Here is a 288,358-nt window from a genome sequence, read left to right as displayed (position 1 = left end):
TCTGTCTGGGATGAAGTGTTTTCCCCCTCTCGCGCATGCGTTTTCTCTGGGCGCTCGGGTTTCTGACCACATTCAATTGACCCATAACACTTTAATACACAGAGGGCCCACATAGCGTGGCCAATTGTTGGCATCTGCTCGATGCGTAGCTGCCTTCCCGCTTTTCTGTGGCTCCTCGCACCTCTCAGTCGTTCTCTGTGCGCGTTATAAGCTAACATTCATGATAAGTTGACATTTGTCAAGGTTGGCATTTATTCGCGGACTGTGATCATCCTCGCAGCGGCTTTTGACTGGCCATCGAACAAAGACGGTGGCCGCCACATCGCGCGCTTACCGACGCGCTTCTGCGGCAGTCTGGAACGCTCTTCCTTCCGATATTAAGCAGCCACTGCAGCTATGCACTTTTAAATCGTCTATATTGAAAACTCATTTCTTTAGAACAGTTTTTTTTGTGTTTGGTTTGTTGTCCTTCCCCCGCACCTCCGATTAACACATTTGGCTACGTACGGTTCGAAAGAAGTTTTACATATATACATTAGTGAAACAAGTGTACAATTAATAATTTGGATGACGCATTGAGGCTGAATTACATTCGTTTTAAAGGTCGTGTTGTAGATTTTTTTTTTAATGTACAATTATTCTTGTTTATTGATGGGGTTTTCAAGTCTGCACAGCGGAAAATGCTCATCATAAAATATAATTCTCTCAAATCCTAGGCAAGAACCTTAATTGATGAGCACATTTATAGGTTTTACTTCACATTTTAACAATTTTAAACAGGCTATGCGAGTGCATTGAAATTCCTGAATTAAAAAATCTCGAAAAAATAGTCAATGCTACGGGTGAGATCCAGACTTGGTTTCAATTCCTCCCAAATGTTAGCCCCTAATCTCAGGAATTACCCTCGCCATTCCTTGTCCTACTTTACTTTTCACTTTTGGACCCCAGATGTTTTCGCATGTGTACGTGCAACTGATCACGCTGCAAACTTTAAATTATATATATTTTTTAATAATCTGTGATACATTCTATTAGCCTTGTATTTCTCGTGACAGTTGTACCGTGTTGATGCACGACCTTGCCTTGCGGAAGTTGACCTTGTACGGTTGTGTCGGATAGTTGTGTGCACGTTTTTGTTTAATGTAACCAGGTTTCTATGTTGTAACCAGGTGTTACATCGAAAATGAGCATTTATTGACGAATGGGTTATACGTGTGTCCATATAAAATCTAAATAACCCGAAGGTGTGTGAAAGGCTGACAAAAACGAACTTGCGTCTTTGTCGGATGCAACTTGCTTTTTTAGTTTAATGCGATGTTCCTGTTGCCAATTTCCAAAATGATGTGTCATCACGGACTACTGTGAGTTCATGACCTGAATTGCCTACAATGATAAGGATGATGATGATGATGATGCTAAGGATGATAAGGATGATGATTACTATGATAAGGATGATGATCCCTATAGCGATAAGGATGATGATTCCGATACTGATAAGAATGATGATGATTACCATGATGATAAGGATAATCAGGAGGACATCAACGAGTCTCAAACCATTTAACCACAAACTGCTTTTCAAAGTAAAAACTTGATGTTTTTTTTTAGTTTAGTTTGTAAAGTGGTATGATGATCTTTAAAAAATTCAGTATGGGTTAAAAAATAAGAAATAAAATAAAAACTGGCAGCACACCTCCTACAGTATGTAATTGTGTGTGGGACGGATATCAGAAAGCCTGAGGAATGCCTTCATACAAGGGAGAACATGTGAATCCCCAAACAAACGAAATGTGGAATTTCCACCAGGAGCGCAAGGCCACCAATGAAGATGAACAATGCATCGCACTTGCTTGTACATGGGAATACACATTGTCTCGAAGGGTTCACATCTGGATTAAATAATGCAATCAAAATGTGTATTCAAAATATTGACGAAATGCACATTTCCCTGACTGTCAACTGAACTGACGCATCAGGGTTTTGAGTCGAGTGGAGCCTGGAGTAAACCTACATTTGCGCCACTGTTACGCAAAGGAATTGTGCAAAATTATTCGATGGCTGAAAAGAGGGAAGGAAAAAAAAGAAAAATTTATAGCAAAAGACCCACAGAATGGCCCTTCCGCCTGACTGGATTTGGGGGCATTTGCAATGGCAGCAAACAGCTAAACGGACCGTATCGTGGCCGGCCAGGGCCCTCTCATAAATATGCAATTGAAATTCCGCTTGCAGTGCAATTTCTTTTTGGTACAAAAATCAGCCGAACAAAATTCAAGTGTCTCTCAGTCAATTGAGCCGTGTTGGTGAGCTTTCTGACGCCTCTACAATTTCACCCGCGCTGGTCCTTTTATCTATTTATTTATTTATCCATTCCTCTATTTATTTATTTTCTTCTCCTTCGCTTCCCGGGGAGCCTCCCTCGTTTCTTCCGTTCCGTTCCACCCCTCGCGGTTTCGTGGCGCGTGCCGCGTCCCGGCATTGAACGGTGGAACCAATCTTGGCTTGATGGTAGCGCCCTCGTGCACATTCTCGCCATGTCGCTCCGCGGTTGGGGGGGGGGGGCCGGGGGGGAGGCCGGGGGGGGGTGCTTCTAGAGGCTGACTCACAGTCGTAATCTTGTGCCCTTTATGCCTCCATTTTTTTTCTCAAATTCGATTCTCAAATCTCGTTTTGAAGAATATTTGAAAAGGGGACGACTGTCAGCATCAATTTTGATAATTCCGGCGGAGCACAAGACAGCAGCCCAAGAGGAACCGCCAATTCAATCCTGTCGTGATCGTCTTACTTCCAAGGCTGTTGTCGATCATTTAGATTCCCTCCCCCCGCCCACCATACCACTTTAAGAGCACTTAAAATCAGCCTTCAGGTATGCGTAGGTGTTCCAGCACAGCGCACTCATTCATTCAGTAAGTTGAGTTCATGTCAATTTACCTTTTTATTGTCTCCTGCAGAAGGAAACTACCAATATTGAGTCCAGAGAGAGAGAGAGAGATCTGTCCCTATCCCTGTCTCCACCACAATCACTCGGCTCGCCACCGCAATGTCACTATGACATTAAATTGGTGGCTTTACTCGCGAACCACAACGTCATGTATTTCACTTCCGGAATGCTAGCGGTTTGGTAGAAGATTTCTCAGACATGGATGATGTTCCAGATGTCACATCTAATACCCCATTCGCGTAAATAAAACATTTGCTCATATCCGCCTGCGTGGTGACGTGCTTGGGCATGAGTTCAACAAAAACTGTGCAGGGATGAACTCAGCCTATCATCCCTCTGGGGATGATAGATTAGGTACCACCTTCGTGAGAGGTCAACACTGGCCATCAAAAAGCTCTTCTTCGTCTTGCGTGTATGGCTCTGTTTGAAGAGAAACGATGAAACAAAATTTAAATCTACGCTGTTTATTCACACGACGCCTTCCGGTGTACTCTGAGAGAAGACGGTTCGCTCCTCCATCCAACAGGAGGATCCTCCGACCCCCACTCGTTCGGATCATTCTGTATTTCCAGCGCTGATCAAGGGGCTACCACATCAGCTGTGTGCCGCCCCCAATGCACATTTGACCACAGCGGCGCTTAGCACACACACACGCACGCGCGCGCACACAAGCACGTGAATCGAAGAGCCTGATGATTTTTCGCAACACGACACGCAAAGAGGGGGGGGGGGGGAAGAAAAAATATACAGATCAATTACTGACTGTTTATACACTGGAGGTTGTTTGAAGATGCATTTTTTTTTTTTACAAAAGCGCCGACTTAAATGCATGTTCTGACTCTGCTTTGCCACGCGTATAAACACCCCCCCACCCACCATGCACAGTGCGCACATGCAGAGAAAAGTTACCGGATCCCCCCACTTAGTCTGAAAGGCATCCGGGACAAGTGTTCGTTTGTGAGCAACCATTAAGACCAGCAAAGACACAATGGCCATTCCCGCAGTCTGCCTGCCACCTCTGTCTCACCAATGTAAACTTGAACGCCTACAAACGCGGTACTCATTTGAGGCTGGATTGGCCTTAGCGGTCAAGGCGAGGCTTAAAAAAACATGGAAGCACGCCGATGTTGTACACAACCGGGAATTAAACCTGCCGGACGCGTGATGTGGCTACAGGGCTGCATGCTTAACCCTTACAGCCTCAAGTGCAACCACTGTCACCACTCTGCAGGAACACACGCACGCCGCACACGCACATCCACGTGCAAAACACTTTCTTTGCATAGAAGGGAAGTTACCAGAGTTTAACATTTGCGTTGTAAGTTTTCATATTTATTAAAGTATTCCAATGTGTCGCATATTGCGATGTCCATATATATATAAAAAAACATTTACAGTATTACCGTCCTGGACAACTCTATTGACGCATTGGCACTGCCCTCACATTGCCCGGGATATAACTGCACCATGCCCGTAGCCCGTTAAGCGCGATAACGTCATCCTTCAGCCCTCCGGTGCGATCTCACCAAAGAAGTTGAAGCCATAGGTGGTGGCTTAAGGCAGGGGTCCCGAACCCCCGGGCCTCAGACCGATAGCGGTCCGCGGCCTCTTAGGAACCGGGCCGCACAGCAGGAGGAGGAGGTGAGAGCGGTGAGTCCGCACGTGGCCCGCCCCCATTATTTCATTATTTACCTCTGCCGTCCGCGCCTCTTTCCTGCACTGCGCACTTGTCTCAGCGCAGTGTTGGTAAGCCCAAAAGCGAACCCCTAGTAGCCACAATGAGTAAGCCCACAAGCTCTAACCCCTAGTAGCCACAATGAGTAAGCCCACAAGCTAACCCCTAGTAGCCACAATGAGTAAGCCCACAAGCTAACCCCTAGTAGCCACAATGAGTAAGCCCACAAGCGAACCCCTAGTAGCCACAATGAGTAAGCCCACAAGCTAACCCCTAGTAGCCACAATGAGTAAGCCCACAAGCGAACCCCTAGTAGCCACAATGAGTAAGCCCACAAGCTAACCCCTAGTAGCCACAATGAGTAAGCCCACAAGCGAACCCCTAGTAGCCACAATGAGTAAGCCCACAAGCGAACCCCTAGTAGCCACAATGAGTAAGCCCACAAGCTCTAACCCCTAGTAGCCACAATGAGTAAGCCCACAAGCGAACCCCTAGTAGCCACAATGAGTAAGCCCACAAGCTAACCCCTAGTAGCCACAATGAGTAAGCCCACAAGCGAACCCCTAGTAGCCACAATGAGTAAGCCCACAAGCTAACCCCTAGTAGCCACAATGAGTAAGCCCACAAGCGAACCCCTAGTAGCCACAATGAGTAAGCCCACAAGCTAACCCCTAGTAGCCACAATGAGTAAGCCCACAAGCTAACCCCTAGTAGCCACAATGAGTAAGCCCACAAGCTAACTCCTAGTAGCCACAATGAGTAAGCCCACAAGCTAACCCCTAGTAGCCACAATGAGTAAGCCCACAAACTAACCCCTAGTAGCCACAATGAGTAAGCCCACAAGCTAACCCCTAGTAGCCACAATGAGTAAGCCCACAAGCTAACCCCTAGTAGCTACAATGAGTAAGCCCACAAGCTAACCCCTAGTAGCCACAATGAGTAAGCCCACAAGCTAACCCCTAGTACCACAATGAGTAAGCCCACAAGCTAACCCCTAGTAGCCACAATGAGTAAGCCCACAAGCTAACCCCTAGTAGCCACAATGAGTAAGCCCACAAGCTAACCCCTAGTAGCCACAATGAGTATGCCCACAAGCTAACCCCTAGTAGCCACACTGAGTAAGCCCACAAGCTAACCCCTAGTAGCCACAATGAGTAAGCCCACAAGCTCTAACCCCTGGTAGCCACAATGAGTAAGCCCACAAGCTAACCCCTAGTAGCCACAATGAGTAAGCCCACAAGCTCTAACCCCTAGTAGCCACAATGAGTAAGCCCACAAGCTAACCCCTAGTAGCCACAATGAGTAAGCCCACAAGCTCTAACCCCTAGTAGCCACAATGAGTAAGCCCACAAAGCTCTAACCCCTGGTAGCCACAATGAGTAACAAACAAACGTCGCTGAAGAGCTTCTTTGAAAAGGGGGAAAGACCCAATGATGAACCCCCCCGCCGCCCCGGTCCGTGAAAAAAATTGTCTTCCACGAAACCGGTCCCTGGTTCCAAAAAGGTTGGGGACCGGTGGCTTCAGGGACGATGACGTCGTGCCTAAACATCGGGTTTCAATTTGAATCAACGGATTAAACCACTATTCCGGGAGAATTTGGCTTCCATTGGTTTGTGTTGGACGTTATAATTTCAGCAATTCCAGCATCAGAATCTTGATTTATCTCAGAGACATCCGATGAGTGATTAAGCTCTTTTCTCACAGACGTCCTGCTGGGGTGGGTCATAAAGTTACATTAAGAAATAATACAAACAACGATAGGAGTGGAAAATGTAGGATAGGTAAGCAAATCTCTCAAAATAAATGAAGTAGGTAACGTATATCAGTTAAAGTCGCATTAGCACAACAATTCCCAAGCGTGAGCAAGGCAACAGCAAGAACAGTCCCAAGACAACGCACAGTCTCTCAATAAAATTGCACATTAAAATAGAACTTTCGAGACATGGGTAAGGATGAAAGTTATAAATCACATTTGCAGAAATTCAGGTGTGTCCAGGACTAATCCCCTGCTTCAGTATACTGTTTTAAGGAAGATTCTCAGGGCAAAGTTCACTTGGAAAGGTGACATTTTTTCTGAGAATGTCCTGACAAAGGTAAGTAATTATATTTTTATTATTCTTGGTTCTTTCGGTAAAGTCACGTAGACGAGAAACAATGAAATAATATATTTATATATTTTTATTATAAAAAATATATATTATCATAAAATATATATAAAATATTATTTCATTGTTTCCCGTCTACGTGACTTTACCAAAAGAACCAAGAATATAAATCCCTGCAGTCACGAAAGCTTTAAATCAATCTGGAAACCAGTCGTTATCATTGCTGCAAATAAAAAAAACAATTGCTGCTAAAGTGTGTGCACAAGTGTTACAAAAGTTTTGATTGCAACTCTTTGCAAATTCACTTGAAGGGATGAAGACCAGCCCATGCAATATCAGCTATGAGAGTTGTTTGACCATACTTCACTGGAATGGTTTGTTGGGATTGGTAAAGGGGAGCTTATGCTCGGTTCAGATAACACTCATCAGTGATGTTACCAATAATCAGGAATCAAACTAGGGTCGCCTGGTCCATATGCCACTTACTCTTTGGTTCTATTCGGTAAAGTCACGTAAAAGTATAAAACAACAAAAAATAAAAATAAAAAAATTCACGACGTTAATTTTTTATTGTTGTTTTATACTTTTACGTGACTTTACCGAATAGAACCAAAGAGTATGGATCCTTGCAGTCACGAAAGCTTCAAATCTAGAACCATATGCCACTTCTCCACCTCTGAATTTACGCATCCTTCTGCGACCCCCCAAAAGTAATGTGTAAGACAATAAAATTCTCACGACGTTTCGGCCACAACACAAGTAGCCTTCTTCAGGTGAAAGAACAGAACTGTCGGGACGACAGTGCTTCAATGAGCGCTGCTAAGATCCGAGCTTAAAAGACGCTACGAATCTTAGCAGCGCTCATTGAAGCACTGTCGTCCCGACAGTTCTGTTCTTTCACCTGAAGAAGGCTACTTGTGTTGTGGCCGAAACGTCGTGAGAATTTTAGCGTCTTATTTTATTTTATTATTTTATTCTGATTCTACGTCACTTTACCGAAAGAACCAAAGAAGATGAATCCTTGCAGTCACGAAAGCTTTAAATCGAAATTTAATGCGTGCTCTTTTTCTTTTTTAATAAATTAAAACTTTGTGCGGTGACCAATGGGATTGTTAAATCGCGCGGCCACTCTGCGAAACAACGGGAGCAGTTGCGCGAAATCATAACGGTGGCTGACTGAAGCACACGGCTGGAGCAGAAAGAAGTGATCAAATCCCTTCCAGCTGCACGTTCGCGAATGTGATGTATTACACTTTACTTTTCTGATTACACAGCCCTCTCGCATAACGCTTACAACCCACGAATAAGCATAACAATCACGGTGCAATGATGAATGTTATCACACAACGAAGGAAAACCAGCAATGTTGCGGGATAAACGCCCGAACACTCTGAAATGTTCATAAATTCCGGCCGTTCCCAATCGACCGATGGTTGAAGGCCTCCCTACACCCCACCGTGTTGGTCGTGGGGGGGTTTTGTGACCATGCTTCACCACACTGGTTATTGCAGGCCGGTGATGAGGAAAGGTTAGGACCGCTTCTGATATCACCTTTAGCTGCAGGCTGGAATCGAACTCGATGAGACCAGGTTCATAGTGCAATGCGCTAACCACTGCGGCATCGCCCCCACACCCGTGGTTTATATTTTCAATGAACGGCCCAGTCGTCGAATTACTGGTTAACATTTGCATCTATTTTTTATCATTATTATTTTAGCTTTGCTACCAAAGTAGTCATCTCTCTGATGTCTGTCTCGACATGTTTCTTTTTTTTTCACATGACCCGGGTATTTTGAATCTCACCACCAAATAAATGATCTGCTGACTCAGATCATAACGGTGTTAGAATTTCATATTTTTTTAAGTAAACTGCTCTGATTTAAGTGTTTGAAAGGAAAATTATTCCGACTGGGATAATGGCTTCCTGCCAGCAGAAATTTGGAAGAGTACTCCTCAACACAATCATGCCTTGCGCCATTTTTGTATAATTATTTAGGATAATTATTTTTTTGCAAAAATTAATCACCTATATATAGAGTACACTGGAGCGTTTGCAAATGAACATGAAATAATGTGACAGTGTGTTGGAAAAATAGCTTCAATTGCAATGTAAATTGCCACCCAGGTTCACTCCGTATCATTTATAAAAATTACAGGATAAAAAAAATAAGAATTCGCCTAAATATTCTGTTTCAACCACACTTGATTTAACACGGCACTTATTTGCAATGCTGCAGAATGAACAAACATTTGGTGGCTAATATAAAATCCAATAAATCAATTTCAAGATTAATGCAATTCTTGGTTGTAATTTTACATTTCATTGTTGTCCACATTTTTTTGTGAAGAAATGTTTTAAAACATGAATTGGCTAATTTTAAAATCACTTGTTTCCGCAATATGTTTTTTCCTCTCTTTCAAGTTAATGGGAAAAGATTACCTAAAGCGTGTACATTTTGAACAGCCTTTGTATGTTTCATGCATAAAAGCAGGTCAAATAACTGAATATAATGAATATTTTAATTCTTTGCAATAAATATATATAAAGAAACACTATCAAATATTTCATTGTTAAAGGTGCATGGTTAATCATGAACACAAGTGGACATTTCAATTTGCTGGTGAAAAATATACAAAGCAAACTGATAGACATTCAAAGCAATGTTTATTAAAATTTTTAATATATATATAAATGCGGCTACCAATCCATAATAAAGGTGTTTTTTTGGGTTAGATCGCGTATATATGTTTGTTGTTCTGACCCTCCTCTACTGAACATCTGTGAAAAAAAGCTTTGTGGCTCATCAAATTCCTCCAGCATAAATAAATATTCGAATTGTCATGATGTGTGAGCACGTGCGTCTCTTGACGTATTCGTTGCGTGTGGTGTCAGCGGCACTGCTCTGGTTCGGCTCGCCTTCTGCAGTGGAAAAAAAAAATTCAGCATCTCCCGGTCTCGCAGTGGAAGAGACGCAAATTTGGGCAGATCATGATGTGGCCTAACACAAAAATCAATTGTGAATCGTAATATTGTCTGCAGAAACCTACATTAAGGTAGGTCCACGTTTACGTCACCGTTCTCTGCGCACGTTAAACATTTCTCCTGCACTTCGTTAATCACGTCGCAGCCTGCATGAGGTGCATGGAGCGATCCTGATTCGTCGGCCCATTGTTTTGGCTGGCCGAGCAGGCGGATGTCATCACGTGCGGCCTCAATTCCCGTTGGCACCTCCCCCAGCTGCTGTGGGGTTTTGGGGGGGGAATGGGGCCCCACTCATTCTGCACAGCAAATCTAGAGATTTTAAAATCGATTGGGCCATTAATTTGGCCCATTCAACATTTTATGTATGTACTGTATGTTGAACTTTTTACGCATCGTACGGAGCCAACCGTGCTAATCGGAGGTGTGAGAATCGACCGATTGGCAGGCTCATTTTGCCAGAAGCTTGAAACCAAATTTAAAATCTATTGGGCCCCTTAACTTAAAAAAAAAGATATATATTTCCAACAAAACAAACAGAAAGACACATCCAGGGTGCCGCGCCCAGCATAGACGAATGGACCTGGAGAAGAACCTCGTTGTGATCCAGAGCAGGGCGGCAGTGGCGCAGGAGGAAGAAATAATGGGAAAGAGGAGAGGGGAAGGATAACACGAGAGAGAGAATCCACCAGACTTCGATTTAAAACTTTCGTGACTGCAAGGATTCATCTTATTTGGCTCTGTCGGTAAAGTCACGTAGAATGAGAATAAAATAATAAAATAAAACAATAAAATTATCACGACGTTTCGGCCACAACACGAGCGGCCTTCTTCAGGTGAAGGAACAAAAAAGTTCCAATGAGCTCTGTCGTCCCGAGAGTTTTTGGTTCCTTCACCTGAAGAAGGCCGCTTGTGTTGTGGCCGAAACGTCGTGAGAATTTTATTGTTTTATTTTATTATTTTATTCTCATTCTACGTGACTTTACCGAAAGAACCAAAGGAGATGAATCCACCAGACGTTTGGCGATCAAAGCCCACAACGGATGAACAAGAGGGGACCGCACATCTTCCCCGAGAGAGCGAGCTTTGTGAGTGGGCCCTCGAATGTTTTAATAAAATATATACAACGGTTGCAATGCTATGCATAAAAGAGAACATGTAAAAAAAAAAACGTTCCCTTTATATATTCAATACTGTCGTCCTAATCGTAAAAAAGCGTCATTCTACGTTTGTGATAAAATCCCTTCTTTTATGTATATATATAAAAGGAGGACTAAATTTTTCATCACAAAAGCCATTGTCAAAAGTGTGTAAGTGTGTTCATCCTTTTGTCATCACGGCTCAAGCCACCTGAACTGAGATTTCCCGATACCGGTCGAATTGAAGAGCGCAGAAACAAAGGGGGTTATCCTTATTTTGCGCTCTGCCAGTCTGCTAATGTAAATTTGAGGCTGCCGCAATGGCTCAGAGAGAGAGAGAGAGAGCGAAGCATTCGGCAGCTGCCATCCCCCATAGATGTAAAAAAAAAATACCGTGTGAAGGGTTCGCAAAAGTACGTCGAGAGACTTGTATGGAAATAGAAGTTGTCGAGGAAGAAAAAAAAAGCCCATCAATTTTAGATTTACACAGTGGAAAAAAATAATTTCATGTCTGATTAGTTTGCTGGCTTTGAAGCTGCGAAACCAGAGTGCAACTGGCATTTCTGAAGCGGGCAAACTTTTCGCTCTCCAATCTGCAACGGGATGTCACCTTGCATGCAATTACTGCGTTTAATTACGGAGGCCCCTTACCCAATGGCCGGGGCAAATCACAATTCACCCTCCACCAACTTCCCTGGACCATGAGATGAATATTGTCACGGTACAGATCAGCGATGCAGTCCAGGAATCGATTATTTATCTCCGTTTGTTGACTAATTTCTGACAGGACTCCCTCGCCTCATTGTGTACTTACCTCCATCACCCTTCTCCTTTCCCTATTCCTTTCACTTATTTGTCTCCACCTATCATTCCCATTCTCTCTCTCCCCCTTATTCTACTATCTTCCAGATCACAACTTAGATGGCACCTTCCCCTTTACGTGTTGATGCCGGTCGCTCCGATTCTGCCTACCCTGGTTCTGTGCTCTCCTGTATTAGCTGCGCTGCAAATATGAATGAAATAAAAACAAATAATCGATGTTTTCACGTCTTGTTTTTACCGTCCCGTATTTTTGTTGATGTTTTTATTTTTATTTCCCTGGCTCAGCAATACCGCTCGGTTCACGACAGTAGTCGAAGCGTACCATTGGCGTTTCGTTCCCATACGATTTGCGTGAATTGCAATGAATCAGTTCTTACACGCATGATTCAGTATGCGTATCGTGAGCATTACGCACCGATTCTAATCGGCCGCTCGGTGAATCATATGCCCGGTAACGACTGTCCGGGCTGTTCTGCGGTCTGCGATATTACTTTGCACATGGGACCTGCGCACTCGTGCCATGACAAAGCATTCGACTCGCAGATTAGCGGTTTAAATGCCAATTGAGGGGGTCAACTTACTCCTCTGGGGGCCAATTTTTAAGGTTTGCCACGTAAGCAAAACGTGCCTATTAGTTACTAGCTCAGCACACCGGTGTGTTGGAGAGTAAACCCACAACATTTACAATTCGAGTGCAGACGTTTCGCCGGTAATTACAACCAGCCTCATTAATCAGCATGTTTTGTTCACGTGACACACCTTACTAGTTGGCTGTGTTGAGTGGTGGAAGGGTTGAACGACACATTTATATTTACGGGATCTCACCCAAAAACAACCTCTCTTATGGATAATATTGTTCGAGAAAGCCGACTACGTGTTACACTTATATAACAGTGACGCCACGAATAAATATTGCATTGGCAGTTACTTTATCAGGGCAGATATGAAACGGCTGGATATGTACACAGGTTAAACTTCTTTCGCACCGTAAGTACCCAACCGTGCTAATCGGAGGTGCGGGATATGCAACGTTGTACTCTATTAGACCAGGCAGGAAATACTACACAATGGAAATGGAGTTATATTTCACACGATGCAATATACAGTATAACACAGTTACGTAGCTTATCCAGCATATATTATTACATGTGACATAGCCAAATTCATTTATAATAATAATGGAATAATAATAATAATAATGGAATACACGACGTTTAGATTGCAACACGTGACTTCACAGAAAGAACCAAAGAGTAGTTCCTGCAGTCACGAAAGCTTCAAATAAAATTCATTTATGCTTATGGCTCCCAATGATCTCGCCCAACCACTGCCTCCCCACACACACAAAGAAAAAGATCCCCCATATAGCCTTAACAGACTTTTTGGGCAAGTCTTTTAGCGAGCACCTATGAAGGCTCGCAGTAGCACACAAGGGGATGAGTGGCCAGCATCAGGCCTGGCCACCTTTGTCTTTCTTGTGGCAATGTTTACATATATCGCACCAGGTACTTATTAGAGGCTCAGTTGACCTAGGGGAGGCCCAGGATCGGTTCAGAATAACTGCCACTGGTGTTGGCCGCGAACAGGAATCAAAGTCGGGTCGCCGGGATCGTAGCGCAGCGCGCTAACTGCTACACCACCACTCCCACGCACACTCAGACAAGGACACAGTCATGCATATATGCAATACTGGGCAGCTTAGCGGCGTGTCAGTGATGGGGATGTTATGAGCCCTGCTTGGTCGCATTTTAACGGCGCGCGTCACTGCCAAGATTGATGTACCGAGCGGAGCCAACTTCAGACGTGTACATTATCCGGTCGTTCATTCCGGGTGCCATGCACCATACGGTCTCGCATTATGGTGCTGTCCTCGTAAGCGACAGTTGACGTTGTCATGGTGCTAATGATTATCATTTATAATAATAATATTAATATAAAAAACACGCTTACAGCCCTTTTGGTCAATGCACTGCCGAATCGACGGATTCCGCATACCATTGTCGGTCATCATGGAGAGGGGGCTCGTTTGACCATACTTCACCGTGTGCACCGATTGGTTAGCGTCGCTGAAGGGCTGTGGCATGCCCAATACCAAATAATGATCGTTTACAAGCGGGAGGAAACCAGAGCACCCGGAGAAAACCCACGCATAGCGAGGGGCGAACACCTTATCTCATGCAGAAGGGACAGGTGATATTAGTCTGCACTTTGTTACACAGTCGTCGCCTAGCGAGCCACGGCATGGACACCTCGACACCCGCGGGGAGGGAGTTTCACAAAGTCCGCGTGGTGATCCACCAACCCCACGTCTCCACAGTGCTGGATTGCAGGCGAAAGCCAACACTGCCCCGGCTAAAATCATATCGAACACTTTTTCGAATAATCAAGACGTCACTATCACAGTACGATGTGCAGGATGGAGCTCCAACCATGCTGTGAAATTGGGCCAAAAACCCATTTTAAAAATCGAGTTCCATAAACGTGTGAAACCCTATGGGTCCTATGTAAGAAAATGGTTCCTGGAGCATAATAACGTTTTTTTAGCTGAGTTCACGTGAATATAAATGTGCCGTTAACCCGCCACCACCCAACGCAGCCAATTAGTAAGGTTTTTCACGCAATTACATCCAGCATCAGCGAAACGTCGCACTAAAATTGTAAACATTGTGGGATTAATCTTCAACACTGCTGTACTAGTAACGAATTGGCATGTTTAGTTTCCTTGACAAACCTTATTACTTGGCTGTGTCGGGTGGTGGCAGGTGTAACGACACATTTATACTTACGCCATTTAACCCCCCAAAAACCTCTCTTATGAATAATATTGGTCGCGAAAGCCTACGTGTCGGATTCCTGTGGCAGACGCCAGTTGCTGTGGTAATTACATGAGACCCTAAATATCGTCGCTATAGAAGACAATATGTTAGTCTATGGATCATGTTAACCTATGCGTCCTGTGTTAGTTGTGTGGGTCCTGTGTTGCTATGTGGGTGTTATTTTAGGGGAGCGGCAGTGAAACGGTTAGCACGCTGCACTATGAACCCGGTGACCCGAGTTCGATTCCCGCTCACGGCCAGCATCAGTGACAATTATCTTAGTCGGTCCAGGGCCTCCCCTAGGTCGACTCAGCCTCAAATGACTACCTGGTGCGGTGTGTAATCATCGGCACTAGGGAGACAAAGGCGGTCGGGCGTGGTGCTGGCCACCCACCCCCTCGTGTACCGTTCCGGCCTGCATAGGTGCTCGCTAACAGCACTTGCCCCAACAGTCTGTTACAGGCTCTCCAGGGGATCTTAATCCTTGTTTTATCATAGTCTATGGGTCCGATGTAAAGTCTGCAAAAATTTACGGCTCGTAGATAAATCCTCGGGTTGAATATTAGTCGATGGATGGCATGCATGGAACCCTGACTCAAGCAGACATAGACGAGCGTGACTTAAGCTATTTGGAAGATGGTTCTACGACATTGGCACAAATATTTGTTCTTACAAAAGCTCTGTCACTGGCGCCAGCCAGACAGACGGGTGAGCAGGACGGCGAGTAGATGAGAATCCACCGATCTCAGTGCCCGAGATGAGTTGTGCGGTGAGATGCCCTGAGCGATGAAGCCAGTGTTTCATAAAATAACAATAAGGCGTGCCAGCTCCTGTGCAGTAGCTAGCTGTTTGGTACACAAATGACCACTACGAGGCCTGTACAACAATACAGTGACTAGCATTCACAGCTCAATCATCATCATCAAAAGCCAATCCACTGCTGGATGAAGGGCTCGCCATGCCGCTGGCCATCTCTCACAATCATGCGATGCAGCGACCCTGAAACAAAAAAAAAACCTGCATACTAACGGGTCTCATCGCTTCAACTCTTCAGCGGGCGTCTCTCTTGGATCATTGCTAGTGCAATGAGCATGGTTCCACAATCCCTTCTGGCCATGACGAGTCCTACCCTGAGCACACTTCATTTATAAATAGTTTGGATGATGCCATTCGCTCGCTGATGTGCTCTGATCCATGTGCTCTTCTTTCTCAACGTGATGCCCCAGCTCAATAAATCATCTCCATCAAAACATTTAATGCTGAATTGATCTAGAAGCGACACAGACCCATCTTGTGATACCAATTATCCACCAGAAGTCGTGCGTCGTACCGTAAATCGAACCTGCGTCGCCAGAATCGTATCACAGGGCCACAAACTCGCAAAAATAATAATAATAATAACCCACGTGCGTACAGACAGACAACACCCAGCACACCACGATCACTCGTCCCCATAATGTATTCCAAATGCAGAGAGGCATAGCGGCAAATACAAATAGAGCCGTCGAGGTGATGTTGAGATGCGCGGCATTTGTAATGCATCCCTCAAATATGAAAAGGGCAGGGGTCACGGACCGTGGTCCCTGTGGCCACGCTGAGTCTCAAGGTCCCAACTTTAATGGCTGTCGAGACGTAATTTGTGCATGTATGTTGAACTTGTTTCGCACCATATGTAGCCAACCATACTATTCGGAGGTGTGGGGGAAGGACAACAAACTAAACACAAAAATAAGTTCTAAAAATATGAGTTTTCAATCTAGATTTAGGAGTGCATAGCTCCAGTGGCTTCCAAATATCGGAAGGAAGAGCGTTCCATTCAGCCGCAGAAATGCATCTGAAAGCGAGCGATGCGGTGGCCGTCTTTGTTCGATGGCCAGCCAATAGCCGCTGCTGCGAGGATGACCGGGGTTCGTGTGATGGTTTATGTTCCTCGACGAGAACAGCAAGGTATTGTGGTTCATTTGTAGCAAGCACTTTGTGTGCAATGAGTGCGTAATATACCGCAGTAATGGGCACATATGCACTCCGGAATATCTCCCACCGCTGTGTTAAACTTCCAAGTCTGCTTTCGGCTGACGCATGCTGCTCACGCATTCGGCTCACCATGTAAAAAAAAAAAAATGTGAACGTGCTCAACTTAAAACACGTTTCCAACTTTTTTTGCTTAAGATATTAATGTTATTGGTGAATTAAAAAATGCCACACAAGTGGCCGCGATCCTGCGGAGGCTCATAATGGTCATGACGGTGACACTGAGCCAGCAGCAGCTTAGAGCGGTGTTCTTCACGAATTCACGGTGGGGGGGGGGGGGATTTTCGCCGATCAGACATCCGCGTGAGGGCCGCCACACATTTGAAACCGTTGGGGTTTGACAGCAACACGATGATGATGGGGCGGTGTTTTCACCATTTGTGTATTGTCAGGGGCCGCGCTAAAGGCCCGAAGGGGCCTTGCAACGAAGGGCATTGGCTCGGATAATTGCTTCCAAGCTAAGTTTTCAGTCGTCCACAATTGCCACCGAAAACTCAATGCAATACATTTGTCCATTCTTCAGAGCTCCGATGAGTACGGTTGGCTATGTACAGTGCGAAAGAAAGTTCAACATACACACACGATTAAACCAATTTCTCATGTTCAGCGAGGTTGATGGTTTTACAAAATACGGTCCGTCCCATATCTTACCTGTTAGCCCAGCCCTAATTAATCGCCCACAGCCAGTGCAGTATTCGTATGTTGTGCAGTTTGTCATTTTCGAAAGATGTTCACATATCTGACCTTCTCACATACCTGCCTATGCCTCAGGTATGCGACTTTGCAATTGTCAATATTGTACTGTGTGTCAAATCAATACCACTTGTTTTGAGGAAGTTTAGTGGCTATACTCAGGGCAAACTTAAGAACGTGGAAGTGTTTTACCACCGACTGAAAACACCGATGGCATGGAGAGCGCCACGGAATCACCTTTGCAAGTGACAAATTGTTTAAAGAGGGGGGCACCAAGTCCAGTTCGTACTTTTTTAACAACCCGTTCACCAAAAAAAAATATCATTGCCCTTCTCGTATGAGATGAATATCACTGTCAGTGAAATATATTTCCCATATGAAAATTTCCATTCGGGAATTTTGTCCAACTTTGTTCACTACTATTTCCCTAAGAGCTCATCTTTGTTCCGACCACAACATTAAACCGCGCATTCGCATCAGAATTCTTTCAATTGGACTCACGTGGGATGTATTATGCTGATTCCTATGGAATTTTGTTTGTGTTTAATATCTTAAAAGAAGGTTTCATATATATATCCCTTATGAACAAGACAAATGCTCTACATGTACACTCGATTATTCCACTGTTATTAAGGCTATAGTACTACGTAATTTTACATTTCTGATAATTACTTTGAGGCTTGCTTTTTGCACACATCAAGTGTGTTGCAAATTCCGATACAAGTGGAAAATATCGGCCGTTAATTTGCCGCCCAGCAGCATAGAAATAGCTTCACAGATGAAATGAAGCTCACACCTTCAGTTATTAACACTGCCTTACAATAGACGTACGCCACTGCCAGTTGAGTGTCTAAAATAGCAACTAGGTAAAAGTGCAGCCCTGCAAATTCTTGCTCACCCTATTGCTGGCCGAAGGAGCCTCCAGCAGACGGTGCTCTAGAGCCCCTCTAGAAAATAGTTTGGCCTACTCTTCGACGCCAGACAGGTGTGTGGGAAGACGTGAGAGCAACCACACTTTCTGCCATTACACGCGGCCTGCCTATCGAGTATTTCCGGTGTACCGAATTCATATATTGGGGGCGCCGCGGTGGTGAGATTTTAACGACCTCGCCTGCTATACAGAAGGTCGTGGATTCAATCTCGACCCTGACGCCTGCATATTTGGAGTTGGCAAGTTCTCCCCGTGGTCTCGTGGATTTCTCCCCTACACATTTAGAATCAACGTCACGTGTTTAGAGTGTTTGGCTGCTATACATTTCCACGCGATAAGCCACTTCGTTGAGCTATCATTTGTGGCCAGGTTGCTTCTGAAAAAGAGCTATATAGTTCAGTGAGCCTTACCTTGGTAAAATAACAAAAAAAAGGTTTATAGTTTAGTTTAGTTTTATATTGCTAGGTGGGTGGAGACAGGCGGGGGTGGGGTGAGCGCTGGGTGCGGAGGGAGGGGGTTAATAAACTTGCTAATTAGCATACTATTTATTCATACTGGAGGAATCCGGTGAGCTATAAAGCTCTTTTTCACAAATTTCCAGTAGGTGCGGGTCAGAAATTTACAACAACAACAACCAAATACAAAACACGATAGGAGTGCAAAGTATAGGAAAGGTAAACAAATCTTGGGATAGTTCAAAGTCCATTAAATGGACGTCTTAGGTGTCTTGGATTGGACAATGGGGTTAAGTGCCACTCCGGGAGATAGAATCAAAGCGGTTGTGCCGGCCATTGGACCATGGCATCATCCCTACTTGTCCAATATAGTCTAACAAAATAGAGCTCTTCATTAATGTGCTCAAATATTAATGAAACACACAAAATGCGGGGCATTTCCATCATGAAAGGCCGCCATCATAATTAAAAACCGAGGCAGCCACACAAGCACGTTCCGCCGTCTCAAAGAAAAAAATAAAACACGTGCTTGCCACTGCGGTGCGACCAAAAAAAGCCTAAAGGTCAATTTGAGCATCTTGTGTTTAATTATGTAGATTTTTTTTACACGAGCAAGGGAGGGTAAGTGGACGAATTGGAAAAAAATCAAAACATTCCAAGCCCATTCCAAATGAAAGAAACGTTCCGAAGTGGTTTTTTTTTTGGGCGGCTCAAGATCGTCACGAATTACCAACGAATTATCATGGAATGCAATGAATTTTACTGAATGGAATGTGATTTTTTTTTTAATTTGCACTGCCACGCAGCATGAGGCGTACGTGCGCATCACAAAGCATGTGGGTAATTGAGCATTGTTTCAAATATAGGATACAAAAAAGACAGGGGCACACGGACAAAAAAAATATTAATTTTGCAATTCGTTGCAGGGACATGTGGCCATTCACCACAACATAATGGGGAAAAAAGCACCAACGCTGGTATCCAATTTACAACTCTTTGCGCATATGAGCTGTAAGTGTCACCTTTAATTTATTCAGATGTCATTTGTATTACCATCCAAGGTGAAATGTATTACATATTTTCATAATGTTGCTGCGAGCAGCATAACACACGCACACACACACATATATATATACGGCACGAGATCGCGTGGTTGAATTTTCTAGAGGCAATTCTCTTGGCGTCAATGCCAGTCTGTGGCAAAACAAGGCATCTCACATGTCAACCCTGCACCAATCAAACCCCTACCTGTGGCACGGACATTCTGGTCCTACCAAGACGCCCCGATTCGTCAACACGGCACAACTTTTCCGTAATTTCTGTCGGTGGTACAAACTCTGTCCATTTGTACATTTTACGACATTTCGAACGGATTCGGGCAATGTCGGCGGCGCAACCGCCGTGTGTCTGCGCACACTGGGCTACGAAGAAGAGAGGCTCTGCGCTTGTTACAGAGCCAGTGACTGACTGCCTCTCCTCCTGCCGTGAAGCGTACCTTCTTTCTCTGCGAACGGCGAGCCACACGTGGTGACACCGCCAACTCACTCACGCGTCGGCGTTCACAGCCGCCAGTCGAGTCACTTCAATGTCGGCAGCTTCATCGACCTGTCGTGAAGTTCGGCAACAATAACAACAACAACAACAACAACGCTTCTCTCTTGCACAGTCTGAGACAGTGGAGCATTTTAAATCACAAATCTTCTCTTTGCGCATCAAACTCCGCGCCCCCCCCCCCCCGCGCTAAATGTAATTAATGAAATGTAAATATGTACATTAATTACGAACGCAGGTTCATTCTTCGTAATTCCATCTTGAAGGTTTCAATTAAACGCTGCTTTGTCATTGTTCCAGCACTGCGGCCTGGCATGGGGCACGTGATTTTTGAAACACATCAAATAATCCGCGGGTGGTGTAATCGGCAGGCATTATACTCGCATTCAAGCCCCCAGATGTAGACAATTTGTGCTGTGCTCACAATTATGAAACCGAATGTTATTAAACTTCCATCGTGGGTCTGAACACATTTCACCCGCGGCTTGACTCTTGCGAATATGTAACCCGTGAATGCCACGCTCCCTCCAGCGTTCTCACGCCCGCGCGGAGGGGAACATTCACCCCGACGCTTCTCAATGAAAGGGGCTCGCTTCCGTCTACGTTTTTCGTACCGATGCTGAGAGAAAATTGATCGGGTCTAGGGGGTTGCTGTTGACGCAGCTGCCCCCGAGATGTGATGGGTGCTCAGTCTACACCTCCCTGACAAGCTCTGAACCGATTCGCGCGACGATACTTAGCAATAGTGTAACGCACTTAGGAAGCAAAACGTACCAAATTGTGTTATTTATTTTGAGAAAATACCCGCATTTGAAACCACCGATGGGGTAAAAACACCAAAAAAATTGATTTTTTTGTTTGAATTTAAACCAATGCCTAGCTTAATAACCCTTTGCGAATGGCATGCAATAAAACATTCTCTAAATGGAGAAACGTGTCCTTTATGTGGTCATAAGGTCCCTCCAATGATTCATTAGCAGCTAGTTTCACTTAACCCGTGTTCTATGACCCACAGCATAGCTGGGCTCGCGGCTAAGGGTACAGCCATGTTTGTGAATAATGTCCACGTACAAAGCACTCCTGCAGTAATAAGCGCGCTTGAAGACAAATGATCATATTACTTACACTCGCTAGTGGAAAACTTGGAAAATTGCGCAAAGGGGGGACTGCATGGAAGACTGTAAACATTGCAGCCCCCGCCGCCCCCCCCCTTAAACATCCCACTTTTGTTTGAGTTTTAATTGCTGCCGTTTCAGTGTCGCGAGGGACACGTGTACTGCCGCTTGTGCTAGGTGTGTGGGCAGGCCATGTGCTCGTGGCTAAAGGGCAGCCGCGTGTAACAGTGCGGACGAGAGGGCATGGCAGAGCGTGACGATCGTGCCCGAGAAATAGGAGGCCGAGGCTGGAGATGCGGCTGCCGACAGTCGCTGTAGCGGAGAGACGCGTGGAGGACAGAGCGAGGATGGGTGCGGTAATCGTGAGAATACCTGCAGCAGAGAGACAAGGATGAGACATGGTGATGATAGAGCGGCTGTACTAATGAATGTGCTAGTAGTGGCAGCAGAGAGACAATGAGAGAGACATGTTGATGAGAGAGTGGCTGTACTAATGAATGTGCTAGTAGTGGTAACAGAGAGACAATGAGAGAGACATGTTGATGAGAGAGTGGCTGTACTAATGAATGTGCTAGTAGTGGTAGCAGAGAGACAAGGATGAGACATGTTGATGAGAGAGTGGCTGTACTAATGAATGTGCTAGTAGTGGTAACAGAGAGACAAGGATGAGACAAGTTGATGAGAGAGTGGCTGTACTAATGAATGTGCTAGTAGTGGTAGCAGAGAGACAAGGATGAGACATGTTGATGAGAGAGTGGCTGTACTAATGAATGTGCTAGTAGTGGTAGCAGAGAGACAAGGATGAGACATGTTGATGAGAGAGTGGCTGTACTAATGAATGTGCTAGTAGTGGTAACAGAGAGACAATGAGAGAGACATGTTGATGAGAGAGTGGCTGTACTAATGAATGTGCTAGTAGTGGTAGCAGAGAGACAAGGATGAGACATGTTGATGAGAGAGTGGCTGTACTAATGAATGTGCTAGTAGTGGTAACAGAGAGACAAGGATGAGACAAGTTGATGAGAGAGTGGCTGTACTAATGAATGTGCTAGTAGTGGTAGCAGAGAGACAAGGATGAGACATGTTGATGAGAGAGTGGCTGTACTAATGAATGTGCTAGTAGTGGTAGCAGAGAGACAAGGATGAGACATGTTGATGAGAGAGTGGCTGTACTAATGAATGTGCTAGTAGTGGTAACAGAGAGACAAGGAGGGAGACGTGTTGATGAGAGAGTGGCTGTACTAATGAATGTGCTAGTAGTGGTAGCAGAGAGACAAGGATGAGACAAGTTGATGAGAGAGTGGCTGTACTAATGAATGTGCTAGTAGTGGTAACAGAGAGACAAGGATGAGACATGTTGATGAGAGAGTGGCTGTACTAATTAATGTGCTAGTAGTGGTAGCAGAGAGACAAGGATGAGACATGTTGATGAGAGAGTGGCTGTACTAATGAATGTGCTAGTAGTGGTAACAGAGAGACAAGGATGAGACATGTTGATGAGAGAGTGGCTGTACTAATGAATGTGCTAGTAGTGGTAGCAGAGAGACAAGGATGAGACATGTTGATGAGAGAGTGGCTGTACTAATGAATGTGCTAGTAGTGGTAACAGAGAGACAAGGATGAGACAAGTTGATGAGAGAGTGGCTGTACTAATGAATGTGCTAGTAGTGGTAGCAGAGAGACAAGGATGAGACATGTTGATGAGAGAGTGGCTGTACTAATGAATGTGCTAGTAGTGGTAGCAGAGAGACAAGGATGAGACATGTTGATGAGAGAGTGGCTGTACTAATGAATGTGCTAGTAGTGGTAACAGAGAGACAAGGAGGGAGACGTGTTGATGAGAGAGTGGCTGTACTAATGAATGTGCTAGTAGTGGTAGCAGAGAGACAAGGATGAGACAAGTTGATGAGAGAGTGGCTGTACTAATGAATGTGCTAGTAGTGGTAACAGAGAGACAAGGATGAGACATGTTGATGAGAGAGTGGCTGTACTAATTAATGTGCTAGTAGTGGTAGCAGAGAGACAAGGATGAGACAAGTTGATGAGAGAGTGGCTGTACTAATGAATGTGCTAGTAGTGGTAGCAGAGAGACAAGGATGAGACATGTTGATGAGAGAGTGGCTGTACTAATGAATGTGCTAGTAGTGGTAGGAGAGAGACAAGGATGAGACAAGTTGATGAGAGAGTGGCTGTACTAATGAATGTGCTAGTAGTGGTAACAGAGAGACAAGGATGAGACATGTTGATGAGAGAGTGGCTGTACTAATTAATGTGCTAGTAGTGGTAGCAGAGAGACAAGGATGAGACAAGTTGATGAGAGAGTGGCTGTACTAATGAATGTGCTAGTAGTGGTAACAGAGAGACAAGGATGAGACATGTTGATGAGAGAGTGGCTGTACTAATTAATGTGCTAGTAGTGGTAGCAGAGAGACAAGGATGAGACAAGTTGATGAGAGAGTGGCTGTACTAATGAATGTGCTAGTAGTGGTAACAGAGAGACAAGGATGAGACATGTTGATGAGAGAGCGGCTGTACTAATGAATGTGCTAGTAGTGGTAGCAGAGAGACAAGGATGAGACATATTGATGAGAGAGTGGCTGTACTAATGAATGTGCTAGTAGTGGTAGCAGAGAGACAATGAGAGAGACATGTTGATGAGAGAGTGGCTGTACTAATGAATGTGCTAGTAGTGGTAACAGAGAGACAATGAGAGAGACATGTTGATGAGAGAGTGGCTGTACTAATGACTGTGCTAGTAGTGGTAACAGAGAGACAAGGATGAGACATGGTGATGAGAGAGCGGCTGTACTAATGAATGTGCTAGTAGTGGTAGCAGAGAGACAAGGAGGGAGACGTGTTGATGAGAGAGTGGCTGTACTAATGAATGTGCTAGTAGTGGTAGCAGAGAGACAAGGATGAGACATGCTGGCAGTTATAAAGCGGGTGGAGCGAATGAGCGATATTAAAAGACACATTTACACACCACACCGCTTTCACTCCACATCTCCTGAAGATCTCGACTGCCTATCAAAACCTTAACGTCATATTGCAAAAACGTCAGCCACACTCGTCTGCGTGGGTCGGTAAACGGGAGGCCCACGACCATTTCAGACATCGCTCGCCCACCAACGTGAACCACGGACAGGAAAAGAGCTCATGTAAACGTGGCGTCGTGTGCCACCACCGCTGCGCAACCACTGTGCACCCCATCACCGTTTGGTTGCGCGTGGGCGAATGAGCAAGCGTGCTCAGGAATCTCGAGGACAGGTTCACAGTGGATGCTAACGTCTGCTAATCGCTTTTCGTGTTTAGTTTATTCCCCCTCCCCCCCCACCCCGGCACATTCGATTAGCGGCGGTTGGGCACGCGCGGTGCGAAAGAAGTTCCGTTTCTACATACATACAAACATACATGCGTACAATATTTACCAGAAGTTCCATCCCCAAATACGACAGCGGCGTCCCATACCACAGGACGGTGCCGCGGAGTAAGGCTCAGCACGCTTTGGTTCGCAATCCACAACTCGACGGTTCGGGCCGACCTCCCGCCGCGGAAGTTGTAACGCTGGGGATGAGTTCGTTAAATCCTCCCCCACCCCCACCCCTCCCCAACTCCCGTCACCACCTCAAACCTTCCAGCAGTGGAAATGCGTTCACCACATTTAGTTCATCGGAAAGTGTTGGGGTGGGGGGCAGGGGGAGCGTAAACTCTCACGTGTTCGTAGACGTTTTGGCCTGCATTGGAAGAGTAGGCCAAATCCCCTCGAGCGTAGGGGCTCTTCTCTCTGTCACTCGAGCTCCGTCTAGCAAAGGCCCTGTAGCCAGGCAGTGGCGTGGACAAGCGATTGAAGGGGCGGCCACCTTCTTAAATGTTCCACCTCTTCCAATCTCAGCCGAGACGCGTGGAGCTTGGCGCAGCAGAGGCTGCGCGCTGAGATGGAGGACGACACGGCGCACGGTGGAACGCCCACAGCTCCGGTGTGAGACATTGACGCCGCTTGAGCCGTGCTACGTCGCCCATTGCATTTGTGTAAAAAAGAAAATCCACTTCCACGGCATAAACAAGCAACAGCGATGCAGAGTGTTATCAATTAGATGTTCGTAAGATGATCTCTTTGGGATGCGCCATCTGTCACCGTCGACGTGTTACTAAGTGCTGCTTCTGCTACAAACACACACACTCTAATCTGGCAATCGAAAATGCGAACCTATATCTGTCATCTCAGATATTCTTCCAAAGAGACATTACCCGTGAAGCAAGCAAGTGTGTTTACCCTCTAATGTCAAAACATGACTTTTGTGTAATAAACGTGATGTTCCATGCACATATGCACATTCCCGCTGTATTCGTGTTCGCTTGTTTTGCTTATTAAAGAAAGCGAAAGTGTCTCCCCGCTCAAGCGAACCTCCGGCTGCCGTAAGTCAGTGGTGGAGATTCCATATTCCTCGGACAGGAGCCAGTCTATTCATAGCCATCGTTGTTGCCTTTCTACAGAGTCGTGCTAATGGCATCGGGATCTCTGAAATTCCTGACTCTTTCACGTGAAAATCCAATTCATACAACTAAGCTATGACCTCAAATGGTTTTCCATTTCTCTTACACGTGAGCATTTCTATCTGCGCGAAGAGCATTCATTTATTTCAATTCACTGACCTCGGAGGAATGAGCGGTGGAGTGGTAGTTGATGCAACGGGGGGTGCCTGGTGCGGTGCGTACTCTATCGCCGGGCACTGGTGGCGATGCACGCCCGAAATCCAACGCTGCACAGGTGAGGGTTGGTGGGATCGCACACACGTTGCGATACTTCCTTCCCACGGGTGTCACGGTGCCATACCCTGACTCGCCAGCAAAATGCGGCATGGCTAAGTGCGGACTAATATCAGCATCTTTCACTTCTGTATGGGATAGAGCGTTGCCCCCTCGCATGCGTGGGTTTTCTTCTGGCGCTCCCCGTTTCTTCCCACACGTATTAATACTCATCCGTTGGCCGAAAATATTCTGAACATATATCGAGTTCTGCAGAGCTCGGTGAGTTGTTGGGCTGGCTTACAGTCTGGTTTTCTTCCAGCTCGGCTGTGGTCCCGTCGAGTTGTGAGATGAAAACTGCATGAACAATAATGCTATGTTAAAAGACTCAGAATCAGAATATATATATTTATACGAGGAATCCGATGAGCTATAAAGCATTTTTTTTCCACAGATGTCCGGTACTTTTTTTTCCACAGATGTGAACATGACTAACCAAACTTAAGATGAAACCGAGGGTTAGTGTGGGTTGGTGGACTGAGGGATGGTGGGTCATCAGTAGTTGCAATAGCATCATTGTTATAATCATCATCAATGTTTTTCAATAGCGCTAAAGCTGTCTTTGGCTTAGCGGGAGAATACCGCACCTCGATGAAAAGTTGAGCATCTGTCACATGCTCATTAGCGTGTGTCCATATGTTTCGTGTGTTAGTGTGTGAACGGAACTTGCCAATGACTGGTACCAGTGGTGTCAAGATCGGGCTCTGTGGAGGAGGCTCCTGAAGGACGTTGCTGCTACTTGGCAGTTGGAGGCAGTCGCCCTCCAGCAAAGGAGTGACGCTCACAACAACGAGTGGAGCGCCGGGTGGATAATACACAGCAAGTGAGCACGGTAGGGGCCACAGGTGGTGCATCAGCCAGTCGTCTCAGTCAGTCGACTCAAGGCACCCGGGTCTGTCCCGTGAACTCCTGCCAGTGGGCGTTGGGCACTTCACATTTACAACATTGCAAATAAACTGATAGGAATACAAAATAGACAAAAGGTAAGCCAGTCACGATGAATAAAGAAATGCATATAAATAATATGTATAAGTACAAATTGCACCTGTGCATACATTCCTGCCGATCTTAGAAAATGTAGTATTTATGTATTGATTACTATGCCCATATGACTCACCACATGACGGCTTTAATACTTTTTACTTTTCAACAAAATGAATTGAAAACGCTTGTAACCAAAATATGTATTCGTGTTTGTGTTTCCACAAACTGAAGTAAACATTTAGAAAGCGCACATTAACTTTGGAATGTTATTATGTTCCTAACTCGACAATTAAAACAAAAATTAGTCTCGCTAAAAAAAACGCCATGTGCAGGAAAACTAAAAACAACACCACCCAGACAAAACGCATCTTCCATAATTATACGTGATACAAATTCTTACAACGTTATTTACAAACGAGCCACTCGTATATCTAAGCAAACATTCCCTACCGACGTCGTTTCAACGATAGTAAAAAAGAACATGAACGCACAAAAACTTTACTTTGGAATAAAATGCTTTCTCAATTGATGCAAAATGATCCACGCGTTTGTGGGGGCTGATATTTCTCTAATTTGGCTTCGAGTGGCTTATTTCGGCAGTCAATTCCAACCCCAATCATGCCGGACAACTGAAATACAAAAGTCTATGTAATGTGCTACGAAGGTGGGCCATTGGCCGAAACGTCACCTTTACATATATATTTTCTGTTTTCTATTAATGCCGCGGTGTTATTGACCAACGTGATGAGGTTTTTTTTTTTGCTGCCGTTGTTATTTTGTCATTTGTGCACACGCAAACACATTATCTGTGGGTGAGCACATGTGCACGTACGTTGGTGAATATACAAGCCGCAATTGATGCAATTCCCTTACACAATGAGAAGCTCTGCAGGCAACTAAAGCCCCCTTCTAAGCGGTTGTCATTTTTTTTATTCTCCCGAACCTGCCGCGACCCCTCCCCAAAAAAAACGCCGTGTATAATAAATGTTTTTATACCGATCACAAAAAAGCGACGTGCCTCGAGAAGTGATGAAGGTGATGCTCAGCGGACAACACGCATTATTGGCAAGGTTCCGTCGCATTCGAAAATCAAATAGCCTGTTCCCGGACGCGGCAGACAATTAGTCAAATTTACTCTCTCGCTGCTAAAATCATTGCGTCCGTTCAAAAAAAATAATTCGACGTTGGAACATTCCTTGTCGGTTTCATCCGTGGGCCGCTCTGACCCCAGCACACGAGAGATGTGTTTTTTTTTTGTTGTTGTTGTTGTAACTCGTTCAGGTGGTAAAACGTCTCCGGGAGCGATGATGGCCGACAGTCGAGACTAATAACAGAGCAGCAGCCAAAGAATGGAACGCGTCCGAGACGACCTCCGACGGGGAGAAGGAGTGAAAACAATCAGCTCGTGTGCAGGTGCTGCTTGAAATGTTGCGTCGCAGGGTCGTGAGATATGGTGGCGGCTTGGGCAGGCTTTCATCCAGCAGTGGATTGACCACGGCTGATGATAATAATAATGATGAGGGATGGCAAAATGCTTAGACAGGAATCAAATTCAGGTCATTGGGATTGTAATGCAGTGCGCTGAACATAGCACCGCTACTTATCCATATAAATACACGTATTCCAATTCGTATGTCTGGCAGATTCAATATAGCATTAAGCAACATTACAAATATATTACTTTCAATGTCAGAGTGTTCCCGTTCAAACAAAATCTTCAGCCCTCTGAAATTGCATACCATTGCGTTTATCTTTTGTCTTCGCGTGCAATTGAGTTTCATTTGCCCAATATTGGGCCACACCATTACACGCTTTGTTCTATGCACAGCTGTAATTAATAAGCGCACTGCGACGTGCAGCCAAGGTACAGTGCTTCGGAATAAACCGCTGAACCTTGACCACGAGGCAAAAAAAAAATACATGTTTTGAAACCGTAACAAGAAAATAAATAAGGAAATAAGCACGTTGCCATATTCTTTGGATTTAACGGGCAAGCGCTACGGAGCTGAAAATTACATGGTGCAATTTTGGAGGATTTGCGCTGCATTTGTCATTAGCGTTACGACCTCTCGACTCCATGGTCGGCAAATGCATTGTTTATTTCAGCTGCAAGTGCCGGGCGATATATTCGTCCAGTCATATAGATTTCCATGCGTTAATTTTTTTCGTCCAGTCTTACCAAGTATTGTTAAGGATGACGTAATGGGTACCTGGGCAGGGTACATTGCTAAAAAGGATGATGAAGTGAGATGGAATTAAGCGACTCGGTGTCATCAAGGATAGGGAGAGTGTGAGGAGGCCTTCATCCATGATCAGAATGGTTTATCACACTGGAGGAATCCTACCAGTAGGGGCGAGTCAGAACGTTACAACAACAAAGAACACACAAAACAAGAGGGGAGTGGAAAGGTAAACACATCACTGAAAAAAACATGCAAATAAAACACGATACTATTTTTATTTTACCAAAACACCCAGAGCCACGAGCTCCTTTTTCAGAAACGACCTGGCCACATATGATAGCTCAATAAAGTGGTCGTAAGAAATGTTTTTTTTTTGGGTTAGATCGCGTAAATATAAATATGTCGTAACCCACCACCACCCGACACAGCCAACCAGTCAGGTTTGTCACGTAAAAAAAACGTGACAATTAGTGACTACATCGGCCCATCGGTGTCTTGGAGAGTAAATCCACAACATTTGAGGATGGTGACGTTTCGCTGGTAATTACATCCAGCATCATCGGGCGATTTGCCAGAATAGTGAAGCCATCCACCTTGCTTCCGGTCTTAAATAAAGCAAGATGAGGTCATCACAGCAGTGAGCCCAACAGGTGCATTTCTACTCGAACCGAAAAAGCTTTTATTAACCTAAAAAGCTGAACTAAGAGTAATATTGGTCGCGAAAGCCTCCGTGTCAAACTCAACGAAGAGGACGTCAAATTGCTAATGACTTCAATTCAGTTCCAATTTGAGTCGGTCAAGTAAAACAATAAAATAAAGCAATCCATAATACAGGTTTTTTTCGGTTAGATCGCGCAAATGTTGCGTAATATTTACACAACATTTATCATTTCAGTATGACGTTTCGCCAGTAATTACAACTAACTTCATCAGACAAATCTGGCTGTCGCCTGATGAAGCGAGTTGTAACTACTGGCGAAACGTCGTACTCAGATTTGTAAATGTTGTGGCTTTGCTCTCCAACACACCGGTGTGCTGCTGTACTATTGACGAATTGGCCACGTTATGTTTACGTGACAAACCTTACTAATTGCTGTGTCGGGTGACGGCGGGTTTAACTACACATTTATATATTTACGTGATCTCACCCAAAAAACCTATGCGTTAAACCAAAATAAAGCAAGCTTAAGAAGGTGCTGCACATTATCTCTGTTTTAGATCTTGTGCCAGTTATGGAAACTCTGCATTCATGTGCCAGGAGTTTGCTTCTCAACGTGAGGACCATTGTTGTAGCTCCCATGAGGTAATCTGTTATCGTTGCAACCTGCTTCACAGGACATCCACGCTCGCGACAATTGTGAACCACTGCCCATTTGCCGCTCTCTGTCTGATTTCAGCACCACTCACGTCAAGCGACAGTTTCTTTAAAAAAAAAAACAGAAAACCATTGTTTTGCTCTCTACGAAAAATACATTCTGCCATGGTGTAATGATGAGCACACTGAGCTTGCAATCCTCAGGTCGTTGGTTGGATCTCATGCAATAGCATTTGATGAAATGGTGCACATTTCTCAACATCCTCCCTCCTCTGTCCACCCGGCCGTTTAAATGTGTACACCACAGTCGATTGGCAGGTCGTGTGTGGTAATTTAAGGTGTGTGTAAGTCCAAAACGTTTTGCCAGCGTGGGAAATTCGGCCAAATACCCTTTATAGGGGCCGTGAGCAAGCAAATGTTGTCCATCAACCCACGGGTGTCCTACACGAGTGCTTTCCTGTAGCGTTTGTTAAAGGAGGAAAACTCTGGACCAGTTTGGACTTCTGAATATCATAAGCAGAGGGGCAGGCCTGTCAACAGCTGCCACTGCTGCTGCTCCTGCATTGCCTGATGTTATTGGCAGAGCACTAGAGTGTGGTATTCACATGGCAAAGCGTTTCATGTAGCTCAAAACAATGGGAGATATTGCTTTGGGGTTGTTCCTTTTAACCTGGCAAAGAAGGCAATTTGTCCGCTGAAATGTGTAACTAATTGACCATTTTGCACATATGGAGTAGGGATTTTTTTTGTTTCACGTGCACAAACAAAAAGTGGTGCGCCAGAAACTTCATACCCTGGGACATGTTATGCTGCTCTGAAGAATTGGGCTGTCATAATCAAAAGAGGCATTATTTAAAATGTCCCTGTGATCACGTATTCTGCTGTAATTGCAAGCACATCAGTTTAGGGAAAACCCGTGTCTTTGGAGACCTTTGCTCATAAAGACTAATGTGCTAAATGCATATTTTAAAGATGCTTAATTTTGTGCAGACAATGCCTTTTTTGGCTCTAAGCCACAGCGAAGCATTCATAACACAAGGTCAGGAGAAATAGTTGCAATATGTTAGGATAAACAAAACCACTGCATTGTTGTTTCATATAAGAATAACTATTAGTTTTAAACATATAGACCAACTCAAATGCAATGCAATCATCATCATCACCATCATCAGTCAAAGTCAAAGCACATTTTATCTTTGTCTAGTGAGCGACTTCCGAGACACGGCTTGTAGAGGGCTCCTTGTTTATTCCTCACACTTTACAGGCAGAGTCACTGAGCGACATATACACTGCGCTACGTACAGCTGACCCACTCATGCAGCCACATCGCCGGCGTCTAACTATATAGCTGGCTGGCTGATACAGCGACGACGACGATGGGGACCGTACAGCAGATCGGCCATACGGCCAGACGATGAAGAAGAGAGGCAGAAGACAGCAACGGCAGCCAGGACCAAAACCCCCACAACAGCCTCGAACCACCGGTTACCTCCCACCTTAAATACTCCTCGGCGTGGCCAAGTCCAGTTCACTGGCTAGGTGGTGATGGTCGTAAAAACAACGAGCTCTATGGTGTAGAGTTTTGATGAGGAAATTCTTCTGGGATGGATGTTGGCGGAAGTCAGGTTTTAGGTAGGAATCCATGTGGGTGGCTTTCCTGTAGACAGAGTGTCCCATTGAGCCATCAGGTCTCTTTTCGATAAAAACATCCAAGAATGGTAACTTGCCATCATTTTTCACCTCCATGGTGAATTAGATGGCTGGGTGTATTGAATTGATGTGGTTTAAGAATTGGTCCATAGCTGGTAGGCATTGTGGCCAGATGACGAACGTATCATCAACGTATCTCTTCCACAAGGAAGGACGTAGGGTGGATGCCTGGATGGCATCTGTCTCAAATTTCTCCATGAAAACATTGGCTAAAACTGGAGATAAGGGAGAGCCCATTGGGGTACCTTGAACTTATTTGTAGAATGTTCCATTCCAGGTGAAGTAAGTGTTGGTGAGGCAGTGTCTAACCGGAGCCGGTACATCAGCATTCAGTCCTTGTTGGACCAAATCTTCAATGACTGTAATGGTGTTAGGCACAGGAACTTTGGTAAACAAAGAGACCACATCGAAACTAACAAGTAAATCACCTGGAGATAGTGAGATGTCCTTAATTGAAGATTTTAAGTGAGCTGAGTTAAGCACAGCTGTTTTATTTAAGCCTTGGCCCGTGACTATCAATTTCCACAGAGTGAAATCAAGTACGAATTTATAGCGAGTACTATGACCTTGTATCAATGGGGGGGGGGGGGGGGTGGGAACGAGAGTCAATTTTAAACAAACTTAAAAATACAAGATAATTCCCCCCCCCCCCCCAATCACAACACACCACCCCACACGTCCAACCACCAACGCAACAGGTCAGAGTTAAATGCATTTTCATGGCCTACAACAGGTCCCTGCAGGGTGGGCTGGTAGGACAAGTCTCTGCGCTGTCTATTGCTGATTTTACACCCAACAGCATGAGATTTCACTTCGTTAAAGTATTGAAAGGGGACGGACGGACGGACACATTAATCTATTGCAGGCTGGTACACTCAGTTTACAACTTCGTTCCTACCAGTAAAAGTTATGCACTTAGACATGAATTTGTCTTTCCCTGAAAGCGATTGGGAGCACATATGTGTTGTACAAAACATTTCCTCAATTCGGCTTCTTCACAAGGTTATTTGGTGTCAACATTTTTACATTATTCCATTCCCCCAACGATCTTTGTATCATTTCATATATACGTTTGACGGGAGGCTAATATGTGTGCAATTTCAAAGTCAGTTTCGTCTCCCGATTTGAACGGAAGAGTTAGTAGTGATTGAGGGCATCACTCCCGTGATTGAAGTAGTTCATCCAAAGCGGACGTGCCCCGAATAGGTCCACATTGCTTGATCCAACGGGATCCTCTCGGTTCGTTGACGATGTCCGAAGTTGTACCATCTGATCCAGCAGCCTTCCCCTGTCTCCTACTGTGATGGGGCTGTGTTGACTTCTTTAAATGTCACATCTGCATCTTCCTCAACTTTGCCTCAATGGGGCTTTATATTTTAAGGATACGCGAATTGTTTTTTTGCTGCAGAGATCTGCATAAAATTCCTACGAATTAAAAAATTACGTTTGGTTTTTTTCCCCCCACGTGTTAAGGTTCCATCTTTCTTCCTCAGGGCTACCAATTGTGGATTATCAATCTTCGACCTCCTTTTTGTTGATTTTGCGTACCTATTTCTTGTTGTGACGTGATTAGTCACCTTTGTGCTCTCTGATCTAGTTTTCCATTCGTTTTCTATTCATAATGCGGATGTCCGTGCATAAAAAAAATTTTAATTTGAAGTTCTATCCATTTTAATGTCTCCTTTGTCCTCATCATGCCTTTTTTTCTGGCGCCAAAATCACTTCCTCTGTTTTATTATCATTTTTATTTTACCTTGCCACTCAATTTTCAGAAAACAAATAATGACAGTTATTTTATTCATTAAAAATGGCAAAAATTCCATTTCACAGTTCTGCTTCTCCCGGAATTTGAATCTATTGCTCAGAATTAGTCTAAAATGTGCTAGCTGCTGCCCTAGATTTAATACGTGAACCATCTTGACTTTGCCCATCATTATCTGTGCCCTCTGACTGTGCTGCGGTGTAACTTGCCATCACACCACTCTGTGATCCTTTCTGCTCTTGACTTGTTTTAAGAACCAAGACATCTCTGACAATTTGAAGTTTGCCCAGTAGAATCATAACAATATAATTTAGAATTTCACCACTATGGTTTCCCTCGTGTCCATTCATATAATATATACTTAAGGTATTTATTCAATTCATATCCCTTGCTGCCTGTGAACACGCTCTCATGTCTCATTGCTCACTCCAATGCCAAACGTAACAAATCATCCTCTTATCCCTGCTACTTTTTCCCCGCCAGTTAGCGAATTTATGCTGAGTTTACCTCAGGAAAGCCCAAGCCTCATTCGTATAGCATTTGCTAACATTGATAACAACACATTAATCCAGCCAAGTAGTGCCGTGGTAGAGCAAGCGACTCATAATCAGGTCGAAAGTTAAAATCTCAAACCAACCCTCGGTGATCGTGCGAGCGTAGCATCACTCTATACCAAGTCCTTGTGATCGCTGTTACGTTGCAATTATGACTTTATTTTTTGGTGATTTGGAAAACGTTTTTTTGGTTTGGACATGTTTGTTTTGTTGTAGTACGGAGTTAGACTGATGGCCTTAATCTAAGTTTTCTTGTGGTTGTTGTTGTTGTTTGACTTGCATCCCAATGGGATTTTTTGCACACAACGTTGGTGTACGGTGATTTTTTTCAGGAATATTTTTGCTGTTTTTTGTTCCATGGATTTTCTGTTTGCACAGTCACACATAGTCACTTTAAGATGTTTTTCTTGTTCGTGTTTTTGTTTTTTTTTGTTTGTTGTGGTTGCACCCAATTCAAGAGCCGAATGTCTCACAAGGCTATACCAAAATAAACTGAAACTGAAACTGAAAAACTGTATACCAAGTCAACAGTGGGTGTCCTTCGGGGAGAGTGACTTCTGCCAGAGCAATGTAGAATTTCCCCACTCGCCCAGGGCCACTAGCGGAGATGAGCAACTGTGCAACTCACATTTGACCAGGGCTCTTCTACGCTCGCTCATGTACAGCAGCAGCGGCGTCTGACATTCACCTCTCAGTGGCCATGATGTCACGACAAAATGCAGGCACAAAATAAATACGTAAACTACTCCTTTTTGTTTTTAAATCACCGCCCGCCGAAACCCGCAAACGACGCTCGCGTCAAAATGCGCGCGTGAGTCCACAAACACCGCCCGCAATGAGAGAAACTGCCCGAGCATAGGGAAGCGATGACACATCAGGGGAGTAGATAACTTTTAGTGTTCATTGTGTGTCACGCTCAGGTTTGGGCGCAACACCTCAATGAGGATCTCTCTTCGGCGACTCTGGCTCCGATCCCACCTCATTTTGGTGCAGTGGAGGGTTGCACCGGTGGCAGACCTTGTCACGCGAAAGCACCTGGGGCTAGCCCCGGAGGGACGAGTGAAAGCCATCCGTCACCAAGCACGAGTGGCCATTGTCGCGGGTTCGTCTTGCCGCAGTGCCAGTTTGTCTTTGCTGTGTGAACTCTAATCCGGACCTTTGAGTGCCAAGAACATTGTTTTGCCGTGTCGACAAGCCACTGGCATACAAAGCCACTTGGCAAACGGGGACTCATTTCTTCCAGAGAGATTTCCTGCCTATAAACATCGGCCAGTTCAGCAGCATTGTGGTTCAAACAACCCTGACTCTGCTACTGAGACAATGAACGTAAAAATGAGTTTACTTGTACATATAACGCGACTCATATTGCCATTCATAATTAGATTTTGGGTCAAATCGTGATGGTAAAACGTGTGTTGTACACCCTCCTCCACTCGACACAATCAATCATAACGTTGTCACGTGATGAACATTTAACGATGATCAATTTACTGTCTGCGTCAGGTGGAGGAGGGCGTATGACACACATTCTACTGAACATCTCTTAAAATGAGCTTCATAGCTCATCGGATTTCTCCAGGACATAAACAATATCCTGATTCCGATTACTCTGACCCAATGTTGAATGGTATGCTTGTATTGCATTTTATTTATTTCGTTTGTGTGTGTGTATGTTGAACTTCTTTCACACTGTGTGTAGCCAACTGTGGTATTCAAAGGTGCGGGGGCGGGGGGGGGGGTACAACCAACTAAGCCATCCTAAAGAAATTCGTTTCAAATATAAATGTAAAAAAATTGCATAGCTCCAATGGCAAAGCATTCCAGACGGCCACAGAAGCACATCTGGAAAGCGCGCGATGCAGTGACCGTCCTTGTTCTATGGCTAGCCAAAAACACCTGGACATCATAACACCTGGGCCTGTCCTGTGACCTCCTGGCAGTGAGCATTCAACACCTCACCTGCCTTTAATGCGCACCTAGCCCGGCACAAGTGCCAACGTGATGTCACCACTAGTGGTGACTGATGGTTGTTGTTGTTATTGTATGCATATATGAGGTAAATGCTAACATCACGACATGTATGTGTTGGGCACAACTGTAGTATTTGGAGTGACTTTAAGTGAAATTTCGCAGGCATTTTCTTGTCTACATATATACATTTAAGACATGTAAATAGGTTTGGAGTGCCAACGCTTAAAACTACATTCCCCCAGAGTGAATTGTGCTTTTCGCGGTGATAATGATGGCAATTCCAATAAATTACATATCTTCACTTTATTTGCCCTCAAACTTTTAACAAAATAAGCAGAGCGTGCGCGCATACGAAAGGACGCGGATCGCCACACTTGTTGGCTCGCGAGAGACAGAATATTTTACATGGCCATTGCAGATATGATTAACATAATGATCGAAAATTGCCCTGGATTGTTCTTGTTTCATATACATATATTCCTGCTCACAGAAAAGCCATTGCTTACATAAGAGTAATGTTCGGTCTCCGATGTAAATAACGACAATTCACAATGGGGCGACGCTGCACTCCTTCTTGCCTTCACGCTCACTTCATTCACAGCACAAACATCGCTCTTCGTTCTCCTGCCATCTGATCCGAGTGAAAGTGGCCAGTAAACACCATCAGTTTATGGGCCCTGCCATGGTGGGTGTAATTGTTACCGCACTGGACTTGCCAATCCGTAAGTTAACGGTTGCAATTGAATCTCCTGGCGTGGCAGTTTGAATGAATTGTAAATTTCTTAAAGCCCTCCAGCTCGGTCCACGTGACGGTATGAATGGGTAATCATAATAATTTACATGTATGAGGCACAATTCATCCAGGGATCTCAGTGCACCGTGCACAAAGTTAGTAAATAGAAATACTACAAAGCCCAGAATCCACTGGGTCATACACGGGACGTGCAGTTCCTGCTGGCGAAACAGGTGAGTCTTTTGAGAAAACCTGAAGAGGGCAAGTGAACCCGCCTGTCTAACCACTGGGTGGGAGGGCATTCCATAGTCTTGGCGCACTATCGATTGGCAGGTCACCTGTGGTGGGGTAAATGGTAGGTAACGCCCACCTCTTCCAAGATGTTTGGCCAGGGTGGAAGAGTAGATCAAAATAGCCTCCTCTAGAGGAGCTCCCACCTTCTCATTTTATAACGGTCGCAACTGTTTTAAAGCTTTTCTAGAACAGCTGAATATCTCAATGTTAGGCGTCTTCTGTTGCAATCCAATCAGACCAAAGGGGGAGACGTTATAGTCTTGGGTTGATTACACACCCGACGATGTCCTTGACTTGTTATCTGAACTCAATCAGCCCTCGTTACATTTTGCTACTTCCACAGAACAGAAGAACAATGTCTGGAGTATTATGACATCTGATTGATTTGCTTCAACAACGCAAAACATTGCAATGGTTCGAAGTGTGTTTAATCATTATAATATTGGGAGAAATGAAAAAAGCATGGCTCAAATCGAGACCTGTTAATGTTAACTTTGGAAAAATTCCTGGGATGAAAACAGTCAGACCTGTTGTTTGTTGGGACGGAGGGTGGTTGTTTTGTAAATAAAATGTGATGCCATTTATAATACACTACAACCCCTCTTAACGACCACATCTGTTAACGACTAATCACTTATCGACGGCCCTCCATAGAGCCCAATGTGCAGTGTATAGTGTAGTGTATAGTGTAGTTTATAGTGTAGTGTAGAGTATAGTAGTGTAGAGTACAGTAGTGTAGTGTATAGTGTATAGTATATTGTAGTGTAGTGTGTAATGTATAGTGTAGTGTATAGTGTAGTGTATAGTGTTGTGTACAGTGTAGTGTATAGTGTAGTGTATAGTAGTGTAGTATATACTTTAGTATATAGAAGTGTAGTATATAGTAATGTAGTGTATAGTAGTATAGAATAGAACCCCTCTCAACGACCACCAAAATTAATGATTAATCGCTTTACAACGGGCTTCCATAGAGTCCAATGTGTAGTGTATAGTGTTGTGTACAGTGTAGTGTATAGTGTAGTGTATAGTAGTGTAGTATATAGTTTAGTATATAGAAGTCTAGTATATAGTAATGTAGTATATAGTGTAGTGTACAGTAGTGTAGCGCTTCCATAGAGTCCAATGTGTTTGCTTACCGACCATTCCCCTTTTTAACGACGGGCTGTTGTAGGTACGATAAATATGATTCATGCATTAACCATGTTTATTTTAATACAATGTGTTTATGTTTCGAGTATCTTTATGTATTACCATCCATTGTTTAAATATTATAAAGTACTTTTTTGGGTGAAAAAGTGTAACTTTCAATGCTATCGGAACGAATTAAGCCTTTAACGTGTATTTCATAAGCTTGCGTAATGACCAAATAACTAGGCGAAAGGTTTCTTGGAACCAATTGCCGTCGTTACGAGGGGGTTCTACTGCACATTTTTATTATTAATGGATCAGGAAACTACACAGAAAGCTGTTCGCAGTGAATTTTACCAAAAAACACGGCTTTGCCCAGAAATACTTTGGTACATGGAAAACAACTCACCGAGAAACAAATGTTGATGGAAGTTCCCAATCGCACATAAACGTCTTAACAATGAACAACTGAAAAAGTGATGAGAGAAACACGAAAATCCCCACTACACAAAAAAAATGTTTGTGCAACTTCATTAACTTGAAAAGAGTTAACCGCCTCAAGAAGCCGCCATTTTTCGCCGTGTTTGTTTAAAAAAAACTCTTGAAAAGTTTCCAGCACTGGCCCTTTGTCATTCCAATGCCCACCCCCTTTGGCTTGACACCGACCCGGTTCAGATATCGCTCGCCGCTAAACCTTAGCCACGGTCGAGGGTTATCGAATTCAGATCGCGGGATTTTCATCGCGCAAGGCGCCATCTCTCCTCGCCGCGTGAACACCACATTGCAATTAATAGACGAACATCCGAGTACAAATCGCTAAAACAGGACGTGCAATGTTCGCGATGTTCTCAATGTACACCGATGGGGCAATTATAATTGCAATTATTTCATACTTTATAGCCGCAGGATTTTTTTATATTAAGTTTAGCCGCTATTGTTTGTTTAGTTTGTTGCAGTTTTTTACGCATCGCGTGTGGATCAGACTAAGTGCAAATTGACGTCGAAATATCTCAACGTAAACACCTACGTGGGAACATTTTCACGTTTCGCCACCAGAGCTTCAGACTGTAGAACAATGTGTCCGATACAGAGGAGTGGTGGGGTAGGAGAATTAAATGAGAGTGAGAACACCTTTTCAAGTGTTTTTTTTATTTATGCAGCCAAGGATGCATTTACGTATCCACGTTGAGAGTCAACCAGTTTGATCCAGTGACGAGATGATGGTGACGATGAGAATGAAGACTACAATATCAAAAGCACGATGCAAGTTAAATTTCGATTTAAAGCTTTCGTGACTGCAAGGATTCATCTTCTTGGTTCTTTCGGTAAAAGTCACGTAGAATGAGAATAAAACAACAAAACAAAATAAAACGGAGAATGTTATTGTCTTATTTAGTTTTATTGTTTTATTCTCATTCCACATGACTTTACCGAAAGAACCAAGAACATGGTCCAAGTTGTCTACATTATACGTTATTTAAGTGCAGGGATTCTAAAACAAGGAGGTAGTTATCGTGAAAGGGGAACAAAAAAAAGTCAGACCTCAGCAGTTGCTTGCTCACTGCCACTGCCGGCAAAAGGAGCCTTCGCTCGAGGGATCTCAAGAAAGATCCCCTAGTGCCCTTTAGCCAACCCTTCCACGCTAGCCAGACGTCTTGGAAGAGGTCAGAGTACCCAGACTTCACCCCACACGCACACGGCCTACCAAATTACTTGAATGTGCTGAACCCCTTTGCAACTGTTGGGTGTACAGGGACGGTTGGGGGGTGGGGGGAGGGTGTAGTGGGTGGAGGTTTAAGAAACTCTCACGATTGTTGCAACTGCCACGCCGGGAGATAGGCCTGACACTTCGCTGATCTCAAGGAGCTATAAACCAACACGTGAACTCCGGTCATCCTCGCAGCGGCTTTTGGCTGGCCATCGAACAAAGACGGTGGTCACCGCATCGCGCGCTTTCAGATTGCGCTTCTGCGAGCCTCTGGAACGCCCTTCCTGCCGATATGAGGAAGCCACTGGAGCTATGCACTTTTCAAACTAGATCATAAAGTTATTTCTTTCGAACTGCTGTTCGTATTTAGTTTTTTTTGGCCTTCCTCCGCACGTCCGAATAGCACGGTTGGCTGTGTACGGTGCGAAAAAAGTTCAACATACATGCATAAAAATGCAGTGTGCCAACTATTACTCCACTGCAGCATTTCTTGAATTGATGGTAGCTTTATTTATTGATTTAAATGACGAGACATAGCCACCGGGTGGCTTTGTGGGCTCATTATAGTCGTACTGGAGAAACTGAGCCTGCACTTCTAAGATCTTGGTTTCTCGTCTAAGCAGCCAATCATAATTAACACCAGATTCTCAAACTGTAGCTCGTGTGAGTCGTCTCAGTTCCAGGCCCGAATGACTGAACAAAAGAACAATACTCTACATAACGTGGGGATTTACCTCGGTATATCCCATATTTATGAGAATTAACTTTTGGAAATTCATCACAAATATTCACATTTGGAAACCCACGGCTGGCACAAGATAAGGACGCACTATCTGGTGTCGGGATAGAGTTGTGGCGTCATCATCTCAAGGTCAATTCAAAAGTCAAACTGATTGCCTGCTCAAATGAGACTGGGGCGGTTGCTCATCTCCATTTACAGCCCTGAGAGAGTGGCTCAAATTCCATAATTCCCATAGCAGGGGCGAGTTTATTCGCTGGACAACCTCGTTTAGCTCTCCCACAAAAGTTGCATTCATTGCATCGACCACAGAGGCGCAATGAGTTGAGTCAATCTCCAACCAGGAGTTTGAACTCGGAGCCTTTCGATTGTGAGCTCTACCGCTGAGCCACCAGGCCAGGTAGGTTCATTGCTTAATCATGATGATGATGATGATAACGATGATAATGGCTGTAGAGCCTTGTTTTAACGCTGGCATGTGTCAGAGTGCTTTACATGAAATAATACTGCTGGATTTAATTATTGAACTGGTGGCCTCGTGACTCTTGAAGGCACAACTGAAACGCAATTAGGGATACAATCCACAAAAATGATTCTCTCATCGTGTCATCTATTTCATTAATCCCATTAGCTTCAGCTACACATGTATAAAACAAAATACGTCGCTTGACTGTGCGCGATGGCCGTGTGTCAAAATATCACGCCGGGAAAGAAACGAGCGCTCGCTAATAATGGCACGACAATCGATATCAACACGTTGAATAATTAAAACATTAACAGTGTTAAATTCATCATCTGAGATCATGAGCTAATAACATCAAAGGCACTCGCATATTGACTCGACTGTGATCCTTGTATCATTAAGTCCTTTAATCTCGCAAGATGCGCGTGCAAATTTATCCGCGGGCGATCCTTGTTTGTACACGGTGGACTTTAAGGCCCTTTACACGCATTAGGCCCGGCGAGGTGTGGAGAAAGGTGTTTGCGTTTGGATGCGGTTATTGACCGGTGGATCGATGGTGCCCGAGAAATTGTAAGCCCCCTTTTCCATCAGCGTTTGACAAATGCGGACACAATACAAGACGCGCCGCCGTTCCGCCGTGCGATATCTGCATGGCTTAGTGTTGTACACGACTGCCAAAGGCATCGATCTGGCCATTCATAAGCCTTGGATTACATTAGTCCTGCCCGTGTTGAAAAGAAAGGGAAAACAATTAATCGCGAAATGAATGTCAAAGCTAAAGGAGATGGGGGCAGTGGAGGTGGAGGGGGGTTATGAAATCTAACGACACATGTATCGTTGGTTTAATGATATCGCAAATGGAGCGCGCACGTGTATAACATTTGTACACAAATATTCCACAATGAAGCCTGCCGGCACGCACCCGCACACATAAAGAAATACATACAAACACACAACATACAGATTCCTTGAGGTGACCATATAGACTGTCAAAACGATTCCAATTTGTGAGCACCTATTTAAGTCTGCACAGGTCGTGGTGGAGGCCCGCACCATGAGACAACCGGTACCTAGTTTATACTTCACCACGGTCCACTTCAGATACTGATTGTCCACTCGTGTCAGGCATCACGGCCAAGACTTTTACCCCGGATCGCTTGGTAGCATGCAGCAACCGGTATTTTTAAAAATATATACAAAAGAAAATTGAATGTATGGGGGAGGGGGGGGAGAAGTATCAAGGTTGAGCTGTACATGGACTTTGAAGGCGGCTTAGGTGTTACAAATTTTTAATGAGCTCAGAAGCAAGGAGAGAAATCCAGGTGGCATGTTGTAGGGAGAGTGTTAAGAGCTTAAACATGAACTTTGCATTGAACATGCACATTGCACAGCCTTATTCAGATAACACGCACAAGTCGACGTAAGAAATATACTTTTTTGTTGTTGTGTTGTGCCACTTAGCCTGTTGTGAGTTTGTGGAGAGAGAAACGAACAGATGGAGGAACCTACGAAAACAACAATTCTCCTTAATAGACGAGGCATATATTTTTCTCCACGTAACAAAATTTCATCGCAGAATGGTAAGATAGTGGTGTTGGCTAGATGGGGCCTTCATCCAGTCACGGATTAACCATGGCTGATGATGAATGCTAAAATTCATAGCCAGGAATCAAATGCAGGTCGCTGGGATTGTGGTACCACTTCAAAAACAAAGATCCCCCGTACAGCCTTAACAGACTGTTGGGGCAAGTGCTGTTAGCGAGCACCTATGAAGGCCGGCACGGCACGCGAGGGGGGTTGGTGGCCAACACCACGCCCGGCCGCCTTTGTCTCCATCTTGGCTATGATTACACACCGCACTAGGGAGGGCCCAGGACTGGTTGAGATAATCGTCACTGGTGTTGGTCGTGAGCCAGAATCGAATCCGGGTCGCCGGGTTCATAGCACAGCACGCTAAACGCTATACTAACGCTCCCCATATAAACACACGCATTTCAATTCTTGAAATACAATTACATTTTTTATCATGTCAAAAATACCACCGCATCTCGAGATTCTGAAATTAAATGGAAAATATTAACTCGCACATGACCGTATGTAAAATACAATTATAGAGCGTGTACAATTAAAATATAAAATTACAGTATATATTACATAAAATAATTACACAATTGTAATTCAATGCCATTTGTATGTATAATGCTTCCAAAATGCGGCCACACCAAGATGCTGCGATTTAAATAGGAAAATAAACTGTAAGAAATTCCAGCACGTTATAAAATCCAGTCGTGTAATATAGTCTTCGGGGAAAGTGTCTCCCCATCTCGGATAAGCACGTTGGTGCTGCTCATCTTCAACGCTAGCTCTGAGCTAATAGTGGTAAACTTTCCATATTCCTTCGGTAAAATGTATGAATATTATTACGTGCATTTATTTTTGTTTCTTATTGAAGCCAGCAAATGGAAAAAACGAAACAAAGTAAGTGCACCACTTCAAAGGGAACAATTGTGTCACCGACAAATTTGTAACGGACTTAAAATTTCACTAAAATAACCATTCCCCCCCGTAGTGCGCTTTGCAGTTGACAAAGCGTTTAGGGGCAATTTACGATTGCGTCGAGGATTTTATTTATTTCTTCCCTTCTCCACCCCGCATCACTCTCGCCATAGGCCCCCCGCCCCACCCCACCCCCCGGAACCGGGTTGCATTCGACTCCATCTCCGGCTCGTAATGTTTCAGGCGACGGACAGCGAACACTTAAAGTTTCCCAAGCAAGAGGCGCCCTTTGAGGCTCCCGCAAAAATGATCGCCTCTTAAGAGACATTGACTCAATTTGCCGGCGTCCAGCGCTTCCCGGCCACCTTCCCGCAGCTACCCGTGACGTTGATTGATTCAATCGGAGATAATTGAGGCTAATTGAGCACTATTAGATTAACTGCTTGTTTGAGTCGCCAATGCCCCCCCCCGCCAACCCATCCATATGTGTCCCCTAATGCACGTCCATAGCCAATTCCCACTGCAGCCCATATTTCACCCTCGTTCCAGAATACAGCCATGTGCAACCAATAGCCTAAATAATTAAACGTATGCAGAGGAGCCGCTTACCCATTAAGCTGTCACTAAGCCTTGCTTTTAAACAAGCGTCTGCAATGGACGCATGCAAAAGCACAATTTGGCGATATTCAGATAACGGATGGACACTTGAACGACCGTGGCTGGTGGTAAAATAATGTTTTGAACCAACCTTTAACTTTCTGGGAAATTCCAATCACAGTGTTTACTTCTTTGTTTATACGTTAAATTATGAATGTATTTTAAGCCGCCATCACTATGATGCACCAGTGTACAATTGTGACCACGTGAAATTGCTTGCCGTTTCAAAGAGTCTTCCGGCTCCAGCGCAAGCATGGGGTGTAGTGACCGTCTCTGTTGCTCGTCCCGTCAGGCCTACGTTGGAAATTCCATTATTTGTATGCTGCATGTAACGTTATGAAGAAGGATATTGTCTTTACCAAAGCGATTTTACTACCAAGGCACCGAATAAATAATTTTCGAATTTTAGCTATTTTAACGTCAAAGTGACCCGTTATCCAAAAGTCCAAACACAGACCCTGTCAAAGACCAGTCTGTTAGTCTATTGTCTCAAGACCCTACTAGAGACCAGTCTCTCAGTCTGTTATCTATTAGTCCTTATCGGAGACCGGTCTGTCAGCCTAATATTTTCTCAAAATCAAAATGGTAAACAGTGTGTCAGTCTTTTGTCTAAAAACTCCATGCAGTTATATTTACGAATGTGTTAATGAAGTGTATCGAGAATACTGCAGTGGTAGAACAAGGATATTGATGAGATATAGCTACTTCAGTCACGCAATGCCAGCAGTGAAAATACACTTGTACGTTTTGCGATCGCATCGACGAACAGCCGCTGTGTCTGTCCGTAAATGTCAACAAGCAGTTAAATGCCACTCGTTAGAGACGACGTGTGTAAGTGTATGACATTTAAAAAGAAAATGGCCGCACTTGCCTTGTAATCCACAACTGAAGGCTGGTGGCACCATAAAGCGAAGATCAAAAATCTCAACCCCAGCGCTCATCACGCATCTCGCGGGAATCTTAAAAGCTTTACGCAGCTGTCGAGCCTCTCCATGGCAGGCGTGGAAGGTGAAAACATGCGATACGCTCATTTTCGTTTCGCCTCGGATAGCATTCGCTTAGAGAGATCAGCTTGAAGCGACCGCGATTCACTTTCAGACTCAGCACATTCGTCAAGAACACCACCCTAAGAGGAATAAAATATATAACAGAGCCAAGGTTTAGAGCAATGACTCAAAACGTCACCTATTACGCATATTTTATAATTCAGATATATATGATACTGTGAAGGGCTATTGCCAGAAACGTTGCCTATAATATTTGTTTTCCCTCTTAAGGGCAGTGATATTGAAACATGTGTTGAGGTAGGTTGTTATTTGTGCCTTTGCACCACGGCCAATGCAGGATCGCAAAAAAGAATGTGCTAACTTTTAGAGAAATCTATTCATACAACGATTGTCATTACTAAGCACGTAACGGTACATACATTTAAATAAATTGCTATGCTCACGATATGTGCATGGAATGGTAGGATAATATTATTATCAATTTATGTAAATGATTGTAAGCAAAGCTGCATGTAAGATAAGGGAGAACAAGACTTTATAAATAAGGAACAAAAATAGAACAAATAAGTGAAAGAAATGATTCTCAAAATGAATCGTGACCCCAAATTGTCAAAGTTTAATAACCCCCTCGTAGGGTGGAGGAGTGAAAATTACTGCATGCCTAGAAACCAATATTCACTATTAAAATTACTACCATATTTATTTTTTATCAAACTATAGAGATTTGAGTGCATCATTAGCCGCTATCAATCCATTGCTGAATAAAAGCATCCACACACTTTCACCAATTTAAACATGAGCATGTCCGATTAGTATGGTTAGGTATGTGCGGTGCGAAAGAAGTTCAACATCCGTACACACGTCAGCATGCCCACTTGTTTGTGTGAGAGACTGAAGGAACCTGATTGGTCGACTCGAACCAACTGCAGGGCAAACATGATGACATCAGGCACTGCCTCAGATCCTGATTGGCTGCCGCGGTTTTTCGTGCAGAATGGGGCTCAACGCAATACTTTAGGATTTTCGTAAAAAATCGCTTTTGTGCAATGTCCACCAAAGGCAGAATTCCGCAAAAGAATGTAGCCAATATCATTCAATGTTCGGTGGCATGAAATATCCTAAGCGAAATTTCTCTTAGTTTGCCATGTGCATCGGCGTGAACTGAGAGGACATTTTACCGGAGGAATCTTATACAACTGAACACAGGCCCTTTATGTTTGCTTCTTTTTCTCAATTATAGTTCAATTTTGTATTACCGACATCATGTCATGAGATGTACATTTCTGTTTGAATCCCTCAGAGTTATTGTGAGAATGTCCGTGGAAGTTGATGTCACTGAACTTCTCCAGGAGTCACGTCAGTATGCCTCATTCTTCACATTATTATATTTCGTGTGCGGCAATATGTCCCAAGTTAAATGCCAATGTCGAGGTCTGCTTATTCACACTACAGCGCACCTTGTTTATGCTCTGCGAAATGTTTGTTGGATGTCAATTAAGACAACATTAGGCATTTCCTAGTATGTATGTATGTATGTTGAACTTCTTTCCCACCCTACGCAGCCAGCCGTGCTAATCGGAGGTGCGATTAGTACTAGAAAGGACCGCTTTAAGTGAACATTCTGCGTAAATATCACAACATTTTAGTACAGGCGTTAGTCACTGGGCTGAAACCATTAACTCACTACAATCGCAAACCTGGTTTAATCACGGTTGGCTGAATCCCACATTCGAATCCAGGCATCCTCAGCCTGTATGAGCTTCGTTTAGCAAGGCAGCTCCCTCAATAGATGACAATCATCACCGTGGTGATGAATATATATACACGTGTAATAAGTAGCAAATGTTGATATCAGTGCACGACAATAATTCTCACAAATGTGAATCGGGGACACTACAACACAAAGCCCAGAAAAGCCCCTTTGCTTTCGTAAATTGAGGCAGACACAGTGATGGACGCCAAGGGTAAATGGTGGTTCCACATGACCGTACAAGCCAGGCTCAAATAAGGAACACGCGTCTATGATATGAAGTTCAGGTGAAACAAGGTCACTTTGGGGCTTGCCTTATTTTAGTGCATGCTGCCTTTCACTTCACCAATTTACAATTTCAGAGATATATTATATTTGAGTGTGAAGCTGCCCAGATGCCAGATATGAACACTGGGACATATATATAATTATATATACGCACTGTATATAGCTAGCTACGTAAAATGACGGAACGCTGTGGCGCCACATTCATTTTACACGCGATATGCACCGCTCTACAAACTCGACGCCCTGAGTTAGACTCCTAGCCACGGCTAAATATCAGTGGCTATGTATGAACGTGGTCCTGGACACTACCGCGACATGTCTCAAACCAAGCTGTACTCACCAGTCTGATGAAGTATGGATGAAAAACCCCATTGATAACGTGGCGTGGGAAGGCCTTCATCGGGCATTCAGATTGGAAAAGGACTGCGCATAAATAATACAGAAACATAACATATTTTAAGTAAAATTGTCCCTTAATATCCAATCTAAATGTAAAATAAGGACACTTTTCAGTTCAGGTATTTCATGCAAGTAACCACTGATTTTTAAATAACGCATTTATATGTTTCGCACAATTATCCGGGTCGACTTAATTTGGTCCAAATTATCCATCAACATGTGATTTCATTTCGCAATAATGATCTTAATTCTCAATCAAAGTGCATCAAATAAGCTTTAGTCCGTAAAGTAGCAATAAAAACATCTAAACTCATATGGCAAAGTCTCCGCTTTGTTTGCTGTCCTGCTTACAAATGATTATGGTTGCAATCACAGACAGTGGATTGTTTCGTACAAAATGCTGAAACACGCTTTATAAAAGTCAAATTCATGAATATGTATTCTGGATTTCACACAGGAAAGCATCACTAGTATCAAGACTACCTTTTCTTCAGGAGCATTCTGTAAGAATACGTTTAGCAAATTCCAGTAATGACTGTTTGACTCTGTGGGAGGAACCCACATTACTCAGGGAAAAATACATGGAGGATGGGGGTGGGGTAACACTCACATCTCCATACAGATGTATTCAATAATTTAGTGCTGTACTAGCATCCCATGGCCTCTTCAGCCTCAGCCTACAAGACCTGGTATTCCCAGAAAGTCTCACTCCTAAATACGGTACTATGCAGTATCTCCTCTTATTAACCTCTGCTATCTGATTAGATTGGGGACTGTACATATAGGATAATTCGGTAACAAGCATTTGTCATCAAAATACAATGTCACGAATGACTTCATCAACCAAAAATTTGGGGCAGGTATAACAACAAGACATCCTACTGCCACCCATTTTGAAAAGCATTCTCATTTTTACAGTAAATTTACAGAAAGCTGACAACTGTCATTCTATTATGCCACAAATCAACCAACACCAATTTTCTATGGAACCCTGAATTTTATATACATAGGGCCCTTTTTTAAAGTGGCTATTTTGGCCATAATCCCACACTCTTTTTTGGGAGGCGGAAAGACAGCCGTTTTCGTACAAAACGACCAAACCCAACACTGCTTAGCTCCTGAAGATGGGCCAAGATAGGAATTTGAGATGCCTTTGTGGCAGGAACATAAATAACTGTAGGGGGGCGGCGGGGAGGGTGAACATCGGTGAATTGAGTAAAGACCTTGTGACACCTCAACGAAACCACAAGTGCTATCGCAGACCTCAAAATAAAATAAGAAAAAAAATCACAATCCTAAGACCAAGAGCTCAAGGAAATTCTCTTTTCCAAGAGGCAGAGCACAGTAGGGCAAGGGCCAATTAACTCTATGTGCCCCCATTTACGAAAGCACTAAAGGGAGGTGGGCAGATGTTGAAAACGGGAGCTTTATGGAGGTCGAGACCCATACTTTGAAATCTGACATGTGCAGAACAGGGTTTTTCTCAAAGGAGGCTGCTTACGGGTGTCCGGGTGTAGCCTGCACCACAGAGGGTGTGGGCGAGGCATTGGCAACGTTTTCTTTACATTTTATTGTACAATACCTCGATGCGGCTAAAATCTAACATTGTGCCCTTTTTTAAACAATACGTGTATATGAGAGGAGCAAGAAAGCCCATCCGTCACGGTTATGTTGAAAATTAGTAACCGAGTTGGTTTGCAGTGGGGAAGCGTTAATCTGCGGATTGACTCAAAATTGCAACGCGATGGGAAGCGAGAGAGACTTTGTGGCATTTTTTTTTAAATTGGTTAAAATTGAGCATTGGTACGCAGCCTTATATCTCTTTGGCTGAAGCGGTTTTTTTAATCATTGTTATACGTCAAATGGCACCGCGTTTTGTTTTTCATCCGACGAGAGATGCAGTGTCACAATTTAGTCGACAGGCTTCAGAGAGAGGCAATATGGGCAATCCTCAGCTTGGTAGACATGGGCTAATTTGACCCTATCAGTGCTCATCAGTGGACCGTGCATAGCTACAGATTGTCACGTCTCATCATTACGGGCTGCTGCAATGTAATTTTTTCATAACGAGATTCCATTGGATACTCATCACGATATGATAACAATGTGTGATTTTTTTTTGTTTACTGGGTAGTAAGTGTTATTTCCTAATTGCTTATGCCTAAAAAGTACAGAAAATGGCTATTATTCCCCACAAACTTTGCTTTTGTGATCGGACAGTGATTTTTTTTCCAATTTACCTAGTTTCCAGAACATTCCAGATAGATTCAGTGCTGAGTAAACTTGGTGTAACTTCTAGAACATTCTAGAACTTTCCAGTAATATAAATAGTAGTATAAATACAGTGGCCTTAAGCCCATGAGTTCAGTTTAATTCCAGCTGCCAAAGTGGATACATACAGTGAAGGAAACAAGTATTTGATCCCCTGCTGATTTTGTGCGTTTGTCCACTGACGTAGAAATTATCAGTCTATAATTTTAATGGTAGGTTTATTTGAACAGTGAGAGACAGAATAACAATTTAAAAAATCCAGAAAAACGCATGTCAAAAAATGTTATAAATTGATTTGCATTTTAATGAGGGAAATAAGAATTTGACCCCCTCTCAATCAGAAATATTTCTAGCTCCCAGGTGTCATTTATACAGGTAACGAGCTGAGATTAGGAGCACACTCTTAAAGGGAGTGCTCCTAATCTCAGCTTGTTACCTGTATTAAAGACACCTGTCCACAGAAGCAATCAATCAGATTCCAAACTCTCCACCGTGGCCAAGACCAAAGAGCTCTCCAAGGATGTCAGGGACAAGATTGTAGACTTAAACAAGGCTGGAATGGGCTACAAGACCATTGCCAAGCAGCTTGGTGAGAAGGTGACAACAGTTGGTGAGATGATTCGCAAATGGAAGAAACACAAAAGAACTGTCAATCTCCCTCGGCCTGGGGCTCCATGTAAGATCTCACCTCGTGGAGTTGCAATGATCATGAGAACGGTGAGGAATCAGCCCAGAACTACACGGGAGGATCTTGTCAATGATCTCAAGGCAGCTGGGACCATAGTCACCAAGAAAACAATTGGTAACACACTAGGCCGTGAAGGACTGAAATCCTGCAGCACCCGCAAGGTCCCCCTACTCAAGAAAGCACATATACATGCCCGTCTGAAGTTTGCCAATGAACATCTGAATGATTCAGAGGACAACTGGGTGAAAGTGTTGTGGTCAGATGAGACCAAAATGGAGTTCTTTGGCATCAACTCAACTCGCCGTGTTTGGAGGAGGAGGAATGCTGCCTATGACCCCAAGAACACCATCCCCACCGTCAAACATGGAGGTGGAAACATTATGCTTTGGGGGTGTTTTTCTGCTAAGGGGACAGGACAACTTCACCGCATCAAAGGGACGATGGACGGGGCTATGTACCGTCAAATCTTGGATGAGAACCTCCTTCCCTCAGCCAGGGCATTGAAAATGGGTCGTGGATGGGTATTCCAGCATGACAATGACCCAAAACACACGGCCAAGGCAACAAAGGAGTGGCTCAAGAAGAAGCACATTAAGGTCCTGGAGTGGCCTAGCCAGTCTCCAGACCTTAATCCCATAGAAAATCCTACTACAAGAAACGTCTGATCTCTGTGATTGCCAACAAGGGTTTTTTACACCAAGTACTAAGTCATGTTTTGTAGAGGGGTCAAAAACTTATTTCTCTCGTTAAAATGCCAATCAATTTATAACATTTTTGACATACGTTTTTCTGGATTTTTTTGTTGTTATTCTGTCTCTCACTGTTCAAATAAACCTACCATTACAATTATAGACTGATCATTTCTTTGTCAATGGGCAAACGTACAACATCAGCAGGGGATCAAATACTTTTTTTCCTCACTGTATCTGCATTTTTCTGAGATGGCATCAAGAGGCTGCAAGCATCCGACAGACGTATTTTTCTATGTCTGCGGCCAATTTATCAAGACAAGAGCGAAAAAGTACTCTGTGTAAGCATCTGCTAAGATGTGTGAGGCCTACAAGGCATATTTCGGCATGCCTGTCGGGGGTCAAGACAAACCCTGGGCACCTCATTTCACCTGCGAGCAATGCAAAAAAACTCTGGAAGGTAAAATGGACAATTGTTGCTCGGAATTTTATGCTATAAAATTTGTTAAATGTCATAAAATTGTAAAAGTTATTAAATTTAAAATATTTGACAAATTTCAATGTTATTGAAAAAATATTGCATACATGTAAAAATGTTGCGAGATGGGTGAAATAAATGTATTTTTGTAGGATGGTACAGAGGGGAAAAGAGAGCCATGAAGTCTGCTATCCCAATAATTTGTCGGGAACTCACTGACCACTCAAGCAACTGCTACTTCTGCATGGTAGACTCTTCCAAACGTCGGACTGGCAAGAATACACCTGCTATCGCGTATCTGGACCTTGCTTCATCCATCGCCCCGATGCCACACTGCCATGAGCTCTCCGTACCCACTCTTCCAGAGAGAGAGCAGCCGTCTTTAGAAGAGAGCAGCAAGTCAGAGAGCGAGGAAGACGTACATCGAGATGACAATTTCAGAGGTGGAGCTGAGGAGAGACACCCATACTACCCCAACCAAAAATACCTCAACGACTTGACCTGAGATCTTGGTCTCACCAAGTCCAATGCTGAGCTTTTGACGTCTAGGCTTAAGCAGTGCAACTTGTTGAATGAAATTGTGCAAGTCGTAGATCAGAGAAAGTGTCACCAACCTTTTTGCAGCTTCTTCGCCCGTCAAGATGGGCTCTGCTTCTGCCACAATGTTACCAGTCTGTTCGAGGTAATCGGAATCGTTTGTAACCAGAATGAGTGGCGCCTCTTCATTGACAGCTCATCCAGGAGCCTCAAAGCCGTGCTGCTCCATAATGGTAACAAGTACCCGTCTCTTCCCCTGGCTCACTCGGTGCACCTCAAAGAGGATTACAACAGCATCAAGACCTTGCTGGACGCGTTGAAGTATGATGAGTACGGCTGGGAGATCATCGGAGACTTCAAAATGGTGGCATTCCTGATGGGTTTCCAATGCGATTTTACCAAGTTTCCCTGCTATTTTTGCCTGTGGGACAGCAGGGACACCAAGGCGCACTACCACAGGCGGGACTGGCCACAGCGGACCGAGTTCTCTGTGGGGAGGAACAACGTCAAGTGGGAGCCACTGGTGGACCCTCGGAAGGTGCTGATGCCACCACTGCACATCAAATTGGGCCTTATGAAACAATTTGTCAGAGCTGTAAATAAGGAGTTGGCAGCCTTCAAGAACCTTTAAGGCTTCTTCCCGAAGCTGTCTGATGCAAAGGTCAAAGCCGGTGTCTTCATCGGAACACAGATAAAGAAAATCCTGGAGTGCAATGAATTCCCCAAGATGCTCACTAGTAAGGAGAACGCGGCTTGGGACAGCTTTGTCGGAGTGGTTCGTGGCTTCATGGGCAATAACAAGGTCGAAAACTATGTGGAGCTGGTTGAGACTCTGGTGAAGAACTACGACACAATGGGCTGTAGGATGTCCCTCAAAGTCCATATCCTTGATGCTCATCTTGATACATTCAAGGAGAACATGGGAGCGTACTCAGAGGAGCAAGGCGAGCGCTTCCACCAGGATATACTGGACTTTGAACGCCGCTACCAAGGACCGTATAACGAGAACATGATGGGAGACTACATTGGGGGGTTGATTCGTGAAAGTGATTTACAGTATAAGCGTAAATCTCGAAAAACTATTCACTTCTAAATATGTTGTAGTCGTGTTTGTATTACTTTAATATAAATACATGTACATTTTGATTCATATGTTGTTTTTTTTCTGACTTCATGTGAACAAAAATACACAAATTCGCCTGTTTTCTCATTGAAAATAGGTAAACTTCAAAATATCACTGTCCTGGTCACAAAAGCCAAGTTTGTGGGGAATAATAGCCATTTTCTATACTTTTTAGGCATAAGCAATTACGAAATAGCACTTACTACCCAGAAACAAACATTGTGTTACATAGTGTAATTATCCTGTTGCCAGTTTGCCATAAGTTTGTAATTGTGTCTCGCAAGGTTTGTTTAATTGTTTTTTTGCTTTGCTGTAATTCCATAATGAATAAAGACACATAAACTAAATTCCGCAATAGTTCAGTGAACAGCCAATCGCAAGTCTTTTAATCATTGTTACTTTACAATTTACAATGCTCACAATGTGCATGCTGCCCGTTGCACAATTATTTCTTAAATATTTATAAAAGCTACATAAATTATGAATTCATATAACCATTCGCATCTCCGATTTGCATGGTTGGCGACGTATGTTGCGAAAGAAGTTCAAAATACATACATCGTGTCATTAGCTACTCCAAAAATAATGTTTCAAAGCACTAATTTAATGGATTATAGCTATTTATATAGATTGTTTTTTTTTATATAAATAAGTTGTCAGTCAATAAAATATTAATTGAAACAAAATGAGCAACAATAATCATTAATTAAAACGGACTGTTTTGTGATTGCGATCCTTATATCGAAAGATCTCTTCTAAGACGTCTCGCCAGCATACCCCCTAGAGGGACTTTCTCTGGAGCTCCCGAAATAGTTCCTCCAGTGAAGGCTCTTCCACCAGCAGGTGTGTGAGCAAGCAATTGCAGGGCTGCACGTTCAACTCATGAAATTTCACGATGAATCGTGGTATCGACTGATCGCTGCAATCCTACTCATCACGGAACCATTCATCCGTTCAGCTTTAGAGTAAATGTGCTTGTGGCACCAACCCAGATGGATCTCGCAATAAATATTTTATTTCAGTTTGCAACACGCCTCGTCTAAACCTGGGTTCACAACTTGATCCGCCAGTTGCGCGATCAACTAGCTGAACAGATTCGCGAGGCACAACTGCTCGCAACTGGTTGCAGAGACATACACATACAAACGATTGAGTTGCGTGCAACTGATTGCTCAGGTGTGAAACCCGTCTTGACTGAGAAGGGGGACTGCCATAAAAATAAATTGCATAGTTCCATAAGCAATATATGATGATACATGTCAAGCCACTTCATAGGAGATACAGTATTTGTGACAATTAGAGTAAGTCTCTTGTCAGTCCAGCCGCCTGTTTTCATATACGCGATAGATTCAGGACCACCCACATTGCAAGTTGAACATTCGCCTTCTCGCACACCAGGAGGTTCACAAAAAGCAATTTTAACATTAAGAAACAAACTTGCCTGTTTTACTCCGGATTTAAATATTTCATAGCAGAGATTTCACGTTATTTTTTGACAATATGAGGTTTTTTTTTTGTTTGAGCAGAATAAAATGCATCGCGTGCGTTGAGAGGTGGAGCAGTAGCGCAGCAGTTAAAGCACTGCTCAATGAGTTCAGTGACCAGAGTTTGATTCCACGCCATGGCTACCATCATCATGGGGACAAAGTGGCACCGGTCTTTCATCAGCCTGCGTTTTAGTGTCGCGTAGTAAATATAGTGGAGGGGTCGAGTCATCGCGATTTCATGCTGCTCAAATGAGCCATGAGGCACTGGTGCCAGTCTCCTGTTTTCATCCCTGAGCCAGTGGTGGAAAGTCCACGTTCCTACGGCAGGGGTGAATCTCTCCATAAGACAACCACTGTCGACAGTGCACGGTAGTCACTCGTGGCACTGATGGCAGAGTGACGATGGGAGTCGATGGCATGCATGGCGACTCCGTCTGCACAAAAATCCACCAACCCTGGAGCTAGAGTGCTGGATTGCACGCATGCGCCACAACACCCAGACAATTGACTTGTTCGGCTAATTCGCGTTGCCAAGGCTTTTCCGCAAAAGGCGATTAAGACTAAATTTTTTTTAAAAATTATTATTTAGATTTGACATGCATATTTCTTGTGCAAACAAATATCATTTGCGGGGCCAATTTCACCACCGGCCCGACAGCAAAGTAGCTTTGCTCTTGCAAACCGCACCATGGGAGTCTCTAATGACCTCAGGTAGAGCGAGAAGGGCGATTTTTAAACCCGCTGCCCTCCTCCTGAAGGGCGGTAAATTATTGCGCACAATAGGCGATAGCCGTGCCGCGCACATGCACGCTAGCAAAACCCATTGTAACCTAATCTCACCGTGTGCCTCAATTTATCATAGTGACTTTAACACATAATCAAATTTTCCTTTATTTTTCACCTTCTTTTACCCGCGCAGCGTGCCATGCTTATATTTTTGGCCAAACCGGGTGGCAAGGATGCAGTCACTACCGTGGCGAAATGTTTACTGCCTCGCCTAGTATACAGGAGGTCGTGTGTTCGATCCCTACCCTGACGCCTGTATATTTGGAGTATGCATGTTCTCCCCGTGGTCGCGTGGATTTTTCTCCGGGTCCTCTGGTCATTCCCTCCACATTTAGAAACATGTGTTTAGTCTATTTGGCTGCTTTAAATTTCCACGTGATAAGCCACTTCGTTGAGCTCTTATTTGTGGCCAGGTCGCTTCTGAAAAATAGCTACATAGCTCAGTGGGTCTTATCTGGTTAAGTAAAAAAAGAGCTTATAGTTTTAGTTTATAGTCTGTTATAGAGGGTGACTTGGAAGGTAAGGTTGGTGGATCTCACAAATATGGAGACAATATTACATGCACAAGTACATCTGTTGACCTGCAGTGCTATGCAATGGTGCCTGTAGGTGGCTGGACAGATAATGTGTTTCTATTGGGCTCTCTGTGTAAATGAGTTGATGTATTCTCCAATCAAATGTCTGGGTTCTCTCCAAGCACACCAGTTGTCCTCCAATCACAACCACAATAGCTGCCATTCGCTACTAAGTGACAGTAGCGTCATCTCAACGCCCATGCCAAGCTCGCTGTGCTTCGAGGCCACCTGATCTTTGGAAGGCTCACTGATACGATGTCATGGGGCAGACCCAGGTGTTATAGGTTAACCAACTGTGGTGAATGACTGACAGATGCACCACACATGCTCTTAGACAAAGACCCCCAACTATATCATAACGCTCTAGTACCTTTGCACACGTTGTTAGTCAGCACATTAAGACAAGCTAACCACATAATGGGATAGTTTGGGGAGTATTGAACATTATTTTCCGTATCTTCTCGGTGTTGTTGATGAAACACTTCACAAGACATACATTTAATACTGAGTTCAAATGCAAATTCAGATTATAAGTGGTACTGATGTACTGCTCACACACACGCGCACAAATGCTAACGAGAGAATAAAAATGTGGAGGTGACCACAGCGAATTCCATTGTTGCTTCTGCTCATTGCAGCCTTCCCTCTGTCAGTCTCGACAAGTGTCCCACGGTAAACACTTGACCACCGTTGGCTTCCGCCTGCCGAACGAACACATTATAAGGTCGCACTCATTACACGCAAAATTGCTTGGCGCAAATGAAGCGCAGTACTTTGCTGATGTGGTCAAGGAGCTGAAACCATCACGCGAACTCCGCTCATCCCTGCAGCAGCGGGTTTTGGCTAACCATCGGACAAAGACGGTCGCCGCACCGCGCGCTTTCAGATTGCGCTTCTGCGGCCGTCTGGAACGCTCTTCCTTCTGATATTGGAAAGCCACTGGAGCTATCCACTTTGAAATCTTAATTTGAAACTCATTCATATAAAACTCTTCTTTGTGTTTAGTTTGTTGTCCTTCTCCCTCACCCCCCATGCACCTCTGATGGCCACGGCTGGCTATGTACCGTGCGAAAGAAGTTCAACACACGTACGCACATAGAGCTGAGACCACTCTTGGAGTCCCAACGCCACCGCCACCACCGTCCGGCTTCAGGTCTTCCGCTTGGTCGACGACCTCTGGGTGCCTTTCCAATGTCCGTCTCAGCCGCCCGCTGCCCTCCTCGCCCACCCGGCCCACGTGCCAATTCGTCACACACACAACGGTGTGCTGCAAAGTAAACCCACAACGTTTACAATTCGAGGACGAAGTTCCGTCAGTAACTCCGACCAGTCTCGCCAAGCGACAGCCAGAATTGCTGAGAAATGCTCCTGTTTCAGTCTTAAATTGAGGGGGTGAATGTGATGCCGTGCGCATGTTGAACTTCTTTCGCACCGTACATAGCCAACCGTGCTCATCGGAGGTACCTGAGGGTATGTTGGCCTACTCTTCCACACCGGCCCGACGCCTTGCAACAGCTGGGAGCACCCACACTTTACCCCACCACACACGAACCCGTTTGTACCCCTGGGTTGACAGAGGCAGTGGGTGGCAGGAGCCGAGGGTCGATTTACGAAACTTGCCCACGTTGTTCCCAAATAACGCAACATCCGTTATTGCGCGGACCGTCGCCGGATTTAGCAATTTGGTCAAGCACGGCTCCGCTTATCGCGGTGTGGCCATCGCCCGCCGAGCTCCCGCTAAACGCGTAATCTCAGCCGAGCTCTGCGCCTCAAATGAGCTCAAGGGAAAGAGAAAGTAACCTGATTCTGCGTGCCACTCGGCACCGAATCGAGAGGTTACGTGTCAACTGGTGTTGTGCCGTAGCTCGACTCGGCGTTCGCTTAAGGCTATTAAATGTGCTCCAATGCACTTTAATGCAATGAGCTCTTGGCTCGAGAGTATCTCTGATTCATCGCATTCGTATTGTCAGCGCGGACAATCAGTTACAGGTAAGTTGTTTTGTTTGTTTTAAAGGCGAGTTATCGATTTATTTCTTTTTTTTACGCGGAGTAAATGTGTTGTATTGTGCATTTAGTATGCGAGAGTAAGTGTATTAATGGGTGGATTACAGGGCAGGGATTGTCCATGTCAACACATGCCACCAATTGATTCAGATTCAGAAGTTTATTATCCGAGTACATAACCCATTGAGCTACGCAGCTTTTTTGTCAAGGGTGACCCGGCCAACAGACAGACACGGCAGCAAGAGTTAATAAGCAAGATATAAAACATTACAAACATAAAGCAAATTAAACCAAGTGATTTTTACAAAAAGCAATCACTTACATTCGCGTTTGCATCGACGTCAACAATGTCTGTTTAAAAGATTACAGCGATTGCAGAGTGGCGATCCCCAAGAATGGGGGGCTGGGTTTGCAGCACACGTGGCTGAAAGTGTACCACGTTTTAATAGCTTTGATGCGTGAAACGCACACCATGGGAACATTACCGTACCATCGTGTGGAATTGGTAACAAGCCGAGTGGCTAGCGATTTGGAAGGTTGCGAGTTCCAAGCCTGGTTTGGGGTGGGGGGGGGAGGGTGACACGGCCCATCATCCCATGTGGAGTCGATTAAATTGACTACCACTTTGTGTGAGATCACGGACGGAGGGTGAAATCAGCGGGAAGAGATTTTGTAAAAATGGAGACGACTGTGGGTGGCATGGAGTTGGCAGATGGAGTTCTTTGTCGGACGACACATTAATATTTACGCGATCTAACCCCCCAAAAAAAATCTCTAGTATGCACTTAAACCGTGACATTTCACAGACATGTTCTAATGCAGCGTGAAGAAGCCCACTCACGTATTGATGACACAACGAATGAGCAGACAATACGTCTCCTCCGCATATCGTATGTCTCTCCACATGAAACAAAACGAAAAAGTCCGTAAGGGTATTCCCTCCACAACCCCCCCCCCCCCCAGCCACACGGCCATTCTGGGACTGTATAATCTCAGCGGCATTGCTTCAAGACAAGCAAAAACTCTGGACCCGTTACGACATCATACGCCGTCTCATCACGTAGCCAGGCGTGCTTGAATCAGACGCTGGTGACCTGTCGCTCTTACAGGCAAGGACCCCCACTCCCCCAACTCCACCACGTACAACACGAGGTCTCCTTCGCTCAACACTCAAGCACTGCACAAGGGACACCTCAATTCGTCTCACTGCGGGAGCAGCAACCGCGGCACCAACGGCGAGTGCCGTTCCTCGCAGGTATGACGACAACGAGGATCTGCCGACCGCAGGAGATTGGGAAGGACATTTTCGCCGCCTGATTAGACCCTGCCATTAATAGCATAATTTTGGATACAATTAGCGATAACGTGCCCCCCCCCCCCCCAAAAAAAATATATATTGTAATGACATATGATTAAAGTCAATCATTTCACACGGTCTATTTCATAACACTTTTTTCTTTAATTAATGCCTTTTATATTCTATTGGACTAGCAGGGTTCCTGAAGAATCGAGCGAGTGTGTTTGTAAACCATTCTGTGTGTCCACACGGCGGAGAGGGGCACACACAGCATCAGCTGTCTCGGGTGTTGCGCTTGCCGTGGCGTGAACAGTAGGTAACCATCAAATCTTAAGATTGTGTCTGAGAAATATACAGTGTTTATTACAAAAATAAGCTCGTGTATTCCATCTAAAAAGCTATCTCGTATATGATAAATAATCCCCGTAGGATTTAAAAAAAATTAATATTAGATTTATGGGTATTTGAAATTTCTCTTAGGGTCACGGAGGACTAATTTAAAACTCCCATAGGTATTTTCTTTCATATCTTTTTCGTATTGCATCAAGACTATAAAATAATTTCCCTTAAGATGTTACTTATCAGATGCTGTGAAGGAATAGTGGATCTTTTCAAACGCGCACATTTATTTTTTTACTCTATTGAGCTAGCATTTGAATCACCATTTGCTGATTGTTGTACCAAATATGTTTCCTGAAATGTCACGGTATAACATACACATAGGCTTTAAGATAATATGCAGAGTAGCCCTCAGTATACCAAAATAAAATGCCCTTTCACATGCAGAGGGAGTTTAGCAGTGGTGATATTTGAGGCAGTCCTGGGCCTTCCCATCACTAGCTTGCAAGAATAGTCAAATAACCCCCAATGAGCAACATAGGATTCTTTGACCATGCTTTTAGAAATGGGTGGAAATTATGGCTTTTTAAATTGTAACCAAAAGGATGTGTGTGTGGCTGTGTGGGGGGCGGTAGTGTAGCGGTTAGCGCGCTGCACTACGAACCTGGCGACCCGGGTTCGATTCCCGCTCACGGCAAACACAAGTGACGATGGTCTGCACTGGTCCTGGGCCTCCCCTAGGTCGACTCAGCCTCAAATGAGTACTTGGTACGGTGTGTAAACATCGCTACTGGGGAGACAAAGGCGGTCGGGCATGGTGATGGCCACCCACCTCCTCGTGTGCCGTGACGGTCTTCATAGGTTATCGCTAAGAGAACTTGCCCCGACAGTCTGTTAAGGCTATACGGGGGATCTTTGTCTTTTGTAATGTTGGGAATTGGGAACTGATGACGCAGTGGTTAACGCACTACACTCCGAACCCGGTAACCCGAGTTAAATTCCCGCTCGTGACTAATAAAAGTGGTGAACATTTGAACCGGTTCTGGGCTTCCCCTCAATCAACTCAGCCTTAAGTGAGAACCTGGTGAGTAGTGGGGAGACAAAGGCGGCCCTCTTTTCTGTGCTCGCCACTACCCCCCCCCCACCCCCCGACTTGTGTCATTCCGGCCTTCATATCAAAGGCGCTCACGTAGAACACTCGCCCCCACCAGCCTCTAAGTGGCGACACTGGGCGTCGCTTTGTTTGTGCTGCGGGTAGCGCAGCAGTCCATGCGGTTTGATCGCCACCCACGGCAAAGACACGGGTGGCGGGTGGTATTGGCATCTGTCCAGAAGCCTCCCCTAGGTAAACTTAGATTTGCGTGGTCGCCTGGTGCATTGTGTTGCTCCCTTTCAGAGCAAGTTTTCTACAGGTACTGACATTTCCTCCCACCTGCCAATGACTCTCAATAATGAGTCTGAGGACTTAGCACAGTGCGGTCTTCCCAGAAAAAAAAATACTATTTATGTTGCCTTCATCTTTGTTAATGTCATTATCATCACCAGGTAAGGCCCACTGAGCTTCGTAGCTCTTTATCAGACGCGACCTGGCCACAAGTGATAGCTCAACGAAGTGGCTTGTCACGTGGACATTTATAGCAGCCAAATACTCTAAACGCGTGTTGATGGTAAATGTGGAGGAGAAACCCCGGAGGACCCGGAGAAAAAATCACGTGACCACGGGTAGAACATGTAAAACTCCAAATATACAAGCGTCAGGGTCGGGATCGAACCGGCGACCTCCTGATACAAGGGGAGGAAGTGAACATCTTGCCACCACGGTGCTGTCGGTAGCAAGATGTTAAACCTGAAAGCGTTCCACTACTTCAGGTTTAAATATTGGTTTAAATCACTTAAACCTTGGATTAGACCAACCATTTGGCTCAGCTCCACAAAGGGATTACCTGCAGATAGATCTATACATCAGCAATGGCATTTTCCTTGCTCACGTCTATATATATTAAAAAAAAACAAAGTCGGCGTTGCACTGTGACACACACACACGCACACAAAACCCCTCAATCAACAGCTGCCCCCTTCGAACTTTCAGCTCTGGCCGGAGAGAAAAAAAATCCTCCCTTTTTTCTCCCACCACGTCCACCAAGCACCCCACCCCCCTCCTCCCCCCGCCTCTTGACTGAGCCCACAATTTTGCCCCAAAAATAACTCGACAACATTAAAGGCCGGGGGCACGAAATGCGATTATTGATCTCGTCCTTTCACCGCATAGTCCTGCCCCCCCCCCCCACCCCTGCCCGCCCTGAGCTCGCCGTCGTCTCGCCTTGCAGATTTGTAAGGCGGCATTAGACAACGTTAAAAATCGACCCTCGACCGTCTCCGCCACCCACCCACCCACCCCCCAAGCCCCCCAACCGCCCCCCCCCCCCACCTCACCAACTCACCCGCCCCTGTCTCCTAAGACAATATCTCTATATAATTATCATAGCGCAGCAGCAGCAGCAGCAGCATCTCTTTGTTGCTCGCCTTTTTGTTGCACGTTTGGACGGAGGAGAGGAGAGAGAGAGCGAGAGAAAGGCCTCAACCACGTCCAGGGACGGCTTGGGGCGTTATTTGTTTATGATGTGTCAGCACCAGTTAATTTTGGTAATAAGGGTGGGGGGGGGGGTGAAAAAGACAAAAAAAAACTAATTAAAGTTTTCTTTGCGTCTTTCGGTAAAGTCACGTAGATAGAAGAAAGAATAGAAAATAAATTAAAGCGAATAAATGTTTATTTTCTTATTCACTTTATTTGTATTATTATTATATCTATCTACGCGACTTTACCGAAAGAACCAAAGAATATTAATTCCTGCAGTCACGAAAGTTTTAAGAAAATTTTTTAACGAATTAAAGGGTAAGGGGCGATGTGGTCGGGAATGATTTGCACTCCCCTGTGAGTGTGTGTTCCCCCTGCTATTGCCGCTGCTTTTAAAACTCGCAGTTGTGCATTAGGCAGCGATGCAGCGTTCATCAGTGAATCCCAGCCGTGTCCACCTTCTAAGAAATTCCGCGGGGGTAAAGGAATGGCACGCGAACGTGGCCGTGAGGCTCCAATGTGTGATGCATCGATTGCGTTTAATGGCATTGCATCCCCACATCATTACTACCTTCTTTACCATTTACATCAACTTCGATCTTTTTAGATCGTATTGTGTTATTTTCTCACATTTGCAATGAGATACCAATGTTCTGCAATGTTATAAAATTGTGTCACATGAGTTACAAATATAAAATAATATATATTGAAGGTAAATATGAAAGGTGCGGCCCTGTAATGTCTTGCTCACGCCACTGCTGGCAGAAGTACCTCCACTTGAGTAAGCCCTCGAGAGACCCTTTAGAACACGTTTTGGCCTACTCTTCCACTCTCTTCCGCGATAATATTTTGGCCTACTCTTCCACTATCCTCCGCGATAATATTTTGGCCTACTCTTCCACTCTCTTCCGCGATAATATTTTGGCCTACTCTTCCGCTCTCTTCCGTGATCATATTTTGGCCTACTCTTCCACTCTCCTCCACGATAATGTTTTGGCCTACTCTTCCGCTCTCTTCCGCGATAATATTTTGGCCTACTCTTCCGCTCTCTTCCGCGATAATATTTTGGCCTACTCTTCCTCTCTCTTCCGCGATAATATTTTGGCCTACTCTTCCACTCTCTTCCGCGATAATATTTTGGCCTACTCTTCCACTCTCTTCCGCGATAATATTTTGGCCTACTCTTCCACTCTCTTCCGCGATAATATTTTGGCCTACTCTTCCGCTCTCTTCCATGATAATATTTTGGCCTACTCTTCCGCTCTCTTCAACGTTGGCCAGACTTCTTTGAAGAGGCTGCGAGTACCCACGACCTGCTGAGCGATTAACTGTGGTGCGCATGTTTATGATGTTGGGTGAACAGGGATGGGGGGGGGGAAATTTGAGAGAGATTTCTTCTTTCAACTGCCATGCTGGAAGATCAAAGCAGATTCACAATGCTACAGAGTCCTACGTTGGGACGTTTGACCAATTTTATGAAGTTAATTATAGATAAAACAAATAATAATAATTAGAATACCAAGATACATTCTCCACAAATGAGGGTAGAGCACTCAAGAAATCACACAAACGGGTTACACATACCCAATTGTTCTGCCTTCTGTGGACCACCTCGCAGCCTAATTGGGTAGTTGGAGTTTCAAATATCTGTGTCATCCACCAACCCCCTCCTCCAGTGATGACAGACTCGCCTTCCCCTACCACAGGTGCCTCTACGGATGCCGACGCAGATATACTGTGGCTATGAGATGTTAACTACCTCGCCCGGTTTGCAGGAGGTCGTGACCTTGACGCCTGCTGTATATTTGGAGTCTGCGTGTCTCTCTCTCTCTCTCCCCATGGTCGCGTGGATGTTTTTCCGGGTCTTCCGGATTTTTCCCTCCACATTTAGAATCAACGTGCGCTCAGAGTATTTAGACTAATATAAATGTCCACATGGTGCTAAGCCGCTTTGTTGGGCTATCATTTGTGGCCACGGTTGCTTTTGAAGAAAAAAAATTGCTATATAGTTCAGTGGACAATACCTGGTGAGATTAAAAATAATTGTAAACTGTTGTTTTTTTTAGGGTGACTGGGAACGTGTGACTCACCTGTTTGCTGAGTGCACTCCGTCCAGCCTGCTTCAGAGATAAATCTTGCCGTTGTGCCGCTGTTCTCCAATTCTATCAGGAAGGTTTGAAAAAAGCGTTTACGAGCTCGTGACCAAGCAAATATTTGGACATCTAAAAATAAAGTCTAAGGCTCACAAACCTGTTTCAATTGAACTCCCCAAAAAAAACCCTCCTTGCCAATCCATCAATTGTTTTACTTTACCACCGGCCGATGGAAAGGTCACCTTCGGTGTGACCGTGGTCAGTGTCAGAAGCAAACGGAGGGGCACCTTGGACTTGAAATTCTAATAATTTGCAGACGCAGCGTCCGAGTGATGACAAACAGCACATTGTCTCCATTTCATTAGAATGGCTATTGTCCGTGGTTAGTTGGTCGCCTGTTTGTATGTAGACTTGCGCCTGCACCGACCTGATGTTATTCAGTCTCGAAGCCCGAGATAATTGAATACCGTACAGTAATATGATATGTGGCAGCTGTGTGTCTTGTGTGGCACGTGGGGGGATTTTTTTTTTTGGGGGGGGGGGAATTTGCTTGCACAATTCAGCATTGACTGTCGATGTTGCATTCCTTGAAAACGCACACCCTACCGTTATACGAATGGTTATTTTTTCACTCTCATACCGACCTATGTACCCATTGCTACCTTGATTGTTTACATTTTGAAAGGAAGAAAAAAAACATGATTTTCACCATTCGTCAATCATTTGCTCAATCAGGGCCCCCTCCACGTATCACATCGGGGTCAATTAAGCCCAGTGGAGACACAGGCTCGTAATCCAGCGCTCTGGAGGAAGCGAGGATTGGTGAAACACCGCACGAACGGTGTGAAACTCCCTTCCCGGTGGGTGTCGAGTGAGTTGATGGAGGGGAGTACCAAGGACTGGTTCATAGAAGCAGTCACTGCCGATAACGGCCGTGGACGGGCATCGAACCCAGGACGCAGGGTTCATGGTGCAGTGTGCCAACCGTTGACCACACATGCACATGGACAAAGATTCCCCCCGTGTAGCCTTAACAGACTGTTGGGGCGAGTGCTGTTTGCGAGCACCCTATGAATACCGACACGGTACACGAGGATGTGGGTGGCAAACGCCATAGGGGCCATCCATTTAGTCGGTACGCAAAAATCTGTCAAAACTTGACCCCCCCCCCCACCTGCGTACGAACGCTTGACGCACCTCCCCCCCCCCCCCCCGATTCCTATAGAACGGCCGATATTTAATCCACGCAGAAACGATCAAGGATTGATAATAATAATATTAACGTGTTTATGCAAACAGATAGTCCACCGCCGGACTAACTCATTTGAAGGCCAATGTAGACAAATTATTATCGAGGCTTCACCCCCCCCCCCCGTTTCCTATGCGTGCATTGTCAGTAGACCCCCCCATACGCAAGCTACGCATTTGGGTTAGCCCCCCCTCCATGTGTACGTATTAAATGGATGGCACCGTACCCGGTCGCCTCTGTCTCCCCATTCTAATGTTTACGCGTCACACCAGCTACTAGTTTAAGGCTTAGTCGACTTAGGGGAGGCCCAACGCCAACTCAAATATTCTCCAACTGCTGTTGGTCGCGAGCGCGAATCGAACGCGGGTCGCCGGGTTCGTAGCGCGGCGCAGTGCTAACCGCGGCACCACCGCTCACCACACACACACACGCGTGCACACACACACACAATACACGCAGACGTCCTAGCATGGACACACACACAACTTCAACCGCCATTCGCCACTAAGTGGCGGTGACGTCACCACGACGCTTGTGCCAGGCTACGTGCACCTTGAGGCCACGTGAAGTGTCGAACGCCCGCTGGCAGGAGGTCACGGGGCAGACCTAGATGCCACGGGTCGACTGACAGAGACGACTGGCTGATGCACCACCTGTGCCTCCTACTGCGCCAACTTGCTGTGCTCGTTGTTGTGAGCGTTGCTCCTCCGCCCTCCGTTGTGGTTGTTGTTGTTGTAGGGCGACTGCCTCCAACTGCCCAGCAGCGTCCTTGACGAGCCTCCTCCACACACACACACGCGCGTGCACACACACACGCAGTGCACTTTCCCCCACCGTGCCCCCGTTGCACCACGCATGGCTACTGTGACACGCACGAGGGATATAGGACACGTCGCGCCGCGTGCTACCCCACAAAGCCGGCTAATTAAACAACTGGGGAATGAGACGACACCTCCTGTGTCGTCCCGAACGCCAAACCCCCGCGTGGCTTGTGCGCCCATCATCCGTCAGAGACGCACGCACACACACACACACAACTTACAATACATATACACGCAACGCACTCTATGTGTATACTAAAAAAAAATCTATAAAGATTTTCCACCCCGCGTGTTGCCAACACAAGCCGTTGAGGCAAGTGCTGGCAAGCCACGTGGCAGGTATCACAGACGCCTTTGTCTCCCACATTTATGATGTTTACACACCGCGACTAGGTAATGATTTAAGGTTGAGTCGACCTAGGGGAGGCGCGGGACTGGTTCAGGTATTTGCCAGCGATATTGGCCGCGAGTTGGTTGGAATCGAACGATGGGTGGCCAGGTAAGGGGCCACCCATTTAGTAGGTAGGCAAAAATCTGTCGAAACTTGACGAACCCCCCCTCCATGTACGCACGCGTACTTTTTACACCACCCTCCCCCCCCCCTCCGAATCCTATAGAACGGCCGATATTTAATCCGATATTTAATCCACGCAGACACGATCAAGGATGAATGATAGTCACGTGTTTAAGCAAACAGAGAGTCCACCGTCGTACCTTGGCCACTTATTTTGCTGAGCTGCGTGATAGCGAGTAGTCAGGGCTGCTACGGTGTCACACAAGTGACGCCTCTCCCCCAGTCCCACTTCTCCCGGTAGTACTTGTTGTCTGACAGCTGAACAAACTGAACTGTGGCTCATTTGAAGGCCAATGTAGACAATTCATTATCGAGGTTTCACCCCCCCCCCCCCCCCGTTTCCTATACGTAGGTACATTGTCAGTAGACCCCCCATACGCAAGCGTACGCATTGGGGTTAACCCCCCCTCCATGCGTACGTACTAAATGGATGTCCCCTAAGTAGCGCTGTGCCGCTAACCACTGCACCAACCCATACACTTACAACATCAAACACTTATTAAGCTGTCACACACGCATACAATACACACTTCCACAATACACGCGTACACATTCACATTTGCACGAGATGCACTCACAATATACTGTATATACGCTCACAATGCACACAGACAAAAAAGGCAAAGATCCCCCGTATAGCCTTAACAGACTGTAGGGGCAAGTGCTGTTAGCGAGCACCTGTGAAGGCCCGAACGGTACACGAGGGCGGTGGGTGGCCAGCACCACGCCCGGCCAATTTTGTCTCCCCAGTGGCGATGTTTACACAGCGCACCGGGTACTCATTTGAGGCCGAGTCGACCTAGGGGAGGCCCAGGACCGGCTCAGATAATCGTCACCGGTGTTGGCCGTGAGCGGGAATCGAACTCGGGTGGCCCGGTTCGTAGCTCAGCGTAGCGCTAACCGCTACACCACCGCTCCCCATTCACAATGCACATACACCGTACATATGTACACAATGCACACTTATTTATGTACTCACAGGACACACACGTGCACACTCACAATTGTAATAAACACGCACGCTATATGCACAAACTAACGGGGCAATGCTATATGGGCGAGTGATGTTCGTGAGCACCTATCAAGGCTTGCATGGCACACAAGGTGTAGCAAGCACCATTGGAGGATGTCTATCTTCCACTGCCCCAACGATTCATTTAACACCGAGTTAACCTAGGGAAGACTCAAGCCAAGTTCAAAACAAACGTGTAAGTGCAACGTTGCATATCCGAGCGTCACATATTTGCCCTGACCGATTAACCACCCATGCCCGGTCCAAAAGTTGTGCACACACGAAGTAGCTGTCATCTTGTGCAGACGTTCACAAATTCGGCCCATAGCTAACGATCCCAGCGAGGCGCCAATGTGACGTTGCACATTGGACACAATTCCACACTAACGGACGCCGGGAAATGTATCCTAACCCACACGCCGAAACCACCGATGTGCGAGCACCTATCGAAGCGGGCATGGCACACGCGGAGTTGGTGTGCTCAGCACCGTATCGTATTGCCAACCACCTCTTTCTCCTCAATGGTGATGCTCATATAGTGCATTTGAGGCTGAGTTAACCTAAGAAGGGACAGGTCTTGTTCAGATTCCAGTTTCACATGGGATAGCGCATCATGGTTGATAAATTAACAGGATTGTTAAGATCATAGTGATTCTTCGCAGCGGATTTTGGCTAGTCATCGAACAAAGACGGTCACTACATCGCACGCTTTCAGATGCGCTTTTGCGCCCGTCTGGAACGCTCTCCCTTCCGATATTAGGAAGCCACTGGAACTATGCACTGCTTTTTGTGTTTATTTAATTGTCCTTCCCCCGCACCTACGATTTGCACGGTTGGCTACGTACGGTGCGAAAGAAGTTAATCGTACATACATAATTGATGTTTTGGTAAGGAGGAGATGGAATAATCTGACCAAATTGCACTTTATAGACCAAAAGGGGCGACTTGCTGTCAGTGAACAGCTATTAGTGCCAGTATGTCAATGCCTGGAACAACTCGGTCTCTTTTACCCACACCACTCTGTCATGATAGAAATTGGCTTTTAAGTCACATATTCAGATAACAGTAATCATACCCAGCTGGGATGGAAAATGATATATCTAAACCTAGCGTAGCATGCGGTTACTAATATTGTACAGCATATTTTTACATTTGTACAGATACATTTATTTTTGTTTAAACAGCCAAAGAATCTGAATCTATTATTACTTCGCAGGATGTTTCGAGATGGTGACAGCTTTGGGAAGACCTTTATTCAGAAGCGCATTGGTCATTGCTGATTATTATTATCATTTTTCGAATCAAATAACCTGGCTGTAATGATATGACCCCGTAAAGGATGCAAGTGATGGTTGATCATAAATATCCATAATCATGGCACTGTTTCAGACATCAGCTGTCAAAGTGATGAGCAGCAGACTTCTGGATCACATAACACACACGTGAACAAACACACAGGTTTTAATGCAAACCTAGCCTGGGCCTTACCTAGGTTGACTCAGCCTAGAGATGTGTACCACATGGTGCTGTGGTTAAGAGTATGAGCACTGGGATGACAACGATGGTGGCGATAAGCCAACTACATTGCCTGTTATGCAGGATTATCGTGGCTTCGATTCCGACCCTGACGCATGCATATTTGGAGTTTGAATGTTCTCCCCGTGGTCGTGTGGATTTTTAGGCTGGTCATCTATTTGTCTCCCTCCACATTTAGAAACACGCGTTTAAATAATTTGGCTGCAATAACATTTCCACGCGATGAGCCACTTTGTTAAGCTATCACTTGTGGCCATATCACTTCTGAAAAAGAGCTAGATAGCTCAGTGGGGCCTTGCCTGGTCAAATAAAAAAAATAACGGTTTCCTTTTAATTTTAAGACATTCGGTTCAGGGTGATACTGGCTACACCACCCTTTTGCGTGACCTCAATCGATGCTCCCCAACAACAGAACTTGCACCACTCTATGTAAGTCAAAATTAGAGTTCTTTACGCGTGTATGTGTGTGTGAGCGCACGCGTGTCAATAGGTGGAGCGACAGTGGTTAGCGGTTAAACCCACTTGCGCAACAAACCCTACAACCTAAGTTCGATTCCAAGGCCGAAATTAAGGACCAATATCTAATTCTGCCCTGGGCCTCCTCTAGGTCGAATAAGCCTTAAGTTAGAATCACAATCTGTATTCATACTGGAGGAATCCGACGAGCTATGAAGCTCTCTTTTTTCACAGATGCCCAGTAGGGGGCGAGTCAGTAGGTGGCCAGGCGTGGTGTTGGCCCAATCAGCCCTTTGCCATGCGCTATTCCGGCCTTCGTAGTTGCTCGCAAAGAGGACTTGCTGTAAAATTAGATTCTAATTAACACAACTAAATGGGGTGGGGAGGGGGGGGGAATGAATAGAGCAAGCAAAGCGTACAACGCATGCAATATTTGCTCAAAACCCTTCCCGGCTCCAGCAGAGACGGTAACTTGAACAATGCATCCCCTACGACTAAAAAACAAGTCTGCTTAATAGACGAGGCGTATATGTCTTTCCCCCACACAATGAAATTGCATCGCAGGATGCTAAAGATAGTGGCGTTGGCCTGAGGAGGCCTTTTATCCATTCATGGATTGACCATGGCTGATGATTATGATTTAAAGCTTTCGTGAATGCAGGGATTCATATTCTTGGTTCTTTCGGTAAATTCATGGAGAAGGGAAACAATAAAATAATAAGAATATAAAACAATAAAATTCTCACGACGTTTCGACTGCAACACAAGCAATAATCATCAGGTGTGAAAACCACAACAAGAAAAATTGAAAAAAGTGGCGGTGTTTTTAACGTTAGCACCACGGAGTGAGATTTGACAGTTTGTTCAGATGGACGAGTCCATCTATGTTCGGAAAAGAGGAGGGAGGAGACGAAAATAATGGATGCGGTCTGAAAGTCACCTTAAGCGTGATCAATCAATTAAGACCCGAAATGGTTTATCAAATCCTTCCAATGATTGCTAAGCCAGAATCCATCTTCTTGGTTGAAATTGTCTCTGTGTTTGTATATGTGGATAGCCTCATGAACGAATCTCTCATGGTAGCCAGATGGCTTGCAAAGAACCTCTGTCTTGGAGAAGACAATGTCATGTGAACCAACTGAATTATAACAGTTATCTGCCACGGCCGAGGTGTTGGTCCTACCGTGTGTCAGGTCTGCTTTGTGTTCACGAATGCGGTCCGAGACATGTCGTTTGGTTTCTCCAATGTAACTACTACCACAGAGGCAACTTAGTTTGTAGACGCCAGGGTACTGTATGTCCGGAATCACATCTTTTACAGACGGAACCAGATCACGGATTTTATGTAATGTGTTGAATCGGACCTGGATCTTGTGTTTATTCAAGATTTTGTAGGGTAAAGTGATGGTTTTGAAAGGCTCCTCAAGAGGGTCCTTCTTCATCGTTGGAGTGATAGCTTTGCGGATTGTGTAATCGGAATAACCATTAGCCTTAAGAGCTTGGTGTACGTGTTGTGGTTTTCATACCTGATGATGATTGCTTGTGTTGCAGTAGAAACGTCGTGAGAATTGTATTGTATTATATTTATATTATTTTATTGTTTCCCTTCTACGTGACTTTACCGAAAGAACCAAGAACATGGCTGATGATGATGAATGGCAAAATGCACAGCCAGGAATCAAATGCAGGTCGTTGGGATTGTAGCACGGCACCGCGTCAAAGACAAAGATTCCCCGTACAGCCTTAACAGAGCGTGTTGAGCACCCCAACACACACACACACAGGAAGAAATTTGATAGCAAACGCCATTTTCATTCAAGGCTTCTTACATGATCGCCCACCAATCTCGCCGCACGTATTAAATCCGTTAACACTGCGCTGATGATACGCAGTGTCCAACACAGCCGCCGTGGATGTGCTCAATGGTGCGGACGCCGAGGTCATTCGAATTAAGAGGGGACATTAAAAATCAGTGGGGTATCTATGAACGGATCGCCCCGTGTATGCATGGTGACACACGTGCACACATATACCACAAAGATGCCAGTATAGCCTTAACATACTTTTGGGGCAAGTGTTGTTAGTGAGCACCTATCAAGGTCGGCATGGGTGGCCAGCCCCACGCACAGCCGCCTTTGTCTTCCCAATAGTGATGGGGGTTTTTTTTAAACGTCACCCCAGGTACTAGTTTTACAGCCGAGTTGACCTTGGGAGGTCCAGGACTGGTTCAGATTATTCGTCAACGATGTTCATCGTGAAGCGGGAATCACGTGCACGCTTCTACCACACATTCGCATACCTACATACATGCATACACACTCACGTGCACGCTTCCACCACACGTACGCATACATACATACATGCATACACACCCACGTGCACCCTGATTCGAGCATACTTGCCTGCATGCACACACACACACACCCTCCAACTTCCTGTGGAAGAATAATGTCCGTGAAAGTAGGTCAGTCGTGTTGTGAAATTTTACGCGATTCAGTCAATGGTCTAAGTGGGGTGCGCCACTGCGCTTTGAAATGCCAGTGCCCAAGCAATCCAAAGGTTGTCAAGAATGTATGCAAATGAAAACTCCCGGGTTTTGTCAAATTGCTGCGTGGAATCAACATTTGGCAAGAGGGTTTCATAATCGCAACACCGAACCGCGTTGACGTTTTCTTTATGGGCGTGAAGGAGCCTAATAACTTTACGGATTGATTTTCATTCGGAGGCACGTGCGTCATGACGACGATGGCGATGATCAGAATTGACGGTAATGAGTGAGTCTGCTGATTGGCGGAGGACACGCGAGTACCGCAAATCTGCACGTGCAGCGGAGTGGAAAACACCCGACAATCCGTCCTATCGGGGTCAGCAACTCACTTGCTGTGCTACCACTTCCCAGCCACCTCACAGTAGAGTGGGCTTCGGGCACTCATGCTCTGTGCAAGTTGTTCCCGACCTGTTCCAAGTCACACTCCCACCACTATGAACCCTCAAAGAGCTTTCGCGAACCACCAGGCCAGTTTAAACATCTAATGGTCTGGTGGTGAAACTCCTAACTGCCTGCACCGGTTATCTGGACCATTCCCCCACGCACGGCCTTGTGGGACACCAGCGGGCACACGCAGCCACTGCCCTGTGATCCACCAACCCCTACCTCTAGCGCGGGGGGAGGGTGGCATGGCACAGGCAATGCTAAACAACGTTTAAACAAAAGTGAAATGCTCAACAGTGTATCGTGCATTCTGCTCTCGCGCTCACACGCTGTGTGTACGCAGGAAGGCTGAGATGACCCGTTGGGTCCATTACGTGTGTGTATGTATGTGAAGCTCATTTCGTGCCGTGCATAGCCAAAGCGTTCTAATCGGAGGCGCAGTGAGAGAACAACATAGCTGCATTAATTTTTGTCTTTTGTCTCGCAGACTGAACCTCCCTCGCCCCCCCCCCACCACCACCACCACTACTAAATGCCGCGCCGCGAGATTGACCTGCCCCATGTTACTGAAACGGATCCACCATCCCTGCCTTAGCGCCAGATTATGAGCACGCGCGAGCGTCGCCGTCACGGCTGGATAGACTGCTACGCGGACCGCACAATAATTCAACTTTAGCATTCTATTAGTGCTCTGAGACGCGCGTCTGCTTTGCAAATCCACCTGGGTGAAGACAAACCACCTACACGTGGGAGAGAGGAGAATAAGAAATTGCACGTTCTAAAATCAAATTGCTGAGAGTAAAAAACACACACCCCCCCCACCCCCCGCAGTAATGCTGGCAAACAGCAAGAGCCAAAATACTATGCACAACGACCCAATTAAACGGCAAACGCAGCGGTATGTTTTCTCGACGGTTCGACGTTCTAAATCGGAGAAATTTAAATTTAAATTGAAAATAAAAAAAAGTTTGAGTGGAGACACAATATCAATCCGCATAATCGAGGCGAGGAGCAGTCGATTACAGCCGCACTCTGCGCCACGGCACGGTCCACTTAAACACGCACTTTCAGGGTGTAAACTTGACAGGGAAAACGTTGATGCTTTTGCAGAGAATTTGCTATTTAAATGAATAAACGTCAAAGATCGCAGCCCTGCGATGACTTGCCCACGCCGCTGCTGGCAGGAGAGCCTTACCGTGACGTGGAACTCGAGGCAACCGCTCTAGAGGGTAATTGGTCTACTCTTCCACACGGGCCAGAAGTCTTGGAAGAAGTGGGAGAATCCAGACAAAAACATTGAGTTCCAAACAGCAACAATGTGTAAAAGCAAAAACAATCACTCGGCCTTAGCGCATGACGTATCTCACACATGTTCGTTATTCTGTTACGATGATGGCGGGTTTTTTTGTTCCACGTCATTTACAGCATATGCTTGTTCTTACCGAAAGCCAACACTAATGAGCCCCAAAGTGTGGACAGTGCCGCAGTGAGCATCGGATGACTATACCCCGCTGATGAGTCCCAGTAATGATGAAACCAGTCCACAGCTGCCTGTCTTTGCATCACCACTCCTGCTGCTGTGAATCGGTGACATTTACTTTAAATTTATTTTGATGGTGACCTAAGACGAGAGGACCACAACGCGCTTCTCTTCAGGAACTGCTGATGGTGCTTCTTTTGCATAATGCACAAAGGCTGAGTGCTTTCGACACGCGTGTCCACTTTTTTTTTTTGGGGGGGGGGTATTATTCGTAACCCTAAAGTAAACATCACACTCGCATCCGCCAACCGCTCCGCGTGTTATAGAATGACCCTCAACCTTACGTACACAAATGACGAACTGCTGGGAGAGCGAAAAAAAACGCAGAGCATACAACAGCAAGAAATTAATTTGCGCGCGTGTGTAATTACTTACTCCACGAAAAATACATGCCATCCTGGCATTTAACGTGACACCGTTGCATTTGTTAAATGCTGTAATTCTGATGTTTACCAAATGCATAATTTATCTGGGCGTTAACCGTTTCCGGCAATTGGTCCACTGCTTCACACCACCGTGCTGTGGCTGCATCGGTGCGTGTCGAGGGGGTTCTTCTCTGGACAACGCTAGCGGCAGTGCCAAACTACACCTCTACGCGGCAATTCAGGGAGAGAGCGACAATGTCCACAGCTCGAGAATTAACGTCAACTCTCCCTCCGTGGCGGGGGAGCAATAAAAAGAGAGAGGTCGCCTATTTTCGGAAGTACATCGCTCTCGCCGTGTTATCCTCACCACGGTGATGTTCGCCCGCCCGTGTGTGTGGTGGGTGTGTGTGTGGTGTGTGGTGTGTGTGGTGTGTGTGTGTGTGGTGTGTGTGATGTGTGTGTGGTGTGTGGTGTGTGGTGTGTGTGTGTGGTGTATGTGTATGTGGTGTGTGGTGTGTGTGGTGTGTATGTGTAGTGTGATGTGTGTGGTGTGTGGTGTGTGTGGTGTGTGTGTGTGGTGTGTGTGTGGTGTGTGTGTGTGTCTGTGGTATGTGGTGTGTGTGGTGTGTGTGTGGTGTGTGTGGTGTGTGTGGTGTGTGTGTGTCTGTGGTGTGTGTGTGTATGTGGTGTGTGTGGTGTGTGTGTGGTGTGTGTGGTGTGTGTGTGGTGTGTGTAGTGTGTGTGTGGTGTGTGTCTGTGGTGTGTGTGGTGTGTGTGGTGTGTGTGTGTTGTGTGTGGTGTGTGATGTGTGTGGTGTGTGTGGTGTGTGGTGTGTGTGTGTGGTGTGTGTGTGGTGTGTGTGTGGTGTGTGTGGTGTGTGTGGTGTGTGTGTGGTGTGTGTAGTGTGTGTGTGTGGTGTGTGTGTGTGTCTGTGGTGTGTGTGTATGTGGTGTGTGTGGTGTGTGTGGTGTGTGTGTGTGGTGTGTGTGGTGTGTTGTGTGTGCGGTGTGTGTGTGGTGTGTGTGTGTGGTGTGTGTGATGTGTGTGTGGTGTGTGTGTGGTGTTCCAATTTATTTATTTCAATTCCTGCTGCAGTTCGACACGTTTCATCTTCAGATAGAATCCGCGCGTTACGCGCTATCAATGATCAAATCACGAAGGCGTCCTGTTCTTGCCCAGTGATTCATAAAATCCTCTCGTCTCTTGCACCCTAGCCTGCTGCCACCATCGTGATTGATGAAATCGCGGTTGCAACTGACTGAGGTTGCGGGCTACACTACCATGGGGGGTGAGGGAGATACGTGACTGTACTTCACCACACTGGTCAGTGCTGGTTTAATATAGTGAGCTGACGTGGGGGAGCACTCCACTCACAGCTCAGGCGACCTCGGTCACTTTATAAAGTTTACATAGAGCAGCGGTGGCTTTTGGTGTCCCAAGGCGGAGGGAGGGAAGATGTGGGGAGGTGGAGAGAGACGGAGTGAAGGAGGAGGGGTGACACGGACAGGAGGAAGGATACACGGGGAGGAGGACAGCGTCGTGGGGAGAAGGAGAGAGAGATGGGGAGGAGAGCGAGACACAAGCAGCAGGGAAATATGGAAAGGATGATGCACGCACGGGAAGGAGGAAGACATCGGAAGGAGGAGAGTGAGACACGGGGAGAAGGAGGGAGACGTGGGGAGGAGAGTGAGACAGGGAGGAGAGTGAGACACAGGAAGGAGGGAGACGGTATGTGGTGAAAGCGTGCAGTGTTGCCCGATAAGAAGGAAGCTGTTGGTATTTGAGAGCTCACTTCGGAATGAATGTCGCCACAAGCTATGCGGCGCGACATTCGACTCTCCTCGGAGTGTGTTGTTTACGGGAGGTTATTGATTTACAACTCACACGGAGGCATTGCGGAAATATACACATGCACGCACCGATGACACACACAGACGTGTGCCTAGTTCGTGGGGAGTTGTGGCGTAGTTGCGAGTGAACTGCGCCACGAACCTGGCACCATCTGACATCGATTCCCAACCGTGGCTCACATCAGTGGCGTATATCTGAACCGGTTCTGATCGAGCGTCCCGTAGGTCGGCTCAGCTTTAAATGCGTACCCATTGCGGTGCGTAAACATCGCCACCCCTTGGGAGACAAAGGCGGTCAAGCGTGGTGCTGGCCACCCACCCCCTCCGTGTGCCATGCTGGCCTTGATAGGCGCTCACTAACAAGCACTGGCCCCGAGATTCCTGATGGCAATAAGCTAAGAATCATTGCAGTCACGAAAGCTTTAAATCGAAAGCTAAGAAGAGACGATGTAATTGGTGTTGACCAAACATTACAATGAAGGACCCTCTTGAAGATGAGTCATTGGACTCAGGTGTGCCTTTTCCTGGGTAAATCAATTAATAAATTTGTAGTGACATCGCTGGATGGCAATATTCTGTGGGTGTAGTACCAGCCCTAGAGAGACCTGGTGTGCGCTGAATGATAGCGCTGGATGGCACCACGCCTTAAGTGCAGTGCCGACCCTACAGGACACGGTGTGTGGGTGCCGACCCAAGGATGCGGTCGTGTGAGGCCATGGCACTCTGGTTGACCCGGGAGGACACGTGACCGGTTACGTTGACAAATGGGGCCCTAAGAGGGGGCTAGGGGGGGGTCACGTGATTGGGACCGAGATCCTTCCCGAGGATTCTTGAAGGTGGTCGTGACCAAGGGCAGAGCCGACCACGCCACAGAGAATAAAAGCCGGGTCCCAGGAGGGACCGGGGTTGTTGTTCATCCTGGAAGAAACCCCTCGTCTGCCTTCTCCATTCAACGAGTCTCCAACACGTGGACCCGGGCCGAAGCTGTTGGTCCTGGTCCGTAGTAGCAGTTACGTTGTGACTAATGTAGTGACTAATGTAGTGACTAGTGTAGGAACTAGTGTAGTTAGCCTGGTGGCCACCATCAGGCTAGCTACACCAGTCACGTGGTAACTAGTGTAGTTAGACTGGTGGCCACCACCAGGTTAACTACACCAATTACGTTGTGACTAGTGTAGTGACTAATGTAGTGACTAGTGTAGTAACTAGTGTAGTAACTAGTGTAGTTAACCTGGTGGCCACCATCAGGCTAGCTACACCAGTCACGTGGTAACTAGTGTAGTTAGCCTGGTGGCCACCACCAGGTTAACTACACCAGTTACGTTGTGACTAGTGTAGTGACTAATGTAGTGACTAATGTAGTGACTAGTGTAGTAACTAGTGTAGTTAGCCTGGTGGTCACCATCAGGCTAGCTACACCAGTCACGTGGTAACTAGTGTAGTTAGCCTGGTGGCCACCACCTTAGGTTGTTATTCTGTTAAGGGGAAGTTACCCCTTGTGTTGGAACTGAATAAATGTGTTGCCTCCAAGTCTACGTCTGCAACTCAGTTGAACCCATTGCACATTTAAAGAACGAGAGCCTCTTTTGTCTGTGTGTTTGTGTGTTCACAAACTTCACATCACCATTGTGCAGGAATGAAATACAATGCATATTCGAGGAGGGTACAGATATTTCTTTACCCACATTTTTGGGAGATATGCTTTTACCCTCGAACCCCGTTTTTTTAATGTTGAATGTTTTACTACGCAGACGAGAAGATCTGATTATTTGGCCGTCATCAAAACAACCTTGAAAAATGCGTTTGTGAAAGGTGTTTGGCCGATTAAATATCCCATACCTGTTTCCGTGTGTCTCAAAATCAAGTGAATGTTTTTATATGTATATATTATAATATATTATAATAATAAATGCACACCAATATATATTTTTTCATAATTATGCTTTGGCTTTGTTGATTGGCACCCCAGTGGTGGTGTTGAACTTAATGAAACGGTTTAAAAACGCATCGCTGGCAAAATAAATCAGAAAATGTGATTTGGAAATAGCCATATCCAGTTGACTTGGTTGTGAATTGTGCATTTTACAGATCATAACTTTGATGACGACAGCTATCAGTTGCGATCAATATCAATTTACAGCCATTAAGCTATTAAACTATTTTTATTTTACAAGGTAAGGCCCACTGAGATATATAGCTATTTTTCAAAAGCGACATGGCCAGAAATGATAGCTCAATTGGCTTATCATGTGGAAATGCATAGCAGCAAAATACACTGAACGCGTGTTTCTAAGTATTGGGCGAAAATCGAGGGCATCAGAAGACCCCGAGAAAAACCCACGTGACCACGGAGAGAGGGACATGCAAACTCCAAATTTAGAAGCATCACGGTCGGAATCGAACCCACAACCTCCTGTATACCAGGCGGCGCCAATATCAATAATGATGGTGATGGAGTGGGACGTAATGCTTTTCAGAGGATGACCACCGACGAGATTGAGCAATGAAATCAGTTAATGTGCATGCGCGAGGTTGATTATTGCATCACGTGATTGTAGGAGGTGGTGGCGACTTGGGGAGGCCTTCATCCAGCAGTGGATTTGACCGTGACCGATGATGGTAACGAATGGCAGTGATTGCAATGGTAATGATGACTACATTGTCACTCTACAAAATGAGCATGCACTAGATCCAAACAATTATACACTTACACACACACACTTGTGCGTAAGTGCCCTGTTTATGTTAACGCTGTCATGACCAAATTAACCACTTTCAATAAGTCCCAGGGTATTTCCCGCCCTCCGCCCCCTCTAAAAGAATTATACCTTTCATGCCCAAAGCGCTGTATTCTCTGAAGAGGCAAAAACTAAAATTTTGTTTGTGCTTGGCAATTTCCACAGCGAACGAGTTGCGGCACAAAACTCCTAATTAATTCCACGGCACGCGTTGAGCTCTCATTAAACATCGTGCGCCGGCGCAACGTGTACGAAGCCTCCGATGTCCGCACCTCCGATCGGCACAGTTCGCTACGCGTGGCGCGAATTGAAGCTCAGCTCAACGCACGTACAAAACGTACGAAGCCCTCCAAAGGAGTGCACGGGAGGGGGGGGGTGGGTGGTCCCGTTGTGGCAGGACGACATCAATAACAACGGCGAGTAATGCGCACAACGGTGAGAAGAATATACCGTGAATTCTCGTTGGTGTTTTTGTTTTGTTTGTGTGTGTGTGTCTGTGCGCGCGAGCCAAATTGAGCCTGCGACCCGCACTTTGTTACTGGTTCGGGCGGAGGTGTCACTCCGGTTGTGGCCAGCGAATAAATAAGTAAAACGTAGCCCGGGAACACACACCCACACACCACACACACACACACACCACACACACACCGCACCAGACACCACAGCGGGGCTTCATGGTAAACGAGCCACTGCCCACCAACTTAATGTAGCTCCCGGCGCCTGGACTGTCAAACGAAATACATGGACGCGATCAGATTGAGGAGCACTACCAGCGATCCACATCGGTGAACACGAGGGGAAAATGCAGTTCTGCCCGTTGCCACCGATTCTTCATCCTGCCACAGCGACACATCCCGGGAAGGCAAAGCGCAACTCTCGCGCCGACGACGTATCGGCACGGACGCTGTGTGTGTGTGTGTGTGCTTCACTTTCTTTTTTCCAAGGTGTTTTAAAAAAATATATATATGAATTTTATAATGTGGAAGTTTTTTTCATCGTCTTGGGACGATTGTCTACGGGGGGTTGGTAGGTCATTGAAAGATTGTGTTGGGGGGGGGTAAGGCGGGAGTTGACCGGTAGATTGCAATAAAGCGAATCGGTTGCTTATAAACAAGGCACATTTCCCCGCCGTTTATTTTGGGATTTCATACAAAAGGCACGCGCCAACAAACTAACATTCCTGGACGTGGATGCGCTTGCTGTACATCCCAGGTGAGTGGTGACTGCTCGCCTAGCTATACGTGTTTATTTATTTTGTTTGGTTGGCCTGTTTACCCATGAAGACGTCACTGAGTCTCATGGAGGATACTGCCAAGTTTCAGCTTTTAAGTGTGGGGGGGCAGGGATTGCTATTCCCACAAAGACGCCGGCACAAGAGGGCCTCGTCTTACTCGCGGCGTCACGGGATCTCTGACGTCCACCTTGAAACAGACCGCGCGCGTATTTCTGTTGCGGTTATTTGTTGTACGGTTATTTAAAACTGCCGTATTAAATCGCGGGTGGTCACAGGGATTCGAACCGTGAACGTGCTTCCGCTGGACCATATATCTCAGCCACATTTTTTTTTATTATCCCCTCCATGATGAATTGATCAAACGTCCCAACAAGGCACGTCCTGAAAGTGAGTATTAAGATTCAGCGATTTTTTTTTTTTTTTACGGACAAATTGGGTTATTTGTGAATGGTGCAGATCATGCACGGATTCTGTTGCAGCCTAATACTTCACCCACACTCGACTTGCAATCCAGAGGTCTCCATTTCAATCTCCTGGCATGGGAATTCTAACAACGGTGCAAGGTTATTACATGTACCCCCCCCCCCCCCCCTCCCCAAGCTCTGTCAACCCAGCGGCATGAATGCGTACCCCACAGTTTGTCCATCAGCAGGTCGGTAGCACGTGGTGGGGTTACGTGTGGGTACTCCCACCTCTTCAAAGACATCTGGCCACGTATGTACGCGCGTTGAATTTCTTTCGCGCCGTTCGCAACCAACCGTGCCAATCGGAGGTGCGCGGGAAAGGCCAACAAACTAAACACTAAATGCAGTTCAGCGTGGAAGAGTCGTCCAAAATACCCACTAGATGTCCTTCTGCCAGCGGTGACATTGCCAATTAACTGCAGGGCTGCACCTTTAGATTATAGATTATGCAACCCAGCATTCCAGGGTACTTTGAAAAGCACCACCTTCCATCACTCTATTGGGTAACGCGACTTATTTTTTGCAATTGATTCAGGTTCAGTAAGAGAATAAAGTGGAAATATAAGTGGGTTAGTGTGATTTCATTAAATCTGCATTGATGTTTCGGCGCCACCAAATTGATTGTCCTTTATTTAACAGGTTGAGTGTTATCTCTTCATCGTTCGCTCTGGTTTAGATTTTCGAATGTGTTCTCTTTCCCCTTCTACTCATATTTTTTTATATTCTCCCGGGTCTCTGTACAACAACAAAAATCTTGGTTAAATAACAATATCAATAAATGTTGGGTCCCCCCCCCCCCACAGCGTGCTGCTAGGACAGAGTGTGAATGAGACAAAAACGGTCAGTCCGATACGCCGCGTTCTCAACATGGGTGCAGGAGCCAACGAGTTGAATTCACGAGGACAGTAAACCGTGGCAGTTAACAGTGGAAGACTGGCAAGCCGGTCAATATCGGCGAGCGAATAACTGGAGTGAATTGGCGAGTGCTGGAATGTAAGGATGTATTGCTTATTTCAGAATGTTGCTTTTCCTTCTTTGGTTCTTTCGGTAAAGTCACGTAGAATGAGAATAAAATAATAAATTGATAAAATAAAATAACACAATAAAATTCTCACGACGTTTCGGCCACAACACAAGCGGCTTTCATCAGGTGAAGGGACGAGACTGTCTGGAGGACAGCGCTGGAGCGAAAAAGCCATGCTCAAATCGCGACCTTTAAGCTGTGTGAGAAGAAACAAAGCGCCTTGACAAAGGAATTAGCAAAGAATTTAGCATTGAAATGGCTGAGTGATTAGCTTGTGACTGGTCACAGAAATGGCTATGTTAAAGTTAAAGCATACACATCCGCAGAGGCACCCCTTGACAAACGAATTGGCATAGAATTTAGCATTGAAATAGCTGAGTGATTAGCTTGTAACTGGTCACAGAAATTGCTATGTTAAAGTCAGAGCATACACATTCACAGAGGCACCTAGTACAAATCAAACAGGAGAATTTAGCATTGAAATAACTAGGCGAATTTAGCATTGAAATAACTGAGTGATTAGATTGTGACTGGTCACAGAAATGGCTATGTTGAAGTCAGGGCCTACACATCTGAGCTATTCACATTAACTGGGTATACACTACAATATATAATGAATACTACATAGTGAACCAATAAAAAACTAAAATATAAATTACCTCAATGTTATCAATAAACGCTATATATTCTCCAATCAGCTAAGCTACCAACAATAAGTCGTTATATATCACAATGCTATATGGCGAAAAAATGGGTGGATTCTTACCCTCAACTTTCGCAACATGGATAGCTACGGGCCCCGTTCAGACGGACGAGTTCATCCATGGTCGGAACAGAGGAGGGGGAGAGAGACAGCTGCGAGGCGCTGTTATACTCCATGTTGTAAACCATACCATTAACCGTGGTGTGAGAGGTATTAAGAGTCAATGCCAGCGAAAGAGCTGCGGTCTGAAGGTCATCGTAAAATACAATTAATTAAGAACGGAAATGGTTTAAAACATCTTTTCAATGGTTACTAAGCCAGAATCCATCTTCTCGGTTGAAATTGTCTCTGTGCTTGTATATGTGAATGGCCTCATGAACGAATCTCTCATGGTAGCCGGTTGGTTTGCAAAGAACCTCCGTCTTGGAGAAGTCAATGTCATGTAAGCCCACTGAATTATAACAGTGATCTGCCACGGCAGAGGAGTTCGTTCTACCGTGTTTCAAGTCTGCTTTATGTTCGCAGATGCGGCCCGAGATATGTCGTTTGGTTTCTCCAATGTAGCTACTACCACAGAGGCACTTTAGTTTGTAAACGCCCGGGTACTGTATGTCTGGAACAGCATCTTTTATAGATGGAACTAGATTACGGATTTTATGTACTGTGTTGAATCGGACCTGGATCTTGTGTTTATTCAGGATTTTGGAGACTTTTTTAGTGACCCCTGCAATGTAGGGTAAGGTGATGGTTTTGAGTGGCTCCACAAGAGGATCCTTCTTCATGACTGGAGTGATGGCTTTGCGGATTGTGTAGCCGGAGTAACCATTAGCCCTGAGAGCCTGGTGTACGTGCTTGAGTTCACTGGTAATGTGTTCCTGGTCGGAAATGCATTGGGCTCTATGGTATAGAGTGTTGATGAGGGAGTTCTTCTGGGATGGATGGTGGTGGGAATCCGGTTTCAAGTAAGCATCTGTATGGGTAGCTTTCCTGTAGACAGAGTGGCTCATTGAACCATCATGTCTCCTTTTAATGATGGTTCAATGAGCCACTCTGTCTACAGGAAAGCTACCCATACAGATGCTTACTTGAAACCGGATTCCCACCACCATCCATCCCAGAAGAACTCTCTCATGAAGACTCTATACCATAGAGCCCAATGCATTTCCGACCAGGAGCACATTACCAGTGAACTCAAGCACGTACACCAGGCTCTCAGGGCTAATGGTTTCTCCGACTACACAATCCGCAAAGCCATCACTCCAGTCAAAAAGAAGGATCCTCTTGTGGAGCCACTCAAAACCATCACCTTACCCTACATTGCAGGGGTCACTAAAAAGATCTCCAAAATCCTGAATAAACACAAGATCCAGGTCCGATTCAACACAGTACATAAAATCCGTGATCTAGTTCCATCTGTAAAAGATACTGTTCCAGACATACAGTACCCGGGCGTTTACAAACTAAAGTGCCTCTGTGGTAGTAGCTACATTGGAGAAACCAAACGACAAATCTCGGACCGCATCCGCGAACATAAAGCAGACTTGAAACACGGTAGAACGAACTCCTCTGCCGTGGCAGATCACTGTTATAATTCAGTGGGCTCACATGACATTGACTTCTCCAAGACGGAGGTTCTTTGCAAACCAACCGGCTACCATAAGAGTTTCTTTCATGAGGCCATTCACATATACAAGCACAGAGACAATTTCAACCGAGAAGAGAGATTCTGGCTTAGTAACCATTGGAAAGATGTTTTAAACCATTTCTGTTCTTAATTAATTGTATTTTACGATGACCTTCAGACCGCAGCTCTTTCGCTGGCATTGACTCTTAATACCTCTCACACAACGGTTAATGATATGGTTTACAACATGGAGTATAACAGCGCATCGCAGCTGTCTCTCTCCTCCTCCTCTGTTCCGACCATGGATGAACTCGTCCGTCTGAACGGGGCCCGTAGCTATCCGTGTTGCTAAAGTTGAGGGTAAGAATCCACCCATTTTTTCGCCATATAGCATTGTGATTTATAATGACTTTGTGTTGGTAGCTTAGCTGATTGGAGAATATATAGAGTTTATTGATAACATTGAGGTAATTTATATTTTAGTTTTTTATTGGTTCACTCTATAGTATTCATTATATATTGTAGTGTATACCCAGTTACTGTAAATAGCTCAGATGTGTAGGCTTTGACTCCAACATAGCCATTTCTGTGACCAGTCACAAGCTAATCACTCAGTTATTTCAATGCTAAATTCTCCTAGTTATTTCAATGCTAAATTCTCCTGTTTGATTTGTACTAGGTGCCTCTGTGAATGTGTATGCTCTGACTTTAACATAGCTATTTCTGTGACCAGTTACAAGCTAATCACTCAGCTATTTTAATGCTAAATTCTATGCTAATTCCTTTGTCAAGGTGTGCCTCTGCGGATGTGTATGCTTAAACTTTAACATAGCCATTTCTGAGACCAGTCACAAGCTAATCACTCAGCCATTTCAATGCTAAATTCTATGCTAATTCCTTTGTCAAGGCGCTTTGTTTCTTCTCACACAGCTTAAAGGTCGCGATCTGAGCGTGGCTTTTTCGCTCCAGTGCTGTCCTCCAACAGTCTCGTTCCTTCACCTGATGAAGGCCGCTTGTGTTGTGGCCGAAACGTCATGAGAATTTTATTGTGTTATTTTATCTTATCAATGTATTATTTTATGCTCATTCTACGTGACTTTACCGAAAGAACCAAAGAAGATGAATCCTTGCAGTCACGAAAGCTTTAAATCGAAATGTTGCTTTTATAAGGTAGACATATATCCACAGCGTCTGCTGTATCTGCATATACATTCTATGAAAAGTCAAATGTTTGTTAGTCACCATTTCATTCCGTGATATTAATGGGCTCATGACTCATTCAGTCAGGCAATTCCATTATTTAAAAAAAGTTCTAAACATCAAATGACAACGTGATCTCCTGCTCCAATGAGCATTGAGGCGGTGGCCCAAATCCCGTTTACGACCATTCTGATTCTCTGGCAAGGGGTCGGGTCTATCCAAAGGGAAAACATCGTTAACTCTTCCCCACAAAGTGATACTCGTTTTAGCAACCCCGGGGGGATGATGGCCTGAGTCAACCCACCAATCAGGATTTGAACCCTCAACCTGCCTACTGCGAGCCGGGCACTCTTCCACGGAGCGGCCCTGTCAGTAAGACGCGCGGTGTATAAATAAATAAAACAGTGTTTTCTACTCATGTGTGTGCCAATCATGCAGAGGGTGCCAAGGTCTGCCTCGGTTTGATTAACTTTCCCATGTGTTCGGTTATTAACTGCCACCAAGTCCAGGGTTTGTGAGTAGAATTTTTTTTTTGGGGCTATTGGGTTCCATTGTGTTGACCAACTGTTCCTTGGACTTTTGCTGATGCTCGGGTTTCTTGGAAGCTGCTGTGCGCCCCAGTACGTGTTTGTGTGCGCGCGCGCACCGGAAGTCGATTAACCCTTGGCGCGCCATGTCCTCAACCTCGTTGCCCTTTTTCGCATCTTTTTTTAACCTCTCTTCTTTCGTTTTTTTTTTATTTGTCCCGACGATCCGTGTAACCCTCCAGTCTGTTCTTTTTTGTTCTGTTTCGTCGTGTAAGACGGTCTTGAGGTGCCGTGGGCATTACAGCGCTATGCACATGCAAATCCTTGTCCGTATACACGAGAGGAAACTAGTTGTGGTACGTGATGAATGTGGCACGAAGTCTGCCAAAATGCCCAACGATAGAATTTTCTCCAACACGTATATTACCGTAGAATGTCATTACTTTTACCCTTCACTGCCTTCACGTCTCGGACAATCCATCGGCAGTGGTTCCCCACGATTATTCCAATTAACCCCGAGTCGCCTTCGATAATAAAACAATTTTGCACAGTCGTTTGTGATATCGCATGCACCCCCCCCCCCACACACACACCTTCAGTATGAGTGGTTTATAATTAAGGCCATCATTGTGGCAACACAACGACGTGAAAATAAGCAGGTACAAAATGGGCAGGTTTTTTTTTGTTTTTGCCTGTAAACGCCAACACGCGTACGTACGCAAAGTGACCGAACGTAAGGGGCAGAATTATAGAGACGTGCACAGACCGGGAAGACCCCCCCCCCCCCATCAGCGTTAATGACTGTAGTCAGGCTTAGCGATCGCCTAGTAAGGGCCAGTACGACACACAAAAAGGTGGTGTGGACCACAGCAACTCGCACCTGACTACCTTTGTACAAATGGCGACATAGAGCCAGAACGTCAATGCGGCACTTTCTCTTTCGCTTGGTGAGTGCGCTGAACTTCTTTCGCACCGTACGTAGCCAACCGTGTTAATCGGAGGCGCGCGGGAAGGACAACAAACTGAACACAACAGCAAGCAGCGGTTCTAAAGAAACGAGTGACCACTGTCTCTGTGTCATTGATTGTGCTCATTTACTATCCCCCCGTGTGACCTCGACCAGGGGCAGCTTTGGTTGGCTGGGAAGGCTCTCAAGTTGAAGGATGAAGAAGTCACGAGAGCCAGTGTCGCGCATTCCACCGCATCTCGCTATCACTTCCCCTTCCTTCTGCCAAATCCAGCAGCAAGTCACACAGTCAACTTTCCATCACCACGGATGGCCGGTTCTTACAGCCTCCCGCTTTTTACAATACGCTATTATTATCCCGCTTGTTTACCCAAGTCCTGCCAAGCTTTGGCAGTAGCGGGCGATGTCGTTTAGGTGTCATCCCAATTTACAAATGTGCAGGTACAATGTTTAGCTTGAGGGCGTTTGACCAATACCAGTTACATTGCATGGAGTGTTTTTTTTTGTGTGTGTTGCTATAGAAGGCATCTGGAAAACCCGGAGGAAATAGATTTAGAATGTACAGACAGATCACACAACCTCCACACCAAAAAGCACCTGAGTCGGGAATCGAACCCAGGTGTGTCTTGTTGTGAGGCATACATGTTACCATGCACCCCTATACATTACTCCCTCAGTGGCATTAAAATCACCACCAATTGCACTGATTGCAAAGCCGTAATTATAATATATATTGGGGGGGGACACATCCCCCCCAATATATATTACAATTATGGCCTTGCACAGTAGTTTGTGATATCGCATGCACCCCCCCCCCCCGCCCCCAATATTCAAATTTGCTCAAAATGTCCCTCCCAACATATTGCTATCAAATAGACGTCTGTTTATATGATAGTGGTTATGGTTGTACTTTATTAATCCCTAATCTCTGCCGTAACATACAATGAAACAAGAAAAGGTAAAAATGTAAACACAGAACAATGTAATGCAATACACTATTAGACATTATTGTAAAAATAAATAAAAAGTCCATCCTATGTGTTAGTGAATTTTTTTAATATTTTAGGCAGGAAATTAGTTTTCAAATTTAGATTTTCTTCTGGGGGGACGGGACCCCAGACCCCCTGGAAGATTTGGTCCCCCCCAATGTTGACTCCATGGCTACGGCCTTGACTGATTGTACAGTACGTGAAAACAGAATTTACATGTGTCGGTAACATACACGCACGTACTGATGTGGCCAAGTTCAGTTTGTAAGCACCTATTCAGGCAGAGCTGGTACATGAGGAGGCGTTGTCGGCTTCTGTCTCGAGAACAAGTGCCGCGGTAGAACGCACTGCAGCAATAAGTCAACCTAAGTGAAGCGCAAACCAAGGTTGGCACTTTCATAAGTAGTATATTTTGGATTAGATTGTGTAGGGATTATGCCGGTTTCTAAATATAGCCCTTAAACCACAATTTAAAAACATCGAGTAGTCACGTGGGCAAATGTGTCAATCGAGTTTGTTTATCGGTAAAACTTTGGAGGAATTTTGCAAAGACAATTTTTTGAGGGAGAAATAATGTGTGCGACAATAATAATAATAACAAAAACTGAAACCTTTTTTTTACAAGGATTTATGTCTGCATTAACCACAATTCCTGCAGTCATCATGCAAACAAAAAACATACTATGGTAATATATGCATTGTCCTTGAAACTGATTGGTCCACACCAAGGGACGGCTTTCTTTTGAGCCTCGACCCAATTGGGTGCTCGACCAGATGACGCCAAAAGGCGTCACACAGCTCAAAGACAATGCACTATCAAAGTAATGAGGGCTCGGGGTGAGCATCTACATCATCATTAGACCTCCTTTGCCAGTACCAAAATATAATAATAGGGCTTTTCCCCTTTTTTCTGGCAACAAAACTGAAACCTTTTTTTACAAGGATTCATGTCTGCATTAACCACAATACTGCAAACAAAAAGCATACTATGATAATATATGCATATGTGTTGCGACGTTTCGCTGGAGATTTCATTCAGCATCATCAAGGTTAACAACTACCCAGTCACCAGGTTACAACGAACACTCACCCACTGGTTGTGTATGAGGCCATCGCAACTCAAACTGAACTTGCATCGAGGCTCACCATTGGATGCAGTCTCCCTCATGGGTGTGTACAGATACGTAACTTGCATGCGTATACTCCCTGCGTGGCTGGTTGTGCAACGTAGCTGTTATTTCTTTCCCCAATCACAATTAATCGACATCACGCCCCCGACCAGGACCGGGGTTTCCTGCGATTACTCCTATACCATACTTCCAACACGAAATCCCGTAGCCAGATGTGGCTAATGTGGCCTACGTAATCGGAATTACAATCTGATTCTCTCATTCTTCAAACGAATTCGATTAGCCCCATCTGGCGTGTTGACTTTGGATGGAAACAAAAAATGGATCGGCATTCCTCCAATGCCTTTCTTTCCTCTCACTCCACCCACCCTCTCTCTCAAGCCCAACTCGAGCCCACGGGGTCTCTTTGTTCTGCCTCTCCATCCATCCCTTTGCAAATGTGCATCATCACTGTCAAAACAATCGAAATTCTGAACGTCCATGCCCTCCTTCAAGCACGCTGCATCTCCAGTGCTCTGCTGGATTCTGTCCGGATTAAGTCGTTTATTTTATTGGTCGATCGAATATAAATAAGTCACCTTCGTTGTCCAGATAGCACCCTTGTCAACGCGAGTGTCCGTAAACATATTTCCAAAAAAACAACGTCAACACTCGATTAAACGCGCACCACCTTTGTCCAAGCGCAACAGTGGGATGCGTTGCTACGCTTTGCTCACCGTGCAATAAGCCCGGCATAAACAAAACAAAAAGGTTCAAATGCAAAGGTGCCATGGCTTTCAAATGCCTCGCTCGTCATCATAAAAGCAGCTGCCACTTTGGCACCTCGTCGTGAGTACCGCGGGATATCTCACCACCGACTCGGGGGCTGCGCAACGGGGAGACGGTAGCCCCCGTGTTTGAGACGTCAACGCGAAACGAGACGTTGGAGCGGCCGTTCCTCGGCGGTGGGCCCTGACCACAGGGGACCGACGGCGTTTTCCAGACCGTAGGACGATCCGTCGACGCCGCCCGTTAATCGAACGCTCAAAATCGGAGACGGCCTACATCGACGAGGGCGCTTCGTTTGTCGCCGATCATCTCAGGTCCCCTTCTTAGATATGGCGAACTTCTCGCATCGCGGTAGACACGTTCGAGTCTGCTTTGAAAACCCACCTCTTTAAATTGGCCTTGCCTCTTTTAGTTTGGCCTGTTGTCCCTGGTTCTGTTTTTGTTTCCTGCTTTCCACGAGTTGGGTATTGAGAGATCCTAGGATGGAATTCGCAATATACTGTACATCTGAATTATTTCGACTTAAAGCTTTAGTGATTGCAGGAATTCATTTCTTTTTAAGTTTCATTAGATTATATTTAATTATTTTTATCTACGTGACTTTACCGAAAGAACCAAGAATATCAGAATTATTCATATTCTACCTGTCGAAGGCAGGAAACCACCCACCCCCCCCCCCCCAAAAAAAAAAGTCAGCGTAATTAGAATATGCATTTATACTGGAGGAATCCAATGAGCTATGAAGCTCTTTTTTTCCGCAACTGATTATAGCGATGACGTCACCAAGCCCCGCCCACACACCTCCCATCTAGCGGCACAACGTGAGTACAAAGGTGATAGTCTCTTCCACGGAGCAAGCACAGTGCACATTTACATTGACGCAACTTAACACCCAAAAAAAAATATCTCGTTTATGAGCAACAGCACTATTCACGTCCACGATATAGCATATGCTACCGACGTCAGAGAGATGATGGACTGAGCCGACCCTGCGCACTGGGATTTGAACTTGCAACATCTTCACTGGGAGTCCACATACGCTCTGACATTTAAGAGAGTCCAACCATTGCGCTTATGAAAGTGGCTCAGTGGCATGCCAGCTTGACCGCTGTGGGACGCATACGAGCGCTGTTGCTCATCCGCATAGCGACGGGAAATCTGAATGAATCCGCGAGACAATTTATTTTTCGGCTTAGCCGATGCGAACATATTCACGTGCGTACGATGGAACAATATGCCCACCAACTCGTAAATAACACAAGCGCACACACACACACACGCCCAATTGATTTTTTTGCTCAAATGAGCATTGAAGCGGTCATCTGTTTATATTCATTCCACATTCCTATGGCGGGGGGGGGGGGCGAGTTCATCAATGGGACAACCACTCTTGACTTTCCCATAAAATGCTACTCTCTTTATCGACCCCCAGGAAGGATGATGGTCTGAGTAAAACCGCCGTCCAGGATTTGAACCCATAACCCTCTGATTGAGTGCCCGTGGCTCCACGTGTAACAGTATATCTGGATATGCAGTACAGTATACGAGTTTAAGCACAACGCAACACCAAACCTGCAGTATAAAATAACACACAAAAAAACGATGAAGTCATTATTACGCATTAAGGGGAATTAATGTTGAATTAGCCTGAATACATAATTCCAACGGGAACAAAATTTAAAAAACGAGTTTATTTAAAGGTGTAGGCTCCTATTTGTGAAGTAATGTGCGCCCGGTGTGGCCAAATGCATTACACTGAATTTATAAGATGTGCATTACCTATACGTATACGTTTGGTAAATTGCGCGTGTGTGTGTATGTGCGCACGCTCCTATTCCTGCAGAAATGAGCGAATATTGACAAATGTGGTCTCGTAGGACAATGAAATTGGTTGGTTGGCCTTAGACCTTTGGCAGAATAAATTGATTGCATGGCAAGGTATGGAGCTAACAAACTTAAAATATTATGACGAAGCACTTCACGTCCCATTACAGTGCCAATTTTGTGTAAATCAACCGATAATCAGAGCGGTTTGATTATTTTCTTTTTTTTTTTGCAAGTCACATTCTAAGAATGGTGTTGGCTGTCCCTGATCCATCGCTGAACACTCCACATTAGCCTGGCGGGGTCAAGTCCATATATAAAACAATTTCTATTCACTTTTCCACATTGTGGTACTCTCGATTTTATCGACCCCTGACAGGTAAATTGAACTCGCCACCTGAGCACATTGCCTGTTTGCTCATGTCAGAGATATAAGAAGAAGAAAATAGCTATAGTAATATAATGGATAACATAATAAAAATAATAACGGTTGTTTAATTATTATTTTTATAAACTCAGAGTGAGCGACGAAGGCCTTGTTTCGAGACGACAAGAGCTATGAAAGACGCACACGCATACAGACACGTGTGTGTGTGTGATGGCCAAGCTGAGCTAAAATATTCACCAACAGGGGGCCAACCTCGCAGACATTCAGCCTTTCTCCCGAGCCTCGTGGAATTATAAAAAGTCATATTTCTCCAACAACTATAAATTGCTTGGGCAATAGAGGAGCGCGTATAAACGTGTGTGTGTGTTCGCGTGCGCGGTACTGCGTGTGCATTGTATACTGCTCGCCAGTAAGTAGCGTGCATTATGGAATAAGTGAGTGAATGAAGGGGATAGTTTGCTTATTTTTCATTATTTATTTCACGATGCGCTTTGCAATCCCTTAAACTCCGCCCTAACACGCCATCCTCTCTCCTCCCTCCTTCCCCCTCTCCCTCCCTTTTCTCTCTTATTCTCTCCAACCATACCATCCCATCTCACCCCGACACCACCACCCACTCAACCCCCCCCCCGCCTCATCATCCATCTCAGACAGCGGCGCCTGCCTTCATTCCCCATCCTTTCGCTCGCATTCCGATAAAAGCGACCCGGCGCTAGGCGCGAGGTGTCCTGCTATATCGTGATCGCGCACACACACTATCGTCTCCCACACACAGTCGCATACACACACACATGTGCGCGCACATTCAATTGACAGACGGGACGCAGGCATGTGTAATAGTGATGATGATCGTTATTAGTCGTTGTGCTCCGATCAGCACCTTGGAGAGCGGCGCCTTTTGAGCGCAGCATCGCAGCCGCTTCGCCTTCCGCGCGTGCTTCGGTTGGTGTTGTTCTCTTGTTGGTCCGAGGCGCTGCAAACACGGACGGTGGCGGTCCGTGGAGTGGACAGAGAGCAGCGCGGGCAAGGATCAGACTCCAACGGAGCCAAGGTGGAGTGAGTGGCGGCGACGAAACGAGAGGGAGCCGCGGCACAGAGACGGGAGACGTCGCAAGGCAGGCGGCGAGAGGCGCGACGGCACGGAGAGGGGAGGTGGTCGGAGGCGAATCAGAAGACGCAGAGAGCCGAGAGAAGAAGGGAAACGCAGGAAGAATTCTGCGAAAGAATCTGCCCGCACTCAAGGATTGAGATCGAGTTTCATCCAACACTTGTTTCGCAATTAGCGCAGCGGCAGCGGCAGCCCCTCGGCTCTTCTCGCTTTCCGAGCTGCGATCGAGGGTCGCTCGCCAAGCACAGAGAGAGAGAGAGATGGGACACTAGTGTCGCAAAGCACATAGCCTTGCTCTCTTTTCTGCAGGAGGATCTCTCGCTTCCTCTCTCTCTCTCGCTCTCTCGCTCTCTCGTCCGCACGGGGTCTGTGCGCCGATCACGCCACCCCCACACAACGACTCCAAGCCGCGCTCCCGTCCAAGTCTCGCCTCGCCCCCGCGTGTCACCGGGTCCCGTCTGGTTACTGCTGCTGCCGCTGCTCCTGCCGCTCGCTGCTAGCGCCATGCTCTGTGGAGAGCGAGTGGCCCCGTGGGCGGCCGCCGGCCTCTTGTACCTCGCCTCCCTGAGTCTCCTCGCGGTCGCCGTCCTTTGCCAAGGGGCGCTCGCCCACGCCGGCGGCGGCGGAGTGACGGCCCATCAACAGCGGCACGTCCGGGCAGGTGAGACGCGGAGGAGAGAGAGCGAGCGAGAGGGAGGGAGACCGAGAGGTTCACACACCTGGGAGGGGGTGACTGAGTGGGGAGGGGGGGGGGCAGGCGTGGGGGGCAGTGGGGGGGCAGGCAGAGCGCAGGGATCTCTCTCTGACCCCCCCCCCTCCACAAATAAGGGGGGCGATCGTGGGTGACTTTATTGCAACCTTCATGACAGTCGCCTTATCTGATATCCAGCCACGTTGTGTTAATTGTGCAAAGGCAGGCTGATTGTATTGCACGCCTATCTCGTCCGCACAATGAACGCGTGTGTTGTTTACAACAGAAATGCTCTGTAGACTGTCGGTGTCCAATGCCTAGCAGAGTACTGTACACTGTGTTGCGACGATGCGCTGGGATGTTTGTTGCGTGCGTCTTGGCACGGCTTTGCAAGGCGTGTAAGGCAAGAAGACCCTTTGATTGTTTGATCTTCGACGGTGTGTTTGGTGATCGCGGCGTCTCTGCACGCCGGCGATAGAACCCCCCCCCCCCCAGCCTCCCGTTTGACTTGCTCGGACTCGTGTGGCTACAACTCAATGATGCACTGCAGTATGTTTATATATGAAGCCCTACAACGGCTGCGTTGTGTTGTGTGAACGTGAATCGTCCGTGAGCGTATCGCCAGTTGCACAATCCGTGTTTGAAACAAACTAAAACCGCACTTGCGATGTTGCACCAAGATTCGGCGCGTGTACCAAGTTGCCGCGACATTTTATATATATACACACACAATGATCGCTTTCAAATTGCACAGGGGTATTCGCACGTGGCAAGTGTACACGGTAATGTACTGTACACGCATTGCATACGTATGAATGAGCGTTCCATATGGCCTGTGATTGAATGTGCGTTCGGAGAGAGCGCGTGTTTTGTCTGTTGCTGTACGATCGCGTGCGCTCTGGCAAGCCTCCTTCGAAGTGGTGTCGCAGTCACAATGAAACCGACCGCGATACGAATTGTGAATCCACGCAATGAGAACGCCGCACATTGGTGTCCCCGTGTGCATGCTACGTGAATTGTGTCGTCCGTCCGCGAACGTTTTCTGCGGTATGGTTATGCATGCGTGGCGGCAGGCAAACTTTGATGAAGATGCTGAACGTGAACATTTGATGAACACGGCAAATGTGATGATACTGTGTCCAAAAATAATTCACCTCTAGAGGAGTATATCCACGTCGCTGCCTACAAGCAAGCCCGAGTGTACACAAGAAAAAAAAACACTCAAATACAGCTTGGCTGCTTTTAATCAGCCCGCGTGCGAATTTAACCGTGAATTGCTTCCTTAAAGAAAGTGTTCATTGAGACGATGTTGGTGGTGCAGAGTGGATAAAAGGGTAGAGCGTGAATGTTGGATCGTGACTCCGTTGACGCCGGGACAATTTACAACTGAACCGATGCACAAAAATAAAACCACTGGCGATGCTCAGTGCGGTGTTCGACTCACTCTCGAGTCATTTGCCAGTCTATATAACATTATATACTGCACCGCACAGGCACTGATGTATCTACAACCGGACCTTAATGCATTGCACGTGATGGCGATACGATGTGAACCCCCCACTTACATTATTAAAGTCAACGTGTCCCTACGTTCACATGACCATCGGGCGATGCTCATCTCCGTTGACAGCACTGAGCCAATGGTTGGACATTCCACATTCCCATGTCACAGAGCAGTCCATCAATATCGCTCGGCTTACCTATTCGCACAAAACGCTCGTACTTATTTTAGCACTCCGAATGGACGACGATGATCTGGGTCATCGTCATTGCCGCATCCGAGGACATCACTGAAATAATTGTTATCATTAATGATGTGGCAAGTTAGCTAGTGGCTTGGTGTTCTAAGGATCCACTGGCAAGGATGTTGTCTGTGTAGTTTGCTTATCTAATTATGCCTTGGGCCGAACGCGCATGCGATACACACACGAATGCTCATGTAATACACCGAACAATTGCTAACACCCCGTAACAAGCACGAACCAAACCATCGGCACAACATAAAACGCTGATCGTAATCAGCAAGCACTACCGGCAATGTACGAAATGCACCACCGCTGGTATTTAATCATTTCTGGCTGCAAGACATCGCAATGCCGGCCGTGTCAAAGCGAGCTCTCCCGATTATGAAGGATAAAGAACACCACACTTATTTTCCCCTGCAATCTGTCGACTCGAATGCTGTCGGTGAGGTTGGACGGGGGGGGGGGGGGTGTTAGTGGATCACGTATAGATGGAGCCAGAGACACTCACCCACCTGCAGCGTCAAAGAAGCCGGTGCAGATGATACCTACAGGGGGCAGTACAGCAAGTAGGTGTCTGCAGGTGGCTGTGTCTGTTCGTCAACGTTCGCATGGGTTCCCTCCTCGTACGCATGGGTTTTCGAAGGTGGCTTGTGTTCATCTTTTTTTTTACACGCAACAACAATTAATCCTTTGCATGCACTATGCAGCCATGCAATGCGAGTTATATACTCAACACGTTTGTCGATGCATATAGTAGGTGACGTTTCTCGCGATGGGCCTTATTCACAGCAGAGAGAGATATTGTGTCACCTAACAAATGTGAACCCACTATCCACCCTGCAGTGGTGCTCTCTCTCTCTATCTTCCTCTATCCACGATCTTCATACATATTATTTCCTTTTGGAGCAGTGTTATTAACCAATGCGTTCGGTCTTTGTGCTGGTGCAACACTGTCAAGGCAGTGCCACAATAACACGCGATGTTTAGTTATGCATGCGGGGCTATGGGAGGCTGCTGAATAATAGCCTTGAGACTCCGCGAGGCTATCTTGTGTGTAAAAAAAAAACACAAAAACTCTCCACCAAGCGATGCAGTGGATCCCTTGAAAAACATCTCACCAACTATAACCTGGCTTCGATTCCTGAAGAAAGCCCGTTAATAGAGTACATTGTTGAACTCGGTTCTGGAATCCGCCGTTGTCACTCTGTCACTGTCGTCATCATCATCATCACAATACATGGTAAATCCACTGTTGGATGAAGCCCTCTTGTCGAGCCACCGTTATCTACCCGGCGATGTTGGATTCCGCCCAGCTCGTGCCACACGAGCCGATTCAATCGCTCCATCTCCCTCCCGGCTGTCCCCCGGGGGTGCGAACCTTCTCGGGCACGTTCCGTTCTTTGACCCGCCACTCCCTCGCTACCGTGGAACCGTCGGCCATCCGTCACCATCCAGCGACGCGTGCTGGTTCAAGCCCCACGCAATTTTTTTTTTGTCTGAACGGTTACAATCAAAGTCTTCAAAACCTGCGTGAGATGTCCAATCCACGCGTTCCTCCGTTCTGTCTCTCAATGTAATTCCAGACGTGGAGGTGTCCCGCTGTTTAGGCTGCGTAAACGAATAGCCTATGCGAATGTACGAGCGAATCTCTGAAAAGGTGGGGCACAGAGTGGGTATGCATCGTATTCAACAACATTGTTTAGCGTCACAGTGTTCGATTTCCACAGCATGTGCTGGCAAAATATGGTCTAGTAATACTGCACTGTGTGTGGCAGAACGGTGACGCAGTGGTTAGCACATCCACGCTATGAACACGACCACATGGAGTTAGATTTCGGGAAAAGGATTGTAAGACAAATAGTTTGACGGTGATATTTGAGCGGTTCTCAAGGTCATTCCTCATCAACCCGCACTGACCAACGTGGTGAAGTATGGTCAGATAACGGTCATGACGCACGCGGCTTTCATCCAGCAGTGGAGAGCCGAAATTGTTTTTTCCCCCATACTTTCATAGCACACATATGTATGAAACTTATCATCGACATTATCATTTCTGTGTTGGACGTTCTTTCAGTACGACAGGTAGGTGAGTAATCCATAATTACATATCATTCCCTCGTCGCATTTTTCCACACCCTGACGAATGTAGTCTTTCACTCTGCACATCAAAATGCGTCCCGGGTTGATCCATATTCAAGCATCATCAGCAGCAGCAGCACGCTGCTGCTGCTGATGATGCTTTGGCAGTGATGACATCGGTCAATAACACATTGACCTTAAACGGACAATATATAATTGATGTGCGACGTTTCGGACAATGGCCCTTCTTCACAGCACATTGCACATGACGTGGCCCACCTTCATTGCACATCAGGTGCTATGAAGGTGGGCCAGAAATGCCACCTACTAAGATTGTTTCCCCTTTTAAGGCCACCGTAGTATTGACACGTTGCATGGTTTTTCGTATCCATGCGCATGGCATTGATGCTGCAGGAGTGTCAGTGGCTCTTATAATTGGTGTAAACATTCCATGACCAACGCTCTGCGACTCTCACAAGTCAAGGCTGTTGCGGCAAGTGCTGTTAGCGAGCAACTATGAAGGCCGGCACGGCACACCAGGTGGTGTGTGGCCAACACCTCGCCCGGCCGCATTTGTCTTCCTAGAGGCGATGTTTACACACAGCACAAAGTACAAATTGTATGCTGGGTCGACCTAAGGGAGGTCCAGGACCTGTTCTGATACAATAATCGTTACTGGTGTTGTGCGTGCTCGGGAATCGAACTCGGGTCCGCCGGGTTCGTAGTTCAGCGCGCTAACCGCTACACTACCGCTCCATCCCCACACACACACACACCGCTCAATCACACCAGCCGTGTCGCATAATTCATGTTTATCTCGCTTGTGCTTCTGTGTATATGTGCGAGTGCTGTGGTGTGCCGTGCCGCCCTTCATAGGTGCTCGCTAATGTCACTTGCTCCGACAGGCCGTTAAGGCTACACGGGCGATCTGCGTCTTTGTGTTTTCGTGGTTGTGGAGAGCGGTGGCACAGTGATCCGTGCACTCCGCTACGAAACCGGCGACCCGAGTTCAATCCCACTCACGACCCACGACAACAGTGAACCGGTCCTGGGCTCGGCCTCGAATGACTTACCTGGTGCGGTGTACAGACATCAGCAATGGGGAGACAAAGGCGGCCGGGTGCGGTGCTGGCCATACACCACCCCCATGAGTGCCGTGCCGGCCTCCATCGGTGCTCGCTAACAGCACTTGCCCCAACGGACCGTGAATGGCTATACGAATATACTGAGTGGGTGGGGTGACTTTGCTGTCAGCTGTTATCGCACTGCAACTCCACTAACAATAACAGCAAACCCTCGAGTTGGATTGCTGTTCCCTGCATTGTACGCGCAAAATAGCAACGGCTCACGTTTGTAAGTGGCCGGTGGCGAATTGCATCCCCTGGGTCGACTCAGCCCGAAATTTCAATGTGGGCCCTTCTGTGTGGTCGTGGTTCGTGAACGTCGTCGCAAACGGGGAGCGAGACAAAAAGCGGACGCGCGGGGCATTCGCGGCTCTGGCCACGTGACAACCGCCGCTGGCAAGCGTGCACTTCGAGATATTTACGACAATAATAGGTGCTCGCAAATTATTAATAATAGCTGCACGACGGCGGCACCCTTGCATGCGTGTTATAATAATAGCCCGGGGACGTAAGGGGGACTTGTGTGGTTTTGGTGCGAATGCGTTTGTGTTCAACGCATCCTGTTTGATTGCAGGCAACTGGCTCAGCTAAAAAGAGACGAGTAGTCCGATTTGTAATCTTCAGGTTAACGTCCTGTGAATGAAGGCGTTTTGACTCAGAACTGTCGGTTGATAAGGGAAATTGTGATCGATTGTTCAACAGGACTGAATTCACCTTAACGGTCTTGGGTCGGAGTGCAGTGTCACCTTAATTAGTCCTACCCAGTTCTGTAGTGCGGTCCTAAACATCAGCACTGGCTTTGAGACGAAGTTAGCGAGCCAGCCTAAGGTGTGTACGCCTGGTGATGATCACACCGCCCATTTCACCTGGCCCCCTGGCTTTAATAGGTGCACTCTAGAAATACAGGAGTTACCCTTCTGCGGTATGCAGGCCTCCTGATGAATTACTCTCAGTCTTTATCATTGGGTCCCACTCCTCACAAATAACAGAATGGTCCTATTATCTAGCTTGAGTGACCTCTGAAATATGAAGAAAGTGAAGGCACTTAAGGCATTACTGTTGGACCACCCGCAGAAGATTATGCAGACCCTTTAAGCAGTACATAATTTCAGACGGAACAGTCCGAAACATTGTTCCGGGAATTAAAGTAGCACGCCACATCCTTCTCGTATTATTTCTCCCTCGTGATACTGCCGCAACCCCCGATTAGCACGGTTGGCTACATACGGTACGAAAGAAGTTCAACATACGTACACACACACACACGTACATACATGCCGCGGTGTGTATCTGCATGTGTGTAGGGTACAACAACAACAACAATAATGATGATTATATAGGATAATGTAGCACTGTCACGGGTAGGTAGATCTTTAACTCGAGTAGTAGTGGAAGTGCCTTATGCCAGTAACCCCTACTCTAAGCCTAGTCTAGCAGCGCTATGTAAAATTATCGAGTGAGAGATTAAGTCAAGGCTTTAATTCTCTGGGCAACAACAAAACATGGCACAACTTTCAGATTATTTCACTCGGCGTTTTCAGTTGCTCACTTTAAACAATATTCAAGAGGCATTGGAGATGATAAATATAACATGATACAAAATTACAAGGCAAGGTAGACTGAATACAATGTTTTTACTGGGAAAATTATAGGTACAGGAAGCCGGGCACGACAGAGAATTAAGTGCATAAGCAATTTGAATAATTGTATGCAACTGGGAGTATGTAATGCAAACGTTCTTGAAAGACCATCACGGAGGGCTGAGTGAAAGGCAGGCCACGATCGCTGGCATCTTTGAGAAAGGACAGGGCTCACACAGCGACAGGGGCGGGCAAGTTGAATGTGTAAGTAGTCGAGCAAGAAGCGTGGGGGGAAGGAAAGCGTTTAATGATGAACCAAGAAGAAGACACACGTTTTTCGACGGACGCTAGCAATCGAATTGCGTGTGTGGGGTTGGGGGGGGGGGGTTGGTCTTTTTGGGTCGGGCTTGCAGCATTGAGCATTTATTTCTTAAGGCTGTTTTTTTCTTGCCAGGCACTACCGCGGCCCGTCGTCAGCGAGTCAGAAGCAACAGCAGTGCGTGGCGATAAGCTTGAGGGAAAGTCAGGCTCAACACGCAGCCCCACTAGAAACATTGTGCTTCGATTATTTTAAAAAAAAACGAAGGTTAATCTGCCTATTTATTTCAACATATGGAAGGAGGATAAAGTGGAGGTATTGGTGGCAATACATGACGTTGGTTAACCGCACATTCTGCAAATTCTTATACAATCGCATTTATTCCTTAAAGGCCTGCGGTTGACCAACTTCATGTAATTGCCCCATAGCCTTCTGGATGGTCAATAGCGTCAATACAGTTCTATTGGCCCGACCACATATGTCAATATTCACCAATTTTCAATGGAAGCGGACACTTTTCACACAGGCACACGACGTACAAAAATATGAATAAATGTGGTTCTTGTAAATACCTTAATGGCATGGAGATACAATACACTAGTATAAATTTAAATGGTTATTATTTTTTTTACTTTTTGGTTCTTTCGGTAAAGTCACGTAGATAGGAAATTAATAGATCACGACGTTTCGATTGCAATGCAAGCAACCGTCATCAGGTGAAACAAACACAGCAGGAGAACTGCTGTCAGCAGTTCGAAAGCTTCAAATCAAGGTTATTTTTTTTTGTTAGGGATACATTGAGAATTAAAAGCTGTGGATCTTCAACCGTAAAAAGAGCAGTGGAAACGCATTCCATTACACGATTTATGATCGTGGTCGTGCAAGTTTAAAGTGTGACCTTAGCCCGAAAAACGACTGTACATGTGGATTCGATACATTATTTCGCGTGTGACGGGTAGTTTTGCGAGCTTAGCAGAATTTAATCAAATAATGTAGCGCTTTAATCCTTAAATAAATCTTATTGGATTGCGATGCAGCATACATGGGTTTTTATATTACATTTGCAAAAGCTTACAAGACATTTTTTTGAAGGTGGCGTGCAAGTTGGGACGGTTGATATTTAAAAAAATAAATTTGTACACGTTCGACAAAAAAATGCATATATGCAGATGAGAACGTTTGCATATCTTTAGCGGGCTGATAACCCGTTGCTGATCTCTATTGCTTTCGCGAGGACTACCGACATTGCACATTTACTACGGGAGGCGAGTTTCTTCAATTATTTTTTACAAACACAAAATTTCAACAACTTGGACAAGGCGTAAGCAACAGAGCGATCTGCTCTTATTAATGTCGGTCTCAAGAGCCAGGGGTCATCGACGTCGTCGTTTCAACAGAGGCACAAGTGCTTTCTGTGAATTCCGCAGTCAAATGAATCGTCGTGCGTGTACTCGGGACACCGCAACTGCACTTTCCGACTGCTAGCCTGGTCAACTGTGTGGATTTGAAGATGTTTGACTGAGTGACAGCCCCGTGGATGTTTTTGTTTTTCATCTCTGCATAAATCAACAAGCCTGCCGGGTGGCTCCTCGGCGTGTAGAGCGAGCGGCAACACAACCGGAAGGTCGCGAGTTCAACTCCTGGTTGGGAATCGGTGGGGAGATTTCAAATGAGCACTCGATCAGTCCTCATTTGAAATCTCTTTTGACTATAAATTAGAAATTGTGTGCACATATCGGCATGAGCAGAACAGAAGCGTGCGGCTAATGTCGCGTTTCATCCACCACCCAAATTGAGCGGAGAGCTGCACTCACCCCAACCAATATTCCCGAGTCAATGGCGACAATTCCACATTTATATGACCAGTAACAGTAACGCGATTTCAACTCCCTCCTGGCGTACGCGCGGTGCCAAATGGAATCCTAAACGTGTCGCGGGCATCCTCTCGATCTACTCGGCCTCAAACAAGCAACTGGTGCGGTTTAGCCATCGTCAGTGCCGCGCTGGGCCAAACAACGTTTTGCGCGCCGTCACTGGCATTTCATAGGCATTCGCCAACAGCACTTCGCCCATGTGGCCTCGAAGGCTAAACGGGCCGAGCGTCGCCTTTCATGTGTGTCTTCCGTGCGAGCGAGCGTGCGTTCGCAGTGTAAAAACGTTACACGCACGTAAAAGTCTCACTCGTGCGCCCGCGCACGCAGGATCACGCCTGCTTATTTCACCCTCGGCTAATTGGCGTGCAGATATGTGACAGTTACGGCACCTACAGGCATAGTAACCATGAAAACTGAACTCGCAGCAGCGTTAAGCACGCATGCGCACGGACGCGCGCGTGCGTTTATTATCTGGAAGGGGGGGGGGGGGTTGGGAACGGAGCGGTGGTGCCGCGGTTAGCGCACCGCCCGACGAAGCCGGCAAACCGGGGGTTCCATTCCCGCTCACGGCAAATAACGGTGGCCTCGCCTAGGTTGGCTCAGCCGTAAACGAGTACCTGGAGCGGTGTGCAAACATCATCGGGGAGACAAAGGCGGCCGGGGGTGGTGTTTGCCACACCACGCTGACGTGTGCGTTGCCGGAGTTCACTTGCCTCAACACTCTGTTAAAGGCGATACGGGGAGGGGGGGGGTGTTTGTTCTCATTATCTGCATGGATGCAATGCACAAGAGTTTGATGCGTACGCAGATGCTGCCATGCGCAAATACGTACAAGGCCTGCTGCATATGACGGACGCAGCCGATGAATACGGGAGCACAGTTCACTCCCTACTCAATCACGGTGGGCTAAGACATGCGCCTGAAATTCATTAATTTACGGATTAATTCATTCATTCATCGTTTAACTTGCCGATATTTTCAGTTTCTGCCACACATGACTTTAAGATATGGCACGGGTTATGTTTGGTTTTCGGTCAACATGACTTATGGGGCCTTTGGTTTTTGTTTTTACTTATTTAAGATATCTGCAATTTTAATCATTGTCATTTTCAGCTCCACATGCCATGTCGGCTGTAGGGGTTGATTGACCATACTTCACCACGCTGGTCATTGCAGGCTGATGAAATTATGGAGGCCCAGGACTGGTAGAATGCGTGTGTTTTGGCAAAGCAACATTTTCTCATGAATCTCTATATAATTAGGAATGTTCATTTTTATTTAATTCCAGTTCTCCCTTGCATAAGGGACTCATCTAAAATGCCTCTCACCAGATTCCAAATGTATATTTTGGGTCAATAAAATTATAAAAAAATAACACAAGCTGCGTAACCGTAGACTTCAGATTAAAACTAGACATTGACCTTACCGCCACTGTCATCTGTAAATCCCGACTGGCGCTGCTGAGAGACATTTGTAAAACCATCAGAAGAGGCTAATTTCAACAGTTATCTAGTTACAAAAGATGTTCATTCAGAGATATCTATATATTTTTTTTTTACCCAGACAATATTACATTACAATTAAACTGGCACACATCTGTCTTATCATCTTGACTATTAGACTTATCAACACAACATAGGCGCGACCCATAAATTGGTGTTTCCTTAAAGTAGACCCTAAATTTAGTAACTGCCTCGAAAGGAAAACAACGAATAACTATATAATAGGCAACAGGCCATGGCCCCTCCGTAGCACATTTACGTGCCGTAAAGAAGGGCCCCATTGCCATAAACCTCGCCTATTTCACATTCGCCCTGTTTAAGGCCACGCAGTGCCACTGACGAACGCGTCGAGCGGTGAAAGCCCCCACGTTTGCCGTTCGTGAAGTCGAAGCAAATATCCCGGCTCTCCCTCCCGCCCTCCGCCAGCCTCATCGACTCCTTGCCAGGTCCCGCGGGTCAATTCATTCGCGACGAGTCCGTTGCCTTTCGGCGCGACGCTGCCGAGTTGTGTAGCGCCCCCTTCCCCCCAGCGCAAAACACGTTGCTACTCGCACTGAGTGAATTTTGCCGCAGCTGTGCGGAGCGAACGGAGTTGGCCACGAGTGACAACGGTTGGCGCTTTAATCTACGAGGCACGCCGGCAAATACGACTCGGGGCAATCAGAATGCCAGGTTCCATACTCTTTGGTTCTATTCGGTAAAGTCACGTAGGTAAAAAAATAAAACAACAAAAATCACGACGTTTCGGCCACAACACAAGCGGCCTTCATCTTTTGAGGAAGGTCAGCGTCTCGATGAGCTGTGACTTCTTGTCCCGTTGTCTGTTAAAAGCTCTAACAGATAGGTGAAAACCCTCCCCGTAGAGGCTATCAATTCTAGATTTGAAGCTTTCGTGACTGCAAGGATCCATACTCTTTGGTTTACCGAATAGAACCAAAGAGTATGGATCCTTGCAGTCACGAAAGCTTCAAATCTAGAATAGAATGCCAGGTACGCTGCTTGTTTTGGGAACAGCGTGTTCCTCCCTTTCATATTTATTCTCCGGCGTCGAATTAATCAACTGGCTTACGATGGCCCACATCAGGCTAGTTCCTCTCGGAGAATACTCATTAGCAGTTAATCTATGGAAGCAATCAGCGCAATTACAGCATCTGTAATATGTGGACCCATATAGAGGAATGAGAATTAAGGGACAGGACAGAATATGAAAGTTGACGGGAATTTAAATTCTCCGGCAGGATTGCGTGATGAGAAGAAAGGCGGCGTGTGCGGGACGCGTCGTTAGGAGGAAATAATGAAGTGGATCCTGCAAGGAGACATCGAAGGGGAAGAGACACGGAATCAGCTGGTGGGACAACATGAGCGGCTGATGATTGCGAACAGTGGAAAGCATCGGTTGTGCACATAAAACATCAACCGCCAATTATGAGGAACGACACTTTACGACGATGACGAGTGACCGTATAGGGCTGTGGTTGAGGTGACCATCCCAAAAAATCAGGTCGGGTGTTTTTAAATGCTAGTCGGAGGTTGAGTCAGCCCATTAGCGTCTTGGGTGCATGCAGTTGGTACCACTATATTGAAATTAAAAAGGAGATAGACTCCATACAAAGGTTTGGATAAGATACCTAAAAATACACACACACACACAGGCGCACATTTCTTACGAATAATTTGGCATGTGCAACTTTAGTTTCTTCTGGACATTTAGTTGTCATCGTCGTCATCAGCCATGACCAATCCACTGCTGGTTAAAGTCCTCTCCAAAGCCGCTGGAATTTCTCACGGGCCTACAAAGCAAGTGGATCCACCACCAGCAACAGCAACGGCCGTCATTCACCACTACGTGGCGGTGACGTCACCACAGCGGCCTGTGCCAGGCCAGGTGCACTGCGAGGACACGTAAAGTGTCGAAGGCTCGCTCACAGGATGTCACGGGACAGAGCCAGGTGCCACGGGTTGACCGACCCGGGATGACTGGGCAGATGCGCCAACATGTGCGCCCCTACCGTGCCCGACTGCGCCAGCCGATGTTCCACCTGGCACCTGGCACCTGGCACCTGGCACCTGGCACCTGGCACCTGGCACCTGGCACCTGGCACCTGGCACCTGGCACCTGGCACCTGGCACCTGGCACCTGGCACCTGGCACCTGCTGCTCTCAAGGCGATTTCACCGCTCCACCTCCCCGGTGGACGTGGCTCTTTGGACGCGCTTTGTTCTCCGTTCCCTGGCTGCCGTCGCCCGCCGTCCCAGCACGCTTACTTTTCTTCACAATTCTCACGATGTCAATCAAACATGAGCATCCAGAGAAAAACCCACTAAGCATATGAGGATAGCTCAAACTCGGTTGTACATGGTGGGGGAGGCGGGGGGGGGGGGTCAGAATCCTGTTTCTCTCCTCTGATCGTGTAGGCATCACCTTGCTACCCTGTTGCCCCTGTGTGGCACTGGGGAGCGCATCTCCCCTTGATTACGAGAAGGCTATAAACGTCCCAGAGCTTGTCTCTTAAAGGACATTGGCCACTGTGTTTTCCCGACTGTGAACAACTTCAACCTGAACACTTTCAAATAAATCAGCCAAAACACTTTCCAAATGCCGATACCGTACAAAAAGGGAGGCTCCTTACAACAAAAATAAATTTTAAAAAGTCCCGGGGAGGGTGGGGGGGGGGCAAAACAAAAGTACCGAGTGGGGCGCTGTCACTTTGGGCCAAATGATGGGAAGCAGATTGGCTGTGTCAAGGGGCACTAAATTTGCCACGTATGCGTGTGCTATGATGCACGCTGCCTTCTGTGCTATCCAGCCGCTCAACTCCACGCCGAGACTTGAAAGATCTTTCTCACAGCGGCCTTTGGCGACATACGTTCGATGCGGGACGTGTTTCCGGTTGTTCGGATTAATCCGGAAAAAAAAATCTGACCATCAGGCCTTGCTACAAGAGTTTCGGATGCTCCGAAAACAGCAGCTGCTTCGGATTCGTCCGTAAGCTGGCCGGAGCTCTACCCACCGACAGTGGCATCACATGGGAGTCATATGGCATCATCGGGTTGTTAGCGCAAAAAACTTTTGACATGAAACGTAAATGATCCAAAGATCTATAATTGTTCTGAATAATCTGTTGGTTTTTTTATTTGAAAAGTCATCCCGTGTGTGGGTGTGTGCACGTGTGTGCATTAATGTGGGGAGCGGTAGTGTAGCGGTTTATCGCGCTGCGCTATGAACCCGGCGACCCGAGTTCGATTCTCGCCGACGGCTAACACCAGTGACGATTATCTGAACCGGTCCTGGGCCTCCCCTAGGTCGACTCAGCCTCAAATATGTACTTGGTGTGGTGTGTAAACATCGCCACTGGGGAGACAAAGGCGGCCGGGCGTGGTGCTGGCCACCCACCCCCTCTTGTGCCATGCCGCCCTTGATAGTGGCTGCCACTCGCTAACAGCACTTGCCCCAACAGTCTGTTCAGGCTATGAGGGGGAGGGGGATCTTTGTCTTGGTGCATTATCAAGCAAATTATTCCAACATTGACCCTGCGATTCTGTTGAACTCGGTTGTGCCAGACAGGGCTTCGCGAGATGCTTGCGAGACCCATCCGTGTGTCAAAAAGACGCGCAAATCTTAATTTAAAACTCTCGTCAATGTCACAGCTCTTTGAAGTCTTCCCCCCCCCCCCCCGCCTCCTACCCCATGTTGCTCCCCAGCTCTTTAATCAGCCACCGTCACTGCTAAATGAAACAGAAGCCTTTGATAAACAAGGACGCCCGCACGTAATCACTTCTCTCCATAGTTGCGTGGTGGGTTCAACTGAGTCGCAGACGCACTCTTTGGAGGCAGCACGTGTATTGATACCAACACAAATGGGTAACTTGCCCCTTCACCAGAAAACAACCTAAGGTGGTGAACCACCAGGCTAGCTGCACTAATTACACCATAACTAGCTACGAGACCCCCAGGTTAACTGCACTAATTACACCGTAACTAGCTACGTGACCACCAGGTTAACTGCACTAATTACACCGTAACTAGCTACGTAACCACCAGGCTAACTACACTAATTACACCGTAACTAGCTATGTGACCACCAGGCTAACTAGACTAATTACACCGTAACTAGCTATGTGACCACCAGGCTAACTACACTAATTACACCCTAACCAGCTACGTGACCACCAGGATAACTACACTAATTACACTGTAACTAGCTACGTAACCACCAGGCTAACTACACTAATTACACCGTAACTAGCTATGTGACCACCAGGCTAACTACACTAATTACACCGTAACTAGCTATGTGACCACCAGGCTAACTACACTAATTACACCGTAACTAGCTATGTAACCACCAGGCTAACTACACTAATTACACCGTAACTAGCTATGTGACCACCAGGCTAACTACACTAATTACACCGTAACTAGCTATGTGACCACCAGGCTAACTACACTAATTACACCCTAACCAGCTACGTGACCACCAGGCTAACTACACTAATGACGCCGTAACTAGCTACGTGACCACCAGGCTAACTACACTAATTACACCCTAACCAGCTACGTGACCACCAGGCTAACTACACTAATTACACCGTAACTAGCTACGAAACCCCCAGGTTAACTGCACTAATTACACCGTAACTAGCTACGTGACCACCAGGCTAGCTGCACTAATTACACCGTAACTAGCTACGTGACCACCAGGTTAACTGCACTAATTACACCGTAACTAGCTACGTAACCACCAGGCTAACTACACTAATTACACCGTAACTAGCTATGTGACCACCAGGCTAACTAGACTAATTACACCGTAACTAGCTATGTGACCACCAGGCTAACTACACTAATTACACCCTAACCAGCTACGTGACCACCAGGATAACTACACTAATTACACTGTAACTAGCTACGTAACCACCAGGCTAACTACACTAATTACACCGTAACTAGCTATGTGACCACCAGGCTAACTACACTAATTACACCGTAACTAGCTATGTGACCACCAGGCTAACTACACTAATTACACCCTAACCAGCTACGTGACCACCAGGCTAACTACACTAATGACGCCGTAACTAGCTACGTGACCACCAGGCTAACTACACTAATTACACCGTAACTAGCTACGTGACCACCAGGCTAGCTGCACTAATTACACCGTAACTAGCTACGTGACCACCAGGCTAACTACACTAATTACACCGTAACTAGCTACGAGACCACCAGGCTAACTGCACTAATTACACCGTAACTAGCTACGTGACCACTAGGTTAACTGCACTAATAACACCGTAACTAGCTACGTCACCACCAGGCTAACTGCACTAATTACACCGTAACTAGCTACGTAACCACCAGGCTAACTACACTAATTACACCGTAACTAGCTATGTGACCACCAGGCTAACTACAATAATTACACCATAACTAGCTACGTAACCACCAGGCTAACTACACTAATTACACCGGGAGTAGCTACATAACCACCAGGGTAACTACACTAATAAACCGTAACTAGCTACGTGACCACCAGGCTAACTACACTAATTACACCGTAACTAGCTACGTCACCACCAGGCTAACTACACTAATTACACTGTAACTAGCTACGTAACCACCAGGCTACCTGCACTAATTACACCGTAACTAGCTACGTGACCACCAGGTTAACTACACTAATTCCACAGTAACTAGCTACATGACCACCAGGCTGACTACACTAATTACACCGTAACTAGCTACGTAACCACCTGGCTAACTACACTAATTACACCATAACGAGCTACGTGACCAACAGGCTAGCTGCACTAATTACACCATAACTAGCTACGTGACCACCAGGCTAAACACAATAATTACACCGTAACTAGCTACGTAACCACCAGGCTAAATACACTAATTACACCGTAACTAGCTACGTGACCCCCAGGCTAACTACACTAATTACACCGTAACTAGCTACGTGACCACCAGGCTAACTACAATAATTACACCATAACTAGGTACGTGACCACCAGGCTAACTACACTAATGACGCCGTAACTAGCTACGTGACCACCAGGCTAACTACACTAATTACACCGTAACTAGCTACGTGACCACCAGGCTAGCTGCACTAATTACACCGTAACTAGCTACGTGACCACCAGGCTAACTACACTAATTACACCGTAACTAGCTACGAGACCACCAGGCTAACTGCACTAATTACACCGTAACTAGCTATGTGACCACCAGGCTAACTAGACTAATTACACCGTAACTAGCTATGTGACCACCAGGCTAACTACACTAATTACACCCTAACCAGCTACGTGACCACCAGGATAACTACACTAATTACACCGTAACTAGCTACGTAACCACCAGGCTAACTACACTAATTACACCGTAACTAGCTATGTGACCACCAGGCTAACTACACTAATTACACCGTAATTAGCTATGTGACCACCAGGCTAACTACACTAATTACACCGTAACTAGCTATGTGACCACCAGGCTAACTACATTAATTACACCCTAACCAGCTACGTGACCACCAGGCTAACTACACTAATGACGCCGTAACTAGCTACGTGACCACCAGGCTAACTACACTAATTACACCGTAACTAGCTACGTGACCACCAGGCTAGCTGCACTAATTACACCGTAACTAGCTACGTGACCACCAGGCTAACTACACTAATTACACCGTAACTAGCTACGAGACCACCAGGCTAACTGCACTAATTACACCGTAACTAGCTACGTGACCACTAGGTTAACTGCACTAATAACACCGTAACTAGCTACGTCACCACCAGGCTAACTGCACTAATTACACCGTAACTAGCTACGTAACCACCAGGCTAACTACACTAATTACACCGTAACTAGCTACGTGACCACCAGGCTAACTACAATAATTACACCATAACTAGCTACGTAACCACCAGGCTAACTACACTAATTACACCGGGAGTAGCTACATAACCACCAGGGTAACTACACTAATTAACCGTAACTAGTACGTGACCACCAGGCTAACTACACTAATTACACCGTAACTAGCTACGTCACCACCAGGCTAACTACACTAATTACACTGTAACTAGCTACGTAACCACCAGGCTACCTGCACTAATTACACCGTAACTAGCTACGTGACCACCAGGTTAACTACACTAATTACACAGTAACTAGCTACATGACCACCAGGCTGACTACACTAATTACACCGTAACTAGCTACGTAACCACCTGGCTAACTACACTAATTACACCATAACGAGCTATGTGACCAACAGGCTAGCTGCACTAATTACACCATAACTAGCTACGTGACCACCAGGCTAACCACAATAATTACACCGTAACTAACTACGTGACCAACAGGCTAACTACACTAATTACACCGTAACTAGCTACGTAACCACCAGGCTAAATACACTAATTACACCGTAACTAGCTACGTGACCCCCAGGCTAACTACACTAATTACACCGTAACTAGCTACGTGACCACCAGGCTAACTACAATAATTACACCATAACTAGCTACGTGACCACCAGGCTAACTACAATAATTACACCATAACTAGCTACGTGACCACCAGGCTAACTGCACTAATTACACCGTAACTAGCTACGTGACCACCAGGCTAACTACACTAATTACACCGTAACTAGCTATGTAACCACCAGGCTAACTACAATAATTACATCGTAACTAGCTAGGTAACCACCAGGCTAACTACACTAATTACACCGTAACAAGCTACATGACCACCAGGCTAACTACAATAATTACACCGTAACTAGCTACGTGACCACCAGGCTAACTACACTAATTACACCGTAACTAGCTACGTGACTACCAGGCTAACTACACTAATTACACCGTAACTAGCTACGTGACCACTAGGTTAACTACACTAATTACACCGTAACTAGCTACGTGACCACTAGGTTAACTACACTAATTACACCGTAACTAGCTATGTGACCACCAGGCTAACTACACTAATTACACCGTAACTAGCTACGTGACCACCAGGATAACTACACTAATTACACCCTAACTAGCTACGTGACCACCAGGCTAACTACACTAATGACGCCGTAACTAGCTACGTGACCACCAGGCTAACTACACTAATTGCACTGTAACTAGCTACGTAACCACCAGGCTAAATACACTAATTACACCGTAACTAGCTACGTGACCACCAGGCTAACTGCACTAATTACACCGTAACTAGCTACGTCACCACCAGGCTAACTGCACTAATTACACCGTAACTAGCTACGTAACCACCAGGCTAACTACACTAATTACACCGTAACTAGCTACGTGACCACCAGGCTAACTACACTAATTACACCGTAACTAGCTACGTGACCACCAGGCTAACTACACTAATTACACCGTAACTAGCTACGTCACCACCAGGCTAACTGCACTAATTACACCGTAACTAGCTACGTAACCACCAGGCTAACTACACTAATTACACCGTAACTAGCTACGTGACCACCAGGCTAACTACACTAATTACACCGTAACTAGCTACGTGACCACCAGGCTAACTACAATAATTACACTGCGAGCAGCTACAACGGACAGAACCCCAGCTTGGGTCCAGGCACCACGTGTTGGTGACTCTTCTCGGACGTCGAATGTGGATTCTTCAGGATGACAACAGCAACGCTCAACGTCGGTCCCTCTGGGGACCCGGCTTATATCCTCACGGGTCGTGGCTGGCTCCGCCCCTTGTCCACGACCATCTTCTCGAATCCTCTAGCAGGATGTCCCCCCGACACGTGACCACCCCTAGCCCCCACTTGGGGGCCCTTGTGTAGACTTTACCAGTCACGTGTCCTCCGGGGTCAACCAGATTGCCATGGCCTATTATAATAACCCCATACCATGGCTGACACTCTCACACCCCATCCTGTGGGGGTGGGCACTGCACGCCGAGCGTGGTGCCACTCAGCGCTATCCATCAGCGCTCACCGAGCCCCTCCAGGGCCGGGGTGTCCGTGACGTCAGTACATCGCACGCCCTGGCTCTCTAAGGCTGGCATTACACAGTGGCATCTACGATGTCACGGCAGTTGCACACGTCTTTGAGCACGAGGTTCGCCTGCGTCCGTCTTATTGTCATCAAATGTCTCCTCGTGTGTTCCTCGTTTTCCAATTTACCTTTTTTTCTCGTGCCCCCCCCCCAACCCCCGTGACGTCAATTCGCCGCAAACGGGACACGCCGGTGGCTTACTTCGAAATTTATTAATTGTCTCCGAGCTCAAGCGAGCACGAGGGAGGTTTGCTCATCCCTGCTGTCACTACACGCCGCAAAGAGGGCGGTGGCCGTGGTGTGGAAACGCAACTCCACGTTACTTTGGCGACGGCGGCGGTGGAGGGTCGGGGACGGAGACATTGTCTTCCAGAGAGCTATGCAGTGCACATTTGAGGCCCAAGAGGGTCCCCCCCCCCCACCCCCTCCCACGTGGCTAAAGAGCGCAGAAGCGTGGTCACCACATTTCCGCCTCTATATAAGGAACGAAACAGGTGGACTTCACAAATCTGGCTGTCGCCTGATGAAGCTGGTTGTAATTATTGGTGAAAAGTCGTACTCAGATTGTAAATGTTGTGGCTTGGCTCTCCAACACACCGGTTAGTGCTGCTGTACTCGTGACGAATTGGCCACGTTCTGTTTACGTGACAACCCTTACTAGTTGGCTGTGTCGGGTGGTGGTGGGTTTTAACGACACATGTATATATTTACGCGATCCAACCCAAAACAAACCTCTATTATGGCCCAAGAGGGCAAGGGCAGCTTAAGTAAGTTGGGAAAACATCGCGCGTGGATTTTGCGACGCCCGTCCGTCATGCGTTTGTCTTCCGCACACGTGCAATTAACAGTGCAATTAACAGTGCAACTAACAGTGCAACTAACAGTGCGGAAAGTCGACGGGAGTTTTTTTGTTAGGATGACAACATTCGTTGTTGTTGTTGTTTGTTGTTGTTGCATATTTACAAAGAGCGCTTTGTTTTGCTCCGGTATCGTCTCCAAGTTTTGGGCAACCCTTTGATCAACATTGCCCGGTATTCAATTGGGTACATCTATAACAACAACAACAACAACAACCAAACTTTACACTGAAGCTTTGTTCGTATTTTGAACATCTAAACGAAAGTTGCTGTGTCCCCCCCACTTCCCCTCCCACGTCGTTACAGGCAGACGGACAGGCAAAGCAAATGTAATTATTCAATTGGGATTACTCACAGCAACAATGCAAACCCGTGCCGTGGGACGACTGCTTTCTCTCTGCCCGTGAGTCGCAGCGGCTTCGTGACAGCCCCCTGTACGATAAAAAATAATTGCACGAACACCAAAATGTGAGAAATTATTATCCATTTTGAAGTACAGTACACACCGGAGGTAAAAATGGGAAGATCCCACCTTCAAAGTCTGAGGCTCTGGAGAATTGTTAACACTTGTCTCCTAAAAATGGCTATCCCTAAAGCTCCGTGATTGCTCTAATTTCTTGCTCACGTGAACAGGTGCCATGAAAATGTCAAACGAATGTCCCAGCAATGTATGATGAAACTAAACGATTTTTTTTATTTTACCAGGTCAGGCCCACCGAACTGTCTAGCTCCGTATCAGAAGCAACCTGGCCACAAATGACAGCTCAACCAAGTGGCTTGTCAAGTGCGAATGTATAGCGGACACATTCTCGAAACGCATGTTGATTCTAAATGCGGAGGGAAAAACCGGAGGATCCAGAGAAAAATCCACGTGGCCACGGGGAGAGAACATGCAAACAGCAAATATAGAGGAGACAGGGTCAGAGTCGAACCCATGCCTCATGCATACCAGGCGAGGGAGATAACATCTTGACACCGCCGCACCCCAAGCCGGGGTTGACACGCACAGTTTAACACGTAGGCCTGCGCGACAAATATTCATAACAAAGATTATTTAGGGTTATATTGCGAAAATAAAAATGTGTCAATCACCCACCACCTGCTGACACAGCCAATTAGTAAGGTTTGTCACGTAAACAAAACGCGCCAATTAGTTACAACTTCAGCACACCGGTGTGCGTTTGAGGGTAAACCCACAACATTGACAATCTGAGTTCCGTGACGCTTCGCTGGCGATTACAACCGGCTTCATCGAGCGATTTGCCAGAATTGTGAAGGAAGTCTTCCTGCTTCCAGGCTAGAGACAAAGCCGGCAAGCCGGCTGCGAGAGAGCACCCCCAAGATCACTCGACCGCACGCGCCTACGAACCTTACAAAACGTCCCATGCTCGCTCCTTTCTCCCGTGCTCGCTCCGGCCGCCCCTGCGCCTACGAGAGGGGGGGGGAGGGGGTGGCGGCTCTCTCCGGTCGGCGTTAAGTCCCGTTAGTCGCAAATTTACCGCCGCATGGGCCGCTGCTATCTCTTAGCGCTCCGTTGGCGCTCGCAGTGCAGCTGGCTTCATGGCACATTTAATTAGGTGCGTATGTGCCTACGCGCGTGGATTTCCTGCCCCGTGTGTGTGTGTGTGCTGGAGCGTGGCACGCTCCACCAAGCTGCGGACCAGGGGCCTGCTGCTGCTGCTGCTGCCTCTTGGCCTTGTTGAATGCAAATAACAGACCCGCAAAACCTACCGATTAGCATGGTTGGCTACGTACGGTGCAAAATAAGTTCAACGTACGTACACACGTACATGAAGGTTGTTTCATACAGAGGCAATCTCGATGACAGGTTCATTACAATGGTCACAGCCATTGCTGGTGTTGGTTGGATGGGGTGGTTGGGCTGGGTGGGGTGTCCTGACACCCCTAAATTGGTTAGTTAGCACGGATGGCTACATACGGTGTGAGATAAGTTCAACATACGCGCATTTTTATTATTATTATTATTTCGCTTGTGTACCCAGGAAAGCCTCGTTGAGTCTCAATACTTTTTTTCAAGAAGGTCCTGCCAAGTTTTCACAGGAGAGGGGGGGTTGGAGGGGGCGATGTTGCTGCTCTGTGTAATACCAATTGAGTAATTTACAGGCGAGTTTTCAGTATTTCAATGTCTATTAAATAGCAAACTCCACACAGAGGTGCCCAAGTTGGGAACTCAAAACCCATGATTTTCTTGCCTTGAGGCACGAGTGTTCCCAACGAGCCGCCCTGTCGCCCTGCCGCCAATATGGCTCAGGGAAACCCACACAAAGCTGGTACTGCATCACGCCCCACACCTGCCTCGTGTCTGATTTGCTTGAGATGATACACCGATTCTTCTTGTTGTAAAAAATTTATAGCAGCAAAAAAATGTATAGCAGCAAAATTCTCTAAACGCGTGTTTCTAAATGCGGAGTGGAAACAACAACGAAGGACCCAGAGAAAAATCCATGCGCCCCACAGGGAGAACAAATATACAGTTGTCAGGAGTCGAGATTGAACCCACGACCTTCTGTGGGCCAGGCGAGGGTGATAACATCTCACCAACCGTGACACTTGGGTGAAACAGGGAGTCCAATCCCCTCCCCTCGTCTAAGCCCAGGAGGCACAGAGGTTCGAGACCTATTACTCTACCCTCCTTACGTGGCGGTGTGCGCTCTGTACCGGGCTCTTCTTGAAATATAACAAAAACACTTTTTTTTAACTACCATTTTACATTCATGCGTATTCTCCGTGCACTGCAGCTTACATCCGCTTGAGTGAAAGACCCCTTTAAAAAAACAACAGTGGCCAAACACCCCAAGAAGGATCCTCCCCGTGAAGAGAAATCGCAAAACTCCTCGGTGCTGCCCTAGGTAAAAGTAGCAAAACGACTGTAGGATTATGTAAAAACAAAAGGAATAACAATGTAACATTAAATAACAATGCTGTGGGCTTGTCGCTGCTGGGACATTTCAGACAGGGTGCTGAGCCAAAGGTTAATTAAAAATGGCTAGGTTACACCTTTAAGACAGAGGCTCAGGAGAATGATAAACACTCGTCTCCTATAAGGGCTATCCCTTGGTCTGTGATTGCTCTAATTGCTTGCTTGCATGAGCAGGTACCGTGAAAAGGTCAAATGAATGTTTCTGGTGATGTACAGCACTTGTTCAGGCTTGAAGTCAGCAGCGAGGACATTAAAGCCAATATGATTTTAATTGAGCCGATCATTTTTGGCTTTGGTCGAACGTTTGGTGGTGGGCGCTTGAAAATCCCCCACTAACGGTTTATGGAATCGACACCTTCCATTGGTTGTCCATTGTTGGGCAATGCTTCCCGTTGGCTGCATTAGGCTCCATCGAGCAAAATCTCTTCCACATTTCCACGGACTCTATCTGCCCCGCGACAGCGGAGTGCGCAGATTTGTCAGGCCCCCCAAAATGTGCTGGGGCTGCAAGGTGGCCAAGGAGACGGAGTGAGTCGTGTGGGCTCGTGAATCCCATCCCACGTGGACCCTTGAGCGATACCCCCCCCACCCCCCTCCAAGTACATGTCGGGCTTTCTCCGTGTCCACCGCCGCTTTTACTCGCACTCATTTAAAAGGGAACCGGCCGAACGCGGCCCACTGCAAGACCCTCTCTCCGAAAATTGAGCACAGCAATACCCCCCCCCCCCCCCCATGGACGTCTCCCCCCTTGTACGCAAAAAATTAACGCCGTCGCTCTGTTATTGACACCGCCGCCTGATTTGCATTGCCTCACCCCCCCTCCCCCGCACGCTCACGTCGCTGACAGCATCGTCCCTCCTTTCCCGTTATCCGTCGCCTCTCGGCCTTCGCCTACACCACCCACAACGACTAACCCTGTGTAAACCGCTCTGATTTATTACGTCGTTTAGAAATTCGTCGTCGCACATTTCAAGAACGCATTGCCGCTCCCCCCGACGCCCCCGACGTAAAATCGAGGCATTGCTGTACTTGATAAATGAATAAAAAATCAGGCGAGGCTTTGCCAGATAAATAAGTGCTTGCTTTTGTCATTATTAAAACTATAAATAGCACGTGGGCACAGAGACGAGCGCGCACACACACATACACAGGAAGACAACAAGCACGCCACTTAGCGCTTCAGACTACAGGGGAAAGAGAGCTGTTAGTGAGCACCTTTTAAAAACTGTCACGGCACGCCAGGCGGCCATGGGGCCTAGCAAACAAACGAATGCGCAACGCACCTTTCGTGTATCAGGCGAAACACCGACATTAATATAAACGTGTCATATATTTTTTTTCTGATGTTCGTGCAGAAATCAGTAAGTGGACTGAGAACAACACTTACAAACCTGTTGATCCCCGGTGGCTTAAAAAAAAAACTGAGATCCAACCCAGGTTTGCAACGTCGGCGGCTCAGTGTCAATCAACGACCGTTATGTTAATATCGATGCGAGATGTTGTTTTTAATTGCCCCAAAAAATGATGCAAAGGGAATAATATCCCCGCAGTTTTTTTTCTTCTAAATTAATTACTATCGCAAAACACAGTAGAAGGTCGTCACACCCAATAATTAAACCGCCACTGCGACATTTTGTCCAATACTAATTAAAATTATGAATATGTTAATGGGTACCTATATTGCATTTTGTTATATTACTTGAGGATTCAATTACTGATAAGCGCGGTTCTATTAAGGGAAGTTGCTTCGTTCTCGCCGGTAAGTAATCTATCACCGAGCGGAATTCACACGAATTCCCCCGCAGCTGGCATTCCTAACGTGTGGTAAACGCTCGTTGAGACACGGACTCATTCCGCTCTCTTCCTCTCCTGGTTCACTCTCCCAAGAGCCAAACGCGAGCGAGGGTCGTCGTCGTCGTCATCCCCCTCCCCCCCAACTCGCGTGAAAGTTCCAAGAGAGGTCCCTTTTTAAGTGAATTCAAAACCGCGGAGTTGACGAGAGTCGGAGTGCACGTCACGTCTTAAAACCAGACACGGGGACCGCGCTTATCTCCGTTCGGCGGCCAAGAGCCCGGTTACGGCGCTTGCCAGCGGATGGCTTTGGCAGCCCTCACGCTCTGTGTCCTGCCAAACCTCTCTCCTGAACATTGGGCACTTCTCTCTCTCTCTTTTTTTAAACGCTCAAACATTACGAAGGTACTGCATCTGCATTATACGAAGCTTCGAGTCGGTCACGGCGCTTTTTGTGGTGGTCAATGGCGGAGCCAGGATTTTCAGGTGGGGGGGGCAATCCCACCAGCAATGAAAAATGATGGAAGTTGTTAGTAAGTAAGGAGTTGTTAGTAAGTAAGGAGTTGTTAGTAAGTAAGGAGTTGTTAGTAAGTAAGGAGTTGTTAGTGAGTAAGGACTTGCCCCTTGCTTTTTATTCAATGTGTGTGCGGGCCATCGATCGAGGGTCGAATTCGAACCGCGGGTTGTTTACGCGCAGTGCGAAAAATGTTCAACATGCATAAATATATGCATACTCCAGCGGTGTAGAGGTCACAGCGAGGGCTGGCAGATCTCACACAAACACACACACAAGTGCTGTGAAACTCCCTTCCCGTCCGCGTCAAAATAAGTGCCATACCCTGGCTTGACAGGAAAAGGCAGCACGGAAAATATCGGGTGCCACCTATTTCGTCTGCACGAGATAACAGCGTTGCCCCCACTGTGCGCTTGGGTTGTCTCTGCGTGCTGCGGTTTCCTCTCGCATATATTATCACCCATTTAATTGGCAGATAACACCTTAATACGTGGAGGACCGCAGAGCTTGGAGGGGGGTTTGTCAGGGGCTCACCTGGCTGCTGCCTCCCTGCTACTCGACTGTGGTTCTTCCTCGCACCTCTGAATCGTTCTCTCCGTCTCTCTTCAAGAGTGGGCCAGTACCGTGTGGCACAGCGTTACATGTCGAAATCATCACTGTTATTGTTATTATTAAATGCACGAGTCGTGCAGAGTTGTGCGATGGCTCATTTTCACTGCAAGGAACCAGGGACATATGGTGTTGATGATGAGCTGTGTATGACGTACAACTATTGGACCTAGATCAAAATACCATGGCCCAAAATATCCACAACGCTAAACAAACGGGATTTTAAAAAATAAATGTTTCTAAATTATCCTCCCATTCCTTATGATTTATTTTTTATGTTGTTACAGTTGAGAACCAGAAATGGATTTGTAGAATGAAGAAAAGTCTGGGTAACGTGGGTAGGAAGGTTGCATAGAAGTTTATCGTTGAACTAGAATTTTCCATCATTCATTCAAGTCCACATTTATCAGCATTCTATCGTTTCTATACGAGTAGAAATGTTTATAAACGTAAAACTATACACACACAAACACCTCTGGCTCCATTAAACTCAACCATCAATGTCTAACTCTAAGAATCCTTTGGATGCCAAAGGCTCACTCTCTGAACCATGGGCGTTCATGGTCAAGCATGAGAATCTTTAAATGCATCTTGTACCGTTCCCCAGAATTCCAGTAATTGCCTGACACGGTAAAGCACCGTCTGCAGAGACACGGCAACGTGCTCCGGACAGACTCGGTGGGGCATGAGCTTCAAGGACACGTGGCTAAGTTACAGCACGCTATTGTATCACTCGATGTGTACACGCCCAGATATTGCAAAGGTCCGCTTACTCGTGTGTTTGCGTGGGGAGCGTTTATGAGTTCGAATCCCGTTTAAGGCCGACACCAGTTCACAATATATCTGAACCGGTCCTGGGCCTCTCCTAGGTCGACTCAGCCTCAATGAGTCCCTGATGGTGGCCGGGCGTGGTGCTGGCCACCCACCACCCATGTGCCGTGCAAGCCTTCGTAGGTGCTCGCCAACAGCACTTGCCCCGAAAGTCTGTTGAGGTTACGCGGTGGATCTTTGCTTTGAGCTTTGTCTTGTATTATGGATTATGGAAGCCACGAATCGGCAATCGGACTGCAGGAGTTTTAATAGGAAGAGGTTTAGCGTAGCCACACTTTTCCCCACCACGCACGACCTGACGATTGCCTTTAACTGTGGTGGCACCCGTTCATACTTTTGGGGTCGGCAGAGACGGAGGAGATTTTTTAAGAAACTTGCACCATTGCGGGGAGGTGGAGTTGAACTGGTGCACCACTGGATTGTGTGTCCAGCGATGTGCTAACCATTCGGCAACCACTGGGGCAGTTTCCTTGATTTATCAATTCAGAAGGTCAACACGTTTATGGCTGGACATTTCTCTACGTGTGGCAAATCGGTAAGCGGTATTTTACTATTCTTTTCATGCGATTGCCGGAAATGAAAAATAAACGATTTTAAGAAACCCGAGTGTATGTGTGTGTGTATACTGCAGATAAGGTAAGCCTGTAAATGTCACACATGAAGTCAAATGTCAAGTGTCATTGCTGAATAATTGAGGACATGACCATACCAATGCAACCACTCAAAAAGTAACTATTCAGCCCCAGAGCAATGCTATTTTCCGATTAATCGTTTGCATTAATCGATTCGTTATTTTTGTTGGGCTCTATTTTTACGAACTCATTCATTCACACCGTTTCCAATTTCCCCCTTTCATTCATGCAGTAGTTTTTTTTGGTTTGCCTGTTCGGTGTGCCCACAAATGCGACATCAGCATATCGCTTCTCCAACACAGCAAATCATAAATTTTATTCTCACGATTTAAATAATAAAATACCCGCGATCAATTCTGATGATTAACGCGATTTTAATGCATGGGGCGCCATCAACGGCAAGAATTGATTTTAACAGCTGAATCATCACGTCGTTACGCGGCCCGGCGAACGCTCACGAGGCCGGCGTAGGGCAAACGTGAAATTTACCGCAGGGCATTTACCTGTGAGCGTCTTATTGCTCTTTTATATATTCCCGCTTTAACTTACGATATCAAGGCGCTGAGGTCACACCTCGACGCGGTAGGACATGATTTAAGAGCGGAGGCACCTTGGATAGCAAACAAAGCTCGGCTAAGGATGCGAGTGACACAGGACATCGATCTGCCATTTGCCGTATTGAGCTGGCTTCACCTGTCTGAAACGTTCATCTGTTTGCTGGTGCCGAGCCACGGTGCCTCGAAGCCGCGTTCGAAGGGTCCGGTGGTGGCCGTGACGCGCTACGTCCGTAAATCCCGCGCTTTGGTGCTTGCGGAGTTGGTGGATTAGGCAGTGATTGCCGTGTGCGCCAGCGCTGTGCGGGATTTGTCTCGCGTGGGATAGAGGAGCGGTGGTTGTCGTGGTTTAGTGCGCTCCGCTACGAGACCCGGTGACTCGGGTTTGATTCTCGCCTATGGCCAACGCGGGTGGAGAATATCTCCACCGGTCCAGGGCCTCCCCAGATTCGAGTCGGCCTTAAATAAGCGTCTGGAAAAAAATATATCAGCAGTGAAGAGACGAACGCAGCCTGCCCCTTCGTCCGTGCTCGCTTACAGCACTCGCTCCAACAGTCCGTTAAGGCTGTTACGGAGGGCTCTCGTCTCCGTGTATGCTAGAGCCACCTGTAGGGCTATGAGGTGGCTAGCGTGGCAGTGCAGCAAGTAGGTTGCCGACGTATCAACACGTTAGCGATATGAGTGTTAATGCCCTCGCACGTGGCGGGCTTTAGGCACCAACATTATCTTTCCACGCGCAACTAAAGTTGCGAAATTGCCCACTGCTGCACACTGGCATCGTGGCTCAGCGAGGCGTTGTCTTGCACAAGACTGAATGAATTATATACATGTATAAAATGCAATGAAGCTTTAATTCGATAGTAAGCTTTAGGACCAATGTCACAAGTGCCAGAGTGTGCTGTGCCTCCACCTGCATTGCAGGTGGATGCACAGCACACTCGGTGTACAGCTGCGAGTGACTTCCGCGCGGTCAATCACAATTGCCAACGGTGCATGTCTTAATGTCCCCGGACTCTCAGAGGCCATTCTGCGCTGCATTCTATTGAGACCATATGGGGAGCATGCCAAAGCATGACAAGCGGAGCATGCAGCCAAAGGTTACCTCCCAATTACCAACATTTTTATTGAATGTTATTCGACTATGCAGCGTGTTCGTGCGGGCGTCCCATTGTGCTACATGATGCTGGTCATGCAACTTGTATGGCGAGAGCTATCGGATTGTACAACATTATAAGCGCGACAATCAATTACGTGTATGCGTTGGTTTGTGTGTGTGTACGTGTGTGGTGGGAGCAGTAGTGCAGCAGTTAACGCGCTACGCTTCGAACCCGGTGACCGGAGTTTGGTTCACGCTCACGACCAACACCAGTGATGATCATTATCTGAATTAGTCCTGGGCATCCCCTCGGTGGACTCAGCCTCGAATGAGTACCTGGTGCAGTGTGTAAACCATCGCCACTTAGGAGACAAATACGGCCTTCATAGGTGCTCGCTAACAAGGGGAGTGTTAGAATAAAGGAGGTAGCGCAACACGCTACAAGTCCGGTGACCTCAGTTTGATTTGCAGCCATAGCCAACATCAGTGTCAATTATTTCAACCCGTCCTGCGGCTTGCCTAGGTCGGTTCAGCCTTAAATGAGTACACCATGAGGTATATAAAACATCATCACGCTGACCAAACCACCCTCTTTTGTGCTGTGCCAAACTTTATAAGTTCTCACTAAAAGCACTTTCCCCAACAATCTGTATTGTTAAACGGGGGAGGATGCAGACATGCGTAGAGCCACACACCACAGCAACGTGAGTTCAACCGCTGGTCCAAACAAACAGAAAATGCACAGTCTAATGTCAATCCACTTCTGGATGAGGACCTCCCCGTGCCATGTCAGTCGTGAGGATTGTTGAGCCGTACTTCACCACGCCAGTGTGGGTTGGAGAAGGGAGTGACAGGGCCAGTTCAGTTGCCACGAACTACTGATGTTAGCCGTGGCTGGGAATCAAATTCAAGTCAATGGGTTCATCACCCAGCATGATAAGAAGGTCCTGCATTCATCTTGCAGTGAATTTGGCAAAGGGGTCCTCCTACTTTAAGCTGAATTAGTCTGTGATTGTGTCCTCCCGATCACACACCAAAGTGTAGAGCAGCTTTCGTGACTGCAGTGATTCATATTCTTGGTCCTTTCGGTAAAGTCACGTAGAAGGGAAACAATGAAATAAAAACATATTTTTTTTATTTTATTGTTTCCCTTCCACGTGACTTTACCGAAAGAACCAAGAATATGTAGAACAGCTGTTTGAGCTTTTGCATCATCGCCAAAATGTTTCCCAGTAATTAACTGTAAATTGCACTGCAAATTATATTTGTTATTCATTGAAATGTCTCAAATGATTTCCTATTCAATTGTGCATTGGGAGCGGTTCTCATCTTCTGTCTGATTAGCACGGTTGGCAATGTCCGGTGCACAATAAGTTCAACATACGTACATACGTACGTACGAACGAGTGGTGGCAATTCTACATTCCTATGACAGGAGCAAGTCTATCCACATGACAATCGCAGTCGACTATCACACCACTTACTAATTATGAGCTGCTCGCTCTATGACTGATCCACCAGACCAGGATGTTGTCATTAACATTTTTTTGTTAATTATTTTAGCCGCTTTGTTTACGAGGTGTATGGAGGAAGGGCGAAATTGTACAGTTTCACGTTGAGTTTTGATGTTCAGTGAGGAGCCTAGGCAGACGCGGAGGGAATTTCCGGCGCTTGCGTAAGAATGAGTTCAAGCGGTCAGCCGCTCGCCAGATGCTCCATTTGTACCCTCTCACACCCCTCTATTATTTTTACACCATTTGTAGAGCAACTGGCAAAAAAACATATATTGCAACTATCCCTCGAGTCTGGCGATCTGCTCGATGGCATCGCGAGTTGCTTTGACGTGCAGCGTCCGTAGGCCTCCGCGTGTGATCGCACAAAGGGGCAAGTTTGTCCGATGAGCAAATCGCCCTTCGCCACGTTCAAGAACGAAACGGCCGCAATGTGCCGCGCGCGTCGTTCGAGCGCGAATCCCTTGCAGACCCACCATCGCCTTCTGCGCAAGCTCAAGCCAGGATCGTGATTTCCCGCCTCGGGTTTGTCCACTCGTCGCTTGTTCGGGACACCGCCGGGCGGGCAAACCCGTCTTTTCACGCAGCACCGCCCGATCGACCGACGTCCGAGTCTTGCGGCGGGGCGCGTCGGGTAACCCCGTCGTGTTTGGGAGTCGTGGGGTCGACAGGGGCCCGATTTGACGCTCGCTCCCGTATTGGAGAGGAGCGGTGGCGGTGGTGGTGTGAAGCGTTAGCTGTTGCGGTTAGCTACGCTGCGCTACGAACCCGGCCGCGCTTGGTTCGATTCCCGCTCAGGGCCAACATCGGTGACAAATACCCGAACCGGTCCTGGGCCTCCCCTTGGTCGCCTCGAGCTCAAATGTGTACCTGATGGGGTGTGTAAAATATCGCTACTGGGGAGGCAAAGGCGGCCGGGCGTGGTGCTGGCCACCCACCCCCTCGTGTGCCGCTTCGACCTTTATAGGTGCTGGCTAACAGCACTTAAGCGGTGTGCTTTTGCTACGTTGTCCCCACCTGAAGAAGGACGCTTGTGTTGCGCCCGAAACGTCGTGATTTAATTTATTTTTAAAAAAATTTACCTACGTGACTTTACCGAAAAATCCAAAGAGTACTTGCCCCTACAGTCTGTTTAAGGCTATACGGGGATCTTTCTCATTGGCGTGGACTTCGGTGTGCCGCCGGGTCGTTCTCATCTCATCGCCGCTCCACGTTTGTGGCTTCATTTTAAAAGGCGGCGTCGTTTGAAAATCTCAACACAAATTTAGGAGCAACAGCCAGACAGCGTCCATAGCTGCCATCGACTGGAAATGTATCAGAGGCAAGTGTCAGCCCTGAGAGAAATGAACCCACACAAGCAAGCGCTCTTTGGATATCGCAGCCAACACAATCGCATGCGCGCCCGCGAGAGACCGATCATTGTTGCAACCGTCGGTAGAGGAGAGATCAACCAGCTGTTGAAATATCAGCAAAAATTGCTCACAACCATTGCCTACAATTATACGGTTGTGTCGAGTGCTGGGGCCGTCGTCAGCGCACTAGCACCTCCGATCGGCACGGTTGGCTACGTACGGTCCCAAAGAAGTTCAGGGATACATACGGTGCATACGTACTGCGCTACGAAGCTGAGTTGGAATCCCAGCTACGCGCAACATCAGTGGAGAGCGGTCTCCATGCAGGTCCTCCGACCCCAGCCCACCTCCCCCCTTGCTCTCACTGTCTAACTCACTCCAGACAGTGAGTGTACGGGGGAAGGATGCTCAAACAAGCCCTAGGCAGATGCATTCCGGTCTAGCTCACGTTGCTCGTGTTTTAAAAGGACGCCCATTGATTGGAATGTACCAAATTTGTGCCAACTTCCATTGACTTGAATTTTAAAAAAAATGCGGTAGGGGGGGGGAGGTGTACCCCCTTTCCAGCTCCCCCACCTCTACGGGGGCTGCCTCCATCACTGACACAGCGTGGGTAAAGCCTTCATTCAGCAGTGGATTGACCAAGATATATACAGTGGTGTAATTGCCGCACAGGGCTCTCCCTCCATGTAAGTTAACGATCTCCATACAAGGCTCATTAAGTCGGTTTATGAGCGTAGTATTGATTATGTAGCAAACATCAGCTGGACATTAGGCACCTCTGGCGGTGCTGGTGTACCCCTTTAATGCTTGTGGAGGTTATATGTGGGGTTGGTGGATCACTGAAAGATGGAATCATTGCGTGAGCAAGACGACTAACTGCAGGACACCGTTGCGATAATTGTAAACCTATTTTGTGTAATGTACTTTATACCACAATAATGTATGCCCATAGTGCACTTTATCCAGGAATATTTTGCCAGGAGGGTCCTGTCCTGGTATGTTTGGCCAATTCCAGTAATTGAGTGCTTATCATGTAGGAGGCAATCGAAGTGCTGGCATGAATCTGTACACAACGCTCCACACAGATGGATTCAATAATCCATTGCTGTAATGCCATGTCCTGACCACCTCGCAGCCCAAGCCTAAAACCCTTGGTATTCCCAGGCGGTTTTCCTTACAACTACTAACCACCAGGCTCAAGGCCTGCTTAGCTTGTGATCTGATGAATTCAGTACTTCTATTGATGAAGACCTTGGTTCGAAAAAAATGCAGCGTAATATAAGGTAGGTGTATTAAATATCAGGCACGATATAAACATTCAAAGACAAAATTAAGTTCGAGGGAAAAAAAGGTGCACGTTTCTAAACCACCACAAGTGAATAATCTAAAAGCGCACTTGGAATGAAGGCAATGCAATTATCTTGATGTCGGATTTCTCTTGCTCGGAAAAGTGAATTTTAACGAGTTAGTGCTCATCTCCCGTTAACACCTCTCAGCCAGTGGGGCGAATTCCACATTCCTATGGCGGGGGCAAGTACCTCCATAGGCCAGCAACTGTTGACTCCCGCCTCCCACAAAGAACTGGTCTTTATTTTATAGACCCCGAAGGGATGATGGGTTGATTCAACCCCCCCAACCAGGATTTGAACTCACGACCGTCCAATCGGGAGCTGGTCGCACCTCCTCTGCAGCTGCTGTATATTTCAACGGACCTCAAGAATCAGTAAAATTCGTTTCAATCTCTCCCCCAACATTTTCGATTTTTTTTCCATGCACGACGAGCAACTTTGATTCTGCATAATTGCGGCGCATTGCAGGCGGAGGTGCTGCAATTAGAGGATGGCCTCGGATAAGCGAAGTCAGTTTTTATCTTCAAGCGGGCCAGCGCTGCGGCACAAATTTCGAGAAGGAAATGAACCGCTCCGATCAGTTTACAGTGTTTAAGGAAAGCGACACTAATGTGCTGTGACCAGGTTAAGTTACACAAGAGGCCCGTGCATCACAGCTTAAAATTACTTGCGCAATTTACCGCGGCATCATTCAATTTAGCAATATCCAAAGGCAGCGCCGGAGGAAAAAAAAATATTTCATGATTTTTTTATATTGTAAAGTGGGTTGCTGGGTAAGTGGGTGGTTCAAGAGGTAGATGGGTGAGCAGGCGGGAAGTTGGGTGGGTGGGTGATTAGGTACCTGGCTAGACAGTAAGGTAGGTCACTGGGTAAGTGGGTGGGCGAGTAAGTGGGTGGGTGGGTGAGTGGCTGGGTTGGGAGGTAGGCACAGTAGGTAGTTAGGTGGATGGGTTGTGAATGGATGATTAGGCAGGTATCGAGGTAGGTGGGTGGATTGGTAGGTATATAGAATTTATGCGTAAATAGGTGAGTGTGTAGGCAGATAGGTGAGTGGTTAGGTAGGTGGGATAGGAATCTCGGTGGGTGGGTGGATGAATCGGTGGGTGAGTAGGTAGGGAGGTGGAGTCAATGAGCAGGTAGAGGAGGGGGTAGGTAGGTAGGTAAGCAAGTAGGAAGCTAGGTAAACAGATATCTGGGCAGCTAACCATCTCATTTACATTAGGTGATAGCCACTTTGAGAAAGGTCAAAGAGTCAGTGTCTGCATATTAAAGAAGCCTATGGTACGTGCTCATTCGTTGTAAATCTGTAGCCAGTGGTGAGTAGTCGAACATAGTTGGAATGGGCCCTGGTGATTGGAATTAAATGCCCCCCCTGTCTGAATTCCTCTCCTCTCCCTAGCCTGGTGCATGGGCGCATCAGGCCTGTAGGCCCTGGTGCAGTTGCACCGCCCGCACACTCGATAGCCACGCCACCGCCAGTGCTGTAACAAAGCACATTCCTACGGCGAGACCAATCTATGAAAAGGACAATCACATGTTGGTTGACGATCTCCACAACGCGGCACTCATTGTATTGACTCGAAGAGAGATGATGGTGCTGGTTTAACACCCCAAGACTGCAATTAAACTCGCAGCCTTTTGATTTTTCGCCAGACCGCCCTGGCGCAACAAATCCACCAATAAAGGAAGTAAATATACATTTATTTCAGATAAAGCAGGCACGCGTGACTATCTCGCACTGTCGTAATTCAATTGAAACACAATCTGCTACAGGAGGAAAAAAGATTATGCCGGCTGCTTGCGATGTAAACGGAGTTGCGAAGAATGCAATTGACACGACGAGAGAAAGGGGGGGGGGAGGAAAGTCTCCCACGCATTATTCCATTCCGCGCACGTTTGCGAGTGTACGAAGGGCGGCTATTGGATTTCCAAACATTGCCGAGGCTCAGGATCCCGAGTCCCGTGCCTGGTGGGTGGTGGCGGCACATGATAACTGTGATGGATGATGATGACGATGGCGGTGGCTGATGATGATTGATGATAACGCGGAATGGTCTGCGAGACTTCCGGAAGAGGGATAGGGGGGGGGGAAAGGATTTTCAAATTGATGCATCAACCCTATGTGTGTGCCACCTAAAATATTAAATTTATTTTTATATTTTATTTCCTCTACTGTTTGTCACATCCCCCCCCCCCAAAAAAAATGTTTAATTGATGCATTTAAAAATCATACTACTTCATAAAGCCGTCGAGTTAAGCACACTTGTCTTCATAGACGACTGAGCATTGGGATAGGTGCTTGGATGCCAATTTTTCTTGGTGCAAATTCCACATTAATATGCCCGTGGCCGAAATATCCAAGCACTGTTGGGGTCCTATATTAGTGGGGTTAATGTCGTCGGGATCTTTGAGGTGCCTGCATTATTGAAATATCCGACTTGCTTGCAGTATGAGTGCTCATTTAGAACCTAAAATTGTTTTCCATTTGCTTACATTGAGAAACTATGTCTCCATCATGCACATTATTATATTTCTCCCTCCAACTGTAAAACGGTGAACACGACATTGTGGTATAACATATGACCGGTTCGGACTTTTTTGTTGGGTATTTCTGTTGGTGACAGGTCACCAAACAATGTTAGTCTCTGTCAGTCAAAAAAAAAGAGACAAGATTATATTCGATGAGACGCCCGAGTTATTTAATCAGATGAGTGAGAGTTGACGTTAGCGTACATGCCCTCATTAATTAACAAAGCGTTAACCATGTGTGCGCTCCTCCCATTAACACTTTCAAATAAACGATATATTATCTTGCATGATCAGGTGTCTCTGCAGCAGCGTGTCTGACTTAAAAGTAGGTAGAAAGCGAGTTAAAATATCGGTCGGAGGTCACAGTTAAGCCTATCATCTCGCCAGGGTCAATAAAATAGGGACCACTTAGTGGGACGTCAAGAGCTGACGTCCTACGGAAAGAATGGAACCCCCCATCACGACACCAGGTGAGAGAGAGAGAGAAAGAGACGCCAAAATGAGACGAGCACCACCCAACGCACGACTCGGACGCGTGCTCCGATTCACGCGGATGTTCGCGTCCACGCTCTTGCTGGGAATCCGACGTCGAAACGGAAATCCCACCAACACGGATCCTGCCAATAATTCTCGTCGCAGGAGCTTCCGACCGGTCTCGCCGTGCGCAATGGGTGGGACCTCAAATTCCGCCGCCGAACAAAAACAAAAACCACGCAGGCCAATGGGCATCTGGGGGGGGCGGGGGGGAGTGCCGATGGGACTTGTGGCCGTGCTAACAAGAGGACGAATCGTAATGGCAACGTGTCACGCTCCGCCGCCGCACGGCATTCGCTCACTCTCCGAGAGATAAAACGATGGTGCAGAGGAGCGACGAGGAGGAGCCGAAGGCAGCCGCCACAAGGTGTTCCGGCACCAAAAATTACCCAAGCTCTGCGGTCCTCTACATGTTAAGGTGTTGTCGGCCAATTAATGAGTGTTTACGTAGCATCTTCTGAACTGTAGAGCGTATGTTCAGTTCGGTAGCCGCACATTAATCGTTTAAAAATAAAGACAATCAGTCAATTCGGATGTCAACGGGCGCACAAAAAATAGACGTGGAGACTTCTTGCAGGTGGGTTTCTTTTCACCGGGGACTCCAGCTCGAATCTCAGCTCCTTAGCCCGTTTCTCCCTGCCTCACGGGAATCTGATATCGGCTTCCCGCCCAAATCAGGAAAGTATTGAGCTCTCATCAGCCATCCTCGCTGGGGGTGCAATTTATAGCATCCTGGTGAGTATTTTAATGGGGGGGGGGGCATATTTTCCGACTCTGACACCATGTGCAACATTTACAACAGGGGAGGAAGCGGCAGCACCCAGAGAAACCCCACGTGTGCGATGAGGAAACACTCTATCCCATACAGACAGAACAGCTTGGAGTCCACATTTTCGCTGTACCGCTTTCTCCCGGTGAAGCATGTTACCTCCTTGACACCAACGGGAAGGGAGTTTCACAACATTGGCGTGATCCAGCAACCCTCGCTGCCTCCACAGTGCCTGATTGCAGAGCACGTGCGTAGCCACTTATGGCGCTGTTGAAGATTACGATCACAGTGGTGATAACAACGATGACAATTCGTATGAAGACAAAGATACAACACATGGCAACGGTGACGCTGCTTCTGCAGCTGATGATGGAGTACCACATTCGCGAATGAGTGATGTGGTGGGCATCCATAGACTACGAGTTGTCCACCACGCCATCCCTCAACCTTTTACACCCCCTCCAGGTTCACAGTACAGCATGCCGCCTCAACCACTTGTAAACGCATAGCTTAGAAGCCTATACAAGGGGCATTTGATTTTGTACAGTATGTGTGTGAGCCCTTTACAGTCTCCAGGTGAAAGGTACATAAAGTGTTAATTATTATCATTACGTGAAAATGTGTATGTGTTTGTGGGGAGCGGTGGCGCAATCGTTAGTGCACGGCGCTACAAACCAGGTTTTTACCCAAGTTCGATTCCCATTCATGGCCAACATCAGGGATAAATAAACCGCTTCTGGTGCAGTGTGTATAAAATAACACTGGGGAGACAAAGGTGGCCTAGGACAGTACTGGTTACACCACCCCATCGTGTGCCACGCCGGCCTCCATAGGTATCGGTTAAAGGACTTGCCCCAATGGTCTAATAATGCTATACGGGGGACCTTTGTATATGTGTGAGCGTGTACATCTGTGTATCTGAGTGTACGAAGGGCGGTTATTGGATTTCCAAACATTGCCGAGGCTCAGAATTCGATTCCTGCCCACGGCCACCGCCAGTGACCATTGTCTGAACCGGTCCTGGGCCTCTCCTATGTCGACAGCCTCAAATGAGTACCTGGTGCGGTGTGTAAACATCGCCACTTGGGAGACAAAGGCGGCCGGGGCGTGGTGTTGGCCACCCACCCCCTCGTGTGCCGCGCCGCCCTTCATAGGTTGCTCGCTAACAGCACTTGCCCCAACAGTCTGTTGAGGCTATACGGTGGATCTTCGTCTGCGTATCTGCGTATAAAAATGTGTGTGGGTGTGCGTGCGTGATGTGGCAAACACAGCGGCTCGCGTCCAAATCAATAAGGAAAACATTTCTGAAATAAAATCATCACCCCCCCCCCCCACCACCACCACCATTGGTGATGATTCGTCAATCGCCGAGCGGGTGAATCATTACGTGGCGACTGCACTCGCGCCCGGAGCAGAATGGGACACGCAAGGGTACAGCCCCACATTTACCAACTCGTGCCATTGCTGGTGCGAGGGCCTCCTCCACTCGACGAAGCTCTGGAGAGCCTGAAATGAAAGAAAGAAAAAAAACATTTATTTCATCCTACCCCTTGCACGCTGGTCATGTACGCATTGTATGCGTGTTGAACTTCTTTTGCACCGTACGTATCCAACCGCGCCAATCGGAGGTGCGGGGTGGAATCGAACCGGCGTATTCTGGATCGCAAGTCCACTCGCTAGCTAACCAACAATGCCAAAGGGGCAGCACTCCACACACAACGAGTGTATGCAAATATATATCATATATGTGTGTATACACACAAATAATATATGTAACAAAGCTACAACTGTAAAGAAGTTAAAAAAAAATAGGGCAAGGTGATGCTTATTGGAATTTTTTATTTATTATCTGCGCTGTTAAAACTGTCTGCCTGCTTAATCACTTGGCCGCAGCCGTCCGTGCTGAACCAGGCGGAAGGAGCCAACACCAATCTCCTCCGCCCAGTCCGAGTACGGCTCGGACCCATGAGACCATTCACCACCCCCCCCGGTCCCCCCGTCAACCTGTGCTTACCTAGGAGATGCCCTTCCCTTCCCCTAGGCAAATAACCGACCGCGCAAACGTCAGTCGATTGGCGGCCGGGTAGCAGAGCGGTCAGCGCGCTCGCCACTGAGCAAGTTTGCACGGGGAGGGAAAGGCAGAGGTCGACAGGCCAATTCCCACGGCTGCCCCCCCCCCCACCGCTCACGTCTGCTGGGAACTGCTGGTGCGACGGACACTGGAAAGTAATCTACTCATGTATAAATGGACTTTCCGAAGCCGTGCTCATGAAATGTGTATCACTTTGCGTTAAGTCAACACTGCTTGTCCTACGGAATGGCACCCCGCTCCCCTCAAAAGGGGCACCACGGTGGCGAGATGTTAACTACCTTGCCTGGTACACAGGAGGTCATGGATTCGATCCCGACGCTGACTTCTGTATATTTGGAGGTTGTGTGTTCTCTCTCCACGTGGTCGCGTGCGATTTTTCTCCGGGTTCTCCAGGTTTTTCCCTCCACATTTGGACTCGTGCGTTTAAGAGGATTTGGCTGCGAGACATTTCTACACGATAAACCACTTCGTAGAGCTATCATTTGTGGCCAGGTCGCTTCTGAAAAATAGCCATATAGCTCAGTGGGCCTTACCTGGTCAAACACAAACAGTTTACTTTTTTTTTACAACTCTTCCGTACTCCTCCCGTTCTCCCACAGGAATGTCGAATGTCCAACCATGGCTCAAGGCCGCCAACAGAGAGAAGTAATTGTACTTCGTGTAATGAACAGACTTTGCCGAACCCTCTATTGGACACGTTTGGCAGAGAACCATAATTTACATTCGCATCTCGCTGCACAAATTATGTATTGTACAGTGCTCTCTTCCATTGAGCCAGTGATGAATATGCCACATGTTTCTGGCTGAGCCCTGTCTCTCCATAGGACGACCACTATTGGCATCTCACAAAGTGGCACTACTGATCTAATCAACTCCGAGAGAGGTAATGGTCTGAGGCTTGAACTTTACAACCTTCTGATTTTGAGACGGCTGAAACGGCAGGCAAATTCTTCACATCTGACAGTTGATGGGGTAATTAAGGAGGCGATGTTCTGGGGATGCAAGTGAAGGAAAAGAGAGCGTTGCTTCTTTTCTATCTAGGGCACCGCTCTTGATCAAAGCGGAATAGAAATCCGATTCGGTACCCTTTCCGGCTCATGTAATTATCTGCGAGGCCCACTTATTAATTTACATCCGTCCTTATATTCCTTATTCATGCGCTCGCCCATATTAAAGGCTGCGAGATCTGATCAAACCGAAACGCGACCGGCTAACGGGTAAATAACACACGTGACCTTTCACAAGAAACAAAAAATCACAGCGTGCCACATTGGGTCACATTTGCGGCGCGTTAACACAGAAGGGTGATGCAGATAAAACAGAAACTCAGGGTTTTACTCCCATCGGTCACTTCAAGGCTCAGAGAATTCCCCATTTGCTTGCGACCCTGGCTCCCGCTCGATAAATCTCAATTAAGTTTGATTTAACTGCCTTCCCGCCTTAGTTACTTGCCGTCGTATTAATATATTTATTTCCCTTGCTTATTTCTCATCTGGCTGCTTCCTTGCCTCGTCTTCCCCTCTACCCTACGATTTGATACATTCCTTCCAATTTGCGACGCTCCTACATTTTGCGAAGTTGCTAACAATAATAATAAATCAGTAGCACTAATAAATAATAAAACTTGCTTTCCTCATCACTGCTTTATATTGGACGATCAGAATGGCTTCCATCGCCGAAAACAATATTTGTCAAGTTGTGCTGCTTTCATTAAATATTCACTCACATTCCCTTGGCGCCAAATGTGTGCGTGTCCTTTTGAGGACGTTCTAAAATAAAAGTACGGCACATCAACGGATCTGTAACTGTCGCATATCTGCCCTGTTTGATCTCCGGGCGCGGCAACGAAGGTGCAAAGTTTCTTCAACCTCCCTCCCACCATCTGTGACCAATCCAGCAGTGTGAATCGGTCCACGCACACAGTCAGTTGATTTGCAGGTCACCTGCGGTGGTGATGTGGGCAAAGTGTGGATACTCCGACCTCATCCAAGGTGTCTGGCCAGCGTGTAATTGTAGGTCAAATGCCCGGTTTAGGGACTCTCTAGAGCTCTCTCTCTCGTAGAAGCCCTTTCTCTGGCAGTGGCATCAGCAAGAAATTGCTGATGCCACTGCATGGATAAGAAGAGTGACTCGAAGTGATGGCCAATTCACCCTATTCTCTGGGAGTCTTGAACCTAAACTAATATTTATTTATTTTTACCAGTTAAGGCCCACTGACATATATCACTTTTTTTTCAGAAGCGACCTGGCCACAAATGATAGCTCAACGAAGTGGCTTATCATTTATAGCAGTCAAATACTCCAAGCGCATGTTTCTAAATCCTAAGGGAAACCCCGGAGGACCCTGAGAAACATCCACGCGGCCACAGAGAGGGGGAGAGAGCGACACGCAAACTCCAAATACACAGGCGGTCAGGGTCGGAATGGAACCCACGACCTCCTTCATACCAGGCGAGGGAGTTAACATCTCTAGCCATAGCGGGTCGCTCTTCACGGACAACAGGAGTGATATGCAATTGCTAGCAAATTCATTCACAGTTAGATCATGTTTATGAGAGCCTCATCACGGGGACACAATGAGGAATTTGCGCAGTTACACACGGATAATAGAGGCTCCTCAGAGCACCACCACAATAAATCAAATAAGAGTTTTACTTTTTTGCATCATCTGCTTTGGTGCTTCATAATGATCAGATCGTACCGTAGTTATTTTTTTAAGCCTAACTGAATTAAATAAACGTATCGTCTTGCATCAGGAAGAAAAAAACATATGGCATATGTGGAATAAAAAAAATGTACTCGCATTTAAGGAATGTTTAGGTGCTATTTGCAGCTTTGATAAAAGGGGGGGGAAGGGTAAATCTCTTTGACTCTTTGCTGCTTGCTACTATATTTTCCGTTTACATACCATTAAATCACTGTCGGCTAACGGCAACCGTAAGAATTAGTCACGCGGATTCAATTTGAAGGGCAAAAACTAACTAGGAAAGAACACAGCCCTGGGCACTTGCAAATAAGCAAGCGGAACACATTTCCGACTGTCCAACAAATTAAACATGTTCCATTTTATCCTCCACATATCCACTTTCATGCGTTTGTTTAAATGTGTCTATTCGTGTATTTTTTTCGTTTCTCATTACGTGAACTTTTTCCCTTCATTTTGACGAAATACATAATGTGATTTGAAGGCTTTTTTTTAAGAATCGTTGCACACAGCTCGGTTTTGCCACGCAAGTCAACAACAACAAAATGTTGACTCTTCGAGGTTTGTTAGAACGCGATGCAATAAATAAATCAATGCCCGAATCCAAAGAACACATTCCTGCGGAGGGAGCTGGTAGGAACGTTGGGTTGCTCGGTCAATGGCCAGGGTCAACAGCGGCACGTGGTGTATTCTGCATATATGCCCGACTGTGAGGGCGGGAACAAGCTGGCTTGAGTAGGTTAAACGTTGAGTTTTATAAGGGCACCACGGGGTGACCAGCCCCTCCCCACCCAGCCCCTCCCCATCCTCCCCTCCCCACCCAGCCCCTCCCTCCCCACCCAGCCCCTCCCCACCCTCCCGTCTCCACCCAGCCCCACCCCTCCCATTTTTGGATGCACGACGGACGGACGGACACAATAATCCCCTGTGGGCTGGTGTAGCCAGGAGGTTCCTACCAGTATAATTATGTACTGCACGTTATTTTGCGTCCTTGCATAAGATAAAGCACATCGCTCGTCTATTTAGTACATTGCCCACAAAACTTTGTAATGGTTCATTAAATATATGTCATGCACACCAGGGATTCAGTAACGCTGTCCAACACGCATTTGTCCCTTCGAAGTATTAAAGGTGTTTAGCGATAAGGGGTCAGCGCTTGTGGCCAGCACGCAGGAAGCAGTGGCGACTCATGGCCCAAATGAGATCACCGACTTGCATAGCGGCTCCGCGAGGGAGGGCGTGCCTCGGCCGGTTGGGGTGGCACATCAAGGCTGATCCTTTTAGCGCTGGTTCATGCCTCCAGGTTTTTATCGGCCCTTTAACCAACATGTCCAGTGTTGTACTGGCGTTAGTACGTCACAACAACACGACTTTCTCCCCCACATTTTGTTCGCGTTGAACAGGTGGATGGACAGAGGCTAATGCGTGGAACTGTTCAGCCTCAGTGGGGAAGCATTCATAGCAAATGAACAACGGTTGTGACAGGAACTAAATGTTAAAAGAATTACACACACAAATAAATAAACAAATATATAGATATATGTAAGCCCCATAAACCATTGCACCACTATTAGTTTTATGTTGTCATGCGTAATAATAAAATATCAGAGCATTCCTGTTCACAGAGATTATTTTCTTTTGAAGTCTTTACATAGGGGTCGAAATTCCATGGTGCTATGTACAGCAGTCAGTCTAATAGAACAACCACTATTGCATTCCTGCAGCGGTGTTCATGCCCTGTTCACAACTCTGAGCCAGTATAGATATTCCACATTCCTATGGCAAGGGGCCAGTTTATCCATTGGGCAGTAGCCAATGTTGACCTTCCTATAAATTGGTACGCGTGAAGGGCTTCGTCTATCCTCCACTGGGATTTGAACTCGCAACTTTCCAACTGCGAGCCAAGTGCAATGCCATGTCGCCACATGACTGGATTGTAGTGGCTGGATATGCGCACACACCGTGGGGAACAAGGCCAGGTAGAGCTCATATTTAAAGTGTGCTTGTATCAGAAGATGCCGGGTTTCTGATACCAAGAACTTTAACATAGCAAAAGTAAAGTCCTGCTTAGGCGAGCATTCAGGCGGTGCCCATCTCCTGTTCAGAGCCCCCGAACCGGTGATGGAAATTCCACGTTAACATGGCACAGGGCGAGTCTTTATAATCCCCCGGGGAGGGTGGTGGGCCGCTCGTTCGACCGCTTATTCACCTGGCTGGCGATACGATTTATAACCATGAGGTGGGATTTTTTTCCCCCCAGTTTTTGCAGTATTTACTTTGACTCGTGCAAAGCATATGCACAATCACACAAAAAATTACCTCCAAATTATGAAATGTAATGGAAGCAATTTTACGAGCAACATTTCGAAAATAAGGACTACGTTCTGCGCAATACCCACACCAGAAACGTGCATCAGCCATGTGTTGCACTGATGCATCTCATCCGCTAATGGATGCTCAGCATGATAATTAGATCTAATGAATATTTCAGAGAGCACCTTTCGCAAAGTGATGGATGAACATTTGTAGTTTCCCCCCCCCCCCCTTTCTCCACCACACCGATTTGCCTTGTAACTGCAAACGCTGTATATCATCCGCGAAAACACTGGCATGAAGCAACCAAAAATACGCACGTGCACAACCCACTTTCCTTGCTCGCCCACCAACTCTGACATTCCAACGCCTCTGCGAGACTGCCATTCCATCCATCGGCTGCCGCGATGATTACAATCATCGGGAATTATGATTTGCATAGCTTTCACCGCGCAGTGGTTGGTGGTATTCCAATTTTAAAACTCATTTGTTACTGATTACTGGTGGATTTAAAAGCAATGTAATCCCATCTTTTTCTATATTTGTTGTTCAAGTAACGTAACGTGATTCCGTATTTAGTCTTCAAAATAACATGTAGTTAGTTGATGTGACAAGGGTTTAATTTCTCAGAATTATTTCCCAGGATGCTGTTGGACACGGGAGAGGGTGGCACGTAATTAGAAGCCACAGCTAGAGAGCAATCGGAATGCTGGATGGCGTCTACTGGGTGTGTAAACATTTTCTGGGGTCATTGACCCGGACAGACCCGGGTGTAATTTAGTTATGGATGCGACATCACAACTAACGCAGTGCATACTGTTACTCAAGGCTTTGTGGTATCCTATGTACATATAACCCCATCCGAGATTGTCTGACCAGTGTTTAAGGAGGAGGCCCTCCCGCCTGCTGTGGCATGAGCTAGAAATTGCAGGGATGCACCTTTACCCTTAACCTTTAATAATGCATTGGTTTTGGTTCTTTCCCTTCTACGTGACTTTACCGAAAGAACCAAGAACATGAATCCCTGCAGTCATGAAAGCTTTAAATCAAAATTTAATGCATTGGTTGCTATTATATTTGCAAACCGATTACAGTATAATTTCCTCCATTTAATTTTCTTTTTACATGTTAAATTATGTTTCAAAGTGTTTTTTTCTTCTCTGGACCTCTTACAGAGTTTGTGTTGGTCGTTTATGTCTGGAATGAGAACCTGGTTTATTTACGGGAGGTTGAACCCAGATTCAAATAATTTTGGAACTCAGCGGAGCCGGCTCGTACTTGGACTCCTGAACCACTCACACACATCTCATTTCATTGTTTTGCCTTCTAAATAATCTTGTACCTTTTAACAAATTATCTTCATAAAAATGTAAACACACGGTGCATGCTAAATAAGGGTTGAATATCAGGTTTAAAATGTTGGGATTTTTTAAAGACAATTTTGGAACCTGTCTCTCGAGTTTCCGATCATTTACATTCTGTAATGTTTAACGTTTTTTCGTGCTCACAAAAGTGGCATCACCCACTCGACACCACTTTTGGCCGACAGAGTAGCATAAATATAATTGATGTTATTTTGTGTCGTGTCGAACTTCCAAATTAATCCGAAAGAAGAATGCGGATCGTATAATCTGAAATTTCACACCTATGGCCCCCTGTTTGGGGATATTTTTGTATTAATCCTAATATTGGGAATACACCACAAATGATATCACAGTAATTCGATCACGCACAAGTAAACTATTAACAACACAGATTTGCAGTGCCTGTGGTCGGGTATCGGTAATGTGTTACTTGTAACTTGTGTTCGTCACCAATGGAGGTAGTTGCACTCAGAAACTTGCAAAGGTTTAAATTTAATTGTGAACCAACAACGGATGTGCAACGTTGAGTCAATAATTGCATCGCTTGTAATTCAATGCAACAAAGGCAAAGCAAAAGATAAAGCCTCCCTCGCATTTTGGAAAAGTTTGCAGCAAATTTCAAGAGCTCTAAAACTGCCAGTGATGCTGTAAAACCCCAGACAACTGACAATATTGGCGACTGCCGACAAAACTTTGCACGCTATTGATGGCCTATTGACTTATTGAGCCACACTAAGCATTACACATGTAAACATTGCTCATAAATACTGATGAAGGCCCTAAGCCTGCGGCGATCAAAGACAATGTGGCCAATAATTAGCCAATCACAGCCAATGGTACTCGAATGACCTTCCAAAGCAGTCAATTACAGAGAGGGATACGTTGATAGTAGTTTTATAGTAATTACAAAGAGGGATACTTTACATTACAATAAACACACCACCTGAAATGCACCCAATCTCATGATATCTCGGAAGCTAAGTAGGGCTGAGCTCAGACAGCGCTTGGATGTGCGAAAACTAATGCATAACAAGCATTACAGGCTGCTGTGGAGCTGCGGGGTGAGCTGCAGAGGGCGGTGCAGCGTGTGACACTGCTTCCCTGCCCCCCCACACATCGTGTTTAACCAAGTCCCACTGGTCAGCGGGGTGAAGTATGGTCAAATAACCCCCCCACAATTTGCATGGCATGGGCCCTCAACCGTTTGTATACTACACTTATAACCTATAATGGGCTTCACCCACGCTCTATCGGATTTGGCATCACTTTTCTAAAAATTAGCGGGGAGGCTTTGATATTTCTAAGCTCAAGTTTAGAGATTTAAACATTCTAAATTGTTGCCTCTGATTTTCACGGATTAAAATATAAAATGGTTTTAAGATGTTTCTAGGTGTGAGCATTCTTCTGTAATCCCCCATAATTTTGTCAAATTGCAGCTTTTCTAGAAATTTCTGTCATGTTTGAAGGCACAAATTTGCCACATTTCACTTTGTATATTTAAAAAATCTTAAAATTCATATTTATATCTGGCAATGCATCAGAACCTCCAGCAACAAACGGTAGTAGGCCTAGGCTCAACAATAACAAAAAAAGTTCAAAATGTGCCCCCAATATTGGGGGTTCAAAATATTAAATAAATGTGCCAGATTTGTCTAGTTACAAGCATAGATAAGCTTTCATGCTGCTTTAGACCGTAATTAGAATTCACATCAGTTATTTGCTTACGACAGGCTAAATAAGCTGTCAGTCATTCACAAACATACCATATTGTCTGAATTATAAGGCACCATGGTATGTTAGATCCACCCCATTGTTAATCATTACACAAATCTAGTTAGACACAAATAATCACCAGATTATGAGACAGAACCCCCGAATGGTTGCTTAAAATTACGGGCAAAAAGGTGTCCTAATACGGAGAATGATGGTACTAGACGCATAGGAAATGAATAATTATGCAGTCTGTGTGCAGTAGCCACACATATATAAATAGGACTCAATATCACCCCGTTCCATAGCAACACGGCTTTGACACACATAAATCAAATGTGTTCAATCGCGCCCTTTTGGAGTGCACTACTCCGTATCTGGCGGCGGTCAGGCAGTGATTCAAAAGTCTATGGACATAAAGTCTGAACTCATCGTGGCCTAAGTTGTGCTTAACTTTCGCTAAGTGTATTAATGTTTGTACACCTTTTTTCTTCACCAAGTCGCTGACGTCACGGCATGCATGTCTCCGCTAGCCACCGCGCGCGGTGGGAGTGTGTGGCGAGGTTCAAAGCGCCAAGCTCCGCTCAGCAGCCTCTTTAGCCTTCAGGAAAGTGGTTCTTAACCTCTACTCCAGCCTTGCGCCCCTTTCGCTCTCAGGCGCCGTAAATAAATGACGTCACGCGATTTTGGCCGATTTTTTAGATCCCTCCCCCCCTCCTCGTCACACGGTGTCACAAAAAGTCAGACTCCCATCAAATATGACGTCACAAAGCCCTGCTCCCCCCCCCCCCAAAAAAAAACCATTTCCATTTTGAAAATAAAACATGCTTCAATTCGCTTTAAACTATTGTCGTTGTAGTGTGTATTTAATGTGGCGCTGCACTCTGATGTTGTAGGAGAAAACGCGTATTTAAAAAGAGGCGTTGGAAAGCTGAAAATATTGAACGTCTAACTAAAACTGCAGATGTTCAGAATATTACATTGAAATTCTCTTATCATTATAAAATATTAAAAGTAATAACAACTAGAAAAAATACTTGAAACTTTGTAGTAGAACGAAGCAAAATGGAGAGTACAATTATAACAATCACATATTCATTACACATAATGAAAAGCCCTGGTAGAATCATTAGAATCAAAATGTTTAATAACAATCATTAAAAAAAATGTACAAAATTTATGCTTCTCCATTCTCCCATGGAGAAGCAAAATGCTCCTTCATGGAATAAATAAAAGGTGACCTTGTAAATTTAAATAATGAAATAGTTAAAAATGAAATTTAATCAAATTTTGTGTTTTTATAACAATTCCATTAAATTAACATTTATTTAAAGTTGCGCATTTTGATGTGACGTCACATTTCTCAAACCCCCCCCACCCCCCCTCGTCACACATCGTCACAAATGTCTGACCTTCCCCCTCTCGGTGCGTCGCGTCATTTATGGACGGCCCCTCAACCGTTCACAAAATGTACAATATTAACAAACATCTCGGGTTTGATGAAGCAAAGTAAATTGTGCTTACGTGGCCGTGCTTAATTTCGTGTTTACGATTTTTAAAAAAATCTCCCCATGTATTCGCACCACCAGAAAAAGGGCATCACACACCCCCTCAGGAGGGATGCGTGAACCCTGGGTTAAGAACCGCTGGCTTAAAGCTAAACTGCATTTCTGGGTGGCTCAATTGGCACGCAGAGCGAGCTGGCAGCCCGCTCCCTCTGTTCGCCCCTCCCGCTTGTCAGCCGCGCTCACTGAACCTATCATCCCCGCCGGCCGCAGAGCGAGTGGCTCCTCGCTCGCTCTTCCTCACGTCCGCCCTTGCTTATTGCTCAAGAGGGGCTTTGCCGACTCCCACTCCTCCGCCGATGCCTGCTCTGTGCTGCGAGAATGAACGGGAAGCCAGAGAATGTTACACAGGGACAAAAATCTTGATTTAAAAAAAATGCTTTTACGACCACCACGACAAGCCTTTCTGAAACCAGGAACGTCCTGGACAAATCCAGGCATTTGAACGCTTCATCTCACGTCCAACATGCTTTTGAGCACATAGCCAGCCAGTACAGTTACCACGAGTCAAAAAAAACAGGTATAAGGCAACGTTAGAATTCTTAGCATTCATCGTTAAAGCACGACGCTCAGAGTCCAAGTGTCCGGAGTAGCATCGCCGCAGGAAGCCGACCAGAGACCAATAATTGAGGTCACAATTGCGGTACTCCACTGTGAAAAGGCTTTAAAGCCACCACCCAATCAGGATAGCTTTGGCAGTTGAGGTGAAGAACATGGAAAGAGGCTGCCACTTTCCTGGGCTGGGTTTAACCGCAATGCCACCGGGAATGCTGCCAAAACACTCGTAGGAGGAGTGGGGGCCCCGGCTGTCCATTGTGACAGCGAGATTAACCGCGAGCAATGACAGGGGTGAGCAACTTGAGGCCTCGTGGGCCACCCAGTATCTTACCTTCTTGTGGCAGCCCACCTTTCCAATTGCTACGCTAACCAAGTATCCATCCGTGTATAAAGTAGGCAGAGCGTATGAGGCAATGGCTACTATTGTGGGATCTGGCCAACTGTGCACGTGTCCTAAGTGCCTGTGTGTAGTGTAACGGTTAGGGCGCTGCGCTACGAAAATCCGGCGGACCCGAGTTCGATTCCCGCTTACGCCTAACACCAGTGACAATTATCTTAACCTGTCCTGGGCCTCCCCGAGGTCGACTCGGCCTCAAATGAGTACCCGGTGCAGTGTGTAAAATCATCGCCACTGGTGAGACAAAGGCGGCCGGGCGTGGTGTTGGCCACCCACCCACCTCGTGTGCCGTGCCGGCCTTCATAGGTGCTCGCTAACAGTGCTTGCCCCAACAGTCTCTAAAGGCTACACGGGGGATCTTTGTCTTTTGTGTGTATCTATGATGAACTTCTTTCGCACTTGTACGTAGCCAACTGTGCCCCTGGAACTACCGCACGGAACGACAGATGTGTCGATCTATCCCCGCCAATGTATGATGTGAGGGAGGATGTAGAATAACATTTTACATGAAAAAAAACGCTTACGGCATTATCACTGCGACAAACTCAAAATTTGAACTCACGACCGTGTTTGAGAGGATAACATAGGGACAGCGCCGTGATGGCTACTGCTCATAACGGAAAGGGTTTTTTTAAGTTTTGCTTCACGTTTTCATTTTTAAGTGCGGCAAAAATGTGAAAGCGTGGTAGTAATTAACGGATAACGTGTTTTATAATTATCATCAGCGCCACAAAACTTGACAACAAAAAACAAAAAACCTGTAATAGTGACTTGTTAGTGCTAACAAATAAAGCCCTATTGATGTTGTTTTGCACGAGTTCCCTCAAGTTTCCACAGAACAACACTAATGTTGTGTCATTATGTAATACCAAGGTGTTTCATTAAAAACAAAGTTCGAAAATAGGTGTTTTTTTTGTATTGGGTTGCAGTAGTTTTTTTATAGAAGCAAACCTGTGCTAAAGAGTGCAAATAAAACAATAGAGAGTAATCGTGTACAGCACGTATTCATCTTAGCCGAGCAAGTCATAACAGTGTTACTCTCACAGCACGTGTAAGACAACACAAAGCCAGTTCTGACCTCATGAATGTCGAATTGTTAGATGATAAACTGCTTTGTTGCTCATCATAACGAGGGCTGTGGCTGTATTAAAGTATCAGGCAAAAGGGTAGCACAGTGGTAAACATGCATGCCTCACAGCATGAGGATGCTTGGGTTCGATTCCTGACTCGGGCACCTTTCTGCGTGGAGTATGTATGTCCCCCCCCTGTTCTGCACGAGTTTTACGCTGTGTTCTCTGGTTTTGTCCCATAGCAAAAAAAAAATCGTACAATATCACTGCTATTGGCCAACTATCACAAATTGCAAATTACTCGACTGGGGTTACGCAAAGCCACATCACCCTGGACTGTGAAAGATTAACAGGAGCCTCCTGAAAAAGAGTCTTCAGACTCCTGGATAAACAAGCATAGTAGTAGTAGTAAAAATTATACAATTTTGGAGCTGTATTGTCTGTCATGCACACATACAATCGATATACAGTATATTCATCTTGAGTTGTTCATTGCTGGTTTAATCAAAGCCAGAGTAGGATCCATATTTAATGACGTAAAACATTTAATTATGTAAAAAATAGTTTTTAATTTAAAATAAAAACATGTTCACATATATAACACATATTTACATATATGCTGCAATGGTGTAATGGTTAGCATACTCGACTTACAGAAGTCAGTAGTGAGATTTGATCCCCCAGAGTGGCAGTTGAAACAATTGTCAAATTTCTTAATTAAAAATAATGAGAAAAAATAACAAATCAGATACCACAATGCAGAAAAATAATTCGTCAATAACACTGCCTTCAAATAAAAAGTATGGCATAGGTGTCGTTTCAGCCAATTGCCCATTCTTTACAGCACATGGAGGCTGGAGCAGTAGGACTCTCGCTGGCCTCTCCTGGGGACCTCCCTGGCCTCTCTATGTATCTGTCAAGAAGAGCCATTGCCCGAAAGGTCACCTATTATATATGTTTGCTCTTTTTAAGTCCACGCAGTGTTATTCACGAATGTGTTTATTTTGCAGTCGCTATTTGTGCACCACTCCCAATGCAGCATCGCCCAATAATTTATATAATTTTGAAGACAACACAAAATGTAAGCGTTATCATAACAAGTGGCGAGACCATGAAAGCAGCATAAACGGACGCCGATTATTGGCAATACACAAATTAGTAGCTATTAGCAAGATATCACCATCTGATATCTGCTTCTGAACGGCTGCGTTGCTCTGCAATGAATCTGATTTCATCGAATTTCATGACGTCAATAGCACAATTGGTTGGGATAAAATTGGCGTTTTCTTTTAAGATGTTGTTTTTTTAAGTTGGATTGGTCTATCAAAGGAAGACACATAAATGTAGAAAATGCTCGCCATGTGAGATTTGCCGATGCCAGGCATGATAACAACCATTGGAATTTAACAGAAGAAATGCATTTAGGAACTTAATAAATAAGATTGCAAAGTTGGTGGGACTCGAGAGAGAGAAAAATTACCAAAACAAAAGTAAAATACGACAAGTTCGCTAAACTGCTGAAATTGAAGTTCGATTGTTTATAGAGAAAAAATTTGGATTAAAAAAACTCATAATTGCAACTTACATATCAAATATTAACCAAACAATATCAACTTGTGCTTGACAAGGTATACATTGTTTCCTCGTAGATTGTGTGCGCAAATTGGACAATTAAAACTTTAATTGCGAAGTTTGTGTTTGTGTACCCAGATCTCAAATGCCAAACCGCTTAATGATGGGGCTTTCTCGGGAGTCAAATTAACTTATTACAATATCTTTTATATATATACCTGCGATTTGGATGATAATACATCAACACAAGTACACTTACATTCCCACAGAATGTTTTTTTTTTTGTTTTTCCTCATTCCCATGATATTTTAATAGTGTGGTGGTGCGTACTGAATATTTATCTCTGAGGATGCGAAGATTACCACCCTATCCCCACCATATGGGCTGTTAATGCATACAGATTTCCGTTCTGCAGGAAGCATCTTGTACATAAATTTAAATAAATCCTTGCCATGGAGAAATTCCATTTGCATTCTACAATGGTGCCATTCGAGTTACTGAAACGTAACATTGATATGGCAATGAGAGAGATATGGGGAAAATATGACATCGCAAAATTTAGATAGATATGTCCCCCCCCCCCCAATCACACCGCCCCCCAACAAGCGTGAACTGCACGGAATTGACGTATATTTGTGTTTGGGAGCGGCGGGAGTTGGTTGTTAGTGCAATGTTTTTTCTATCCCGCTGACACATGTTTGATTCCTGCCGACAGCAAATTGTGTGGTAAGCCCAGGGCTGATTCTCCACCAGGTTGACTCGACCTAAAATCAGTACCTCGTGAATGCCAGCACTCTGGAGAGAGGAGGCAATTCGGCATGTGGTGGCAACTCCCCCACCAACTTACATGGGTCGCCGTGCTGACCTTAATAAGTGCTCGTGAACATCACGAACCCCAGCAGTCTCTATCAGAAGTTCTAACGCACGGGTCACGGACGGCCTCCTGAGATGAGGGACGCAAAAGCCTTTCAGGGGGGAGGGGGGGGGGACGGTGCTCACAGCCTGCGGCATGGATACTGTGCAGGAGAATACAGAGGGATATCAGTGCCACGTTACGGTGACAAAACACACCAAAGCACAACGTGAAAACTATTCCCTCGCTCGCACAGCATTACCCAGAGGCATGTACTTGCGATCTCTCTCCGTGTACTGTCGCCTTAGTAACCTGGGGGGGAGTGGGGGGGGGGTATTGGACCTGGGTGCGGGGAAGGAGGGAGCTGGGAACAGTGGTTGTGATTGGGGCGGGGGGAGCATCATTCCAAAAAGGTTGAGAACTGCCGGTCTAAATGGATAAAGAGGGAATCATGTTTCTTTGTGTGCACGTGTGTGTGTGTGCAGCTATTGCTTGGATTGAGGATGCTAATCTTTTCATGTCCTTGTGGTTTGACTTATCGGTATAGCCATTCACAAGGCACTCCACTGCATGATGTGTCGGGATAAGGTCACAGCCCCAAGGTTTCCATTGAAAATGTGTCACCCACGCTCAGTGGGTGGTGCTCATCTTCATCAGCAACTGTGGTCCAGTGCGAGGGAAATTCCACAATCCTATGGCAGGACCAATCCAACACTGAATGCATCGACCACCACTGTAGCCTTCCTTGCACGAAGCACTGGACACAATGGCTACTGCTGCATTTAATGAGGATGTTCATAATGCTGATATTGATGCAGATATTGTAGCTGATGATGATGATACTGCTGCTGATCATGATGATGATTCATGGTGCTTAGGGAAGCCAAAAATCCTGATGATGCCGATATTAATTTTGACAATGCTGATGACGGTCATGCAAACATTGATGCCGATGGTGTTACCGCCGACGATGATCACGGCAATGCCAATGCTGCTGCTTCTGATCACGATCACGATGATGAAGACGAGTCAACTCCGCCCTAGGATTTCAATTCACGGGGGCCCGATTCACGCGATGGCAGAAAGGCAATTTTCCGCAGATGTATGGAGGCAAAACGGCAACAACAACAACAACAACAAATACGCAACGAAAAGCATTTGTTGGCCCTGCTGTTTGTCAAGTTTGGTGAAAATAAATGCATGCAGCTCTCTGCTGAGGCTGGCTGATTTGATCACCTTCACCCTTGACCCCATTTCCCACGAACGAAAGCAGCAACACCGGACTCTCAACCTCCCCACGCGCGCCGACCCGCCAGGAATATCAGCCATTGCCGCCCTCCCTCTGCTCGGCTGATGAACGCATGGCTCTGCAACTGCTGCCGGCACCGACGCGAAATAATGGGCTCGAGGCAACTGCCGCCGCCGCCGCCGCCAGACTCAAATGTTGGGACGCCCGGCGAATGGAAGAGTGCAGCGCTGAAGTAGCGTCGCTGACTCACCGCGGTTGGAGCGGAGGTGTGGGCGGATATGTGAATGGGTCCGGTGCGCTAACATCGACGGAAAATTACAGTTACACCACCGTCCACAAATAGGTTATTGGACAAGAATAGAGAGCAAGCCGAGTTACACGTGCGGTAATGATTCACTGTGCTTCACAGCTGAATGTTCGTGAGGCAAAGGATACATTAGGACGTGAACATAATGCAGAAATTGACAGCTTCAACTTGTACAAATCTGCCCACACACTCTATGTGGAAGGTCAATAGGGTAAGGAGAGATATTTAACGGTCGAATATGTGACGTACCGTGTACATATATACATTCTCAGTGTCCGTGATTTTGATGCGTAATATAGATTTTTTGTGCTAGGCCAGCCACGTAATTTGCTGGCAAAATGCTGTGTCGTCAAGGACCCTCCACCACCTGACAAACAAATCTAATCGTCACGTGTTCAAGCGTTTAACGAGCCACTTGTTATTGTTTCAAGCTCACTGCTGGGTCGAAGAACAATTCTTACAACCAGTGCCAGATTATCCTAGTAGCACAACTAGCATATGCTACGGGCCCCGCACTTTCAAGGGCCCCGCGCTAAATGCTTTCAAGCTATCAATTCCGGTTCAGTGATTCTGCACTTGCTCTATTACTATAGTACTATACCGTCTTCAACTTTTATGAACGACTGGGTGTTTAAGGTTAGCGATTTGTCGTATTATCTGGCTGTACAGTACATGAAAAAATACAATTACCTGTAATTGTATGCAAGTAAAAATGTGTGTTTTAATGTGAGATTTTTTTTTTATTAGAGTCCCCTTATAACATATGCTACAGGCCCCGCACTAGCTTAATCCGGTACTGCTCACAACCAAAGTATGACTACATTGGCACGTTAAACGCTTGTACTCGGGCCACATCATCACGTGGCTTCACCCAAAAAATGTATATGTGAATCATAACCACTAGCGTAGAAATCCTACATGTTAATTTAGAACTAAGATTGTTTTGCAGTTTATTTGATGACGAAGCTGACACCATCAAGTCATCCTTCTTCAAAAAAACTGCTTTAATACCACTCACGGGTCGAAGCTGGCCCAGTGTTCTGGCAAGGACCATTATTATGTACCCCTTAAATTATCCAGCCAACCAAAAAAGCAATTTTTAAATGGGTTTATATTTTTCCATCGGGTTTGTAATGATAGGCGGAAGTCCAATTTTATCAATCACCCTTCGCTCCCCCTTTCCTGTGCATCTCAGGGCTATTTTTTTTTTATTTTCCTCTCTGGTAATTTTGTGACACGATTCTTCACACGATACAATCGGGTGGAGAAAAAAACAGCGCGTAATTTTCACCTGATATTAATGCTAACAACTTGTCCTGACATCCCATCTGCACCCGTGTCAACACTATACAACTGCGGAGGAAAATTGACTCCAAAAACGCAGCACAATGGCTAAATTGACATTGCTGACAAATTAATTTATCTCCCCCCCCTCCACCTCCTTGTAACAAGATATTTGCATGTATCAGGTGATAAACTTCACTTCCCACCTTGAACAAAAAATGCATTCATTTCGCTTTGCCTAAGTGCACGCTGCATTACTGCATTGCCCACTGTATGCATAATATTTCTGTTGTTAGTCCCATATTCTTCATATTGTAATGACCGACAAATGACCCCGAGCCATATGCAGCCTAACGGCCTTTTAAAAATAAACAAAAGTCTCCGATTGGAAGACAGAGGCCTCCACGGTGATTGGTCGGGAGGCAGACTTTTAACGGGATTGTAGAATAAGGGTTGAACCGGAAAACAGAAAGGATCCAAGAGGTAAGACAAGGGCAAGAAGGTTCGAGAAAGGGGGCTGCGGGATATATAAGGGGAGAGCACGAGGAGTGGGGACGCTCGGAGGAAGATTCAAGCAGAAAGACAAGGACGACGCTGAGAGTCCCTCATTGTGGACGTCTAAAGTTGGGTTTCAGTATTGTGGAAATCTTTGATAAAAGTTACTCGTTTCATTACTTATCGTCGGAGTCGTTACAATATCACCAAACAGTGTCATATGTGCACCGTAAAGAAAGGCCATCGCCTGTTCCATGCATCCTATTTATACAAGTCTCTGCATAGCAAGCATATGCACACTCGTAAACACGGAGGATAGGTCCACGCTGTGTTTCTGACAGCAGGAGAAGGCAATGGCATTTATCCGAAGTGTGCGGTAAAATCGCACTTGCGGAAACGATCAAACCATGAATATCACTTGCCACACACACCGTTTAAGGACACATTTATACTTAGGCAATCTAACCCCCCCCAAAAAAACGTAATGATGAATAATATTCGTCACGAAAGCCTACGGTGCCAAACCGGTATAGAAATGGGCAAGATTATACTGAAGCACAGTACATTATAATCTACACGTGCAGCTGATGTAACGTGTACCTTGCGTAAAGGTACCAAACCTCGTGGATGACCTGGGACTGTCCCGGTTGGAGAACGCTGTGTAGTGGGCGTGGTTACCTGGGTCGTGGGCGGGGTTATATGAGCAGTGGGCGGTGTTAGCAGCGGAGTGGGCGGGGTGTGTGAGAAGAAGGCGGGGCCTATGAGAAGAAGGCAGAGCCAGCATCCAGGGATGAATCAGGTCACTCACGGGGTTGGGTTGTGCTTGTTGTTGAGTGGGTGTGGCTATGTAAAAGTGGGCGGGGCCGGAGTAGGGAGGAGCTGCCGGAAGTCTCCCAAGAAATGTGGGAACTTTAAGAGTGCAATCTTGACTTAAAGCTTTCGTGACTGCAGGAATTCATAGTCTTTGGGTCTTTCGGTAAAGTCACGTAGATAGGTTCAAAGAAAATAACAATAAATATTAAAAAAAACTAAGTTTCGACCGCAACACAAGCGTTCGTCATCATTTTTTGTTATTTTCTTTGAACCTATCGACGTGACTCTACCGAAAGACCCAAAGAATATTTAAGAGTGCACTTTCACTTTCTAGTATAGTTGCAGGAGCTCGCATGTAGTATCCATGACCTGTAATAGTTGTATTTACTTCAGCACAGGGACTGTACACACTCCACTTTAACACATAACCTCAACCTGGTCGCAAGGCCTATGTATTTCTTTTTTTTTACAATTATTTAGCACTGGTCCAAAGGCCCAACACATCAAGCGGCCAGCAACAAACAGCACAATCAAAGATGTAATAAATAGGTTAAGGTGTTGCTTGCATTGAGCAATATTATATTATTGTCTGGAAAATGTTGTTTTAATTAACATGTATCATCACAATTGCTAGGGACTCTAAATCTACCTCCGGTATATCTCACATCATCTGTACAAATGTAACCAAATCTGTCCAACCGTTTTGCAAAGCACTCAGTTTAACTGGTAACACTTATGTATTCTCAATGCGTATTATAAGCTTTTTATTTTATATACATCTAGGTCAGGAAAGTTAAATATTTTGAAAAAGAAAATGAGGCCACAATAATCACCCTAGAACAATATTTAGCGAAACGGATACTACGATAATTGAATATGGTATATTGTACAATATCACATTTATCCCTCTATTTAAGACCAAAACATGAGGCTTTCTACACAAATCTGGCTGTCGCCTGATGAGGCTGGTTGTAATTCCCGGCAAAACGTCGTACTCAGATTGTAAATGTTGTGGATTCACTCGAATTGCAAATGTTGTGGGTTCACTCTCTAACACACCTGTATGCTGAACTAGTAACAAATCTTATTGATTGGCTGTATCGGGTGGTGGCGCGTTTGACGACACATTTAGATTTACGCACTCTAACCCAAAAAAAAACTCTATTATGGATAATATTGGTCGCGAAAGTATATGTGTTAAATTGTACATTGTCGTAGCATTGGTCAGGGTGTAAATAGTACATAGTTCATTTATTTGGTATAGCCCTGTGAGCCATTCGGCTCTTGAATCGGGTGCAACCGCAACAAACAAAAAACATGAACAAGAAAACATCTTAAAGTGATTATGTGACTTTGCAAACAGAAAATACAGGAAAAAAATATCAAAATATTCCTGAAATAGCACCGTACACCAACGCTGTGTGCAAAAATCCCAGTGGGATGCTACATCATATCGTGATGTTACATACATTTCAAATGTGCGTAATTATTTTTCTTTGGTAGTAAATCAGTCACTGGGCTGAAACATCAAATCTCAACACTCAAAAAAAATCTGGTTTTAATATAGCTCGCAATTATTATTTTTAACCTGGCCCGGTGTTCTGGCACTGGACAAATATGACCGACTTGATGGACCCATGCGGGGACACTTATGGCGCTCTCGCTATGAATTTGGCGAGCTAGCTGTACGTTCGACGGGCCTTCGGAATGCAAAAAAAAAGTGGCGGAGACTGGCAGAGACTTTTAATTCATGGACCCAGACGAGAAGGCTCAGCTGGATCTGAATTGGAAGGCACTCGTCTCCACTAGCGGCAATGCCCAGGGGTGGGGTGGCAATTGAAAATGATGTGAAAGCGTTTATTTATTTTTTTGGCTCAACAACCAATGTCCGTGACACATGGGCAGGCATGAAAGAAAAGAACAGTTTTGCTGGATAAAATCCCGAGACCTAAAAGTGAGAAAAACAACAACAAATTGCAAGTGCTTTCATGTTCTTTCTTTGTTGTTGTTGTTGTTACAAAGTTTCTTTTGTTACTCGTCAAAATGCACACCGCCCACGGCGAAAAATATTTACGTTCGGGTCGCCTATTGCTGGCTACTTGTGATACGTGAGGGCGACCTTTGAAAACTCTCCCGCTCAACACAATCTTCTGCCTCTCCTTAAATGTGGGCTACATTTGTGTGTGTGTGTGTGGGCGGTGTGTTACGATCCATTCGGCTGTAAAGGCGCGGCCCTGCAATTGCACGTTAATGTCACTGCTGGCCAAAGGGCCTCCAATAGAGGAAGCTCTAGAGAGCCCGTCTCGAGGGCATTTTGCCTACTCTTCCATGGCAGCCACACCTTACCCCCACGACACTTGACTTATCCGATCGACTAACTGTGGTGGTCTTAGCCATTTATACTCCTGGATGGACAGAAGTGGTGGGGTTTAGGAAACTTGCCACCATTATTTCAATTTGCAAAACTACACGGTACCAGGATGAGGTCGAACAGGCGACTTCTGAATTTCAAGCCGAATGTGTTCACCATTACACCACGGGGGCATCCCCCTCACCCCCCACCCCCCACCCCCCCCCCCCCCCAGGTCGACTCTGTCCTAAATGAGTACTTGGTGTGTCGTTTAAACGTTAGTTAGTGTTGCTAGCAAATATCACACCCCTCATGTGCCATGCTGGCTACAATAGGTGCCTGCTAACAGCACTTGACCCAACGGTCGATATGGCTATGCTAGTTCCAAGGTTTACCTGCGGCCAATTTTGGCTTTAACCTCACACTATTTGCTTTTGTTGTTGATGTTCGAGCGTGATTATGTTGCCTCAACAACGTGGTTCGCACCTGGTTCCTATTCGTTATCTGTCCATGCCCCTAAACACCTGGAATCCCATTACTTCAAGCAGACTCACACAGAGATCCAGAGACTCGCATAGCGATCCATAGACTCGCATAGAGATCCATAGACTCGAACAGAGACCTATAGACTTACAGAGAAACCAAAAACTTGCAGAGACCCAAACGCTTATGCAGAGACCCATAGACTTGCACAGAAACCCAGAAACTTACAGAATCCCATAGACTTACGCTAAGAACAATATATACTCTTTGGTTCTTTCGGGAAGGTCACGTAGGTATAAAATAAAATAAATCACGACGTTTCGGGCGCAACACAAGCGTCCGTCATCAGGTGGGAAAGCATGGTCTGCTGCTGAGGCAGACTGTTTTGAGTATGGATTCCTGCAGTCACGAAAGCTTCAAATCAAGAAGGAACAATATACTCAAATAGAGACCCATAAACTCACACGGAGACCCATAGACTCACACAGATAGCCATACACAAATAAACCCAATGTACACACACTGGGCATGTTTCTGTGTAAATCCCCTAAGCACCTGAAATTCCATCTCTTCAAAATTGCCCTCCATTACTGTCCCACCTAAATCAGAATTTAATACTAAACTGTCGATTGTCTACAATAGCCTCACTTGCAGTTGCATTCGCAATATATCCTTGTTTGTTTAAATATTAGTATCATTAGTCACCCTATATCTGTTTCATAATGTTAATGTTTCGGTGGCTTCATTCTGGAGATAATCTTCCTCAACCGATTTGTGCTCTGGGGAATTACATTTAGCAATATTTCCAAACTCCTCGTGTAATACAACAGTTATGTTTTTTGTTCCGATTTGTATTAGTTTCGCTTTTGTCATTCTGGTGACCAAGGGTCACTCTTGAACATGAGACCGACTCATCCCGGTTCTCAGGAGGTCATACCTGGTTTAAAAAAAAAGAACAAAACCTTTGAAATTTAAAACATATATATATATGACCCCAGAGGTAATTATTGGCCCAAGTTGACCTTCAACCAACATTCGAACACAGAGGGCCTTCCCACTGAGTCGAGCTTCCGACGCACAGCACCACTCTTCTCTGCAAAACAAAGTGGCACTCAAAGCAGATACTAAAACACACAATAAGATTGATACTCACTCTGCATCTCAACCTGGATTTCTATTGGGCAGGTATAGGCACACATGACCTCCAAGACCTTCCTGCTATGGGGAGTGGAAAGAGAAATATAGCATTGGCAGGGTGGGCGCACACGTGGTAGCAATCTTTACAATCACAGCACTAAATGGTAAACATAGGCTTCATAAAAACATCTCGGGCCATAACTAATATTTACTGCTTGCGAAGGGCTTAGAACAGAAGCACGTTAGACGCAACATTGACACCAACCACATTCTAAATTATTTTGCGCTTAGCACCGGCGTATTTCATCAAGGGCTTTTATCGCTTGCTTTAACCATGTAGCAAATGCGGAAGCGGACAATTTCCCGGTGGTTTATGCAACATTTCGTGACTCTATAGTGACAGTCAGAAATTAAAACTGAAGAGTCCAACGGGTTAACGTCGTGTAAGTAGAAAAGTTATTTTTGCATCGGTTTGAAGGTCGTTCAAAAGGCGGTGAACAAAGTACGACACTTTACAATTGAAGGGGCTCGTGTTTTAAGAAGTATGCTTATTTAATGACTCAACACGGAACGCGCAGATATAATTGGTATTCCAGAAGAGTCATTCTTGCAAGAAACATTTGATTATTAACAATTCCACCCCGAATAATTCCTGCAGGGGAATCGTGATTCTTCTATGGGCAATTCCCATGTTAAAAACTCCGTTCAATTGAATGGCTCTTCTGCCCATAGAACACTTATGCAATAGAATGGAAATCAATTTGTGTTTTTATTGGGTGCAATCGTGAACAACAGCCATATCAGACATTAATGCATCTAAACGGCATAACCATTGGTTCACTGCAGCTCAATGTCTCAGTCCTACAAGGCGTGTGGTGTAGTTAGGAGATGTCCACGTGCTCGGCATTTGAAGGCCTGAAGACCAGCATCAGTGATCTCTCCGACAATGTGTTCATCAGAGAGGCAGTTCCATATACAGACAGCAGAGTCAAGGGAGCTTCTGTCCAGGGAGCGATGTTCTAGCAACTGGACGGGCGGGGGCGTGGCTTGACAGGATTGTGTATAAACTATGGTATGTTTAACACGTGTGTTTCCACAGGCAATATTATCATGATATATTGTCAATCCTGGCTGAGATATATGTTGGCTGTTACGTACCTTAGCTGAGGCTGAGCATTGGCAAATGCCTCTGGTCCTCTCATTGCGATTGTGGCCATTTCAAGACATCCAGATTCCATTCTGGGTACACAGGTTACCTCTCAGAAGATAATCACTCGGAGATTATGTAAATAGCCAAATGTTTCAATGCAGGACCCTCATGACAAAAAGTATTAAGACTCGGTGAAATGTTACTTCGAAAAAGGACATTATTATTGGAACATAAAATAAACGTTATGGTTATCCCGGAATTTGTTTTTGCAATAGGCATAGCTGACGTAATTTTGGTAGCAAAGTCAGTACAATATACAATGCGACTCTATTATGCAAGAAAGGCATTTCTACACTTTGCCGGGTCGTGATGATACCTGCTGGGATAAATTACAAATAGGTAGACTAATTTGTGTAATAAGGGGATAATAATGCTGGCAGGCATGACAATTACACTGCATTTATATTAACGACCGTAATTTGAAAGACTATATATATACATTTAATTTATGCATGTGCGTGTGTACCGAATATACTAGCGGAGGATGTGGGACTGGAGCGGTCTGAAAAACGCGGCGCTATGAACCTGGAATAAGCAGGGAAAATCAACGCTCACATTTGACGCCACAATTGCGAGATGTTGACTACATCGCCTGTATGTTTGGAGTTTGCGTGTCTCTCTGCCCGTGGTCGGGTGAATTTTTTCTCCGGTGCCTCTGGTTTTTCCCTCCGAATTTAGAAACATGCGTTTAGAGTATTTGGCTGCTATAAATGTCCACGTGATAAGCCACTTCGTTGAGCTCTCATTTGTGGTGAGGTAGCTTCTGAAAAAAAGCTGTATATACCTGGTCAAATAAAAAATATAAAAACTCAACAATCCCGACGGATAGGCCAGCAAACCAACTTGCTGCACTGTCATCGACTGGCCATCTCTTCGTCCCAGTTGGGGGGTCACCAGGGATATTTTTTTCGCCCCCCACCCCCCTTACCACCATTCCCCTGGATCTCACCGCTACCACAACCCCCCACCACCTTCAGCAGGGGAGGGATTATTTTCTGAAGCTCAGCCACGGCCATAGTTCTCCAGGTGAAATTAAACCCTGGGTATGGTACACGACTGCACAGAACGGTCTCTACAAGGCACCATGAATCCCATCTCAGACGCGTTGCATTACCTCTGGAGAGAGATAAAGGTGTGTGTATATATATAATTTATATATGCAGAGAACTCTCATGCACTATCAAGCTGGCTTCTGCATACCAGTGGGATTGCGATTTAAAGCAGAAAAGTCATTTTCAAGTCACGGAGAGCTCCCCGGGTGCACGGAGAACGTGCACTCTCCGCCTACAGCCTGAAAGCTGCACGAAGATAAAAAAAAAAGCAATAAAGAAGCGTGAACGTTCAGCACGGGGGTCTTTTTTTTTGAAAGTTGAAATTCATTCCGAGCCGGCGAGGAGTTGGAGAGTGGAGAGAGTTTTTGATCCATCATTTAAGGAAGTGAGCATAGGCAAGGAAGCAGTTGGCAGTTATGACGTCTATTGAGTGATACGGACACGACTGCGGGGTACACGACTCAACGTACAATTAATTAATTTTGTTTATAAAGCGTGAATGAAGTTCGTGCGAATACAATTAATTATTCAACTACTCTAGCTTGATAAACATTTCACCAGTTCCAAGCATGGCCATTTTTTTTCTATTTCTCCGCCCCAGCAGTATAAATGGATACAAAACAAATTAGTTGCTCAGCAGGACACGTATGGTGGGGTAAAGCGTAGGTGTTGTTGGGCGCCCTGTGGGTGTTATTGGGTGCCTGTGGGTGTTGTTCGGCGGGCGGGGCGGGTGGGGTTGGGCGGGCGGGGCGGGTGGGGTTGGGCGGGTGGGCGGGCGGGGCGTGGTGGGGCGGGTGGGGTTAGGCGGGTGGGCGGGGCGTGGTGGGATTGGGCGAGCAGGGCGGGTGGGGTTGAGCGGGCGAGCGGGGGGGGGGATTACGGCGGGGCGGGTGGGGTTGGGCGGAAGGGCGGGTGGGCGAGGCGTAGTGGGGCGTGGCGGGTGTGGTTGGGCGTGTGCGCGGGGCGTAGTGGTGTTGGGCTGGCGGGGCGGGTGGGGTTGGGCGGGCGGGTGGGCGGGCGGGGCGTGGTGGGGCGGGTGGGGTTGGGCGGGTAGGGCGGGTGGGGTTAGGCGGGTGGGCGGGGCGTGGTGGGATTGGGCGAGCAGGGCGTGGTGGGGTTGAGCGGGCAGGCGGGGGGATTTGCGGCGGGGCGGGTGGGGTTGGGCGGAAGGGCGGGTGGGCGAGGCGTAGTGGGGCGGGGCGGGTGTGGTTGGGAGTGTGCGCGAGGCGTAGTGGGGTTGGGCTGGCGGGGCGGGTGGGGTTGGGCTGGCGGGGCAGGTGGGTGGGGTGGGGCACCTGCCCCGGGCACACCCCCCCCCCCCTCCTGAGAGCAGCGTTGCCCGAATGTGAAGCTCAATCATTGGAATCAAAGCAAGGCGGTGGCTTTAAATGTTAGTGGGGCAGTGCCAATGACCGAACTAAACAAAACAATTATTACAACAACAAAATTTGAAGAAAAAATATATTGCTGTGGTTTTTACACCTGATGATGCTTGCTTGTGTTGGCAGTCGAAACGTCGTGAGAATTTTATTGTTTTATGTTTTCTTTATTCTTTTATTGTTTCCCTTCTGCGTGACTTTACCGAAAGAACCAAGAATATGAATCCCTGCAGTCACGAAAGCTTTAAATAAAAAAAATATTACAACAACAATGGAAACGCAGCGGGCGTTAAAGTTATTTCGGCGGCGGCTTGGGGGCTTCAGTGACGTGAACGAACGGGCGTTTGTTTGCACTCGGTGGCAAATGCGGTCATTCTGGGCGTGCGCTACGTCACGCGCGTGCGTTGCGTGCGCGTGAACGGCGGTCTAACGACACGTGAAATTGGCTCACGACACAATTAGGTGCGCGTGCAATCCGGCCGGGTAAATCAACGCGCATCTCGCAACAACAAAACAACTTCGCCGAACGGTCTCTCCGCTCCGAATGGCATTTCGCAATGAACGTAAAGAAGAAAGGTGCGATAAAAAAAAATGAAAACAAGAAACGTTACCGGTAATAAATCTGCGTTAGATTGTTTAAAGACGAAACTTTAAAAGTATGCTCCTGACCATCAGCCCTGTGCCATATGCAAATGGAAGAAATGTAAATCTGCGCTCTTTGTGAAATCGTTAAAAGCGTCTCGGGTGACTGCAATGGGTCGTGCTCGACTATATTTCAAGAGCCGAATGGCTCGCAGGGCTTATACCAAATAAATGAAACTGAAAATATTTGGCAACCGTAGTCCAATTGTGTAATTTCAATATTCTTAATGGTGTGGATCAGTCTGTCCATAAGACGAACACACTTTTTTTTATTTCTCAAATTAAAAAGTGGTGCTCATTGTATGGGCCGGTAGTGTCGGGAGTAGATAATGAGCCGAGTCAACGCATCGACTGGGTTAGAACTCGCAACTAGAGCCGAACTGTAATCCGATCGCAGTACTTAAGGGATCGCTTCCTCTTGCGATTTTCGTGATTTTTTATAACGCAGTTTTTTTTTATTCTTTTGAGCCTTGCCTCTTCCCACGTGTTGCCGCTCGAAGGGAGGTTACGGCCGAGGGGTTGATTATTTATGTCAATGAATCATCAACCGCGTCACACGAACTGTCGAATGATCCTCGTAGCAACACACGTAGTAGCTACTACACAACAGTGGAAACGCAGCAGTAGCAACTACTACACGAGTAGTAGCTACTACTACACGTGTAGTAGCTACTACTACACGTGTAGTAGCTACTACTACACGTGTAGTAGTAGCTACTACACGTGTAGTAGTAGCTACGGGCCCCGCACTTTCAAGGGCCCCGCGCTAAACGCTTTCAAGCTATCAACTCCGGTTCAGTGATTCTGCACTTGCTCTATTACTATAGTACTATACCGCCTTCTATTTTTACGAACGACTGGGTGTTTAAGGTTAGCGATTTGTAATCTTATCTGGCTGTATAGCGAATGAAAAAATACAATTACTTTACTATGCAATTAAAAAAAGTGTTTTATTTAGGGCCGCTTTATAACATCATGCTACAGGTCCCGCACTAGCTTCATCCGGCACTGCACACGAATTGTGGCTAATGGGGTTTTCTGCCTTCGGGAGGTTAGTAATATCAGGGCGGGAAGAAGTCTTATCATTATTTTTGGTCGATTAATGCGACGTAACGCCTCCAATACGGTCAGCTCTAAGTTCACAGCCTTGCGACTGTGATCCGAAGCGCTGTAAGCACCGCATAGACGACAGATTGCTGCTGCAATCCGGTCTTGGCCACACTCCAGTCCGCGTGAGATCCGCTCCCTTTTGCCCTCTTCCCTCTCCCACATCACCAATCTTCTCCATTCAAATTACAACTTAATTCCTTACACACTGCATGCACCCATTGATTGGAAATCACGTCCCATGTGACGCAGAGAGAGAGAGAGTGTCGATTCAAATTAGCACAGCGCTCACACGAACAAAGACGATGATCGCCCCCCCACACACACCCGCATTGCACTACAGACTCTTGGGGAAAGTGCTGTTTGCGAGCACCCATTATGGCCTGAACGGTGCGTGAGAGGGCATGTTGGTTCGAACCACGCCTGGCCACCTTTGTCTCTCCAGTGTTGTTGCTTACACATGGCACCGGGTACTCGTTTTAGCCCGAGTTGACCTAGGGGAGGCCCATGGCTGGTTCACATGTCACCCACTATTTATGTTAGCCGTGGCTGGGAATTTAACTCGGGTTTTGTAGAGCAGAGCGTTCACCAATGCGCCAGCGTTCGACCCGCACGTGAAACAGACAAAGATTCCCCATATAGCCTTTAACAAAGTGTTAGGGCAAGTGCTGCGAGCGGGAAATTATGGAGGCCCGCACGGCCCACGAGGTGATGAGTGGCCAACACCACGACCGGCCGCCTTTGTCTCCCCAGTGGTTATGTTTAAACACCACACCAGGTAATCATTTGAGGCTTAGTCGACCTAGAGGAGGCCCAGGACCGGTTCAGATAATCGTCACCGGTGTTGGCCGTGAGCGGGAATCGAACTCGGGTGGCATGTGAAACACATGCGTTCACACATACACGAGACCTCGATGATAATTTGAATATTTAGCAATCATCAGGCATGTGAAACATGTAACGACTAATTTTGCAATTCGTGGAAAGCCGCGCAGTAGTAGGCCGTGCAGCCTGGTCTCTGGTACAACCTTAACCACATCATCATCCGCCATGGTCGATCCACTGCTGGATGAAAGTCTCCCCAAGCCACTGCCATTTCTCACAACCCTGCGATGCAATCATTATTAATTATTGCATCGCAGGGTCAATTTCAAAATATCACCGGAAAACCTCGAGACGACTCCTTGGTGTCAGACGCGAGCAGACTCCAGGTCTCCGAGCAACAGAGCGCAACTGGTCGTACACAACTTCACACTGAAGTTCATTTTTGCACGGGCAAGATTAATTGTGGCTGCCTTGGCAGAGGTGTGACAAAACCGTGAGTGCACGCAAAGCAAATGCGGCCCCGTGGTGAGTCAATTATATCACATACGATGGCATGCGTTCAGCGCGGAGTGAAAACTTTGCCAATCAATTCAAGAGGAGATTTCCGCCGCCGATTAAATGGAGCATTCCCCGGTGGGGGTTTGGCTTTCTCTCAGGAGCATCCTGCATAAAGACGACCTCGGTAAAAAGTATTACTGCTACAGAAAGTGCCTTTTGTTGGGAAAAGATATCGGGTTGGGAAAAGATATCGCGGTGCGATTGTGCCAAGGGGCCGTCCATAAATGACGTCACGCGATTTTTGACTCCCCCCCCCCCTCGTCACACGGCGTCATAAAAAGTCAGACCCCCCCTCAAATATGACATCACAAAGCTCTGCCACCCCCACCCCCCATAAAAAAACATGCTTCAAATCGCTTTAAACTATTGTCATTGTAGTGCGTATTTTTCATGTGGCGCTGCAGTCTGATGTTGTAGGAGAAAACATTGATTAAAAAGTCTATTTAATTAAGTAGAACATCGTCACAAATGTCTGACCCAATCCCCCCCTAGGTGCGTGACGTCATTTATGGACGGCCCCAAAGGGTTATACAATTCCATTTCCTATCCGCTTGCCTGCTTCAGTTTGGACGAATAAGAAAAATATACAGGATAGATTAACCACCACTAAATCATATTACATGTATTCATAACAGGACTCGAAATACTGTATAGATACATCTGTATATGAAGTAAACATTAAGCTACATAATCCCAGAAACTGTAAAGAATGAGATAGGATAGAGAAGTCTCCGTTACATCATGTATGATTTGACAATGGGTGCGAAGGTTACACTTTTTTTTAAATCGTCATAAGCTAACCATTGTTGGATGAAGGCCATTCCAAGCCGCTGCTACCTCACACATCATACACTGACTCACTAACACCATGCACTGATTCACTCACACATCATACACTCGCACAACCACTGACCCATTCACTCATCATACACAGGTTCACTCATCGTGTGCTGGCTCACTCGCACATCATACACTAACTCACACTACTACTGACTCACTCACACATCATACACTCACTCACGCTGCTGCTGACTCGCTCACACATCATACACTGACTCACTCATCATACACTGACTAACTCATCATGCGCTGACTCACACATCATACACTCACTCAAGCTACTACTGACTCACTCATCATACGCTGCATCACACATCATACACTGACTCACGCTGCTGCTGACTCAGTCACGCATCATACACTGGGAGTGTCGTGCTGCCAGCTATGGCTGCAGGTTTTGTCGTACGTGTTATGATTATCGTTTATTGTTAAATTTAAATCACAGTTCCTATTATTACTATTGTTACATTGTTTTTATAGCTTTATTTTGGTGATTCAAAAACATATGGTTAATCTAAATTGTCTTATAGTTGTTGTTGTTGGTTTGCACCACATTGTGATTTTTTCACACAGCGTTTTAATAAGTTTTGTGTGCGTGGAATATTTGCTGGTTTATTCTAGGATGTTTCTGTTACGCGTTGTCGCTTTAAGATGTTCTGTGTTCAAATGTTGTTTGTTGCGGTTGCACCCGACTTAAGAGCCGCATGGCTCACAGGGCTACACCTAATAAATGAAACTTGAAATCTCTGTAAGTAATCCAGAAAGCATCAACACAGCACCCGAGCTAATTTTTTCGCTCCATCTCCTGACGGGTTTCATCTTGGTCTCCTCAGTTTTCAGCCGGGTTAAAGCAAATAAAACTGCACTTGATCATTCTCGAACATCTGCCATCATGTCCCTTCTTGTGAGATTCCCCTTGCCCAAGTCCACTCACGCTTTTCTCTTCACGTTATCAATTAGATCGCCGACCTGCGCGCGTGTCTGTGTACTAACGTTGGGTGTAACTTTACCAGGGCCCCCTAAACTATTGTGGGGTGGCGGTGGTGGAGTGGGGGGGGGGGGCGTTGGGAGACCCAAGATATACCAAGCCGGTGTTAATTTCTCTAAATCTCGTATTTATTTCATATTATGTACACACAAAGCACTGAGGTGCCATCTGTTGAAAGGCACCGGGCAGAGATCGATCTCCCAAGCAAAATGCTGACGGAGGGTGGCGTTTGTACACAGACTGCCCTACATGACATCATCACAACAACAGTTTGGACCTCCACGTGACACCGTTTAAAAGGAGACGACAAGAAATCAGCAATAAAACCGGAGAAAATTATCCGGCTCCTGTGATGGATGCTGCATGTAGGTTGCCATGGCGATGTATTCTAGATTTAAAGCTTTCGTGACTGCAAGGATCCATACTCTTTGGTTCTATTCGGTAAAGTCACGTAGGTAAAAAAATAAACAAGAGGCCGCTTGTGTTGTGGCCGAAACGTCGTGATTTTTGTTGTTTTATTTTTTACCTACGTGACTTTACCGAATAGAACCAAAGCGTATGCCATGGCGATGTACTTAAGTGGTTCATATTCTCGGCCACATCTTTGATTTACGAGAAGACGAAGAAGAAGAAGAAGACATTTTCCAGTCGGGCCTCTGTCCCAGGTACAACATTTGCGAAATCCTCGCCGCCGAGTAAATCTCTCGGCATCGAGTGCAATCTTGGCCTGGGCCAATATGTTCCTTTCAACAGCGGCGAGTGCGGATACGGATAGATAGGGGACATACTCTTTGGTTCTATTCGGTAAAGTCACGTAGGTAAAAAAGAAAACAACAAAAATCACGACGTTTCGGCCACAACACACCCAGCCAACGTGAGTTTGTACGAGGGTCCCAAATGTCTCTCTACAGGCCTGTACATGCACTCGTGCAAGTACAGGCCTGTACATGCACGCATACACGCATGCATACACAACAATGACAACAACAACAACAAAAAACTCCCGGATAGCCACAGCGGCCTGTTGGGGCGAGGGCACCATTGAAGGCCGGAACTGCGCAGGGAGTGGGTGGCGTGACAAACACTCCGCCAGGCTGGTCACCTTTGTCTTCCCCAGCGCTGCATGTTTACAAACGGTACACCGGCCACTGATTTAAAGGCCCCGGGTCAACTCAGGGGAGGGGGTCCCCGGTGCTGGCCGTGAGCGGCAATCGAACTCTGGGACGCCGGGATACGTAGCGCAGCGCTCGAACCCCACTGCGCTCCCGCTTCCCGCGTGAACACGACACACGCGCGCGTGCACTCGCACGCGCAGAGCCGAAGACGAGATGCAGGCAAACACACACGGGCACACGCGCGAGCATTAGCGCACATGCATGCCTGGAAAAGCATGCGTTACACACGCGTGCGCACGATGCGCGCACACTCTCACACACCGCCCCGCCGCTGAGTGGCGGTGACGTCACCGCGGCGCTTGTGCCAGGCTAGGTGCACTTCGAGGCCACCTGAAGTGTCGAAGGCTCGCCGGCAGGAGGTCACGGGGGCAGACCCGGATGCCACGGGTTGACCAACTGAGACGGCCGGCAAAGATGCTCACACGCAGCGTCAACACGCGCATGCACGACGGGCAACGCAGCAAGGGGCCGTCCATAAATGACGTCACGCACCTAGGGGGGGGGGGGCAGACATTTGTGACGATTGTGACGAGGGGGAGGGGGTTTGAGAAATGTGACGTCACATCAAAATGCGCAACTCTAAAAAAATATAGACAACACGCTCTACTTAATTAAATAGACTTTTTAATAAACGTTTTCTCCTACAACGTCAGAGTGCAGCGCCACATTAAATACGCGCTAAAATGACAATAGTTTAAAGCGATTGGAAGCATATCTTATTTTTGGGGGGGGTCGGGGAGGGGGCAGAGCTTTGTGACGTCATATTTGAGGGGGGGTCAAAAACTCGTCCAAAATCGCGTGACGTCATTTATTCACGATCCCCCAAGCGCACCGCCGCGTACGAATGCCGCCGTGTTTTTTTTTTTTTGCGGTGGCACTCGAGGACGACGCAGCTCGCGGCGATGAAGGCGAAACTCGATCGGCAGCAGCAGCAGCCCAGGGCCCCCGACGTTATCCGTGTAAACCCGGTGAAGTGCTGCCAGCATCAGTTCAGCTCATGTCAGCGTGTCAAACTCCACAATAACATTTGGTGGATATCAATGGATCCGAAGAGGTCCACCGCTAGCTAATGTGAAACGCCTACTTGAGTCGTGTCAGGTTACTATCTCTTTGTCGTACCCTGAATGTTGGTGGCCTACGGCCGCTTTATTCCAGCTCCTGCGGATCGCTTCGCGACTTTCCCGTCATCGCCACTGATGTCCCCCGCCCATTGTGTGTCCCCCCTCCAAAATGTATTTTTGGAGCGGGGACGGGAGTGAAAATAATTGTGGGATCAACTTTTGGATCAACTTTTCACCCCCACATCTGTGTGTGTGTTGGGGGGCGCGCGGGGGGGGGGGGGGTTCGCTTTCTATAACTTGAGAAATGTTGGGATTTTTTTTTTTTTTACAAATGCATAGCATATTCAAGGGCACACAATCATGTAGAACTGCAAAGCTTCTGCCCTTCCCAGAACTTGCGCTCTATCCGCATTTGCAGCTGCTCCCGGCGGGAAACACCAACTCCAATGTCAAGCAAAATACACGCGGCTCCATCGAAAGCCACGGAGATTGCTGTCCGGCGCCTCTGGCCTCTGTCACAAGCGACCAGAGTCCAGGCCTACGCTCACTCTCGTCGCTTTCGCACGTCAACACCGGTCACCATCGGGGCCCTCTCGCGAGACCTTCACCAGCGTGATATTAAGTGGGCATTAAGCGGCTCATTCGCACGAGAGGCCCGAGGGCAAAGAGATGCCCCCCCCCCCCCCCCTTTGACGCGCCAGCTGCGTTCTGTTGCTCGAGCGCCCTCCACCCACTTCCCACGGCTCCCCCCCCCCCCCGACTTCCACAATTGTGCTCACGCACTCCCGACCGCCGGGGGTATAAATTTGCTCTCACACGCGCACACGCGCGCGCGCCCGGGGGTTACGTTCCAGCTGCGTAGGTCTAGCCGGAGCACAATGTGATACGGCAGGCTCGCTCGCTCGCTCGCTTGATGCCGCCGCTGTTCGAGTGGGGGATAGGCGTCGCTCCGATTTAAATCGAAGCGTAACTTTGAAGTGGAGACAAGACGTGCCTGCACCACCCCCTCCCCCTCCTCCTCCTCCCCACCGCCCCCACCGCGTGACGTTCGCTCAACGTGCAGGGGGAGCTTCTTTGAGCAGCGAATTCTCTCGGCGGCATGTGCAGCGAAATGTCAGACGTCGCGGCAGACACCCAGTAGCGCGGTGCGACTTCGGAAAAGGAGGCATTGGAGGGTCTGTGCCAGCACAAGCGTGAAAATACTACGCAGTGGCCATGTGTCAACTGTTGGCCGCGATGCACAACGGCAGTGGTCATTAGAACACAACGCCTGGCCTCGGAGATGTGGCTCAGAATCAGAATCTGAACATGTATCCTGGAAAAATCCGATGAGCTGAGAAGTTCTTTTTCACTGATTTACAGTTTGAGGCAGGCCAGAAAGTTACAACAATACAAAAAAACAGAGCAGTGCAAAGTATAGGAAAGATAAACAAACCACAAAAAAATAAGTAAAATAGTTAAAGTATATAAGTACACCAATTCCCTAGATTGGGCAATGCAGCAAAACAAAGCAAGAAGAGTCCCAGACCACACCAAGACAACACACAGTCCCTCAATAAAATTGCACGTAAAAAAATTAACTATCCATACTACATGGGTGAAGGTGAAAGTTACAAACAAATTACATTTGGCCGCGTGGCTTCCGAGGATTAATGTTGGGATTAAGCTCTGAGCCAGCACGGATGAGGTCGCGGGTTTCAATCCAGGCACCCGTCTGGGATTTCACTGGGTTCTCAAAATCCCTTTCTCTAGCGATGTGTGACCTACTGGAGCAAACTTAGTTTCGCAACGGTCAACAAGACGCCTGTACGTTTACGAGTGGTTGCTCATCCATTACTTCCGTTTTCTCTCTCTATATAATTACCTCCATGCTGCTTTATGCACGAATCAGCTTTTATGCCACGTTGTTTTTGTCAGATAACCACATTTTACAAGCACTTGTCATCAAGGGTAGTACTTTCTTCTTCAAGAACATTGCCACACTTGTTTTCAATATCGAATTGAGTTTTTTTCTCTTCAAAATTCACACAGAGCAGGGAGAGAACATACAAACTCCACACACAAAGGTGTCCGACTCTGAAATCGAACCAGATCCTTCTTGCTGTGAGGCACATGAGTTTCCGCTGCACCTCTTCGGGCACTCTCAGCGTTACTGTTCCATCGTCGATTTTATCGTTTTGAGATACCTTTTATGGCATTGGTTTACGAGATCTTGGATAAACATACCACAATCAAATGCATTATCCATAGCCTACAAAAGCAGGCAAATTGGTCATTGACGTTAGTTTCAATTTTGTAGAATTGTATTGATAGTTGGTGTGTAGTCACTGCAAAAAAAAATATTTTCTCAAAAATAAGCTTCTTGTTGTGGTTGGTTGCCCTCTAAAAATTGACCATATTTGGCTTCTCTATGACAATAGTGAGCAGTTTATATATATATATGTGTGTGTGTGTGGGTGTGATGAGGATAAGGGGTCTTGTAATTCATCAAATAAAAAGTGTGTTCCCTTTTTAGATAGAACAATGATTCAGGCCATCGTCCAACATTTCAGGTTCTTCAGTTCTGGGTACACAATTAAGAGATAGGTCCACTAATTTCGATGCAACAGCTGATCATCCTCCTCCGATCATGTCCACACAGTCCATCTGGTCCATGTAACACTACGAAGGCCAGTGATTACCGCTTAAACTCCATCTCACCTGAAAATGTTACTTTTTCCTGGGGTAAATGATAATTGTTTTGCTACGAATATAATTCCCCCACTTGTTTAATAATTCTGGCCCCCCGATTCGCGATGCGCCAATCGCCGACTTTATTTTTTTTTCAATCGCTTGCTGTGACTTCTGCTATCGGTTTTTTTATTGTGGTCATCGAATTCCTTATACGAGCTAGAGGAAAGAAAACATTCCAAAGTGGAGCAGTGCGAGGGAAGAAGCGGAAAGAGAAGTGATGTGACCGGCAGTGTGGTGAGTAAGTGGGTGGCCGCGCGGGTGAGAGGGCGAGTGGGTGGTGTGTTGTGATATTCAGCTTGGTGATTGAACGCGGTGGTGGATGAGATGGAACAGGCATCGTCCTCAGCACGGGTGGAGCAATCAATGAGTGAAGTTCATGGAAACAGTCACCATGTGTGGAGCATCAAAATAAATCATGCCATGCAATCTCTTGTCACCGCATTCACTTATGCGGCAAAGAGACCCACTCATCGCCCAGTGTCGTATTGCAGCAGTTTGATCTTTCCAGTTTGATCTTTCCAGTTTGATCTTTCCAGTTTGATCTTGCCAGTTTGATCTTGCCAGTTTGATCTTGCCAGTTTGATCTTGCCAGTTTGATCTTGCCAGTTTGATCTTGCCAGTTTGATCTTGCCAGTTTGATCTTGCCAGTTTGATCTTGCCAGTTTGATCTTGCCAGTTTGATCTTGCCAGTTTGATCTTGCCAGTTTGGTCTTGCCAGTTTGGTCTTGCCAGTTTGGTCTTGCCAGTTTGGTCTTGCCAGTTTGATCTTGCCAGTTTGATCTTGCCAGTTTGATCTTGCCAGTTTGATCTTGCCAATGCGTCACATGACTCTTGTGACTCTGAGAAGTCTGTACAAACTAAACTATTAAAATGTTACCAGTTAAGGCCCACTGAGCTCTATAGCTCTTTTTTAGAAGCGACCTGGCCACAAAAGATAGCTCAACGAAATGGCTTATCACGTGGAAATGTATTGCAGCCGAATACTTTAAACGCATGTTGTTTATAAATGTGGATGGAAAAACCGGACGAGCCGGAGAAAAAATCTATGCGACCACGGGGAGAACATGGGAATTCCAAATATACAGGCATCCTCAGGGTCGGGATCGAACCTATGACCTCCTGTATACCAGGTGAGGTATTTTCAACAAAGCACTCCATTTGGTAAAAGTACAAACTCACTCAGAGTGATTTGTTGCTCAAATGCGCATTGAAGCAGTGCTCATTCATGTTTACAGCCCTGAGCCAGTGGTGTAAATTCCACATTCCAATGGTGGGGATGAGTCTCTCCGTACCAACCACGGTTGGTTTCCCCACAAAGGTGTACTTAATTTATGACCCCGAAGGGATGATGGGCCGAGTTAATCCGCAACCAATAATTTGACACTCAAAACTTTCTTCACAACTTTCCAATTGCCAACCGCTGAGCCACCTGGCCAGCCAAAGGACACCCTGATGGAATACACGACCCCCAGGAATCACACCAAAAATAAAAAACCACACCTCGAACTCAACCGTCAAAATGTTACCGAATAATCTGTTCAAAATATATCGTGCATTCGATAGAGCACACGAAACAATTGAATCTTGATTTGAGGCTTTCGTGACTGCAGGAATTCATACTCTTTGGTTCTTTCGGTAAAGTCACGTAGATAGAAGATAAAAAAATAAAATTAAAAATAACACATCACGACGTTTCGATCGCAACAAACCACTTGAATTACAAAAAAAAACCCCTACGGGTTTTAGGAGGTGGCGGAGGGGGGTGGGTGGTGTCGATGGGAACCTCACCACAGCATCCCTCGACTCGTCTACAGATAGGGAGGAGGGGGGGTGGGTCCAGGAGGACACGCGAAACGGCAAACTCGGCGTGGTCCATCTCCACATACATCGCTATGCATGTGCTTTCTAAATGTAAACCGCCTCTTACGGGCATCCGTGGCGGAGCGGAGATTGCTCACGCACCACGTGGGGTGGGGTTCATCGCCGGCTCGCGACTCGTGCTCTCCCGATAGGAACGGGGAAGACGCTGCACCGTCGAGCGCGCAGCAAGGGGGCAATCGCGCAGTCGGAGGGCGGCGGAATTGGTGGTGGGGGGGGAGGGGGGTCACTTCATGGTGCAGCCTTTCCATTAAAGCGGCCGTTACGGCCGCACTTTTGTACAAATTGAGACCGTTTCGACGCTCGCGACGCTGACTCAGCGCGCGTACTTCGCGATTGAACGGGGGGGGGGGGGGAGGGAGAAAAATCAGGCACGCGCACGCGATCCTCGAACCGTGTCCCAACGTTTCGCGCTTCCACGCGAGTGTTTCATCGGCGGCGACGACGACGATGATGATGCCACGCGGCAATGATGTCATCGTCCACGTCATCACATTGGCCGAGAAGGCTCAGCCATTATTCACCGTTGTTTTTGGTTCATATCACCAAGCTGTAGGCAACCCTTACATCGATTTGCCTGTATTTTCACTCGCGCAGCTCCGTAATAGCAATCCAACTTCATACTGAGATTACATTTTAATTCTCTATCTTTACCAGGGTTATCATGATCCCATGTTATAGACAGAGAAACGGACAGTCAGACTGACAGACTGACTATCTCCTCCCTGTCTCTCTGCCGCAGCTACTATCACGATCGTGACTCCAATCACTCTCTCAACATCAATCTGTCTGCTCCGTCTCCGTGCTGCAGCTACTATCACGAGTGTGACGACAGCCACACTCTCACCATCAGTCTGTCTCCTCCTCGTCCCTCGGTCACTGCTACTGTCCACCACATTGCCACAGCCACCCTGTGCTCTCACGGCGACGTTGGGACCTCATTCCTTACGTCTTTGCAATATCATACGACCCAACTTAATCTAAGTCTGTTGTCACCTCTCACCTCGACGATCCTCCTAACACCAGCACACTCTGCGTTGCAGCCTCTTGACATTATACGCCTAGGGCTCCTGCTTCGCGACTGCGATTTGAAACAATTATTTGGGCTGATAATATAACACGCGTGATCGGTGTAAGGCCTGGTTTTCGTGTGCTTATTACGGATAAACTTCGAAGTAAAAAAAAAAAGTTAACGTTGCAGCTGTCCAAATTGTTTGGTCACGCGACTGTTAGTGGCAGGGCCTCCACTCGTGGGAGACCAAGACAGTCACTCCAGACCAGAGGTGACCAACCGGCGTCTCCCAGAGCCGCACGCGGATATTGAATACACCACACGTGGCCCTAGCGAAGGGGCATAACGTAGAACACGCTATCGACATAGTAGGAAACAAGAATGAATGTCTCCCGTGCTGTGCTGAAACACTGTCGATATATAATACACTGGCTCTTTGCAGAACTCACGGGTACTTTTTGCTTTCTTGGTGTGTCATAGGTTGGCCACCCCCGTTTTGAACGGTATTTGTAGTTTGCCCTCATCTACGAATGCCAGACGTCTTGGGAGAGGTGGCAGTAGCCACACTTTCTTTTTTGTCCGATGAGCTTTTCAACATTTTACGGAAAGGGTTCGAGGTGGCGCAATGATTTTGTTTGTGTGCAAGTGTCCGCCCGAACAGGAATAATGGCATATTGACAGAATGTGGTCTCATAAATAAGAATGAATGGAAAGTTATCGGACGATGACACTCACTGGCCTTATACCTTCAGGAAATAAATCTGTTTCGGCAAAATGCAACCCAGCTTCACAATTTAAACCCAAGCAGTAAATTAGTAGCATTAAAAAAAATGAGTTTACATTTCAGCTAATCTTTCCCATACTGGGACAAACTTCTTGCTTGCAGCGATTTGATTGATAAAGATGCAGCCCTGCAATGACTTGCTCTCTCCACTGCTGGTGGAAGGGCCTCCACTGGAGACCCAGAGAGCCTCTCTGGATGCTATTTTGGCCTACTCTTCCATGCTGGGCAGGCGTCTTGGTAGAGGTGGGAGTACCCACACTTTACCCCACCATGCGTGATCTACCGATCCACTAACCGCGCTGCTGTCGTTTACACTGCTGCAGAGGCGAGAGCATGTAAGAAGCTCACACCATTGTTTCAACTCCTGCACCAGGAAATCGAATAGAATCATTGACCCCGGGATTGCAAATTCAGCATGATGACCATAATACCATGGCGGCAATTCTTGTTTATTATAAGCACGGGCAATTTTGTTTGAAGACTTAATTATTATTTTTCTTCGTGGCTTTTTGCGTGTGTGTATTTAAAAGCGATCGATATCGATGACCATTATGGATAAGCCATACATCTTGAGCACTAATGCAATCATATGGGTCTACTTAAGCATGAGAGCTGAAATTTAAAACTAACAGCACATGCAATAGCAAGGGGGGAAATAAACTGGATGAAATGTACAGCAATTTTCAAGATGAATAAGAAAAGTAATAATTGTGCCATTTACATGCTTTATAAATCCAACTTGTATTACATTGTACAATTATTATTGTTATATTTCACAGAATTTCCATTACACGCTTACAATTTACTCTAGTGGTGGGGATGTATGACTTTAATCCGTTGACTTTCGTAGATTGGATTAGTAGTTTATGGAGACATATATGTATGTTGAACTTCTTTCGCACCGTACGTAGCCAAACCGTGATAATCGAAGGTGCGTGATGGCACCATAGTGTGCGTGTGACACACCATGCATGGCAAAAGAGTGGCATCTAGAGGAAACAGTACAGAAAGTAGATCACTGACCTATCTGTGCGGTATAATACCTTCTTCGTTCGCATTGGTTTTCAACAAGCAAACCTCTTGCTTTCAAAGATGAAATACAAATGTATAAAAAATATACATTGTAAAAAATCGCCAAACATCTCAAACCAGGACCCTCCTCCTGAGTCTTGCATCGACGCGAGGCTCTCAGAGGCAAAGCCAAAAGGTTAACATCCATTTCTTGATGGGAAAAGCTCAAAACGAATTGCCTTGGTAACTTCCCACCCCAAATTTTATGGCGAAATTGGCACATGTTCGCACGAAATAATGTATTTACATTTTGCCACAGAATACCGGTCACCACTGGTGAGAATAACAAGTAACAGTGGTCATGTATTTGCCATGATCCACCCTCAACTGCAATGGATTGCAGGTGTGTGTGCCGCCAAGTCTGGCTTCCACACACTAGTTCTGTGGTGACATCTTCCTCGTAATTCGCTCACGGGACTGCATGAGGCTCTGCTGACTGTGGGAGTCCATGAGCGGCATGTGTTTGTTTGTCTTGTGACAAAGCTCCAATAACGTGTGGTAGAGATGCCCAAGCGAGCGTGGGATGTTGTGAGTAGTTCAGAGCCATGAGGGAAAATGCCACATTCTTGTGGCAGATGAAGTCTATCCATTAGGAATGATGGGCTGAACTGAGCACTGACCAAGGTTTGAATTCACAAAGCAGTCCGTCTCATGGCCAATCGATCAGAATTGAGGGGTGGGGAGCGGCGTTAAAATCGAGGAGAAACTAAATGCGGTGGCTTTCCGCTGCAAGTGAACTCAAGGTATGAACACACCAATCTATCTGGGAGTCCAAAACGGGCCCAAACCGGGACTTCCACACCATTTGCGGGCACAGCTCAAATTCCTTTCAAAATGCCGAGCAAATTGGGTGACTATACGTGAGGCCACCGCCACTCCACCGTGTCCGATTAGGATAGACGCAGGCCGCACGTGGTGCAGGCTGCATTCCTGCGCTCTCCCCCTCCTCCTCCCCTGGGTTTTATACAAAATCCGCTCTCTTCTCAACTATTGAACGACGGGTTAAGGCGCTGAGGGCTAACACACTTGAATTGAGCCCATCTATACTATCGCAATAACACAAAATATTCAAGTGAAAAACACATGAATGAATGCACGTACGTAGAACTTCTTTCGCACCGCATGTATCCAACCATGATAATTAGTTTTCAATCCAGATGACTTAAAAGTGAACAGCTCCAGCGGTCTCCTAACATCGGAAGGAGGAAGAACGTTCCATAGAGCCGAAGAAGCGCAATCTGAAAGCGACCGTCTTTGCTCGACGGCCAGCCAAAAGCCCCTGCTGCTGTAAGGACGACCGGGGTTTGCGTGATGATGGTCTCTAGCTCCTTGATGACATGGACTGCAGATTGGGTGCCAATGGAATTAAGCTTCGCCGATTATGAAGGTTGTAATTAATGAATGAATGCCCTCCGAGCCCCTTTTCCAGCGCGAAGGGTTCAGCGGCGAACGCCAGGTGCCGACACAGAATCAGAATCTGTATGAACAGTGGAGGAATCCGATGAGCTGTGAAGCTCTTTTTCACGGATGTCTAATTGGGGGCGGGTCAGAACGTTTCAACAACCGTACAAAAAAACACGAAATGACTGCACAGTATAGGAAACAAATCACTTAATTTTTTTTTTTACAAATACAACAACAACAATATACACACGAATAAATATAAACTATTTCTATCCTACCAGAGACATTAGCGGCATAGCCCGCCGGCTGCGACTTGAGGGCAAATCCCGCATCGATCTACGGTGCTCAGACCCCCTCCCCCCCTGCCATCACTACTCCCTCCACTACCCCCTCCCCATACCCCTCTGTTGTTGACTTTCTTCAGATCATTTTGGATTTATTGAGTTTACCGTTCAGTTTCACAGCGGGGTGAAGTGAGAGAGAGAAAACAAAAAAATACGTGGAGGAAGAATCTTTTTTTTTTTTTACTCGACGGGGTAGATATATACGAGCATAAAAATACGGAGGCAGGCAGGGAGCGAGAGAGCGACAGGCGGAATCAACTGTGGGCGACGAGACGGTACCATAGCGGAGACGCTGAGAGCGGGAGCGGAGAATGTTCGAGAGGTGACCGCGGCCCAATGTTGCTGATGCCACCGTTTTAATTGCATCCTTCCTCTTGCTAAGATCCACGTGGCAGTTGCGTTGTTCACAGCACCAGGCCGTTCCCCGCAACGACCCCTCTCTCTCGCATTCCCATCGCCGGCACCGCCGTCTGCCTGCACACGAGTGGGGTCGTCGCCCCCTCTATATATATACACACAGTATCCGTTTGATGTCTGCGTAACTTCATTTTGAAGGAGCTCTCGGTGGGGTAACTTGGCCCACTCTTCTACACCGGCCAGTAAGCACCCACACTTACGCGCGACCTGCCAATTGGCCCATTGAGATGTGTGTGCATCGATATGCCGCACAGTGGAGAGGTGCGTGGGGCGGTGGGGTCACGGCAGGAGGAGTGGTGGGGACCTAGGAAACTTGAACCATCGCTTCAAATGTCGCGTCGCGATGTGGAATCAAACCGGCTGAGGTTGGGATGATTACAAGTCCGGTGCTTGTGCTTAGTTTGTTGTCCTTCCCCCGCATCTCCGATGAGCACGGTCTGGCTACGTGCGGTGCGAAAGAAGTTCAAAACACTGTCCATACATTCCTTCTAGATTTGAAGTTTTCGTGACTGCAAGGAATCATACTCTTTGTTGTTTTTTTCGGTAAAAAAAATCATGACGTTTTCGGGCGCAACACAAGCGTCCGTCTTCAGGTGGGGACGACGCAGAGGAAAGCACAACCGCTTAAGTGTGTCTGAGAGATGGCTGTGACACAGTCTGAAGACGGACACACCTGAAGACGGACGCTTGTGTTGCGCCCGAAACGTCGTGATTTAATTTAGTTGTTTTCATTTATTTATTTATTACCTACGTGACTTTACCGAAAAAAAACAAAGGAGTACTGTCCATACAGCGCGCTAACCGTTACATCGCATCAGCGTCCCTTCGTTTATATGTTAGTGACATCGAAATTACTCCTGCCTCTACCCTCTTAATCCTGCCAGCTGGCCCTCAACGTGCACGCTGAACACCATACTCTCCCAAAGTGCTTTGCATAAGTCCATGAGAGACTCGTCCCGGTGATGCAATTAGTCGTGTGGAGGAGAGCGAAAGGGAGACCAAGGGTTAGAAATTGGATTTTATCAGCTTGTCTTCATACTAGTCACGCAGAAAGGGATCGAGACACGAATTAGGAGCCAAATGAAAGGATTCCAACAATTTTTGTGCAAGACCAACACAGATTTCTGTGGAATATAACACATCTCAGTAATCACTGTAACATTTATCCACCACTCATCGTTATAATTAGGCACTCACTTTGTAAAAGGCTCATTACAAAAAAATATTGTTTTTAACTTCATCGGTTCAAACTTTTAAAATACGAAAAAAAAGCACGTGACCTACTAAACTGCTACAAACGTAACTTTTTTTAAATATTTTAACCAGGAAAGGTCCACGGAGCTATAAAGCTCTTTGTCAGAAGCGACCCGGTCGCAAATGACAGCACAACGCAGCCGCTTATCGCGTGGAAATATATAGCAGACAAATACTCGAAACACGTGGACGGTAAACCCGAGGAGCCTGGGAAAAATCCACACGGCCACAGGGAGAGATACATGCAAACTCCAAATACACAGGCATAGCCAGGTTCGGGATGGAACCCCAACGACCTCCCGCATACCAGGCGAAGTAGTTAACATCAGCTCGAGGGGGAAGCGAAAAGCAGCTCCAACGCGCGGCATAAATCGGTCCCTTTGGTTCAACATCGGGACCACGCAGAGTTTTTCAACGCTTGCAATGCAAAGGCCTGCCAATCCTCTTCCACGACACTGCACCGTAGGACGCACAAGGGCACGTTATAATGAGGTCATAGAAAAATGCCACTCGTATGGGGAAGCGTTGTGTGATCTCGAGAAGAGACAGCCGTTTTTATTCTACTCAGATATCGGTTTTGCTGAAGAGACGTACGGGAGTGTACTCGCGAAACGGAAACACGCCTCACACCTTTTGATTTTCGCAGCCCAAACATATGTTCTCTGGCCGTTGCAATGAACATGTGTGGACTTGTCGGTTTACAAAGGAAACGTGCGTGAACTTGTCGGTTTACAAAAGAAATGCGTGGACTTGTCATTTCGCAAAAAGGAGCATGTGTGGACTTGTCGGTTTACGAAAAAAAAAGCAGCGGGGATCTCCTGCTCAAATGAGCATGGAGGTGGGTGCTGATGTCCTGTTTTATACCCTGAGGCTAGCAGCGAGCCTCTCCACGAAGCCAACCGATGGTGATCACGATTATCTGAACCGCTCCTGCGCCTCCCCGATGTCGACTCGTCCTCAAATGAGTACCCGGGGTGGTGCGTAAACCATCACCACCTGGGGTGACAAGGATGGCCACTCACCCCCTCGCGTACTCTGTCGGCCAACATAGGTATCCGTGAACAGCACTTGCCCTAACGCTCTGCTCAGGCCTATACGGGGGATATTTGTCTTTAGGGGGGGGGGTGGGGGGAAGGGTCTACGCATGCGAATAATGAAGATAACATTTGAAAATTGGAAGCTTTGTGAGTAAGAGCTTAAACGTAACTGGCTGCTGGTAGGTTCGTAATGCCTGCATCGAAGATACGAATTAACGCAGCATGCCACATCACAGGCCTTAATTTAAAAAGTAAACCTCCCACTGATACGCTTACCCAATCATTCCCCCACCACCCCAGCACGATTGTCGAAGCCCCGAAATCGTTCCCTCGTTTGAAGCTGCTCGTGCCGCGTGCACGCCGAGAGTGGCGACGCGCGCGCTTCGAGTCCAGTGCCTTTGGATTCGCAGTCGGTGGATCGCACCGAGATCGCCGTGAAGACGACTCCAGCGGGGAAAAGGACGCCAGGGGTGGCCTGCAGAGGACAGCACGACAAGTAGTTTGGTGGTCCGCTCGTGCGGTTGCGGGCTTTCGAGGGGTGGACGGAGCGACTGACTGCGCAGGCGTTGCAGCTGCACCGGGAAGCAGGGACCAGAGGTGCCCCAGGGGCTGGACGGCAGTTCGCTTCTGAAATAGAAACTAATAGCTCAGTGGGGCTATACCTGGAAATATTCAAAAATATGGTTCGGTTTTATTTGTAATTTTTTTTTAAGTGATTTGTTTACCTTTCCTATACTGTGCACTCCTATCGTGTTTTTTTTTGTATTGCTCGTTGTTGTCACGTTCTACCCCATCCCGACTGGGCATCTGTGAAAAAGAGCTTCAAAGCTCATCGCATTCCTCCAGTTTCAATACATTTTCTGATTATAATTCTGGCATTGGATAAGAGACCCCCGGTTAATTCCTCGCACCAGGGATCAATGCCAACCACTAATGCCGACAAATAACGGAGAAACACCGATTGTATGTAATGAACGATAGCCATCTCGTGCAACTCCGTGGAGTTAGAAAGCTCTCTACGCGACTCCCATCACAGCCTCTATCCTCGTGTGCCCCTATCTTCCCTAGTGTTCTGATAGCATGCCACGTCTTCCCCCGTCTTCCGATAGCATGCCACGTCTGCACAGCCAACAGCTTTCCCCAGACGTGCTCACTCACAGTTCTCTGTCCACCTACTTCTTCAGCTACTCATTTTATTTTACCAGGTAAGGGCCACTGTAGATTTTTTTTCCAGAAGAAACCTGGCCACAAATGATAGCTCAGTGAAGTGGCTTATCACGTGGACATGTATAGCAGCCAAATACTCTAAACGGGTGATGCTGATTCCAAATGTGGAGGGACAAACCAGAGAACCCCAAGAAAAATCCACGCGACCACGGGGAGAGAGAGAGAGAGAGACGCAAACTCCAAACATACAGCAGGCGTCAGGGTCAGGATCGAACCCACGCACTACGGCATACCAGGAGAGGCATTTAACATCTCGCCACCGCAGCACCATCGAACCTCCCATCGAACCTTTATTACGCACACCTTACTCCGTCAACTCTAACGTTAATTACGAATTCTCTCGTACACGGCGGGGCCTTCATGCACGCGCCTGTAATCCAGCGGCGAGGGTTGTCGATTCGCACGGATGTTGCGAAGCTCACTTCCCGCGGGAGTCATGGAGGTTGTCATACCCTGGCTTGCCACGTGAAGGTGGTACAGCAACGGGTGAACTAATCTGTTCCACCAGAACGGGATCGAGCGTTGCTCCCCCCCCCCCGACCCCTTCTCACCTCTCACATGCGTGGGTTTTCTTTGGGTGCTCCCGCTGGGCCACGTCACTGTCCCAGCCGTCCCGTATTTTACACACAAAGGGCACCTGTGGAAGAGGGTTAATAACTGGGAGGGGGAGATTTTTCAGAGAGGGGCATTTGCTTCAGATTCATCCCCGATGCTCGCTGGGTTATTGCTGGGAAATCCGCTTTAATGTTAGACTTTGCATTTAAGCCATTCCTCCAGAGCACAGGGTTCTGCGGTTAGACCACTTGTATATTGCCATCAAACTCAGCCGCTCCCCCCCCCCCCCAGCATCAATAGAATTCCAGTTTATTTAAGTGTGGTATTCGCCGTATATAAACGCTTACACTCGTATCGGGAATGCCGTTCGCAAAGCCGGCCGAAGTTTCCTCAAATCTAAAATCATCATTACTCTACGGTTTCACCTCAATCGAGAAATAAAGAGGCGCACGCATGTTAGAGGACATACGCAGATACAAAACTTAATTTCTAGCTATTGGAAACAGTTAGTCGACTTGTGAGGTGACCGGGGGGGGGGACACGTCAAGGCAGAAGTGATCACGACCGATGGTACAGACACAGAGAGGCAGCCAAGCAAAGGATGCATCCGAGACAGAGCACGTCCATGGCGGAGATGGAGCGATGAAATTAATTCATGTGCACGTGCAAGGCGAATCAATACTTTTCAGGATCGTGAGAGTTTCTCAGTGGCTTGGGGAGGCCTTCATCCAGCGCTCGATTGAACATGGCCGGTGGCGACGAAGGACGACGACGACTTTTGTAACATTGGGCAGCGACATCTCTCCGTTTAACTTGAGCTCAAGCGGGCCCCTTAGAAAACTCCCTCGCTGCAATTCTTCCACCGCCGTCGCTGGTTTGTCTCTTTTGTTTATTTTCTTCACCCTCTTCGTTTCGGCATCGCACTCGCAAAGAGTGCGACGCCGCTGCGGACGATAAATCAACACATCACGGGGGGGGGGGGGGGGGGGTGGCAGGGAGAGAGAGAGAGAGATGGGAGGGGGGGGGGTAATGCTTTTAAAAAAATTAATCGCACTCCGCGTAATGTACCCCACGAGCCAGAGCCGTGCAGGAAGCGGCCGTTTATAAACGACAAACGCGCGCCGTTGACAAAGCGGCGCAGACACTGCGGCATCAAAAGCGCATTAAATTTGCAAAACATGTGCAATTACTGTTGATCTCCACTCATTCACGAACAACAAGAGAGTCAATGGGTTCGCGGTGGTGGGGGTGATAAGGAGAGGGCTGCCGGTAAAGAAATCGGAGCTATAAACTCAAAGACTCTACGTCCAAAACAAAAAAAATGACGCATTGGCTTGGGCCCTTCTGCTTAATGTGCCGCCCGGCAATACATCACAGCCGTCGGCAAGTCGGGAGACAATCGAGGCACCGTCCCTCTAAGTAGGCTTCTTTTATACCGCGGGGTCCGTTGCCGACGTTATGAGCTCATGCCAAATTTACACTCGACGGCCTATTGATTAAGGTAATCTGGCCGCGTTGTAATCTTAAGTTGCAGTTTTAAGCGCGGAGACGAAAATAATGCACTGCCATTGTAGCCTATCAACTGCAACCTCTGCATGTTAGCCATCAACATTATTATTATTATTTGTAAGTGGAGAGAGGGGGGGGTGTTTCCTTCTCACCGTGGACAAATTAAGACCCATGAATCACATCTCGATGCTTCCTCGGTGCAATGATAGGCCAGCTGGACTTGCCCGATCTCCGCGCGTGGCAAGTTGAAGCAATGGGGCACTCGGCAGGTCGTGCCATACACTGGGCTAAAGTGTGGGTAAACTTCCAAACTCGCGCACGACGTCTGCCCAGTATGGAAGAGTAGGCCTAAGGAGGCACCTTGTACCAGCAGTGGAGAGAGCAAGTAATTGCAGGGCTGCACACCGGTGGGCTAAAGTAGTGAACTATTTGTCTTTTGTCAACGTGACACTTTTTTTCTGATTGGCCGTGTCGGGTGGTGGAGGGTTACGACACAATTATAAATGACGCGATCTAACTCAGAAACCTTTATTATGAATAATATTGGTCGCGAAAGCCTCCTCCTCCTACTACTACGTGTTAAACTGCACCTTTACCTCCACCGATCGTATCACTACGAGCAGAAAGTTTGTTCCAGTATGGGGAATATAATCTGTCGCGTAAGCTCAGACATTTACAACATTTTTATTCATTTGCTGCTTGGGTTAAATATGTGAAGCTAGGTAGCAGTAATGGCTCTGTTTAAAATGTAGGCTTTCGCGACCAATATTCATAAGAGTTTTTGGGATTTTGGGTTATGCAATCTAACCAAAAACACTCTATATACTCTATAATATTTTCATTACTTGAAGTTTCAAGGCCAATACGTGTCATTGTGCTATAACTTTCCGATCATTCAGATTACATTGAGACCATATTTGTCACTTTTTTTATAATTTCTGCTTGGGCAGACACTTGCGTCACAAACAGAAACATTGAACCAAATCTTAACTCTATGAATGTTGAAAAACTCTGAGAAATAACCGGAGTGTTGGCTGGAAACAAATAAGAGTGGTAATATGCGCAAAAATTCAGATTTTCAGTCCAAAAACGGTCAAAGAAGAACCAAATAGTCCATCCTCCCATCTTGCCTTGCATGTCACGTGACATTACGATACTGTACAATGCAAGCAACTCTGGTGCATATTGACAAAAGAACCCACATTTGCCAATATGCCATTATTTCTATTTGGGTAGAAACTTGCTCGCAGACAAAAGCACGCTTAATCAAATCCCCATTCTAACAAGAGGACCACGCAGCACTTTAAGAAGTCATCTCTCAGTCACATGGCAGCTTTATCGCTTATCAAGAGCACTCGTCCTTGTGCATTATGCAAAAACCATCAACAGTTCCTGAAGAACTGCATTCTGTTGCTTCCAAATGTAAATGTGACTAACTAATGAGTGCTTGAGAAACTATTGATGTTTTTTTTTGTATACTGCACGAGGCTGGGTGCTTAATGTCCACGTCTCAGTGTGTTGCTTGAAACGAATGGTTTTCTGGCTGGCACTGATCATGGGTTTTCTCATAACTTACATATCTGATTGGCTATTTTGCTGGCGCCCTTCAAGCAGCTTGCTTACCTCAGCCACAAGGCAGCTGCTGTAATTTCCATTGGTCATCTGCGGTCCACTCTGTGTAGTCCTGAACCAGGGTTGGAAGTTCCACCTTACAATGACAGGAGCCAGTTTTTTCCTTAACACAACAACCACTGCTGACGTTATGTAAACGACAGGCACATTCGCAACTGTGACTTGCGAGTATGATTTGGCAACTGATTTCACAACTGGAAATGTCGAAGTTGAATTATATTATTCCTTTGTTTGTTTCATTATTTGCTATCATTATGATTATTTTCTTTTCCATTCTGTTGTTTTGTTCAAGTTTACGTACGGATTGGTTAATTTATATACCAATGTAACTACATCTGTAATGTTAAGCCAATACCGACCCCAGCTTGGCCTGGATATCTGTGAATAAACGCTTCTTAGGCCATCAGACTCTGCCGGTTTAAATAATGTCTCTGACTACGTCAACCACTGCTAAAACCAAGCCGTACTTTCATTTTATTATGATGGTGCTAATAATGATTATGATGATACAGTACTCCCATTTTAATTATGATTTCAAATGTATTGCAGGTATTTTGTTTATGTAATTTTTCAATTGTGCATCCTTAAGTATATGCAATTGTTTGTCGGGCTATTAGTCAAGACAAATACGAGCCTGTGGCCTCCGCTTGCCTGCGTGAAAACAGTGGGACAATGTCCTTTACCCAAACCTGGCCCCAGCCTGGCTCAAGAACTCGATATAGAACAGGAATAAAACAACGTAAAATGTATTCAGGGTCGCAAGTCATAAACCAATTATTTGTGTCTGGCTGAAGGGAATTTTAAATTGTTTTCTATAAAGTGGGAGAGTGTGCATCTAGAAGCATTATATATGTTTTGGTGTTTAAGTGCACATAGATTACAAAAGATAAATAAATGTGCCTTGCTTGTCTTGCAGCGGCAAATAATGAGCCAGTACATCAACCTTAACATAATACCAAATGGGTAGTATTTGTACATTGTGTAATCAACAAACGATTCAGGCGCACAATTATGTAACAGTGTGGAGGCCGAGTGCTTATGCTACACTTGTTAATATGAAAAAAACGACGTTAAATTATCAGCAAGCTTCAGCCACTATAGGACATGAATGGTTTTGCATTTAATCATTCATCAGTTAATACGAGGACACTCCATCAAAGGAATTAACATTTGTGAAAGGCATCAAGGTTTGGCTGTTTAACCGACAAGACTGATTACGTCTCTCCTGTGACTTTATTAAGCGAATGGGAGATGTATATTAACTCCTCATTCAGTGAATCATCATTAATAAATAACAACGAAGCCATGATGATTTCATGACAAATCAATACGAAACATGTATCATCATCCGGTGGCCAATTATAGAAATCCTAATCGTCAAAAATAACATCATCATCAACATGATCAGCAAATACAAATTAACGTCAATATCTAGTCATCACTCAATCTTCACCATAATCGTAATTTAATTCACAACATTCATCAGCATGCGATAATACGTTGAACCATAATAGCCAACTCATCAAATCCAATAATCATCATCATTATCATCATAATCCAGCTATTACGAATGCTTTCATTATATATCAGCGCCACCACAACTGTACATACAGTACCAATAACATGCTTCGTACTGTCTCAAGGTGAACCGAATATAATTTAAACAAGTTAAACAGTCAGGAGCACCGTCAGGGAAATACATAAATAAAGCCTCACTCCCAACAGAGGATTTACTTGAGAATTAATCGTCCTGGAGATATTTGGCCAGTCCGAGAGATTTTGTTATTGAGCTGTACTGGGATATTTTCTGGAGGCACCGGGATTAACACCTCCTAAGTCTTATAGAAGGCAGCCACAAGGTCCCTAATGTCCATAGTTAGAAGAGAGCCTTATTGATGGGTGTCTGATCCATAAAACTGTACCTCGAGCAGCACAATACCCACTAGGAGCATGATTGGGGACTTAACGATGGTCATTTCAAAAGCACGGAAACTAGCATGGCTGAGATTCTGGATTGTGACCAAGGCTGCCAGCCATCTGCGATTAAAAAAAAAGATCATAACGTGTTGAGAGCTCATTTTCTCAGCCCAGTCACCAATATATAAAAAAAGTGTCAAACGAGCATTATGTAATGAGTGTTTCGGGCAGTGGAAGAAATTTCACATTTCTCTTGTGAGTGCGAGTCGATCCATAGCTAAACCACTGATAATATCCCAACGAGTGGTCTCCCTAACCGGGGAGATGGAGCAATGAAATTAGGTCGCGTGCAGGCGCTGGGTGGTTCGTTATACACCGCGGGACCACAAGACGTGACGGCGGCCCGCATTGGGGAGGCCTTGATCCAGCAGTGGATTGACCATGGCTAATGATGATTGTGAGAGTGATGGTTCATTATGAGAAGGGCTTAACCACAGCGCCACACAGCCTGTATTGTTAATCACACCTCGCTGATTTACATTTTTACTTTCCTGCATACGTGGCATGGCTGTGGTTTTACGCTTTAATATCAGAAGGCTGAGAAGAATAATGGCATTTGTTGGTTGGATTGTGTCATCAGTCTTGGCATTTTAATTAAATTGTCCCTTTTGAAGGGTTGAACCTTAAATGATTTTTACTTTAACATTTCTGATACAATATCCTGTTTCTAACTGTACCGGGCTTGTTTAAAGTTTAATTTCAAATCATATGCCGTATGTTATTTTATTATCTTGCATGTTATTACCGTAATATTGTTTTTTTTTGTAACTAATTACACCCTTATGATACATTTTTACAGCAAAATTATTCAAATAAAACTGGACATTAAATAATTTGAGTTTTTTTTTCTTGCAAAATGCAGACCGGCTTAAAACGACGCTGAAATCATAATTCCGGGGAAACCTCATGAAATATTAACAATCTGGAAACGGCTTAAAATAGCACGGGGAATTTTGTCCTTCGAAAGCCATTGCAAATAATGAAACTGACAACGATTAGTGTTTAAAAATCCCCAAAATAAGGCCCACGGTGTCTACGTGAAAAAGAGTACTGGACTTGCAATCGGGCGAGTACGAGTTCGGGTCCCATTCAGCGGTCAACTCGGCCCGTCATCCCCCCACACTCGGTACAATCGAACACTTCTACCGCGTGGGGGTTTTTTTGCGGTTGCGCTTCCGTGCAGCTTCTTCCGATGCGCGTTCAGTTCGTGCCGCGTGTCGATCGGCTGCATTGTTCGATGTTTCGCTCTGAGCCCTGGGAGCTTCTTCGGACATCATGCCGGAAACAATGCACGGAATAACCCCCCCCCTCCCCCCACACCATAAAACACAACGGGAGAGCTAATTGGGCACCGCTTTGTCAACGGCAGCTGTTGTTTAGAAATAATGTGTAATTTGTGTACCAGCGATTTAGGAGCCACCAATGCAAGAAAATTCACTGCACCATTCCCATTTGGCGAGAGAGAAACAGGACTTGGGTTCACTGGTGTAGTATTTTAACCAGATCCATGTGCTACATCCAGTCATTGAAGTAATCAATTACTTCACTGGTTATGGCCAGATTTCCTGGCTAATCGGGGGGGGGGGGGGGGGCGGAATCTCCCACGTGTGCCGCTGGACGACAGGTGGCGATGGCCACGATGACCAAGGCTCTTCGACGTCATCAGCATCATCAGCCGCGTCACACTAGGCGTGGCTTGTGCAGGGGGTTTCCTGCCTTCGGTAGGCAGGTTGTAGGGGGCGACCGCCATTTTTTAAAGGGGCCCTACCAATCGACCACGAAAAAAAGTTATTGATTTAATCGATTAATCGTCCCAGCTCTGATTCAAACGTTTCCATCATCTGTCAGCTGTTAGAGTGAACCGCATGTAGCGCGTGTTTCAACAACATTCATAGTAAATGCCGTCGATATTTTGACCATTTCTATTCAAGCTATTGGTATTCTTGAAGGAATGAAAATGAATTTTTGCCTTAACTGGCCATCAGTAAAAGGTGACGGAAAAAATATCTCTTAACACTTTAATATATATTGAATAAAAGTCCTGTGTAAGTACATCACAGCGGGATTGTTTTACAACGAATTAACCTTTGTTAAATTGCCATATTTTTTCCCTGTCTGCTTAAGGCAATTTCGCAACAACAAAAAGTCAGAAAAAAATCAATGTTTGAAATAAAACGCAATAATTTCAACCACTCAACCCCACCGTTAAATGTTACTTGTCAACACAAAGAGCGAGGATTATAATTATGGAACAGTGGGGCCTTGCAGAGGGCTGGGTTTGGCGCAAAGCACGCATAACAGAACGTATTTCAATTTCGCGGTTGGAACGCACCACACCGGGAATCCCCGCACGTTCCGGGGATGAGAAATCGCTCAAGAGGAGAATGGTCGATGGCACACACAAAAAAAACGGAGCTGCAAAGTAATTTTCCTTGAATAATAAAGCCTGCCATGATTACATTTCCCCCTCATACACTTAGCATTCTTAACAAGCCTGTCTTAGCTTTGGCACTTTGTAATGTACAGCCACTAAAATCTCACAACATACAGCGAGCCTGATTCACATTGCATATTTGGGCCGTCATCGCACCCCGTTTTAACGGAACAAAACGGCCGTTGACATGGAATCTTGATCGTATGTATATACAGCATATGTATGTTGTTGAACTTCTTTCGCACCGTACGTAGCCAACCGTGCTAATCGGAGGCGCGGGAGATTCCACGCAGGGGTGGATTCCTGCCCTGGTGCAATGGTCCGCACACTGGACTTGCAATCCAGAGGTCGCCTGTTCGATCTCCCGGTGCGGCAGTTGAAGCAACGATGCAAGTTTACTCAAAGTCGCCCCCTGCCACTGCTCACAAAGCAGTAGAAATGGACACTCCACAGTCAGGTGATCAGCATAGATCGCCTACGGTGGGGTAAAGTGCGGGTTACTCTCACGGAGATGTTTGGCCAGCGTAAAATTAGAGACTCGGAATTGCCCTAAAACAAATGTTAAGGTTATTTTTATTCTACCATTTAAAGCACACTGAGCTATATAGCTCTTTCTCAGAAGCAACCTGGCCATGAATGATAGCTCAAAGAAGTGGCTTATCACTTGGAAATGTATAGCAGCCAAATGCTCTGAATGCATGTTGATTCTAAATGTGGAGGTACAAACTGGAGAACCTGGAGAATAATCCACGCTAATCACGGGGAAAACGTGCAAACTCCAAATATACAGGCGTCAGGGTCAGGATCAAACCCACAACCTCATGCATACCAGGCGAGGTAGTGAATATCTCGCCACCGTGGCACTATGATGCCCCTCTCTCTCACAGAGCTGCCTCTACTGAAGGCCCTTCGGTCAGCAGTGGCATGACTGAGTAATTGTAGGGCTGCATCTTTACCTTCATATCCACAAATGGGGTATTCATTGTGGGCCCTTTCCTCAAACTGCTGATCACTTGCTGCTAACAGGCCACAGTCCGCAAGGGTGAGATGGCCAAAGTGGGCCGTGTTTAAGGTGGAGCTGAGGCTAGAGAATTTCAGCCCAATTCCACACCCACCTAGTCGTGAAAACAACTGAACACAACAAAGCTCGTCAGTTGATGTCTCAGTGAGCGCGCGTCTGACAAAACACGCTCTGGAAACTCCGCCACCACGACTGCTCACACTTCCTCGACCGCTGTCCCAATGCAGTGGAAAGCCACCAACGCCGACGTGGTCCAGACAACGCGGTGAGACAAGACCTCCGAGCCAGATATGTAACACCTCGGAGCAACACGAACGAGAGCTCTGAGAAGAACACTGATACATGTGTGCGTGCGTTCAAAAAGCAGTGGCTTAGCAGCAAGGATATATATTTGTTATCAGCCGTTTAGAATATAGCCCATATATTTAGCCCCAACCGTAACCCTTACATTATTTCCAACCTAACCATTTCATTAACACGCAGCCTTGGCCTTTACAATATCAGCAAACGTAATCTATAAATTAACCCACAGGCTCAGCTCCCTAACCTTTGCTGTATCACCAGCGCCAAGCCTTGTCCCGAGTGCAACGACCCCCGCAAAGGGAAACCTGGCATCAAAGTCACCGCTAATCGTAAAAATTGTCAACGGAAGCAACGAAGTGCTAACCACACACCGTCTCCCCCCTCACCTTAAACTGTCAGCGCAGAAACGCACACGCGGTCAAAATCTCTCGCCCTGTTCATCGTTACCACTGCCTTGTGAAAAATAAAATAAACGTATAAAAAATAAAAGAGGTGCACACGATATCTCAACAAGACCCGTCACTCGTGACGCCAGCTCGTTCTATGTTTTTGTTGCTGTAACGGTGTTGATGGCGAGCCTCCGTAGATTAGAGTTTAATTATATGGGCTTGTACGCAACTGCCAACACGGTCGCTTCGTTTCCATTCGACAGCCAAATGCGTCAGCGTATTCTCGGGATCATGACTCGCCCACCTATTCACGCACTCGCCCACTAAATCACTGAACCCACCTCATGCACACTCACCAACACACTCACCACAGGTCACAACAACACACTCACACCCACCCACGCACGCACACACTTACCAACTCACTCACTCACGCAGGTCAAAACACAACACACCCAATCACTCACCCACTCATTCGCTAACCCACTCACCTACTCACTGCAGGTCACAACAGCACACTTCATACACTCAATCACTCATTCACCACCCCCCCCCCACCCCGCCTCCTTGTAGTTTGAAGGAAAAGCTTAGGGGGCATCTTATAATCTGCCAGCCTTGAAAGGTGCTCACGAACTACACTTGATACAACAGTCTGTGATGGCTACATGGGGGATCTTTGTATTTGTATAACAGCAATGGCAGTGGGGTGCGTATCACAATCCGAAGCGTCTTATCATCTGGGGAATACGATATATTGTATTTATGTTATTATTCACTACAACATTGTGCGAGTTTTGGTACCAAACTTTCATGTATAAAGAACCTTACACCAAACAATTCGTTGTTCGAATGGGCTTATTTTTTACGACGCATGCTCAGCTCTTGCGAAATTGAACCGCATTGGCACTTAACTTAAAACATTTTATGGTCAACTTTGCTGCAATCTGAGTACAGGCTGTCGATGCAAGTTTGACGTCAGTCACGTGCTCTGGCATTTTCTACAACGCATTAAAACATTATCGAGGTGTTTTTGGGTTAGATCGCGTAAATATATACATGTGTCGTTAAACCCGCCACCACCCGACACAGCCAATCAGTAAGGTTCGTCACGTGAACAGAACGTGATCACATCGTTACGAGTACAGCAACACCGGCGTGTTGGAGATTAAGCCCACAAGAAACAAGCATTGAAACAGGCGGCTCATTTTTTTTCTTTAGACATTTACCACCACCGCATCGAGAGGCAACACGCAGATCAAAGCCGAGCTGTTGTCATCGCCGTCGTCCTTGTTTTATCTCACCCAAACAATGAAGCAGCTTTGTCCGATCTACCTCGTAATAAATGTGCACGAAACTCACCGTTGCTCTTTGTGTTAAACAGGGTCCCATACTTTGTCACTAAGTGCTCTTGCCAATAACAGCTGGTAAAACCAGCAGCATTTTGTTTAACGCGCCTAACTCTGCCAATGAGAGCCAGGAGGTCAAGATCGGCCCACAGTTTGCCTGCTTAAAGAAATCCGAGAAAATATGGAAACTGGGCCAATGGTTCCAACCACGTGCCAACGTTGTTTGAGATACTGTTTGATAATGCTGGTCTAGAAAGCTAATAGGCTGATGGAATAAATATTACACTGTATTTGTATTGGTAGACATAGAACGAGTACTACTAATATTTGCTTTGGCTGTCCATAAAGCGCGCATCGATGTTAGGTGGCCTCCAAATGTGCAGGCACCGTCAAGGGTCGCGATCGAGCCCACGACCTCCTGCGTACCAGGCGAGGGAGATAACATCTCGTCACCGTGACGAGTCTTGTTTGGGAAGAGACTGCTCTCGAACTTATATTTGATGACAATGGGTCACCAACCTCCAGCCCACAGTCTCCATGCTCCAGGCCACGTTTCCATACCTACTAATCTACAAACGGACCGGGGGCTCTTTTGGTTTGTGCGTTGCACGATTTACACCTGAATTCAACGGATGGGCTCACAGGCACCCGATATCCAATTGCAACGTTGCATTTGCACCACGTTTCATTTGCAAGGAAGGAAATGAAAATTTCGTATGGACCGGAAGCGCCGGCAAATCGAACAGAATGACCATTTGCCTCAATAATAATTGTGCTCAAATAATCTCTGTAAACTCCGCAATGATATGTGTGGAGGCTCCCATTGGCTCGTGTCAGAGTTAACCCTCACCCTAAACCGTGTGCACGTTCAATTGAAAAGTATCACTTTGCGTTTAAATCACTCAGCTTGACACCGCTAAGTACCTCGGTTCAAATCCGCGTGACAGCCGCCCGCGATTATAAAACGGGGATTGCAAATGTAGTCGAGTTTATGGTCTCGGCGTGGTCGCCGATAGCCACAATTCGGCCTCATTACTTTAATTCGGAATGTATTCCAGCTCTGAGCATTGACTAATGTCGCAACATGCAGTGCCGTCCGAAGATGTCAATCCAGTGGCGTGGCGTGGTGTGGTATCGTATGATGTTGGGCCTCTGTCCAGTTTCCCGCCCCCACCTCGTCTCTTTGTAGCCAGGGGCCAGAGCCTCACAGGCCTGCCGACCCTGGTGCAGTCACACCGCCTGCACACTCAATAGCTACGTTGATACCACGGGGGTCAATGAAAGTCATGCCACTTTCCAGGGCGATTCGGTGATGTTATGCATGTATAATTTATTTCCCACGGTACGTAGCAAACCGCGTTAATTGGAGGTGCGGGGGGAAGGGTAACAAACTAAACACAGAAAATCAGTTCTAAAGAAATTCGTTTTCAAACGGGATGATGTAAAAGTGCGTCGGATCCAATGGTTTCCCGAATAGTTTCAGGAAGAGTCAGGAGTTTTACGGCTGGCTGAGAGATGCCCAGGGGGATATTTCTTCACCTCTCATATGCGCGATGGAGTAATTTAAATATTTCCGCAGAAGATGAAACAAAGACAAATATCCCTCCCCCATTTAGCGTTGAACAGACTGTTGGGGCAAGTGCTGTTCGCGAGCACCTCTGAAGAACGCCATGGCATGCGACGTGGTGGATGGCCAACACCACGTGTGTCGCTAGTGCTTTATGTTGACACGCTACACCAGGTACTCATTTAAAGCCGTGTCGAGCTACGGGAAGCCCAGGAGCGGTGCAAACATTTGTCATTGGCGTGAGCGGGAAATGAACTTGGACTGTCAGGTTCGTAGCGCAGTGCACTAATCACTACACCACGGCTCCCCATATTTAAATACAATGAGTACACACACACACAAAGAATAAATCTCAAATACCCGGCTGAGTTCCACAATGGTTATAGTGCTTGACACAATTATAAGGTTGCAAGTTTCACATATAAGTCGGACATTAACTCGGCCCAGCATTCTGAGAAACCACTTGATGGGAATGTAACAGTGGTTATGGTATGGATAGTCTAGCCCACACCAAAATGTATGTGGAATGTTCCTCTCGACCTCCCGTTTGCACGCATAGTAAACATCGGATGTCCAAGACTGACTACGAAACAAAATCTCACCTTTACAAGCGGATTTGAATTATTGTTGTTTCTCCCCATCCAAGTTAAATTTAAATTCCCTTTCACCTTGAAGCTGAGTGCACGCTCTGGAAAAACAACAAACTTGGCCACTCGCTTGCCTGGCGTAGGCATTTGATTACCGTTTGATTCGGTTTTTTTGGACGGAATTCCATTGTTTCCTGTATATAAGTATCGAGGGATGGGGAACTCGTGCGAAAAATCTGTTTTAAAAGAACGTATGCATGTTGAACTTCTTTCGCACCTTACGTAACCAACCGTGCTAATCGGCGGTGTGTGGGGGGGGAAGGACATCAAACTGAACACAAAAAAGCACTTATACAGAATAAGTTTTCAATCTCGATGATGTTAAAAGTGCATAACTCCAGTCGGCTTCCCAATATCGGAAGGGACAGCGCGTTCCCAGATGGCCGCAGAAGCGCATCTGAAATGAAGTTACCGCCTTTTGTTCTATAGTCGGCCAAAAGCCTCTGCGAGGATGACCGGAGCTTGCGTTGTTACGGTTCATGCTCCTTGACGTCAGTCAGCGAGGTGTGACAAGATCAGCGAGGTTAATCATGAGGTGGGTAGGGTGCCTGAGGTAGTAGCGCCTAAGCCGACACCGCTGAGGGTCCTGAGTTCGAATCTAAGGAAGCTGCCCATAAATTAGACCAGCCCCGCAAGTGCCGTCGAGCTGGCGGTCTCCGCCCCGTCATCGATGACTGCACGAAACAAGCAATCACATTTAATAGCATTAAATCAGGACCCTCCTGATAAGATAATATCAGTGAGGCTGAAGTGTGTATTATATTATTATGAACATTATATTGATGGGCATAGAAGCACACCATGTACAACAATGTATTTGTCTTTGCTGCCAATCTGCTGCACTCCACCATAGCCCTACACCCTAAGACAACCTGTTTGTGAGTGGTGATCACCCATCCAAGTACTAGCCAGGCCCAATGTTTGCTTAGCTTCTCGAGATCGCGGCGCAATTCCGGGCGATTTGATCACAGGCCTGCGCGATGCGAACTTGGACTGTGCGTGTGTATTTCCAAGGAGAAGTGAGATAGGAGAAATATTGCCTACGCAGAGCGGACAATGGGAGTCATTATGATACATCACGGCATGTATTGCACCTCTGCATTTTGGCAATTGATTTTCTTTTCTCCGGGAATCGATGGGCGGCGTTCTCAAACGCTGACGCTCACAATGGCAGAAGTTTCAGAAGTAAGGTCATGAGATTGGTGTCAGGAACAACACACTAGAAGCGCAGCGATGAAAGAGGATCAGTGGTGGTCATTAACTACTGACCAGCTGCAGTTCACATGGGTCCTCCTCGACAGTGGCGCTTGCAAGGCAATTGACATTAAAAAAAGGGGGCGGACAATGACTTCAAAAACCAAGACGGAAAAAAATTGAAAGATATTTCTAAAAGCACGTGGAATGCATGGATTCAAATAACGATTGCCCTTGGTCCACTCCGTCGTCATTACGGGGTCAGTAAAAGAGGAGTTGCTGGTTCTTGGGATTTCATCGATGCTTGTGGCTGTGCAAGAGAGTGGGGGGGGGGGACGGGGAACTGATCCTCACCAATGTAACGTTTTCGCTAATGGCTCAGGACCGCCAACACCGAAGAGAGCCGTCCCCGAGCTCATTTGAGTGCCGACGTTTGCAGACACCCGTGCAAATGTTGCGCATCGCAACTGCCATCGCCGTTTCACAAACTTCTAAATGTGTAATTTAATGCGTTGCGCTCCGTAACGAATCGAAGGGGCACTCTGCATATTATTTTAACGATCGCTTGCGTTGCGATCGAAACGTCGTGATGTTGTGATGATTTTTATCATTTGTTCTTTTTTACGTGGCTTTTACCGAAAGACCCAAAGAATATACATACAAAAAGTAGTTCTAAGCAAAAATTATATTTCAATCTTGACGATTTGAAAGTGCATAGTTCCAGTGGCTTCCTAATATCGGAAGGAAGAGCGTTCCGGACGCCCGCAGAAGCGCGTCTGGAAGCGCGCCATTCGGTGACCGTCTTTGTTGGATGGCGAGCCAAAAGCCGATGCTGCGAGGATGGTTTTTGCTCCTTGACCAGATCAGCAAGGTATTGTGTGGTTCATTTGTGCCAATAACCTTGCGTGTAATGAGTGCGACCTCATAAGGCATTCCTTCGGCAACCATCAACCAAGGCAGCTCAGCGAGCACTGGACAGACATGGTCAGAAGCACTGGACGGACATGGTCAGACTATCGATGGTTGCCACTGCTGTTGGACCTTAGCAGGCTGAAGGCTGCATTGCCACCATCCTGAATCACCCTTGATTCCAATGGGTCCCGGCTGACAACTGATTTCAAATTACGGCTGCCGAATTTGTCATGTCACTACATATTAATGTTCAGATTTGCATTTGAGTCAGTGGAAACAACACAAAAAATGAGAAATTACCAAAACCACTTATGTTGTGGCACAGCTGTGCAGAGATTGCGTGCTGAATGTAGCCAAAATCAGGTGCAGAGTTAGACAACGAGAAACAACTCACCCAAGACTATTCATTGTGTCACTTGAATATATTGTTCAAAATTGGGTTTGGAGAAATAAATACATGACCACGAACATAGACAGTGTACATTAACCATCGACGACACGATAACGACACCGTTATTATACCAGCCAATGGCAATAAACTGCAGGAAATTAATGGGAAATTAAAACAGGCGACTTAAGAGTTGGGATTAAAGTAATTATAATCTCATCAAAATGAATGTTGTCCGAAAATAAATACTTTTTGGCGGGACACAAATGGAACATGTAACAGATTGTTTTTAGCAGGGACAGTTATTGAATGTATACTGGAATCAAACTGATGAAAATACAGAAGCAATCAAGAGTAGTAAGTTGGCTTTATGAATATTACAACTTGAATGTAACAAAGGGACGTACCTACAGAGGAAAGTCGTGCTCATCACACACAACAGGCTTGCCACGAATGGACCACAATACCTCGTTCATCTCGTCAAGGAGTACAAACCAACTCCGGTCATCCTTGCAGCGGATTTTGGCTCGCCATTGAACAAAGGGCAGTCACACCGCGCCTTCAAATGCGCTTCTGCGGCCGTCTGGAACGCTCTTCTTTCCGAATAGCACGGTTGGCTATGAGCGGTGCGAAAGAAGCTCAACATACATTCATTTCAATTAGTGCATGTAATCTGCTTTGATATATGGGATCAGATCCATGGACAATTGGCAAAACAATCGTAAGCAAAACTGAAACGTGCGCGGAGAAACACGTGCTCGTTGGGAATTACACCGAGAGGCGGAATGAGGAACACACGGATGAGAGAACAATTGCAAATTTAGAGCTTTCATATTGACCGCAAAGAAAAAGTCAGTGGCCTTGGGAAGGGCACATCCCTGGGAGGGATGATGGCCAATCGATGAGGCTGGTGACAGAATGGCAACCAAAAGAGGGAAAGACGGCCGAGAGTACGACCACCACAGAGATGGAGCATTATAATGAGCTCGTGTGCAAGGGCCGTGAGGGATGGTGACGATGTGGGGAGAGGCCTTCATCTCGAAGTGAATTGATCATAGCTGTTGAACATGGCTGTTGTTGTTGTTGTTGAACAGTTTGCCCTTCACGTGAACGGGCTTTGACGTGCACATTTAATAAGATGTAGATTTTTAGACGCGCGTGATATTTGGCTGCGTTGCTAATTGCTCTCAGTTCGCAAGGCAGGCAATTTGGGGGGGGGGTGGGAAGGCGTCACGTGTTTGTGTGTGTGTGTGTTGCTTGCAGAAAGACAGCAATCATGCGTACGGGGACGGGCGGAAGTAAACCTTCAGCCAATCAACAACTGCTGCGAATTACTCAGTATATTTTCGTCGAATTAATGTGACAGAATGGGGGCGAGTTTGACCTCCCTGTGTGCCTTGTGTGGGTGCGCTCGTCGGCACCTCGCGCGTTCGCCCGCTCGCTTCGTCGCTGCTCCACACAGCCACGGCGCTGCCTCACCAGCCGCGTTTCCCGTCACTTCATCATCAACACGATCCCCTCTATTTCAATTACGCACCGCCACGCTTTATCTCTCCATGAATGCCGGCACGGCAACCACGAGTCCATGAATCATCCATTACCATTTTGATATTTTTTTCTTTTTATCATTATTATTATCATCAGGCCAGGTGGCTCAGCGGTAGAGCGAGCGGCTCGCAATCGGAAGGTTTTGCCGGGTTCAAATTCTGTTCGGGGGTTGGACTCAGCCCATCATCCTCTTCAAGGTCGCTACAATGAGTAACCACTTCGTGGGAAAGTCAGCAGTGTCAGTCTTATGCGTTGGCGTGGGAAATTTCCACCACTGGCTCAGGGCTGTAAACAGGAGAACGAGCGTCGCCTCAACGTTCATTTGACCAGAAACTCACTTTGGATTTTACTTTTTTTCGTGGCCACGCTTGCCAAACCATGGATCACGTAAGTAAACCACTCTGGTCTGCGCTCTTTCTACGGAGGAGAAGTAGCAAAACAACACGAACTCTCTCCTGAAGCCCTCTCGTGGCTAGCAGGCATTGGCATTTAGCCCCTGAACATATTGCTGCCTCATATGTACGCGTTTTCTCCAGAATGTTTTTTACCAACACACAAACTGCTAATTTAAGGATTAGCTAATCGTGTTATGCAGGACCCTGCTCATAATGTGTTTTGAGACTCCGCGAGGCTTTCTTACCCAGAGGGTACTTGCACATGTACCTACACTTGTTGTGCTGTCTCTTGCTCTCATACTATATTTGCACCGGGTTTTTTTTATTACTCCCGTGTGTGTTTCGTTTACGACCGTTAAATACCTCGTTCGCTCGTCGTGAAATGTTCCTTAAGGAGCCCGCTATACACTCGTTACTCTGCGATATTGACGTTCATCGCGCCGTTTTTTTTGTGCTGCTGCTGCTGCTCACGCGGTACGGATCTCTCCCTTTGTAAAATAGCCGGCTAACTGATCAATATCAAAATAAACGTATTATCTTTCTTTCTACGCCAAAAACCCCATTACTGCATGGGGCAGGTCTGCTTGGATGTATCCCTCTCCGTGCGCTTCTGCCCTGCGGTTCCTCTCTTGCCACGTGCACTCTCCGCTTCTCTCTCTTCTGCAACAAACTCATTTCTTTAGAACTGCTTTTGGTGTTTAGTTTGTTGTCCCCCCCCCCGCCGCACCTCCGATTAGCACGGTTGGCTACGTACGGTTGCGAAATAAGTTCAACGTGCATACACATACTCATTGGTTCTTTCGGTAAAGTCACGTAGGTATAAAAATAAAATGAAACAAAAAAATTATCCGGCAGTTCTACTGCCGGATGATATTTTTTTCCGCCTGAGGACGACCGCTTGTGTTGCGATCGAAACGGTCGTGATTTATTATTTTTTGTTTTATTTTTTTCCTACGTGACTTTACCGAAAGAACCAAAGAGTATGGATTCCTGCACTCACGAAAAGCTTCAAATTCATACAAATATTCCTCCTCCTTTCTCTTAGAGGTATCCTCACTATTCATTAGCATCTATATCCTTGCAGTCATGTGTGCTTCTCGCATGTACCAGCTTAAGGGATGAGTTTCAGATGAAAACTATTCATATTTTATATTTTGACAACAATTTTTGGGATCTTATTCCGAGTTTCAGATGATTATTTTTTTCCCGATCATTTCCATGACGTACCGAAGTACAACGTGTTTGTGCTCACAGCAGTTTTCTTCTTTCGTGCGTCACATTGCAGAGGTAAGCAATTCACTTTTTTATAAACTGCAACTGTGACATCACCCAATGCCTCGTGATGCCACTTTTGGGCATGAAAAGTGCAGAAGAGCTCGTATTAGTGACACAAAACTCGTATTAGTGACACAAAACTCGTATTAGTGACACAAAACTCGCACTCAGCAACGACACTGCCTTGACGGAAAAAAAATCTTAATATAGATAATTTGCGACGTGTCGGGCAATGGCCATTCTTAATGGCACATCACCGCACGTATTAGCGACGTCACTTCCACGTTTCAGGTTATTCCGAAGAAAATAAAAAAAATTCCCGATCATCCACACTTTCATTGCGTGGACCTACATTTCGGGATTTTTTTTGTAGGATCGCCTTGAAAATCAGAAGTATATTCCGAGTGTAGGGTGTTTTTTGTTGTTGTTGTTGTAAATAACTACAGTAATATTGTTGGATGGGCTATTATACCCGGTTGAGAAAGAAAATGAATTAGCACACCTCAGGCGAGAGAGGCTTGATTCCCCCCCCCCCCCCCTTCATTAACTGGAGTGTTTGGAAAATCAGCGACGATGCCCTGTGCTCACTCTGCCTGAGAAATGACGAAAGGGAACCCTGTAAGGACAATGACCGGTTCGCACCCGCTTGGTGACGTAACAGGAACTGAACGAGGGCGTGCGGGTGGCTCCCGGCCGGTGACGTTGCCACAAACATTCCACGTGCAATTAGGCACGGGGCTCAAAAATACGCGTTGAGTGAACGATGTGGGCACGAACAACTCAAAGCAAAAAATAAATTCATCCGAAAGACTGAGTGTGCTCATTGAGCAGGAATTCACCTCGACTCTACAAAATAATTAAAAGTGGTGGAACATATACAAGCATGCACGCACAAGGTGGTGGTGGTGGTGACGATTATGATGATAATGATGAGGACAATGGCGGTGAAGACAATTACATTGAAGATGATGTTTCAGATTATGATGGTGATGACAAACATTTTGATGATATTGATATTTTGAACGATGGTAATGATGACGATGTCTACCGTTAGCACTATTGATGCAGAACATGCAGTGGTTTACGCAGCTTCTCATTGGCTGTGGGGCTTTGCGTGCAATGGGCCCGCACCCATAACACCTAGCGAAACGGGCTACAGTTTCGCGCCGATTTATCATCGCGGAATGTCCACCTATTGGTAGAAGCCTGAATAAAGCATGAACCCAAATTGTATATGAATGAGGCCCCCTGACTTCATTGAGAACGAAACACTTTTATATTCTGTGGTCCGTACGGAGGGAGTCATGAGTTGCCCTGAGCTGTCTAAGCTAACCAAGGCATAGTTACCAATCTTGGGATTTAGAAGCAATGGCCATGCTATGGAGAGACTCAACCCCCACGCCATTTGGAAATGTGAAATTTGGCTCACGACTGCCAATGAGGATAAGCGCTGCCCCTCGCTCATTAAGAGTAGGGGAAAACGCCTTCGCTCTATCTTGACGAGTTAATAAACACTTCGCACTCCCGACAGCCAAACTTACGGTGGCCTACGGAGATTTCTAAGAATAGACGCATCCCAGGCGGTCCTACATTGTTTCACTTCCAGAAAACGTTTTTCGGTAAACATGGGGCAAGGGTTGAAAGTAACTCGGGCCAAATTACAGTGCGCAGACTTCATTTTCAGAAATGCTCTCCTTCCTGGCGTGCTTTGCTGCAGACACTCTAAATGCAAAAAATATATCTTATAGCGCATGGATGCAAGCAAAAGTAAAGATGCCTTTATGCTCATTGCTATTACGGCCGTCTGTGCGTTTTTACAAAATGACCACTTAAAAAAACGAATGATGTTTAAAAGCGTTAAAGCGGACCCCGTTTCTCATTCCCAGCTAATGTGCCATTTTATTTTTTTTAAAATTGCGTCAAATGAAGGGCATAGACAATGATGACGGTGCGAGATGGAAACCTGGCAACCAGCGCTACTGCAGAGGTCCAACTTGACCTGACATCAGTAATGGGTGGTTCCATTTAAAATCAAATATCTATAAAGAGTATACAATTCTAAGAATCTTGGCTTTTGCCCACGACCACTGATTTGTTTTGCTTTGTGCCGCCAAAATTGTACACTTTTTGTCCGTGACTGAGAAAAATGTAAAAGGAAAAAAATAACCTCTCCACAATCACGGCGTTTATGTGACAACACGACCCATACACGCAAGAGCATTCCGTGCAGTGAAATATTAAATACAGATGGGAGCATGTAAGGAGCAATTGAACAAAGGGTGCTGAACTCCTCATTTGCCTAAGAAAAGGCTTAGCGATTGATTCTCAAGACTTCTGTATTTTTAGGGGTGCTTTGCCAATTCCATCCGAGTATTTTTTGAGCATGGGAGAGGTAGCTGCAATACCCAGAGGAACGTGAACTTATAAAGGAGAGAACACCCAAACCCCACACATATATGCATATGGATAAGCGACTTGTTTACTGCATTGCCTTGAGGCTCTGCCCAACAGGAGTGTGGTGCACATTATTACGATGCACCAAAACACACCTCACTGCCTCTGGATTACAGGAGTGCGCTTACGCATCACCAAGAAGTTTCAAATATTCCTCTTGCTCTCGTTGTATTTGCACCTTTTCTTTCGATAGTATTTGGCTGCTAGAAATTTCCACACGGTAAGCCACCTCGTTGAGCTATAATTTGTGACCAGGTCGCTTCTGAAAGAAAAAAAAAACAGATATATGTGGCTCAGTGGGCCTTACAGTACCTGGTAACATTCGAAAAATAGTTTTTTTTGTATTTTTATTCGCGTGTGTTTGTTTGGTTTACGACCGACAAATACCTCATTTGTTGTGCAATGTTTCTTAAGGACACCGCTGTACCCGTTCTCTGCAATGTTGATGTTTTCTGTGTCTTTTGTTTCTGTTGCTGCTGCTGTGCTCATTGCGAGCACCACGGGGAAACTGGCCCAACGGGATCATGCGTCGAAAAATCAAATCAACTCAAACTCAAACTCAATGCACGAACAAAAGTGATGTGTCGACCAGAAGGTCGGTCCTCCCATCATGCCTTTGCGAGTCACGTGCCATCACCTCCCTGTGTGCGTACCGCAACACGGCATTGTTTTTTTTAACTTGTGGCCATGTTATTGTTTTAGACGTCAGCAGCACAATGGGACAACCGTATTTCTGGCTTCATCCTCGTTAGCAATCATCGCTACAGTATAGCCATTATTGCCTTCCGCCCTCAGGGGCTTCAAGTGGACAGTCCTACCCGCCTGATCACCGTGGAGACAGTTTGGCCCTGACTAAGGGTGACAGCAAATAAAGTGACTGACTGTTTCTCATCATTTTTGCAGAAAGCGTTTGAATTGATTTCAGCTTACGAATTGTTGTCCATTGCAGCCGCATGTAGATTTGTATTTTCAAGGTGCTATTTGAAGTGGTGCAACAGAAAGTCAGCTTCGGTGATGCATTCGCCGCTTTTTGCAGAGGTTCACGGTTCAAATCCAACGGTCGCTCCAGTTATTACTGTGGATACATTAATCATACAGAAACATTACGTGCCTTCACGCCATTCTCAAGAGGAGGCAATTGTGCGCCGATGTTAATCCAAAAATTTCCAAATTTGGAATATTACCCCGAAGTGACGGTGCTTAATTTTGGAAGAGACAAAGCAAATATCGCACTGCCCCCACCCCACCCACTGCGAAATATTGACAGGACCCTCCTAAAAAAAAGTCATTAAACTCAGCAAGGCTTTCCTGGGCAAACCAACGCAACCCTACTAATGCTAATAATGAAGTCTTTACCACGGGCACGTGTGGCCTCAGCCACGGCAATGAGAGAGCAAAGGGCAGGTTGCCGCAGACTGCAAGCAGCGACGGTATCTGGATTCACGTCCCCCCCTCAGTGGACACTTTGCGCCTCCGCTCTCTTAAGCTCGTCGCTCTGCGTCGGCGTCGGGGCAGCCGTCAGCGACGAACGAAAAAACGTCGTCGCCACTGCTAGGTGACGTGGCGTACGTTCGTGAAGGACGACGTTCCTGCGTGCAGATTTTAAGTGACGTTTTTCAGGATTTAATATCGAGCCTCTGCGAATAGGGAATGTCTCAAGCGAATATGCAACGGTGCTAGAGGTGGGGGGGAGGGTGGAGAGCGTTTTTTTTTTTGCCCACGTGACATGCTGCATATATATAAAAATCATAAAATAAACATGAACGGGGTCATGGAAAGATTTCCACGTTTAAGAATGCTGCGCCATCTGAAATTGAACGCCGAGCGGAGGAATTAAAATGCGCGAAATAACCTCATGACCAGCGTGAGGTGAGCTGGGGGGAAAAATCCTTGCTGCGTGCTAACAATATTTACATCACTGTTGTGAAACGCACACTTATTGTTTGCAAGCGCTACACGAGCAAAAACAACGTAAAAAACGCAAAGTAAAGCTGCGTCATCGCGAATGCTTAAGCTTAAAAGACCAACGCCATTTAGGGGCATTTTGATCTAAATTTAGGGAACATGTCTATCTTTTTTATTGTTGTCATTATGACAGAGCTATCACAACGCATGCACACGGATAATTGTCCATGTATTCAATCAACCTTTATCGTTCGTGTATTTGTCTTAATCATTGCATTGCTTCACGTGGGTTTTTAATAAGGAACTTTTATTATTATTAGTATGCATGCTATAATAATAATGTCTTCACGTGCAAGAGACCACTGCTATAAACTAAGCTTGCCTTTATTTTATAGCATTGGTCACTTTAAACAGCCCTTACTGTGGCGGGTGCATGAGCCACTGCGGACGAGCTCGCAATTGGGAGATTGAGATTCAATTCTCGGTCAGGCATTGACCCAGCCCATCATCTTCTCTGGAGGTTGACACAATAAATACCACTCTGTGGGAAATTTAACAATGGTAATTATTTTCTAGATATTGTCTCCTGCCATGGGAATGTGGAATCCACCCACTGCCTTACAGCCACCAAGTTAAGAATTTCCCAATGTTTAACTTGGTCATGAAGACGTTTTTTTGTATGTTTGGGTCCTCTATGAATAAGCACGTTCACGGAAATACCCACAACTAAAATCTTCCGTGTCATTTTGTTCCTCTTCTGCACAATTGTCGTTACTGAGGAAATTCCAGGCGTTTTGTCAAGAGCGCTGGATGTGAGGCCTGAGTTACGGCAATGATTCGAGTGACTTACACCAGTGCTCACTCCAGCATGAGACTCAAATGACAAACTGACTTCATGATTTGACGTTCCACTGGCTTTCAAGCCACACTCTGCTATATCACCTTTTCTTTATTTTCCAGCAGCCAAACGATAAATCATGACGGCCACGAGCAGGAACACATGCAGCAATAGACGGTCCGGATTTTTGTCAACAACGCACATCGAACGATTAACACTAATTAAATAAACATGCCGGGCGAGGCAGTGATTGTGGCACACACCTTGTAATCCAATTCTTCGGAGGTGGGGTTGGTGGATCACTGGTGCGGCTACATGGCCAGGTGGCCAGTCGCGTGCTTGCCGCTAATTTTCAGAGGTTCGCGGCTCGAGACAATTTATCGCAAACGCCACTGCCAACGGAAGGGGCCTCTCCCGCTCGATGTAGTAGCCCTTGAAGGGACACTCTAGAAGGGTATTGGCCTCCTCTTCCACTCCGGCCACATGTGTTGGAAGAGGATTGGGAGTTCCCGCGCTTCATCTCAGCACACGCGACCTGCCGCTCGACTAACAATGGTGCGCCCAGTTGTAGTGCCGCGTGGACCACGGGCCGACAGAGGTGGGGAGGATTTATAAAATGTGCCCAATGTTTCAGTTGCCCAATGTTTCAGATCAAACCAGCGCCCTGGAGTGAATAGGTCCATCTTTCGGTGTGTTGGAGGGGTAGGGATGCGAGGTTGCGGGGGGGGGGGGGGAGTGCAGAAATTTGTATTCGGACTAAACAGATGATCTGGCGATCATCAGCTTTGTCAATAGTTACACACAGACCGCAGGACTGTATCATTCGCGGAGGAGGAGCAATAAGCACACATTACACATCCTCCGCAGATATCACCTTCATGTGAATATCAATGTCAAGATGTCAGGAACCGAGCCACGATCGTGCAGCAGGGCCAGGAATCGGGGGCTGGTCACGCTTCTGCAATTCCGAGCGGCAGTTTCCCCACAACGAGGGTATTAGCTGGCACGCCGGAATTGTAAATAAGGGTCCTATATAGTCTGAGACGAGGGGAGCTGGGAACACTGTTTACACGGCGTGAGATTGGTCAGCTGATAATTGGAGAGCAGTGATAAGGGATACGGGGATTTGAAAATAAGGTTTTATTTATCGATATACTTCCGCGAGCCAAAACTCCCTTGTATGCAATAGGGCCGCTCGGTAATCCCCGAGGTTCGTCGCAAAGGCAGGCTGAAGGTTAACAAATGCAAATTGTGGCACGGAACAACGTTTATTACGAGACCGGCGGCTCTACAGCGAAATTACGCCCCCCCCCCCCCCCCCCCCGCTCTATTACGTGCAAAGGGAGCCTCTCTGTGAGGCTGGCCGTGCACGCGCAATCACGCCCGCCAAGCACGCCGACCCACGGTGAGTCACATCGCGCGCGGGGGTCGGCGGCGGCGGCGGTGGCGGCGGTGGTGGTGGGGGGATTGCCACCAAAAAATTGTGGCTCGCCTCCGGTAACCGGCGGGCCATCCCGCCCTGCTAGCCCTGGGAGTTTCGCCGAGTTCGCCGAGTCGGCGGCGGCGGCGGCGGCGGCGTCGTCGGCGGGCGTTTGGCCGCTCGAAGTTGCCACGCGGAGAGCCTCACAGATGCCACGCGAGAGTCGGGGGCTGCCAGAGCGCCGGGTACGAAGCGCAGCGGCCATTGGATCCCTGACGGCCGAGTCGCTCGCTTCGGCAATTCCCCCGTGCTGGTTGGTTTGCCAAGCACCTTGCGGCATTCCGCACGGTGATGCCAAACTGCAACTGTGTCATTATCTCACTTTTTTTTTCTTAGCTCAGAAAGTACATTTAATTGTTTTTTTAAGTGTAGCGCAAATGGATGCCCGTTTTCCAGTGACCTTCACCGAGGTTTGCTGGGTCACCCAAATGATGCTGTCGTGTTATGTGAGATACCTGTAGGGCATTGAGGTGGTGCCCGTGGAAGGCAGTACAGCAAGCATGTTTCCCGCACGCTGACAGACTATCTGTGCCACAGCGTTCAAATGTTGTTGTGTTTTTCCTCCACCAGCCATGGGTTTTCTCCTTGCATCGCTGCCCTCCCCCACGATAATCCTGCAAAGCGATTGAACGAAGTGGATGAATAATTCCAAAGTGTCGGGGATCCTTTTGAAACTAGGTCGAGAGCCAGTGAAGCATTCTTTGGTAAGTTAAATAGTGCTTTGCTTGATTGTTTAACGCACGTGTTTAACAATCCACTGTTTATGAAGACATTGTTCATTCGGAACATTATTCAGTTATATTTAGCATGGACCTATGTTTAACGCACATTCTGGTGGGGGGTGGGGGGGGGGTTGGTTTTTTGGAATGAATAAATGTCCCCATTTGTTTGCAAATCTTTGCCTGGCAGTGCCAGCTCGACTTTCCTAGTGAGTCCACAGACAGAGCGAGCTCTCAAAAACCCCACTTAATGCAACACCACTACAAATTGCAAAAAACACACATATATTGCAAAACACTCTAAATGCAAAAGCACATTTGTCAGCAGCTGTCTCAATGTGTTCATCCCAACTTTTTCAATTCATACATTCTTTTGCATTCGACAAGAGAATGACGTACATTTGTTTTCAGTGGCAATATTCCGTCGTGTTTTAAGAAAATTTGCGAGTTCTTTTGAATGTTATATGAGCAAGGTTGGCCAAAAAAAAACTATTTAAAAATTTATAAATTCATTTTTTGTTGCTGCAAAGTAAACAACTTTAAATATTTGTTCATGGAGGCACATTACACTCATAAGTCTTATTCATATACTACCAAAAGTTCTGATTTAGATTTTTATCTTTTCCTGAACGTTTTTAATCACAGACCCCCTTCGGCTGTGGAATTCACTTCAACCTAACATTCAAATCTCACCTTGTTCAAATCTCACCTATCATTCAAATCTCACCTTATTTAAATCTCACCTTATCATTCAAATATCACCCTATCATTCAAATCTCACCTTATCATTCAAATATCACCTCATCATTCAAATCTCAGCCTATCATTCAAATCTCACCCTATCATTCAAATCTCACCTCATCATTCAAATCTCACCTCATCATTAAAATATCACCTCATCATTCAAATCTCACCTCATTATTCAAATCTCACCTCATCATTTAAATCTCACCCTATCATTCAAATCTCACCCTATCATTCAAATCACACCGCATCATTCAAATCTCACCTCATCATTCAAATATCACCTCTCCATTTAAATCTCACACTATCATTCAAATCTCACCCTATCATTCAAATCTCACCTTATCATTCAAATCTCACCTCATTATTCAAATCTCACCCTATCATTCAAATCTCATCCTATCATTCAAATCTCACCTCATCATTCAAATCTCACCTCATCATTCAAATCTCACATCATTCAAATATCACACTATCATTCAAATCTCACCTCATCATTCAAATCTCACCTCATCATTCAAATCTCACACTATCATTCAAATCTCACCTCACCATTCAAATCTCACCCTATCATTCAAATCTCACCCTATCATTCAAATCTCATCCTATCATTCAAATCTCAACCTATCATTCAAATCTCACTCTATCATTCAAATCTCACCCTATCATTCAAATCGCACCTCATCATTTAAATCTCACCTCATCATTCAAATCTCACCCTATCATTCAAATCTCACCTCATTATTCAAATCTCACATCATCATTCAAATGTCACCCTATCATTAAAATCACACCTTATCACACAATCCGTTCTTAAAGGCATTTTTCCATTAATATATTTTAGGCGACGGGGTTTCCTTATTTTATATGGTGGGGTGGAGCTTTTTTATCACTAGGTTTGTGTATGCTTTTCTTAAGTTTTCCTGGTTTTTATTTATCTTCATAAGTTCATAATAAAGGTTTCTGCCAATTAGTTACTACTTCAGCACACCTGTGTTGTTAGAGAGTAAACCCACAACATTTACAATTGTGGCTTCATAACGCCTGTATCTATACCAGAAGAGGCAAAGCCTGTTTTATTTGTCATCAAATACCTTGATACTGGCAAAATGGTCCCATAGATAATATCAGTGATGGTAGTATTTTATATGTATCAAATATATCTAACATTCCATTCATTTAAAATTATTATTTAGTTAACCCAACAACATTCTCATTAATTCAGATGAATGATAAAATATAGGCTTAATTATCATCAGCATTAGCAATTAAGGCATGGAATAAAATAATAATAACCCAATAAACTCGCCGTTCAGACTGATATACTTTAACCAAAATTAAAGCGCGGAAATAAATAGATAATAGGAATCGTGGCCAGGTTTAAATGTGTCTTATTTGGATGCAAATAGCAATTTCACCTTGTCAAGGTCACCCTTTAACATTCCATGGTGAAGATAAAAGTTCAGCCCTGGCAGAAGGGTCTCCACTAAAGGAAGCTCTAGAGAGAGATCCTATCACCCCCCCCCCCCCCGCAAAGAGAGTGCTTTGGCCTACTCTTCCACACTGGCCAGACTCTCGTGGACGAAGTGGCAATGCCCACCACTTCACCTCGACATACGCAACCCACCGATGGGCTGTGGTGAACCCATCGCTGCTGCTGCTGGCTGCACAAGCATGTAGGCTTAAGAGACCGGCACCGTCGTTTCAAATGCGACGCCGGGAGGTGGCATAGAAGCACGGCAGCATCTCCGTGTACATTTAAACTCCGATGAAATCGCAGCAAAGAGTGCACTTGGCAACACATTTACAATGCCTCTGCTCGTGTAAAGTTGTACTTATCGGCCCTTGATTTGGACAAAATTCGCGCAAAGTGACATTTTGTGCACAGACCTTGCGTGTTTTTTTTATTGTCATATGAGTTATTATTTGTAGATATGTATTTCAGTCCAAAGCCATGTTCAACAGCGCAGCCACACCTCAAAGGATTGCCAGAATTAAACAACTTGAAGTGAAACAATGCACGAGGTTACTATTGGCAGCGATTCTGGAGTTCAGAGTCAGCGATTACCGCAGGCACGGCGTCAAAGTGTTGATGCTGGGCTGCTATTGTCGCAAGGGTTCCTTTTCATTGCATTTACATGAAGAAACTTGGACCGCTCAATTATAAATCATGTGCACATATTCCAATTTTCAAGCCAAGTCATTACAACAGTGGTCTAATGGAGGTGGCTGGGTGTCTCCAGGGAGGACTCATAATGGCCATGTCAAAGCAATGGGCTGGCACACCTAGGTCTTTGCATTTGATTATATTTGAGGTTTCGAGTTTCGCTCTCATTCAAGCTCACAATAACAGTGTGCGGCAAAGGTAAAGGCGCAGGCCAGCGATTGCTTGCTGCCACAACTGCTGGCGAGGGACTGCACTTGGACCTCTTCTCTGTAGGGTACTTGGCCTGCTCTTCCACGTGGGCCAGACGTCTTGGAAGGGGTGGGAGTAACCTACACTCCACCGCACCACGTGCGACCTAGCGATCGACTAACCATCGTGTGCCCAGGTGAACTGAGGTGGCAGGAAGAGACTCGTGAAACTTTCATCGTTGTTTTAATTGCCACACCGGGAGACCAAATCTAAATGGTGGCCACAGCATCAGCCCTAGCTGAGAGTTATTGTGTAATAAATACATTAATTTACTCATCACTTAATTACGTTTTTGCCAGCTCTCACCACATCGCAGTGTCGATATGTTAACTACCTTGCCTGGTGTACAGGAGGTCGTGGGTTCTATGCCGACCCTGATGCCTGCTGCATATTTGGAGTTTGCAAGTTCTCCCCGTGGTCTCGTGAAATTTCTCCGGGTCCTACGGATTTTCCCTCCACATTTAGAAACTTGTGCTTAGAGTATTTGGCTGCAATACATTTCAGCGTGATAAGCCACTTCATTGAGCTATAATTTGTAGCCATGTCGCTTCTAAAAAAAGAGCCTATTTAGTTCAGTGGGCCTTACCTGGTAAAATAAAAAAAATAGTTTAATAGTTTTTAGTTTTCTTCAAATATTTGTAAATCTATTATCTGACTGACATGCAGCAAGCGACGTTTTACTACGCCTGAAGGGGAATCCCGTGATGCAGGGTGAGAGACACCGAGAGAAGGAACTCGACAAGTATCTTTGGGGAGCAGTGAAATTACCCAGCGGAAATGCACCCACCGCTTGGCACGTATGTAGAACTTCTTTCGCACCCTACATAGCCAACCATGCTAATAGGATGTGCGGGGTAAGGATAACAAAACTAAAACACAAAAAGCAGTTCTAAGGCAATGAGCTTTCATTCCAGATGACTTTAAAAAAGTGTATAGGTACGAATGGCTTCATAATATCGGAAGAGCGTTCCAGACGGCCAGCAGGCAGCGCATCTGAAAGCGATGCGACGCTCACAGGGGTCTGCGGTTTGAAGCCGGCAGGCCGCTCCCGGTTAAATTACTCGTGGGTTTATTCACCATAAAATACCACGCGCAGTCCACTTCCCGGTGGACGTTCGAGACGAGTTGGCCGTTTTGACGTCGTTCGAAACAAAATTTAACAAAAAATCGGCCATCGTGCGCAAAAAAAATGTACCAAACTCCAAAAATGACACCCTACAAAGCAATTTGGTCAATTGTGATTACATCAAGCAATCATCGCCTCTCCACCGTGAAACTGCTGCAGACCACGTGTACGGAACATCGCGCCCTTGTGACGGCCTTGCACTTCGAGGGACGGAAGGAATGCCGAAAAAAAAACCCAACAAATTCTTCGTCAGAAGCTCTGCGGCCGAAATTCTGGAAAGGAACACATGTCTATGACCTCCTGACGTGATTCCAAAGAGCGCAGTCTGAATAAACGTGTTGCGATGACGATGCCGTCTGCTCGAATGAATTGTTCGTGTGTTACTGTTGGACTACATATTGATACATTTGGTATCGCCACATGTTAAATCCAATTAAAATGCATTACACTGGCACGCCTGGATTTCATCGTCATGGCGATTATCATTATGATTATAAATTAATGTAAACATTTATATATTTTACCGTAAAAACACGTCACTTTATTTCGCGATCCCAGAGTCTATGGCACACTGTCACATGTTTTAATTGTTTTCACTTAGTTTTTTTTTTAACGGCATTTCTTCGCGAGATGTGTTAATCAACGAGATTCGTATAATTGGTGCGGTAGACGCCGATTGTTTTTTTGAGCCGTAACGCAATAAACATGTCAAATCATGCACTCGCTACGACGAAAAGGGAACTCTCTCATCACGCCAACATCAAACCGAATGTCTTCTCGAGGTCGGGCAAGTTGGAAGTGCTCTCATGATGACTGTCAGTATTTACCTTTTTGTGACTTTCGTTTTAAAGCTTTCGTGACTGCAGGGATTCATATTATTGGTTCTTTCGGTAAAGGCACGTAGAAGGGAAATATTAATAAAATAATAAAGTGTCTTGCTGTGGTTTTCACACCTGATGACGATTGCTTATGTTGCAATTGAAACGTCGTGATAATTTTATTCTTTTATTTTTATTATATTTTGTGACTTGCTTACCTTTTCCTATACTTTACACTCCTATCGGTTTTTTTGTATTTTTATTTTTTGTAACTTGCTGACGCACCTCCACTGGACATCTGTGAAAAAGAGCTTCATAGCACATCGGATTACTCCAGTCCAAATACATATTCCGATTCAGTAGGTTTTTTTTGTTCTGTCTCTACTACTCCTCGTGTTTTTTTTATTTGCTAGGATCTTCGTCGTGCTTTGTTCAGACAACGGAACGGCCATGGGCACGTTTCACCCGGGAACTCGGAGGTGGAGGTTGGTGGATCGTATCAAAGCCATGAAACGTACGACTTAAAGCAGGGCAGGGCAGTCCCCCTTTTTGAATGCATGGCAGAAAGTCGTTTCACTCGCCTATCTGTGCGGATTTTTGCTCAACCATCCCACTGTAGGTGCGAGCATTTTGGCAATCACTCCATCGCAGTACACTCCTCCTGTAGTCACAAGTGGCACGAGTGATACATTGGCGAAAGTTCCGGCGCAGCCTTCTCGCGAAAACAAATTTATTAAGTATTCTGTGAACATAGAACGTCCATAGAACCTTCTGTCCATTCAACCACAGAGGCTCAATGAGGAGGTCGCGTGTGGGTGGGGTGAAATGTGGGTAATCACGACTCTTACAATACGCCTGGCCAGCGAAGCCGGCCAAACACCCCTCTCTATTGAGGCTTCTCTCCTAGAGGCCTGACACCACCAGCGGTGGCCACGAGCAGGCAACCGCAGCGATGCAACCTTCACCACACAAGTGACTTTAGATGTAATTGTGTATATATATATCCATGCTCAATTTGATCAACGAGCACGAAGCGATGCTCACCTGTGAGCAGCCTCAAGCCAGCGTTGAACGTCCCGCAGTGCGAACGACGTGGGGGTCAGTCTTACCCCGCTGCAAACTCTGTGCTCGAATTCCGTTAAGCGGTGCTCATCTTCATCGACGACGACGACAGGGTTCAAGCTGTTAGCCGACGACTGGGGTTTGAAATCGTCGCGACCTCCCGACTCGCGAGACGAGATGTCGCGTGGCACCTGAAATCGGTGCACACGAGAGAGAGAGTGAGAGAGAGTGAGAGAGAGAGTGAGTGCCGTTTTTCGCAACTTCACAGCAGCGCCGCGACTGTTCCAGCCACGGGGGGCAACGTAGGACCTGCGCCTCTGTGCATCGATAAAAGAACATTTGCGCGCGCGTGTGTGTGTGTGTGTATATAAAGTGAAGTCTGTTTGTCACAAACACTGCGGCCCGTGTGGATAGAGAACTGAACATTGCGTGACGCAGCCTGCCCGCAAACTTTTTTGCACAGCGGCAGCGAGGAAACGGAATGCTGTACACGGATAAGCGCAGCGTTGCAAAGTCACGGGGGGTTATCCGTTTGTGAATGGGATGCTTTGCCCCTTCATGCGAACATGAATAAGGCACATGAATCACCATAAGTGCACTAACTGTTCAAAACCAATGATATATTTTTTTTTTTAAAAAGTGTTTCCTCGTTTCATTTTTGCACATAAAAAATGAACTGACACTGAAGATGGCATTGAGATTGCTTCCTTATGTTTACCATCAGCCGCTGTCTATCCACTGCTGGATGATGATATTCCAACACCATCGCCACTCCTTATGGTGTTGTTATTAAGTATAAATAGACATGAGAATAGATTTTCCCCTTTTTCTGGTAACAGAACAGGTGTTAGACCAGTGGACGCCTTTTGGCCTTTTGGCGTCCTCTGGTCTGACACCGTTTTGAGACGAGGCTCAAAAGAAAGCTGTCGCTGGTGTGGACCAATCAGTTTCAAGGACAATGCATATAGTATCAGAGTTTGTTTTTTTGTTTGCATTCTGACCACAAGTATTGTGGTTAATGCAGACATGATTCCTTGTAAAAGGTTTCAGTTTGGTGTTTTAACAACTTAACACAACTGTTTTGCTGCCAGAAAAAGGGGAAAACCTATTCTCATATTTTGGTACTGGCAAAGGAGGACCCGTGACATATATAGACATCATTTTTTCGAAATATCACAACAATCTGAGTTCTACTGCCAGCCATGGCTAACACAAGTTGTGAGCGATATCCAAATCGGTTCTGGACACCCCCCCCCCCCAACCTTCATCACCTGCCCTTAAACCAACCTGCACCGACCAATGTGGTGAAGTATGGTCAAACATACCCCAATGACAAATGCAGTGTGAAGATGTCTTCATCCAGCTTTGGATTGACAAAACAGCTGTAAGGTGTAATTATATCCAGGTGTATATATGCATTGATATTCGTAAATATCCGTATCTCTGTACCTCAATATACTCTGCACCCATACATATCGTAACCTATCCATCTGCACGTATCTTTCCGTATAGATTCAAATTATTTCTAAAGAGCTGTGCCCATTTGAGGCAGTTGACTTATTTGTGCAACGTGTATCTTCACCGGGTACTCCAGCTCCATCCCACATGTGAACGCAATAAAATAAATACTCTCCAGGTAGATTTGATCGAGCATCGAAAGCAGGACACTTCTGAATAAGAGCCTGAGTTGAAAGAGACCCAGTGAGGCTTTTTCTTGAGTAAATTACGCAAATTAATTTCAAGTTACGATGCTGGCCACCTGCTAGTGTGTACAAAAAAAAAGTTCACATTATCTGGGATATTGGAGCCGAATCTGGCCAGGTGGCACTTAGGTTAAGAGCGTCTGTGTCACGCACTCAAGTCGTAAGTTCACATCATGGTTGTGAGTCGACTCAGCCAATCATCTCTACACGGTTGATAAAACGAGTACCGCTTCATAGGGGAGTGAACATTGTATGTTGAACTTGTTCCGCACCGTACGTAGCCAACCGCGCTAATCGGAGGTGCGGAGGGAAGGTCGACGAGCTAAACACAAAAAGCAGTTTCTAAAGAATCAAGTTTTCAATCTAGATGATGTGAAAGTGCCCAGCTCCAGTGACTTCCTATTAGCGGAAGGAGGGACGTTCTATACGTCCGCAAATTCTCAGCCTGAAAGCGCACAATGCGGTGAGCGACATTGCCGGCGCTCGCCACAGAAATGTGATTTCTCGCTCAAGATCCATCGAAAGAAGAATGCGTGCCAAACCCGACGACCACTCCGTTACACGCGCACGGAACGAAACACACTCGCAGGGTAAACGCAAAAAAAGAAGCCAGGCCAACCTTTCATCACAGAAGCTTTGCGACTCTCGAATCCTCACGTCGAACACTTATCCAGCCCAGATTATCTGCGCGCCCTCTCTCGATCCATATCGCAAATGCGATCTTTCGATGGGAAGCTGGGGAATGGGGAAACGGGTCAATGAATATCTTTGTTGCTTTGGCACGACGTCCTTCACTCGGGTGTCCTATTGTGCTCTGATGCATGCCTATGGGCCTAGCATCGCCAGGCTGGGCAGTGGACGACAGATGGATGCGTGGACATGCTGACAGATGGTGCATTGAGACTTTGTGCTTTATACATGTTTGTGTGTGTGTGTGTGCACGCGTGCGATTTTTTCAACATCACATTTTTTTTTTGCGCGACATGAAAGACAGCGATTGAACAATTTGACCCGTGGTCTTTCTCATATACAGTACAGTATCGCAGGCTATTTGTTTTTTTTATTACAATACGCATGTACACATGCACACGTGGACACACAAACATTCATACACTTACTGAGAATATAAAGTTGCCCGTATGGATAATGCAAAAAAATAAATATCAATTACATTAAATATTGCACGTGCCTTTATCAATCCACTGCTGGATGAAGCCCTTCTTACGCTGTATCAGTCGTGGGAGTTTGACCATACTTGACCGCTCCGGTTTGTGCAAATTGGTGACGGGGGAGGGGGCTTGAAAATGGCTCAAATGTCATTCACCACTAATGTTAGAAATGGCCATACATTTCACTGGGCTCGCTGGACTTAGTGTGCAAAGCGCTAACCACTGCACCCACTCCTCCATGGTTATGCTGAAAATATACATCTGCATAAATACATATACTGGAATATTTAGGAACATAAATTAATTGATTGAAAACAGTGCATACATATGCAAAAGGTGGGGATATTTTACATGCGCATTCACGCATACTGAAAATATTGTATACTGTACTTTCATATGCCAGATGTATTCCATACACAAACAAATATGTCCATGTGATTTAAATAGTGCACATCCTTTACCTTGTGTTGCATATGCAGTATATTTTTTTTAATATTATGAATGCATACGTACATGCATACACATGCTGGAAATATTGCATACAATTGTGGAAAATACATTATTAATGTTATACAAATGCATCAAATGCATAACTTTGTACACACAGACATTACCTATTACATGTAACTTTGCATACAACTATTTTACATGCAGTACATCAACAACAGATATCGTGTCCCAGTGGATACTCAGGCAGGCTCGATAAAAGGCTTTCATTCATCCTTTCTCCCTTGCATGCAAGTTTAACAACAAAGATCCCCCGCATAGCCTCAACAGTCCGTTGGGGCAAGTGCTGTTCGCGAGCACCTATTAAGGCTACCACAGCGCACGAAGTGATGGTGTGACCAGCACCACGCCTGGCCGCATTTGTCTCCCCAGTTGACATTCCCACACTGTGCCAAGGCACCCATATAAAGCCGAGTCGGCCTGGGGGGAGGCCCAGGACTGTTTTCAGATATACGCACACTTACGCACCGATGCAGTTCTAAACATAAGACTTGCTCTCATACTTATCGCTGTTGGTTTTTCTTTTTTTAAATGGGGCATTCGCATTTTTACAGAGATAGTTTCTTTAAAAAAAAGTGTGCCACCACTCCATATCACTCCTGCAACGCCTCCACCCCTCAATCATCGTCTTGTGCTTTTAAACGGGCATCTTTTGGGTTTTTTTTGTGTCCTGTCCTATCTCTCCGACCCATCGTGCCTCTATTTTTCTGTATCTCGTGCCTCTCTCCCTCTTCTTTTTAGCTGCCACCGCCGTTCCATCAGAGTCTCCTATTCTATTTATGTCCGTGCCGATTTGGCGAGATTCATGAAAAAAACGGGAATGTTTGCAAAAGATAAAGCGACGGGTTTTTTTTTATTTTGTTCCCCCTTTCTCCGAGTCAGACTCACACCCACAAGCAGATTGCGGTGTGGAATACCTCCGGAGTACAATATAACCTTTGGGATTGTTAGGGTTCAGCGTGAATGCCCAAGGGTCAGACAGCCAGACTGACAACCCTATGAGTCTTAGTGTTGTCAGTGTCAAAAGCTTCGAGAGAGACGAACTAATGCCTCCATTTCATGACCACCGGGGAACCAGACAGCATCAGACGGTTTCCAAATTCGGGCGATAATGCGAGTTGTCATCCCATTATATAGTATTGTCCACACACAAAAAAATCCTATTATCTGCAAAATAATGTATACGCAAGACGATGCAATAGGGGTGAGCTTTTCACACAACTCCTCTCATCCGTCAAACAAACAAAAAACCCTGGATATTTGGGGTTATCATTTTTACCTCGCCACGACCACTCACGGACAACTTCCCGTGTTGGTAAAATGTCGCAGAAAACAGAACTTCGATTTGGCCCCACAGAATTTTCAGATAATTTTCAGATAACACGGTTGTAGAATAGGCAGACTATTTCAAGCAAAAAAAATATCGCCATTATTGCCGTGTACCTTGGCACGGCATGCTGCGTGGTGTAACGGGTCAGCAGCTCACTGGGCTTGCAATCCAGAGATCGCCGTTTGGATTCGATCTCCAGGCGCTGCAGTTTTCGAAAATCCATTTTCCTCCCCGCTTTTTTAGACCCAACAGTAATCGTATGAATAAGGAACACTACAGTTCGTTGCATGTGGTGGGGTAAAGAAAAGGTGTCTACTCCCACCTCTTCCATGATGGCTGGCCAGCATGGAAGTGTAGGCCAAATACAACTCAAGAGGAGTTCCTTTCAGCTCCCTCGAGTGGAGGTTATTCCACCTGCAGTGGAGTGGGCATGTAATATCAGCTTGGCACCGTGACCTCTTCTTATTGCACATATGACGATAAAAAGTTGAAATATTTTTTTTAAATTACATACTGTATGTAATAGCAGGTGCATCTGACTCGAACATTTACCCCCGTGACTTCATGACTGACTCAAGGATCAGCCCAGCTCCGAGTTTGAAATAAATACGTTTTGGGGGCCTGGGCCTGGATCTCAATGGGACTAGTTTGGCCTGACTGTACTCGCCAAGACCTGCCTGGCCCAGCTTGCGTCCAGCAGAACGCCCCGCTGATCATGGAAACAAGGCGCGAGACGTGGAAACAAGCCAGGAGTTCCACGTTAAGTGTCTCAAGTGTCCCATGAAGATGTTTTTAGCTCGCGTTGTTAATGTCCATTGGTTACAGAGGGCATTGTGCGACTTAATGGTTCTCATTCCGAAGGTTCGCGCATTTCTATTGAGACCCATTTAGGGCGAGCAAGGTTTCGTGACTAAGAGACAGGCTCGGACATATTTAGGATTCCAGGGCCTCGTGTTTAATGACTAATGCTCCGAGAGAAGAATGCACCTTTACGATTTTTATGGTTCATGATTCATGTTCTAAGATAAAGGCACTTGAATGTATAAATAGCGGTCTGTGGTTAAATCTCTAAACACAGAGAGCCTTCCTCAGACACGCTTAGTCTACAAAACCGTTCGGCGGTTAATACGAGCTCGGAGAGCCGCTTTAAAAGAGCCTCGTAGACATTGGATAACCCAGCCGAGCCTATAAATATATTTATAAGGTGAACAACTCAACCAGTGGACGGACGCGTGATACGGAACGCGCACGTGTTGGGGGGAGGGTGGGGAGTGCGGGGGGGGGGTGCATGGGTTAGAGAGGGGGGGTGCAGTGGTGGAGTGGGGTGCAGAGGGGGAGGGAGGTGCAGGGGGTAGAGGGGGGTGCAGGGGTGGAGTGGGGTGCAGGGGTAGAGGGAAGTGCAGGGGGGAGGGGGTGCAGGGGTAGAGGGGGGTGCAGGGGTAGGGGGGTGCAGAGGGGGAGGGGTACAAATTCTGCGATGTTGGCCCAACAAGCGACGTCGTCTCCTTGCTCGTGACGACGGCCTCGCTCAGGGCCAGCGGCGTGCGTCAGGGGCCCGAATTATCCAATAGGCCACAGTGGGCACCGTGCCTAGGGGCCAGCGAACAACGAAAGGGCCTACGAAAAACATTGTGTCCATGTTCTCTTTGTTTGTATGTATGATGGAAAACAAATATTAACCAAGATATCTTCTTGAATAAATATATGTATATAGCAAGGATAGGCGCAGTGTTTATACAACGAGGCAGTCATGTCAATCGTTTGTTATAATAAGGTGAGAGAAATTAACACCGGCGATGAACCTTCCGAGATTTATTTCCATGGCAAAATTAGCAAAAAACATCTACAAATGGTGTTTTCCGCACAGCCGCAGCGGCGGTAGTTTTAGCATGGGGCAGCAGCAGTAGCTACTATAGAAAGTGAGTGGCCTATGAAACAGAAGTTCCTACAGGGCCGAAAAGAACCTTAATCCGGTCCTGGCGTGCGTGCGTCCCCACGACCACCACCAGCAGTACGCAGTGCCGGATTAAGCTAGTGCGGGGCCTGTAGCATGATGTTATAAAGGGTCCCTCAATTAAAATAAAACATACATATTAAAACACGCATCTTTTTACTTGCATAGTAAAGTAATTGTATGTTTCATTTGCTCTACAGCCAGATAATACGAGAAATCTCTAACCTTAAACACCCGGTCGTTCATAAAAGTTGAAGGCAGTATAGTACTATAGTAATAGAGCAAGTGCAGAATTGATAGCTGGAAAGCATTTAGCGCGGGGCCTTTGAAAGTGCGGGGCCCGTAGCTACTACACGTGTAGCTACTACATGTGTAGCTACTACATGTGTCGCTACTACATGTGTAGCTACTACATGTGTGGTAGCTACTACATGTGTAGCTACTACATGTGTAGCTACTACATGTGTAGTAACTACTAGTAGTAGTACTAGTAGTAGCTACTACATGTGTAGCTACTACATGTGTAGCTACTACATGTGTAGTAACTACTAGTAGTAGTACTAGTAGTAACTACTACATGTGTAGCTACTACACGTGTAGCTACTACATGTGTCGCTACTACATGTAGTAGCTACTACATGTGTAGTAGCTACTACATGTGTAGCTACTACACATGTGTAGCTACTACATGTGTAGTAGCTACTACTAGTAGTAGTACTAGTAGTAGCTACTACATGTGTAGCTACTTTTGCTACTAGGATCATCCGGCACTGTCAGAACGGCTGTTTGGCATCACAGCGAGGACGCCCCGTAAGGTGCACGCGCGCGTTCACCTCTGCGGCCAATGATGAGCCCGCATGGGAAGCGGCGAGCGCAAACGCGAATCATCATAATAATAATGATGATGCGAGCAACGCCAAGATAGCCCAGGGCACAGGGCCGTGAGAGGGGGCAATAGAGGCGGCGGCGGCGGCTTGGGGGAGGCCTTCATCCAGCAGTGGATTATCACCGTGGCCGAGGATGCCGACGACAAAAATAAACAAGCCGGCGGCCAAAGTGTCCCCTTCGCTCAAATGGATGTGGATCGTTGCTATCGGGGGTGGGGGACATCTGACGGTTGGCTACGTACGGCGCGAAAGAAGTTCTATATGCTTACAAGCAGAACTTCTACGGTGATGAAGATTTCTTCATTCCTATTCTGGGGGTTAGTCTACCGATGGCGATGTCCCACAGATGGCGAGTGTAGCATCAGAGCCCTGAGCCTCGTATGGGTTTATCCGTGTGGAATGTACACTGTAGAGCCGAATGAGTTTTTACATGTGATCTTGCCCACGTTATTTACACTGCAGTATTTTTTTTATTTTGTCGATTGACATGTGGTGGAGCAGAGTGTGGGTACGCCCACATCTCCCAAAGACGTTTAGCCAGTGCAGAAGAGTAGGTCAAAAACAAAACCCCTCTCTCTGGAGGGCCCCTCACATTGGGGGCCCTTCCGCCAACAGTGGCGGGAGCAAGACATTTCAGGGCTGCGCCTTTTACCTTGTTGAGAACATTTCCTATGTTTTTGTAGTCACCTTGATTGCATGTGATGGCTGCTCGGTTGGAGTTTCTGCAGTGAAATATTCTGTCGTGTAGTTTCGTTTTCCCGCAGGTCTCCTTTACGAAGGACACTCGTTCGTCTCCACGGGCTCTCTCTCTCTCATCACATTATAAGTAAAATTCCACACCACTCTCATGTATAGAAATTAAAGCTATAGATCGCAAAAACAAAATAAACAAAGTTAGAAAAAGGCGAGTGGGGGTGGGGGGCAGTGTTGTCAGTGGTGTAAAAGCGCGAATCGAAAAACTCTCACCGCAGTTGTCAGCCGAGAGATGTTGTTGTTAAAGTCTGCTACTCCGTGTCTGCCGACGGAAGAACTATCCATGTGTCGAGTCATCGCGGTTCATTTGTCAACCCGCCTTTTTAAAACGCCCAGTTTTGTGAGCGGCCCACGGTGCAAAACGTAATTGGCCAACTACCGAGGCAGCGTATCATCGCTACCCTCTTCACTTCACTCTGAAGCAGAGCCCATTTGCCACGGAAAAAATAAAATAAAACCTCAAAACGACCTCCTTTATTGTAAGTGTTAATACATGATTCGTAACTTTGGTGTTCTTTGTCCCTCTCTCTGAGCAATTCTAAGCGTACACCTCTCAGCACTTCGATGAATGCTTTTCAGCTTTTGTCGCCGTTTTCTTTGTCAGTGTTGCCTATATTTCTCCTTCCTTGGCACATGAATAATTTCGTTGACGAAGGTGTTGGCACTCGGGGTGGTCTGGCAGAGAGATCGTTGTGATGGTTATTGAAACGTTGCGTCTGTTGTATAGATTTCTCGAAAGTCTATTAAATGAAGACTTACATTTTTTTAATAAGGACGTATTTATTGTTATTTGTTTATTGTTACGAGCCCACGCCGAATGCGATCACCTCGGGCTGCGTAGTTCGTAAGGCGGCGTCGAGGAAGAGGATAAATAGACACGTGTCAATGTTTACGCTCCATTTGTAAGTATGCTTGCTGTGCAAGTATTATCAAGTTCAACTCTTCGAAAAGTACCCCATCCTGCTCTAATAGACTGATATAAATGTGCCTATTTATCTATGGACACACAAAACAGAGTTCTCTTTATATCTGCGGTCACCCACAATGCTACCGCAGCAATGCATAACGCGTGTGTGTACGCGATTGCTCGTTCCGGTGAAACGACGTGCCATAATTATTACAGGAATGCTCTCAATAACACCCGTTAATCCGGCAACGTTTATTTGACAAGTTTGACTCTGCTGATGAGACCCAGAAGGTCGAAACCAGTCCAGAGTTTTCGCTCGTCGTTATTGGTCTGGAAAGCCAATAGGCTGCTGTACTCAAATTTATTTTTTTATATATATGTGCTTACACATATAACTTTATTTTAGATTTGAAAACTTCAAATCTATAATTAACCAACTCTACGGAGAGGAATTCCACTCATCTGTTAGAGTTTTTAACATACAACGAGGCAAGAAGTCACAGCTAATCGAGACGCGCTCTCTACTCACCACAGCAATTTTGCTGCGACTGTTGCCACCTGATGATGGAAGCTTGCGTTGCCTCCGAAACGTCGTGATTTGATTAACTTAATTTTTTAACCTACGTGACTTTACCGAAAGAACCAAAGAGTGAGGTGACACCTGTTGCGTCTCTCCCCAACGTGGCCTCAGCTCACGCCGCGTCGTTGTGAGTGCGTTTGTGTGGGCCCTCCTATCAGGCACCCGACGGGATGGTGACAAAATAAGTATAGATTCAGAGCTAGCCCAGCAAGTGGACAGCAGTGTTTCTGTTTGACTTTTATCATTGGGTTGGGCGACACGTGCATTGTGCCGGATCACTTCGGCACTCTGACCACCTGAAATTCCTCTGTGATTGCAAGGAACTTGCTTTTTATTTTTCCGCGGGTCCGAATATATCTGCATGAGGCAGGAGAAATGTTGTGAAATTCGAGGTGCCCCCCCCCCCCCCCACTGGCAACGCGCCCTATCAATCTAACGGGGAGACGAAGGGGGAAAAACACACACATTTTTTTTTTAAAAAGCGTTTGAAATTTACAGGGCATCACCTGCATCGAATGGTACACGTTTTCCCCGTAAGGCTTATTTAATCTTCCAAGACAAACGTCAGTTTAACGTTAAACGTAATGCGTTCCGAGAACGGTCAAAGTAACGGAAGGCTCGGGGAGACCTGGAATGGAATCGCTGGAATAAATTACAGGGTCGGGAAATGGTTTGCCACAGTCATTTCAAGATTAACAGGACAAATGCATATACTTTTGGTGGAGGCAGCAATGGGTATAGCTTCGTCTAACAAACCTACAAGTCACCTATTACGCCCGTGAAAACACAAATTGTCCCAATTTAGATTATTATCCTGTTGAGGACAGTGCTATTAGCGAGCACCCATTAAGGCTGGTCCTGCACACAATGGATCTGTGCGGCCAACGGAACCCACTAATGTTGGCCCTCACCGTCGAACAAAAAATCTGCACATGATCCTTTCGGGGCTGAGTAAATTCCATGGAAGGCCCAGGTCGGGTTCTGGAGGTGACACGCGGACACAGAGCGTGCCGAGCCAAAAGCAGCAGAGCATCGCGAGGCACAGCGTGCAAACCACAACAACAGCAACAGCGGCGGCGGCGGTGGCAGCAAACTGTGCCAAATGTAATTTTTACAGCTCCCCATTAATATAATTAGGTGCTTTATCCTTCGCTGCAGTTTTGTACTGAAAGAATCGATGTTGCAACAAAAAAGAACACGACACAACGTTTAACTACATATATATGTACCGTCATGCCCTTTATTTAGCCAGGGAAGCATCGCCGAGTCTGGAGACTTTTTTTTTCAGGAGGGTCCCACATCGGAAATGTTTTTGCCACTTCGATCGACTGAGTGATTGGCTTGTGAGGAGGGACATTTAAAAAAAAATGCCTGGAAAGACCCATGCATATGAGGGCATAACACACACAGAGATGCACACGGTCAGATTGAAACAATCTACTTCTGGTTTTGCTTGATAATGGACCCACCTTGCATCCCAACTCCAGAACACCTAGACATCCAATGTTAACCAGGATTAGTCCGGTTTAGCTTGTGAAATCTGATGAGATCAAGTGACATTCAGTCGGCCAGGGGTTCAATTAAGGCCCCTTGGCATGGCACTCATCTCCCTTGGTGGTTTCGAGCCAGCGGTGACATTTCCCCATTACTATGGCAGGAGCCAAGCTCCACCATGGAACACAAAGCCATTGTTTGACTGCAAAAGACACAGACACACAGGAAGATCGAGGCCCAGTTGCTGTGGGAGGCAGACACAATCGAAGCGTCGTTATTCGGCCTTATTTCCATGGCCAAGTAGGCGGGGTTCATTTGATAGGATTTGGGGAGGGGGCAAGATTAAGCGAAAACCGTGCGACCCCAAACAAATGCGTAAGCCATTAGCGTTCGCTAACATTCACCGATGCAGATTTGGTTGTGTGCGCGGTTAGATGAAAAAAAACCTGCCGTCTGCGCCGTGTTTATTAGCGCAAGTGTCCGTCTCTTCGCGTAAACGCCTTTTGCTCGTCGTTATCATGAGTATTACTACTGTACTGTGGTTGACGATGTGTTTTGACACGTTGCCCGCAGTTATTACGTGATCGTGTCAATGCAGCGATGGAGTTTTCCCAAAGCAGCAGCTCGATCATTAACCCAAGAATGAATATCTCTTCACAAAACACTCCCGAAACGAATCTTGAGTCTCCGTGAGACTTCCTCTAGATTCGGCACTTTCGTTACTGTAGAGCCAATACAATGACGATGACCAGGTGGTGGTGATGATTATATTAATTTAGCAATGTCAACGTGTATTATAAAAAATATATATCTATACATTACTGAACCAGGTGACTCAGTGGTAGAAAGAGCAGCTCACAATGAGAAGGTTGCGAGTTCAATTCCTGGTTTTGGTATCGACTCAGCCCATCATCCCTGCGGGGCCGATAAAATAAGTGGTAGTTGGTGGGGGAAGACAACACTTGTTAATATAGGAAAGTAGAATGTCCAACACTGGGTCAGGTCTGTCAACGGAGGATGAGCGCTGTCTTAATGCTAACTTGAAATTTAAAATATATATATCAGTGATTATAAATATGCATATACAGTATCGGATTATAAGATGGCAAAATAAGCCAGTATCAAAACTAAAATAAGAAAAATAATCCCAGACACTGTATAGAAATCAACTACACTTGCACTAATGAGACACAGATCACGGTATCAGACAACTGTCTGCAGGGTGAAAAGGGAACGTGGTAATAACTGTAATAACGTACAGCCCATTGTCGATCTAATGATGGATGATGGCCTTCTCACACCATGTCAGTTATAGGGGGGGGGCGGGGGTTATATGACCATACTTCGCCACGCTGATCGGTGCAAGTTGATGAAGTGCACATGCCCAGGACTGGTTTGCATCTCACTCACCACGGACGAGGTGAGCCGTGGAAGGCATTTGAACGCGGGGGTCGCTTCGTTTGTAGTGCCGCGCCACGCCACTGCACCTCCCACTCATCCACGAAAGCCGTAAGAGTTGTTCGATTCAACTTCTCTCGCCCAACGTGGCAAGGTGGCCCTGCGGTGCTCAGGAGCACTCAATCTGCAGTCGGCACCTTGCGTAGAGATGAAACGCCAGTCGTGAGGCCAAACCAGGCTGTCGTTCTTCTGAGGTCAAACGAAAATCTGTCAAAACTACTGAGCTTTGAATCTTGACTTGAAGCTTTCGTGACTGCAGGAATTCATATCCTTATTTGTGCCGGAGGAATCCGATGAGCTATGAAGTTCAGCAGTGTTATTTTGGACTGTCGGTAAAGTCACGAAGATAGGTTCAGAGGACTGCGACGTTTCGATCGCAACGCAAGCGGTCGTCATCAGGAGGAAAGCGGTCGTCATCCTTCTCATGACCGCTTACGCTGCGACCGAAACGTCGTAGTCCTTTGAACCTACTGTATCTACGTGACTTTACCGAAAGACCCAAATAACACTGCTGAGCTTTATAGCTCATCGGGTTCCTCCAGTATAAATAAATATTCTGATTCTGAAAATTAAATTTAAAAAAAAACATTGTGGGTTGGGTGGCTGCCCCAGGTGGCCCCTCCTGACGGAGAATGTGAAGCCGAATTGTTGGAACCTAGCCAAGCAGTGGTGGCTGGTGGCTCAAATATTTTGGTGGGGGCAACGCTGGCGCCGGTGGCAGCGAATACGGTGAGGCGGGGGTGGTGGTGGGGGGGGGGGAATGATATGGGGAAGATGCGCGAAGATAGCGCCTTACCCGAAACGTATTGCCATGGAGGCCCTACTGGTCCCTGCCAATGAAAACTTGAGCAGTGTGAGACACTTCGCCTTTGGGGGCTGCGAGCTGGGTTTTTTTTAGACTTCGCCAGGTGGAGGAAATTTACGCGAGACGAAAAGGTCGAATCGATGCGCGTTGAAGTTTTATTCAAACTGGCAGAGTTCGCGGCTCTCGGTGTCTCTCGTGTCACTTAATCCATAGCAGTCGACGGATCTGCATGCGTCGTTTAATGAAAACATCTTCATATTTCTTTTCAGCACGTCCATTATTTTCCCTCCGAAACCGCCGCGTCTTTACCCTTTCCCGTTCAGAGAAATCTGCAAGTTCCATGGTGGGTGAGTCCCGTTCACCGCTGAATCTCGGAACGCACAAGCAGTTATCGTTAATTTTATTCCGAAAGGAAGAGCTTCCGTTGTGTTTAAAGAAATTGTACTCACAGCAGAGAGCCGTAGCGACACGACCGCACTCTACGATAGCCAGTGGCAAAACCGTGTCACACGCCCTCCCGCATGGCCTTGTGGGAGGTGCCTCGGTGCCGATGAAGTTATTTCATTTCGGTTTTTCTTCCGATTCCGTTCCGATGGCATCATCGGAAACAGAAAACTTTATGACGTGCACATCTCCGGATCTGCATGCGCCGTTTAAGACGTACGTCATCAGAATGGGAAAGGGTTAATGACGGCTCTACCATCGTAAAGTGCCCCGAAGTGGTGTTTTTTTATTTTCTTTGCTTTTCCCCCTTTCTTCTTATTTCCTCCTCCCCTAAACGCAAAGTCATTCGCGGGCCTTGCTTGAGAAGTGGGTTGACAGGGGCTGAAACCCCTGGCATCCACCAGTTATTGCTAAGGGCGTGCGCAAACCATGTGAAAGGGACACTTATTAACTCCGCCAGAATGCGAGCGAGAGCGCGCGCTCGTGAAAATTCCCTCCCACGCAAGTCCGCTGGTCATTTTCTTCTCAGCCAACTGAAGCACTCCCCAGACAGAAGGAAGTTGGGGTCAGGCGGTGGAGGGGGGGGCGAGGAGGAATAATCCAACGGGTCATTTTGACGATCGCTCATATATATTTGCCTTACAACTCTATAAAGCTAAAACAAATAAATAAGTGGACTGGAAGACAGCAAATAATTTTCAACCTTTATTAGAAAGGCGAGACCCCACTGGGTAGACAACTGGGAGTGTATGTTCTGTCCCCGCGCGCCAGATATTGATAAGCTTACAGAAGAGGAGTGAGAGATAAAAAAAAAACGTGTGCTGGAGAAAATTGGCGCGGTGCACACAAAAACGTCACTTAAAATAACACTGGAATAAAATTACGGTGGATAATAATACAAGCAATAAACGACGGCTAAATAAAACACAAATACTTCTGTGTACGCCCGAAGTCCTCGCGGATGACGCCCACATAAATACACAACCGTCGATGTGTCCTCGGTCGCATACGAGACAAACGCAGAAGCACACACCCAGGCGGCACGGACACGTACAAAACAAAAAGATCCCCCGTGTAGCCTTAACAGACTGTAGGGGCAAGTGCTGTTAGCGAGCACCTGTGAAGGCCGTAACGGTACACGAGGAGGTGGGTGGCCAGCACCACGCCCGACCGCCTTTGTGTCCCCAGTGGCGATGTTTAACACACCGCACCGGGTACACATTTGAGGCTGAGTCGACCTAGGGGAGGCCCAGGACCGGTTCAGATAATCGTCACTGTTGTTGGCCCTGAGCGGGAATCGAACCCGGGTCGCCGGGTTCATAGCGCAGCGCCCTAACCGCTACACTACCGCTCCCCGGACATGCACACACACATACAGATACATACACACACACACAACTAACCCAAGCACCTCAGTTCAGCGAGGTGCCTGGGCCCCTCCGGCCCATGGGTCCCGATGCAGTTGCACCCCCTGCACACTCGACAGCTCCACGACCAACACGACCACGTCCATGCACGTGGTGTGCAAAACACTCAGTTTATTATTATTATTCCTGCGTATGGGCAGCAACATGTTCAGTAGCTAAACGCCAATATCTAGATCTGCTGGCCACGAGATGGCTTCAAGAGAGAGTGCGTGTCGTTTTTGTATTCCTCCTCCTCCGTTGAAGGGGCACAGACGCTGGCGTAGCCAGGATTTTCAGGTAGGTGGGGCAACCCCTCCATCAATGAAAAATGATAGAGGAGTTGTTAGCAAGTAAGGACTTGTCCCTTGCTTTTTATCCAACGCGATGGCGCAGCCATCGATTGAGGGTCGATTTCGAACCGTGTGTGATCGACATCGCGCTCGCTGAAGGTGTTGATGCCTTCAGGGAAGTCGTGGACTGTATACGCAACTACGCACAATTCTGTGAGTCACTTATAACTGCTTTGCCGTTACTTATTTCCAATTATGGACTCAGACAATTATCCTATCATCTCATAGAGTCCCTGGCACTTAATAATATGCTACACAGTGGCAGTGGGGGTCGCAAAATTCCGATTTATTACGAATAAACCCCAATGATCCGATCGAAATTAGGGATTTCGATCGTGCCCCCCCCCCCCCCCATTGGTTCCGCCAGTGGGCACAGACTACAGTGTTTTACGATATAGTCCACGATTTGGGTCACATGGCCACAATCGTACCACCGTGGCTTGTCTTTAATTGTCCTTTCATGAAGGCAGTGTGCGCATTGGCCTGTTGCCGTTGTGACTATGCGGTTGATGCTTCCACCGGTGTCTTCGCGGAATATGAAAGCCAGAAAGTGGTTCAACGTTTGGCTCATTAAATGGGCAAAACATCCCAATCCAGGAATAAGAGTCTTAAGACGTTGCGAGGCTTTTTATAGATGCATGAAGGACGCTATTATATGTGGCAGGACAATGACATATCTATCTGAATACATAACGCCATTATGCTAAACATAAAATCATGCCAACAGCCTACACTGATATTACTGCCTCATAAAAAAACATTTGCAGCGAGTTATCAAAATACCAAACAATCATGTTTGTCTGTAAGGCCTAATTTTTAAATGGCCAATAAGGTGCAGTAACAATGTAATTATGAATAATAATGCCATATTCTGCTTCAACCACCAACGTAATTGGTTTTACAAGTAATTATACAGATGTTGCCATTTCGCTGTGCAAACTATGTACAACTCTCACCTACTTGTCCACTTTAATTAAATTATTATTGCACTTAAACCATTATTGCATTTTGCCAGATGGTCAGCAGATGCGATTTTCTTTTTAAATGAGCCAAGATCAATCCACTGCTGGGTGATGGCCTCGCCAAGCCATCGCCATCTCTCACGATCCCTCGATGCAACAACCCAGCTAGTGCCTGCTCATGATCCGATTTCAACGCTCCATCTACACGCTGATCGTCCTCTTGCGTGCGTTACCTCCCTTGGCTGACACTCCCTCGTCGCGACACATCTTGCCCAAGCCCACTTATTAATTCTTAACAATTTGAATGGCGTCGTCTTCAACCTGCGTATGTTTCCAAAATCCATGCGTTCTTCTCTCCGCCTCTCTTTGTAATTCCAAGCATGTATGTACAGTATGTTGAACTTCTTTTGCACCGCACGTAGCCATCCGTGCTAATCGGAGGTGCAGGAAATGTTCTTCTATTAATTAACATGAAATAAAATGGTCGCAGTTATTCGTATATAATGTTGCACACATTTCACGCTTTTATACAATATATACCAGGGTGATATGAGCATTCGTTATTTTAATGACAACTGTTGCGATTTAGATTGTTGTCATGGTGCTTGTCCGTATGAATCCTGGAGTGTATGTGTGCATACGTACGCACACAGGTGCGAATGATTAAAATAATGGTAAACCATTTTTTGACGGTGCGGCTAGCTCAGCCCATCATCACGTTGGGGGTCAATACAATCGGTACCGCTTTCTGGGAAGTCGACAGTGGTCGTCTCATCAAGTTTCAAGTTTTCAAGTTTCATTTATTAGGTATAGCCCTGTGAGCCATGCGGCTCTTAAGTCGGGTGCAACCGCAACAAACAAAATTTGAACACAGAACATCTTAAAGTGACAACGCGTAACAGAAACATCCTGGAATAAACCAGCAAATATTCCACACAAAAAAAAGTTTTAAAACGCTGTGTGCAAAAATCACAATGTGGTGCAAACCAACAACAACAACCATAAGACAATTTAGATTAACCATATGTTTTTGAATCACCAAAATAAAGATATAAAAACAATGTAACAATAGTAATAATAGGAACTGTGATTTAAATTTAACAATAAACGATATACATAACACGTACGACAAAACCTGCAGCCATAGCTGGCAGCACGACACTCCCAGTGTATGATGTGTGAGTGAGTCAGCAGTAGCGTGAGTGAGTGTATGATGTGTGAGTGAGTCAGTGTATGATGTGTGAGTGAGTCAGCAGTAGCGTGAGTGAGTGTATGATGTGTGAGTCAGCGCATGATGAGTTAGTCAGTGTATGATGTGTGAGCGAGTCAGCAGCAGCGTGAGTGAGTGTATGATGTGTGAGTGAGTGGTAGTGTGAGTGAGTCAGTGTATGATGTGTGAGTGAGTGTATGATGTGTGAGTGAGTGTATGATGTGTGAGTGAGTCAGCAGCAGCGTGAGTGAGTGTATGATGAGTGAGTCAGTGTATGATGAGTGAGTCAGTGTATGATGTGTGAGTGAGTCAGTGTATGATGTGTGAGTGAGTCAGCAGCAGCGTGAGTGTATGATGAGTGAGTCAGTGTATGATGAGTGAGTCAGTGTATGATGTGTGAGTGAGTCAGCGGCAGTGTGAGTCAGTGTATGATGTGTGAATGAGTCAGCAGCAGCAGCGTGAGTCAGTGTATGATGTGTGAGTCAGTGTATGATGTGTGAGTGAGTCAGCGGCAGTGTGAGTGTATGATGTGTGAGCGAGTCAGCGGCAGTGTGAGTGAGTGTATGATGTGCGAGTGAGCCAGCACACGATGAGTGAACCTGTGTATGATGAGTGAATGGGTCAGTGGTTGTGCGAATGTATGATGTGTGAGTGAGTAAGCGCATGACGAGCGAGTCAGTGTATGATGTGTGAGTGAGTCAATGCATGGTGTGAGTGCGCCGTCGGTCCCCCCCCCCGGCTCCGTCGCCCCCCCCCCCCGACTCCGTCGGCCCCCCCCTGGCTCCGTCGCCCCCCCCCCAGCTCCGTCGGCCCCCCCTGGCTCCGTCGCCCCCCCCCCCCCAGCTCCGTCGGCCCCCACCCTGGCTCCGTCGCCCCCCCCCCCGGCTCCGTCGGCCCCCACCCTGGCTCCGTCGCCCCCCCCCCCGGCTCCGTCGCCCCCCCCCCCGGCTCCGTCGGCCCCCCCGGCTCTGTCGCCCCCCCCTGGCTCCATCGCCCCCCCCCCGCCCCCCCCGGCCCCCTCTCAAACGGCCCCCGCCAGCGGCTGCTGGGAGCGCGGCCCGGGAGCGTGCTCGTCTCAGCCGGCCATCTTGTTATGACAACACGACAACAATAATCGCGAGCATCTTCGTGGACAAGAGGAAATGACAAAATTAATAAGCAGACGATACGTCTACATCTCCGAAGCTATTTTACACAACCCATCATCGGCCCCTCTGCCTTCTGGGAGCGTACGTGGATGTATGTGGATTACTCAAAACCCACTTGAAGAATGGGGGATTTCCAACAATCACTCAAGATTTGTAACACCGCCTCTTGAAGGTTGTTTCAGCAGGAAGCCACTTAGGTTAATATCAATAAGAATAATATTTGTTTGTTAATTTTATTACAGAAAAATATTTGGTATTTATCAACCATGTGTACCCAATGAGACTACTGGATTGTGCAAATGAAATTACGGAACTTCCTTTTCGTGGAATTTCCCCAGATGTTCGTGGTTCCAACCAAACAAGCCGCCCTGGTTAATACTGCCAGTGCATTAACCACGAAATGCGTGCGAGTCGGCTTCAGAGTGGACGTAAAGGATCCCGTGGCATCATAGAAAAAAAGACTTCATGATACAAATTTCCCACATTTGAAAAAGATACTCGCAAATAACTTCAGTGGGTAACACGTCACAATCGTTCCCCCATACTGTGGCAACCTAGCAGGATCCTCCTGCAACAAGAACAACCTTTTTTTTTAGAATTCGTAACAATACATTTAAAAAAAAACTCAATATATCGAGAGCCATGACCAGTTCGTGAATACGAGACGGTGGTCCTTAATAACTAACGTCGTGAAGCAAGTCCTTAAAGAGCCGCGAGCATCTCCTGAGCCCCAAGGTTGGCAACCCCTGGTCCAGAGGCACGGCAAGTGTAAGAGGTAGAAACAAGTGTAAGAAGTGGAATTATTCACGTTGAATGATTAATAAGCCAAGCATCCTCTTCTGGCAGGGAAGGGAGCCCCAGGAAATGACACCGTGGAATTATTTTGGAGTCGTTTCAACAACCCTCGCTAATCGAACGCTCGCGCATGTCTCTATACTTAGCGGATTGCCGTATTGTCAGTCATGTGGTATTTTTATAGACTTTAGTAATCGCTCTGTCAATGCGTCATGTCCACGGCGGTGGACTGCTTGCATTTGATGGCATATTAGCCACTGTGCATGCAGCCCTCTTCCGAAGGACATTCACCCATTCAGTGTGGCAAACTGAGTAGTGGGACAACGTGAGGACTACGGCAGAAACAGTGGGTCAAGGACTGTGGTATTCTCGATGACCGTGGTAGCAGGAGGAAGCGCAGTGTTCCACCCTTTCATGCCACGAATGGAATCTCGTTAAAAAATAACATTAAACCGTTTCAATGTATTTTAGGGGTTCCTTTAATAGGTTTTTATTTATTTATTTAAATCGCAATAAACCAATTTAACGTTCCAAGCATGAACAGGGGTTAATTGTGGGATAAATAGAGTTAAATTGAAAAACAAATTGATGTCAAGTCTTTTTTTGATGATCGAATTGAGATGAACTTGCTGCAGGTGCAAAACCTGGTTTAATCACGAGATGGCCAAAACCCCCAGATTCAAACACAGGGCCCCAAGCAGTGCCGGCTTTAGGTGTTCACACAGCCACTAAATCCTCAATGTGATCCAACCCACATATAATTGATTTTTTTTTACGATATCTTCCATTTTTTAGTATTTTTGAGCAAAAAAATTTTGAAAAAAAAGAGAAAACCTCCTCATTCATGTGCGAAAATTATCACATCATCAACGTGAGACACTACTCGTAACGCTTACGCACTTAAAAAATATATATATATAACTTATAAAATGGAAAGTGCTAATTTATAAGTATGCACTGTGAATTTACAAGCGTGATATATTTATTCTGTTAATTATAATAATATAAATCTACATGTCTGTCAAATTATTGTCTATTAGCACTTTGCAGTAACAAGGGAAATTTCAATTTATTTATATAATATCACAATTCCAGAACAAATTTTTACTTTTATAATGGTGTTATTCTCCCCACTGGCTTGTGTTACAAGAGGGCATGGAATCATATTAATGAATGCGAGTGCGTAAAAACACCACGTTCGTTATTAACATTACGGTCCAAAAAACAAGGCCTGCGGTAATTTGTTCTTAATGGTGTGTAATTATCATCATCATCTGCAGCAGCAGCCATGATCTCTCCGCTGTTGGATGAAGGACTCTATTGCGACTACTGCTCTTTTTATTTTACCCAAACTGGCCACAAATGATAGTGCAACGAAGTGGCTTATCATCACGTGGAAATTTATAGCAGCCAAATTATTCTAAATGTGGGAGGGAAAAACCGGAGGACCCGGAGAAAAAAATCCACATGGCCACGGGGAGAAAATACAAACTCCAAATATACAGCAGGCATCGTCAGGGTCAGACCCGAACCCACGACCTCCTACATACCAGGCGAGGTAGTTAACATCTCCTAGCCACCATGATGATGATAGTGAGAGACACGCAAATTCCAAATATACAGCAGGCATCAGGCTCGGGATCGAACCCACGCCCTCCATGTATACCAGGCGAGGTAGCTAACATCCCCTACCCACCATGATGATGATAGTGAGAGGCACGCAAATTCCAAATATACAGCAGGCATCAGGCTCGGGATCGAACCCACGACCTCCTGTATACCAGGCGAGGTAGCTAACATCTCCTAGCCACGGCGATGCCACCGCGATGCCCCCGCCCCCATCGTCACCGTTCCTCATTGTCCTGGGATGCCACAGTCGATCTCACTGCTCCACGAGAACCGCTCTTCTTGGCTGCTCTCGTTGGGATCCATCTCCGTGGTGGCCGTCTTTCGCAGTTGCATTCTCTCCCGTCGCCATTTCATAGCCAGTCTCACCCCCTCCAGCAGTTAGTGCCCCACTCACTATTCCTTCACCCGCACGGTTGGCTACCCACGGCGTGAAAGAAGTTCAACGTACGGACATAACACTTTGAATTGCAAAGCCATCCCGTCTCTTCCCCCACCCCCCCCCCCCCAAGTTCATGTAACCTTGCTCGATCTAAGAAATGCGTTATCATTCCTCTCGATTACCAACCTTTAACGGTGCTGTTCGTCACGGGCAAGCTGACGTTTATGGGGGCCTTTTTGGGGGGCTTTGACTCGAGCAACCGTGATTACAAAAATTACATCGAAGATTTGCCTCTTGTTCCATGAACCACGCCCTCCTCATTCTGTCTCTCAATGCAATGCGAAGCTTGCAGCTTCTCCGTGCCTCACCATAGACCGGCGTCAATTGAAGCAATTGGCGGGACCCCGGGGTCCCATCACTGCCCCGGGGTGGGAAAACCCGCGTAGCGACACGAGTCTTGCTGCGTTACCGACAACAAAACTAGTGTCAATCGATTGGCCTCGTCGAGAGCTACTCGAGGACACTAAGTTTCGTAAAAAGTTGCAAAATTACATAAACACGTTAAATTCACTACCTGGGGGGCGGCGGGCTCGCCTTGGCAAAGAAGCTGAGGATCGACGGATGACCGGAGGGCGTCGTCGCCGCGCGCGACTGCGGCGGACGCCCCCCGGGCTTGCGTTTGGCCGGTGGGGGCGGCGCCCATCGTGTTGATCGCCGCCTGCTGCTGGCGCTTGTTGGCGCGAGTCTGGGCGGGCGGCGCGTTGCTGTCGGGATCACGAGTGGGCGTTGCTGTCGGGATCACGACTGATTCAATTGCCGGGCCTGGCTTCACTAAAGGGTTCTCTTCCGCCCGTTTGCCTCTTAACTTCACCTCTCTGATCCCAACTGACCTTGAGGATGAACAACCTGTTCTGTTTTCAAGTTGTGCTCAATACCGATGTGTAGTAGAATCGTGCCAATATGATTGAGCAATTACAAAACATTGCTTTGTAAAGACGACAAAGATATTTTGAAGGCAACCCAGAAACACGCTTGCAAATAAATTGTGTCGTGCAAGCGCACGCGCGCGTAATCACTGCAATGTTTCTGTGTTGTGATATGGGAGGTCTGAGAAATGCAACTACGGAATGCTGCAATTTTTGTTATGGCGTGCACACTCTTCACGACCGATCTCGTGCAGGCGAGCATGAAAGTGTGGTCTGTGCCCACAAAGGCAAAACGTTACCCCGTTTAAAATTACAAACTCCAGGGGTGGTGGTGGGGGGGGAGGGCTGCTTGCGAGCACCTTATAAAGGTTGGAACGACACTGAGAGAGTGAATTTAGTGAACGCCACGCCTGGCCATCAAGGTCACAGTTGTTCACATGTAATGTATAAAAACTATTGCAGGTATTCCCCAGCACAGCTATTGAACGGTAGGCCATAATCAAAATAATGAAAGATGAAATTGATAAGAGTAATAGACCAACATGACTCAAGAAAACATTTTCATGAATGTATACTACCTGCTATGACACACGGATCTGAGTCATTATCATATTTATTAACAACGAAAACGGAACAGCATATGTGAGAAATATCTATGAGACCTTTATTCCAGTATCAAAAATGATTAAAAAACAAGAATAGGTTTTTACCCTTTCGAGCAATAAAACAGCAGTCGTGCAAATATGTTCAAACACCAAAATGGATACCCATTTTGATTTCATCAGTTTTTATACTGCCAAAAATGTCCCATAGATGTAGCTGCTACACCCGAGCTATCATTCTCTGGTCTAACACCGGTGAGACAAGGCCACAGAGAAGGCTGTCTCTGGTGTAGGCCAATGAGATTCACGGACAATGCATCTATGATCAGAGCATGTTTGTGTTACTGTTTTGCCACCAGTGTGGGATCAATGCATGCGTGGACTTTACACTGAGGGACAGAAAGAGGAACGCATGCATTCGGGGTGCGAATCATGATGGGAACTCCGGTCATCCTCGCAGCGACTTTCGGCTGACCATCGAACAAAGGCGGTCACCGCATCGCGCGCTTTCAGACGCGCTTCTGCGGCCGTCTGAAACGCTCTTCCGTCTGATATTCGGAAGCCACTGTTGCTATGAGATGCTTTTTGTGTTTTAGTTTGTTGTCCTTCCCCGCACCTCCGATTAGCGTGGTTGGCTACGTAGGGTGCAAAAGAAGTTTAGCACACATACATGAGAGAATGCACACAGTTTCATAGACACAATTCTGTTCAGGAAAGTAAATGGGCCTTGGGTGGGACACGTCACGGAGAGAAGGGAGGATGGGATGAAGAATAAGAGACACAGTGGTAGCGAAGGGAAGGATCACGTCTGAGAGGATATCTACAGAGCGATTAAATCAGCTCATGCGCAGGTGCTGGGTGTGCTGTTGCATCGCGGAATCGTGAGAGATGGCGGCAGCTTGGGGAGGCCATCATCCAGCAGTGGATTGATCATGGATCATTGTCATGGCGATGATGACTGACGTTTCATGTATAAATGCAACTCCTTCCGTGCCATGCACTGCCTCTGGGTCCTTGTTGAATGTAAATAACAAGACCTGCCCCTCCGATTAGCACGGTTGGCTACGTACGGTGCAAAATAAGTTAAACGCACATGCATACACACACTGCCCATGCGGGTGATTTCGTTTTTATTTTCATTCACGTCCAATCGCACAGGCGGGAACGGGAAATCGCTTCCTGCGAGCGCGGGCGAAATTCCTGTAAGGTCAATTCCATCGATCGGCAAATGAGAAGAGTGTAAAGTCCGTGGATCGCACCTCCGAGACGTTAAACGCATGCAGATTGGTGTCCGTCCGATTTAAAATGGCAGCGCTTGATAGATTAACTCCGCTTTGATTAGCAGCATGGGTTGCTGGTAGAGTTTTCCGGGAGGCGCGTGCGACTTGCAGCCAATATTCCTATTTCACGTTGGACGCTATCGGGAAATTAGACTTTGCATCTGGAGTGTGGATTATTTTGCTCTCATTACCTTATTTTGCTCTGCCCCCGACTATTTAACCTAACATCTGTGCGTGCGTGTGGCACACTTTGGGGAGTGGTAGTGCAGCGGTTAGCGTGCTGCACTTAGAACCCGGCGATCCGGGTTCGATTCCCGCTCACAGTCGACACCAGTGACGATTATCGGAACCAGTCCTAGGCCTCCTCTAGGTTGACTCGGCCGCAAATGAGTACCTGGTGCGGTGTGTAAACATCGCCACTGGGGAGACAAAGGCGGCCGGCCGGCCGTGGTGTTTGGCCAGCCACCGCCTCGTGTGCCGTGCCCTGCTTTCATGTATGCGTATGTATGGTGAACTTCTTTCGCACCGTACATAGCCAAACCGTGCCAATCGGAGGTGCGGGGAAGGACAACAAACTAAAACACAAAAAGCAGTTCGAAATAAATTAGATTTGAATTTATTTAGAAGTGCATAGCTCCAGTTGCTTCCCAATATCGGAAGGAAGAGCGTTCCAGACAGCCACAGAAGCGCATCGGATGGTCTTCAATCGGTGCACACTTCATCATCATCTGCCATTATTTATGGATTGGAAACCTAGATGAAGGACGAGGGGGGGAAAAAAAAAAAAGATTAAAAGTGCGCCAAGACATGAGGAGAGACGCGTGCTGGGAATTACGCCGCGAGATTAAAAGGAGGGCACACGGCTCAGGGAAAACGGAGCCAAATTGAGAGGACACATTTTTGGCCGTTCAGAAAAGTCAAAGTTTTATTTTTTTAATCTTGGGCAGGACACGCGCCGCTAGGAGGGAAGACATTCAATAGACGAGACTGGTGGCGGAATGGCAGCTCACGGATGGTTGCGAGCCCAAGAGAACCGCCGCTGCCGCCGCCGCCACGGCGGACACAGCGAGGGGGCGGCGATGATGTCGCGACATCTTCATCGAACGGTGGAGAGAGAGTGGGCGATGGCGATACCTGACGCGCACTTACGTAAGCGCTCCCCGCAACTCCGATTAGCACGGTTGGGGGCTGCACGGAGTCCGAAAAACGTTTAACATGCATAAATACATGAGCACACGCATGTGCGGTGTACATTCGAGTTTTTACATCGAAAAATATGCTTAGACCGAGAACAAACTATATCCGCTGCATGCCTAGCCCAGCACATTTGAACCAGGACGCTCATTCCTAAGCTGCCTTCAGCATTCATTTCTCCTCCTAATTAGCCACAGGAGAGGCTCAATGCATTGTGATGCTGTCTGCCAGGGAATGCACATTATGCAGAAATTGCTAAAATATTAGATATTAATTTAGCAACTCTTACACGTCTTCTTTCATTTTTTTTTTGATGCCGCATTCTCGTAATGGGATTGGAAAATGAACGGCCGCTGCCTTAATGGTGGCGAGGCGATTCGCTCCACCCGGGGCGGCTCTGTCCGAAGCGCAGCACGTCGCTGCTTTTCGTTTTCTTCTCAGGGGGGGGACTGCGGTCACGTGACCCGCGCTCGATGACCGCGCACGCAACCCTTCACAATTAGGATGTTTGGTAGCAAAGTTGTTATCGACCCGGTGTACGACGGACGCACAACAGACACGCTCGCGTGAGTAGGCGTATCTATGTATGGAGAACTCATTTCGTAACCGGACGTCACCAGCCGTGGTAACTGGAGGTGGTGGCGCATGCCTGTCGTCCAGCGCTGTGGAGGCAGTAGGGGTTGGTGGATCGCACACGGATTTTGTCAGTCTACCTGCCCATGGGCGTTGAGGAGCCATATCCTGGCTATGCCAGAAGGTGTTTACAGCAAAAATGCGTACTCTATCTGTTCCATCTGTACGGGATAGAGTGTTGCCCCCTCGCACACGTGGGTTTTCTCTGGGTGCGCCGATTTCCACCCAAATGTAAACACTCATTAACTGGCCGATAACCCTATAAAATGTATGGGGGACCGCCGAGCTTGGGATGGAATTTGGTGACGGTTCACCATGTAGCTGTCGCCTTCCCGCTGGTCTGCAGTTCCTCCCCGCACCTCCGAGTCGTTCTCTCTCCTCCAGAGTGAACGGATACCGTGTGCGACTCTTCACGAATAAGCAAGCATGTAGTTACGACAGAGGCAAGCATATAGTTACGACATAGGCTTATGCTTACATGTTAAATATTTCCGGGGTTTTTTCCCAGAAGCATGCATGATTATTTGCAGTGGGCTGTGCGGTGGGCCCTCAACCCACCACCCATTGGCAGAGCAAATCAATTATCCGTACAGATTCACCGAGGTGAGACCATGCTTAATTACCGCACTGCTCAAAATAAATGGAATCGTTCCCTGTGCGTTAGATTGTACCCATCGGCACACGTGGCTGAAACTGTTAATTCCCATTCGTTATCATTAAGCAAAGAGTAAAAAAAATGACCACTCAGCAGCTTCAACCTTAACTCATTTTGTCGTTGATTTGTCGCCTGTATTCTATGAGGTGCATCGCGGTGGCGAGATGTTATTTCTCTCGCCTGATACACACGATGATGCTGGGTTCGATCCCAGACCATGACGATGCCTATTGTACAATTGGAGTCTGCGTGTTCCCTCTCCCCATAGTGGTCGCGTGGATTTTTCTCCAGGATCTCCGGGTTTTTTCCCTCCGCATTTAGAAACGCGCGTTTAGATTATTACGCTACTATTATGAATTCCCACGTGTGATTATATCAACCACTGCGATCAGAAATCACATGTGGCCAGGTCACCTCTGAGAAAGAGCCAATAGCTTTTTGGGTGTTTCCTTTTAAATAAAATAGTTTAGTTGAGAGGTGGGTGAGAGATGGCTGAGATGGGGCTCTTGTGCAAGGGAAAGTTGGGGGGGGGGGACAAACAGTGGGTCAGCGGTCAAAGAGCGCCGAGTCCATTATCAGGGCTTTGTGCCAGCACTACTGACAGCCCGAGTTCGAATCCAATGAGTGTTTACATTTGGGTGGAAATCGGCGCACACCCAGAGAAAACCCACGCGTGCGAGGGGCAACACTCTATCCCGTACAGCCAGGCAAAAACTCTGTTGGCAAGTGGTCTCAGCCCAGCCATCGAAGAGAGATAAGAATTGGCCAAACACGTAGTAAGGCTTTCGCAACCAATATTATTCACAATAAAGGTTTATGGGTTAGATCGCGCAGGTATAAATGTGTCGTTAAACCCGCCACCACTTGACACAGCCAACCAGTAAGTGTTTATCACGTGAACACAGCGTGCCAACTAGTTACTACTTCAGCCCACCGGTGGTGCGTTGGATAGTAAATACACAACATTTACAATATGAGTACGACATTCTGGCAAAATCGCCCGATGATACTGGTTGATGTAATTACCAGCGAAACGTCGTACTCAAATTATAAATGGTGTGGATATACTCTCCAACATACCAGTAGGCTGTAGTAGTAACTAATACGCACTTTTTTTTTTTACAAACCTTACTGGTTTGCTGCATCTGGTGGTGGCGGGTTAATGACACATTTAAACTTGTGCGATTTCACCCAAAAACCTGTATTGTGAATAATATTGGTCGCGAAAGCCCTACTACGGCGTGGGGGGGGGGGGGGGTGGACTCCGTGGAGATGTTGTTGGTAAATCAACAATAATTGTCACCAATATTATTATTATTGTAGGGCCATGCACAGCTCTGTGTTACACATGAATACGAGCCGGCGCATGGGGCAACATTTTTAAAAGAGGCAAGACAAAAAAATTACAAATAGCCTCGCAGACCTTGAAAGCATAACATTTTTGGCAACGGCCCCAACATGGGCTTTATATTGGGTTTTTTTTTCTCTCACAAAATGCGTGTTACATTCCTTCATGTGGATTTTTATTTCTCCACCCCCCCCCCCTCCCCCCCAACGGCTTATCTGTTCCAAACATGAACGCACGGGAATAAACCTTCACACCACGGATAACAAGGATACCACACGCGCGGCTCCTCCCTGCGTACGACAGAAAAGTAATCCCACAGTGCGGCGCAAAGTTAATTCTGGACTGTTTACCTCCTTGCTCTTCCTTTTTTTTTCTATCCAGGAGTAAGCATTTTCAAGTCCAAAACGGCGTGCTTTCGCTCGAAAAGGACCTCGGCGACTCTCGGAAAACGACACCGATGCGCCGAAGTCACATCGGTGTCGTTTTGGCCGCGGCTTTCCCCGTGCCGAGCGGATTCCGCCGTTTCATTTGGACGAAGCGGCAGATGCCGGGGCCGAACGTGGCGTGCGCAGTCGGGCGAGTGCGTGCCGCGAACGTCCTCGTGGCTGTGTGCCCTTCACGTCTAAACTAAACTGCTGAACTATTTTTTTATTTTACCAGGTAAGGCCCACTGAGCTGTCTACCTCTTTTACAGAAGTGACCTGGCCACAAATGATGGCGAAGTGGCTCATCGTGTGAAATTTCATAGCAGCCAAATACTTTAAGTGCATGTTTCTAAATGTGGAGGGAAAGACCGGAGGACCCAGAGAAAATAATCCATGCGACCACAGAGGAGAGACGTTCAAACTCCGGATATCCAGGTGTAATTAGGGTCAGGATCAAACCCAAGACATCCTACATGCCAGATGAGGTATTTAACATCTTGACAGCGCAAGTCTAAGGTGACCCAAGTGGCTATGGTCGTTGTTATCTACCTGTGGGAGGGGGAGACATGCCGGGGGAGGACACGGGGCGGGGGGCATAAAGGCTTTCAAGCAGTAGCTTGGGCTGCGGCATGGATACCGTGCAGGAGACGTTTCTAAAGTGCGTGGGGGAATGTCAGCGCCACGAATTAGATGCTTTACTAAAACCCCCACATTGACTCGAGGCACGGACATGTGATCTCTGTGTACTGTGGCCTTCATAAACCTGGGTTGTTCTGGGGAGTGGTGAGTGCTAGGTGTGGGGGGGGGGGGGGGACTGGTGGTCATGATTTGGAGGTGGAGGGGAGGGACACGATATACAACACCCTTGAGAACTACTTGTGGGAGTCGTAATGTCCACGTCAGAGACGATGAGCCTGCACCATTGATATTGTGGGTTCTCGTGCGGCCATAAATCCTTCATTAATCCAGGAACCCTCCTCGATAACCCGTGGGACTTGAGCCGCCTCAGCTCTGCTCACCGAGCAGCTCGCAATCCGATGGGGTGCGGGTTCAACTCCCAGTTGGAGGTCGACTCCAGCCCGTCATCCCTCCAGAGTGGAGTGGTTGACCTCCAGAAAGACTCATCCCCCACCATAGGAATGAGGAATGTCCACCACTGGTTCAAGGCCATGAACAGATGAGCACTGCCTCGGGTGCTCATTAGATCAAGAAATAACTTTTGCTATTAAGCCCTATTGGATAGAATTTCTAAAGAGAATATATTTGGTGAATGGTTGGCAACCGATCGCCTTATAGAGCATGAAAACCGTCTCTGTAGTGTGGGAAGAGAGAGGCCTCGCTGAAGCGGCTCCGGTAGCAGTGCCGTCATCCTGTGGGTCCAGCGTCCAACGTAATGCGATGCCCTACCGACTGAATTTCGAGGAGGAGGTTCATTCGTCGCATCATATGACTCCACACGTTTACTATTCCAGATGGTGCTCTGCGTCATCCTGTCACGCGCCAAAGCATCCATTCAGAACTTCCACGCAACGATGCATCACCCCCCCCCCCCCCCCGTGTGTTGGAGAATGGCCCAAAGAAATATAGTTTATAGAACTGCTTCCGAGATCGCTTCGAGTTCCTTCTTTGTGCGTACACTTAGTGGGGGCGCACATTTCTGCCGCCGTCTGGAACGCTCTCCCTTCTATGCACTTCCAAATCTATACTGAAAAAAACTAATTTATGAAGGAACTGCTTTTGTGCGTAAAGTTTGTTGTCCTTCCCCCCGCACCTCCGATTAGCTCGGTCGCCTGCGTACGGTGCAAAAGAAGTTCAACATACGCACATGCAACACTCATGTTTTTTGTCTCGTAACAGTGAAGCCGGCGCGTCCAATTATCGGCTGGAATCCAGCCAAATTAAGAGCAACGCTGAATGTAAATGTCAGAATGTTTCGTGCAGTCATCAGTGGCTGGGCTAAGACCATTACCTCGCGACGCTCGGGTCTCAGAGGAGCCGGGCTCAGCGCTCTGACCCAGAAGCCACGTGCAGAGACACCGACTAGGAGCCGGGCTCAGCGCTCTGACCCAGAAGCCACGTGCAGAGACACCGACTAAAATTGAAAATGTTTAAACAAAAAGAAATCTTTTTACCAAGTCTTATGACTTCATTGCAAAGGTCTTGATTATTAAATTCTGTTCGCTTTTTTCCTTCCCCCCCCCCTACCCCACCCCCTTCTCTCCCCATGTGGGAGGAAAGTAGCATTGCCCGTATAACATTCACACGTTTAATGGAAACACACTCTTCAAGTTCTGTCGGATAGACAGCGTCCTCAACCCACTCGCCGTGCTCCGTCCGGCTGGTTCCCGAGTGCCTCCGGGAACCAGCCCGGAGGCACTCGGGATTAACCGGGCACTCGCATTGTAACGTCACCAAAATAACCGCGGCACTGCCTAATGCGTCTCTTAAAGGGCTTGTCGGTGAGCACATTGAGCACCATTTGTCCGCGTCCGAAAACTGACAGACGTTCGAGCCACTGCTGGATGAAAGCCTCGCACCAAACTGCTGTCACCTCTCATGAGCCTGCGGTTGTACCAATCCGACCTTGCACCTGTGCACGAACTGATTTCATCGCTCCATCTCTTCAGCGGACGTGCACATCGCTGCTGCGTTGCAATTCTCGTCTGCCACTCCGTCAGTATTGTTATTAGTATTCTTTCCAGGTTTATCACGTGGGAGGCTTTCGTAACCAATATCCTCGATAATACAGGTTTTTTTTTTTTAGGGTTAGATCACGTAAATATATAAATGTGTCGCTATACCGGCCACCATCTGACACAGCCAATTAGTAAGGGTTTCTCACGTCAACGGAACGTGCCACATCGTTACTGGTACAGCACACCGGTGTGTTGGAGAGCAAAACCACAACGACACATTTATATATTTACGCGATCTAACCCAAAAAAAAAAACATTGTATTATGCAAGCATTCTTCGCCATCGGTGATCATCCCTCCTCACAATGTGTCCCGCCGAAGCCCGCTCACTTCTACCAACAAAATCTAACATCTTTATTATTTTGCCCATTTATTATTTACCCGTTGATATTTCTCATTAGTTTGCTCATCGTTCCGACGAGAAAGGTTTCCTTCTCCAAGCGTCGCCGGTTGCACAAATGTTCGGCCCCTCTTTATGGGCTGTGTTGATTGGTTGTCCGTGTGCACCACCGCCAATGCAGAATCACGATTTGCGTTTTGCATTACGGAATTTTTCCTGACATGTTTATTTTGTTGTTGTTCTCTAAAAAAAAGGAATCGGCTCAGCAAGCAAATGAATTCAGATCATTAAGGATCTGACGTTCAAATCCTAAAGGCTTTTGTTGCAGCACGAATTGCAATCCAAATGCGATGGGCGAGCAAAGTCCTTCGTATCTTTAGGGCACCACCGAGTTTTGTTTAATGCGTTCATTTTTGTTTTATTCCCCAACTCACGGGGTCAGCACATTGGGTCTTGCTGCCGGTGGTTCAGGTCAACCCCCAAGTTTGCGGGATCCGTAGCCAAGAGAAATTGGCCAACAACACTCAAAGACGGTGTGCAGCTCATAAACAGCAGCAAGGCGCGACTCCCATCATCCCTTGCGTGCATGCCATGCCACTTCCCACATTGTGTGTCCGACGGCCCCAGCCTTGTCCAGACCACCAGCTCAAAGGGCTGAGCGCTTGAGAGCCGTATTTTTGCTCAGAGGCAGCCAACTCGAATATTTGGAAAATGCAGTCAATCCCAACAGCATCTTCTCGTTCGAATGCGTTTTTCTCATCATTAACCAAAAGTATTGGATGGGAAGTATCCGAAGCAGCCAAAACAATTAATAGTGAGCCCTCCCACACAGCATGAATTAAGCGATTTGGACCAAGTGTGGCTCATGCATTATCAATACATTGGAAAACGTGTGAGTAGAAGCAACATGAGAGTCTGATTAGTGATAATTGTTTTTTTTTCCTAACGATAATATCCAGTTTAAAGAGCCTGGAGTATATGTTAGGAAAGTCGGCGTGCATGCTTGCCATTAGCTGGCAGACATTACGAATCTCTCAGATCCTCTGGCGTGTGCGGGTCCCAAGTTTCGCCACTGCCAGCCGTGGCATTCACGGAGCGCAACGGCCGTCTCGTTTAAATGCGACGAAAAAAAAGACAACGCTGGAGGTACGCCACCAAGCGCACAAAAAAAAGTCAGCTCTGCTCCATACGCAAGAAGGCAAAAAAAAGGCCCGCAAGGGACTCTGAGCAATCCAAAAGGCGACCGTTGAATAGTGTCGCGAGCAACTGCCTCGGAAGGTCGAACGGCGTTTCTCCTCTTTGGGATTGTGAAATGTTTGACACGATGAGGTAGCCTGCTTCCCCGCGGCCCTGTTGAAACGGTTTCACCATTGTTAGCAATCGTCAGAACAGTGCAGCGATCATATATACCCGATCGGAAAAGGCCGACTGAAGAAATGCCATCGCCTCTTATCGTTAACCCATCGCACGTCGTCGGTTGCAAGGCGGCGTTAACGACTAACCTCGCGGGAAACTGTTGGCTCCTGGGGGACAGCCCATGCACGCGGCGTATGAACGCACAAAGCTCTGCGCACACAGATTCAACACTTCGTTGCCTTACTGCCATCAACCTGGCCACTTCACAGCCCAAGGCTACAAACCCCGGTGGTGTTCCCAGGCAGCCTCCCTTTCAAGCACAAACGACGTTCGACCTCGCCCAGGCTCCGAGATCCGACAACACATCGGGCAGATTTGCAGGGGCGATTTTTTTGTTTGCAAAGACTTTTAACGCATCTTTGAAAAAAAAAAGAGCTTCATAGCTAATCGGATTCCTTCAGAATCAAAATATTCTGTGTCCGCGTCGGCTTAAGGTGAACGCGTACGTTTCCTGCAAACCGCGGCGTTGCACCCGATCGCGCCACGCGTTGAGCATTCCTTCCGTCAAGCGTTCGCGACGTTACTCACTCACTCGCAGCCGATGCCCTGAAGATGCTCGACGCGCAGCCAGACCCCCCCCCACCCCGCAATGAACCACGCGTGGCGACGGGGCCGGACATCGAGTGAACGCACTGAACGTACGAGAAAGCGAGTGCTTGAACCTTTCCCGTTCCGAGACGTCTCGTGAACGCGCAGGCGGTAGCGCCGCTGTTTTTAAAGACACCGTTCTCCACCGTAGGAGAACCCGCAGCGACACGACCGCACTCTATGATAGCCGGTGCCAAAAAAACTGCGCCACGTGCCCTCCCGCGTGCCCTTTTACGATGACGTACGTGTGAGTGCCCTGTATGTGTACGTATGTCATTGGAACGGGAAAGGGTTAAGAGGGTTGTAAAAAAAAAGCAGCAGCCTCTGTCCTTTGCATCAATCGGCAGCCTCCGACTGAATGATTTCGCATTCTGTGTCTACTTTGTTGTCTTTACCCCAACACCTCCGATTAGTGCGGTTGGCAACGTACGGTGCAGAAGAAGTTCACATACAATGTTCACTCCCCTATGAAGTGGTACTGTTTTTTTCAACCCTGTAGAAATGACTGACCGAGTCAACTCCCAACCAAGATGTGAACTTACGACCTGAGTGCGTGACATTGACTCTCTTAACCGAAGTGCCACCAGTTGACCAGCATCAACATTCGTACATGCGCAATACGATGCGAGCCCTCACCGCCCCGGGGCCCTTTCGCCCGTGGCCCCTCTCGTCCGCGCAGTTCCGGACACGTGCGAGGTCATCGCGGCACGACGCTGCTGCAACAAGAACAAGATCGAGGAGCGATCGCAGACCGTCAAGTGCTCCTGCCTGCCGGGCAAGGTGGCCGGCACCACGCGCGCTCAGCCCTCCTGCGTCGACGGTACGAATGACGGGAAAACCGCGGACCTTTTTTATTATATATTTTTTTTACATCGGCCCGTGCGAGCAGAGCTCAGCGCACGGGACCACCACCACCCCCCCCCCCATCACGATACGAGTGGGGTTTTTTTTTTTGCTACCGGCCATTCGGCAATGGCGACAAATTTCTCTGGACATACAACTCACGTGAATTTGGCTCGGGGACAAAGCGGGTCAGGGGCTAGGCCGACGACGTCGTTCGCTGCGTGTGGTCTCGGCGGCAGTGGAAAACAATCTGGAACGGTGCCAGGCTGGTTTGGCACGGTGCCAGGCTGGCTTGGCCCTGGTACGGTTCGGTTGCACAGTGGAAAGAGACATACGAAGGCCTATCATGCCAGTAAAGTTCTTCCAAATTAGTCCACGAGCCCAGATCAGAAATTTAACTTGTTGGTACTACCTCAGGTGGCATAACTTTAGTGGTTCCAGTTTCTTTGTGTGGCCAACAACACTAAATTATGCGATAACCATTTAAAATGAGTGGGATTATCAAGGAATGCACTCTTGTTAACAATGTAAGTAAATCAGTTGTACGAAAGTTTTGCTACCTCCAGTGGTACCAAGGGATCGCCACGGTGGTGAGATGTTAACTACCTCGCCTGGTATACAGGGGGTCGTGGGTTCGATTCCGACCCTACTATGCTGATGATACACAACTATACATTTCCATATCTCCTAATTATGTAAGCCCCATCGAGAACCTGATGAAGTACATTGATGATATTGAAATGTGGATGTCACAGAATTTCCTGGCACTTAACAAAGACAAAACAGAGGTCCTGGTAATTGGAGCAAAAGTCCGAAGAGATAAACTGCTCACAAAATTTGTGCTCGCTGACAGAAAACGCCAAACTGCAGGTTAAAAACGGAGGTGTTTTGTTTCATCCGGATTTGAACTTTGAAGCCCACATCAAATATATCACCAAAACGGCCTTTTATCATCTCATAAATATAGCTAATGATGCCTTCCCTCTCTCGGTCTTCTACTGAGAGACTGATGCACGCTTTTATTACCAGCAGACTTGACTACTGCAATGCTCTCTTCTCCGGTCTTCTGACAAAGTAAATATGTAAACTACAACTTATTCAGAATGCAGCAGCACGTGTGCTGACAACAACCAGAAAGAGGACCCACGTAACACCCATTCTACCATCCTTGTACTGGCTGCCAGTCAGTCATAGAATTGATTTAAAAATTATTGTATGGGTTTTTTTAAATCGTTGAATGGTTTGGCATCAGCATACATGTCCTCTATGCTTTTAAGATATGAACCAGCAAGATCCCTCAGAACCTCTGGTTCCGGTCTATTAGTGTAGACAGCCCTCGTATGTGGAGCAGCCTGCCAGGTGATCTGAGGGCTTCACAATCATTAAGCAATTTTAGGTCAAATCTAAAAACTTACTTTTTTATATTTGCTTTTATAATGTGTTTTTATATATATGACTTGCTAGCAATATTATTATGCGATTATAATTCATCCGAAATTGCTTTTATTTTTATTGCGATTTAGTATTTTAGCAATGTTTGTCTTTTACCTATACAGCACGAAATAGTGCTATCGATAAAAATACTTGATTGGTTGATTCCTATAGTTGGAATATGCAATTTCTTTCCTGTGATCGTGTGGATTTTTCTCCGGGTCCTCCGGTTTTCCCCTCCACATTTAGAAACGTGCATTTCGAGTATTTGGCTGCTATAAATGTCCACATTAATAAGCTACTTCATTGGGTTATCACTTGTGGCCAGGTCACTTCTGAAAAAAAGCTATTTAGCTTAGCAGGCCTTACGTGATCAAATAAAGATTGTAAAAAGAAAAAACACTGTAAATCATCTCTAGATGCCGTACAGGATCAACTATTTTAATTATCTGGAGGAAACGTGAAATATCAGAGAGGCTTACCACAGTGACCTAGACACACATACAATGAAAACGTTACATATAAATTGGGTTTCAATTTTTTGTTGAAGATAATATAACGTCAGGAAGCTGCTTAATGAGGACAAGGGGCTGCGTTTCAGTTTGACAAATAAATAGCAGTGGAAGATTCTGGAAGTAGAAATGTGACGTCACATCAAAATGCACAACTTTAAATAAATATAGACAACACGTTCTACTTAATTAAATAAACTTTTCAAATACATTTTGATTTAAAGCTTTCGTGACTGCAGGGATTCATATTCTTGGTTCTTTCGATAAAGTCACGTAGAAGGGAAACAATAAAATAATAAAAATATAAAACAATAAAATTATCACGACGTTTCAACTGCAACACAAGCAATCATCGTGTTTTCTCCTACAACGTCAGAGTGCAGCGCCACATTAAATACGCACTACAATGACAATAGCTTAAAGCGATTTGAAGCATATTGGGGTTTTTTTTGGGGGGGGGGGGGCAGAGCTTTGTGGCGTCATATTTGAGGGGGGGTCAAAAATCGTCCAAAATGGTAACGATTGTTTCCCTCGGTGCATTAGGGATGGTAAGGTAAGGTGAGGGGAGGAGGGTTAGGGCAGGAACAAGAGGCCGCTGGGGTCATGTGACCGTTTCGCGTTGGCACAGGAAATGAGCTTCACTCGGTGGATCCCCGAATGGCTCAGCGCGGCTCGGGTACGTTTTACAACGGCCGTGGAAATGCAGCACCAAACTGTGCGGATTGGAAGCGTATTATTAAATAATACATATTACAATTCCTTATAGGGGAAACGCATACTAATTAACGGATTACTAACGTAGCATATAATCACAATGACACACATTACAACTAGTTACTAATCTACAACTCATTACAAATCATAACCATTGACTGATTACCAATCGATTATATAATTACAATACCCCCCTCCGCCTCAAATCACTGCACCTGAATGAGTTAAATGATGACGTCACCCTGCTGCTCTATTTAAGACCGGGAGCAAGTGAGGGCTTTACCATTCTGGCGAATTGCCTGATGATGCAGGATGTAATTACCAGCGAAACGTCGTACTGAAATATGAAATGATGTAAATTCGCTCTTCAACACACCGGTGGGCTAAAGTAATGAACTATGTGTCCTTTGTAAACATGACACATTTTTTACTGTTTTATCCGTGTCGGGTGGTGGAGGGTTACGACGCATTTAAAAATAACGCGATCTAACCCAAAAACCTTTATTATGTGCTCACAACGGATACATTTTTTTCGCAATATAAATTATTATTGGGCAAAAGTAACGTGTCACTCTGATGCGACGACCTAAGCAATGTAACACTGTAATCCTGGCTTATTATTATTTCATTGTCGAGCAACAACTCATTTCCCTTATGCACACCATGGCTCCATCTCCGTGTGATCTACCAACTCAACTCTGACTCGCTCAATGAATGACATTGCCCATTGCCACCAAAGCCGGCCCCGTTCATCTGACCGTGTGCCTCTCAGCACGGCTGCCTGTCCCTCTGCGTCTGCATCTGCCCGTGTCTGCTTATCTCTATCCACTATGGATACTGTCTGTCTTTGCCTGTTTGTCTGCTGGTCAGTCCGTCCGACTGTGTCCGTGTCTGCCTGCCCCCATCTTAGCCACCAGTCCGCCTGTCGATCTCGCTCCCCATCTGTCCGCCTGCCCATCGTTTTACTCCCTTTGTTCAACCTTTGCCCGTCCCTAATTGCCCCCCCCCCCCCGCGCCATCAAGCTCGCCCTTATTCATTTCACCCGCGTCCCACCGACTCGCCTCCCGGCGTCTCTCCACTTCCACTTGCACCACACCCGACCCCCCCCTCACCCCCAGCGCGCTCTCACGACTCGCCCGATTCGAGGAAGCACCTCTCGGGCTGCGCATCGTCGCCACCCACCAACACCACCCACCACCACCACCCACCACCACCACCCACCACCACCCACCACTCACCACCACCACCCACCACCCACTACCACCACCCACCACCACCCACCACCACCCACCACTCACCACCACCACCCACTACCATCACCCACCACCACCACCCACCACCACTCTCCACTCTCCTCCGCCCACACGCGCGTCCCACTTCATCCGCCCGTCCTTCCATGAAGCCGTTTCGTGAAGGCACGGTCGTGAAGGCACGGTCGCTCTGCCCGCGGACTCTCAGTGTGTGGGGCGGAGGGGGGGGCCCGGCCGGCCGTGGTCAATGGCCAAGTGAGCTTTCACGTCCACGTGCACAAAGAGAAAACAAACAAAAGACAAATAGCCGCCCACCCCCCTCCTACCATCCCCGTGTAGCCTGTAACGGACTGTAGGGGCAAGTGCTGTTAGCGAGCACCCTATGAAGGCCGGCACGGCACACGAGCGGGGTCAACACCACGCTCGGCCGCCTTTTGTATCCCCGCCGGCCATATTTACACAGCGCGCCAGGTTCTCATTTGAGGCTTAGTCGACCTAGGGGAGGGCCCAGGACCGGTTCAGATAATCGTCACTGGTGGTGAGCGGGAATCGAACCGAGGTAGCTAGGTTCGTACCGCAGCACGCTAACCGCTGCACTACCGCTCCTACAGACAAGAACACAGATCCCCCCCGTATGGCCTTGACAGACTGTTGGGGCCAGTGTTGTTAGCGAGCACCACATAAACACACGCGCTCATCCACCAGCAGGCATACGCCACGTACACACGTGTAGACACAATTGCACACAGACAAAGACAAGGATCCGTCCGTCTAATCAAACCGACTGTTGGGACAGGTTCCGTTAGAGAGCACCTATTAAATTAAACTTACTCGCCAACATACACGCGTTCACACGTGCACACACGTACACAAAGAGATTGTTGGGGAAAAGTGCTTTACCATTCTGACGAATTGCCCGATGATGGCGAATTGCCCGATGATGCTGGATGTAATTACCAGCGAAACGTCGTACTCAAACTGTAAATGTTGTGGATTCACTCTTCAACACGCCGGTGGTGCTATAGTAGTGAACAATTTGTCTTTTGTCAACGTGACACTTTTTTTTTACTGATTGGCCGTGTCGGGTGGTGGAGGGTTACGACACATTTATAAATAACGCGATCTAACCCAAAAACCTTTATTATGAATAATATTGGTCGCGAAAGCCTACGGTGTTAAACTGAAAAGTGCTTGTTGGAGGTCAACTGTGAAGGGACGAGTCGGCAAGCCTCGGCACGCGTTCGACTCCCCGAGTCTGGGAATCGGACCCAGGTCCTTGTTGCTGCGAGGCACGAAGCGTTTACCAACATCGCCACCCTGACGCGCGATTCTTTTTATTTCTAGTCGAAGGGAAATCCCCCCAAAATGTACTGAAATCGTGCTCACATAATTCCGGCGGTGTCATGTACATCACAGCGGTCTACCAGTCGGCACGAAGCATGACACCAAAATGCGCACGGCGCGGTACACGTGGATAATAGTACTGTATTTTATTTTAATGAAATATACACCTGTGTAATAGACATAATTGCCTATTATCATTTGCACGTTTAAATAAATAAATATGGTGGAACACAATATGCTAACCTTGGCTGTTTTCTATAATTCAATATTAAGACGTAAATTAGACAGAATTGCCTATTTAAGTATGCGTCTCATCGGATGGCCTCAAATAGGCACGCTTATAAATCTTTTAACTTTCCCCCTATACCCATTGGGCAATGCGTGCTCCAAAAAAAAAATTAAAGCCATTCATTGTGTTTAACACAATCGCTGTCCGGCCACTGCAAAGCAGCAGGGATAATCCGGGATAACCCGGGGACTTTACAAACGTGTCAGCTCAATCTAACAGTGCCAATTCAATCCTAAGGTTCAATAAGTAATGGTGCAGCCCTGCAAACGCGCCACAGTGGCAAGATGTTAACTACCTCGCCTGGTATACAGCAGTTCGTGGGTTTCGACCCTGACCCCTGTATATTTGTAGTTTGTCGGTCTCTCCCCGTGGTCGTGTGGATTTTTCTACGGGCCTCCGGCTTTTCCCTCCACAATTATAAACATGCGTTTAGAGCATTTGGCTGCTATGCATTTCCACGCGATAAACAACTTCATTGAGCTATCATTTGGGGCTAGGTCGCTTCTGAATTAAAAAGGAGCTTTAGTAGCTCAGTGGGCCTTACCTGGTAAATTAATAAATACATGTAAATAGATAATAGGTAACGCCTCTAAATCTTGACTTAAAGCTTTCGTGACTGCAGGAATTCATATTCCTTACCGGAAGTCACGTAGCTAGGTTCAAGTAACATTTTCTTTGAACCTATCTACGTGACTTAACCGAAAGACCCAAAGAATAGGCAACACCTCTGTTTGTGGATGGGCCTCCACTCGACCGAGTTCTCAAGAGACACCTGGAAAGAGGATGTTGACTTCCTCGTCCACGCTCGCCAGACATTCTTGGAAGGAGGCGATAGCACCGACATTTAAACCCCACCGCACCACGATTGATTGAGCGCAGTGGTGGGGGGGGGGGTTAAGAAAGTTTCCAACATCCTTTAGACTGCCGTGCCCGGGGATTGAACCGGCGACCTCTGGATCACGTGGTTCAGTGTCGTGAGCGTTATACCGTGGCAGCTTCCCTGCCTGAAGGTTCATTGGTAGCATACTCTTCGCATACGTTATACGAGTCCGATTAGAAATTAATTGGGGTTTTTTGTTTCTTTTGAGGCATGTTCGTGCCACGTCGACAAATAATGTAAAAGAAAAACTAAAAAAACTTTTTTTTTTATTTTATTCCTAACGTATTTTATTCACAAAACGATGCAGACCACACAGCACAGAGGATATCAAAGGGGATTGACACCAGCACTAACACATTACAGTGCAATAGAAAGCTGTCTAAACAGCAAGTTTCAATCAACTCGACAACCCTGCTGTCTTCCCTAATCTCTGATACCCCCGTGCAGGAGAAATAAAAAATAAGAGAGGGAGAGGGAAAAGGGGGGAGGGAAAAGGCGGGGGGGGGGGGGGAGTACCTAAAATGTCCTCATGAATGCTCTTAAGAATCAATGCCCACTGGAGAAAAGATGCTGAACCAGTAAAAAGAAAACACGTTAAAAACATAAATGTAAATGGCACGGCTTCAACGCCTTCATTGTGAACGCCGCCTCATAGGTGGCGACTGCTGCAGGCAAGTGGCACTCCCTCTGACCCACACATCCGCCTGCTGCCACGTCAGCCGTCGGCAGTCGTTTGGGAGTCGATCGTTAACGGAGTGACGTGCCACTGGAATCGTAACACGAAAGAAGAGCAAACGCGATCGGAGTCGTATTCTTGGTTCTTTCGGTAAAGTCACGTAGAAGGGAAACAATAAAATAATAAAAAATATATATAAAAACAATAAAATTCTCCCTTCTACGCGACTTTACCGAAAAAAACAAGAATATGCATCCCTGCAATCACGAAAGCTTTAAATCAAAATTTGCGATTCGCAGTCGTTGGGTATAGTCAAGTCCCGCCTTGAAAGGTCACCCCCTTTAAAACGGTGCCTTCACCACTCACCGCCTGCCTAGTCCTGGCCATGCATCTTCTGTTTGTCACGGATTAAATGCGCCAACTTTTCAAAATGTAACATTATTATTAATAACCCTGTATGACTATCCCAATTATCAGTGTGTAATCAGATTATTGTTACTTAGCGCTGTTTATGATGACCTTACTTGCAGTTGTTTTATTCGACGATTACAAAAAAAAATCAATCAGCAGGTAAAAACTACAGGGCATGATCTTGGCTTCATGAAGGGACCACAACAGCTGCTGTGCGTTAGATAATTATTGTACACTGCCTACTTTCGTAATGTAGTGCTATGCTGTTATTTTTGTTCAATTTTTATATATATAAAGTAGTCAAATAAATCACAGTGACTCAATCACATTACTTTGAAGGTGCAAAACACTGGCTTACAATGCATTATACCACCACAACCTTCGAGCCGTCAATAATCGCACACAATGTACGGTTTAAAAGTTACCCTCTCAAAAACAGCGGCGACGCAGGGCACGAGCGAAGCAAGCAAAAGTTGAGGGTACCAAGTGGCTCAAGGGGCCCCGGATTCATGAAACAAAAATTGCGGGCGAACCAATCATCAGCGCGAATTTAGATCTTAATGAGCAAGTCCAATCACATTATAAAACATAATTAACCTTTCTTAAGTCTACGTCACTCTCTCTCTCTCTCATGCCACGACATTTATATTTCATCTTCGCTTGTAGTATTTCACCTCCAACTGCTGCCTGCATTTCCCTTCCATCTCGCTGCATCTCCCGTCTCTTGCCTAAATGTAAAATCCCTGGTGTCATCTCGCAAGGAGTTTAAACCTCGAGCCAAAGCCACCACCGCCCCCGCCCGCCGCTCCCGATACCGGTTGCAGCGTCCTTTGGTCCGCCGCTTGTTTGAATTTGTGGACAAACTCACGGTGGCCAGCCGTGACCCTCACGCAGCGTAGCAGAGGGCGCGTGGGCGCTTGTCGGTGGCGGCGGAGAACCCAGGGTTCCTTGTTGCCTCCGCTGCTGATCGATTCATTTGTGGAGGCGAGGGGAGTGGCGGGGGGGAGGGTGGGAGTAATACCGCAAAGTCGTTGCGGATTGACAGGGCGGCGATTAAACTTTCCGTTAAATATCATGAAAGGTCATTCTCAGCGAAGGAGATGCAGGGGCCAAGGAACACCGTCCAAATCGCCGCCACAGCCGCAGAGCGTCTCCGCTCGCCGTCCTTCAAACGGGGGGGGTTGACTGCGCTGAATGATTTACACGCGGCGACAACGTCATGGCAATAATTACCAGAGGTGCTTGCATTTATACTGAGCCCACGATGTTAACGAAAAGTCTTGGAGCGCAGCTTTCCTCCTCTAAAATACCGTCCGGTGGCAAACACTGGTCACACACTACAAAGACGGAAAATGGAAAAATATTTTTTTTTTTTAGCGGTGGCCAGGTGGCTCAGAGGGTAGAGCGCTGAGCTGGCACAGCTGAGGCCGTGGGTTCAAATCCAGACGGCAGCCTGCGATTAAACCACGTTCTCATGTGTAGCGAATTGATGGTTTCAGCCCGGTCACCAATGACCACACACACAAAACCCCAGCGCATTTAACTGTTTTGCACTTAATTTGGTGAAAAACATCAGTTATGGAGAATTTAATTGTTGGTTTCACTGCCATACCACAAATAAGTCTCTAGGTTTGGAGAAAGGACACCCCTAGTGTGTGTGTGTGTAGAAGAGGGCGCCTGAATAGATCTCGGCAGCGGTTCTATGACATTTAATTCTTGGGGCCCATTCTTCAAAACGTGGGGTAAAATGCTTTCATCTACCGTGTGGGCCAGAGGTCACTTGAAATGATCTCAGAAGTAACTCTGTGATATCCACTTCCTTTGGACGTTTTCTATGACGTAGAGCAAGTTACACCGTCACACAATAATCCGAACGGATCATTGATCTCATGACACGACGCCGATCACACACATCGGAACAGAACTTGGGGGATAGATGACAAAAAAAATGAATGTCTTCATGTCACCACCTACTTTGCTAGCACTAAAAACGTATTAAACATGCATTTTCATGATTGCCAATGGAGGTACCGATTCTGTGAAGTGTCATTGCACTTGAGATGTTATAGAAGAGGACGGTCAAAAAGATGCAATCCCATTCCCTACCACTCAGGCATCCCACTTATAAAGGACGTCTGGAAAAATCTTGCCCAAGCGTTTGGAACACGCAGTCAATTTCAAGTGGTCGTATCTTATCTTACACATTATTTCCTATGAATAGAGCTAAATGTTAAAGGAAACAGCCGTGTTTTGTTGTTGCTGAAAGTGGCGATCATCAGTGAAAAAGTTGTCATGTTCCCATCTCATTAGTCTTAGGAGCTGCTTTCACGTCTTTTCAAGCCCTTACGCTAAATTTAATATATTTACTAACATATAATGATTACAGAGGCCCTTCTGGATCAAAGCACTACTGAGAGAGACCCATCTGGATCAAAGTACTGCTGAGAGAGACCCATCTGGATCAAAGCACTGGCGAAAGAGACCTCACGTATGCAGGTGCAGGCCTTGGACAGGTGCCCGCAAACAGCACTTGCCCCAACAGTCTGTTAAAGGCTGCACGGGGGATCTTTGCCTTGTGTGCACGTGTTTGTCTGTGCGCAACAGCGGTAGTGTAGTGGTTAGCGCTACGCTGCGCTACGAACCCGGCGGCCCGAGTTTGATTCCCGCTCACGGGCGAACACCGGTGACGATTATCTGAACCGGTCCTGGGCCTCCCCTAGGTCGACTCGGCCTCAAATGAGTACCTGGCGCGGTGTGTAAAAACATCGCCACTGGGGAGACAAAGGCGGTCGGGCGTGATGTTGGCCACCCACCACCTCGTGTACCGTGCCGGCCTTCATAGGTCCTCGCTCACAGCACTTGCCCCAACAGTCTGTTAAAGGCTATACGGGGGGATCTTTGTCTTTTTTTTGTGCGTGCAACAGCGTCGATAGTCGTGGGCAAGTGGTGGTGCGAGATGGATCCGTGTTTGGAAGGCGAGGAGTGCAAGACTCTTCCGGACAACTCTGGCTGGATGTGCATAGCTGGAAACAAAGTCAAGACGACACGGGTGAGCGGGTCTGCCCTGGCTGCAGTCAAACACACCCCACACGCGTGCACAGCCCGAATGTTTGTCTCGTCCGCCCGTTGGATCAGGGACCTCCTTGCCAAACCGTGCGGGTTATGGAGGTGATCGTCATAGCATTTTCACTATGCCGGTCAGTGCCGGTTGATACTCTCTGGTTCTATTCGGTTAAAGTCACGTCCAAACTGTCCCTTCAGCTGATGAAGGCCACTTGTGTTGTGGCCGAAACGTCGTGATTTTTGTTGTTTTATTTTTTTACCTACGTGACTTTACCGAATAGAACCAAAGAGTATGGATCCTTGCAGTGACGAAAGCTTCAAATCTAGAACAGTGCCGGTTGGTTGGTTGATGGTAGGGGGGGAGCATATACGTTGGAGCAATAGTACAGTACAACGCCGTAGTTTTTTTCTGCACCAGCCCACTGCTACCCACAGAGTAGTTACGGCAAGTACTACGACAACCCGGGTTTTTTTCCCCACGGTGATCACCCGTCCAAGTGTTACGCAGGCGCAACGCGGCTTAGCTTGCGAGATCTGATGAAGCCAGGCACAAGACGCGTGCATGCCTTTGGTCATTGGCGTTTTACGGTGCCCAGCTCGATTGGTAGACATGAGCCAGTGGCGGCACTTCCACATTCCTGCGGCAAGGATTACTTCTATCAAGGAGGATACAACTACGATTGACAATTTGCAGGCATGAGCCAATGGTTGCAGCCTCCACACTCCTATGGCAAAGGGCCAGTCTATAAATAGGATAACCACAATTTACTTTGAAAAATTATATATCAGTGGAGGAATCCGTGGCGGAGCCAAAGCCAGGCCAGGATTTTTTCTCCGGGTCCTCCGGTTTTTCCTTCCACGATTCTAAACACGCGCTTAGTCTATTTAGATTATTATTAGGCGCTATATATGTCCAAATGATTGGGCCACTTTATTGAGCTCTCATTTGTGGCCAGGTCCCTTCTGAGAAAACACATTCCTGCGGTGGGAGCTGGTAGGAACGTTGGGTTGCTCGGTCAATGGCCAGGGTCAACGGCGGCACCACGTGGTGTATTCCGCAATTAAGCCCGACTGTGAGGGGGGGCACAAGCCGGCGTCAGTAGGTTAAACGTTGAGTTTTATAAGGGCACCACGGGGTGACCAGCCCCTCCCCACCCAGCCCCCACCCAGACCCACCCAGCCCCTCCCCACCCTCCCCACCCAGCCCCTCTCCACCCTCCCCACCCATCCCCTCCCCACCCTCCCCTCCCCACCCAGCCCCTCCCTCCCCACCCAGCCCCTCCCCACCCTCCCCTCTCCACCCAGCCCCACCCCTTCTATTTTTGGATGCACGACGGACGGACGGACACAATAATCCCCTGTGGGCTGGTGTAACCAGGGGTTCCTACCAGTATTAGTGAATACCTCAGTAGGCTTTGCCTGGTAGGATGGGGATGGTTTAATGTTGTATTTGTTTGTGTTTGGGCGATTTGTTTATCTTTCTCGCACTTTGCACTACTATCACGTGTTGTTGTTCTGTTTGTTGTCATGTTCTTACACGCCCATACTTCACATCTGCGAAAAAGAGCTTCATAGCTCATCAGATTCCTCAAGTATAAATACATCCTCTGAATTCGTGAGCTTGCAAGCCATTCTTGTGGTCTGGGGCCTTCGTTGCGAGTTTAAAAAAAGTCACTTAATGAGCCATGTGGCGCAGTGTCCCTCTCTCTTTCAAGTGATGACATTAAAAAAACACGGCTTCTGTCATTGGTTGAATCACCACGATGTCTTGTGCAACGTACGGAAATGTGTGTAGGGCGCGTTTAATTTATCGGACTTCGTTTCTCTAACAAGCGCTGCGAGACAAACGCTGCGCCAAAGTTGAACGGATTTGTAGAAATATCCCAGCGCAAGACACTGCGGAAAATGAGAAATCCATCATTTATGAGGGTGGCCGCTCCCGTGCAATGGATGCATGCACGGGTTATTAAGTGCGTTCGGATTTTTAGGTGAATTGTCTACAGTGGGGAGGGAATATTTTGCACACAAAGCACCGATATCAATATCATCTGGGGGGTGGGGGTGATGGTTATTGCATTCTTTCTACGTTTCACACGCATTGTGAAGATTGGTTCATTTCCCACAGACGGTTATGACACAAAAATCCCTTTGATTCGTGTTGCGGTGCAGAATATTAAATTCCAAACCGACTAAAAAAGGGGGGCACCGTTATCTTCTCGCACGTTAAAACAACAATAACAACAACAACAAACACCACCACGAGGAGAGACCCAGTTGTTTTAATCTCAAAACAAAAACAAACAACACCACGTAAATTAAGTCCCAGGCAATGCACACAATGGCTGCTCAGTACTGCCTCGCCTCCAACCACTCGGCTTTAATGCGTTTTCTATTAACTTGCAGGGGTTGGTTGTTGACCACGTTGCGGGTAGACCCACGGTGTGCCGGTCCCATTTAAAATGGGAAAGAAAGCACAAGACACTCTGTGGGTACTGTTGTTAGGAAGGGTAGGAGGGTCATGAATAATTGTCCGTCACTGCTAAGTGTTGTGTGTGTAAATAGAAATTGGCATAAGCACTCAAGAATGTGTTGTCTACTAAATATAGTGTTTAGCAAACAAAACTCCCTGTCAGTTTAACACGCAGGCTTTCGCGACTAATAACATCCATAATACATGGCCAATCCGTTACTAGTACAGCACACCGGTGTGTTGGAGAGCAAATCCACAACATTTGCAATCCGACTCCCTGTGTAGGGGGTAGCCTGGTGGTACAGTCAGCTGATAATGAGCATGTCATCTAGATACTTTCCTGGAAAATACCGATATGTGCGTTCAAATCTCAGTTAGAGCCACTTGTGATGAGATCGAGGAATGAGTTTCAGGTTATTGGCAAGGCCATTGTTTAATCATTATCATCACCAAAGCATGCTTGGTCATCATATCATCATCTAAATGACACCGATTTCTGTGAGCGATGAAACAGACCATGGAGCATCTATTGCTGTGTCTCAGCTCCTGTGGGAGCCATGCACTATGACATAACCTGGCCAGGGCTTCAGACTGGACCATGTCATCGTCGTCATAATGAATCATCATCAGCCCGATATTGGATAACCACGTGACTGCAGTGGCAGGACACGAGAAGACGATGATGCAATCGGTATCACCATACCACCACCATCATCATCAACGATTGTCTTGATCGTCAACTTTTGTAACTGCAGTGGTGGTGACTGCGCAACATTGCATCGTCTTACTTTCCCTTTCTCACTTAATACGGCCCAGGGCCAACACGAGGCTTACGGCTCAGAAACGACCCACAAATTATACGTATCCATGACTGCAAGCATCACTGAGTTGCACTGATGCAAAGTTGCAATTGTAAAATTAGCCTCGTTGCTCGATATCAAAATTAGCCACACGAAGAACAAAATGTTGCACTAATCTGATACAAGGAGTGCCCCGTGATCGTTAATCCGAGTTGTGATGTTGATCAAATGTATAAATAATGTGGAGACACGAACATGCTAAGCAGGCATTAATGTCTGATTATTTATCCAGTTGCGTACATTCTCCACAAAGGATACTCAATCATTATCATTTAGTGCTGTGAATTATATAGTTTCGCGTCGTCAAACTACGCCCACGTCTAGCAGAGGGAGCACTTTCCTCGATAAAAAAAAAATCGGGCAATTCACCAGGATCGGTCTAAGCAAGCTTGGCTCTGCTGACGAAACACGAAATGTAAAAAAAGCCAGCCCAAAGTTTGCTTGTTACGCAACCAATGCCGGTGATAAGATGCACTTCCAAAAGGTCACTTGGCCAATGGGAATATGAAGAAAATCCATGCATTGTTTTTACGTGGAAAAAAAAAACTACCTGGGGAAGGAGGGGTATTGTGTGCTCATTTATTTTGTTAACTCGTGTCCTGCACAATGACACTAGATGATTATTGTACATTACAACTGTAATAGATGCTTATTACGTGCTATACCTATGACAGATGATTGACACGGATGAACCACTCTTTACAGAGCGTGGAGGGGGCACTGTGCAGTCTTGAGGTTCCAGAGGTCGATTCAAATTAACGGCACCGCAGTGCAATTGTGGCCATGCCACCAAAAATATGGCCCATAGCAGCAAACCGCTGTAGTCTGCGCTCCTTCAACAAAGGAGGAGAAACAGCAAAAGGCCACAAACCTGTCTCCTGAAGCCCTCTCGTCGTGGCGAGCAGCAGACCTCGACATTGGCATTCGGCTCCTGAACATATTGCCATCATATGCAATGGTAGAGCCGAGAGGCTCCATTGAGGGGGCCTCGCGAGTAGTTCTGCAGTGTCATCTTCCGCTGGTCTCATGACCGACGCGACGGCCAGAGACACCGCGAACAAACGGCAGGCGTTCCGCGAGGACCGGTACCCCAATTCCGGCGATCACAACACAATCTCCGATAAGAGAACGGCTCTGATGCGATTAGTGATTTAAAAAAAAAAATGCTAAATTAATTGTATGCTTATATATGTATTTTTAAATGCGTTTTCAAAAAAAAATCTAAACGCAAAGTGCAATTTTATACCCAATTAAAATTCGGACTTACGAACAGCATTTTTTTTATATATATAATCGGCGCTCTTCACGGCACAAGTGTGGACGCCCACGTACGAGCGGAAATGAGTCGCAGAGCGCTGCCTCATTAACACCGGCGGAGTAAGAGACGCCAGGGTCCATTAGGCGAGGTGGGGGGCAATTAAACACAAACACATTTTGAAGTCTCCATTCCGTGGAGTAAAGGACCGTTGTTGTGTGGCATTTAATGACCAAGCAGGTGAAGCTTGTACCGACTTTTCAAAGGAAGCTTTTGTTGTCGGTTGTTTTACGCGTGTACAACGTCGTTTTATCTCGCGTCTGTGTGCGATTTTGTTTTTTTTTGTATCTCCCTTCAGTTTTCCGGGTCCTGATCTTTGGAGAATTAACCACCCTTGTCTGCACGGTGATCAACAACAACAAGAACAGCAGCAGCAACACATTGTCGCGGATGGTAAAATCATCACGGGGGGGGGGGGGGGGGAGAATTCAAGCACAATATACAGCGCGCCAATTAAATAATAACAATATAGGATGTATATAACCGCGTGGTGAAATAATGAAATTATCACTCACTCCGGCATGGGCGACGTCGGCTCTTGGCACATCGAGAGCCGACACAGCAGCAGCAGCAGCAGCAATAAGTAGCAGAGCAGTAGCAGGAGTCGCGTTCACGGCCCGGACAGCAACACAATTCAGAAGCAGCAGCAATGTCGGAAATCAGTAACAAGTCATCAGCAACATTAGCGCGAGTGGTAGCATCGAACTTGGCAACAACGGTAGCAGCAGCAGCAACAGCAACAACATTGACATGAGCAGCAGAATCATCATCATCATTAACTACTGTACAGAAGCAGAACCATCGACAGCAGCAACGGTGATCAACTACGTAAGTCGTGACAGCAACATCAATGAGCAACAGCAACAGCATCAGAAGCAACAGCGCAATCATGGAAAGGGAGCGGCAACTATGGAGGAAGCAACGATGACAGCACCAGCGTGCCACTGCGATAGCTGCAACGAAACGCACGCGGATTTAACAAACAACAACAACAACGACAACGACAAAAATATCGAAGAACCCTTTTAAGTCGATGGGAGGGAAAGATCGCGATTGATTGCGTAAAATAAAATCCGCGAGGCCGGGGAGGCCGGAGTCTCGTGCCGTCGAATCCGCGGAGATGCCGTGGCACCTGCACGCACCCTCAGACGTTCTCCGAGCGCAGTTTGGTTTTCTCGTTTCCAGTTTCTCTGCGACGACGGATTACGGAACGGGGGGTGGGGTTGTGGTGGTGGTGGTGGGTGGGAGGCGCCGCGGGGGGGGGCCACCGTCCCTCCGAGTCCTCCCACAACACCACCGGCTAACCCAAAACTCAACCGAGGTGCGGGCGCGTTTGGTGCGACCCGAAGACTGGGCAGGGCTGGCCTCGTGCTCTCCGAGCCGCCCGCCGCCGGCCCCGACCCGAAAACTCTGCGCGGTTTGAGCAGCAAAAACGGTCCGCGGGTTTGTCTTGGTTGCGTTACACATTCCGTTTAACTGTGCGAGTACAATTTCACCGGTTTTATATCCCGACAGAATGGAATGGGACAGGCGGCGGGATGCTTGCGAACGAACCCCCCCCCCCCGCCGCCCCCCCCCGCCCCATCCTTGCTGCGTATTCTCAACAACAACAACAACAACAAAAAAACAACACAAAATTTTCGAGTCTCGTTTAAATATTGTTATAATTGGGGTGACAATTTCACTCTTTATTTATTCCCATCGGTGTAAATATCTGCAAAGAGAAGGACGAGCAAACCCTTTAAGATGGAGTTATGAGACATAACCTATTTCTGTTTTATGTTTACTCTCCGTAGCCTGTATACGACACGCGTAGGGTAAAGAGTGATTTTGTGCAAATGACATCAGTCTTTGGAGGGGTTTTTTTTTAGTTGGATGGTTTATTTTTTAATATGCGTCAACTTGTTCCAAATGAGCGAAGCGAAAAGGGGTTGAATGTTTTACAAATGTGTGGATGATGTGAGTTGTATAAAAAAAACACACAAGCAAGGCTTTTAAAGCTACTGCCGTCGTTATTTTTGCCAACAGTTTTTTTTTGGGTTTCACCTTTTTTTTCATTTTCCCCTTCATTTAAAATTGCGCAAGATGTCAAATTCGCTTTTCAAAAAAATGTATCACTTGGCGATCACCGAATCGTTTAAATTTCACGGAAGATGCGATCACAGCAAAGAACAGCAACTGAAAATAACAAAGAGTTCCAAGCACATTGTTCGATAAAAAAATGTATATTATTTTATCGTCATTGATTTATTTCTGTTGGTTTAAATGTACTTTTCAAGACCGCCGTAACCTTGAGAGTATGACTGTAATGTAACATATGAGAGTTTTTTCAGGCTGTGTGGTGACTCAAATTAACGTATTGTTACACACACTTCCACAGGAGTCTCATTAACCATGCCAAGCTTCTGTGTAAAGCCCTCTCTCAATGACCAAAGTATCTCGCGTGTCTCACCTCCTTCTCAGAGTTTTGCGATGTTATTTGGGAAACTTAAGACGAAAAAAAGAGTCCGTTTCATGCTTAGACAGAAGGGTAATTCGAACTAATAATTTTAAAAGAAAAAAAAGTTCAAATTGCTGATACTTTTTTTTTACAGATTCTACAAATTTCTCACCGATTTTGGTGGATCAACGTGTTTTTGGTGAACACATTACACCGGCAGACAGGCTCCCGATGAAAGAAAACTGTGCGCTTGCAATGCATTACCTGAATGTTTATGGAGTGTGTGTGTGTCGACATTTGTGTGAATCGTTGGCAGTGCTGCATCATTTAAAACTACGCGAGCAAAATTACGTCATGGGAAAACAATACCTTTACCTATTGGCAATGAATGAGCATTAGGAGGCCTAAATCATCTTTAATTAGTAACAAGTAAAATCGGGTATTTGGCCTACTCTTCCACGCTGGTTAGACATCTCGGAAGGAAGTCCGAGTACCCGCACTCTACCGCACCACAGACGATGCTGCCGATTGGCTAACTGTGGTGGCACCTATTTTCCGCACCTCCGATTAGCACGCTTGGCTACGTACGGTGCAGGATTTAAATAGCACTTGTGCCGTTATTTTTACTGCCACACCAGGAGATTTAATCAACATCGGTGACCACTGGATTGCAAGTCCAGCGAGCTGACCGTTACACCACGGTAACATCCTCACGCGTTTATCAGAATACGTTTGAAATGGACCAGCCAATGAGGCCAGACAACAAAGCGGCTGGGTTTCATGGGACAAACCACTCCGAGCTCACACGTCTCGAAATCTCACGCCCGAAAGTAATTATGTTTATTCCCCATAATGGTTGAAATTGCTTTAATACATCCAAGCTAAACTGCACAATGACACGTCCACTTATTTGTATTAAAATAAATTACTTATTAAATGGCATAAAATTGGGGAGGGTTTTTTTTTTCACGTGGCTTTACAATAATTGGTGAACGAAATAAAATAAAATAGGACCGGTGTACACAGTGAGCAATGGAATCTCAAGTCGCATTCAAATAAATGCGGGCCACACACCTCACAAAAAATATTGTTGTAGTCCCATTTGAGTCTTCCTTACCAAAGTTTTCCCCATCACCATTTATTCAAAAGGTCACACCCCTTGTTTTTAAATAGTATTTGTGGCTCGTTTTAAATCACGAAACAATACGATTTTGAAAGTGAACACGCCAGTGCTTTAAAAGGTGAAGCCCTTCAAATTATTGCTCATGCCGCTGCTGGTGAAAGGGCCTCCATGGGAGTAATCTTTAGACGGTATTTGGCCCACTCTGACCCACACTGATCACGTCTTGTAAGAGGTGAGAGTACTCACACTTTTCCCCATCGCCACCACCACCATATGGGATCTGCTGATCAACCTGTGGTGAAACCATTCATACTCGTGGTTGGAGACATTGTTTCACCTGCCATCCCCCGGTGAGACGGAACCGGCCAACTCTAGAGAATGCAATCACGTGTGTCGGCCAGCACAGTGGCACTACAATGGTAGAAAGGTCATCAAACACACACACAATACTGCATCGCATGATAATTATACAGAAAGCCTCGGAGGCTTTTATTTCTTCATATTATTTGTACGGGAACGGAAAACGGAAGTGCCCAGAATATGTGAAGCATTTAAGAGTGGAGGACGTTCAAAATTTCACACAGATTGCCCGTCAGAAACCGTATTGACAAAAGGGGCGACCGATCGTAGCATGAATATTTTTAAAACAATGGTTGCATAACAGAGTGGGCAACTATTGTTGTTAAACCACCACATCACCGGTAAAAAATACGTCTCTGTACACTGCACTGCTCGACTTTGAAATTCTCTCCAATCATCGTCTCTCATCCAAGTTATCGTAGCCTTGTTCAAGTCAAGAAACGTGTTACACTCTTATCGAATATAACTTTGATCGTGCTGGATCATTTCTATTTGGGGGGGGAGGGGGGGGGCTTTGGGGCTGTGCTGAGCCACCGTGATTAAAGAAAAAACACTTACCCCGTAAATCTTTTACACGTCTTCGAAGAATAGAGCAATCCATGTTTTTTTTTGTTTCCTCCATGTGTTAAAACGATTGGGAAACACTTTGCACTTTGAGCTATTAAATACATAAAAAATAGATGATGCATAACATACAGCTCAATATTTACTAAAGTTAATAAAGCACTGCAGCTGCAAATAAAACCCTCCCTGAGCAGGACATTGCAAGGTTAATACATCTATCTGCCGCGTGCTTTTCTCATTTATTCTCTTCCAAATTAAATTAAACTTTCGCTTGATCGATACCCCGTTTCGCTTGCACAAAGTTTAAATCGCACGGCTTAAAAATACATGTCCAAATTCATGGGATTTCCCTCATTTTACTGCCAAGGTCGATTATAAATTTGGATCACATCCGTGGTTCTGCATGCTTTCCCCTCGTGTTGAATGCACAGAAGCCAGCCCAGACTTGGGGCTTTCAAAATATATCATATGCCACGCTGGAACATGTATGTATGTTGAACTTCTTTCCTACCGTACGTAGCCAACCGTGCTAAAGCGAGGTGCAGGGGGCGTGCAAGGACAAACTAAGCACAAAAAGTAGTTATAAAGAAATGAGTTTTTAACTGAGATTTAAAAGTGTATAGCTCGTAATGTCTTTCCTAATATCGGAAGGAAGAGCGTTCCAGACGGCCGCAGAAGCGCATCTGACAGCGTGCGATGCGGTGACCGTCATTGTTCGATGGCTAGCCAGAAGCCACCACTGCGAGGATGACCACCGGAGTTCGCGTGATGGTTTCAGCTCCTTGACGAGATCAGCTCGGTATTGTGGTTCATTTGTGGCAAGCACTTTGTGTGTAATGAGTTCGACCTCAGAATGTATTCGTTCGGCAACCGGAAGCCAATAATTAACCTCCTCCTCGGGATGGATTTTGGATTTTGTTTTTAAAACTTAGAATGTTGGATGTTTCTAAATTTAAAGGGAAATTGCAGGTTCTCTTTCAGATGATTTAAATGATGTAATAACAGGACGTATCTTTGTGCTAACGAAAGTGACATCACACGATGTCACGCGAAGACCACTTTTGGTGGCAAAAATCATGGGAATGACATGACATGTGACACCATATCATACCTTTTGACCAAATGTGAAACAAAAAAATGGTTTTAGGATCATCCAAAAATATGATAGCTAGGACTAATTTTCAGATATTTCAAATTTGTCCAAAAATCGGGAACACATCCTTACAACCGGCATAATTTAAGAAGAACAGACGTGATAATCGTATTAATATACCCACTGTATCCCGTGAAAATTATTTTAGGAAGGAACTTACATTCGTATTCATCAATTAATAGGAAAACGGATAGAACAAGTGACGTTATTGAGATGTGGGCATGGAGCACACCAGCGCAAAATAGATCACTTTAAAGCCTTATTCAACTCCAGTTCACTCAACAAAAGCTTAATCACTGCGACTTTACAATCTACAATGCGTATGATGCAAACGCTGTTAGCTACACAATATTTTAACTAATAAAAAGAGCTAGGAAATGTTGATGTATAATCCGAGCTCATTTAATTGACAATAGCCAATTAGAAACTTGAAGATTGTGTTTGTCATTTCATAATTATTTTACCAGTAAATGTAATATATGTTTGTTTTTATTAGCAACGATAAATCACAATGACAACATGAGCCAAAACGGATAATAGCACGATTGTGGATGTTTTTATCGTAACACGATATATAAAATCGTAGTATCGCCATCGCGTGTCATACCTAGTTGGGGACGGAGTGGAGCAACCAGAGAATCTCCACGCTTAGGTGAGAGCACCCAAAGATCCGCACAACTGGGAGTCACAAACCCATTTACCGCGTCGCCATCGGCTGCCCATCTTAATCAGAATCACTATTTATACTGGAAGAATCCGATGAGCTATAAAGCTCTTTTTCACAGATGTCCTGCGCAGCAAGTCAAGCACAGGACCCACCCAACCTTGCCCGCAGAGTGCTCGATTACCGCTGTACACCGCCATACCCCTTATTAAAACATTTATTGGAAAGAAGTAGGGGGAAAAAAACCTGTTTCCCTGCAGACCAATTATTGGCTTAGTAGCTCAGCCCATCTAGACAAATGTATTTGAAAGGCGCGTCAAAATTAACTAGTAGCTTACCCACCCCACCTCGCCCCCTCCCCCCCCCCCCCACCGTCAATCTTTACCATTTAAATTCTTAACCCACGTGCATCTCAGCTGATTACTTTCCAATTATGGACTCCTTTAAACAAAAAAAAGAAGAGCACGCACGACAGGGCATTCTGACACTGGCGTAATTCAGACACTTCTTAATTCCATCGCTGCCTTCATATTCAATTACCTTCCGTGGGGGGAGCTGCGAGTGCAGAGGGAGGACCGCGGGTAGAGGGCACGGTTCCCGTGTCCGTAATCGAAGCGGACAGGCGACGGTGGCTTTCCCTACCTCCGTGCCCGTGAATCGCACCCGAAATTCCCGTCGTGTTCTTCCCCTCGTTAGCGTTGAAGGACCGTGTGTGGTTCTTTACCTTTTTTGCTTCATCAGCGACCTCACATGAGCACCTGTTGGCGCAAAGTGCAATGCGAGGTTGCGGGAAATAGAATCGCCGACGGGCACAACGCGCGCCTCACGCGTACACACGGAGGTGGGCACTCGCGCGCGTGCGCGTGTGTGCCTGTGTATGTGCTCACAACAACGAGCGGAGCGCCGGGTGGATAAAACACAGCAAGTTGGCACGGTAGGGGGCACAGGTGGTGCATCGTCTCAGTCATCTCAGTGAGTCGACCCCTGGCGCCTGCTGGGTCTCCCCCGTGACCTCCTCCTGCCAGCGGGCAGTTCACGTGGCCTCAACGTGCACGTAGCCTGGCACAGGCGCCGTGGTGACGTCACCGCCACTTAGTGGCGAATGGCGGTTGTTGTTGTTAAATGGGGTGCGGTAGCGTAGCGATTAGCGCGCTGTGCTATGAACCCAGCGACCCGAGTTTGATTCCCCATCTCGCAGCCAACACCGGTGACGATTGTCTGAACCGGTCCTGGGCCTTCCCTAGGTCGACTCGGCCTCAAATGAGTAACCTCTGTGTGTAAACATCGTCCACTGGAGAGACAAAGGCGGCCGGGCGTGGTGCTGGCCACCCACCCCCTCGTGTGCCGTGCCGACCTTCATTGGCGCTCGCTAACAGCACTTGCCCCTACAGTCTGTTAACGCTATACGGGGGGGGGGGGTCTTTGTCTTTGTACCGGCATAGGAGTCAATGTTAAAATGTCTCTGCTCAAACGGCATTGGTGGATTTTAATTTGTCAGTGGCCCTGCGCCAGCGGTGGAATTCCAAATGTACCACGGCAGGGGCTAGTCCAGGGGTCGGCAACGAAAAAACACCAAGAGACTTTTTCTTTCGGTCAAAAAAACTCCTCTAGATTTCAAGGAGCCGCAATGCACTGTGTGGTGAATACGAGACGGTGGTGCTGAATAAATAACGTCACGCAAACAGTTCCTGAAAGAGACTCCATGCGGTACAGGAGCAGCAGGCTGCCGACCCCTGAGATAGTCTTTCGATCGCTTCACCATTCAGTGACTTTCTGTTAAAAGTGAAATTCACTTCGTTGGCTACGGAGGGGGCGATGTGCATCGTCAAGTCTCGAATGGGGTTTGAAAACTTGCGCACGTGTTTCGCAGTTTTTTTTGAGTCTCCGATCTGTCTTCGGGTCGTACCGGTTGCTGTTCGGCGCGATGGCCGACGTTTCGCTCCACGTGTCGCTGGAAGGTGGCTCTTCCCCCTCCCCCCCCCTGCACATGAAGCGACACGTGGTCGCATCGCGCCGGACAAACACGCCCGTACGACCCGGAAAACACCGGGAGGGGATTTGAACGTCCTTACTTTGACGGTGCAACTGGTTGCTTGTCAACAGCGCTGCCTGGGTGCGTAATCATAAATGTTGTGAAAAATATATATTAATAACACATTCCGCACGATCAGAAGGACGGCTTTGCGGCCGATGCAGGTTTCCACCACCACTAAACAATCCACTTCCGTTTGCCAGATCCCTGCAAGCGGTTGCAGTCAACACACGAGCATCAAGATCTGTATTAACATGTCTCCTGCTTGGCCAACAACCGCCTGCATGCCACTGCAATGCCGTCTCCCTCACTCGTTTCTCCTCCTCAGTCCTGCCACATGCATCCCGACCGATCGCAAATCGATCGCAAACTCTCCGTACAGCCTGCGGAAGATGTTCCTTGGTTCGTGCCGCGCAAGCTCTGGTCAGAAACAATTTAGAAGCTCCTACGACCACGTGCAGGGGAAATTTCAAGACGACACAATGCCTAAACAAGACTCGGTACAACCCGAAAAACACATCAGGCAGCGTCATCCTTCGATGTGTACATACACGTGATACATATATACACGGGTGTACGTTTAAATCCCAGAGACCTTAGCGACAAATGGGCATTGTTCCTCGTTAAACAAACATCACCGCAGACACTCGGATGGCATGTCATAAAGTCACATTCTTTGCCGTTTGTGCGCGCAAATAGATAGCGTCTCTACAAAAAGCCATAATCAACCAGTAAACGGTAGCAATGGACCCACAGCGACCCTGTAATCACGAGGCCCTAGTGCGCACCGACCTGCAATATTAGCATCCTTAAAACTGGCAACAATTGTTCTGCTCACTTAGCAGAGCGCGTAATCGCGCTGCGTTTGTGTATTCCGACTGTGCGACAATCTGAACGCCGTTAAAAGGTTAGCGCGGTTATGATATCCACAAAAACAAATTGGACTATATATTCTTAATTGGAGGGATGATCGCCTGCTCACGCCACTGCTGGCAGAAGGGTCTCCCAATAGAGGGAGTTTTATAAAGTCCCTCTGGAGGGTATTTGGCCTACTCTTCCTTGCGAGAGATATAACAGTGACGATTGTTGACTCTTAGAAGCAGGTAAGTGGGCTATGCTCACCTTCCCTCTGGGGGTGAATTAAAAAAAATTGGAAACATTTTGGACACGGCAAAGGTGGTTGTCCAATGGATGGACTCGTACCTGCCATAGAAACGGAAATTTACACCACTGGCTCAGGGCTGTAAACAGGCAGGGGGGGGGACCGTTTCAATTTCCAAGTTGAGCAGGGAATCGCCTTGACGTTTGGCGAGGCCGATGAAACTTCGTGGTTGTTTTCACGCTTTTGCGAAATCCCCGCGTTAACTTCTAGTTTGTACACATTGGTACCCCTGAAATCCATCACGGTGGGTGCCAAGGGCTGGTGAAACACATGGAGGTTTGCAAACTCCCATACCCACTGGGCTGAAAGATGGCCAGGAAGACGGTACAAAAATGTGCTGCTTGAACTTATCTGTGTGGATGCGTGAGTGTAATCCTCTCTAAGCATAGCTGTATTTTCTCTGCTTAGTTTCCTACTACATTAAATAAAAACACTTTTAAAAATGAATCTTAGCACTGAGAACACGCCCTCCGTTCCTTAATCTTAATCATTGTCATAATCTTAATCATCATTGCCATCAACAATATCAGAATCGAAAATCAGCAACAACAACAACAATAGCTGATCCATCATTAACATCATAATCATCACAACCATAAAAAAAATCGTTACCATAATGATCATCATTGTCGTTGCGGTCTTCATCTTTATCACGGTCATAATCATCATCTTCAAAAAGAAAAAAAAACACCTGCTCCAGATTTCTTGTACGCGGAGAAGTGAAAACAATGGTGGACTGGGAGCACCCTGCTCTCTTCTCAGTCTGCTACCTGCCCAAGGCCACGTTGCATACTAAAGACAAAGATCCCCCGCATAGTCTGTAACAGACTGTTGGGGCAAGTGCTGTTAGCGAGCACCTACGGATGCCGTCACGGCACACGAGGCGGTGGTGGGTGGACCAAACACCTCGCCCGGCCGCCTTTGTCTCCCTAGTGGCGATGCTTAACCATCGCACCAGGTACTCGTCACGTTGACCACGAGCGCGCGCACACACATCCTAGACGACAACAACAACCGCCATTCGCCACTAAGTGGCGGTGACGTCACCACGACGCTTGTGCCAGGCCATGTGCACCTTGAGGCCACGTGAAGTGTCGAACGCCCGCTGGCAGGAGGTCACGGGGCAGACCCAGGTGCCACGGGTCGACTCACTGAGATGACCGAGATGACTGGCTGATGCACCACACCTAGACACACACACACACAGCCAGACACAACAACACGTGGAGTTTCCGCCAGCGATGTGCTCGCCTCCTCAGCCCTCATAACCCCGGCCCCCAACTAATTTGGCTCGTTCCGCAATTGTGGAACGTGAAGTGGGGTCTCGTGAGTGAGCGTGCGTGTGTTTTCATGAGCAGAGTTGGTCGTCAATGTTTTATAAATCCATTGTAAATTACAGAACGGTGGGGCCGGGGCACTTTTGTGCCAAAACGGTCAATTAATTACATTCATATTCTTGGTTCTTTCGGTAAAGTCACGTGACTTTTTCGGTAAAGTCACGTGACTTTACCGAAAGTGCCAAGAATATGAATCCCTGCAGTCACGAAAGCTTTAAATCAAAATGTAATTGCATTCAGCCAAAGAGCGACTATGAATCGGGACCCTCGAAGTCGATGTTATGAGGGAGACCCCTACATAGTCTGTTCCTGGACTTACAGTAATCAGCTATAAATAGAATTATATAGCTTTAAAACATCATTCGTCAATGATATTTCGAATGTTCATAATGAGCAAGAAACATTCTTTATTTAGGGATTGATTGGCTCTTTCAAATAGTACGTTGGTGAATACACACACAGTGTTTGTCCATTCACCACTGCCTCTGTGTAACATGCACAAGCCCTATTACTTAATCAATCCACTGCTGGATGAGGGCTTTTTCGGCCATACTTCACCACGCTCGCCGGTGCACGGGTACAGTACAACAACATGACTTTGCTGTACTGCCCTCTGCCGACAAGAATGTCGTCTCTGTGCCGAGCAGTAACTGCTTGGGGCACTGACAACGAGTTCACCTCCTTTGCACATGCGACGTCAATGCAATGCATTGGCAATGCACTACGGCACGAGTTACATGGTGACAAGACGCTGCCCATACTGATTGGTCGTGCGGTGAATCACAGCCACCACACCTCGCCAGACGATTTCATGGATTGTCCCAATTTTCTATTTGGTCAGAGATTATTCCCCGTCTTGTTTGCACCACTGTATTTGTATTGTTTGTCTAATGTTCGCCGCAACAACGCCACACACACACACAAAAGCTGCAATTGCGCACATTTTGCGTAGCGTGCAAATCAGAGCTGTTGACAATTGTACGTGCGATTCAACTCGCGTTGCATCGTGAGCAGTCCATCTTAATCAATGAGTCGTTACACGCCTGTAACAATGAGCAATGCCCTTCATTGTTACACAGGAACTGGTAATGTATTGCGATGTGACAATTAGCAGACGATGCCAATATTTATTGAACATTATTTGATGACGCTGCAGCGGATAGTGTTGCACCAGCGATGTTAGAGTAATGATTGGTGCGCTGTGCTACGAACCCGGCGACCTGAGTTCGAATCCCGCTCACGGCCACCACCAGTGACGATTATCCGAACCAGTTGTGCGACACCCCTAGGTCGACTGAGCCTCAAATGAGCACCTGGTGCGATGTGTAAACGTCGCCACTCGGGAGACAAAGGCGGTCGGGGCGTGGGGCTAGGCCACCCACCCCCTCGTGTGCCGTGCCAGCGCAAGCACAATTAACGTAAAAAAAACCTCAACATATAAAATAACGCTGCCTTAAAAGAAAATAGATATATGTCTACGTATGTTGAACGTTTTTAGTTCGCACCGTACGTAGCTAACCGTGGTGCAGGGGAAGGACAACAAATTGAACACGCCAACGTTTCGGGCAATGGCCCTTGAGCGTGAACGAGTAGTTACGGTGTGTATATATAGAGTCGCTGCCCGTGGTGTTGTTAGTGGTTAGCACACCGAGCTTGCACTCCAGAGGGCGCCGGTTCGATTCCCGGGCGCGGCAGTTGAAATTAAATCTGCAAGCGACTTGAATCGGCCCGTTCTGTGTCCAGCCAGCAGTACGAATGGGTACAGCCCAGTTAGTCAACCGGCAGGTCTGACCTTGTTTGTATTATTACAGCACGTTGTGATCTTTCCATGAAAGTCGCGATACATATATATAAACCAGAGGTTGTTATTATTGCTATTGCTGTAATTGGCGTCGCTTGTTGGTAAAGTGACGTGTGGGTACAACCGCCTCTTTCGAGACTTCTGGCCAGAATGGAAGTGTAGGCCAAAAACACCCTCTGAAGGGGATCTCCAGATCTTCGTCTCGTTGCGGACCTGCCGTTAGCCGTGGTGTGACCAGGCAATTGCAGGGCTGAGCCCTTAACACCCCGACTGTAATGTGATGTGGGAGTTACCAGCGCATTGGCATTGCTCTTATAAGCACATCAATGCTATGTTTAGAATCGAGATACTCATGTCATAAAGTCATGCAGGTGTCAGTCACCATTAACCCTAACCTTGCGTGACACATCCGATCGCTGAGGAATATAACGTTTATTTTCCCTTTGCCCAGAAAGGCACACCGAGACCACAACCGATAAACCACGACCAACGACCATTAGCAGGGCAGCTTCATCACTGAGCCAGGTGCCCTCTAATTGTCAAACCTGTTCTTATTTTTTTTTGCCACATCTGGCACAGGGGTTGTACTTTAAAAAAAAAATATCAGTAATGGGTTTGACGCAGCTTGTCGTGAATTGAGTTTTCTCGGGTCAAGGTGAACACTGCCAAAAGCGGTATGGCCCGGGATTTAAAAATTCCCTTAGCAGGTGGAGGACGGGCAAACATAAAAAAAAGTCCATCGGAGTGAGTTGGGGCGATCACGTCGTGTCGCCCGCTACGCCACGCGGTGGCCGCCTGCGAAGGCCGTCACGCCGTGCCGGGCGGAACGTCCGGTCGGTCTGCTCTGCACGCGCCGGAGGGAGAGAACGTTGGCACGTGGCTCCGTGGCTACGCGGTTGGCTGACGTCCGCGATCACGCGAGCAACATTGGCAGACGCATTTATTTAGTCATCATTGTTGCACGTCCGGCGCTCCAACTGCACGAAAGCTACGCGTAAAAAAAAAAGCATTCTCAACAACAACACATTAAATTTGTGCGGCCTCAATTTCTCCAGCTCGCTCGCTCGCTCTCTCTCTCTCTCTCTGGGATTAAACTAAACGAGTGGACCGTCCCGCATGCAAGTGACGATGTGATGGCCCTCGCTGGGTCATCGCGGCGTTGTGCTCGCGAGCCATCCTGTCGCGAGCGTAGACGCGAGCCTCCTTCTGCTGGGCGTTTGTCCCACTGAATGGAGTCCGCTTTGCGAGTTACACCTTCTGTCTCTATCTCTCTCTCTCTCCCCCGCACCGTCCGTTCGATGCACCCCCGTCCATCTGCTTGACGGCGCACGCTCTCGCCGCTTCGGTGACCGCTTCTCGCCGTGTCACCTCGACATTCCGTGCTCCGATTTTACCCTTCCAAGCGCAGCCTTCAAGTTGCCCCGCTTCGTTTGTTGCGGAAGCAACCTCCAAACCGAATGGCGCAAAAGTTCGAGCTGATTTCTAATCCCCGTTGCAAAACAAACAAACAAACAAAAATAGGTCACGTAAAACTTTCGTATAAAAAACACTTTTGTGTTTTTTTGCGGGTTTCTTGACCGAGCTGGGTGGCACCGCGAGAATTTGCCCGCCTCGCAATCAGCAAAGTGACAAGTTCAAATCCTCTGGTTAAGGGTCAAACTCGGCTCATCGGTCCCTCCCTGCGAGGTGTGTGGGAAGTCACGCGGTGGTGGTGGTGGTGGTGGTCGTTCCTCCAACAGTGATCGTTTGAGAAATGGATAAAATGTTGACTCCGATGATTATTCGTTGAACAAAGTGTCGACCAAAGCATCTATCGCTCTCTCCCTGCATTTGGAGAAAAGTGTGTGAGTGAGTGTGTCTAAAGAGTTGGTGAGAGGGTTTCACACAGAAGCTGTGGTCTTCGTGTAAATTTGCACATTCACTTTCAGCAATACGAGTCTGAGACAGAAGAAAAACAGGAGCCTTATTTTGGTGGTCACCATACAGCAGCAATACAGTTTGCTGAAAGACGTAAACAACGATTTTAAACCGTCAAACAAAATCAAATATTTCGTGCTTATAAAAAAAATCCCCTTCCTTTTTTCATCCTTAAATTCAATTTATTTCACCTTCAACTTCATGTTCGTCTGCATTTCTCTTCGCAGCTGACATCATTGCAAAAGAACACGAATTGGGACATTCAAACGAGACGCTGATTATTTCCTCAGCCGAATATGCAAAAAACGGTCAATCATCGAATGACATCTTCCATGCGGTGTGCATGCCATTGCATTGCTGTTTTCAGTTCAAAATATGTACATAAACAATAATCATTATATAAAGGCATTCCTTCCTCCTTACTGCCTCTCCAGTGCCCCGTGACATCTCATTAAATCTATATTTTAGTTATATAAGTAAAGTGTATGTGGAGATTTAAAAAAACAAAAATGAAAAGATATAAAATTAAAGAAAGTTATTGAATTGATGGCTTGTGCTAATCGCTTTATTATTGACTGCCTCTTCTTACAACGACACTTACCAAACCACTTATTGACGTCTCCGTCAACTCAGGTAAGTGCTGTAGATGTGTGTGTATGTTGAACTTGTTTCGCACTGCACGTAGCCAACTGTGCCAATCGGAGGTGCCTACCACAAATGAACCCCATGACCTCGCGGATCTCGTCAAGGAGGATAAACCATCACGCCGTCTCCGCTCATCCTCGCATCAGCAGCAGCAGCAGCGGTTTCTGGTTGGCCATCGAACAAAGGCGGTGGTCACAGCATCGCACGCTCTCAGATGCGCTTCTGCGGCCGTCTGGAACGCTCTTCCTCCCGATGTTAGGAAAACACTGCGAGATATGGCACTTTTGAACCTAGATTGAAAACGAATTTCTTTAAGAATTGCTTTTTCTATTTACTTTGTTGCCCTTCCCCCGCACCTGCAATGAACACGTTTGGCTACGTACGGTGCGAAAGAAGTTCAGCATACATACATTGAAACCAGCTGTGTCTGTGCCAGATTGTGCAAAAAAAGTGGCTTCGTAATAATAACATGGTGATTGTATGTTGATTTAAAGCTTTCGTGACTGCAGTAAATCATATTCTTAGCTCTTTCGGTAAAGTCGCGTTGAAGGGAAACAATAAAATAATAAAATATATTTAAAAAATCTCACGACGTTTCGACCATAACACAAACGGTCGTCATCAGGTGTGTCGGTTTGCATACATTTATTTATTTTTAAAACGGTGTATTTATTTATAAAAAAAACCGTCTGCGCCACGCGCAGCGATTTGGCAGTTTATTTAGAAGGACTAGTCCATCTATGTTCTGAAAAGAGGAGGGGGGAGACGAAAAATTAATGTATGCTGTCTGAAAGCCACTGTAAGCGTGAACAATCAATTAAGACCTGAAATGGTTTATCAAATCTTTCCAATGATTGCTAAGCCAGAATCCATCTTCTCGGTTGAAATTGTCTCTGTGCTTGTATATGTGGATAGCCTCATGAACGTTCATGAGGCTATATATACAAGCACATATACAAGCACAGAGACAATTTCAACCGAGAAGATGGATTCTGGCTTAGCAATCATTGGAAAGATTTGATAAACCATTTCAGATCTTAATTGATTGTTCACGCTTACAGTGGCTTTCAGACAGCATACATTAATTTTTCGTCTCCCCCCTCCTCTTTTCAGAACATAGATGGACTAGTCCTTCTAAATAAACTGCAAAATCGCTGCGCGTGGCGCTGACGTTTTTATAAAAAAATATATACACCGTTTAAAAATAAATACATTTATGCAAACCGACACACCTGATGACGACCGTTTGTGTTATGGTCGAAATGTCGTGAGAATTTTTATTGTTTTATATATTTTATTATTTTATTGTTTCCCTTCAACGTGACTTTACCGAAAGAGCTAAGAATATGGTGATTGTACTTGAGGTGCATTGGCAAAGGAGACGGGAATATAACAATCACATATCATGATGTGCAAAGCTCGTGAGAAAAACATATTTATGTTAAATTATGTACCAGCATCCATTTAAATTACCAGTTGTATTTTAATTCTGCCGCGCATCAAACAGTGAATACACGGCCTTCTGCAACTCCTTCTGTCGGAAGACCCATCACGTCATGTCGGCAAACGACCCGCAGAATATGACATGACAGAACTACTTCTGGAGTCACTTCAATGGGCCTTGCCCAACCATAGAAGACAGAAGTCCTCGCTATGTAAGGAGTCACTTGCCACGTTTCATTTATCCACTGTGTTTATAAACCTTACACTTCAAAGCTGGGTTTGGTGGATTCGGTGGTAAATCAGTTTCAGAATATATTTTCTTTGTTTGGCCATTAGGCTGAGAATATAATTTCCATGCCATGACAAAGGACCACTGCCCAAAATGTTACCTGTTCTGTATTTTCTTCCTTAAAATGCCACAGTGTTATCGATTAATGTGTTGAGTTTGTTTTTGTTTGTGCATGCGCACTGCTGCCAAGGCAGCATCCCCAAATAATTTGTTTCATTGAAAATATGAAGGCCCACTTAACTTAAATTAACATTTGTACATTACTCTGCTATCCTTTTCCCAAAATATTCAAATTTCGTTCAGTGGCATGTACATGCGATAGAGAATCCATTCATGAGTCTCACAGAGCGTTGCACCTCCTTTGTCAGATAATGGCTGTGGTAGCAATTTTCGCAATACCTCTGGAAAATAATGAATAAAAAGTGGGCATTTTACACTTTATAGAGCAATCTAATAGCTCTTCCATGAAGATTGCTGATATTGTAATCTTGCGTTTTAGAGCTATATTTTAGCAAAACCTCAATTTGATGATTTTTTTAGTGCAGCCATTGGTAACTACACCGCTATCGTGGGCATCTGCTCGAATTCAAACCCAGGATTCTCAGCGTTGCCAGTTGAGCCCTCTGACCTCTGAGCCACCCGGCCACTCGGAACAAACAAAAAACCGCTTGAACTACAAGCAGGCCAGTTCTACCCAAAGTTGAACTCAGGCTCTACAGTGGTTTCATCTCATTACTTTGCCATGACGACTATAATTCATCTGCATAACATTGGAAGGCTGCTGCACCTCGGTGAATCTCCATCGGGAATTTGAGCTCACGACTTTTCCAATTGAGGGTCAAATGTTCTGTCACAGCCCACACCCAGCTCCATATCATATATTTTTAACACCCAAGGGAGCGGGGTGAGGAGGTGTCCATCTGTCAATACGTGCACAACTCTTTACAATTTGTTGACGACATTTCCAATGGGCTATTGCTCATCAAAATTGGTCCATTAGTTTAGTTGGGGGAAGAATTAGACTCAGAGCATAACAACACTCGGCCCTAATGTGTAAGAACATTACAGCTGCATTATTCCATCCTATTTTCTTCCCAATTCCAACACCTTGCCAGTCTGCGTTACATTCGGGACGAAGCAAAAAATATAAAAGGGGAAAATAAAATGTGCTGTTGTGCCGCATGGGTGAACAGATGCTTGTCAATGATTATCATACAGCGACGGAGAGGTGGCGGCGAGCCCAACATCGGCTTCACCGCGATGGAGCGCAGAGTCGGACAAATTTGTTTCCCAAATGGACACCGTTGCGAAATTAAGCAATTGGATTTCGGGCTAATCGTGCGTGCCTTGCCGTGCCCCATTTAGCCAACATTTACGGTCAAAATCAGTGGTATTTACCAGCTTTGGAATTTGGTTCAGAACACATTGGGCCGACTTCACGAGTGTGCAGCCTCTTGGGCATAAGTGCTTAATCCTGCATGTAACCATACATTGCATAATATAATAAATACTGTGCAGCCCTTTATCGATCCACTGCTGGATGATGCCGCCGCAACGTGTCAGTGGTCGCGAGGGTTTGTTGAGGCAAACCACCTGACCGGCACTCTCACTGCCCACAGTGGCTATGATGTTAATGTTGTGAATTAACTGATGGGCACATCACTTTATATTTCACGTGCAATATTGTTCGTTCTAAATGCATTATATGGAAACGCAGGAAATAATAGGAATAAAGAGATGCTTTATTTTTTTTATTTAGATTTTCAAAAAAGGCCAAATGTGGCTTTCAAAACCTTTTCGGAGGGGACAAACTGACGTTTGGCCAATGACATTAGAATCAAAACACATTCACGGATCACTCATACACGGATCACAGCAGCTTGCTGCAACTACCATTCATATATAATCATAACTACTACACTGTACGCGTATTTAAACAAAAAAATATTGCTGGCTGGCTGGCAGGTGACGTCACGCCGCACATCTACGTGATGACGTCATCGCATTGCACAGCGTTGAGCTTCGTGCAGCGTGCTGACGTCATCGCCGGCCGTGTATCCGGCGTGAATGTGCGGGCAGTGCTTACTTGTGTGAACAAAAATAAATGCTATAAAAATGTTATCCATTGCCCCAACACATTCCTGCGGAGGGAGCTGGTAGGAACGTTGGGTTGCTCAGTCATTGGCCAGGGTCAACGGCGGCACCACGTGGTGTATTCCGCAAATATGCCCGACTGTGAGGGCGGGCACAAGCCGGCGTGAGTAGGTTAAACGTTGAGTTTTATAAGGGCACCACGGGGTGACCAGCCCCTCCCCACCCAGCCCCACCCCTCCCACCCCCCACCCAGCCCCACCCTCCCCACCCAGCTCCTCCCCACCCAGCCCCTCCCCACCCTCCCCTCCCCACCCAGCCCCTCCCCACCCTCCCCTCACCACCCAGCCTCACCCCTCCCATTTTATTCGGGTATCCGGATACACGTGGACAGACATCCACAGACATACACAATTAATCTCCTGCCTCCTGTGAATTAATCCCGGTTGGGCTTCCAGTCCACTACGTTTCCTACCACTATTATTTCTATATATATATTTGATGTACATCCGTCATACATTTGGTGACGGACTGGTTATATTTGATTTGGAATATTCCAACTGTTTAGAAGCCCCCCTGTGGTTAGACGCTCTGTTGGTTGAACCCATGACGTCACTTCCGGTTTTTAATATATCCGGGTGTCCGAATACACGTGAACAGACATCCACAGACATACACAAACACATTCCTGTGGAGGGAGCTGGTAGGAACGTTGGGTTGCTCGGTCAATGGCCAGGGTCAACGGCACCACGTGGTGTATTCCGCAAATATGCCCGACTGTGAGGGCGGGCACAACCCAGCGTGAGTAGGTTAAACGTTGAGTTTTATAAGGGCACCATGGGGTGACCAGCCCCTCCCCACCCAGCCCCACCCCTTCCACCCCCCACACAGCCCCACCCTCCCCACCCAGCCCCTCCCCACCCTCCCCTCCCTACCCAGCCCTTCTCCACCCAGCCCCTCCCTACCCTCCCCTCTCCACCCAGCCACACCCCTTCCACGTGGACAGACATACACAATTAATCCCCTGCCTTCTGTGAATTAATCCCGGTTGGGCTTCCAGTCCATATAAGGGCACCACGGGGTGACCAGCCCCTCCCCACACAGCCCCACCCCTCCCACCCTCCACCCAGCACCACCCTCCCCACCCAGCCCCTCCACACCCTCCCCTCCCCACCCAGCCCCTCCCTACCCTCCCCTCTCCACCCAGCCCCACCCCTCCCACGTGGACAGACATCCACAGACATACACAATTAATCCCCTGCCTCCTGTGAATTAATCCCGGTTGGGCTTCCAGTCCACTACGTTTCCTACCAGTAATATTTAAATAAATACACGGGGTCTTATAGGTGCCTATGTGGTATGATGAAGCTACACTGCTGAGATCCTGTGTTTGAATCCAGATTTCATCCACCCACGACTAAACTCCACGTGAGCAGAACTCCCTCCTGTGTCTTCCAGATATAAAATAAATAAAAATCGTTTAGTCCACGAGCCTCCTGGCTTCGTGGGCCAAGATTAGCAAAGCAGAATTTGTATTAGCAAGCAAACGCTGGGCTGGACTCAACCTTCTGTGTCTCATCGGCAGAGTCAGGGTTATTAAGCAAATCCCTGTGGGTCACCAGTTGTCAGGTTTGATAAGCAAATTGCTCGGGTTGCCTGACGTATTTGGAATAAAAAGCACTCCACCTAAATAATGAGGCCCTGTTCAACACAATAACAAAAAGCAATATTGTATTGCAACTCATTATGCCTTGTTGTGCAGAATTACGGAGGAAATCATTCTTTAAAGCAAGCCCCATAAGTTATTCTGTAGTATCATCTTCTGGGGGCCATTCTCTGGCACGGGATGCTGTGACCGTAGGGACACGTTTCGCCCTACGGCGTGGTTGATTCGGATGGCACAATTGGGATTCCAAGCGATGATTTAAAAATAATAATCGCTGCAGGTCATTTAAATCCTCATAAGGGCAACGATGCAAAAAAAAAACAAGGATTCATTTAAATGTCTTTGTGGCAATAAATGATTTGAGAACCGCATAGCTTTAAGTGTTTATGCCAAGAGGGAGCAACACTTGAAGTGGGGGTGGGGGGAGGCAGGTGAGGGTATGAATTTTAGCACGTTTAAAGAAATTATTCGGCGATTCTACAAACGCAGAAAAAACATTACTCATTCGGAGAACAGCAACTTCCAAGCGCAGTCTGGCCTTGATGCAGCAGGCGCTTTCATTCTAAATTACCATCATCTCGCAGTGGGTAATATGCTTGAGGTAGAAATCAATAATTAATATTCTCTGTGACATTTCGCTAGCTGTGCACTTTAACTGCTCGGGGCAAAGAGTATGTAAAATTAATTGTTTTGCATATTGGAGGGTGGATCTGTCGTCAACAAAAAAGTGAGTCGAAAAAAATGCAGCGGCCGGGCTTCTGTTATGATGCTGAATTCCCCTAATTGTCGTGCAGGTGTCGAAGATTACAGATAGCTTCAGAGTACCGTATATCAAATTTTAATTTAAAGCTTTCGTGACTGCAGGGATTCATATTCTTGGTTATTTCGGTAAAGTCACGTAGAAGGGAAACAATAAAATAATGAAATATATTAAACAATATATTTTATAACAATATATTTTATAACAATATATTTTTATAAAATATACCGTATATCAGTTGCGAAACGCATGCATTCGCCATATATATGCAAAAAGACAAAGATCCCCCGTATAGCCTTAACAGACGTTTGGGGCCAAGTGCTGTTTGCGAGCACGTATGAAGACCGGCATAGCACACAATGAGGTGGGTGGCCAGCACCACGCCCGGCCGCCTTTGTCTCCCCAGTGGCGATGTCTACATATCGCACCACGTACTCATTTGAGGCTGTGTTTTTCCTAGGTGAGGCCCAATGACCGGTTCAGATATTCGTCACTGGTGTTGGTGGCCATGAGCGAGAATCGAACTCGGGTCGTCGGGTTCATAGTGCAGCGTGATAACCCCTATATATACACAAATCATCATCCTATCACCTGTCACACTCAATCCACTGTCTGATGAAGACATTCCCAGCTTAACACGTAGGCTTTCGCGACCAATATCATCCATAATATAGGGTTTTTTTGGGTTACATAGCGTAAATATATAAATGTGTCGTTAAACCCGCCACCACCCGACACAGCCAATTAGTAAGGTTTGTCACGCCAACAGAACATGCCAATTCGTTACCAATACAGCACACCGATGTGTTGGAGAGCAAAGGCAGATTGTAAATGTTGTGGATTGGCTCTCCAACACACCGGTGTGCTGTACTAGTTACGAATTGGCACGTTCTGTTAACGTGACACACCTCACTAATTGGCTGTGCCAGGTGGTGGTGGGTTTAACGACACATTCCTATATTTACGCGATCTAGCCCCAAAAACAACACAATGTAAAACATTACCATTCTACCAGATGAAGGTATCCCCAATCCATCTTCCGCAATCCTGAGATATTATAATTCAGCCGGTACCTGCGCACACGAGCTAATGTTGCCGCTCCATCTTCCCAGGGGACCGTTCTTTCGGATGCCATTCAGTCATTACTCTTGACCATCTGCCGTAATTCCTTTTAGCGACGGGTCCTGGCCAAGCGCGCTTCACTTTCTTAACGCCGGTAACATTATTTCAACAATCTTGGTGGGGGCAGGGGGTTAACCTTGTGTTTATTGCACGACATATGTGCATGCGTGTTGGGTGTACGTGCGTGTTCCTACGGATGCATCTGCGTTTTTGTGGCGCAGTAGTTAGCACGCTGAGACATGAGCCCCGTCGACCCAAATTCAATTCCTGCTCGAGGCCAAAGACCAGTGACGATTGTCTTAGCCGGTTCTGGGCCTCCCCTAAGTCGACTCAGCCTCAAATGAGTACCCGGTGTGATGTGTAAACATTGCCACTATGAAGACGAAGGTGGATATGCGGGGGTTCTTTGTGTTGTGTGCAAGTATGCACGCATTTGTGTGTGGGCAGTACGCTAATATCACGAATATCCTAACGACCTAGTTTCAACTCCTTGCTATCAATAACAATAATATAGCCTGTGCCTCCCCTTGGTTAACTCAGCATTAAATTAGTACATGGCGTGATGTATGGAAGGTTATATAATCCAGTCCAATTGGTTCAGAGGGCAGCACACACATCACTGCATCACCAATCCTCAACATCACATATTGAGCACATACAAAGACAAAGATGCCCTATAGACTGAACCGACTGTTGGGGCAAGTGCTGTTAGCGAGCACCGATGAAGGCCGGCATGGCACACGAGGGGGTGGGTGGCCAACACCGCGCCCGGCCGCCTTTGTCTCCTTAGTGGCGATGCTCACACATCACACCATGTACTCATTTGAGGCTGAGTCGACCTAGGGGAGGCCCAGGACGGGTTCAAATCATCGTCACCGGTGTTGGCCATGAGCGGGAATCGAACCCGGATCGCCGGGTTCGTAGTGCAGCATAGCACGCTAACCGCTACACTACCGCTCCCCACATACATACACCCATACACACATACATACACATACACAGATACATACAGACACACACGTACATACACCCATACACACATACATACACACATACACAGATACATACAGACACATACATACACACCCATACATACACACATACACAGATACATACAGACACACACATACATACACACACATACACCCATACAGTACACAGAACGACACAGATCCCCCTGAAGACCCTTACAAACGCTTGGGCAAATGCTGTTAGTGAGCACCTGTTAAGGACACACGCACACACGTGCTACACACTTGAAGGAGTAATCCGAGGGTTGTACAAACTACCGTGAGGTACAGTGGTCAGCACAATATCACGGTATCCCTCGTCCAGCCTTAATAGGTGCTCACTAACAGACCCTCTGACCTATTAATGTGTCTTCGTGTGAGAGCCTTCCCACCCAACACCTGGGTCCGTTCCATTAACCAATGAATGATGTTGTGCAGACACAGGGTTGTGGAATACATATTCAGAGACGAGGTGTACATATTTTGCCATTATTAATAGCGACCCCCCACCCCACCCTTCTCTTTTGCAGTGTGTTTGCACAACACGCTGTTTGCAAAATGTGATGAAGCGCACGTGAATTCTAACGGAAGGGGCACGTTCACAAATTAACAACAAGTTCGATTCACATCCGCGTTCTAATTTCATGAGCAACCAGCTTGAACAAACTGGATTAGATACCCGCCTTATAAACACTGCCCTGCTTTTTTAGTAAAAAGAAAAAAAACATACGTGTATATATTGCAGGGTAAAACAATATAATACGGCTTTTTAATAATGGAATTTAAACAAGATTTATTCGAATATTAAAATATAACGGTACCATATTTTGAATTTGCACCCTATTTTCCCAGCAGTTAATTCATTTTGTGATTCTACACAATGACGACGAGCATGAACATTTTGGTGGAAGCATTTTTTAATGCACATTTACAATTACTCCAAAGGGAACTTTACATTTCCATTCATCTTCAAGTGTGATTGAGATTTCAAATTATTATTGGTTTCTCCAATTTGTTTCCATTTATTGAAACTAAAATTAGATTATTGCCACAATAATTCACCGTGCTTTTGCTTGTTATTGGAATTTACTTTGTAAAGCTGACATAAGCGGTTTAGTAATTGTCTTGCATGTTGTACTTTGAAGCCTTTTAACCACTAATCTGTCTCAACATTTTACTGTTTTGCAAAGTGAACAATGCCTGTGAAGTATCAAGCTCCACCCCCCCCCCCCCCCCCCCAAAATAAATCTCTATGCGTCGGGAGGACTTACATACCTCGCACACAAAGATCCCCCAGATAGCCTCAACAGACTTTTGAGGCAAGTGCTTTTTCGCAAGCACACAAGGGGTGTGTGGCCAGCACACCACGCCTCTGGCTGCCTTCAACTCGCCAGCGGCAATGTTTACACAACGTGCCAGGTACTCATTTGAGGCTGAGCCTACCTAGGGGAGGGACAGGACCAGTTCAGATGATGGTCACTGGTGTTGGCCGTGAGCAGGGAGCCACTGCTCCCCACTTCGCGCGCACACAAAACATAGACAACACATACATGTGTCATACATGTGTCATGTATGTGTAATGACAGTAGAGCCTGAATGCGCTGTGAGGGGACTAGTGGCCAAGGTAGGTAATGACAGGGAAGTCAGCCTACAGTACGAATGGACTAGTGGCCACGGGAGGTAATGACAGGGGAGTCAGTTGTGACTGCGAAGGGACTGGTGGCCACGGGAGGTAATGACAGGGGAGTCAGCCTACAGTACGAATGCA

General features: G+C 46.4%; 1 protein-coding gene and 1 long non-coding RNA gene across 2 annotated transcripts; one reads left to right on the top strand and one right to left on the bottom strand.

Moving 5' to 3' along the window:
* The first annotated feature begins 92,530 nt into the window (after positions 1–92,530).
* On the top strand, positions 92,531–278,111 carry LOC116952701 (chemokine-like protein TAFA-1). The gene is made up of 4 exons (XM_032972294.2): positions 92,531–94,825; positions 247,632–247,772; positions 258,228–258,352; positions 263,310–278,111. Exons 1-4 carry the CDS (start codon positions 94,669–94,671, stop codon positions 263,322–263,324), a joined length of 438 nt encoding a protein of 145 aa, XP_032828185.1. The 5' UTR covers positions 92,531–94,668; the 3' UTR covers positions 263,325–278,111.
* LOC142931074 (uncharacterized) lies at positions 177,890–184,289 on the bottom strand. The gene is made up of 4 exons (XR_012947080.1): positions 184,014–184,289; positions 181,564–181,825; positions 180,878–180,963; positions 177,890–179,574 (listed from the first exon to the last, which is right to left on the bottom strand). It is a non-coding gene; the product is annotated as an uncharacterized LOC142931074 (long non-coding RNA).
* Positions 278,112–288,358: the final 10,247 nt, after the last annotated feature.

This window comes from Petromyzon marinus, chromosome 48 (assembly GCF_048934315.1).
Source record: "Petromyzon marinus isolate PM22_M1 ecotype Great Lakes invasive population chromosome 48, UKy_Petmar_22M1.pri1.0, whole genome shotgun sequence".
In the NCBI taxonomy this organism is placed as follows: Eukaryota; Metazoa; Chordata; class Hyperoartia; order Petromyzontiformes; family Petromyzontidae; genus Petromyzon; species Petromyzon marinus.
The sequence above is the reverse complement of the archived record's forward strand: the minus strand, read 5'-3'. Positions and strand labels throughout refer to the sequence as shown.

What these genes read in the sequence shown, in the direction of transcription:
- LOC116952701 (XM_032972294.2), top strand. Translation starts at nt 94,669, where the DNA reads ATGCTCTGTGGAGAGCGAGTGGCCCCGTGGGCGGCCGCCGGCCTCTTG. An exon ending in ACAGCGGCACGTCCGGGCAG is followed by an intron (nt 94,826 to 247,631) that starts GTGAGACGCGGA and finishes TCGTCCGCGCAG; the next exon opens with TTCCGGACACGTGCGAGGTC. An exon ending in TCAGCCCTCCTGCGTCGACG is followed by an intron (nt 247,773 to 258,227) that starts GTACGAATGACG and finishes TGCGTGCAACAG; the next exon opens with CGTCGATAGTCGTGGGCAAG.